The 270,320-nt window shown below is 56.1% G+C and overlaps 12 protein-coding genes, 2 long non-coding RNA genes and 1 other non-coding gene across 49 annotated transcripts; 10 read left to right on the top strand and 5 right to left on the bottom strand.

The window, feature by feature from the left end:
* Positions 1–31,390: 31,390 nt before the first annotated feature.
* Positions 31,391–55,562, top strand: TMEM94 (transmembrane protein 94). Of its 7 annotated transcripts, none has more exons than XM_045085924.1 (31): positions 31,391–31,512; positions 41,435–41,554; positions 41,856–41,983; positions 42,247–42,383; positions 43,841–44,043; positions 44,404–44,555; positions 44,889–44,991; positions 45,217–45,303; positions 45,570–45,686; positions 46,027–46,083; positions 46,335–46,439; positions 46,579–46,731; positions 46,951–47,160; positions 47,638–47,947; positions 48,203–48,376; positions 48,735–48,837; positions 48,958–49,175; positions 50,066–50,247; positions 50,568–50,706; positions 50,924–51,039; positions 51,166–51,265; positions 51,536–51,644; positions 51,833–52,022; positions 52,241–52,318; positions 52,605–52,690; positions 52,964–53,045; positions 53,290–53,438; positions 53,525–53,619; positions 53,738–53,831; positions 54,006–54,176; positions 54,356–55,562. In XM_045085924.1, exons 1-31 carry the CDS (start codon positions 31,489–31,491, stop codon positions 54,426–54,428), a joined length of 4,065 nt encoding a protein of 1,354 aa, XP_044941859.1. In that variant the 5' UTR covers positions 31,391–31,488; the 3' UTR covers positions 54,429–55,562. The 7 variants fall into 7 exon arrangements, with proteins under 7 accessions (XP_044941859.1, XP_044941858.1, XP_044941856.1 ...); XM_045085923.1 differs by having other exon boundaries at positions 46,579–46,743; XM_045085922.1 differs by lacking the exon at positions 31,391–31,512 and adding an exon at positions 35,541–35,829 and having other exon boundaries at positions 50,069–50,247.
* On the bottom strand, positions 55,372–68,993 carry CASKIN2 (CASK interacting protein 2). Of its 4 annotated transcripts, none has more exons than XM_004748931.3 (20): positions 68,815–68,993; positions 67,133–67,665; positions 63,131–63,182; positions 62,508–62,605; positions 61,999–62,144; positions 61,802–61,897; positions 61,553–61,683; positions 61,262–61,370; positions 60,820–60,928; positions 60,496–60,590; positions 59,791–60,052; positions 59,550–59,671; positions 59,389–59,449; positions 59,218–59,309; positions 58,952–59,062; positions 58,761–58,862; positions 58,532–58,670; positions 56,888–58,366; positions 56,575–56,797; positions 55,372–56,197 (listed from the first exon to the last, which is right to left on the bottom strand). In XM_004748931.3, exons 2-20 carry the CDS (start codon positions 67,224–67,226, stop codon positions 56,107–56,109), a joined length of 3,612 nt encoding a protein of 1,203 aa, XP_004748988.2. In that variant the 5' UTR covers positions 67,227–67,665; positions 68,815–68,993; the 3' UTR covers positions 55,372–56,106. The 4 variants fall into 4 exon arrangements, with proteins under 4 accessions (XP_004748988.2, XP_004748989.2, XP_044941860.1 ...); XM_004748932.3 differs by having other exon boundaries at positions 67,133–67,627; XM_045085925.1 differs by having other exon boundaries at positions 68,899–68,971.
* Positions 68,994–70,033: 1,040 nt separating this feature from the next.
* TSEN54 (tRNA splicing endonuclease subunit 54) lies at positions 70,034–76,168 on the top strand. Of its 2 annotated transcripts, none has more exons than XM_004748923.3 (11): positions 70,034–70,126; positions 70,256–70,420; positions 70,526–70,589; positions 70,674–70,757; positions 71,071–71,169; positions 72,175–72,227; positions 73,192–73,293; positions 73,519–74,162; positions 74,866–74,926; positions 75,234–75,350; positions 75,857–76,168. In XM_004748923.3, exons 1-11 carry the CDS (start codon positions 70,071–70,073, stop codon positions 76,005–76,007), a joined length of 1,596 nt encoding a protein of 531 aa, XP_004748980.2. In that variant the 5' UTR covers positions 70,034–70,070; the 3' UTR covers positions 76,008–76,168. The 2 variants fall into 2 exon arrangements, with proteins under 2 accessions (XP_004748980.2, XP_044941854.1); XM_045085919.1 differs by having other exon boundaries at positions 75,838–75,973.
* Positions 74,595–77,419, bottom strand: LOC106005485. The gene is made up of 2 exons (XR_001178861.2): positions 77,015–77,419; positions 74,595–75,028 (listed from the first exon to the last, which is right to left on the bottom strand). It is a non-coding gene; the product is annotated as an uncharacterized LOC106005485 (long non-coding RNA).
* A 47-nt stretch (positions 77,420–77,466) lies between these two features.
* LLGL2 (LLGL scribble cell polarity complex component 2) lies at positions 77,467–111,559 on the top strand. 8 transcript variants are annotated; one of them, XM_045085916.1, is made up of 28 exons: positions 77,468–77,620; positions 80,591–81,712; positions 89,306–89,400; positions 98,763–98,860; positions 100,073–100,154; positions 100,431–100,546; positions 100,969–101,127; positions 101,932–101,979; positions 102,729–102,891; positions 103,034–103,166; positions 103,679–103,733; positions 104,294–104,448; positions 105,690–105,907; positions 105,979–106,046; positions 106,184–106,337; positions 106,427–106,531; positions 106,924–107,216; positions 107,335–107,485; positions 107,742–107,940; positions 108,534–108,650; positions 108,758–108,924; positions 109,352–109,616; positions 109,845–109,998; positions 110,285–110,313; positions 110,547–110,594; positions 110,793–110,835; positions 110,961–111,022; positions 111,222–111,559. In XM_045085916.1, exons 3-28 carry the CDS (start codon positions 89,326–89,328, stop codon positions 111,227–111,229), a joined length of 3,165 nt encoding a protein of 1,054 aa, XP_044941851.1. In that variant the 5' UTR covers positions 77,468–77,620; positions 80,591–81,712; positions 89,306–89,325; the 3' UTR covers positions 111,230–111,559. The 8 variants fall into 8 exon arrangements, with proteins under 8 accessions (XP_012909881.1, XP_044941851.1, XP_012909878.1 ...); XM_013054427.2 differs by lacking the exon at positions 80,591–81,712 and having other exon boundaries at positions 77,467–77,620; positions 111,225–111,559; XM_013054424.2 differs by lacking the exon at positions 80,591–81,712.
* LOC123393532 lies at positions 82,833–88,894 on the bottom strand. The gene is made up of 3 exons (XR_006608351.1): positions 88,713–88,894; positions 86,592–86,730; positions 82,833–83,762 (listed from the first exon to the last, which is right to left on the bottom strand). It is a non-coding gene; the product is annotated as an uncharacterized LOC123393532 (long non-coding RNA).
* A 4,226-nt stretch (positions 111,560–115,785) lies between the features above and the next one.
* Positions 115,786–120,828, top strand: LOC106005455 (collagen alpha-1(III) chain-like). Its single transcript, XM_045085996.1, has 9 exons — positions 115,786–118,078; positions 118,439–118,502; positions 118,741–118,850; positions 119,027–119,104; positions 119,449–119,545; positions 119,810–119,913; positions 120,093–120,156; positions 120,339–120,452; positions 120,602–120,828. The coding sequence occupies exons 1-9, from the start codon at positions 115,812–115,814 to the stop codon at positions 120,812–120,814; spliced, it is 3,111 nt and encodes a 1,036-aa protein (XP_044941931.1). The 5' UTR covers positions 115,786–115,811; the 3' UTR covers positions 120,815–120,828.
* A 112-nt stretch (positions 120,829–120,940) lies between these two features.
* Positions 120,941–145,054, top strand: MYO15B (myosin XVB). 3 transcript variants are annotated; one of them, XM_045085910.1, is made up of 55 exons: positions 120,941–121,261; positions 121,414–121,472; positions 121,546–121,678; positions 122,614–122,709; positions 122,956–123,087; positions 123,462–123,587; positions 124,962–125,039; positions 125,274–125,389; positions 125,474–125,519; positions 125,649–125,773; positions 126,134–126,251; positions 126,515–126,684; positions 129,151–129,244; positions 129,848–129,904; positions 130,184–130,241; positions 130,437–130,567; positions 131,722–131,817; positions 131,942–132,177; positions 132,260–132,438; positions 132,612–132,684; positions 133,108–133,269; positions 133,460–133,614; positions 133,717–133,793; positions 133,927–134,011; positions 134,215–134,313; positions 134,440–134,555; positions 134,652–134,837; positions 135,074–135,152; positions 135,293–135,382; positions 135,480–135,705; positions 135,783–135,873; positions 135,987–136,194; positions 136,654–136,766; positions 137,032–137,091; positions 137,632–137,707; positions 137,836–137,954; positions 138,173–138,291; positions 138,383–138,524; positions 138,753–138,864; positions 138,976–139,142; positions 139,505–139,632; positions 139,788–139,851; positions 139,945–140,017; positions 140,421–140,497; positions 141,960–142,036; positions 142,128–142,243; positions 142,337–142,431; positions 142,541–142,618; positions 142,739–142,835; positions 143,002–143,144; positions 143,278–143,393; positions 143,723–143,856; positions 144,030–144,163; positions 144,278–144,418; positions 144,588–145,054. In XM_045085910.1, the coding sequence occupies exons 1-55, from the start codon at positions 121,046–121,048 to the stop codon at positions 144,645–144,647; spliced, it is 6,354 nt and encodes a 2,117-aa protein (XP_044941845.1). In that variant the 5' UTR covers positions 120,941–121,045; the 3' UTR covers positions 144,648–145,054. The 3 variants fall into 3 exon arrangements, with proteins under 3 accessions (XP_044941845.1, XP_044941846.1, XP_012909874.2); XM_045085911.1 differs by having other exon boundaries at positions 129,845–129,904; positions 133,517–133,614; XM_013054420.2 differs by having other exon boundaries at positions 129,845–129,904.
* Positions 145,055–145,061: 7 nt separating this feature from the next.
* RECQL5 (RecQ like helicase 5) lies at positions 145,062–182,228 on the bottom strand. 7 transcript variants are annotated; one of them, XM_004748911.3, is made up of 21 exons: positions 182,042–182,228; positions 181,399–181,533; positions 179,987–180,108; positions 178,346–178,864; positions 178,119–178,224; positions 177,498–177,609; positions 175,935–176,097; positions 166,786–166,865; positions 149,381–149,599; positions 149,032–149,131; positions 148,875–148,911; positions 148,695–148,753; positions 148,534–148,607; positions 148,331–148,405; positions 148,075–148,168; positions 147,654–147,788; positions 146,828–147,360; positions 146,586–146,676; positions 146,155–146,379; positions 145,876–145,945; positions 145,062–145,778 (listed from the first exon to the last, which is right to left on the bottom strand). In XM_004748911.3, the coding sequence occupies exons 2-21, from the start codon at positions 181,517–181,519 to the stop codon at positions 145,678–145,680; spliced, it is 3,036 nt and encodes a 1,011-aa protein (XP_004748968.2). In that variant the 5' UTR covers positions 181,520–181,533; positions 182,042–182,228; the 3' UTR covers positions 145,062–145,677. The 7 variants fall into 7 exon arrangements, with proteins under 7 accessions (XP_004748968.2, XP_004748967.2, XP_004748969.2 ...); XM_004748910.3 differs by having other exon boundaries at positions 181,399–181,564; positions 182,032–182,222; XM_004748912.3 differs by having other exon boundaries at positions 181,399–181,564; positions 182,192–182,210.
* On the top strand, positions 150,961–159,775 carry SMIM5 (small integral membrane protein 5). 2 transcript variants are annotated; one of them, XM_045085915.1, is made up of 4 exons: positions 150,961–152,024; positions 155,877–156,852; positions 157,839–158,049; positions 158,471–159,775. In XM_045085915.1, exons 3-4 carry the CDS (start codon positions 157,923–157,925, stop codon positions 158,566–158,568), a joined length of 225 nt encoding a protein of 74 aa, XP_044941850.1. In that variant the 5' UTR covers positions 150,961–152,024; positions 155,877–156,852; positions 157,839–157,922; the 3' UTR covers positions 158,569–159,775. The 2 variants fall into 2 exon arrangements, with proteins under 2 accessions (XP_044941850.1, XP_012909876.1); XM_013054422.2 differs by lacking the exon at positions 155,877–156,852 and having other exon boundaries at positions 150,967–152,024.
* On the top strand, positions 162,795–164,672 carry SMIM6 (small integral membrane protein 6). Its single transcript, XM_045085999.1, has 4 exons — positions 162,795–162,821; positions 163,439–163,529; positions 163,614–163,767; positions 164,200–164,672. The coding sequence occupies exons 1-4, from the start codon at positions 162,795–162,797 to the stop codon at positions 164,387–164,389; spliced, it is 462 nt and encodes a 153-aa protein (XP_044941934.1). The 3' UTR covers positions 164,390–164,672.
* A 105-nt stretch (positions 182,229–182,333) lies between the features above and the next one.
* LOC101677737 (SAP30 binding protein) lies at positions 182,334–218,821 on the top strand. Of its 3 annotated transcripts, XM_004748903.3 has the most exons (12): positions 182,341–182,497; positions 183,742–183,851; positions 186,153–186,200; positions 205,724–205,766; positions 210,837–210,925; positions 213,128–213,219; positions 213,941–214,001; positions 214,450–214,501; positions 214,977–214,979; positions 215,309–215,367; positions 216,749–216,833; positions 217,124–218,821. In XM_004748903.3, the coding sequence occupies exons 1-12, from the start codon at positions 182,392–182,394 to the stop codon at positions 217,303–217,305; spliced, it is 930 nt and encodes a 309-aa protein (XP_004748960.1). In that variant the 5' UTR covers positions 182,341–182,391; the 3' UTR covers positions 217,306–218,821. The 3 variants fall into 3 exon arrangements, 2 of the variants coding, with proteins under 2 accessions (XP_004748960.1, XP_004748961.1); XR_199173.3 differs by lacking the exon at positions 217,124–218,821 and having other exon boundaries at positions 182,334–182,497; positions 214,977–215,201; positions 216,749–216,828; XM_004748904.3 differs by lacking the exon at positions 214,977–214,979 and having other exon boundaries at positions 182,343–182,497.
* A 9,439-nt stretch (positions 218,822–228,260) lies between these two features.
* Positions 228,261–258,775, top strand: ITGB4 (integrin subunit beta 4). Of its 7 annotated transcripts, none has more exons than XM_045085904.1 (41): positions 228,261–228,495; positions 231,523–231,614; positions 232,722–232,804; positions 233,031–233,132; positions 233,287–233,491; positions 234,039–234,135; positions 234,857–235,028; positions 236,706–236,969; positions 237,283–237,372; positions 237,686–237,808; positions 238,195–238,359; positions 238,533–238,609; positions 239,416–239,618; positions 241,648–241,751; positions 241,871–241,969; positions 242,123–242,252; positions 242,853–242,972; positions 243,067–243,173; positions 244,162–244,195; positions 244,375–244,566; positions 244,845–244,948; positions 245,238–245,296; positions 245,427–245,450; positions 245,883–246,031; positions 246,129–246,308; positions 247,128–247,276; positions 249,650–249,854; positions 250,339–250,493; positions 250,879–251,059; positions 251,202–251,339; positions 253,312–253,494; positions 253,592–253,723; positions 254,825–255,043; positions 255,652–255,888; positions 256,028–256,183; positions 256,586–256,735; positions 257,314–257,502; positions 257,587–257,742; positions 257,829–257,993; positions 258,086–258,196; positions 258,314–258,775. In XM_045085904.1, exons 2-41 carry the CDS (start codon positions 231,533–231,535, stop codon positions 258,451–258,453), a joined length of 5,631 nt encoding a protein of 1,876 aa, XP_044941839.1. In that variant the 5' UTR covers positions 228,261–228,495; positions 231,523–231,532; the 3' UTR covers positions 258,454–258,775. The 7 variants fall into 7 exon arrangements, with proteins under 7 accessions (XP_044941839.1, XP_044941838.1, XP_044941840.1 ...); XM_045085903.1 differs by having other exon boundaries at positions 242,850–242,972; XM_045085905.1 differs by lacking the exon at positions 256,028–256,183 and having other exon boundaries at positions 228,262–228,495; positions 242,850–242,972.
* LOC123393551 lies at positions 234,349–234,456 on the top strand. Its single transcript, XR_006608381.1, has one exon. It is a non-coding gene; the product is annotated as a U6 spliceosomal RNA (small nuclear RNA).
* A 115-nt stretch (positions 258,776–258,890) lies between the features above and the next one.
* Positions 258,891–264,542, bottom strand: GALK1 (galactokinase 1). Its single transcript, XM_004748900.2, has 8 exons — positions 264,316–264,542; positions 263,226–263,415; positions 262,632–262,751; positions 262,319–262,454; positions 262,009–262,190; positions 259,430–259,580; positions 259,174–259,336; positions 258,891–259,088 (listed from the first exon to the last, which is right to left on the bottom strand). The coding sequence occupies exons 1-8, from the start codon at positions 264,478–264,480 to the stop codon at positions 259,017–259,019; spliced, it is 1,179 nt and encodes a 392-aa protein (XP_004748957.1). The 5' UTR covers positions 264,481–264,542; the 3' UTR covers positions 258,891–259,016.
* Between the last annotated feature and the right edge of the window lie 5,778 nt (positions 264,543–270,320).

Here is a 270,320-nt window from a genome sequence, read left to right as displayed (position 1 = left end):
CTTGGCAGAAGGGAAGTCATCAGTAAAAAGCCCTGCAAGGACCCCAAGGAAAGGCAGGGAGTTAATTCAAGGCTTTATTATGGGAAGTGCAAACAGCTCTGAACTTCAGACCAGTAAAGACGTTCAGGGATTACTGAAGTTCGTTGGGCACCGAACAACACACTAACCACACCCATGATAAAATCAAAACAAAACCAAGGCAACAACCTGTGTTGGTCGGCCTTTACACCCAAGACGAGGCGCTCAGCCGCAGTGCTGTCTTCTGAGCCCCGGCAGAATGTTTTCCCAGGGAGGCTCCTGTGTTTATTAGCTGAGATGGGTCACAGGGCCATTAATGCACCAGCAGGCCCCTGAGGCTGGCCCCCTGAGGTGGGGAAGATGGCCATGCAGAAAGACAAGTGACAGCTCAGGTGTCTGACATCACCAACCCGGGAAGGACTGTCAGGGGCTGAGCAGAGAAATGGGAAGGGGAAGTATCAGGGGGTGCCCTCAGGCGAGTCCCGAAGCCATCGCACCTCAGACCTTTCTGTTCCTCCTCCGAGGCTTGCTGGTCCTGCCGATTCCATAGCGAACTTCCACCCTTCTGCACATCCTGCTCCTCGAAGCGGAGGCAAGCTCCCTGAGGGAGAAAGACCCGCCACTCTGAGCGGACGCAGCCTCCTCACTCCTGAGGGGCTGGTAAGGGCGTGTGAGCAGGCGCTGAAGAGCTGGGGAACGTATTGATGAGATTTCTGTTACACCTGATCCCCCAAAGGTCCGATTTTTAAAAATAGAAATATCCTATGCCTCCATATTGACAGCACATTACAGACACTAACTTGTCCCCTTGCAAATTTCTGCCCTTGGTCAGAAAGGACCATGGGTGAAAAGGTGCAGGAAAACAGATGGACTCATTTCTCCCTTTAAAAAAGGAAGTGGCAAAAAATAAAAAATAAAATAAATAAAATAAATAAATAAAAAAGGAAGTGGCGGGGCACCTGGGTGGCTCAGTGGGTTAAAGCCTCTGCCTTCGGCTCAGGTCATGATCCCGGGGTCCGGGGATCGAGCCCCGCATCGGGCTCTCTGCTCAGCAGGGAGCCTGCTTCCTTTCCTCTCTCTCTGCCTCTCTGCCTCCCTGTGATTTCTGTCTGTCAAAATAAATAAAATCTTAAAAAAAAAAAAAAAAAAGGAAGTGGCATCAGCCTTGTCGGGGAATGATCTGACATAAGGAATCCATAACTGGCAAGTTTTTCCTCTGGGGACATTCTCTGTCATTCTCAGAGGTGGACCCCCTCAACTCTTGGGTTTTAGGTCGACCAGAAGGCCAGGCAGGTGTCCACTGTATTAAGAATCTCAAGACTGATGTAAACAGCAAACCCATCATTTGGTTCATAGTCTCCTTCACTACAGGAGGCTACACAGGGAGGCATTTAAGAAACTTGTCTCTGTTAACTAAATTGAATTGAAATAAAAAAAAAAAAAATCTGGGGCACCTGGGTGGCTCAATGGCTAAGCATCCAAATCTTGATTTCTGCTCAGGTTGTGATCTCTGGGTCTTGGGATCAAACTCCAGGCTCAGTTGGGGGGGGTGTCCATTTCTTCTCCCCCTTTCCCCTCCCCCTGCTTGTGAACTCTCTCTCTAGGTCTCTTTCTCTCTCGAATAAATAAATAAAATCATAAAAAAAAAAAAAAACCACTGCAAGAAAGAAAGGAAGGAAGGAAGAAGGAAAGGAAGAAACTTGTCTCCATATCTCATGTGACCCAGTAGTTTCACTCTTAGGTAATAACTACAAGAAATGAAAACACCCGCACAAAAACTTATGCACAAACCATCACAGCAGCATTGTTCGTAATAGCCAAAGAAAGTGGAAGCAACTCAGATGTCCATCAATAAACAAATGGATAAATAAAATGTGATCTCTCCAAATAATAAAATAGTATTAGCAATTAAAGGGAATGAAGGGGCGCCTGGGTGGCTTAGTAGGTTGAGTGTCTCATTCTTTTTTTTATTTTTTAAGATTTTATTTATTTATTTGACAGAGAGAGATCACAAGTAGGCAGAGAGGCAGGCAGAGAGAGAGAGAGAGGAGGAAGCAGGCTCCCCACTGAGCAGAGAGCCCGATGCGGGACTCTGATCCTAGGACCCTGAGATCATGACCGGAGCCTAAGACAGCGGCTTAACCCACTGAGCCACCCAGGTGCCCCGAGTGTCTCATTCTTGATCTCAGCTCAGATCTTGATCTCAGGGTCGTGAGTTCAGGCCCTACGTTGGGCTCCATACTGGATGTGGAGCCTACTTAAATAAAATAAAATATAAGTAAAAGGAATGATATATACACATGTTATGACGTGGATGACCTTGGAAACATTGTGCTAAGTGAAACAGCTGGTCACAAAAATCCCATATTGTACGATTCCACTTATATGAAATGTCCAGAATAGACAGTTTATAAAGATAGAAAGTAGATTAGTGGTTGCCTGAGGCCAGGGGCGGAGGTGGGGGAAAATGCCCAGGACTGTTAGGGAGGATGGGGTTTCTTTTTTGGTTCCCAAAAATGTTTTATAATTGGTTGTTGTGCGGGTTGTGCAATTCTGTGAATATACTAAAAGCATTGAATGATATACTTTAAATGGGTGAATGGATGATACATGAATGATATCTCAATAAAGCTGTCAGAAAGAAAGAAAGAAAGAAAGGAAGGAAGGAAGGAAGGAAGGAAGAGAAAGAAAAAAAGAAAGAGAGAGAACCTTGCCTCTGGAGGCAGAGGGCCTGGCTTGAATCCTGTTCTACCAATTATTAGCTGTGTGCCTTGTGGCAAGTTACTTGGACCCTCTGGGCCTCGTCTTTCTCACCTCTGAAGCGGGAATGTTCGTCTTTATCTCATCATAGGGTTATTGTGACTTACGCAAAACATTTAGAACAGTGCAGAGGACATAGGAAACCCCACATAAAGGTTAATGATGACTGACATTGTTATCGGTCACATGTGTCTCCCAGGACACCCCTAGCTGGTTGGGAGGTACTCAGGAGGCTAAATCACAAGGATGCTTGGAAGGGTGCTTGGGTGGCTCAGTGGGTTAAAGCCTCTGCCTTCTGCTCAGGTCATGATCTTGGGGTCCTGGGATGGAGTCCCGCACGGGGCTCTCTGCTCAGCAGGGAGCCTGCTTCCCCCTCTCTCTCCCTGCCTCTCTGCCTACTTGTGATCTCTCTCTGTCAAATAAATAAATAAAATCTTGACGAAAAAAAAAAAGAAGAAGGATGCTTGGAAAGCATGAAGTCAGAAGCGGGTGGGAATTCTTGTGGGAAGTAGACTTGGGAAAGCTGTCATTCATTTGCTCATCAAAGTCCTATGAATGGGGGCCAGGTGCTGTGCTAAGTGCTGAGAAGAGAGGAATGATCAAAATCAATAGGATTTCCTGTTCACGGGGCCATTCAGGGAGTTTCAGCAGGGGAGTGACTCGCTCTCACTTGTGTCGGAGAAGGTGTCCGAGGCTACTGCGCAGAGACCCGGTGGAGGGGAGCTGGAGAAGAAGCAGGGGCCTAGCTCGGCGTCAGCCATGGCAGCGGGAGAGCAGCGTTTGGTAAGAGCCCGCCCTGGGGTGGGACAGTGGGAGATGAGAGAAGGGGTCGATCAGGGCTGTGATTTGGAGTTAGAGCCCATGGGACTTCCTGAGAGTTGAATTTGGGTCCTGAGGAATGGGAAGGAGTTACACCTGCCACTTTCGGCAAAGAGGAGGGCTAAGAGAAGGAAGTTGTTGAAGGGAGAGGCCATGAGCTTGTTTTTGGATGTTTTAAGTTTGGGATGGTTCTCAGACATCCAAGGGAGGTGTCAAGTAAGCGATTGGCTAAGTGCACCTGGAGTTTAGGGGAGAGCCTTAGACTGATGGAAATGTGGCAGTTGTCGGAATGCACCCGGTGTTAAGGACCAGGGGCCTGCCTAGAGAAGGTCCCAGCAGAGAGGAGGGAGGCTCTCCTTCCTCCGAAATCCGAAATCCGGGGGCTGATCAGAGGAGGAGACAGCCTGGCAGTGGGCGGGGACTGGGAAGGGGTGAGCCGAGCCCGGAGTGGGGAGAGGAACCGGAACAGAGTGGTGACCCAGAAGCCCGCCAAAGGAAAAGTCTTTCCAGGAGGGTAAGGAGTGGACCTGGAGGACTGTTGGTGTTTCAGAAAGCCTGTCTTCCGGCCCTGACTGCTCATGGACAAAGAGCCCCATCCTGGTCAACCGATGTAGTCCCCTCGCATGGTCCCTTCTGGTCCCCCCACTCCTGGCTGGACTGGTTTGAGCCAGGGATTCTCTCACAGTCCCACTGGAGTCGAGACATGAACCATCCCTCGCCCCTGAATTCTCAGTAAACCAACCACTCACACAGATGTCGCCCCTGAAACGTTGGGGAGGGGCAGGGATCGACACTGTAGAAACAGGAACAACTTTAAAGTCCTATCAGGGAAATTTTTTTCCAGAAGGTGCCCTGCTGTTTCCACAGTTCAGGCCCCAATGCCCCTCATGTTGCTCAGCCTTTCTCTCCTCTCTTCCTTGTCCAGCTCCAAAAGTTTTTTTTTTTTTTTTAAGATGTATCTATTTATTTGAGACAGAGCAAGCACCAGAGAGTGGGGGAGGGGCAGAGGGAAAGAATCCTTAGGCAAACACCCCTCCCACACACACACCAAGCGTGGAACCCCACACGGGGCTCAATCCCAGGATCGAGACCATGTCCCTGAGACTGTGACCTAAGTGGAAACCAAGAGTCAGACACTCAGCTGACTGAGCTGTTCAGGTGTCCCCCAGCTCCAAAATTTTTTAAAAGATTTTATTTATTTATTTGACAGACAAGAGATCACAAGTAGGCAGAGAGGCAGGTGGGGGGCAGGGAGGAAAGGAGACTCCTTGTTGAGCAGAGAGCCCGATGCGGGGCTGGATCCCAGGACCCTGAGACCATGACCTGAGCCAAAGGCAGAGGCTTAACCCAATGAGCCACGCAGGCACCCCGCCAGCTCCAAGTTTTTGGTTCAATTTTCAGTGTAGAGCATTTGGCTGTGTTCTCACTGCTTTAGCGCTTGCAGACCTAGGCATCTGGGGTCTCATCTCTCTTTAATATATATATTTTTTAATTTATTTGTCAGAGAGATGGAGTGAGCAAAAGCAGGGGAGCGGCAGGCAGGAGAAGCAGACTTCCTGCTGAGCAGGGAGCCTGATGTGGGACTTGACCCCCAAATCTTGGGATCATGACCTGAGCTGAAGGCAGATGCTTAACCAGCTGAGCCACCCAGGCACCTCTTCTTTCTTTAAAACGCGTACCAAGTCTTTCCCTAAACAAAGACAGTGTCCTCCCTATCATTTTTTTATGCCACCGTTAGGACACAAATGTATGTATAAACAACCACTGATAATCTTGGAGGAGCTAAGAGCAGGAGGGCATTGTCTGTGCTTCCAGAGAGCAGTAAATGTAATTGGTGAAATGGTATTTACACCTGAAGTGCTGAGAAGCCGTGCAAAAATGAGTCTGGAAGGGGGCGCCTGGGTGGCTCCGTAGATGAAACACCTGCGTTCAGCTCAGGTCATGATCCCAGAGTCCTAGGATCTAGCCCCGCATCGCATCGGGCTCCCTGCTCAGCGGGAAGCCTGCTTCTCCCTCTCCCTCTGCCTGCAGTTCCCTCTGCTTGTTTGCTCTCTCTGTCAAATGAATAAGTAAAATCTTTAAAAGAAAAAAAAAAAAAAAACCGAGTCCAGGATGCCAGACAGAGAAGTCTGGAGTTGGTGTTTGGGGAATAAAGTGCTGGAGAAGGTTCCTGGGGTTGGAGTGGGAGGTGAGAATGGCTGGCTGCCTCGGCAGCTGGCACCTGGACCCTTGCCTCTGGCTTTCTGTCTCCACGGGCTCCTCTTTCTAGTTCATTTTCCACTAGTGTAGCTTTCTTCGCCCCAAACTTGTCTTTCTTTTCTTTTAAGTTTTTTATTTTAATGATTTTATTTATTTGTTTGAGAGAGAGAGAGCGAGAGAGCACGTGTTGGGGGCAGAGGCAGAGAGAGAGGGAGAAGCAGGCTCCCCCCTGAGCAGGGAGCCCGATGCAGGACTCGATCCCAGAACCCCGGGATCATGACCTGAGCCAAAGGCAGAGGCTTAACCCACTGAGCCACCCAGGTTCCCCTTTTTTTCTTTTAAGTTTTATTTATTTTGAGTTTTACTTATTTATTTATATATTTTTAAAAGATTTTATTTATTTATTTGAATGAGAGAGAGCGAGCATGAGAGGGGAGAAGGTCAGAGGGAGAAGCAGACTCCCCGTGGAGCTGGGAGCCCGATGCGGGACTCCATCCCAGGACTTCAGGATCATGACCCGAGCCGAAGGCAGCTGCCCAACCAACTGAGCTACCCAGGCTGCCCCTTGAGTTGTATTTATTTTAAGTGCACCCCACATGGGGCTCAAACTCGTGACCCTGAGATCAAGAGTCCTGTGCTTCTCTGACTGAGCCAGCCAGACTCCCCCCGCCCCAGCCCCCGCAAACCCGACTGTCTAGTCTTCTCTATTTAGAAGTGTTGTGGGACGGGGTGATCGCCTTTACCTTCAGATGATTAATACTGACTTCTCAGGAAACGCTCCAACCTCCTCTAGCAGGACTTTCCGAGGCTCTCCCTCCACGAGACGCCCCCAGGCTCTCTGATCACAATAGGCAAGCGAGGTTAGTCTCAATTCCCTTAGATAAGCCGTGAAATGCGGCTTCTATTCTGGAAGATTAAAAATGGCTGTTTGTAAGCTTGCAAAATTGAGATGTCAAGGAGCTGCTGTTTCGTTTTTTCTGGAAAGCAGACAAAATAGAGGCCCCCTCCTACACTGAATCCCAAAGATCAGTGAGATGACACACTGCTGGCATCATGGACATTGTGGACCGGATCATTCCCGGTTGTGGGGTCTGTCCTGTGCATTGTAGGACAGGTAGCAGCCTTCCTGACCTCTCTGCCCCAGGTACCAATAGCAGCCCCCAGCGGTGACAACCAAAAATGTCTTCAGCCAGTGCTGATTGACCTTGGGGGCCAAATTACCCTGAAGATAAATTAGATACACTAAAACATAGAGATTTTTCTTTTTTCTTTTAATTCAATTAATTAACATACAGTGTATTATTAGTTTCAGAGGTAGAGTTCAGTGATTCAATCGTATGTAACCCCCAGAGCTCATTACATCACTTGTCCTCCCTAATGCCATCACTCAGTTACCCCATCCCGCAACCTCCCTCCCCTCCAGCAACCCTCAGTTTGTTTCCTATGATTAAGAGTCTCTTATGGTTTGTCTCCCTCTCTGATGTAGTCTTGTTCTTTTTTTCCCTCTCTTCCTCTACGCTCCTCTGTTTTGTTTCCTAAATTGCACATATGAGTCAAATCATACTGTCTTCCTTTGACTGACTTATTTCCCTTAGCATAATACCCTCTAGTCCATCTATGTCGTTGCAAATGGCAAGATTTAATTTTTTTTAAAGATTTATTTATTTGACAGACAGAAATCACAAGGAGGCAGAGAGGCAGGCAGAGAGAGAGGAGGAAGCAGGCTCCCCACTGAGCAGAGAGCCCCATGCGGGGCTCGATCCCAGGACCCTGGGATCATGACCCGAGCCAAAGGCAGAGGCCTTTACCCACTGAGCCACTCAGGCGCCCCAAGATTTAATTTTTTTGATGGCTGGGTCATAGTCCATTGTATTTGCATATATATACACACATACCATGTCTTTTTTTGTTTTTAGAGATTTCATTTATTTATTTGTTTATTATAGGTGGGGGCAGAGAGCAAGCATAAGCGGGGAACAGCAGACAGAGGGGGAAGCAGACCCCTTGCTGAGCAGAGAGCCCAATGTGGAGCTCGATCCCAGGACGCTGGGATCATGATCCGAGCTGAAGGCAGACGCTTAACCAACTGCGCCACCCATGAGTCCCTTATACCACATCTTCTTTACCCATTCATCTGTTGATGGACATCTGGGCTCTTTCCATAGTTTGGCTACTGGGGACATTGATGCTATAAACACTGGGGTGCAAGTGTCCCTTCGGATCACTGTGTTTGTATCTTTAGAGTAAATACCCAGTAGTGCAATTGCTGAGTTGTAGGGTGACTCTACTTTCAACTTTTTAAAAAAAGATTTTATTTATCTGTCAGAAAGAGAAAGAGAGCAAGCAGAGGGAGTGGCAGGCAGAGGGAGAGGCAGGCTCCTCGCTGAGCAAGAAGCCTGATGCGGGACTCGATCCCAGGACTCCAGGTTCATGACCTGAGCCGAAGGCAGATGCTTAACTGACTGAGCCACCCAGGTATCCCCATTTTCAACTTTTTGAGGAACTTCCATACTGTTTTCCAGAGTAGCTGCACCAGCTTGTATTCCCACAACATTGTCCAAGGGTTCTCTTTTCTCCTCATCCTTGTCAACATCTGTCGTTTCCTAACTTGTTAATTTTAGCCATTCTGATTGGTGTGAGATGGTATCTCATTCTGACTTTGATTTGTATTTCCCTGATTGATGCTAAGTGATGTTGAGCATTTTTTCATGTGTCTGTTGGCCATTTGTATGTCTTCTTTGGAGAAATGTCTGTTCATGTCTTCTGCCCATTTCTTCATTGGATTATTTGTTCTTTGGGTGTTGAGTTCTTTATAGATTTTGGATACTAGCCCTTTATCTGATAAGACATTTGCAAATACCTTCTCCCATTCTGTCGGTTGTCAGTTGTCTTTTGGTTCTGTTGACTTTTGCTGTGCAAAAGCTTTTTATCTTGATGGAGTCCCAATAGTTCATTTTTTCTTTTGTTTCCCTTGCCTTTGGAGATGTGTCTAGCAAGAAGTTGCTGTGGCCGAGGTCACAGAGGTTATGGCCTGTGTTCTCCTCGAGGATTTTGATGAATTTCTGTCTCATATTTAGGTCTTTCATCCATTTTGAGTCTATTTTGTGTATAGTATAAGAGAATGGTCCAGTTTCATTCTTCTGCACGTGACTGTCCAAATTTCCCAACACCATTTGTTGAAGAGACTGTTTTTTACATTGGACATTCTTTCTGCTTTGTCGAAGATTAGTTGACCAAAGACCCTCGGGTCTGTTTCTGGGTTCTCTATTTTGTTCCATTGATCTATGTGTCTGTTTTTGTGCCAGTACCATACTGTCTTGATGATTACAGCTTTGTAATAGAGCTTGAAGTCCAAAATTGTGATGCCACCAACTTTGGTTTTCTTTTTTTTTTTTTTAAAGATTTTATTTATTTATTTGACAGAGAGAGATCACAAGTAGACAGAGAGGCAGGCAGAGAGAGAGAGAGAGAGGAGGAAGCAGGCTCCCTGCTGAGCAAAGAGCCCGATGCGGGACTCGATCCCAGGACCCTGAGATCATGACCTGAGCCGAAGGCAGCAGCTTAACCCACTGAGCCACCCAGGCGCCCCTGGTTTTCTTTTTCAATATCCCTGTGGCTATTTGGTTTTGTGGTTCCATACAAGTTTTAGGATTATTTGATCCAGCTCTGTGAAAAAAGTTGATGGTATTTTGATAGGGATTGCATTGAACATATAGATTGCTCTAAGTAGCATAGACAAATTTAAAAATATTTGTTCTTCCAATCCATGAGCATGGAACATTTTTCCATTTCTTTGTGTCTTCTTCAATTTTTGTGAGTGCTCTATAGTTTTCAGAGTACAGATCTTTTGTCTCTTTGGTTAGGTTTATTCCTCGGTATCTTATCGTTTTTGGTGCAATTGTAAATGGGATAGACTCCTTAATTTCTCTTTCTTCTGCATCATTTTTAGTGTATGCAAATGCAACTGATTTCTGTGCATTGATTTTGTATCCTGCCCCTGTGCTGAATCCTATATGAGCTCTGGCAATTTTGTGGTGGAGACTTTTGGGTTTTCCACATAGAGTACCATGTCATCTGCAAAGAGTGAGAGTTTAACTTCTTCTCTGCTGATTCAGATACCCTTTATTTATTTATTTTGTTGTTGTTGTTGCTCTCTGACTGCTGAGGCTAGGACTTCTAGTATTATTTTGTACAACAGTGGCAATAATGGACATCCTGTCCTGTTCCTGACCTTAGAAGAAAAGCTCTCAGTTTTTCCCCATTGAGAATGATGTGAGCTTTTTGTATATGGCTTTTATGATATTGAGGTATATTCCCTCTATCCCTATATTGTGAAGAGTTTGAATCAGAAAAGGATGCTGAACTTTGTCAAATGCTTTTTCTGAATCTATTGAGAGGATCATATGGTTCTTTTATTTATGTAGTATATCACAGTGATTGCTTTGTGAATGTTGAACCACCCTTGCAGCCCAGGAATAAATCCCACTTGGTCATTGTGAATAATCCTTTTAATGTACTGTTGGATCCTATTGGCTAGTATCTTGGTGAGAATTTTTTAAAAATTTTTATTAACATATAATGTATTGAGAATATTTTTAAATTAAATTTTAAAGATTTTTATTTTATTTACTTGACAGCGAGAGACATAGCCAAAGAGGGAACACAAGCAGGGGAAGTGGAGGAGGGAGAAGCAGGCTTCCTGCAGAGCAGGGAGCCCAATACAGGGCTTGATCCCAGAATCCTGGGACGACTGAGCCATCCAGGTGGGCCCCATGTCTATTTTTTGAAACAGTTTCAGAAAAAGAGGTATTAATTCTTCTTTAAATGTTTGGTAGAATTCCCCTGGGAAGCCATCCGAACCTGGACTCCTGTTTGTTGGGAGATTTTTTATTTCAGCTTCAATTTCCCTGCTGGTTTTGGGTCTGTTCAAGTTTTCTACTTCTTCTTGGTTCAGTTTCAATAGTTTATATGTCTGTAGGAAAGCATCACTTTCTTCTAGATTGCCTAATTTTTTGGCATATAGTTGCTCATTATATGTTACTATAATTGTATTTCTTTGGTGTTGCTTGTGATCTCTCCTCTTTCATTTATGATTTTATTTACTTGGGTCCTTTCTCTTTTCTTTTTGATAAGTCTGACTAGGGTTTTATCAATCTTATTAATTCAAAGAACCTGTTTAATTAATCTATTCTAATGTTCTTTTGATTTCTATTTCATTGATTTGTGCTCTAATCTTTATAAATTCTCTTCTCCTGAGGCACCTGGGTGGCTCAGTGATTTAAGTGTTTGCCTTCGGCTTGGGTCATGATCTCAGGGTCATGGGATCGGGCCTCACATTGGGCTCTCTGCTCAGTGGGGAGCCTGCTTCCCCCACCTCCTCTGTCTGCCTCTCTGCCTGCTTGTGATCTCTGTCTGTCAAATAAATAAATAAAATCTTAAAAAAAAAAATTCTCTTCTCCTGCTGGATTTAGGCTTTATTTGCTGTTCTTTCTCCAACTCCTTTAGGTATAAAGTTAGGTTGGGTATTTTAGAACTTTCTTGTTTCTTGAGAAAGGCTGTATTGCTATATACTTCCTTCTTAGGACTGCCTTTGCTGCATCCCAAAGGTTTTGAACAGTTTTGTTTTCCTTGTCATTTGTTTCCATGAATTTTTAAAACTCTTCTTTAATTTCCTGGTTGACCTTCATTCTTTAGTAGGATGCTCTTTAACTTCCATATATTTGAGTTCTTTCCAAATTTCCTCTTGTGATTAAGTTCAAAATTCAAAGCATTGTGGTCTGAAAATATGCAGGGAATGATGCCTGGTATTGGTTGAGACCTGATTTGTGACCCATCATGTGATCTATTCTGGAGAATGTTTCATGCCTACTAGAGAAGAATGTGTGTTCTGTTTTGGGATGGAATGCTCTGAATATATCTGTGAACTCCATCTGATCCAATGTGTCATTCAAAGCTCTTATTTCTTTGTTGATATTCTGCTTGCAGTGAGCGAGGTGTTAAAGTCCCCTACTATTATCATATTATTATCAATGTGTTTCTTTAACTGTGTTATTATTTTATATAATTGGCTGCTCCCATAGTAGGGGCATACATATTTATAATTATTAGATCTTCTTGTTGGATAGACTCTTTAATTATGATATAGTGTCCTTCCTCATCTCTTATTACAGTTTTTGGCTTAAAATCTAATTTGTTTGATATAAGGATTGTTACCCCAGTTTTATTTTGATGTCCATTAGCATGATATATGGTTTTCCACCCTTTCACTTTCAATCTGGAGGTGGATTTGGGTCTGAAATGTGTCTCTTGCAGACAGCATATCAGTGGGTCTTGCTTTTTTATCCAATCTGATACCCTGTGTCCTTTGATTGGGACATTTAGACCATTACATTCACAGTAACTATTGAAATATATGAGTTTAGTGTCATTGTATTATCTGGAAAGTCACTGTAAAACATGAAGATTTTTTTTTAAGATTTATTTATTTATTTGTCAGAGAGAGAGAGAGAGCACAGGCAGGCAGAGTTGCAGCAGAGGCAGAAGGAGAAGCAGGCTCTCTGCTGAGCAAGGAGCCCGATGCAGGACTCAATCCCAGGACGCTGGCATCATGACCTGAGCCGAAGGCAGCTGCTTAACCAACTGAGCCACCGAGGTGTCCCAAAACATAAAGATTTTAAGTGTATAGTTTGAAGAGGTTTTTTGTTTTTTTTTTTTTAAAGTTTATTTATTTGTTTAGTAATCTCTACACCCAACATGGGGCTTGAACTCATGGCCCTGAGATCAAGAGTCACATGCTGTACAAGTTCAGACAGCCAGGCCCCCTATAGTTTCATGAGTTTTGATAAATATATAAACCTATGTAACACTTAATCTGCCCAAGATACAGAACATTTGCTTCATCCCCACAAACATCCTTCATGTCCCTTTGAAGTCAGTCCTCACCTCCCATCCCTGTCCTAGAAATTCATGTAAATGGAGTCACACTGTGTGTGATCTCTTATATCTGGTTTCTTCCCTTCAGCATACTGTCTGTGGGATTCATTCATTCATACTGTGATGGGTATTCAATGGCTCATTTATTTTTTGTTGTTGTAAGGTGTTCCCTTGTATGGACATGCCATTTGTCTATCCATTCTCCTGCAGATGATGGAGACTATCCCCATTTGGGCTATCATGAACAAAGTCTTGTGCAGACATTCCTTGTCATCCAAAGATTTGTGTGTTTCATAGGGAATGCAGCCAGTGGTTCATGCTGTGTTGTAAAGTTGTGCGCTCTGTTTCAGGATCACCCTTTAGAGGGGCAAATAGGTGTGAAAATTGCTTTGTTAGTTCTCCCTTGGACCATGGGAGTAACTTGAAGGGCTTAAGAAAAGGCCCTGCTCAGGGAGACATCACTCTGACTTATTGCAGATATGAAAGGAGCAGCTTCTCCTAAAAATATCACTCAGTTTAGAGGCAAAGGGTCCTGCCAGTCAAGGAGGCTGAGGGCAGTTGGAACTACCCACTAACGAACCAAGAGCCCTTGGGGGCACTGGCTGGCTCTGGCCCAGTCACTGGAGCACATGACTCTTGATCTTGGGGTTGAGGGTTCAAGGCCAACACTGGATTGTAGAGATTACTTAAAATTAAAACTTTAGAGGCACCTGGCTGGCTCAGTTAGTAAGGGCACGTGATTCTTGTTCTCAGGATTGTGAGTTCAAGTCTCATGTTGGGCATGGAGCCTACTTAAAAAAAAAAAAAAACTGAGGGGTGCCTGGGTGGCTCAGTGGGTTAAAGCCTCTGCCTTCGGCTCAGGTCATGATCCCAGGATCCTGGGATTGAGCCCTGTGTGGGGCTCTCTGCTTAGCAGGGAGCCTGCTTCCCCCCAACCCCATGCCTGTCTCTCTGCCTACTTGTGATCTCTGTCACATAAATAAATAAAATTTTTTTTTATTTTTAAGATTTTATTTATTTATCAGAGAGAGAGAGAGTGCACAAGCAAGCAGATGGAAGAAAGGGAAGCAGGCTCCCTGCGGAGCAAGGAGCCTGATGCAGGACTTGATCCCAGGATTCTGGGATCATGACCTGAGCTGAAAGCAGTGGCTTAACCGACTGAGCCACCCAGGTGTCCCAATAAATAAAATTTAAAACAATTTTTTTTTTTTTTTTGAGAGAGAGCCTAAGCAGGGGGAGCAGCAGAAGGAGAGGGAGAAGCAGGCTCCTTGTTAAGGACCCCAGGATCATGACCTGAGCCAATGGCAGATGCCTGACTGACTGAACCACCCAGGCACCCTAACACTGTGTAAGTTTAAGGTGTACTTGCCTACCCACAGCTTGGGTTGTATTACCATAGAAAGAGATAATTAAAACAGAGAGTTGATCATTTCATGGCCAGGTTGACTAGCAAGATATTGTAACAATATACATTACAATAAAAAATACTGTATAAACATACAAATTTCACCACATTATTAAATTTTATTATTGTAGCTAATGGAATAGGTGAGAAATGGCACCTCTGTGTCAGTTTTAATTTAATGTTCTTTGCTTATGAGTGAGCTCCAACCCTTTCTCCAAAAAACTATTTCCTAATGTTCAGTTTCTTCTTGTGTGAATTGTGTGCTCATGTTCTCTGATGCTCTGGTTCATCCTTTCAAAGAGCCTGGGAGTGCCTGGAAGTCTGTCTGGAACTTTGACACCACAGAGAAATTTAACCATTGGCAGGATGTGGATCCCAACATTGATTTCTGGCAAGGGATTCTAATTCTGATTGAAGTGTTCAGTCCAAGTTAAAGGAACTTCAGCTCAGGGAATCTTCAACAATCACCATTTGATCCTGACACCTTTACTTTCTCTTTTCTTTTTTAAGATTTTATTTGAGGAGCCCCTGGATGGCTCAGTTGGTTAAGTGTTGTCTTCGGCTCAGTGGTGATCCCAGGGTCCTGGGATGGGTTCCCTACCCAGCAGGGAGTCTGCTTCTCCCTCTCTCTCCGCCCCTCCCCCTGCTCCCGCTTGCATGCTCTCAAATAAGGAAATAAAATCTTTTTAAAGAGATTTTATTAAAAGGGGCACCTGGGTGGCTCAGTGGGTTAAAGCTTCTGCCTTCGGCTCAGGTCATGATCTCAGGGTCCTGGGATCGAGCCCCACATCGGGCTCTCTGCTCAGCGGGGAGCCTGCTTCCCTTCCTCTCTCTCTTCCTGCTGCTCTGCCTACTTGTGATCTGTCAAATAAATAAATAAATCTTTAAAAAAAATAAAAATAAAAATTTTGAGAGGAGAGGAAAAAAAGAGAGTGAGGGTTGGGAAAGAGGGGGGGGGCAAGGAGACTCCGTGCCGAGTGCATAGCCTGATGCAGAGCTCAGTCTCAGGACCCTGAGACAGAGACCTGAGCGAAATCAAGAGTCAGATACTCAACCCAGTGAGCCACCCGGGCGCCCCTCATCCTGCTGCCTTTAAACAAATGGTTGGGTGTAAAGGCCAGCACCAGGAGGGGGGATGATCCGTGCAGGGGGAGGAATGTGTTCAAAACCTGTGTCAGCCCTGCGGAGTTCCTTAGGCTCTCTGACTCATGTCTCAGATCTGCATCTAGAAGACTGTGAAGTCTTGTAAACAGTCAAGAATGTTTTCTGGAGGATGGTTTCTTCAGTGATTTGCTCTAAATTGGCCATTTTGAGGCTTTTGGAGCTGAACAGAAGTACCTTGGCATGAGAACTGACACTGTATGAGGTTCAGGGTGAAGAGACCTCGGAGTCAACACTTCTCTTTCTCCGCAGATCTTATGTCCCATCAATCACTACCTTTTGTCTAGTCTACCTGCTAATAATTCCTTCAGTACACCTACTTTTTTTTTTTTTTTAAGATTTTATTTATCAGACAGAGAGAGACACAGCGAGAGAGGGAGCACAAGCAGGGGCAGAGGGAGAGGGGGAAACAGGCTTCCCGCTGAGCAGGGAGCCCCATGCAGGGCTTGATCCCAGGACCCTGGGATCATGACCTGAGCTGAAGGCAGCTGCTTAACTGACTAAGCCACCCAGGTGCCCCCAAAATGAGTATTTTAACAAGTGCCAATCAGACCATGGTACGCTATTGTTTAAAACCCTCCAAGAGAGATGCCTGACTTGCTCAGTGGGTAGAGTATGCAACTCTTGACCTCGGGGTCGTGAGTTTGAGCCCCACATCGAGGATAGAGATTACTTACAAAAACAAAACAACGAAGAGAGCTTTTCAGTGCCCTTAGAATAAAATCTCAACATCTGCGATGTGTTGCAGAAGACCCCGCAGGAGCTATTATGCACATCCCCCCCATGCCTCCTGCTTTGTCCCCAGCACTCTGCACTCTCCTTTCTCTGATCCGCTCGGGCAGGAATCCCCTTCAATTCCTTGGTCTCCTGTCACATGCCTCCTCCCCCTCTGCGGTGCCTGTTTTCATTCCCTTCATCCGGCTAACCTGTAGTCATCCTTCAGATTTCAGCCTAAATATTACTTCTTGAGGAAAGCCTGCCCCAGCCGCCCAAGATGCCCGGAGCCCACTAGTGAAGCTGGTTCGCACGCTTCTGATGATGGAATTCTTTATCTGTGTAACACCTTGTCTCGTCCATTAGAATATTAGCGACTTACAATAGGATGTCATTGGTCAGTTTCCAAAGGGGTTTGTTCCAGGCTGATTTAACCTTTGAAGCAAGTTTCTCAATGATATTGACAAGTGACAAATGACATTGAAATTTTCAGCGGCATCTCTTAAATATTCCACAGGGTCACAAAACATGTAGCAGTCAGTGGTTGTCTGTCGGCTGTCACAGCTCCGGTGAAGTCACTAGGTGTTACTACGCTGGTGAGTATAGAAGAGACATCACACTGGAGAAGGAGAAGCAGCTTCTTGCCGGCAGATTCAATAGCTAAATAGCAGAGGAGTGTCACAGGGACCAGACCATTTGGTGTGGAAGGGCTCCCCTTCTCCTTCTCTTTTCCCTCGCCTGCCCCTCCCCTTCTGTTTTAAGGAGAAAACTATGAGTGTTTATACAGCTGGGGGGAAAAAGGAGCCGAAAGAAAGAGGCAAATGAAGGTGCTAGAGAAAGGATAATTGAACAGCAGCTCAGTTATTCCACAAACATTTACCAGACATCTGCGGTGTGCCAGGCACTTCGTTAATCAATAGTGACACAAAGATGAATAAGACGCAGTCCTTGGACTCGAGGGACTCCCAGGAAGAGAAATGACACGCAAATAGATAATGCTATTAACTATACGAAGCCTAGTGACAGATATGTCCAGTCTCTATACAGAATCACATGCGAAGAAATATTAGTTGGCATCTAAAAATAATCGCAAAGCAACTTCATTTTTTTAAAGATTTTATTTATTTCTTTGACAGACAGATATCACAAGTAGGCAGAGAGGCAGGCAGAGAGAGAGGAGGAAGCAGGCTCCCTGCTGAGCAGAGAGCCCGAGGTGGGGCTCGATCCCAGGACCCTGAGATCATGACCTGAGCCGAAGGCAGAGGCTTTAACCCACTGAGCCACCCAGGAACCCTGCAAAGCAACTTCAAATCTCATTGCAATCTCTTGAGGAAGATGCCAAAGGGGGAATTACATAGATGATTTATAAGAAACCTTCTTGGGATGCCTGTGTGGCTCAGTGGGTTAAGTGATTGCCTTCGGCTCAGGTCATGATCCTGGAGTCCCAGGATCTAGTCCCCAGCTCTGTGGGGAGTCTGCTTCTCCCTCTGACCTTCTCCCCTCTTGTGCTCTCTCTCTCTCAAATAAATAAAATCTTTTAAAACAACAACAACAACAACAACAAAAACCCATCTGCTCTCATCAGCTGGAAATTCCTCTTCCTATCCAAAGTAAACCAAATTATTCAAGACATGGCCCTTCAATCCTACCTTTTTCCTATTATTCTGATGATCTGGGAACCTAATAGGCACAGACAGAACCTTCCTTAGCAGGTGAAAGGAAAAGAAGAGACTGTGGATATTCACACATGATCATTATTGCTACTACTATTAGTATTTATGGCATGATAGATCTTCTTTATTGTAATTTAAAAAAATTTTTTAAAGATTTTATTTATTTATTTGACAGACAGAGATCACAGGCAGGCAGAGAGGCAGGTAGAGAGAGGAAGGGAAGCAGGCTCCCTGCGGAGCAGAAAGCCCAATGTGGGGCTCGATCCCAGGACCCTGGGATCATGACCTGAGCCAAAGGCAGAGGTTTAACCCACTGAGCCACCCAGGTGCCCCTATTGTAATTTTTTTAAAAGATTTTTATTTATGGGGCGCCTGGGTGGCTCAGTGGGTTGGGCCGCTGCCTTCAGCTCGGGTCATGATCTCCGGGTCCTGGGATCGAGTCCCACATCGGGCTCTCTGCTCAGCGGGGAGCCTGCTTCCCTCTCTCTCTCTCTGCCTGCCTCTCCGACTACTTGTGATTTCTCTCTGTCAAGTAAATAAATGAAATCTTTAAAAAAAATAAAAATAAAGATTTTTATTTATTTAAGTGATCTGTACACCCAATGTGGGGCTCAAACTTACAGCCCTGAGATCAAGAGTGACATGATCTCCTGACTGCGCCAGCCAGGCATTCCAGTTTTATCGTAATTTTAATTTTTCGAATATTTATTAATTATTTTTAAAAGATTTTATTTATTTGAGAGAGAGAGCACAAGCCGGGTGGCAGAGGGAGAGAGACAAGAGGTTCCACGTTGAGTGGGGAGCCTGACAGAAGGCTCGATCCCAGGACCCTGAGATCATGACCTGAGCCAAAGGCAAAAGCTCAACTAACTGAGCCACCCAGGCACCCTGTTTTTATTTTTAAAAAATATTTATTTATTTATTTGGTGGGGGGCAGAGGGAGACTTTCTCCTGAGCCCAGAGCCTGACTTGGGGCTTGAGGCCATGACCCCAAGATCATGACCTGAGCTAAAATCAAAAGTCAGATGCTCAGGCACCTGGGGGACTCAGTGTGTTAAGTCTCTGCCTTCGGCTCGTCATGATCTCAGGGTCCTGGGTTAGAGTCCCGCATCGGGCTCTCTGCTCAGCAGGGAGCCTGCTTCCCTCTCTCTGTGCCTGCCTCTCTGTCTACTTGTGATCTCTGTCAAATAAATAAAATCTTAAAAGAAAAAGTCAGATGCTTAACATATTGTACTACCCAGGTTCCCCTTAAGTTGAAGTATATATATACATATATATATATATATTTCACATACACATATGAATTACATGTGTATATTTCATATACACATATGGATATATGTGTAACATATATATTATATATATAATAATGAATTATTATTACTATCTTCCTGTCAAAGACAAAAAACGACGTGGTAAGGAAGCGATACAGTTATCTGAGGGAATGAGGAGCAAACAGAGAGGACCATCATCAAGGGTGATAGGGAGTTAGCCAGGAAGAAAGGAGGGGAGAGGCATTTCAGGCCCAGTGAGCAGGATATGCCGAGGCCTGGGGATGGGAGATAGTATGTGAGGCTGAGGGGGGCGGGAGGGACTGAGGCTATCCATGGGGAAAAGAAGAGGGGGTCTGTGTTTTTTGGAGGAACATTAAGGAAGAAATAGAAGTAGGTGAGAAATCTCCACTGGAAGGCCTTCGTTTCTGCATTGAGCTTATTATTTTTTTAAAGATTTCTTTATTTATTTGAGAGAGGGGGAGGGGCAGATGGTGAGGGAGAAAGAGAATCTCAGGCCAGCTCCACGGAGAGCACAGAGCCCAAAGTGAGCCCACGACCCTGAGATCATGATCTGAGCTGAAATCAAGAGTTGACTACTTAACCGACTGAACCACCAAGGTGCCCCTTGCCTCAAGGTTATTTTCGTACGGAGACAGAAGAGGCTCCAGAAAAATAAAGGATTTGCTAGACAGCCATCAAGACATGGCCACAGGGACCTCAGAGCTGCAGAAAGTCTTGCCAGAGTGCACTCAGACTAGGTGCACTGGCCTGTCTTGACTTGATTGGATTTACTTCTTCAGCAACGTTTTATGGCCGGAGGTATGGACAGAGGGGATGGTCAGAGGGTGGAGGACCGTAGCACAGCCTCTGAAACTGGTAGGCACAGAGTTTAAGTTTGTTGAGTCATTGTCCTAAAACCCAGTGGAGCAGAGAAACGAGTGTGGCCAGAGGCGACTGGGGTACAAGGTGGAGCAGGGCAGGATGACTATGTTACATTTGTTTACCTTCCATTGTAGCCATGGAAACCTTTGGGGATGAAGGGGAAAGACAGACACATGGCACAGGCAATTGGCCAGTTCAATCCAGCAAACATTTACCTGGTACAGGCTTGGAGTGAGGTGCTGTGGGGTCTGCCAGGATAAGTCAGCTGCCTTTAGGGTGTTTCAGGTCTTATAAAATTCCTTTTGTGAAGGTGGCGATGGAGACACAAAGAGACATAGCACTGCAGAGAGAGAATTTCAATGACTGAAAGCCAGGGAAGGCTTTGGGGCAGAGAGCATTGGAGGTGAATTTTCAGCATGGCCATGTATTTGAAGGTTGGTTTTATTGGTAGTTAGGAATCTTCAAAGGGTAGGAACCTGTTGGGCAAAAGTGCAGAGGTGGAGGGCCCCAGATGCACAGATTAGAGCATTTAGGAGATGGTCAATTTATGTGGCTACAGGAATAGCTTAGCCTGTGGGGAAATAGCCTGGAAACATATGTCTGAGTTGATTTATGAGGGACTTTGAATGTCCGGCAGAGAGCTCTCAGAGATCGCCCTGTAAAGAGATACACCCATTTGCAAAGATAAACTGCAGATTTTTGCGTGCGGAAAGGTGACATGATTCTATCACTGTTCTAAGCACTCCTACAACTGTTGAAACATACAAGATTAGATACCAAAATAGCTTCCTGTTCAGCTGAAAATGACATAATTAAATTCATTAATAGGGGAAAGGGACTCTTCCTTCCCAGGGCCAGCCATGACCCCCTTCCGATTTTATAAACAGATTGAAAAACAAGACGCAAAAAACCAAGTCTCCAGATTTCCATCTCTGGGAAAACTGAAGTAAATACTGACACAGGCTTGTTTTGTTTTCCCAAGAGAGCGCTCCCAAGCGATTTCTCTAATTATCTAGAAAAAAAAAAAATTTTTTTTTTTAACTTGTTTTTCCCTTTAGAGTACAGCTGAGCTGAAGGGAAAACTGAAGTATTGCCTTAGGTTCTCCAGCTTTGGTTTGGCTGCAGTATTAGTCCCCGAGGGACACTCTCCGAGGTGTCTAAGCTAGGTGTCCCTAGACGTTTGCTCACAGCAACAAGAGGGGCGCTTAGAAGAAGTGGGAGAGGGGCGCCTGGGTGGCTCAGTGGGTTAAGCCGCTGCCTTCGCTCGGGTCATGATCTCAGGGTCCTGGGATCGGGTCCTGCATCGAGTCCCGCATCGGGCTCCCTGCTCGGCGGGGAGCCTGCTTCCTCCTCTCTCTCTGCCTGCCTCTCTGCCTACTTGTGATCTCTCTCTGTCAAATAAATAAATAAATAATCTTTAAAAAAAAAAAAAGAAGAAGAAGAAGTGGGAGATACTGGCGTTCTACAAAAGGGCTGATTTTAAAAAGAAAAAAGGCGGCTTGGGCGCGGTTCTTTTTAGTATAGGAAAAGTAATTGAGGTGGAAGCCGTTGCCTTCGCCTCTCGTCAGGACCTCTGCACCTGAAAGCATCAGAGTAACACACCCATGGAGGGACAGTGGGTCCCTACTCTCCCGCCCTTCTCACTCGGCCTTTAATTCCGCCAGGCTCCCAGAGGGACTGTTTCAGCTACAGCCTAGCGCGCCCCACAGCCAATAAGAATCCAGGACTCTCCACCCGTCTCGGATTCCCACCAATCGGCGTCCAGAACTTTAGCCTGCTAGCGGCGTCTTGGTTGTCAGAGAAGGGAGGGAAGCCCCCTTAGAGTTGCCAGCAAAGGACATGGCCGCGGCCCCTGGAGGAGGGGACGCGAAGTGAGGAGGGGGCAGGGAGGGAAGAGGACGCGGGAGAGGAAGACAGCCCCCCGGGCCCCGGTAAGTACGAGAAGGCCCGTGGCCCGAAGCAAGGGGAGCAGGGAAGCAAGGGGGCATGGGGCTCGGCCTCCCACGCCCTCCGGATGCTTGGCCAAGGAGAGAGGAGTCTGGGGTCTGCACCCAAGAAATGGCCCCGGGGGATCTCTTCGAACGGGGAGTCAAGGGACGGGCTCGGGCCTCCAGCTCCTGGCCGTTTCCTTTCCCCAGGTGCTCACACCTGCCCTTGGAGCCCGGCTTGGCCCCTTGGGGGTCCCACGTCAGATCGAAGCCTCCTGCCAACAATGAATCCCTGTCCCAAAGTTGTGGTGTCTGGGCCCTGGTTCAGGGGGCTTCCAGCGCCGACGCCCAGCATACTTACAGGCCTCTGGGGTCCCGCACCCCCCGCCCCAGTTCAGACCGTTGTGCCCCTTGCGAGCTCTCAGCTGCTGCCCGGGCCCTCGTGCTGACCCTGTCCGGCCGGATGGAGCCGAAGGGCCTTAAACCTGAGCGGCGAAGGAGCAGTCGGAGCGCGCCCTGCCTTTTTTTTTTTTTTTCCTTCCGTATTTCCACAAACGTTTAAAGACTCCTTAGAAGCAACTGTAGGAACACACTTGTCATCCTGCAAACCGACTGATGTGCTGTGCGCTGTGCCGTCCTTCCCCTGCCGCACACCCCTAAAGTCCGGTCTGGCAGCCCCCCGCGTGGCGCCGTGCGAGCCCCTGCCGGCTGCCCGGGGCCAGATGCCAGGGAAACCCTGCCCTCCTTTCATTGGTGTGGAACCACGGGCTGCCCTTCGGCGTGTTCGTCGGTTTGGTCACGTGCTGCTACAGCCCACCCTCGCTTCCGAGTTTTTGTGTGGCTCTAGGGGAAAAAAGGAGGGAGCTTTGTACGGAATCTAGTTTTCCTGCAAGCCTGTGATTTTTGCATCAGAGGAGATCAGCGTTTTCTCATGCTTTGTCCAACACACGCAGCTTTAGCCACATGCTTCAGCCATCCCCCGGGTCTTCTGGGACTGGTGGAAGTGGGGAGGGAGGAGTTTTTACGTTTTTATTTCACGAAGGCGGAGAATAACTTTGGGGGAGGCAAAGAGGGCAGGGCCAGAGTCACCTGGAACTCTGGAACTCTGAAGTCCAGATTCACAAGTTCTTGGTCCACCGTATCAGTTGTTTTCTAGGTATGACTGAGAAGTCAAGTACCTTAACTTCTCTGAGCTTCTTGTAGAGTGATCTCTTGCATTAGAGATAGGATGTGGAGGCTCTCTGTCTCTAGGTATATATATAGCACGGGGGGCTAGCACTTACTAGGTTTTTGCATTCCTTATATGTAAGTAGCCAGCATGTAGTTCCCTGGCTGGTTTCTTGTATTAATATTTATTGTGGTCTTTCTATATATTTGGGGGTGAAATGATTTCAGTGATTCTCATTTGAGAGGGCAGAAAGGCAGGGAGTCCTCCATTTTGGGGGGGACAATTGTAATGTTGTAGTGTTATTAATGGGGGTGGGTTTTGTATAATAACAGTGTGGAGGCAGAAGGAGCTTGAGAACCACGGAAGGAAGAAGAAATACCATTCTGGTGTGTCTTTATTGTAATCTTGGCAAAAGAAGGGCTGACCTTAGTATTCTAAGAGGTCTATTCTAAGAGGTAGTTTACAATTTTTTAAAAAATGCAATGACACAGGTATAAGTTCATCATCTAGAATCCAGTAAAAATGGTGCTTGGAATAAAAAAGTTTGCAAATCACTCTACAAATCAGAACACATCAGAATGTAGCCTATTATTAACCCTGGAACAGGGGCAGCATGTTCAAATAAAATCCACAAATTCTCTGAAGTCTTATTTTAGCTGGTGTGTTAGCTTTAATTTCCTTGTTCACTGGTTCTTTTTGTTACAACTTCAAATAGAGAAACTGGTGGATACCAAGGAGCAGTTCCTTCACTAGGGAGGCGAAGTACAAATCATCCCCTTGATAATCAGCTGCCAAATAATTGAGAGTTAACTGCCCTTGAACTTCCCCATCCCCTACCCTGCCCCTTGTTTTTGTGGTGACCCGACATCAGAAGATTAGGCCGGGAGAGCCAGGGCTGGGCGGTGAGATGGAAGAAAACAGAAAGCCCTTCACATTTCTATTTTGAGGAGTTGCTAGGGAGTGCCAGCTCCAAGTGTTGAGAATCAGCCTTTTGGAAAGCTTAACTCCTGCCGAACTAATGAGAAGTGAAGGTCACGATCCTTTTGGTTCTTCCCCACTGCTCCTTCCCTAATGCTGGGCTTGGGAAACCATTTCTATAGGGAAGGGGTGGGCGCTAATGTAAATACTACCTACATGGGAGGCTTTCTTGACCCTTACCTGGTGAGTGGAGGATGAGCTCTTACAACCAGTCCGAGCTGGAAAGACACAGCCTCGAAATCCATTGCTGGTGTCCAAATGAGAAGGTTCCAGGTCATGGTTGGCACTTCTCCACTGGTAAATGTGTGTCAGTATTTTTTATCGTGTTATTGTGTCAGTGGTGTTTCCTTGAGAGTGTCTTTCTTTACCTAGAAGCTAGCCTCCTTTAAAACTATTGTTTGAACCCTGGTTTCCAAGCCTGGATCGGTTTCTTAGTAGCACAGGTGAACTAAAGGGTAGGCCAAAGCTGTAGCAGGAATGTTTTTCTTCTGGAACTGACCCGCCAGCCAGCATGTGTGGTTTGGTGATCAGGGGTTTGTGTAATGATAAGCTATGCCTGTGGCTGCTGAGACAGTAGTAAACAGTGCTGGTCACGTGGCGCAGCAAGTAGGGTAAGGGCCGGCTTTAGAGCCGCCGGGATGCCTGCCTCAAGCTGGGCCCATCAGACGCTGATTGCTTTGTGTTTCCCTAGCCCCAGAGACCCGAGTGGTGGGGGAGTTGGGGGATGTCCAAGGAAAGGAGACCCTTTCAGGGCTTCAGGCAGCCTTTGGGAAACCAGAAATCTCAGCATAATTATATGAACCCAGTTTTCTTAATTTCAGGATCCTTTTGAGAAGGAGGTGCATGACAGCAATATTCCTTAGTAGGGAGGTGAACAGAAAATAGTGGGAGATCCTGGGAAAAGATATACACTGGAGAGAAAATCAAAGGTGTGTTTAAAAGAGCATCGATATCCTTAAAGGGGAGAATATCGTCCGGTCAGGTAAGCCAAAGCTAACGGCTAAATCAGAATCAGAAGTTAGTGATTTTTTGTTATTGTAGTAAAATACACATAACAAAAAATTGACCGTTTTAACTAATTTAGTCCATTAACACTGTTGTGCAGCCATCCATACCAGTCTGGCTCCAGAACTCTTGCATCTGCCCAAACTGAAACTCTGTGCCCGTTAGCACTATATTCTCACTCCCCCTCCTGCCCCCAGGTCCCTGCAGCCACCATTCTACTTGCTGCCTGTATGAGTTTGCTCACTCCAGAAACCTCAATAAGGGGAATCCTACAACGTCTGTCCTTAGTGTAAGGTCATTAAAGTTTATCTGTGTCGTAGCAAATAGCGGCATAGTCTTCCTTTTTAAGGCTGAGTAATATTCCTTTGTATGTGTGAATCACATTTTATTCATCGATTTGTCTCTGGATGGACACTTGGGTTGCTCCCAAGTGTCTCGCCAATTCTCTTGGTGATTGTGAATAATGCAGTTATGAACGTACGTGTCCGCATGGGTGTTGGAGTCCCTGTTTTCACTTCATTTGGACATATATCCAGAAGTGACAGGTTGCTAACTTTCTAAAGATCCATTTGATACATTCACATGCTTTGAAAATCAAAAGGTACAAAAATAGATACAGTCCAGTTTCTCCCCGCCTGCTCTTGTCCTCAGCCACTCAGTTCCAACCTAATATTTTTTTTTTCTTTTGTGGCTTGTGCTTTTGGTATTAAAGAGATCTAAACCAAAGTCACCGAGTTTGTCTCCTATCTTTCCTTACAGTCTTACATTTAGGTGTAGGATCCATTTTTAGTTAATTTTTGTATAGAGTGCAAGCTGTGTCTCCAAGTTCTTCTTTTTTTTAATCTGATGGTTTGATTTTTCCGGTGCAGTCTGTTGAAAAGACTACCTTTTTTCCACTGAACCCTTTGCAGCCTTCTCAAAAATCAATTGGCCATGTATATCTAAATCTATTTTTGGATTTTCTATTACAGGGTCAATACCACATTGCCTTAATGACTGTAGTTTTATAAACCTTGAAGTCGGGTGGTGAAGACCTTCCAAACTTTCTTCTCTTGGGGTAGTCTGTTCTAAGTGGGACTGAGCATCTATTCTCCTTTTCTTTTTTTAAGATTTTTATTTATTTATTTGACAGAGAGAGATCACAAGTAGGCAGAGAGGCAGGCAGAGAGAGGAAGGGAAGCAGGCTCCCTGCTGAGCAGAGAGCCCCATGCGGGGCTCGATCCCAGGATCCTGGGATCATGACCTGAGCCGAGGGCAGAGGCTTAACCCACTGAGCCACCCAGGTGACCATGGACTGACCATCTTTTCATGTGTAGTAGCTGCTGGATTTCCTTATCTCCTTGTCTCTCAGGGTTAGAAGACACAGGTAAAGGTTATCTCTTATTTGCTACCTAATGTATTATCTCTATAATTTCCCAGCCTCTGCTTGGATCCGTGCAGTGCCGGGGAGCTCATTGCCCCTCAGGGCAGCCTGTTCCATTTTTGTTTTTTATACAACTCTTATCATCTAAACTCGTGTTGAATCCCGGTCTGCCCCCCTGGTGTAAGTCATTGATAAAAATATTGATTAGTACCCACCAAGGATGGAACCCTGAAACCCCCCTCCAGCTGAACATCAGTCCATCAGATAGTTCCCTTTGGGCACAGCAACTCAACTGAGTACCATCCACCCCATTGTGTTTTCGGTGGAAAGCACAGCTAATGAATATGGTGTTGGAGGAATTGGAAGGGCAGCGAACTCCTCAGCTCACCCTCAACCTGAACCTTGGGCACCCTATTAGCTCTTTCTGATGCTGGTTCTGAACTTGGCAGCAGGAAGCATCCATCCCTTTGTTCCCATGGCTACCATGCTGCCTCTGTCTAGAGACTCATCCCGGCAAAAAGATTACTATAATTTTCTTCTACTTTTTCTGCTTATAATTTCTTTCCTTTCCCCCGATCCATTCTCTACCCTCTTAAGATACTGGGACCCGCTCAGGAACCTCCAGGGACTCCCCAGGGTCACTTTGTTTTGGCCTTCATTCATCTGTGCATTTTGGCCCCTGACTCCCCGCTCAGTGTCGCTTCATTTCTTCTCTCTGACTTAACTCTGCTCTAACTGAACATATTAGATCACCATCTTTTTTTGGGGGGGGGGGCTTGAACTCATGACGCTGAGATCAAGATCTAAGCCGAGATCAAACGTCAGACACTTAACCAATGGAGCCACCCAGGCGTCCCAGGAAACCATCTTTCAAAAAGGCTCCATGCTTTTCTTCCTTGGTGCCTTTGTTGAGATTTCTAGTTCTTGCTTTGGGTGGTTCTCCCTCTTCCCCCTCTGAAGCTTTCCTAAGTGCACTCTGTGGGCCTTGGCGGTGGCTGCTGCTGCTCCTTTTCTTTCTTCTTTTTAAGATTTTAATTATTTAAGGGCACCTGGGTGGCTCAGATGGTTAAGCATCTGCCTTTGGCTCAGGTCATGATCTCTGGGTCCTGGGATTGAGCCCCGCATCGGGCTCCCCGAGGTATTATTTCCACAGGATAAAATGTACCGACTTAAGGATACAGTTCAAAGAGTTTTGACAAATGTATGCACCCTTGTAACCAGCACCCCCAGTCAAGGTTTTGAACAAAAGATCCCTGTGCCCTTGGCAGCCTTTCCCTCCTGGTGACCCCAGGTAACCCCTCCTCTGCTTATTGTCACTATGGATTAATTTTGCCTGTTCGAAGTTTTATGGAAACGGGGTCGTATGCCGTGAGCACTTCTGTGCTCCTTTTACTCACCAAATGTTTTCCAGATTCAACCACATTGTCATGTGTTTCAGTATCTCATTCCGTCTGGTTGCTGGGCAGAATTCCATTGTATGGGTATACCCCGGTTCATTCACGTGTGAATGGACGCTTGGATCCTTTCCAGCTTGGGGCTGTTTTTGAATAAAGATGCTATGAACATTTGTATACAGTTCTTTTTGAGGAAGTATGCTTTCATTCCTGGGAGATCTAGTGAGTGGATGCTCCGCTTTAAGAGAACTTGCCAAAATGTCTTCCAGAGTGGGTGCACCCGTGATGTTCCCACCAGTTTCTGAGCTCCCCTCCTCACCAACAGGAAATATGGTCAGTCTTTTCCATTGTAGTCATTCTGATGGGTGTGTACGGATACTGGGGGCACTTGGGTAGCTCAGTGAGTTAAGTATCCGACTCTTGATTTCGGTTCAGGTCATGATCTCAGGGTTATGGGATCAATATATTAATATAAATGTTAGGGGCACCTGGGTGGCTCAGTGGGTTAAAGCCTCTGCCTTCGGCTCAGGTCATGATCCCAGGGTCCTGGGATCGAGCCCCATGTCAGGCTCTCTGCTTATCAGGGAGCCTGCTTCCTCCTCTCTCTCTACCTGCCTCTCTGCCTGCTTATGATCTCTGTCAAATAAATAAATAAAATCTTAAAAAAAAAAATATATATATATATAACATATATATATATATGTTAGCATTTAACTTAATTATTTAGATATTAAATGTTAATATTAATATTGAGTCTTCCAACCCATGAACATGGCATATCTCTCCATTTATTTAGGTCTTGAATTTCTCTCAACAGTGTACAGGCCTTACATATTTGTTTTTAAAAGCCTTTCCTAGGGGCGCCTGGGTGGCTCAGTGGGTTAAGCTGCTGCCTTCGGCTCAGGTCATGATCTCAGGGTCCTGGGATCGAGTCCCGCATCGGGCTCTCTGCTCAGCGGGGAGCCTGCTTCCTCCTCTCTCTCTCTCTCTCTCTGCCTGCCTCTCTGCCTACTTGTGATCTCTCCCTGTCAAATGGATGAATAAAATCTTTAAAAAAAAAAAAAAGGCCTTTCCTAAATATTTGCTGTATTTCATCATAGCATATAGGAATTTTGTATTTTGACCTTGTAACTTGTAACGTTGCATACTTATTTTATCTCTTAGAATTTTTCCCATATGAGCTAGTCTTCTGCAAATAAATTCTGTTTTACATATTTCTTTGCAATCTCTATACCTTTAATTTATTTTTTCTTCTCCTTACTTTTTTTTAATTTTTTTATTTTATTTTATTTTATTTTTTAAAGTAAGCTCCAGGCCTAGCGTGGGGCTTGAACTCATGACCCCAAGATCAAGAGTCCCATACTCTGCCTGCTAAACCAGCCAGGCACCCCTTTTCTCCTAACTTTTGAGTCTATTCTTTTTTTTTTTTTTTTAAGATATTATTTCTTTATTTGACAGGCAGAGATCACAAGTAGGGGGAGAGGCAGGCAGAGAGAGAGGAGGAAGCAGGCTCCCTGCTGAGCAGAGAACCTGATGCGGGGCTCCATCCCAGGACCCTGGGATCATGACCTGAGCTGAAGGCAGAGGCTTTAACCCACTGAGTCACCCAGGCACCCCTTGAGCCTTTATTCTTCACCTAGGTGGCACTTTGTTCATATTTCTTGTTTCCTGGTGATAGTAATGGCAAGTATTTAATAAGACTTACTATATGCTAAATACTGTACTAGATCGTCTGCTAATAATATTTTATGTTATCCTTGTTGCTTCTTTGTGAAATAAGCATCATTCTCTGAACGAGAACACTGAGGCCCAGGGAGACAAGTAATTTGCCAAGGTCATGGGCATCTGATACATGCTGGAGCCAGGATTTGAACCGGGGGTATTTGAATTTGAACCCTATGCTTCATCTCACAACGGACCAGGGTAGAACTGGCCCTTTAAGGGTCTAGCTGCCGGTTTCAGATCAGACAGTTGGGGACTTTTTTTTCCCAGAATCCCACGTATGGAGTGATGGGAAAACAGAGACTCTTAGAGAAATGTCCTGCTCCTGGCTGCCCTCTCTGAACGCTGTGGTTCCAGCTGGCCGCAGAGTTATTTCACTCCTGTTGTGTTGGGAGAAGGAGCCAAGCGCCATCCCCATCTGGCTTCTGGTGCCCTGCCCTGTGTGGCCACTACCTCATCTAGCCCCTGGTGGGAGGGGGTGCTCGGGGACCTTGAGCTGAGCTCGTAAACAGGGCCTGGGCCCCGTGAGTCAGAGCGGCCTTGGGGAGCGGTGGATTGTCCTCTCAGGATCGCGTTTCAGTCGGCTGCCAGAGACCAAATGTCACAGCGTTAGGAGGCTGCTTGCAGTGTCGCTGTCTGTGTCTGACCCCCTGGGCTAGCTCGCTCCGCTCCGAAGCCCTGGCTGCGGACCTCAGGGGTCGGAAGAGATGTGGAAGCGCCAACCCATGAGGGCAGCGCTGGGGCTGCCTTGCAAGGAATGACGTGGGGTTTTGGAGTGGGATCGGTGGCCGCGGAGCCTTGGCATTCTAGCTGGGGTCTCTGGACATAGCTTTTTTTTTGTTCCTAGATTGCTCTTTTATGGGTCAGTTCTCCTGGGCTTCTGACCAGCTCCACTTTCCGAGGCTTTGGTGCAGGCCCCAGAAAGCACCGCCCCCAGCCGCAGGTTAGCGCCTTCTCCCCAGGCAGTCCTTGGGCCCCAAACCAGATTACTCGAGGGCACTCTACCCAAACCCTCCCTGGCCTGAAATTATTATTATTTTTTAAAAGATTTTATTATTTATTTGACACAAAGAGAGACATCACAAGTAGGCAGAGCGGCAGGCAGAGAGAGAGGGGGAAGCAGGCTCCCCGCTGAGCAGAGAGCCCGATGCGGGGCTTGATCCCAGAACCCTGAGATCGTGACCTGAGCCGAAGGCAGAGGCTTAACCCACTGAGCCACCCAGGCGCCCCATGGCCTGAAATTCTTAAAGCGTGTCTACTGCGTGGGTGGGCGGGGGAGGGTCAGGGGGTGTATGGGGAGGTAGGGCTAGTCTTCACTTTCCAGATTGTTATCACATTGGTTCAGCCATCCAGGTCGGTATCCGCCCAAGTGCCCCTAGAGCGCTGCCCTGTCAGCAAAGCATGCGGGAGGCTCCGCTTTAAGGCCCGTGGGCCTGTGTGTATGCATGTGCATGTGTGGACGTGTGTGTGCGTGTCCCAGTTTACCTTGATGCTGACCTTTGTTTATTTTTATTTTTATTTTTTTTTGACAGAGATCACAAGTAGATGGAGAGGCAGGCAGAGAGATGAGAGAGAGAGAGAGAGAGAGAAGCAGGCTCCCTGCTGAGCAGAGAGCCCCATGCAGGACTCGATCCCGGGAACGAGATCATGACCTGAGCCGAAGGCAGCTTAACCCACTGAGCCACCCAGGCGCCCCCTTTGTTTATTTTTAAAATTAATTAATTAATCATTTTCCTAATCTTTACCTTTTTTTTTTTTTTTTTTTTACATTTTCATTTATTTAAGTAATCTTGACACAGCTGAGCCAGCTAGGTGCCTCTAATCCGCCCGAAGCTGAGCGCCTGCGGAAGCTGTGCTGCCAGGACAGGTCTGGGGGGCTCCGGTGCCCCGGGCTCCGGACTTCATGTGCTGCTGTACTGTGTAGGCAACACTGTCGTGTTTCTCAGCAACCTGGGCTCACGGGGTCTCTCCTTTCTTTCTGTCCAGATGCTGCAGCTGTGACAGAGTCGCGGGGCCTTGTCCATGCTGGGGAGGAGCCTTCCTTTTGGGGGTGACCGCCTTCACCTGGGCATGCCTGCGGTACTCTGGGCCCATGGATCTGAAGGAGAAGCACACGGTAGGCCGTGGTCGGTGCCCGGATGGGTGTCGTCTGTGCGTCGCAGTTGGACTCTCTCTACTTATGTTGGCCTGGGAGGTCCTCTTTTGGGGGCTTTAAACCAAAAGTGAGAGAGGGGGTGTGGCTCTGAGGATGGGGGTACAGGACGGTGATCCTCCCGAGAGGGTGCTGTTGTTGGGCTGGGAAGCCCTCGGGGAACTGGGAGCACAGGGCGAAGGGGAGGGTGAGCTCAGCGCTTGGGAGCAGTTGCTGATTTGGGTTGGCTCTGAGCCAGACTTCCCCTTCTTGCCCAGGGGCGTGTAATTTCGTTTGTTTGGTCTTTGCTAGAGTTCTGCCCCAACCTGCTGAGCCGTGTTGAGTACGGTTGGGCACCCTCTCTGTGGTTGGGGACGAGCTCCCCAGTCAGACTCCAAACACAGCTGCGTAACCAGCTGGAGGTGAGCGGCCAGGAGGCCCAGGCACCGGCCAGGTGGGCGCCGTCCTCCCGGCCTGACGCAGGTGCGCCTCCCGGCCTCCAGGTGCGCTGCCCTCCCCGGGCAGTCGATTTGCTGGCAGAGTGTCCTCCTCCCGTGACGAAGACCGTCCCAGGGGAGGTCCTTCCAACGCTTGCCTGGGCTTCTGGCACGGCTTCATGCGGGTCCCTCTGTCTCTGATCGCCTTCCTCCACTCAGTGTCAGAGAAAGGTATCTGAAACGCAGGGCTGACCTTTTGTCGCCTCTGCTTAAAAGTCACCAGTGGCTCGCACCGCCTGCTGAAACCTGGAGTGTGGCCGGCGAAGCTCGCCATCATCCCGCTGCTGCCCTTGGGCCCCACGACCCCATCTCCCCCGCCTTGGCCTTTAGGACATGTGACGCGTCCTTCTGCATGCTTTAGGATTTGGGTCCGCTGTCCACATTTTGGCTCCTACTTTTTCCCGGACGAACTCTTCCTGTTCTTTCCTCACCACGCGCATCGCCTTCTCCTGACAAGCCCTCCTCCCCCTCCAGATGTCCCTCCTTCCTGCGATCACAGTATCTCCACCACTGTGCCTGCCACTCTGTATGGAAATAATCTGCCTGTCCCACCTCGTCCCACTGTCCCCAGCTCCTAGCACAGAGCCTGGCAGGCAGCACGGGCTCAGTAAATATTTATCAGTCTGAACTTACGGACAGCGATCTTCCTGCCAAAGAGATCTTGGAAGGTCTGGAGTGGGAGCTGTGGGTCCACACGCTGGGTCCCTGGGGTGCCTGGCTTCCTGCTGACTCGCTCAGCCGCAGACTTCCTGTGCCTCTGGACCAGCTGTGGAACAGGCTTGGAGGCCTGAACCTGAAGGAGGCGTGTTCGACCTCCTGTTCACTGATCTGCAGGTGTCCTTCCTGTGAGTGATTGGCACAGAGGGAACCAGCGACCTGGACTTCTCCCCTAGCCTGGGTGTGAGGCTGCCACGTCTCATTGCCAGAGCTGTTCCCTTCCAGGGGGCACCCCCCCACCCCCAGAAGCTTTGCTATTTACTGTGTGATGCAGTGGCCTGCCTGGGTGAGGCTGAATGTCTCAAAAACAGGACAGTGCTGTCCTCTGGTTCCAGCCTTGTTGCTGAAACACCACTTCCTATTGAGTTGGGGAAACCAAGTTCTGTGAACCAGCTTCTCTCTCAAGCCTGAGGAAGAACCCTTGGGTGCCCGGGATGGATAGCTCTCAGCGGTCAGTTTTGCTACAGGATTTTTACTCTCTTCTTGGTTGTTTTGGAGAGATGAGTCCTGAGGTAGACATATCACCGGCTGTATTCACAGAATACGTCCTTGGGGTTGGGGGAGCTCTGGGCCCTGTGGAGGTCGCCCCCATTTGGAGGGGCTTACAGTCCAGCTGAAGAACTAATAGTACAAGCAATTCAGAGATAGAACTGGGGTGTGCCTGGGTGGCTCAGTGGGTTAAAGCCTCTGCCTTTGGCTCAAGTCATGATCTCAGGGTCCTGGGATCGAGCCCCGCATCAGGATCTCTGCTCAGTGGGGAGCCTGCTTCCCCCCCCACCCCCGGCCCTGCCACCGCATGCCTCTCTGCCTACTTGTGTTCTCTCTCTGTCAGATAAATAAAAAAGGGGCGCCTGGGTGGCTCAGTGGGTTAAAGCCTCTGCATTCGGCTCAGGTCATGATCCCAGGGTCCTGGGATTGAGCCCCACATCAGGCTCTCTGCTCAGCAGGGAGCCTGCTTCCCTTCCTCTCTCTCTGCCTGCCTCTCCCCCTCCTTGTGATCTCTGTCTGTCAAATAAAATCTTTAAAAATAAATAAATAAATACATAAATTTTTTTTTTTTTTAAAATAAAAAAGAGAGATAGATCCAGATAGGGTTTTTACTGGAAGTGGCTTGTGAGCTGTACACATGGGCTTCCCCAGATTACCCCCGTGGCCTCCAACAGTCAAGGCTTCTTGCAGGCGTGGGAATGAAGAGAGCTGGATGGCGGAAGTTGATTGAAAGGGGCCTCTCGGGCCCTGGCTGTAGCCCAGGATCAGCGTGGCTGTCGCTGGTTGCTTTTCTGCCCCCCCCTTAGTGACCTCCCAGTCCTCCCGTCTCGCTGTCAGGGCCTCCTCTCCTCAGTCCCCGGTCCCCTGTGGTGGATGTGCTGTAGCAGTGAGCGTCCGGACTTCTGTTTCTTGGGTGCAGTGCCCCCCCTTTGCGCGTGCTGAGGTGGGCAGTGTGGGAACGGGGCAGGATGGGAGTCCTGCAGAACCCCCAGCTTAGACCCTGTGAGCTCTTCTTTCCAGGGCCTGTCACGCAGGAGGGAGAGTTTGCTCAGTGGTGATGCCCACAGAGCAGGGCCTTTGTAGAAAGCTAAGGGGAGGTATGTCCTGGAGCAGGGGCCACGGGGACGCCACTCTCCTTGGCAGTTTGCTAAGGCTGCAGCCCACTGCGTGGCTGACCCCTCCTCCCTGGGGCTCGCACCTCAGGAATACTGCCTGCCCTTACCCTCTGGACTCCTTTCCTTCTGTTCAGATCAGGATTTGGCAGAGGTGGGCTGGGGGGCCAGGGAGCTGTGCTAGAGGAAGGGGAGAGGCTCTCTCCCCTTCCCTGCTGCTGGTGATGGTGGAGATGGTGGAGATGGTGTTGTCGGTGTTGCCTGGGAGACAGAGCCCTAGAGAACCGTGCTCAGGCTCCAACCTGCGCTCTCTCATGACTGGACCTTTTCGGCTTCTTTCTGTCCCATAGGGTTTTGCAGCCCCTTCCTAAGGGTGGCCTGGACATAGGCTGAGAAGTTTCCAGTCTACTCCCAGGGCCACCTGTGTGTCAAATTTGGGCTTCCAGGGTGACACACAGGCTCTCTTGGCTGTTCCTGGAGCCCCAGGTCACTGGGCGGGAGTGGAGGCCCCAGGTCCAGGGGGTCTCCTGTCCCAGAAGCTTTTTGGCAGGTGTGTCTAAGTGTGACCATGCGTGTCTCAGCTGCTGGCTGAGCTCTGCTGTTGGGGGTTCCCCACCCCACCTAGCAACCTGGTGGGAAGGTGTTAGGTCTTAGGTATTGGAATCCTCAGAAGCCCTTCTGCTGGAGTCTTCCACTGGATTCTTCCGCTGGCTTCCGGCCCCTGCTCTGCCTCCTAGAAGTCCCAGCTACAGGCTTCTCAGTTGCCAGTCCTTCCCCCTCCACGCTGGATGTGCTGCTATTAATAACGGGCAAGTCCCCCCCCTTCCCGCAGCTACAAGTGTGGGAAGAGCTGCTGCTGGCCTGCTTCCATCCTGGGAGCCTCAGAGGGATGTCGGGGCGCTCTCTACCTTGCCCGGACTTGGGGCCGAGGAGGGGTGGTCTAGGGGGAGAGCCCAGGCAGTCCTGGATACCACGGTTGCCCTTGGGCTCCCCCCCCCCCCCGCACCACTGGTGCGCACCCGGTGGGCTGCAGGCGCCCCTCCGCTCACCCCTCCGTGGCCTCTGATGAATGGGCCAAGCTCCTGGGCATCTGGCGGCGCAACTGCAAACTTTCTCCCCTCAACCCGGCTCCGCCCTCCCTCCTGCCCGCCTCTCCCTCCCTCCCACGGGCTGTTGCTGCACTGCCTCCTCCTCCCTCCCTAAATCTGCAGCGTGACTGGAAATAGGCTGAATTAATCAGCAGCCTGAAGCTCCCGTCTGCACGGATCCTCTGCGGGCTCGGCGCTGGCTCCTGGCTCCCACGCTCCCCGGCCCCCTCCCCCTTTTTTCCTCTCCCCGCTCGCTCTCCTCTCTGTTCCTGCCTCTTGTCCTCTCTCCTGGAGGGTGGTGTTGGAAGTTCTATAGTTGACTCCTTGTGGCTCAGACTCTACCCCATGCTCTTTAAGCAGACAGAGCTATGGATGCCCCACCAGGGCAAATGCACCAAAGTGAGTATGCTGACTTGGTTTTATATTTTTGTTGCAAACGCCTTGTTCTCTGCTTTGTGTGCAAGGCTTTGGGCTCAGCAGTTGCCACAAGTTTGAGGATGGGTGCCGAACCGGAGGCAGCTCAGATTACGAGGTTGCTAGGACGGAAGAAGGAGGCTGAGAATGGGAGCCAGGGTGCCCGGGTGTCTAGGGCAGTCGGGTTCCCAAGTCACCCAGAGCAGGACTGGAGCCGCGTGTCCCAGTGGGGCATCCTGACGAGTTATGCTGGGACCTGGGTCTCTGTGCACAGGTGATGGGAAGCCCTGGGTCCGGATGTCAGCCCTCCTCGGGGCCAGTCGGTGGGGGGGCTATTTCTGGCTGGACCACATGGGTCTTTGAGATGGGAGCAGCCAGGGCCCCGCTGATTTCCTCTGCAGTTTGGGCGGCTGCAAGAGGAAGAAGATGGGCGGGAGTGCCAAGGTCAGCATGAGCCCAGAAGAGGAAGAGGCTTGAGGCTTTGATTTGCCTGGCTGAAGACAGATTTGTGTCTGGCCAAGCTCAGAATAGATTTACCGTGGCTACTGCAAGAGACCCAGCTTCAGTGACTTAGGCATTATGTTGGATTCCAGTTTTGGGTCCCTACCCCGTCTGCACTGGCTCAGAAAGCTGGGATGGTGGGGACCTGGTTGAGGGGCCAGCCAGTTCTTTTTATTTATTTATTTATTTTTAATATTTTATTTATTTGCTTGTGAGAAAGAGTGAGCAAGTGAGTGCAGGAGAGCTGGGAGGCAGAGGGAGAGGCAGACTCCCCACTGAGCAGAGAGCCCAGTGCTTGATCCCAGGCTTGATGCCAGGACCCTGGGATCGTGAACTGAGCTGAAGGGAGATGCTTAACTTACTGGGCCACCCAGGCACCCCGGGGCCAGCCAGCTCTAATTAGCTCTCTGCTGTTGTTAAGGCTGAGGGTCACAGTCAGAATTTGTAACTTATCTACCTGAGCCTATGGGACCTGGATTCTGCTCCCAAAATAGGTGAAGTAGGAAGGAAACCGGCGGCCATGGGGACAGAGCCTGTGACAAGTCCTGAAAGGTCTGGGACTCGGGGGTGGGGGCTCTTGGCTCTGGGCCACCTGGGAAACCTGACCAAGGGCGTGCAAGAGACTTGAGGGGCGTTGGCTCTGGAAAGGCTTGGGAGACCGTCCCAGGCACTCAGCGTCAGGCCCCATAGAACTGGTGCCGAGGAGTATGGAGTTCTAGCAATTCTCACTGGACAGATCGAGTTCTTGCCCCACCTTTTTGTTTATCTAAATCCCCATGCCCTCCCAGTGTCCCCTTAAAAAAAAAATTTTTAATTAATTTGAGAGAGAGACAGAGAAAGAGAGAGCAGGGGGCGGGGGTGGTGAGAAGCAGAGGGAGAGGGACCAGAAGACTGGACGCTGAGCGCGGAGCCCATCGCGGGGCTTGATCTCACCACCCCGAGGTCATCACCCGAGCTGACATCCAGATTGAACGCTTAACTGACTGAGCCGCCCAGGCACCCCTCTACCCCCACCCCCAGGGTCCCTCTTTGATGATGGAAAAGGGAGGAGAAGCCCAGCTCACGATGGGCATCTGTGGTCGCATGTCCTGCGCCTGGGTTTCCTGGAGCCTCAAGTTACTTTGTTGGGTCCTGCTGAGCCTGAGCATTTAAAAAGCATTTAAAACAGGGGGATGGGGGTCACTTTTACCTGCAAAGCACTGGTGTAAGGGGAGAGGCAGGCTCAGGCTTCCCCTCTGGTGTGGAGTCCTGGTTTAGCCATCACTCCTTGCCCCAGGATCATCCTGGGAGGTGTCCGGCCTTGGGGTGGGGTGGGAGATTTTGAACATCTAAGAGGCAGGAACAATCTCTTACTGCCGCTGGGTACTGAGGGCTGAGGCAGTTTTTCTCTCGCTTCTTGGCCCCGTAGGGAAGAAAAGCAGACCTTCAGATGGCACGTGTGCGAGGCAGGTCCTTACCTCTCAAACCAACCCTGTGCATCCTGGCACAGTCTCCCCCTTGGTGCCCAGCCTAATTTGCGTTTTGAGAAAGGCCGGCAGAGCCTGCTTGCCCAGGGGCCTTTTAAAATTTCCTTTGAAAATGCTGAAGTTCCACCAGGTTCCTAGGCTTTGGCTCTCACATCGCAGGGGGCGGGCGGGGAAGCACAATGAGAGAAGCAGTGATTTTTACTGGTAACAGGAAATCTGCCAGAGACAGGGTGACGTGTTGCTCTTCCGTGTCACTGAGGGGCCGAGGCCGTTGGAGGAGTGTGGCTGGGGCCCTGCAGAGTGGGCTGGCCCAGAAGGCTGTGTCCTTGCCCCCGGGCCCTACCTGTATGGGCAGGCCCTTTCCTCGGGAGGCGTGTGATTACAGAGTGGCTACTTTTCTTCTGCTGTGCCATCTTTAATCGCCGGTCTGGAGCTGGTGTTCCTGGCCAGACACAACATGCGTGGGTAGATGCGCACAGTCAGCGGGCGGGCCTCTGCTGGCCCTGCCCCAGGAGCATCTGCCCCCCTTGGGCCCATGCCTCCCACACTTGGACAGCAGCAGTGTGCAGGTGCTAGGAACTGGGGTGCAGAGAGAAAAAGTGGATCCCCTTCTGAGGCGGCGGATGTCAGGACAGCCACGGGGCAAGAGGAGGGGAGCTGCTGATGTCCAAAGTCTATAGGCCCGGTTTGCCGGGGGCGGGGGGGTCACCCTGGTTCCCTGGCTGAGCCTTTGCCTGCCTTCTGAGCAGGGTCCTCATCCCAGACCCAGTGGCTTCCCACGTGACCTGCGGCTCTTCTGGGATTTATCTGCTCCCCCCCCCCCGCCCCCGCTCCCCTCTCCCCGCTTTCTCCTGCCCAATCCCCGGCTCCTGTCTCTTTGGCACGCGCCGTCTCTCCACCTCTGCAGGCCAGCCTTTCCCTGCCTCCAGGACATTTTCTCACTGCAGCATTTCTGGAGGCCTGGCCCCGACAAGTCCTTCTTGGGAAGGAGAGAGAGCTCACAAAGTAGAGCCTGGGGGAATGGGGGCAGCAGGGACTGGCAGCACGGGAGGCTGCGTGCGCCGCGGCTGTGCCCGCCAGATCCTCTTCTTTCCTGGATTGGGGGGAACGGGCATCACCCCCTGGACCAGCCCCTTAGACACGAGAAGGCCTCTGGTTCCCTTCTTTCTGCCTCCCTGCCTCCCCTTCCATGTCAGGAGTCAGGGAGGCAGACGTGCAGACCTGACTTACCTGACATTCATCTGTTGTGGATCACGGCTTCTCAGGAGGGCCTCAGGATCTCTGCCAGAGGGAGGTGGAGGCTCTGGGGTGTTTACCCATGCTGGGGTGTGGGGCCCCTGCCCAGAGGGCCCTATCTTCCTGAGCTGAAATAACCAGTTATCCCCTCTGGGAAGAACCAGCTCTTATCTTCATAATCCCCCAAAGCCAGCATGGAGAGCAGGGATTAGGGGAGATTTAGGCAAGGGATCTGGGAAGTCCTGGGGCCAGGCTCAGTCTGGAGCCCATCCTCATCCCACAGGCTGAGAAAGCTGTCAGTGGGCCCGTGTGGGAGCTCTGCTCAGGTGCGTCCTACCAGGATGGGTCTGTGGTCACGGGACGCCACCCCAGGGCAGCAGCCCCTTCCAGTCATGGGGATGTGTGTCCTGTATGGAGACAGGCGCAGAGGAGGAAGTCTGGAATGTTGGCCAGTTCAGCCATGGGCTGAACTGGCCAGGGCGTCACCAGTGTTAGCCAACCGTGTTCAGGACTCGGTAGGTAACTCCAGCCCCTTTCTTGGTGCCCCAAGTCTAGGGCTTTTCTCCTCTTGCTCAGGAACCTTTCCTGGTGGGAGCTCACATCAGAGCTCTTGGGAAAGATCCAGTTATCCACCAGCACTCCTTTCCTGGGGGGTGCTTTTTATTTCCCAGGATCCCCGACCTGGGGAATCTCTGTATCAGATTCAGTGTGGGCATTGAACTCCCCTTCAGAAGCTTTCATTCAGTAGGTTTGGGTAAGACCTGGACATCCACGTTTTTAGAAGCTCTAGGTATTTTGGCTGCGAACCCCCGGCTGCCAAGCCCTGATTAACCTGTCCCTGGGGTCACTGGAGCTGTGTGTGCGCACTTGTTCTTCCATTCGTCCAGGGGGTGGCCATGAGCCCACTGCTGCGTGCCAGCCAGTCTCGGCAGCTGCTTGGAGGGTTGTGGAGATGGAAGAGTTCAGTACCTGTGTTCAAGGAACTGGCAATCTGGTGGGAAAGCGAGACAAGTCCACCTATAATGATAGTTCTCCACAATGCAGACTGGGAGCCAGTGTCCCGGGTGCACTCGCCCCGTACGTGCAGCCCTTGGCCTTGGGAAAATTTCCCAGAGCGGCTGACGTAGGAGATGAGGCTTGAAGGGGAAGAGAGAGGTGTTTGGGGCCGGGAGCATGTTCCCGGGGAGGGAAACTCATAGAGGTACTTGCACCCGAGCTCGGAGAGCACGGCTTGCGTGGGGACTGGAGGAAACGCAGGAGAGGCTAGAGAAGCTGGTAGATCACAGGTCCTGCTCTGGAGTCTGGGCTTGACTTGAATGCTATACGGGGTCAGTTGAGGCGGTGCGCTGCTCTGGCTGGATGTTGCAGTTGGCTTGGAAGAGGGCGACCCTGAGGAGTGGGAGGGGAGTGGTGGTCACTGCAGGAGCGGAGCTGTCCAGCTGGGAGGGCCACGCTCCAGGGTTTTGGACGAATCCACTCCGAGGCGCCTGTGAAACAGCAGTGTGGCTGCGGAGTAAACAGGTCAGCATCGGGGCCGTGCCTGGAGTTAAACTTCAGGAGCCGTAGCTTGGTGGTGTGGTGGGGGACTCCACAACGGTGGCCGAGGTTGTCCTGGAAACATACATGAATTTGTTAAGATGTCCTCGGGATGGGCTGTGGCATGGATGGAGAGGAGTCAGTCGGAGAAGGAGAAGACGGGGCGAAGCCTGGGAGTGGGGCTGTCCGTAAGCAGAGGCCGGGCCAGGCTCCCACAGGACAGCGTGGGTGGTCCCCAGTGCCGCCCAGGACCACCCCATCCATTCTCTGTTCTGCTACCCTCGGTGACAGGAGAGGACAGCATCGCAGGTCCTTTCCTGAGGGCAACTATCCCTTGTCGAGTCCTTTCTGATGCCAGAGTGTCACAATATGGTCCCTTCTGTGAAATGGTGGAAACAGTATTTGGTGGTTTTTTTCTTAATGTTTTTAACTCCTTATTAGTTCCTCCTTCCCACTTTAAAAAAACAAAAACAAAAACAAAAACAACACCATTTTTCGGCTCCTGAAATGCCCAGATGGCAGCAGAGGTCGGTGGGGAGGTGAGAGGGGCAAGAGCAGTGCGTGGGGCTGGGAGATGCCGATGGCCTTGGCAGGTGGGTTAGGAGTCACTGAGTAGAGTAAGTCTGTTTCTGTTTTTAACTTGGCCTTGAGGAGTGGGGGGCTTTTAAGGTGGTGGAGATGTGAGCAAACACCCTGAGAGCTGCGGGGGGGGGTGGCGGGTGGAGGAAGCAGAGGGAGGATGGGGGGAGGGAAGACAAAGAAAGATCCCTGCCTCTGGCCTGCGATGGAGGCCTCCCTGGGCAGTGCCCTGGGCCTCGCAGGGATGCTGACTGCTGCCTGCTTCCCTCCAGGGCGAGCCACCCTTGGCCCTGGGCCTGTCTACCCGGAAGGCCCTCAGCATCCTGAAGGAGCAGCTGGAGGCAGTGCTGGAGGGACATGTGAAGGGGCGGAAGAAATGTCTCACGTGGCAGGTGAAGCCTCTTCACGGGGAAGCCAGAGCCCGGCTGGGATGGCAGAGGGGCGTGGGGGGCCCAGGCTCGGGCCCGGGAGCCCACCTCACGCCGGGCGGTGTGACCCGACCGGAGCCGCGCTAAAAATCAGAAGGTGGCCAGGGCTGCGTCGCCGAGTGCTGTCCTGATTACCTGCTGCGCAGCTGAGACCAAAGCCAGAAGACCAAGGCAGCCTCAGGCCAGGGCAGGCGGGGGTGGGAGGAAGGCGGCGGATCTAGCAGCTCGGTCCCCGGGCTCCTCACTCCCCGCCGCCCCTCCTCAGGAGCTGTGGAGAAGCAGTTTCCTGCACCACGGGAACCGCTGCTCCTGCTTCCACTGGCCCGGAGCCTCGCTCATGCTGCTGGCCGTGCTGCTGCTGCTGGGCTGCCACGGGGGCCAGCCGGCTGGCAGGTAACCGCACCCCCGCCTCGCCCCCAGGGAGCACTGAGCCACCCCTCCTGCCTCCCACCTGGACACCCACGCCCAGCCCCGCCAGCACCATGCCCTGCACACAGTCACAGTCTGGGTCGTTAGGAATCCTCCGTCCCCCGGTAGGCTGCTGTCAGCAACCCACCCTCCCGCTGCCCCGAAAGGAGACCCTCTTTGCAAAAGGGACTGGGGTTGGCTGGGTGGGGAAGCCCCTCTCCCTGCTAGTACCCCCCTCTTCCCGCCAGCCATGGGGTGGAGCTGGTGAATGCCTCGGCACTATTCCTCTTGCTGCTTCTCAACCTTGTCCTCATCGGGCGGCAAGATCGGCTGAAGCGGCGGGAGGTAGAGCGTAGGCTCCGAGGGATCATTGATCAAATCCAAGGTGAGGCCGAGGCTCAGGCATGCTGGGTGGGAACGGATGCCCTGTGAAGTGTGGGCCCCGCGCTCTTCTCCTGAGGCCGCCCAGGGAGCCCAGCACAGCGGTGTTGCCTGTGGTCAGCATTCTGGGGGCTCTTGGCATCAGGAGAATTGGGAGGCTGCCCTGCCCTCTTTTGAGCAGGACAGCGAGAGGCACGGACAGCTAGGTGTGTGGCCTGAACACGGCACGCGGGGAGGCCGATGGTGGCCCCGTCGGCTCGCAGGCTTGCTAATGATGGGAGACTTAACGGGGAGGCCCTCTTTTGGCAGGAGGACAGTTGAGGTTTTCTCTTCCAAGTCTGCCTTGTCTGGCGGTACTGGGCCAGGGCATGTAGTAAGATGGGCCAGGGAAGTCTAAGAGCTGCAGGAGGCAGGGTTGGGGGCCCAGAACCGGGAGCCCAAAATGGAGCAGCCCTGTTCCTAAAGAAGGGAGTTGCTCAGTCCGGTTTCTGCTCGTTCTTTCGTTCAGGTAGCGTTTGCTAAGCCCCAGCTAGAGACAGTAATTCCTGCTTTCCAAGGGCCTGTGGTCTTATAAGAGAAACACCTAGTGTCAGAGACATTTCTCGAACGCAACCAGGCAGCAGATGTTTAAATGCTAAGTGAGAGGGGGTTGCTTCATTCTGAAATGATCGGTTGGTTGCAGCCACGTGCCAGGTGTGGGAAGGACAGCAGTGACGGAGGAACATGGGCCCTGCTCTCTGAGAGCTCGGTCTCTTGCTCAGGAACCATCAGTGGCTCCTTCTTGCTTATCAGAGCTGCCCAGAACCTCTGGGCCAGGCTCCAGCCTCCCTCTCTGGACTTTTCTCTACTGTCATCTTCACCTGAAAACCCCTCCCCAGTGCCAGACCCACCGTGGACCAACCTGCTTCTGTGCCTCATCCTGGTGTCCCCCTCCCTGGCGTGCTCCTCCCTCATCGGCTCCAGCTGACAGATCTGCCCATCTTAAACTCCGCTCCCTTTCCCCTGAGGCCGCCTCTGATGGCATCAGCTCTCCTGTGCTCCTGCAGCTCGGGGATCTTTCCTAATGCCCTGAGCGCGGGTTTGCCGTGATTTGTGTTATCTGCCCACAGACATCTCTCTTTTCAGTTTCGGCTCCTCAAGGGCAGGGACTGTGTCGTCTTCACCTTTGACCTTTGCATCCCTCAAAGCCCTCAGCATTGCTTGTGAGACGTGTTTGAATGGAGTTAAGGGTATAAAGAATAAGCCGGTGTTCCGAGGGGTAGAAGTGCCTGGGCTGGAGTAATGGGAGAGACTTCACAGGGGAGGTGCCCTGGAGAGAGGGGTAGTGTTGGCGTGGCTGGTGCGGGCTGCTGTAAGCCTTCTGGGAAAGGAAGGCGAGCAGGCAGAGCCCCACTGTGTGTGCTGGGTGGCGGATGTGCGGAGCCATGGGTGAGGTGGTTTCTTTGCTCCCCTTCTCCTCAGATGCCCTGAGGGATGGCAAGGAGATCAGGTGGCCAGATGCCGTGTACCCGGACCTCCACATGCCCTTTGCACCGTCCTGGTCCCTGCACTGGGCCTACAGAGATGGACATCTGGTCAACCTGCCAGTTAGCCTGTTGGTAGAAGGAGACATCATAGCTCTGAGGCCCGGCCAGGAATCGTTCGCCTCTCTGAGGGGGATCAAGGTAGCTCGAGGCTTTTCTCCTTCCCTGGAAATGCTGTGGGAGCATCTACAGGCGATGGTGGGAGGGTCCCAGGGCTCGATCCTGAACCTTCCTGGCCGGCTCACAGGCTTCTTGGCAAGGGCTCTGGAAGAATGGAGAAGAGCTGGAATGTTTCTCCTTGTCCTGTTCTTTAGTTTCTCAGACCCTTAAGCTGCTAGGAATCCAGTTTCACAACCACCACCCTCCCCCGCCCCACGGCTGACTCTTTGTCAACCAACGGCCCCTAACCCAGTGAGGTATCTGCACTTAGCTGAATTGTCCAGGAAGAGTGGCTTCTGATTGAACCAATGCCCTTGACCCCTCCTCCCCTGACTCTGGCAGGATGATGAGCACATCGTCTTGGAGCCCGGAGACCTGTTTCCCCCTTTCTCTCCACCCCCCTCCCCCCGGGGAGAAGTGAAGAAGGGGCCACAGAACCCCCAGCAGCACCGGCTCTTCCGCGTCCTTGAGACCCCTGTAATCGACAACATCAGGTCGGCTTGCCGTCCCGCCTTCCTTCTGGCGCCCGAGTTCTCTCCCCTGGTGCCTCCGGGAGCAGGGAGTGGGCTGACAAGGAGAGAGCCTGGTTTATCCAGAGCTCCCCTTGGGGTAGGCACCCCTGTAGATTTTTTAACTTGAGTGTCTCATGAGAATTCCTAGCCTGGGCCATTGTTCCTCTCCCCTCTGGAGCTCTGAGGGGACCACTCAAGAGGCTGCCCCAGACCCCTCTCCCAGGGAACAGGAGAGATGGTCTGACTCAGTGGTGCCCAGGCCTCTCCCCCGCCCTTCGAAGGCTCACCCAGCTACAGGGTCACCCCTCTCTGCAGATGGTGCCTGGACATGGCCCTGTCCCGCCCAGTCACCGCCCTGGACAACGAGAGGTTCACGGTGCAGTCGGTGATGCTGCAGTACGCGGTGCCCGTGGTCCTGGTGCGTGAGGCGGGCCTCGCGGGGCAGGGGAGAGGGCCAGGAAATGGGGGAGCCTCGGGGCCAGATTCAGGTGAGCGCGTGAGAAGACGGGGAGGGGGTGCCCAGAGTGAGATGGCCGGTGCTGGGGCTGGATGGGGGTATGCGTGGGCGGAGGAAGGGGAGCCTTAGAGCCAGGGTCCCTATCTGGGTGGGGGGCTGAGGCTGCGCTTCTCCTGTTCCCCGAAGGCCGGCTTCCTCATTACTAATGCGCTACGCTTCATGCTGAGTGCTCCTGGCATTGCCTCCTGGCAGTACGCCCTCCTGCAGCTGCAGGTAGGCCCTGCCCTTGCCCCTCCATGGTGCCTTCCATGTTGCTCTTTCCTGGGAGGCTGGGTCCCCTCACGGGGCCCTGGCTGTCCCTCCCTCTGCAGCCCAGGGGTCACAGCTGGAGGATGCCTGCTCCCCTTCTTTTCCTGCGCTGGACAGCTGTCCCTTTCTACTCAGGGAGTGGCTTCGGGGCTGGGGAAGGCCTCCCGTCCCTCCCTCTCCGCAGGCCAGCGGCTCTTTGAGAGGCCTCAGTGTGGTTCGTGCTTCCCCAGGTCAATGGCGTCCTGCCCATCCTGCCCCTGCTCTTTCCAGTCCTCTGGGTCCTGGCAACCGCCTGTGGAGAAGCTCGGGTCCTGGCCCAGATGAGCAAGGCCTCGCCCAGCTCCCTGGTAGGTTGTTCCAAGGCATCACGGGGACAGCACAACAAGAAAAAAATCGGGAGCCAAAAGAGGGTGTCAGCTGGGGCCCAGCGACTGGGTACCGAGGTCCAGCCTCACTGTGGGCCCCTCTCCCCGGCACGGGTGGGCCCTGAGCTGCTCTCCGTGTGGAGGAGCCTCCAGGCTGGGCCGTGTGAGGCGGGGGGTCGTCCCTGCTGGTTCTCAGCAGACACGGGATTCCGGAACGACCCCGGGTGTCCTTTATCAAAGGCATCGGGAGCCTTGCTGGTGGGGGGGCCCCACCCTTGCAGCTTGGAGGCCTCCCTAAGCCGGTGCCCTTTTCTCGGTGCAGCTGGCCAAGTTCTCGGAGGACACTCTCAGCAGCTATACCGAAGCCGTCTCCTCTCAGGTACACTCACCTGGGACACCTTCTGCCCTAGGCCCTTGGAGCCGCCAACCTGAGCTCCCTCAAGCTGGCCTCAAGCTGGCCCCTGAGGCTTCCCTATTTTATGGCCTCGGAGCCTTCTGTCTCCTGTGGGCAGTGTGCTCTGCCCAGGCGAATGCCTCTCCACCCCGACTTCCTGGTCCCCGGACTGTTTCCTCTGCCGGCTCCTGAGGCTGTCTCCAGGGAAATAACATGGACTTCGTCTCTCCCACCAGGAAATGCTGCGTTGTATTTGGGGGCATTTCCTGCGGGTGATCCAAGGGACATCACCGACGCTGAGCCATAGCTCCAGCCTGCTGCACAGCCTGGGCTCGGTCACGGTGAGGGTGGCCCTGCGGGAGGACCCCGCCCCCGCTGGCCGGCTGCCGGGCTGTGTCCGGTGCCTGCCCGCCATTTGAATGGACCCTGGCAGGTTGGGGAATGCCAGGCCCCCTCCCCAACCCCCATCTCTCCCTGCAGGTCCTGTGCTGTGTGGACAAACAGGGGATCCTGTCGTGGCCAAACCCCAGCCCGGAGACCGTGCTGTTCTTCAGTGGGAAGGTAGAGCCCCCCCACAGCAGCCACGAGGACCTCACCGATGACCTGTCCACCCGCTCCTTCTGCCATCCTGAGGTAGAGGAAGAGGTAGGGCCGGCTCCCAGGGACCCTGCTCCGGGCCTGGCCAGTGGCCTCAGGGAGGTGAGGCTGGGAGGGCGAAGGAAGCTCCAGCACCGTTAGGATCTGCTTCTCGGCCGTTCACGCAGAGCCTCCGCCTCAGAACTGCCCTGCCTCCCTGGCCCGTGACAGCCAGTGGGACCCCGGTCCGAGGCCTGTGCTCCTTGTTCTCCTCAGCCCCACGAACGAGATGCCCTCCTGGCCGGGTCTCTGAACGCTTCCCTGCACCTTTCCAATGAGCAGGAGCGTGGCGACTGGCCGGGTGATGGTCCCAAGCCCCCCGAATTCTACTCTCACCACAAAGCTCACGGCCGCAGCAAACACCCGTCCGGCTCCAACGTGAGCTTCAGCCGGGACACGGAGGGCGGGGAAGAAGAGACTGGCAAGGTAAGAGCAGCGCGGGGGCGCGGGGCAGCTGCGGGGGGTCCTGGCCTCCCCCACTGTAGGGGCCAAGGCGGGGCAGCCTGTCCCGGGGGAATGAACCTGAAGGCACAGACGCAGCGGCCTCTGTTCCCAGGTCTTGGGGCTCGGCCAGGCAGGACGGCCTCCTGAGGCCTCATCCAGGGCCCGGGAGGGAGACCCCTCTGGGTCTTGCAGATGGTGACTGGTTGAGGCAAGGCCCTTCTGGTCACAACCTTCTGAAGACAGAAGGCTGGCGGCTCCCTCCCTGCTCCCTCCCTGCCCTGGGTGTCCTCCTCCCGCTGCCATCGCTGGGCAGAGCTACCGGAAGCAGCCGAACCCCGGCAGGGACATGGGGAGAGGGTTTCCGGGAGGGATGGGACGCGCGAGCAGGCTCTCTGGGAAGGGGGTGCCTTCTCCCCAGCTGACGCTCCCCTCTCCCCTCCCCCGTTCCCCGTGACCCAGCCTGGGCTGGAGGGCGAGCCGTACGAAGCGGAGGACTTCGTGTGCGACTACCACCTGGAGATGCTGAGCCTGTCCCAGGACCAGCAGAACCCCTCCTGCATCCAGTTCGATGACTCCAACTGGCAGCTGCACCTCACTTCCCTGAAGCCCCTGGGCCTCAACGTGCTGCTGAACCTCTGCAACGCCGGCGTCACTGAGCGGCTGTGCCGCTTCTCCGACCACCTGTGCAACATCGCCCTGCAGGAGAGCCACAGCGCCGTCCTGCCCGTGCACGTGCCCTGGGGCCTCTGCGAGCTCGCCCGCCTCATAGGTGCGCTGGCCCCGGACTCTGAGCAGACCGCTGCCCCAGGCCTTCGCGGGGAGCCCCGTCAGCCCTCTTGGCTTCCCTCCAGCCCCTGGAAGCGGGCCCCTTTCGACAGTGCTTCCTAGTCTGGGAGAGTACCCAAGGGGGAAAGGGGGGAAGAACCAGCCTAGTCCGATGGGGGTTCTCTCCCTGCAAGGGGGGGAGGTGCAGGTGCCACGGACTTCCTCCCGACACCCCAGGTTGCTATCCCTCCCCGTGCAGGCTTCACCCCTGGTGCCAAGGAGCTCTTCAAGCAGGAGAACCACCTTGCACTCTACCGCCTCCCCAGTGCCGAGATGGTGAAGGAGACCTCGCTGGGGAGGCTGTCCTGTGTCACCAAGCGGCGCCCCCCGCTCAGCCATATGATCAGTCTCTTCATCAAGGACACCACCACCAGTGAGCCTTCCAGGCTTGGCCGGCATCAGGCCAGACCTTTTCCCGGAGCTTGGCGGGGCAGGACTTCTTTTAGGTGTCCCTTTTTTAAGGGGGCCTGGTCAGAGGAGCACTAGTCTGCTTCCAGAGCCTTCCACAGATGTGGCAGGGGTTGGATTTGGGGACTGGTGCTGGGGTGGCGGTGGCCACAGGGATTGAGGACCGTCTGAAGGCCCACAAGCCCACACAGGCTTGGGGCATTCTACTCCCCAGGGGCTCCCTAGTGCCCTTCTCAAGGACGGCAGGGTGTTAATTGAGGCAGGAGTGAGAGGCGGCAGCGACTTGGGGCACTCACAGTTCAGCCTCACCCTCCCTGCCTCAGGTACAGAGCAGATGCTGTCCCACGGCACGGCTGACGTGGTCTTAGAGGCCTGCACAGACTTCTGGGATGGGGCGGACATCTACCCTCTCTCGGGTTCTGACAGGTAGGTAAGGAAGCACGCCTTGTGCTGATGGCAGGTAGCCCCGGCCATCCGCCCGCCCAGCTCATGAGCAGGGGGCACCTCAGGGCCACTCACCTCACTTTTGCCCCACTTCCCTGGCAGAAAGAAAGTGCTGGATTTTTACCAGCGAGCCTGCTTGTCTGGGTACTGCTCTGCCTTCGCCTACAAGCCCATGAGCTGCTCCCTGTCCTCTCAGCTCAATGGCAAGTGCATCGAGCTGGTACAGGCGCCTGGCCAGAGCAGCATCTTCACCGTGTGTGAGCTGCCCAGCACCGTCCCCATCAAGCTGAGCACGCGCCGCAACAGCTGGAGCTCGGACGGTACCGGGCGCGTCTGTCCCGGGGGAGAGGGGTGGCGTGGGGGGAGCTTCTGGAGAGCTGTGGAATCCATCACAGTGGAGGGAACCGTGGGCTCGCTGGACCTCGAGCATCGAGGTGGCGTTCACTGTCTGGTGGCGTGGGCAAGTCCCTTAGCCATCTCACGGGTACCCGGGTGCTCGTTCTGGCCCCCCTCCCAGGTTTCTGGTGACACTCGGTGTGATAGCAAAGGGCTTTCTTTGGAAGTCATTAAGCATCAGTATTTATAGACCATGAGTCTTTTTTATTTTTTTTTAAGATTTTATTTATTTATTTGACAGAGATCACAAGTAGGCAGAGAGGCAGGTGGGGGTGGGGTGGGGAAGCAGGCTCCCCACTGAGCAGAGAGCCCGATGTGGGGCTCGATTCCAGAACTCTGAGATCATGACCTGAACCGAAGGCAGAGGCTTAACCCACTGAGCCACCCAGGCGCCCCTAGACCATTAGTCTTATTTGATCAGACAAAAAGGCCAGGTCGCAGTGCTGCTGGAACAGAGGGACTCAGAGCCACCCCACCCCTCCCCATGCTACCAAACAGACAGACTCACAGTCTTATGACCCAAAGACCATGAACTGCGGCCATGGCTGAGAGTGAGGGCAGCTCCCCCGGCCCGGCCGGGCTCTGTCGTTACTCCTTAGGATCATCACGTGACTGATGAGTACCTTTCCTTGTCTTTTCTCCCGTGTCTGTTGGCTCCTCTGTGTCTTGGCTGTGTGTGTGTGTGTGTGGTCCCCTGGGGCCCACATGCTCATTGATTTGGGTGTGGCATCTGTGTGTGGGCCTGGGCTGCCTCCTGGAATCTGCTGGTTCCTGGGTGTTCCGGCTGGGCTTTGTGCCTTGTGCCTACCTGAAGAAGGGATCGGGGAGGTGCTGGAGAAGGAAGACTGCATGCAGGCCCTGAGCGGCCAGATCTTCATGGGCATGGTGTCCTCCCAGTACCAGGCCCGGCTGGACATCGTGCGCCTCATCGACGGGCTGGTCAACGCATGCATCCGCTTTGTCTACTTCTCTCTGGAGGATGAGCTCAAAAGCAAGGTGGGGCGGGACGCCTGGGTGGCTCAGTGGGTTAAGCAGCTGCCTTCGGCTCAGGTCATGATCCCAGCATCCTGGGATCGAGTCCCACATCGGGCTCCTTGCTCCATAGGGAGCCTGCTTCTCCCTCTGCCTCTGCCTGCCACTTTGTCTGCCTGTGCTCTCTCTCTCTCTCTCTCTCTCTCTGACAAATAAATAAATAAAATCTTTAAAAAAAAAAAAAAAAGCAAGGTGGGGGGGAGAGCCGCCCCCCTCTGCCTCCGCTGACCCTTTCTCCCGTGGGCTTGTGGGTCTGTCTGTTCACCGGCATCTTTCTTGTGCAGGTATTTGCAGAAAAGATGGGCCTGGAGACAGGCTGGAACTGCCACATCTCCCTGACGCCCAATGGTGACATGCCCGGCTCTGAGATCCCCCCCTCCAGCCCTAGCCATGCTGGCTCCCTGCATGACGACCTGAACCAGGGTGAGGGCACGGGTTTGGGGCAGGGACGAGGTGGGTGGGGGCGGTTCTAGAAGGAGCCTCCGTAGATCCTCCATTGGAAAATGGCCCTCGTCTCCCTGTGGTCACAACAGCTGACAGTGGAGGAGACCAGAAGCAGGAAATTCTCTGCCATCTTCAGGGCAAGAAAAGGCCCTCAGAAGGCTGACTCCAAGGTGAAGGACAGGTTTTCATCCCACAGTGTCTCGGGATGATGCGGAAGGGCTCCTTCTGATGGAGGAGGAGGGTCACTCAGACCTCATTAGCTTCCAGCCCACGGACAGCGACCTCCCCAGCTTCTTGGAGGACTGCAACCGGGTAGGATGGCAGGGCCCGTGCCCCTTGGCCCTCCGAGATAGCTGACTGACCGGCCCAGAGAAAGGAGGGAGGGAGGGAGCCTTCTCCCGACCCTGCGGCGGCGACTGACGTCTCCGCTCTGTCCAGGCCAAGCTGCCGCGCGGCATCCACCAGGTGCGCCCCCACTTGCAGAACATCGACAACGTGCCCCTGCTCGTACCGCTGTTCACCGACTGTACCCCCGAGAGTGAGTCTGCTAAGGAGGCCCAGGCTCCCTGTGGGCTCTGCAGGAAGAGTCCCATGCAGGGGGTGGGGGGTGGCTGAGCAACCTGAGCTGGGATGGGGCGTGCCCTTTCTATCGAGACTTAAGGGACTGCTTGAGGGGAGGACCATCTCCAAAGCTGGGCCTGCTCCCCCTACCCTATCTCCTGCTCTCCTACCCTGTGGGTCTCTGCCCAGAGCCTCACACAGGGCCCCAGACGCCTGACTCTTGTGCTCCCCGACTCTGCCCCCTCAGCCATGTGTGAGATGATCAAGATCATGCAGGAGTATGGGGAGGTGACCTGCTGCCTGGGCAGCTCTGCCAATCTAAGGAACAGTTGCCTTTTCCTCCAGAGTGACATCAGGTCAGGGGGACGCCCGAGTTTGGGGGCTCGCGTGGGTGGGACTGGGGCACATTCATGGCTGATCTTGCTAGGGTTGGGACCAGCAGACTGGGCATGGTGGGGAGAGGGGGAGAGGGTGCTCGCCTCCTCCCATGGGATACGGGATGTTTGCAGAGTGTAGCTGATGGCTTTCCCCCTCCACCGAGCAGCATTGCCCTGGATCCCCTGTACCCATCCCGCTGCTCCTGGGAGACCTTTGGTTACGCCACCAGCACCAGCATGGCCCAGGCCTCGGATGGCCTTTCTCCCCTCCAGCTCTCGGGGCAGCTCAACAGCCTGCCCTGCTCCCTGACCTTTCGCCAGGAGGAGACCATCAGCATCATCCGGCTCATTGAGCAGGTGGGGGCTCGGGCTGGCACAGCAGGCAGGGAAGGGAGGGCTGCGCGGAGTGGGCAGGAGTGACACAGGATCCGTCTGGGCTCCCAGGGGTTGATTTCCCTCCCAGAGAGGCTCACTGGCCTCCACCCTTTCCTAGCAGGAGCCTCTGGGGCATCTGGCTCTTGGCTAAGATTTGTCAGCTGTAGGCCCGGCCACACTCTGTCCCTTCCGGTCCCTAGGCGCGGCACGCCACCTACGGCATTCGAAAGTGCTTCCTCTTCCTGCTGCAATGCCAGCTGACGCTTGTGGTCATCCAGGTGAGCGGAGGCCTGCCCTGGCACCGGCCCGCCCCACCCGCTCCTCCACTCAAGGTCCGGCTGAGAGTTGGGGGCGGTCGGCTGGGAGGATGTGGCACGGCCTAGGGGGGCCCTGGCCTCTGTGGAACCCCGGGGCCTTTGGAGCTGACCCATCAGCAGGATATAAGCCCCTGGGGCCCCAGCTCCTCTAGGCATCTGTCTGGGCATGGGGCAAGGCAGCCGTGGGGCTCCTGGCATCCTACTATTGGCCAGAGCCTAATCCTGCTTCCTGGCTCTCCTGGTCTAGTTCCTGTCTTGCCTGGTTCAGCTGCCGCCACTGCTGAGCACCACAGACATCCTGTGGCTGTCCTGCTTTTGCTACCCGCTGCTCAGGTGAGAGCTGTGCCATCCATCCTGGTCCAGGCGGGTGGGGCTGGGACAGCATGAGCAGCTTCAAGGAGCCCAGGTCCCCCTCCTCAGTGCTTATGACCCCCTGGCACAGGAGACGCTGGCGGGGGTGGGGAGGCCAGGGGGGACCCTCCCTTGTCTTGTCCCATCTTCCCCTAGGCCTGCCCTCACTCCCAAAACTGCCGAAAGGCTTCCCACATGGGAATTGATGGACAGAAGGTCACAGTGCCCACCCTTCACCAAGTCCCTCCTTTTCAGCATCTCTCTGCTGGGGAAGCCCCCCCACAGCTCCATCATGTCTATGGCCACAGGGAAGAACCTTCAGTCCATTCCTAAGAAGGTAGGCAACGTGGAACCCTGTGGGCCTGGGCCTTCGCTGAGGAACGTGGGTACCAAGGGGGCCGGGCCTTGGGGGACGGAGAGGGGCTTCGGTCACAACGTCCCTCAACCGAAGGGTGGTGGCTGTACAGAGCTGGGAAGGATCCTCTCCCCACCCGGCCTACCCAGTTCCCTCCCAAAGAGCCTGCGCAGCCCCGGGCCCGGGGGGCCACCCCAGGAGTGACGGGCCTCCCTTCGTTCTGCAGACCCAGCACTACTTCCTGCTCTGCTTCTTGCTGAAATTTAGCCTCACCATCAGCTCGTGCCTCGTCTGCTTTGGCTTCACGCTGCAGAGCTTCTGCGACAGCTCCCGGGCCCGCAACCTCACCAACTGCTCGTCCATCATGCTGCCCAGGTGCGGCCTGCCCGCCCCTCCCCACCCGCCACCACCCGCTTCCCCGGGGCCCAGCGTGGGGCTGAGTCCACCCCTTGCTTTGGCAGTGGCGCAGACACAGCTCCCGCCTGGTTTGACGACTTTGCCAACGGGCTGCTGACGGCTCAGAAGCTCACCGCCGCCCTGATCGTCCTGCACACGGGTGAGGGGCTCCCCGGGAGGAGGGGCTGGTGGGGGCTAGAGGGTCGCCCTGGGGGCAAAGCCTCGGGTTGGGGGTGGGGTGTCTGACGCACCCCCCCCACTGACCCCGTTTTCTCCAGTCTTCATTTCCATCACCCACGTGCATCGCACCAAGCCCCTGTGGCGAAAGAGCCCCTTGACCAACCTCTGGTGGGCCGTGACCGTGCCCGTGGTGTGAGTATCTGCAGATGGATGTGGGGGAGGGGCCTTTGGCAGGACTGGGGTCGGAAATCCTGCTTCAGGGGGCTGAGCCGGAGGTCGGACGGTGCCCTCCTTGAGCTACTTGTACTGAGAACGGCAGGGAAGGAAGCCAGAGGCTCACATGGGGGCTACCGCCTCTCCCTGCAGCCTGCTGGGCCAGGTGGTCCAGACGGCAGTGGACCTGCAGCTGTGGACAGACAGGGACAGCCCTGTCCACTTTGGCCTGGACGACGTGCCTCTGCTGACTTGGCTCCTGGGCTGCCTGTCCCTGGTCCTTGTGGTGGTGACCAACGAGGTCGTGAAGCTGCATGAGATTCGGTGAGCCACCAACGGGGCACTCCCTCTGGGCTCAGGCTCATTCTTTGGGCCTGTGACCTCCCAGGCATGGCTCCCCTGCTTGCCTCCGCTGCCTGGACTTCCCTCCTCATCTGGGGACCTGCCCTGTCCCTGGTCTGGGCTCCTGCTCTAACCCAGGCTCTTACTTCCTGCCCAACCAGGGTCCGGGTTCGCTACCAGAAGCGGCAGAAACTGCAGTTTGAGACTAAGCTGGGCATGAACTCCCCCTTCTGAGCCATCGGCCACCGTGGTCCTCACTGCCCTGGTCCTGGGGCTAGAGCCAGACCGGTTTCTGAGTCTGGGGAGTTGGTATCCATGAATGTTTCAGGGTTTCCTCTCGCACCCCATGGCACGGGAGGGCCAGCTCAGCATCTGACACAACTGTCATCCTGACCCCCAGGACTTACTGTGGAGGAGCTGGTGAGCCGTGGCCTTGGCATCAGGACAGTCTGGTCTTGAATGTACAACCTTGTGCATTGTACAACCTTGTACAACCAATGTGCACTTAGCAGAGGAGCCCTTAGCCTCCGCCACCCGAGGGCTGCCCCCTTTAAGGTCTCTTAGCCCAAGGCCCTCTACTCTCGGGTCTCCAGGCAGAGCCATGAACCTGGTGGGGCCAGGACCTAAGTGGCAACAGCCGTGGGAGGTCCAGACAGGTCACTGTGGAAGGCAGCAGCCTACCTGCACCCCGCCTGTCTTCCTGGGGTAAGGGCCTGGAGGTGGTCGAGTACTTCCCTCCCTTTGTGAGGGAGCCTCACGCTCAGACCTGAAGATGCAGACCCCCTGCCGTGCCCTGGCACCTCTCCCTGTGCCCGTCTTCAAGCTGGCCTGGCACGTCAGTCTTGGAGACACGGCCCAGGTTTCCTTTTGGCCCTCTGCCCTAGTTCTCCTTGTGAGAATGTTTTTACTGGTGTATATTTTTTACTGGAAATGAGCCTTTTAGGAATGAATGTAGACTGGTTTGTATTAAAACTTGTAAACTGCTTAAGAAAAATCTGTGGCTGGTCCATGAGGCAGCCACTCCGGGGCCCACCCAAGGCTTTGGCTGGTGAGGTTGCCCCAAAGGGAGGGGAGGGCCCAAGCCTTGCTCCTTCCCCACTGGTAGGAGCCCTCAGGCCTGGCCTAGGCAAGAACCCAGGGCTCAGAGGTCCGTGGCACAGATCCAAACACAGCCAGATCACGTGGAATGACACTTTCATTGGGGTTAGTTGGGATAAGAGGTTAATAGTTACAGAGCGGGGCCTGGGCCATCCAGATCAGGCTTCCAGCCCTGAGGCGAGCTGTGCGCACTCTCGCCATGGTCTGCGGCCCCCCGTCCCCATGTCCTCTCAGGTGGTTATAGATAGAATAAATTTCATTTAAAATATATGCATTTCTCTCTGCTTAAAAAATAACATTTACAGTTGAAAAGGTTTGGACTTTGGGGATCTGTTAATCCCACTGGCCCCACCCCCGCCACCTTTGCCTCACTGAGGGCAGGCACAGGCAGGAGCAGGGGTGGGCGGCCACCACCGCGGAGACCAGGTCCCTGGCCGCTTATTTACATGTCCTGTGAACACCTGTGTGGAGCCGGTCAGACACACAGCCTTCTCCAGCCTCCGCGTGTGCCCGGACAGCACAGCAGGTGCCAAGAGGTCCTCAGCACTGGAGACCCTGGAGGTGGGGGAGGGCAGAGGGAGCCCCCCAGGAGCCCGGCCGCCATCTTTGTCCCCGGGCGGAAGCTCTTGCCAGGGTCCCTGTCCACAGGCCAGGGCTGACTGGTCAGGTCACACCAGGAGGGGACTCCGCTGAGATGTCCGCTTCCGCTTCCGTGAAGATGACCCTGGCTCTGACAGCATGAGCTTCTGTTCGGGGGTTCGAAGGCCGCAGATGCTACAGGTCGCGAGGGGCGCGGCTGAAGGCCACCAGGGGCTCAGTCCAGCATGGCGTCCAGCTGGTTGGCCAGGGCGTCAAACATGGTGCTGATGTCATCCAGAATGTGCTTGGTGGAGGTGCCAGGAGGGCTGCAGCAGGGGAGGGAGCGGGTCAGAGCAGAGACTGGGCCGTGGTGGGCAGGGGCTGTGCCTGCATTCCCGGCCGGTGCCAAGCACCTAGTGTGTCTTCTCCGGGCCCTTCGGTGAGGGCGCTCGGGCTCGGGGGAGCTGAGGTGCTCGAGCTGACGTGCCTCTCAGTGGCAGCCGCCAGGATCCCCCACAGGTCAGATATGGGTGACTTCAGAGCCCTGGCTCCTCCGGTCCCAGTAAGGGTCGCCCCAGCCTCAGGATCGGTCTGCTCCCCCGTCCCCGCCGACATTCCCAGGACCCGGGGAAGAGGAGTTAGGGGGGAGCTGTTCCTGCGCTGCACCCCTCTCCCTCCCCGCCCAGCACCCAGCACGCCTCACCCCTCTCGCTCCTCAGCGCCTATGCTCTTCTCTGCCGCCCTCAGTGCAGCTGCCAGGGATGAGCTGGTCTGTTCCAGCCTCTGCTGGGCCCGGCCAGAGCCCGCAGCCCCAGTGCTCTCAGGCCTCGGGGGCGGCACAGGGCGGGGGCCAAGCCGGGGAGCCAGCTTAGGGCCAGAAAATGCCAGCTGGGTGCAGGCCACAGACACAGGCTTGGGGGCTGTTCCTGCAGAGACAAAAAGGTTGGCTGTGACTCAAGAGGGGCTGGATGCAACCCTTGGAAACAACACCCCACCCTGCGGGCCCCTCCTCATACCTGCACCGGGCACCTTGATGAGGGCTGCAGGGGAAGCAGGGGGCTCCGTCTCCCCAGGTTGCCCACCACCTGCCGAGTTCTCCAGAGCAGGCCCGGGGCTGGGGGCCACAGGGGGCTGGGCTGGGAGGCCGGGAGAAAGAGGCGCTGGAGCTCCCTGAGTTGGAAGGCTGCTGGGGTCAGGCCGGGGAGGGCTGGGAGCTGCTGAGGAGGAGGGGGGCTCCCCGGGGGGCTGGGAGGGCAGGGAGGCAGAAGCGCTGGGTGTAGCACCGGCCACCCCGAAGGCCAGAAGTGCCGTCTGCAGTGGCTCTCTCTCCCGGCATTTGGGCCTCCGCTTAACAGTGTCTGACTCTGTGAGGTTGAAATCCAGGCCAGCGGGCACAGGTGCCTCCCGGGATGGGGGTCCCGCTGGCTTCGGCCGCTGTTTGATGGTCAGGTTCCCCTCCTCCGCAAATGGGAGTCCCTCCCCTGAGCTGCCCCGAGATGGGGGCGTCCCCTCCGGCCCTGGTTCTTCCTCCTCTGTGTCCGACACGGGGCCAGCTGGGGCGGGCGGGCTTGGGGGCTCCAAGGGGCCGGCTGGTTCGCTCAGTGTTCGCCTTCGGGGCACAGAGGCCCCCTCCTTAGGTCCTGGGCTCCCATCTACAGGAGGAGGCTCCGTGGGGGGGCCAGAGACGGAGCTGAGGCGCTTAGGGGGTGGGGGTGGCGGGCCTTTGCGTCGGGCACGGAGGGCGAAGGACTGGCTGCGGGGAGCCCCTCGCGCTGGGGTCGGGCTAGGGCTGGTCCGCGCTAGGGCACTGCGTCCCGGCCGCCGGGTGAGGGTGGCGTAGCTGCCCAAGGCACTGCCCACCGACCCTTCGGCCTCCCCCTCTGCTTCCCCATCCTCAGGGCCAGGGCGGCTCAGGCTGTGGGACCGGCGCTTGGGCCGAGGTGGGTCTGGAGGGGTCGCAGGGGGACCAGCCAAATACGAAAAGGCACGAGGTGCGCCCGGAGGTGGCCCTGGGGCTGGGCTGGAGGGTGAGCCCTGGGGATACATAAACACATAAGGGGGGGCCCCCTGGCCAGGAAGTGGGGAACAAAGCTTAGGGGGCCGCTCTGTGCCCTCTGGAAGGTTCCTCTCCTGTGGGGTCCCAGGGTCTCCGCCACCGGGCTGGGGGGTAGGCTGTTCCTGTGAATGACCGGACCCTCGTGAGCGTGCTCCAATGCTCTCCTGGCTGGGGGAGCGGGCAGGGGGCAGGGGGAGGGGCTCAGGGCCACCCCCTGCCATGGCTGCCTGCAGCTCTGGGCTTAGCTCGCTGCCCTGGAAGGTGAGGAGGCGTGGGCCAGCTGCAGCCGGACCGTCCCCATTCTCCAGCCCCTCGATAGCCATCAGCTCTGGGCCTCTGGCGAGCCGGCGGCCGCCCTCCGCTGGGGCCTCCCCCTGCAGTAGGCCCCGCCGCAGCTCGGCCAGCCGCTTTACTCCCAGCATGAGCTTCTTCTGATGACCTGAGAGGGGAGGGGTAGAGGCCACGGGGTCAGCTGGGGCTGCAAAGGGCCACTCCAGTCGCTCTTGGCCCCCATGCTCCCTCCTGGGTTTGAACCCTGCACTGCTTCAGAGCCCCTTGGAGGCACGCGGGGGGCCCAGTCAGGAGGCCCCAGGGCAGTTCTCACCGAGCTTGTTGACGCCAATCTCTTGCAGCTCCTCCCAGGTGAGGTCGGCCACCAGCCCCATGGAGTCGTAGCCGCTGCTCACCAGGTGCTTGTGGTACTGCGGCAGCCCCAGCGCACACAGCCACTCCCGCAGGTCCACCTGGAAAAGCACGCCAGCCTCAGCGCCCCGGCGAGGAAGGGCCCCGATGGCCACAGCTGAGGCTGGGAGCCGAGAATGGCCCCTGCTTACCGGGATGTAGTTGGGCAGCCATTCGGCGATGCTGAGCTGTGCGATCTCGGAGGCAATCTTCTTCCTGTGGCCAGGCTTGGTCACGCCGATGGCCGTCAGGTCCTGTCACACAGACTCGTGCCATCAGGCCCCCCCACCCCCCCAGCCACCTCCCACTGGGCTCTCTGCCGCCCTCCTGCCGTGGCACCCACCTCGGGAGTCATCCGGCTGATAGTTGGCACGTCGTAGCCAGCCTGCAGAAAGTGGGTGGTGTAACCTTCCAGCTGGAACTCACTGAGCCAGTTATGAATGGCCTGGGCATCCTGCGGCACGGGGGCAGAGGCCGAAGTTAACAGAGCAGCGTGTGCTGAGGCAGAGCCGAGGCTGCGGCCCAGCCTCCCCGGGGCGCCCGGCCTGAGGCCCGTCCACACCACCGCACCGCCGGGGCTCGCAGCCCACTTCTGGGCAGGGCTCTCACCTTCCCCTCCAGCAGCTGCTCCGGCCTCACGTCCTGGGTGAAGAGCTGCTCCCCGGAGCGGTAGTTGGTCAGAGGGCGGTGGCTCAGGTTGTCTTCAGGAGGGAGAGAGAGAGGGAATCAGAAGGAGCACACTGGAGGGGTGTCGACCCAGGTACCATGTGCCTCTCCTACCTGCCAGGGATGGGGGGTGCAGTCCCGGCAGCACCTGGTCCTCTCCTGTGGAAGGCAGCGGCTGGAGACAGGGAAGGAGCGACTCAGCATGTGGGGAGCCGACAGCAGCAGGGACAGCTCTGTCCCGCTCCCCACGCCCCCTCCCTCCTCCTCCCTCCCACCTGGGCGTTCTCGATCAGAAGGCCAGTGCCATGGCCGTTGGTGCCCTCGGAACTCTGCCCGCTGCCAGCGCTGCGGATGCTACCCACGCTGCCCTCGCTGCCCACGCTATTCCTGTCACCTGCTGCAGGGGCACAAGCAAAGGGGTTAGAGCCCCAGCTGGCCCCGCCAACAGCGGACTGGCAGCTTGCCACAGCCAGACGCCCACCCCAGTGCCCAGCACTGCACTCTGGGAGGGCGTACCTGGGCTGTCTGGGCTGAGGCCCACCCGAGGGAGCTGGCCATAGGTCAAAGGGTGTAGGGGGTCCTCAGCAGGGGGCTGCGGTGTCCGAGAGAAGCCTGGGCGTAGGGGGGTGGGGGCCGATGGGAGGCGGGGTGCGAGGATGCCCACCCGCTTGCTGACCACCTCCACGATGCCTGGAGGGAAGTAGCCCACACGGTCCGTGCCCCTCTGGCTCTCGTGGATGTGGCCCTTCCAGCGGCCGTCGGGATGCTGTTCCAGCACCTGGGGCAGATGAGGCATCGGGGAGACGAGGACAGCGATCACTTCCTGCCCCAAACACGGGCAGGCAGCCAGCCCTACAGCCACAGTCCAGCTCCTCCGCTCCCCATGAGCGGCTGATGCCCGAGTGCACCCACAGCTCTGCCCTTCCTACCGGCACCCAGCCCAGTCCTCAGTATGCTTCCTGGGCATACACAGGACAGTCCCAGCGTCAGCCTGGGTTCAAATCCCAATGCTGGTGTTTGCCGCGGGGTCTCAGGCCAAACACTTTAATTTCTCTATGACTCAGTTTTATCATGCCCAGAAAGGAAACAGTTAAATAGCACCTACTTTACCCAGGGCGGGAGGAAGTCAATAAGAGAGTTACGGAAAGACCTTAGCAGGTGCCCACGCAAGTGACAGCAATCGTTGGTGCTAGCAAAGGAACGCCCGCACCGGGTCCTCACCGTGATGACGTCCCCTGCGCGGACGTTGAGAGCAGTGGGATCGTGGAGGTTCCAAAAATCCTTGAGTGCCCGGACCTTCAGGATCCCCGAGGCCTCTGAGAGAAAAGGCAGGGCAGGGCATCATCTGAGGGTCCCTAGGGTGTCTTCCCGCCCATCATGTCCCCTTCACAACCCTCCTCCAGGTTCCTGGAGTCCCCTAACCAGCCCTGGTTTGGGAGCATGACATCTCGCTCCTGGGACACTGTTCCTGTCTCCCTTCCTAGTCCCCACGGGAGTGGCTCCGGACACCCAACCTGGGCAGGGTCTTCTCTCCTGCACACTCACCCCGCAGGAGCTGCTTAATTTCGCGGCTGGCCTGGGAGGTGGTGAACTGATTCACGATGTCCAGCGCCGTCTGGTTATACGTGTTCCGAATGTTCACGTCCACCCCGCCCTGGGAGCCCAGCACAGCGTGAGCAGGCACGAAGCGCTCTGCTTGCCATCTCCCCCAGTCCTCACCACCACCCGGAGGTGAACAGTGAATACCGTTTTCAACTTTTACAGATACAGAAACCGGAAGCTCAGAGATAGGGTTGAAGATGAACTCAAGATCACACGGCTGGTGAGAGGCAGAACCAGGGCTCGAACCAGGTCTGTCTGCTGTCCAGCCACAAGGCCGCGGCCCACCCAAAAGCCACGTTGTTGGTGGAGACCCCCTCCCGTGCCTCCCCAGCTGTCCCTCGCCGCAGCCCCCAGCGGGGGGAGGGGTGAAGGCACCCACACCCACCTCCAGAAGCAGCCGCACCACCTCTGTCTTGCCGTACAGCGCAGCCTCGTGGAGTGCTGTGCCGGTCTTGGTCTGGCGGTTGATCTCGATCCCAGCTCTAAGGAGCTGCCTGTGGATTGGGGGGGGGGGGCAAGTTGCAGGGGTGATGGGGGGCAGGAGAGGAAGCAGATTGCCGGGGGGCTGGGAGAGTGACCCAGAGCCCGAGAGAAGAGGGCCACAGGGCAGGGCACTGATGGGACATCACCCATTCCGCAGGAAGGGGATGAGGAAGTGGGGGGGGGCAGTGGGTACCTGATGACCTCTCTGTGGCCATTCTTGGCAGCCAAGTGCAAGGGCGTGGTGTAGTTGGGGTCACAGGGGTCCTTGGCCTCACCCTCCAGCAGTGCCACACACAAGTGACTATTCAGTAGCAGCTGGGCCACCTGTGGCAAGCAGCACCCAGACAGGTCTTTCTCCTGAGATTCCCCCGTCCCCGCCCCACAGTCGCCCAGGACCTAGTACCCCAAGTACTAGGTACTAAGTACCCCTAGTACCCCTCACCTTGAGACGCCCAAACTCGCAGGCCAGATCCAGGGGCGTCTTCTTCGCCTTGTTGACCAGGCACGGGTTGGACTGATGCTGGAGGAGCATTTCTGACTAGGGTGGAGGAAGCTGAGTGAGGGGTCTGGCCCGGCCAGCCCCCCCCCCAACCAACCCCCCGGCTCTGGCACCCCTCACGGGGAGGCAGGCTCACATACCACTTCGTAGTGTCCGTACTGGGCGGCCAGATGCAGCGGGATCTGCCCGTCCAGCGAGGCGGCGTTGACGGCGGCGGAGGCACGCAGAAGCAGCCGCACGGGCTCCAGCCGGCCCTGCCAGGCTGCGTAGTGCAGCGGGCGCATGCCTGCACAGGGGAAAGGGATCTGGGGACGTCCTGGGACGCTGCAGGGGTGGGCGAGGGCACTGGGCAGTCTGGAGTCACCCCAGCTGCAGGGGGAGGCAGATCCAAGGGGAAGGGCTGCTGGTTCGGTTGTGTGGGGCTGAAGTCGGAATCCCACCTGGCCCCCATGGGGGGTCTCAGGGCAGGAAGGCAAGCTGAGCCTCCTCACTTGGATAACGGGGCATCAGAACCACCCCCAGCTCCCCCAGAAGGCCATGAAGATGAAAAAGAGCCAGGGAAGCTATGCGACACGTATTAGCACTGCTAGGATGTGGCGGGGCAGACTCTGACCACAGGGTGTGGCCAGGGAGCACCCTGGGGTCTCACCATTGCTGTCCTTAATGTCCACGGTGGCCTGAGCCTCCAGCAGCAAGGCTATGAGCTCCAGGCTGCCCCCCAAGGCGGCATGGTGGAGAGCAGAGAATCTGGTGTGGCGGGACACAGGGAGGGGTGTCCGCTGAGTGGTCCCCCACCCCCCCCAAATCCTGCTCCTCCACACCAGACCCGTCCCGGAGGCTGGCAGGGCTGAGCGACTTGCCCACTGTGGCCTCGCTCCCCCACCCTGCCAGCCCTGCCGTGGGAGTGCGGAGCAGCCGGCCTACAGCATGAAAGGGCTCAGTGTCTGGGCTGAGAGGCCTGTTTGTCTGGCCTCCCCCCACCCCCAGCCAGCCCAGGGGAGGGGGCCGTGGGAGCAGGAGCCTCAGGGCTCCTACCCTCTGGGGAGAAAAGGGGGCCTAGCAGGAATCTGACCCAGGAGGCCCCTCGGAGAGGCACCCGGCTCCCTCCCCTCACTCGAGGACAGCTCCACACGCAGGAGGGTGGGGAGGAACCAGGGCTCTCAGCAAACACGATTCAAGGGCCAAGTTTGAGAGGGTTAGGGACTCTAGGGGCCAGCTCTTTCCCCTTACCCCTCCCCCAGCCCACAGCTCTTGAGAGGGGTAGGGGCTCACCCGTCAGCGTCCTGGTAGTTGACATTGAGTCTCTTGGTGGAGCCGAGGAGCTCTGCGGGATGGGAGCAGAGGGCATCAGGACACTCTAGAATGATCTGCTCCCACCTGTGTCCTGACAAGTTGTCCCTCCCCACGATTCCCCAATCCAGCTGACCTCTTGGTGTGCAAGAAAGAGCCTGCCCCATGGCCCTTCGGCTGTCCTGTCCCTAGAGCTCCTCACCCGGCCCACTGGCCCATCCGCTCCAGAGTGCCCAGCGCAGGAGCCGCAGCAGGGGCCTGGCTTCCCCGGGCCCCCCAGCCCAGCTTGTTTATAGGGCCAAAGAGGGCGGAAAAGGGGGGCACTGGCATGCATGCCCTCACTGGACAGGCCCACGAGCGCATGGTTAGCATTCCTGCCTGAGCGGGCCAAGGAGAGTCTCATTGTCTCCCTGGGCTGAGGGGGCTGACGGAGAGAGGAGAGGGGCACCAGATGCTGGAGGGGAGCAGGGCAGATGCCGGGGCTGGACCCTTATGGGCGCACCGCAGAGGGGGCCATCGCCCTTCGGCGCGCCTTACACGTGAGCCATTACCGTCCACGTGCTGTCCTCCAGCAAAACTGGTATAGCTCCCGCCCCCTGCCACGGCCACCGCTCCTGTCAGGGGAGTAACTGCTGATTCTGCACCCACATGCTCCCGGCAGAGAGGTCCACGCCCCACGGAGAGGGCTCTCTGCTGGGTGACGGCCAGAGAAGCCAGGGGCACAGGCAGGACACTGGTCCATCCCCCTGCCGGGAAGGGTGACAGGATTCAGGCAGGTGTGCTCCAGGTACTGGCCAGGCTACAGGAGGGGGCGGTCCTTGGTGAGTGCTGGGAGAGGAAGAGGAATGTCTGTCGCAGGTGGCCGGTCTCCTACTGCAACCCACCCCTGCTGGGAAGGAGGAGGCCTGGTTCAACCGGGGCTGGGCAGGGTGCCAAGCATGCTGGTCCAGGCCTGCCCTCCGGGCCCTAGTGGGCCCCAGAACACCCCAGCAAGACAGGGCCTCATTCCAACAGGCAGGGATCAGCTCGGGGGTGAGGAGCATGGGAGGGGGAGAGAGGGGACAGCTACATTTAGGACCGAGCCGAGGTGCACTACACGCTACAGGGAAAAGGTAAATACAGAGCTGGGCGGTGATGGAGGGGTGAGGAGGTGGGGGCCGCTGGCAAGAAACAGAGGCCTCTCTGCCTTCCTCTAGCCCCCTCACAAAGTCCTTGTCACACAGAGCCAGTTAGGGAAGGAGAGGGGCTTTTAGGAGCAGGAAGTGTGTGGTTCCAAGTCTCCCCCTTACTGGCTGAGTGACCTTGGGCAGCCATGGGACCTCTGTGAGCAACACTGAGGACTACGAGGTCGGCAGGAAGGAGAAAGTCCCTCCACCTGCTGCCAGGCCTGGCCAGTCTGGGATGGGGCAGCTCCGCAGCGAGATACAGTCCCTCTGGGGAGTGGCAGGACAATGTGACAGGAGGGACAGACAGGAACAGGGGCAGGGCCAGGCTGGGTGGCTCTGTTCTTTCCAGAACAATGGCCGGAAAGGCGGTGGGGGAGAGAAGCTCAGAGTGACTGGGCTAGGGACCTTGGCTGGAGGGAGGAGGGTCCTGGTTGCTGGCAGCGGCTCCAGCCACTTCCCCTGCCGGGCAGCCTTCTTCCCGACCTGGCTCTGGGGGTGGAGGGGTCGCTCCTGATTTAGGCTCAGGCAAAGGATGTGAGCTCACTGGGCCACCCTCGGCCCACTCTGTTTCCTCTGGCCAGAAAAGGAGACAGTTGGGAAAAGGGAGCAGGGGAGGGAGCGAGGGAGGGCAGGGGCAAGGCCAGGGCAACGGCGCCCTTCCCCCTCCCAGCCACCTGCTCCCTCAAGAGGACCAGGGTGGGCAGGGAATGCCAACCCCCAAAGGCACCAGAGAGCAAGTGCAGGAGGCTGAGGGAGCATCTCTCTCTGGCCAGCCAGAAGGCTCCAGCCACCTACCAGAAGGAAAAAGGGGAGCCCTGACACCTCCCCTTCGATCAGTTTCCTTTGCCCCCCTGTGACATGGAGCAGGAATTCCCGGCTTCCCTTCGGAGGACTGCTTTAGAGTCACCTGGAGAACTTTCTGATTCACACGGTCTCAAGATCTCTGTGACGATTCTAATTCTGCGGGGGGAACAGGGAATCTGCACTTTCAGAACAGCCACTGGGTAATTCTGATGGGCAGCTAAGTGAAGGAGCAGAGGGGAGAGGACAGGAACTTGACTCTGATCTGCCCCATAATGGCTGTGTGACCTTGGGCAACTCGCTAATCCTCTCTGAGTGTCAGTTTCTTTATCTGTAAAGCAGATACAGATATACCAATTTCACAGGAAATCGAGGACTTAGGATATTTCGTAAACTATAAGGTCTGCAAACATCACCCTGTGATCTTTCTGCTCCAGCTTTCCCTGCTTCTCCGAGGACTAGGAGGGGAGGCTCTGTGTCAAGGCTTCACAAGGAATCACAGGACCCTGTCACTCTGTGCCTGGTGCCTACACAATGTGCAAGTCCCCTTTGGGGCTGACGGAAGGAATCTCTTCCCCTCCCTGCATTTCCCCTGGGGCACGGGGCACGTTCCTGGAGCCTAGCTATGAGGCTCCCACCACCAGCGTCCAGATCCCACCCGCCTGCCCTCCTCTAGGGCCTCACTGTGAGGCCCCAGAACTGGGAGGCCAGCAGCAGCTCACCCAAGGCCCTACTGGGCAGGTCGCCAAAAATAACACAGAGGTGAAGGGAGGAGGGGGAGGGGCTCCCACCCTTGGGCCTCCGGGGCCCTCCTAGGACCTCTTTGGCACCTTCCTTCCACTGTGCTCGCCCCGTATCCACTTCCCCAGGGCACAGAGGCCATACCACCTGGCCTTCCTCCCGGCCGCAGCCAAGCTCCCATACCCTGGCTCTCTTGCCCTGGTGTACAGGTGGGTAAACACACATGTGCATGACTCCCAGGCCCTGCAAATCAATCCTCTGGCACCCCAAACTCCCAGGTGTGGTTGAGGATAATTAGTTGTCTTCACGTAGTCACGGGGGCCCCTTCTTGTGCACAGGGCCAAGGTGTGTCTCGAGGCTAGAGCCCCAGCACTCTGAGGGAACCCTCCCTCCCCCCCCCCCGCCCCAGTCTGGTGGCAGGAGCTACCTCATGTCCCTACTGGTCTCGAAACTCAGGGGACAAATCCAGTGTTCTCTTAGGACAGCTCAGAGAACTCAACCTTAAAGCCCAGAGGTTGGAGGTGGGGGGGGACATCTCACCACAGAGGTACCCAAGAAATGGGGTTCAGGTGTGGCCACTCATGCATGGAGCCCCCACAACCCTGTCAAGGGTTTTGGAGAAACTTCTAGAAAGTTAGCTTTGGCCACACACACCCCCAGCGACACAGGCAGCTAAGTCAAGGGAAAGGGGCTTTAGCAAGCGCTGAGATAGTGATCAACTTTGCTTTAAGCAGTAGAGCTCTTTTTAAAAGCTATCTTCTGGGCATCCCCATTAAGCTGTCATAAATAAACATTTGCTGTTGCTGAACTGGGGGGTGAGCTTGGAACCGCTGCTTTTCAATCTTTCCCAACCCCACTGCCAGAAATCTCTTGCTTCCAAAGAATACATCAGCAAAAACACCTGCTAAAGACCACTCTACAATGGCAGGAATTTCAGTCTGTTTTATCCACTGCTGCCACATAATGGCCTGGTGCCTAGAACAAAGCCTGGCACACAGTTGGTGCTCAAAAAAACTCAAACGAATGTATTTCAACCCATTCACTTTACATGTGAGGAAACTGAGGCCCAGAGAGGCTAAGTGATTTGCCTAAGGATACACAGCAAGGGGTAACCCAACTTCCTCTGTGGCTGTCCCATAGAGGCATTTCTTACAGAACAGACAGTCCTCCCACCCCCAAAACCCCAGATCACAGTGACCCCCACCCAAGCCTCTCTCTATAGCCTGAGCACTCAGGGCAGGGTCTCAGCTAGACAGTCACCCCACCAAGCACTCACTTGTCTTTGCGGCCTTGACCTTAGCCACCAGTTTCTGCACACCAGTCACATCTCCGTTCTTGACGGCGAGGATCAAGTCCTGTTCACGACCCATTCCGGTCCCTGGGCTGGGCTCTGGGATCAGGAGTCCAGGCAGAGGCAGGAAAACTTCAGGTCTAAGCCAAGGCGTCAGGGTGCCATGCCTTGGCCCGTTGGAGGCCCAGGAGTCCTGGGGAAGCGAGTCTGGTTTCCCAAGCAGTGGGCTTCTTGTTAGGCACTGATGGGTACTCCCTCAAAGTGTTTCATGAGCAGCCATCACAAGCAGGAAAACCGATTTCTGAGGGGGTGGAGGCCACGTGGAAACCTGGACAGAGACCTTCGTGCAGTGTCTGACAGCCCAGGGATGGGCTGGGACGGGGCACGAGAATCTTCCTGGCGTGGCTCGGGAGCACCGATGCCCACCCAGAGCGCAGTCAGCATTCCCTTGGGCAGCAGCAGTAGACAAGTCTCGGGGGTCTGGAAAAAGGTGCAGTGCCTCTGCTGAGGGTCCAGGCCTGCGAGGGTCCCAGAAGCAGGGCTCAGAAGTGTAGGACAGGGGTTCTAGGGAGCCCCCCAAACCACCCTCGCTGCCCTTCGGAGTCAAGGAAGGGCCAAGCCACTCAAAGGGGGGAGGGAGACAGCTGCCAGGCATGAGAGGAGTATTTGGGGGGAGGCGATGACTTTCTGGGAGAGGGAGGCTGAGTCACTGAGGCCCCAGGGCACCTGGCAGCACCTCAACCTGGGGCAGGAGGGGCCCTGGCAGCACGACACACAGAGGCAGGCTGGGCCAGCAGCCTGTTCTCCACAGCCCCGGGCTCTGACACCCACAGACAACTGGTGGGCCAGAAGGTGGGGCCTGGAAGGGTCACACACAGGCAGACAGGCAAGGGTCACTCCCTGTGGAAGGTGCCTGCCCCAGACTCCTCCCAATCTAAGCTTTACTATAATAGCTGGATGCCCTAGCCCCAGGCTCTTTAAGTATTCAGAGCGTGGAGTGGGGAGCTTATAGCTCCCCATTTCTGGCAGGGGTCTGACTGCTGGACTGGGAGGCTTTACAGCACCTGTTGCTGACCCATCCTCACCCCTTGTACGGGATGGGGTTAGCAGCGGGGTGCAGAACAGACACAAGAGCTGGGGCGTGCTGGCAGAAGGGGCTGCCTGGCCCCCCAAGCCTGAACCTGAGGCCCGGAGCCCCGACTTCGCTGCAGAAAAGCTTACGTCAGTTCTCAGTGGCCAGGAATTTGTTGCCCGAGCCCTGTGGCATGAGACCCGTGCAGGCCTGGGGCCCTAGCTGGGGTCTCCTTACTCCTAGAAGGTCCCAAGCCCAACCCAAATGGCACTCCTGATCTTGCCCGCAGCCGACACAGGAGGAGGACGCCCCTGGTAGTGCTTGGGGTCGGGCTGGCTCCCCCGCCCCCCGGAATGCCCGTCCAGCGCCGCGCAATCCCCCCAACCCAGCCCAACCCGGGCCGACCCGGGGAACAAAGCGGCAGGAGCGACCGGGAGAGCCCAGCGCCGGAGGGATTGAAGCGGGAGGACGGAACAGGGGCGCGAAGAGGACGGAAGGAGCAGAGAGACGAAGGCTCCCGCCGATCTCGAAAGAAAAGTTAGTTTGTGCCCGCCCTCAAAGGTGCTGACCCCCCGCGCAGGCCCCGCAGTCTCACCTCTCCCAGCTGCCCCGCCGGGGATCTGGCTGGCCCTGCTCGGTCCCTGGCACTCTGGACCGTGGCTCCCACTGCCCCCCTTACCCCTTTTCTCCTCCTTCTCCTCCTTTTCCAAGACCGGCTCGGCACCTCCCGCAGGAAATCCCGCCCCTCCCCCCTCCCTCCCGCCGGATCGGGAGCGGAGGGACTGTCCCGGCCGCGCAGTCGACCTGTCAGTCAGCGCCTGCGGCCCCGCCCCCATCCGTACCAGACCCCGCCCCCACCGCTCTCGTCCGCCCCGGGCACGCTGGCCGGGTCAGCGCATGCGCCCAGGTGAGGCGGCGTGGTAAGGGAGAGTGCGAGCCCTGCCTCCCGGCCTGCGGAGCCACCGCGACCTGGGGCCCTAGAGTTCAAACCCAAGGGCGAGATGCCCTGTTTATGATTGAATGGGAGAAAAGACGTGATGTGAAGGGTTCTGGAAACCGAGTCCTGGGGACGCCACTTGGGAAGCCCCCGCTCTTTTTAGCCCCTCGCCCCTCCTGGGATTTCCACGTTGACCTCCGCCCGCGACCGGAGCCGCCGACCCGCATCCGCTGGTTGGAGCAATGGTGCCACCTAGCGGACTATGTCGGAGCGGACCATGGTGGCGGCGGCGGCGGGGACCCCAGCCTCGAGGGGGTGCTAATGACAGGCTGGAGTGGCGCTTCAGCACCATCGTGGGCCGGACAGCTCCTCCCGCCCCCCAGCCTTCAAAACCCGGCTTCCGAGCCCCTCGGAAGGGATCCAACGGAAGACCCAGAAGGAACTCCGAACCTACCCAGACCGCATCTGACTGCCCCCGGTGGCTAGTCTGCGAGGCTGGACTGTGGGAAGCTACAACTCTCCCTTCTTTTAAATCCTCCCTCTCCTGCCTGAGTGGTGGAGACTAAGCGGCCCAGGACTGCGGAGGGGAGGGTCACACATTTGACTGTCCATGTCTGTTGACTGTCCACACTCTCAGATGCCGGGTTCCTCAATTTTTACTACAGAGGAACTCAGGGGGGCGCTGGGAAGGAGAGGTGAACTCCTTTAAATCCGGAAACCGGCACTCGCTCTGCCCCCGGAATCGAGGCACAAGTTTGCTGGCAGGCTCTAGGACAGCTAGGAAGGTGCAAAGCCGGTGGGTCGAGCCGGAGGCTGGTGGAGCGGAGGGAGGATCTGCGGACGCTAGGGCCGCGCGGAGTTCCGGCGGTGGGCGGGTCAGGGGCGGTGCGCGCGCAGCCGCAGACGGCGGCCCGATGGAGCCCGAGCTCGAGCCGGCGGCCGTGGAGGTTCCCGCCGGGCGCGTGCTCTGGTGCGGTCCGGCCCGCGGAGGCGCGGGGCATGCGGAGAGGGCGGGGGGAGGGGAAGGGGACGAGAATGTCGGACGGGGCCGCGCGGCGCCAAGCGCGCAGCGCTGACCCGGCGTCTCTTCCTTCCCCAGTGCCCGGGAGCTCCTCGCTGCCCGCTCGCGGTCCCAGAAGCTGCCTCAGCGCTCGCATGGCCCCAAGGACTTCCTGCCCGACGGCTCGGCGGCCCAGGCCGAGCGGCTGCGTCTGTGCCGCGAGGAGCTCTGGCAGCTGCTGGCAGAGGAGCGCGTGGAGCGCCTGTGAGGGGGGCGGGCCGGGGCGGGGCCGGGCCGGGGCAGGCGGGGCGGCTGGAGCCCGTGGACTTCGCGGGGACTCAGACGGACCCCCTCCCCACTCTTCGCCAGGGGCAGTTTGGTGGCTGCCGAGTGGAGGCCGGAAGAGGGCTTCGTGGAATTGAAGTCTCCTGCGGTGAGAGGCGGGGCTCGGGGAGAGGGACCCGCCTTCTTGTGCCTTCCTGGCTTCTTTGTGACATTCGCTCTGGGTCCTGCACAGGGTAAATTCTGGCAGACCATGGGCTTCTCAGAGCAGGGCCGGCAGCGGCTCCACCCCGAAGAGGCCTTATATCTGCTGGAGTGTGTGAGTGGGGCCCTCGGAGGGGGAGGAAGGGTTGGGAGCAAGGAACCAAAAGGACATGTTTTTATTAGAGTAAAAGTGTATATACAACTGAGGATTCAAGAAGCTTGTAACGCGAATTCTAGAACCATGCGGAGAGCGGGGATTCCCGTCCCCGAATTAGAGGTGGTGCCCTCCTTTTCTGGTTGGCCACATTCTTGCTGTGACGGTGGAGGGGGGGAAGGAAGGGCGCCCATGTATCACCGCCTCGAAGTTGCCCCACTGGTTGAGCCACTGCAGCAGGGTCCACAAGCTGAGCTGTTGGCCCCACTTGCAGGGCTCCATCCAGCTTTTCCACCAAGATCTGCCACTGTCTATTCAGGAGGCTTACCAGCTACTGCTGACTGAGGACACTGTGACTTTTCTGCAGTACCAGGTATCTGCCACCCTTTCCCAGGAAAGGAGCCACCCGTCCACTGAGTCAGTGAGGATTCATAAGTACCCCCGAGGTGCTAGACACAGAACTATGTGCTGGGACTACAAGACAGCCAAGGGCTCTGCGGTCACGGTGCCTGCATCCTAGTGGTGGCAATTGGGAATAAGTGAACAAGCAACTGAATGACTGACTTCACAGAACTGAGCGCTGGGGAGGGGCACGAGGCTAGAGACCTAAATGTAGACATCAGGAGCTTGTGGGTGGTATTTAAAACCACAGGGCTGCACCGGAACGTAGCCAGGATCAAGAGCTGGGTCTGATACCTGGAGGGTTCCAGTGTGATGAGGGGAAAGATAGGGAACCAGAAACAGACCAAGGAGTGTCTGACAACACAGGAGAAAAACCAGGAGAGGTGGTGTCACGGAAGCCAAAAGAAGGAAGAAGTAATTGGCTATGTTGAAGGCTGCTGAGATATCAAGCAGGATGGGCTCATTCCTGCATACATCTCTCTGACACGGGTATTAGAGCACAAGGATGGACATAGGGTTCTTTACCCAAGACCACTCCTACCCTACTCCTGTCTGTGGACGTATAGGGTGGAGGGGCAGGGTGGGGGAGTGTGCGGTCTACTGCCTTTTGCCACTTCCTTGTTCACACTCTGGTCAGGAGTTTTGCACTGGACAGCTTTGGTATCATAACATTCTAGTGTGTAGTTCTTTTCCTGATTCATCAGCTATCAGCTTTTTTGGGATTTTGCATTTAAATCAAGAAAATGCTGAATGTCATTTATGCCCGGAGTAAGGTAAGCAAGAGACAGGAATTCAGAGACTGGGACCTTAGTTTGGGGAGGGTGTTTATAATGGAGTATGATCCAGCCAATCCCAGGGTTTAGAATTGGGGTGTGCAGGAGGGGCAGGGGAGGCCAAATGGGGAGTGGCTCCTGTCTGAAGGAACTATTTGGTGTTTTCAAAAGTGGTCCTCTGATCTTTACTTTTTTTCTTTGAGGCCTTCAGCCACCTGAAGAGACTGGGCTACGTGGTTCGACGATTCCAACCAAGGTAAATCCCAATCCCGTTTCCCTCCCATTTATTCCACTCATGGGACCCAGTAGATGAGCCCCAAGATGGAAAATGGCCTCTCTTGACCTAGAATCCTTATCTGGAGCTGCAGCTCCCTGGGCATGGGCTGGGGGTCTCTGTTGGAAGTGCTGTATCAAGAGGCACGCTGGGACAAGTCTAGGTCATTTCAGCTTTTCCTGGGTTATCAAATTGAGCCCCATCTTCAGCCTGATGGCTCTGCAGATAACGATTAAGCACTTCTAGCTCATGGCAGTGCACTGGCACATAGCTGTAACCCAGAACGGTGCCTCAGTGGGTGTGTAAGCAGATTTGTCAAGTGCATGCGTGAGTGGCGGGCCAAGTGAGGCATTAACAGTTGAGTAGGGTCTCACATTCCTTTGGCTACGTTAGATGTTCTTTCCTTCTGGGGCCTCTAAACATGATCACCTTAATAGCTCAGCATTGCTAAGAGCCACAGAGACCATCAGCCATAGAGTGATGGCTGAAGAACTGAAGGCAGATGTTTAACCGACTGAGCCACCCAGGCACCCCAGTACAATGTAATTTTTGATAGGAAAAAACCATATGAGAGAGGGTGCATGTTTATAAGAACCAAAAATGTTTGTATTTTTATTTTTCTGTATTTTCCAAGTTTTCTGGTCTCTTCATTTTTCTCACTAGTGGTTAATCATTTATTGCCAGCTCTCCAGGAGCCCTGGTTCCAGTAAGTCTCCGTTCAAAGGGGCCACTGGTGAGACCCAGAGGCCTGGGCAAAGACACATGGGCAGGCCTCTGCGGTTGCCTCCGTTTACCTTGCTTGCAGGTCTGCCCAGGGACTTGGCCCTTGGGTTTGGCTTTGACCCTGGCCCCCTGATTTGTCTTCTGGGCCAGTCCCTCACAAATTCCACTAGGAACTCCAGGCTGAGGAAGTGGATCTGTTGCCCACCCGATTCTCACCCCACAGCTCCATCCTGTCCCCTTACGAGAGACAGCTGAACTTGGACGGCAGTGCCCGGTGCTTAGAGGATCAGAATGGCAAGAGGAAGAGGAGGAGCTCCAGCTCTCGGTAGTGTTTCCCACATGGCCACCCCCACCCCCCCGCCCAGGGAGTTCTGGGGAGCAGAGCTGTTAAGGGAGTACTTGTTTGAGGGACCTTGGAGAAAACATTGGCTTAAGAGCTGGGCTTGGGTGTCTCCCTAGTGGGTTCCTGGAGGCAGCAGCAGGTGTGTGGGACGTGTGCATCTCAGCCATCAGGAGCAGATATGCTGAATTTCCTCCCCACATCCCTCAGGTGCATTAATAAGAAGGCCAAGGCCCTGGAGAATCCCCCGCAGGGGGTGAATGAGACACCAGAGAGCCTGACAATCTCCAGCCCACCTCCTTGCAACCAGAACAACCAATGCGGAGAGGAGAAACCTCAGGAGTCAAACCCTGTAAAGGGCCCAGTGGGCCCATCTGAGCTTCTGGGATCCCTGCAGCCCTGGCCTGACCTGGCTCATGAGGGGGTGGGGTGCAGCCAGGAGAGTGGCAAAGTAGAGAACGGGGTCAAGGGGGTTCGTAAGCCACGCTGGAACTTTGAACAGATCTCCTTCCCCAACATGGCTTCAGATAGCCGCCACACCCTTCTGCTTGCCCCAGCCCCAGAACTGCTCCCCGTCAATGTCACTGGGCGGGAGACAGATGCCGAATCCTGGTGTCAGAAGCTGAACCAGAGGAAGGAGAAGCTCTCCAGGAGGGAACGGGAGCAACATGCAGAGGCCCAGCACTTCCGGGAGGATGTGAACTCAGATCCCGAGGTGCGCTGCTGCTCCAGTTGGCAGGAATACAAGCAGCTGCTGCGAACACGGCACCTGCAGAAGAGCCGGAGCCGCCCCCCACATCTGTGGGACCAGCCTGTCAGACCCTTGCTGAGTCCTGGCCAGGCAGACTCCCCAGGTACCTCCTTACCCTGCCAAAGCCCTGCAGGCCCTGGCAGCTGAGGAGTCCTAAGACTTTGAAAGGGACATGGATTGGCCATGACTAATTGAGGCTTAAGAAAGCTGGGGCGGAGAGAGCTGTCCCATGGAGTGGAACCCACAAGGACAGTCTGTTCTGCAAAGCAGCAAAAGGATCCATGTGGGAAGGTTTGGAAATGGCGAGTCTGTGTCCAGGGAGAGGCGAGGGGGAATGAAACTACAACTGTATCCTTAAAATCATAAACAAGATGCATGCCGGCGGCTCTGCCACCAGCCTGCTGCGGTCCCTGTTCTCTCAACTCGGGGACAGGGGAGCAAGGAGGTGCCATCTTGGCCAAATAAAAGGCTTACTGGTACACCTTGCATTGTTAAGAACAGGGAACTGATAGGGCAAGAACAGTATTAAGAGATGCAGAATTCTTTACAATCTTTATGAGAACATGGGAGATTCTAAGTAACAAGATTAGGGTTGCCTCTAGATGGGTTCTATTTGAAGTTCAGATAATCAGCTAATTTTTTTAGTGTAAGTTATTCCAAATATTGGACATACCTACAATTTTTTTTTTCAATTTAATCTGTTAAGTCTGGCAACACTAAACTAGATGGCAGATTCAGAAATGTCAGGGGAGTCTGTAGATAGTTGACTCCCCCCCGCCAACACCTTATTTTTACTGTCCTCACAGCCACAGCCCTGCAGCATCTCTCTGTGCTGCAGACGACACACCTTGCTGATGGAGGTGCCCGGTGAGTCTCCAGGGTGCCTTGGCTGCTAGCAGGAATTGGCAGCTGGCTTGACTCAGCTTGACTCCTGAGGTTGGACATGAGCTGGGGGATATTCATGTGTGTCTAGGGGAGAGAGAGGGATGAAAGGCAAGAGGTGGATTTAGCCCGAGGATTTTGAGATAGGCAGCTGGAACCTTCCCCTGCCCAAGTGGGAGGACCTCAATTCCTCTTGATGAGGCTGCTTGGGGGAACTGTGGGAGGGAAAGCATGGCAGGGAAAAGGGAGGTGGAGGGTCCCTGTTTCTTAAGGTTTCTCACTGTGTCCTCAGGCTGCTGGAGAAGTCTGGGGGCTTGGAGATCAGCTTTGACATCTACCAGGCTGATGCCGTGGCCACATTCCGAAAGAATAACCCTGGCAGGCCCTACGCCCGGATGTGCATTAGTGGGTATGAGACCAGTGTGCACTACTCCCAGGCTGCTGCCCCTTCTCTTATAAACCACATGAACCTGCCCTCTATGCCCCTGGCCAGTTTGCCAGTTAGAAGAACCATGGTTCTGAAGAGCTGTGACTAACTCAGGGCCGCACAGCCAGTCTGTGCTATTGGAACCGGAACTTCCCAGGTCCTTAGCCTTCATTCCTGGCATCTTTGGTTGTCTCTGTCCTGTGCTCATTTACTGCAGGGCTCATCTAGCAGAAGGGATGTGAATCAGAGAGATTCACAAGCTAAGAGCTCACTCTTCCGAGCCCCCATACCCAATCAAGGCTCTGGGTCACTCTTGGAGAACAGGTCAGAGCCAAGCAGTTTGCAGATAGGAGAGTCCAGAGGCCCGACTTCTTGTACCCTCAACTCCTGTCTTAATGATTTCCCTTCCCTGGTAGCCGAAGAGGGCTGGGGGCTCAGACTTTATGGGTGGCCTATGTCCACGTCTCAGTCTAACTCTATCCCTGCAGATTTGATGAGCCAGTTCCAGACCTCTGTACCCTCAAGCGGTTATCCTACCAGAGTGGGGATGTTCCTCTGATCTTTGCCCTGGTGGATCATGGAGACATCTCCTTCTACAGCTTCAGGGACTTCACGCTGCCCAGGGATCTGGAACACTAGTCACGCTGCTCTGGCAGGGCATGGGACCTGCTCTGGGGGACCTGGACTGTCTACTCTCAGGGACCATCTCCACTGCCTCTTATACTCAGACTCTGACCTGTAGTTTCAGGGGCTGGTCTGGGCCTTGGCCCTGGGTGTCTGATGCTTGCAGGAGAACGAAGCCATGCCCCCCCCCCCTTCCTGGCTTCCATAGTCCCAGGCCTGAGACTGCTGTCTTGGAACTCAGGACTAGATTTCAGAGACCCAGCGGGGTGGGGCAGAAGAGAGGACTCTGTGCCTTTAAACGAGAGGGTGCCTGCTTCGTGCGATAAAGCCAAAGCCATTAAAAAATAGATCGCTTTTCTGCTGTGGCTGGAGATAGTGCACGAGTCCCCGGCTGGAGCCTCCAGCCCTCCTTCCCCTCCTCTCCCCGTCCCGCCCCCACAAAGTCCCGATGTCCGCGGACATGGCCCCCAGGCCCTCACCCTGTCTTTGCCCGCCCGCACACAACGCTTTCTCTGGCGCGGGAGCGAAGAAAAGTCTCCCCGGGAGGGCAAGAACGCGACCCCGCACCTTTCTCAGGGCCTGCGCCCGGGGCACGGGAAGTCTCAGACCTAATTAGCTTGGCTTTCTGAATGGTCGTCCGCGGAGGGAGGCTGGCGCTCCATCGGGCTTTCCCTGAACGCAGCCGCTTCGGGATAGAGGGGCGGCGGGGAGGCGCCACGTCGGCGCGCCTTGAACCCCAGTGCTTCGGGTCGTGCTGTGAAGCGCGCCATTCGCGTCCCTGGCCCCCGCGCCCCTTCCGCTCCCGCCTCTAGTCGCTGCAACTCACTCTCCAGTTGCGCTAAAAACTCCGGTCAATGTTGCTGTCCTTCGGGGCCTTGGGCGCCTTCCTGCCTCCGCAGCGACACGGAGGACCCGGGTTCAGACTCGGGACCCGCCCCGAGGGGAGGCGCCTCGTGGCGACGCCCCCGTCCCCAAGCCACCTCGCTCTTGGGTCCCGAAACCGCCCAGGGTCCACCGCTCACCCGCTCGGACTGGGTTGGGCGTCTTCGGGAAGAGCAGGCGCGGCTACGTCCCTCCCGCAGTCGCTCCAGGCCGACGTGGGGGAGGGGCCGCTCCCCTCGGCGATCCGGCCTGGAGGCGGCCCAGGATGCCCTGCGTCCCAGGGACTATTTCCTCCCGCACGCGGCAGGACACTGGGCGCGGCGCGCCAGCCTCAGTTCAGGTGCGCGCAGGTGAGGCCGGGGGTGGGTCCGCAGTGCCTCGTGCATATTCACGCCGGCTGCGGCCCCGCCTCCGCACTCCCCGGGGTCGAGGATTGGCCGGAGAGCGGCGGCCGCCCGCCCCCCACTCCCTCCCTGCGCTCCCGCCCCGTCGGTCCGGAGCCGTGGAGGGGCGGAGCCAGGCCCGGGGGCGGGGCCGCTGGGGCCCGGGGCTGGCGGCCCTGCGAGGCCAGCCGGCTCGCCCTTTATGTAAATAGCAGCGGCTCCGCCCCCTGCTCGCCGCGCCGGAGGTGAGCAGGAAGGAGACGGCCGCCCAGCAGCCCGTGGGCCGGCGGCGGAGTGAGCGGAGCCGGCGGCCGGTGCGGTGGGACGCCGAGGCCTCGGGCGGGGGCCGGCCTGGGGTTCCAGGTGAGGCGCGGGCGCGGAAACACCCAGCCGGGTCCGCCCCCTCGGGGCGCCCTCCACTCGGGGCGGGAAGGCGGGGGAAGGCCGAGACCCCTGCGTCCGCGGGCGGGGCGGGAAGAGCTGTGCCCGGGTCCGCGCGCCTTGCCCTGGATGCCGTGGGTCGGTTTGTCTGGGCGAAGGACACCTGTAGGAAGTGCGGCTCGGAACTTCTCTCTGGCGGATCTGCCCGCCTTTACTGAATTTGAGCTCCGGGTTTGCCTAATAGAGTTGGTTTTGGCAAACCGGGAAACAAGTGCCCAGCCGGGCTGAGTGCCGGAGGTCACCGCGAGCGGGGGTGGGATCCCGGCTCCTTGGGCCCCACGTGCAAGGCGCCTGGCCCCGGAGGCTGGCGACGCGCGTCTCAGGTAGCCGGCTCTGTGCGAGCAGCGGCCGCAGCACGTTACCTCGCCAGCTTAGTCCCTGCCCCTACCATCTGGGCCCGCTCCCTGCCGGCCCTTTGTGCCTCCTAATCCCCGGACGCAGGAAGCCCGCGGGAGGGACTTCGGTCTGGGCTTCTCTCCGCTTCTGGCTGCCTTGGACACCTTTAGGGGAAGGTATGGAGATCAGTACGTTTTCCACGACGACGGGGGTGGAGTTGCGCTGTGATACGTTAGGACTTGGTGAGGAGTGAAAAATACCGTCTTGCCAAAGAAAGCGTGCAAAGTTTGCTCTTGGTTTGCCCCTGCTGGGCAGTTTGTAGACACACTGAGCTTTAGCTGTGGGGAGAACGGACCATACCCAGGAGAACCGCGGTGTGGCCCCCTCATCCTCTCACCTGAGAGCAGGTGAGCTTGGAGTGAGGGGGCAGGGCTTGGACTCAGTGCCCCTTCCCATGGGGATCCACATGCCAGATGTGGGGCGTCTTAACCTGGGCTCTTGGGATCCTCTGCAGAGTTTACAATATAGAGCCCTGTCCGGCTGCTGAAGGGATTGTGAGCAGGGAGAGGAGCTGGAAGGAAATGAGTGTGTCAGGGCGACAGAAAACCCCAGGTGGGAGGAACAGAGCAGCGCTAAGGAATAGCTGTGGCCTAGCCCCAGGGGAAGCCCCGGTCAGAAGGGCTTTTGAGGAAGATGGGCTGGGTCTTCCAGAGCTGAGGCATGGGAAGGGTTCTGGGAGAGATGGTCCTCCTTACTTACCTTATGGGCAGAGCATTCAGATCTGTCTTCCTTCCTTCCTTCTTTCCTTCCTTCTTTTTAAGATTTATTTATTTGAGAGAGAGAGCACCCCAGCACTACGCAGGGGGAGGGGCAGAGGGAGAGAAAGCCTCCAGCAGATTTCTTGCTGAGTCCAGAGCCTGCCACTTGGGGCTCCATCCTAGGACCCTGAGATCAAGACCTAAGCCAAAATCAGGAGTCTGGTGCTCAACCAACTGAGCCAGCCAGGCACCCTAGATTTGGTTTTCTTTTTCTTTTTAAAAAGTTTTATTTATTTATTTAGACAGAGAGAGAGATCACAAGTAGGCAGAGAGGCAGGCAGAGAGGGGAGGAAGCAGCTCCCTGCTAAGCAGAGAACCTGATGTGGGGCTTGATCCCAGGACCCTGGGATCATGACCTGAGCTGAAGGCAGAGGCTTTAACCCACTGATCCACCCAGGTGCCCCTAGATTTGGTTTTCTTTTATTCTTTCTTTTTTTAAAAATTTTATTTATTTATTTGACAGATCACAAGTAGGCAGACAGGCAGGCGGGGGTGGGGGTGGGGGGGAAGCAGGCTCCCTGCTGAGCAGAGAGCCCGATGTAGGGCTCAATCCCAGGACCCTGAGATCATGACCTGAGCCAAAGGCAGAGGCTTAATGCACTGAGCCACCCAGGTGCCCCTAGATTTGTTTTTCTTAAGTGATCTGCCCACAGTGTTCACCTGTGGCAGTCAAGAAGCAAAGTCAGCTCTGGAGGCTCTGACTACTACTCCAAAGTTAGACAAGGCCAATCTCTTGGCCGGGGGGTGGGGGGTGAGGGAGGGCACTGGACGGTGTTTCCAGCATCTGAGGTCAGTCTGCATCCCTACTCTTCTTTGAGTCCGCAGAGTGCCCCTTTGGTGGCAGAATAATATCATTTTAATAACTTAATAATTGAGCATTTAGCTATTTTTTAATACAGTTGCATTGAAAGAAGGGAAAGGCCCATAATTCCAGCTGACCCCATTAGTGTGAAAAATTAAAAAGGCAACAGGAGCCCATAGCGGGAAACGTGAAATGTTTTAGAAAGTATGAAGAGGCAAAACTCCTTGCCTCTCCGTCTTTTTCTTCAAACGTGGTGTTAAGTTTTTTAGTGTCCTTCCAGGTAACAGGTTTAGCTCTGAATCATGTCTTGCTGATTTCTTCTTGCTGCATGATCTTGGCTCAGTCACCTAACTAGCATGCCAAGCCTCAGGGAGCCTTGTTGACAGGAGAATGGGGGAAAAAATGTCAGGAACACGTGTGGTCTGGCATAGAGCAGCCATCGGGGGTGGATGAGCTGCTTAACGTGCTCCGTAAAGCATAAAAAGCCTCACTTGGGGAGCTTTGGGCAGACACCTAAGCCTTTTGGACATGCCTGCTGGGTTGCAGGGGGATTTGGCTTCTTTGTCCAGAAGTCACCCGAGAGGCCCTCATTTTTGAAAGCCTCTGGATGTCAGACCTTTTAAAATGCAAATATTTTTCCTTGAAACTAGGGAGGCAGAGGTATAGGACAGTGGCCTCTACCAAGTGTCCCTTGGTACCTGCCCTGCTCCTTGGTAGAGCCAGGAGTGAGACCTGGTGGCCAGACCCTAGCTGGGGGCCTTTCCTGGGAGGAAGGGGGTATATAATCTAATCTACTCAGCTTTTGCTCAGCAGAGGGCTTGGCTGCCTGCATTCTGTACCCTGTTGGGGGTGGAGGGATCACATTCTTGTGCTGCTCTGTTGCCATTAGGGAGCCTTTCTGGGGATTCCATAGTGCTTTCTTTCGACCTCATTTAGGGAAGAGGCATCCTCCCCTACCAGGAGTTCCTGGCCCCAGGCGCCCGTGCACCCTGCACCCCATAGAGAAAGTGGTCCATGGAACTGGAAATCGTGGAGCCTCTGCCATCGGTCTGGGACTCCTTGGCTACCCAGTGGAGACATTGAGCGTCCCGGGCAAGAGTCTCCAGGAGCACGGAGTTTCCTGAAGGATTCCTCAACTTTCCTGGTCCTTCTAGAAGTGCCAGGGGCAGCTGTTGAGACACCTGAGTGGAGGCCCAAGAGGCCCATGGTCCCTGCTGTTGGGCTGGCTCCTGTGAGCAGCGCGGCCGCCTGGACTTATTCTGAGTACTCAGCTCAGAGAGGCTTTCTTATCTCACTCAGGCGATACCACTATCAGGGCTCCTCCTGGGTCGAGGCATGCCAAGTCTGTTCGACAACTTTGTTTTCCCCTACCCAGGAGCAGTTTTCAGGGAGAAGCAGGGTATGGGGCAGGAGGGGGCGTCCCCCAGTGGGGCCGTCAGTCCTGCTTGCTCTTTAGCCTTGGCTCGCGGAGTTCCCCAGGACACCCTCCTCTCCCTGTGCCCTGGCACCATGGGGCTGTGCCCAGTTTCCTTGGAGGTGACCTCCCCTCCCCACCCTGCTTCTCGGAGGGAACGGGTACTTTGGAGAGTCACCCTGCTCCTTCCCCTTCCCAGGAACCACAGTGAATTCTTGAGTAAGGAGAGGCTCCTCTGGGCGTGGGGACAGCTCTAGGTACCTGACTCTACCCTGAAGGAATTCAGCAGAGACTAGAGCCTTCTCTCAAGACACCTGACTCAGTGTTCCCAGCGTTTGTGGAGAGGGACATCTGGGCACAGGACTACCTGAGTCTAGTAACTAATATTATTCTTGGATCCTTCTTGCTGCCGAGCTGGGTGTCCTGGAGCCTTAGTCTGAGGCGGGGCCCACAAAGGTAGCCCCAGCAGGATGCCAGGCATGATGTCTACCTGACCCTGGGCTTGACCTGAGACTTGAGAACAAGGTGGGGAAGTTCCCCAAGGAGCCCCAGCCCAGTGCTCTTTGGGGTCAGCGGTTCCCAACTGCAGAAGACCTTTGCCTCGTTGATCTCTGGTTAGTCCTGGCTGTTCCCTCAGTCATGCGGTGAGTACCCGCTGGTTCCTCCTGCCGCACCAGGACTCCTGTTCTAAAGAGTGGGGAGTGTGAGTAACAGGAAGCGAGCATAAGTAATAGAAGTGTGAAAAGGTGATTCGAGTTCTATAAGTATAAGAACAAAGTAGGGGCTTGGGGTGGGAGGCGGGTTGCAGCCTGAGAAGGCGATGAGGGTGACCTCAGCAAGAAGGGCCACATCTGAACACAGACTTGCAGGAAGTGAGGGAGTTCTTCAAAGAACACGCGCGTCTCTCGAGTGTCAGGGCACTAAGCACTGGGGTACAACCATGGACCAGACAGGCATGGTCCCTTTCCCCTGGACCTGACATCCTTTGGAAGCTCCTTGGGTCAGCTGTTCAAGTTTTGAGGCAAGTAGGAGGCTGTGGATAGGGCCTGATAGGACGGGCCGGGCAGCCTACCCCCCCCCCCCAGGCAAGCTGGCCACCTCCTCTGTGGAATGGCTTTGCTCTTTAGGCTCGGCCATTATCCAATCTGTGGCTTCCCTGGAGAGAGTCTGTCGTTGGGTTGCATATAAGGGACTGAGGCCCCCAGAATGGGGATGTGTTCAGGGAATGCACGCATTTCTACTCCCTGCCTCCCCTCCATCCTCAGGGGCCTTGGGAGGAAACCCTGCAGAAGGAGCCTTGGGTGTGGCGGAGGGCCCTCCCAGGTTGTGGGACTGGCTTGTGGCTCCTTAGGGCGGGACACGACACTGATCTGGGCTCCGCCAGGGAGGGTGAAGTCAGGCTGTGGCTGTTGACCCAGGTTGTCCCATCTGGACTGCTGCTGACCAGCCCCTTTGTCCTGAGAGAGAGGCCTGAACTGGGGAGACACAGGGTCTTCCCATCAGGCTGGAGTTCAGACCAGGGCTCGGACTTACTCGCTGCTTGGGCTTAATAGCTCTCCAAATCTGTCATTTCATAACTAGTAAAATTACATGAGATGCTGAGGATAAAGTACTTCAAGTGGCATCTGGCCATAGTTTGGTCTCAGTCCTTTTTGTTTTGTTTTTAAAGATTTTATTTATTTATTTGAGAGGGAGAGCATGAGTGGCGATGGGGGGGTGTGCCTGGGCAGAGGCAGAGGGAGAAGCAGACTCGCTGCGGAGCAGGGAGCCCGATGCAGGGCTTGATTCCAGAACTCCGAGATCATGACCTGAGCCAAAGGCAGACCCTTAACTGACTGAGCCACCTGGTGCCCCAAGTCTCATCCTTTTTATTATCTAATGGCAGTGACAACCTTCTGGTTCCTGCCTTCTCACTGGATGCTCTCTCAAAGTCCCACCTCCTACCTAGTCCCGCGTGCTTTCAGCCGGTTGGTCGCCAAGCTGTTGGCCAGGGCCCTGTCTGGTGCCCCTGGGAGGTTGGGTTTCCCGGGGTGGCATGGGCGCTCGCAAAGCAACCTTGGGCATTGTGAGTCAGCAGGAACAAGATGCGGGAGGGGTCCGCAGCCGCCTTCACCCGTCAGAGTCCTGCCCCACCGCTCCCCTCGGTGGGAGGCTCAGGGGTGTACTCACACCTCTCAGACGGAGGGACCCAGCCACACACAGGCCTCACACAGGGTGTCGGGAGAGGAGGGCAGCCTCTGCAGCGGCTGTGGGGAGCCCAGACGAAGGGGACAGGGGACGAGAGCTTGGACAAACGGTACCCATGTGGGGTGAGCCGCCTGGGCTAGGACCCGCCTTTTTCCTCCCCACGGCACCATCAGATCTGCTGCTTAGAGAAGGGGGTCGGGACCGGCCTGCGCCAACACTGGTTTTGTCGCTGCCTCTGCTGGTCTCTTGACCGAGCTCCCGAGATGTGGGGTGGGGCGGGGGAGGGGTGTTGGAGAGCAGGGTCTAGGCACATCTCCACGGTGGGTCCAGGGTGGGAATTCATCAAGTAGACAGCTCGCCCGTCTTTTCCAGGGCAGGTGTTGGAGTGGGGACACCCGTCTGAGACTCCTGCAGGATTCATGGCTGGTGGCCGTGTTGGGTGATCCGAGCAGCAGGGAATCACCGGGTCAGCCTCCCACAGGGAACACACAGGCTAGTTCCCCACACCTGTGTAGAAAATTGATAAGCGTCAGGACACACACAGGCGCACACGCCATTGGCCGACAAGTCTCACATGGACCAGCCCTAGACCCTGAGTGCCCATACCCAAGGGAACAGAGGGCAGAGTGTGGAGGGCTGCTCAGAGTTTGGTCCTGTCCAGGACAGAGGGTGGGACAGGCAGGAACCGAGACTCGTTGGGCGGTCTTTGGGAGCCCAGGGGATGGAGAAGTTGTTTCTTCTTAAGAAGCTGCCTCTCAGGGGCTCCTGGGTGGCTCAGTGGGTTAAAGCCTCTGCCTTCAGCTCAGGTCATGATCCCAGGGTCCTGGGATCAAGCCCCGCATGGGGCTCTTTGCTCAGCGGGGAGCCTACTTCCCTTCCTCTCTCTCTGCCTGACTCTCTGCCTACTTGTGATCTCTGTCTGTCAAATAAGTAAATAAAATCTTTAAAAAAAAAAAAGAAAGAAAGAAAGAAAAGAAGCTGCCTCTCAGAGGTCACGCTCTGGTCAGCGTTTCCAGTAACATTGCCTCAGACACTTCTTGGCATCCCGGTTGGGCACAGCCTATACTGTAGTAGTGTCCCTTACCCCAGGTGCTGGGACCCTGAAGCCCAAGGTCAGGCAGCTGGTCCCACCCACCTGTCCCTTCCCTGCCTCTGCACCCATCTGGTGTCCAGGGGGCAGGCTTCTCCCCTGTTCAGGTTACCATGGCTGAAGGGCAGCCCAGCCCCCCAGAGAGCAGGAGCCATCCTCCAACAGGACTGCCTCTGAGCGTAGGGCCACCCTCACCCCTGGCCACCGCCTGGGCCTTCACCCCTTCTCCCATGTGATCCTCTTATCTCCCCTGCCTGGGAGGCAGATAAACCAAAAGAAGAAAAAAATCTCCACTAATCCCATAACCCTGCCAGTGTGGTGTCTGCTTACTTAAATATTTTTCATGGAGTCTACCTGACTTCAGGGTTCTATGTAGGGTTCTACGTCCATCGTCTTCTGCCCTTTTAATGCCTGCCTTCAGTCATGACCCTGCGTGTGCTTCAGCAGCTCCTGTTGCGGGCCACTTGGGTTGCTTCTGATTTTCCCTGATACCTTAATGACCAGCACAGCAACGCTGGGGAGAACATTCGAGGAGCTAGATGGGTGCCCTTGTCCGTGGTGGTTTTAGGGACCATTTTAGCATAAGGTGTGGTCGAGCACGGAGGGAGGAGGGGGAAAGTGATCAGGACAGGTGAAGAAAGAGAATGCTCTTTAGAAGATGATTTCTGGTGGGTTGCATGAGGGGCAGAGGCTTATTTCAGATGAAAGCTCAGAGACTAGCAGAAGGGGCCCGGGGTGGGGGTTGAGCGGATGGGCGGCCCTGAGCAGAGGGGGCAATGGAGTAGGAGAGGGGAGAGCAGACCGAGGCAGGCCCCGCCCAGCACTGTCAGTGGGCCCCCAGTGAACTGGGCCTGAGGCCATCTGCTGTGGCCCCTGGGGCCCCCTTACTGACCCACTGCATCTCTCCTGTCGCCTGCACTCGCCCCTGGGCTTGTTGTCATCCTCCTGGAAGAGGCAAGTTTGTTCCGTTTCCCCTGTTTCCCCTGACGGGCCCTGCCCCCAGTCTTCCGCGGCCGACCACTTCCTATCGTTCAGGTCTGGGTGGAGGCTTCGCTTCTGGCTCTGTTCATTCATTCAGCAGGGATGCTTCAGTGAAACGGGGGCAAAACTCCTGAGTAAGAACGGGAAGGCCTGTCCTTGGGGCGGGGTGCCCGGGTAATAAACAAGATTAGTAAGGAGACTGCTGGCGCCGTGACCAGTGCTAAGGACCGAAGCAAAGCCGGGCACTAGGAAGAAGGGACATTTGAGTAGAGGTGAGAGCGAGCAAGCCAGTGGGTATCTGGAGGAAAAGCATTCCAGCAAAGGAACAGCAGACCCATAGACCCAGACCCAGGAATGTTCCCTGAATCCTTCCAGCCACACCCTGGTCACTCTGGATTGGCCCCTTCCTCCGTTTCCTTGCTGGGCCTGCTCTCTCCGAGCCCGTTCTGCTGACTGATTTCTGTACTTGTGAGTCATCACACGCACGCCCTGCGAGATGTCAGCTTGGTGAAAAAAAGGCCCTTGCCTATCTTTTTCCGCTGTTGTGTCCCAGTCCTAGGACCGTGCCTGCTCCGTGCCAGGCACCTGGCATGGCTCCCACTCTTGCCAGCAGACCCGTGCGTCCCCCTGTACAGACGAGCTCGCTGGGCCTTGAGCAGCTGCCTTGGGAGGCCACCCAGCTGGGCGGAACTGAGCTGTGGTGGTTGAGCCCAGCGGTTGTTCCCAAGCCCCGGCTCTTTCCCTTACAACCCCTCACACCCCATTTCCCACCCCCAGGAGAGGGGGTAGGATCTGTTCCACCCCGGGGAGCTCCGGGTCCGGGTTTCTGGAGCTTCTCTCTGGAGAACCCACTTAGCTGGGGTCTGTGGAGCTGAGGGTTTGCCTGGAGGGAGTCTGGTGAGTCCCAGACCTGCTCCCCTTCAAGAGGGGTTGGCACTTTTGACGCCTGGACCTGGGCAGTTATTTCTGTGTTGGGAGCAACAGTGAGGGGTTGGCGAGAGTGAGGAAGAGGTGCCGTGGCTGCCTGTCTTGGTCCTGGTTCCCTCACCCACCCCCATTCCCGTGCCCTTGTGGTCCCAGCCCTCTGTGGAGTAGGTGGCACCTCAGCAGCACGTCACCAGCAGTGACCAGGCCCCAGGCCCGGAACCGCTTGGTTGGCTCTGAGCTGAAGGCCTGCGTGCGCCCTGGCCTTTCTCTTGCAGGGCTGTGATTAGGCACCCTCTGGCCTGTCCTCGCCACCCTGCCCTGCCTCCCCGGGTCCTTACATTCGGAGTTCAGCAGACCTGGGGCCAAATCCAAGTTCTGCCCGTTTCTCCTCGGTGACCTTGGAAGAGTTACCCAGCCTCTGTGGTCTTCATTTCCTGGTCTGCCAAGTGGAGATCTTCCACTGGACGTCCAGGGAGGCTGGTGGAGGGCGAACAAACATCCGGGACCGGGTTTAGGTGTCCCCTGTACAGAAGTGCGAAGGCAGGAGGAGGCAGGGGGTGTCCAGACATCCCACTGTGCCTACTCCTGAGTCGTGGGATTTAGGGAGGATTTTCTCCTTGGGATTGTCTTCTTTCTTTTTTTTTTCTCCCCTTTCTTTTTTTAAACAGTGAGCAGGATTACTCGGGCAAAATGTTTAAAAAGTGGTAAAAGTAGGGGTGCCTGGGTGGTTCAGTGGGTTGGGGCCTCTGCCTTTGGCTCTGGTCAGGGTCTCAGGGTCCTGGGATCCAGCCCCAGGCTCTCTGCTCAGCGGGGAGCCTGCTTCCCCCTCTCTGCCTGCCTCTCTGCCTACTTGTGATCTCTGTCTGATAAATAAATAAAATCTTAAAAAAAAAACAAAAAGTAGTAAAAGTATGACGTCCGGGTCTGGGGTAGTGCCTGGTATGCAGCTGACGCTCTGAGGGGCATTTGGGTGGGTGGGGTGCCTACCGCCTCCAGCCAGTCTCCACGCCCGTCTGCCTCCCGCCCGCCCGCCCGCACCATGTCACCCGCAAGCCCTTGTGGGTTCTTGAGATCACCCTGTCCCTGGAGTCGGCAGGCCCCTCTCCTCCAAGGCAGCACTCCCAGCTTCCTCTGACTTCTGACCCAGTGACCTCGGCCCAGGAAGGGAGAGTGGGCGCCCCCGGGAGCGGGAGCCGAGCTGCGGATTTATGAGCTTCGGCCTGTGCCGCCCTCCCCCACAGCTGGAATGCGAGTCCACAGCTCAGCTGTTTGTCTGGGAGCCCCAGGTCGCTGCTGCCGGCCTAGGGCTGTTGTCACTCCCAGTCCCCAGAGCCTCCCAGGCTTCCCTGTGTTCTCTGACCTGCTTGGGGACCCCGGGTCAGGTAGGCAGCCAGCAGGTTCCTGACTACCTGCCGATCCAGAGGGAAATGGGGCTCCCCAGGCTGCTCCGGCTCCCCCAGAATGGAAGGGCACAAATCTCTTGCATCTGCCCCACCCCCTCCTGCAAGTGAGGGTCTTTTCAGTGTCCCCAGAAGGTGATGGCACTCTGGGGGGCTGGTCTCCACCTGCTCCCAGCTGGGGTGGTGCTTGGATTGCCCCCAGTGTGTCTCTGCCAAGTGGGGTGACCCCTTCTGTCATGGCCAGCCCTTGGTGGTTCTGCCAGAGGCCACCACCACCACCTAGATGGCCCCCCTCTGCCATCTAGTCCCTTGGAGGGAGCCCCAGTCTTGGACCACACAGGGTCCATTCATATGCAGAACCCTAGCCTGATGGCTAGTTTTTGTCACCTCACAAGAAGCCAGAAATAAAGGGCATCTTTCAGGTCTCAGACACCTCCCCTGGGACTTCCACCATGGCAGGGGCCAGGTGCTCCCCCAAACCCGCACCCCAGCCTGATGCCTCCCTGGCAGGGCACTCTGCCCTAGCCCCGAGTAAGCTCCTCTGGGGTGTGCCCGGGTCCATTTAGTCTCTTCAAGGAGTCCAGCTACCCTGGGTCCCTGTGTTTCTGAGGACAAGCCCTGGTGTCCCGTGGTCAGTGGGAGGCCGAGCTGCTGCTGGCCGGAAGCTGAAGTGAAGATGATCCTTCTCCCTTCCCCCAAGGATGATCCAGAAATAGTTCCCCTTGGGTTGGGAAAGCATTCTACATTCAGATGGTTTGGGCAGATGGGCTTTGGGCCTTGAGCTGGTTTCTTGATTGGGAGCGGATTTCTTTTCCTGATAAGACTCCACTTAGGCCCATGGGAGAGGGGGTCTCCCTATCCAGTGCGTCCAGCAGAGCCCAGGGGAGCTGGGACCCGGTTAGCCGGAGATGGGGGCAGGGGGCTGGCCAGGAAGCCCAGGGCTAGAGCTGCAGCTCCGGAAAGCCCAGTAGTCGCGTGGGGTGGACCCAGTTCCACCGCGGGTCCCCGGCGTGGGCTGGCCTGGGCCAGTGCCCTCTGACCCTGCGCTCTGCTCCTCACCTGCTCAGGCTCCGACAACTGTGATGAGAGAGCCTTCCTCGCAGTCAGCAGGAAGAGTGTGCCTGGGGGTGCCGACCCCAGAGACCTCTGCCAACCCCCAGCCCCCCACCGGTGTGGTTCTGGTCTGGGAGACCAGGTAGACAGCCTTTGCATTTCTGCCTCCCAGTTGGGCTCTGGAGAGAGAGGCTGGTGAAGTTTCCCTTTCTGTTTAGCTGGGGTTTTATGGTTTTTCAGAAAACAGGTTAACAATTAAGCTCATTAACCTCAGGGCCTCTGTTCCTATAAAGCCGGGCGAAATGGCTTCCTCCTCCAGCTTCTCCCGCTGGCTTTATAAGGCTGCAGTGGCCCAGAACAAGTGTTAGAGCTTGGGTCAGCCTTGGACCTCCAGGTGTAGACATCCCTGGGGTTCTGGACTGTCCTTTGCAGGTGGAGCGAGGGTGCACGAGAGGGCGGACAGAGAAGCTGCTGCCGGGCTTGGGGAGAGCAGCTGGGCTGGGCCAAGCCCTTGGTGCCTCGGAGCCAGCGTGGGTGCTGGGGCCAGAGCTGCGTGGCCGCCTCTCACTGGTGGTCAGTAGCCGCTTCTCTTTCTCTAGGGGGCTTTGCGCTGTGCACCATGAGGCGGTTCCTGAGGTCAGGACATGACCCTGCACGGGAGAGGCTCAAGCGGGACCTTTTCCAGTTTAACAAGGTAAGGGGAAGCACCGCATTGGCCACCCTCCATGGGCTGGGGCTGGGGCACTCAGGCGGCCTTCACCTGCACGGGGTGCTCCCCGGGCGCTGCCGGCTCACGGCACCCGACCCTGGAAATGGGGTCTGGTTGGCAGGCTTTCCTGGAAGAGGGCAGTGGGATCCCCAGGCGTCGGGACTCCGTGTCCCAAGTCTCACTGGCTGTGTGACCTCTGCAGATCACTCTGCCTCTTCCAGCCTCAGTTTCCCCACCTGTAAAATAAGGCTCAAACATCCTACGTCCTCATGGGGCTGTGAAGGAGGCTGAACCCTGCCAGGTGTAGCAGTGTTCCCGTGATGCCCGGTCTCTGAGGCAGTGGCCACAGCCCATGGCTGTCCCCTTTCTCCTCACATTGCCCCTACAGGAAAATACCGCTCTCCCTGCCGGCAGGCCACAGTGATTCCTGGGGCACTCTTGTGGCAGGCTCTACGCCTGGGTGAGTGGGGGAGAGGTGCCCGAGACTGTGTGCCAAGGCTGGCCTTTGGCTCCCCCAACCCCAGACCTGCTCCTAAGGCCCCCCGAAGCCAGAGCACCCTGCCACCCGAGATTGCAGGGAGGGCCCCAAAGCTCCACAAGACTTCCTCCTGGCGGCCGGGGCGCGAGCAGGCGGAGCTGGCCTATAAACAGGGGCGCTCCGTGCTTTATTAGCTCCGCAGCCACCTAGCAATCTGCCCGTTTCGGGGTAATTAGCCTTGCTTAGGTCCGCTTTGATCTAGGCCCGGCCCGCATGTCCAAGCTTCCCTCCGCCCCGGAAGGTGGCCTGCGGGAAGCAGAGTGCCAGGATGCCCAGGGACACCCGCCCCCCCAGGACATGCTGAGGGACAAGGCTTCCCCTCCAGCTTGGCCACTCAGACGCCAGGTGACCTGGTGCCTGGCCTCCATGGTGTCGGCGTGTTACAGGGATTGTACAGTTAACGTGCGGTCCAGGAGCACTAGCTGCCCTTCTGGGGGCGGGGGCTGGGGGGGAATGGGGGCGGCCTCTCAGGGAGAGACACCCAGGGGCTTGTCTGAGGGGTGTGGAGGCACCCTGCTGTTTTCCTCTGGTTTGATGGTGGCAGGTGTGGCCCTGGAGCTTCGCTGAGGCCACTGGCCAGTTGGGGTGGGGGGCGTCCCTGAGTGAGCACCTCCTCCCACTGGCAGAAGGAAGCTGTGGGCAGGGTTTTGGGACCTTGGGAAATGGGGTACAGCTGTTAGGAATGGGAGATCTCGGGGACTGTGGGTGCTGGTCTGAGAACCTCAGCACCCTCCTGGGGGCAGGGGTGACCCCTGTGTGCCTTCATTGCCCCTGCTGACACCGAGAGATCTCACACCCCCAAAAGGTGGCCAATTCCAGTAGAAACCGGATAGACAGGCTCAGCAGAGGGAGGAACCCCCGCCCCAAGTTCCAACTGTGCAGCGGGGTGGGGCTGGGGTGGGGCTGGGACAGAGGACTCCGCTCACCCCCCATGCCCTGCAACGGGCGGCCCCCAAACTTGGCTGCCCCACCGCCAGGCCTGGCTGGGGGGAGGGGGAGGGGAGGCTCCTGGAATTCCTTCCTCCTTCCATTCCTGTGCAGCTCCTGGAAGACCAGCTGGGGCGGGGGCTGTGCGATCTCAGATAAGATCTTTGCCCTCCAGGACTTTTATAGTCCAGAAGGTGGGAGGGGGCCGATGGTCTGAAAGGCCACTTCCTGGGAGCCGAAGGGAGGGAAGGGAGGTGGGTAGGGTTGGTCTCATCTGGACACCAAGTGAACGTGGAGCCTGAAGGGTTGGGATGAGGGATGAGACCAGATCCTGGAATATTTAGAAACCTGGGTGATCCCACCCAGGCCAGCCCCTCCTCCTCCGCGGGCCCCCCTCCCTCTGCTTCCTGGTGTCAGGTTGAGGGAGCCTGGAACCTGGACGTCTGGGGCCTCACTGACCACCCATCGCTGTGGTGCGTTTTGAGCAGGGGAGTGCGCGATCCCATTCACAGTTTGGAAGATAAGCTTCTTTCTTTTTTTCCTTTAAATTGGTCTTTTTAAAAAGATTTTATTTATGGGCGCCTGGGTGGCTCAGTGGTTAAGCCGCTGCCTTCGGCTCAGGTCATGATCTCAGGGTCCTGGGATCGAGTCCCGCATCGGGCTCTCTGCTCGGCAGGGAGCCTGCTTTCTCCTCTCTCTCTCTCTCTGCCTGCCTCTCTGCCTACTTGTGATTTCTCTCTGTCAAATAAATAAATAAAATCTTAAAAAAAAAAAAAAAAGATTTTATTTATTTATTTATTTGTTTGAGAGAGAGACAATGAGAGAGGGAACACAAGAGCGGGGAGCCTGGGACTTAATCCCAGAACCCTGGGATCATGACCTGAGCCTGAAGGCAGATGCTTAAGCGACCCAGATGCCCCCATTTAATTATTTTTAAGGGGAGCATTGCAGTGACTGGATGAGGCCCAGACGGTGAGATGCAGGGAGAGCATTTAGAGAACAGGGTTTCTCAACCTTCTCACTGCTGACGTTTGGGGCTGGCCACGTGGAGAGGACGTTTAGTGACAAGAGGACGTTTAGTGACATCCCTGGCCCTGGGTCCCCAAGACGTACAACCAGAAATGTCTCTAGATGCTGCCCGGTGGCCCCTGGCTGAGGACCACTGGATTAGAGAACTATTTAGGGCATGAGGCCTTGTGTTGGGTAGGGATGTAGGAGTAAGGAGGGGTAAGGATGCGAGGTGGGTGTCTGGCATGACTTGGGGGGCTCCATCCTGGGCACGTCATGGTGCCAAGCCTTGGAGAGGGAGAAGCCCTGGGAGGCTGAGGAGCGGGTGAAAGGGAAGGTGGTGAGCTTGATTTGGACAGAAGAGCAACAGTGATGACCTCCATTGATAGGGAGTTCGGCCCAGGGGTTGGTTAGTGGTGCCAACCCCAGACCTGACTGCCGAGGTTCACCAGCTGGGTGACCTTGGCAAGTCACGTGTCTCCACAAGATGATAGAAGCAGGGACACCTGGGTGGCTCAGTCAGTGAAGCGTCTGCCTTCAGCCTGAGTCATGATCCCAGGGTCCTAGGATCGAGTCCCACATGGGGCTCCCTGCTCGGCGGGGAGCCTCCTTCTCCCTCTGCCTGCTGCTCCCCCTGCTTGTGTGCTCTCTCTCGGTCTTTCTCTCTCTCTCTGACAAATAAATAAAATCTTGGGGGTTAAAAAAGATGGTACAGGAGCTACTCCAGAGAGTTGGTGTGAGGATTACGTGAGTTAAGAACTAAGTTGAAAGGCCGATTCAGAGCACAGCTCTGTGGGCATTATCTGGCCTCAGGTTTGTGTTTGGGGAGCCTTGGAACCCGTGGTCTTTGCAGACAGCAGGATATGCAGAGCTGGCGCTGTGAGCCTCGGGTGGCCTGTCCGCGCAGGTGTCGTTCGCACTCAGGTGAAGGTCGGCCCGCTGACGGTGCCCACAGTTGGTAAAGCAGTGTCCAGACTGGACCGGTGGTCCCCGGGAAGAAGCCGTGTCTGTAGACAGATTGATTCCCTGAACCCTCCGCCAAACAGACAAGGGGTCCAAGTAGTGCCATGAGGAGGAGCCACGTGGCCTGGGGCCAGGTACCAGCTGTGCCGCTTGTCCACTGCATGACTGCGATACGTTACGGAGCCTCTCCGCTCTGCAGTTTCCTCATCTGTGAAACGGGTGCCTGGTCTCTGCGTCCAGTCGATTAAATCGCTTCGAATGGCACCTGGCACACAATTGGTGCCTCACCTCGCCTCGTGGCACCTCACAGCCAAGTGTCAGTCCCATTCTGTGGGTGAGAAAACTGAGGCCTCCAGGGCTCAAGCAGCCAGAGCATATGGGGGGGTGGGGTGGCGCCAGTCCCATTTCCCCACCAGCCGTGCTGGGAGGGTGGCGATGTCCCCTCCCTAACCTCAGTTTCCTTGCCTGTGAGGGAGTCTCCTGAGCCACTGGGGCCCAGATGAGGGGACTGTGGAGCCCACTGGACATCTCAGTGGAGAGGGAGTGATTTCAAGGGGACAGAAACTCGTGCCACGGTAAAACTCCTTCCTTGGAAATCCCTGGCGGCCACTCCCTCCCCTGGTAAAACCAGCCAGCTGATAAAGGCTCTGGGCCCTTCCTGCCTGGCCTGCCCACACTCCTCTCACCCCCAGGCCCCCGCCCCCCGCCGAACAAACAGTGTGTTCCTGACTGGCCACCCCTGTCCAGGACCAGGTTGCTTTGTCTTGGCTTTTTTGTGGCTGGTCCCCTGGTGTCAGGTGACAGCCACACAGGGAGGGCCAGGTTGCTGCCACCACCGGGAATCTGAGCTGACCACACCCAGTACAGGGCAGTGCCACCCATCCCAGCAGCTGGGCGTGCCCCCTGCAGCCCCAGGCAGCCCTCCTTCCAGCCCCCCAACAAGGGCCAGGGACTCCTCAGCCCTGGCTCGTGGCCAGCATCCTCCCCCGCTGAGGGCAAGCTGAAGGGCCCCCACTGTCTCCCTTCCGAGAACCTGCAGTGGGGTCCGGGAGCCAGCGTGAAACAGACAGGGCTTTCTTTCCCGCACCAGGCTAAGGTTGCAGCTCGGCGGCTCCTGCAAATCTCTCCTTTCCCAGTTCCTGTCAAAAGAGTTTGTTGTTCTCTCCTCCCTTGGCAGAGGTCACCTGAGCCAGGTAGCAGGGCTGGGGCAGGGCCAGGTAGGCTGGATGCTGAGCTCAGGAGGAAGGGGAGGCTGGCCCCAGTGCGGGGGTGGGGGGAGGGGGTTCAGGCATTGGCAACCAGCCTCCCTCCCTCTGAACTGGAGAGAGCTCTGCTCTCCTCGCCGAGCCCCTGCCCCACTCCCTATCCTGGTGGAGGGATGATCTGGGACTGCAGTACGCCTTGGAAGTCCCACAGGAGGGAGCCGCTGGGACCGATCCCACTTCCTGGGCCCCATGTCCAGTGAGGGGACTGAGTCTTTAAAGGCTGTTAGAAGTTGGGGGATGGGACAGCCAAGGAAGGGGAGGACATCTGAGGTTGGGAGGACAGCTACCCCTGGAGCACAGGCCAGACGTGCCCTGTAGAACCTTACTGCTGCTCCACGCTGCTCTGGGTTTCTGGCTCCTCCCCCGTTGACCTCTGTCCCTTTCCTTCCCCATTCCCAGCCAAACCCCCAGTCCTCTTGTAACTTGTAACACACCTCTTCCCTCCGTCTGTAGGCAGGTTTCAGGCCTCCTGTTGGATCGTAACTGCCTCACTTGGGGATTTGTGGGCTTTATTTGCATGTCCGCCTCTCCTCCCCAACCTCCCCAGACCTGGGGGATCCCCTGTCACCACACTAACTACATTTGAACCCACTCTCTTGGTCCCTGACCAGGTAAGGGCAGCATGGCATTTCCTCCCCTCCTTTTGTTCTGGAAGGAGCCGTGGTCCCCTGGCACAGATGCCTGGAGGGTACAAGGGAATGATGGAGACCTTCAGAAGGCAAGCAGGCTGTGTGGGACAAGGCCCGTGTGCTCCGGGGGGTGAGCTGAGCCTTCCCGCTGAGCCTGACCATGGTCTAGAGGTTTGCTTTCAATCAAGCCTGTGCCTCTGGTGCAGTGCGGTCATTGGGGTCCGCCCAGTGATCGGATGGAAGTGAGGCTCAGAGAGGCAGAGGAACTCCCCCGTGTGCCAAGGCATTTTAAGTGGCAGAGAGGGCGATTCAGAGCCTAGTGGGCCTCAGTCCCTGTTCTTTCCAGCCTGTGAGAAAGAAGGTGGAGGTGAGAGTCAGGGGTGGTGGCAGTGTCCCCAGGACCCTGAAGGAAGTAAGGAGTAAGTACCAGAGATTGAAGGATAGGCCCAGCTTTTGTCTCCTCCAGAGCAGACGAAAGAGGCCAGCCTGTAATGGGAGCGATTGGGGCGGATGTTCGGAGAACTCCCCGCCAGGGGGTTGGTAGACTGGGTGGCCTGAGAGCCTGACGGAGAAACAAAGCCGCAGGCTGGTTCTCTTTGGTTTGACTTTGTCCTGAGGCAGAATTGTCTAGGGCAGTGCCTTAGTCCGAAAGGACTAGACTACGGGACACATATATAATGTAAAATATTCTAGCAGCTTCATTACATTTTTTAGGTGGGTGACGTTAACTTTGATATTATATCTTTGTTTAATCTAATGTATCTAAAATATTACTGTTTGCACATGTAGTCATTAGAAATTAATGAGGGTTTTCTAGGTGTTTTGTATGTTTTGTTTTGTATTTTAAGATTTTATTTTTTCAGGGTGCCTGGGTGGCTCAGTGGGTTAAACGTCTGCCTTTGGCTCAAGTCATGATCCCAGGGTCCAGGGATCAAACCCCGCATCAGCCTCCTTGCTTGGCAGGAGCCTGCTTCTCCCTCTGCCTGCCGCTCCCCCTCCTCAAGCGTGTTCTCTCTCTCTCTCTCCCCCTTTCTCTCGCTCAAATAAAATCTTAAAAAAAAAAAAAAAAAAAGATTTTATTTATTCATTTGAGAGAGAGCGCAGGCAGGGGGAGAGGCAGAGAGAGGAGAAGTTCCCATGAGTTGGGAGCCCCATGCCGGGCTCCATCCTAGGACCTGGAGATCATGACCAGAGCCGGAGCTACTTAACCATCAGAGCCACCCGGGTGCCCCCTCCCCCCGGTCCCCGCCTTAATACAGAATCGTTGAAATGCTAAGTGTTATTTCACATTTACAGCGTATTTCAATTCAGACACAGACCTTTCTGTGGAGCTACATAATCTGTAGTTAGAGCTGGAAGGTGTGCGGCTGGAAAGGGAGAGTCACGGTGTGGTCTGCCTGACTCCAGCCCCTGTGCCTTTGGGATCCAGCAGCATACCTGGAAAGTTTTCCAGCGACTGAACTGGGCAGCCATTCTTAAAGCTAAGTTAATTAAAATTAAATTAAAATTTCCATTCCTTGGTGGCCACACCGCAGGGGCTCAGTATCTCTACACAGCTCATGGCTGCCACACTGGGTGGCCCAAGGCATGCGTCTCCCCCTGGGCACAGGGCTCCTTCCTGCAGGACATTTTCCCCAGACTCCTCCAAATTCCAGAGGCTTTTCACCCCCACTCTGCTCCTAACTGGGGTGAGAGAAAAATGCCACCATCCCAGGAACCTTTTCTTGGGCCCTGGCTGCTGACTTGGCCGAGGCTCCAGCAACCTGAGGCCGGCCGAGGCCTACCCGGGGGCCCTGGGGGAGCTGGTCCCCACATGCACCATCACGTGCCCTGCCCTCCTTTTCCTGGGAAATGTTTACATTCCAGACACTGTGCTATCTCCCCAAGGCTTTTCCAGGCGCTGCATTTTTTACATAGCTGAACGGGGACCTGGGCTGGCCAGGGGGGCTCCTGCTGGGTCACTCCTCCTCTCCAGTCTGTCCCGTCTAGGTATAGCCATTTGTAGGGCAGACTAGTTCCTGGCAAAGAGCCAGGGAAGGGGGGGCTGCTACAGCCATGTGTCCCCAGATTAGCTGTCTCTGGAACTCCCCTCCTCGGCTGACCCCACCTCAGGGCCGCCTTCCATGAGCCACTGGACTGGATGGGACAGGCCAGCAGCCAGCAGTTGGGTTTGCTAAACTGGTGTGCCCACTGTCACCAGGACTTCTCTCTTTCTGCTCCTTTGGACCTGATGGGACAGCCAGGGGAAGCCCAGAGGGGGGCCCTGGGCCTACGGAGAGCCGCCTCACTGGTGCAACCTTCTTTCTGCAGGGCAGAGCCTCCATTGCTTTTTTGTTTTTGTTTTTGCTTTTAAAGCCTTTTATTTATTATTTGACCGAGAGAGACACAGCGAGAGAGAGAACACAAGCAGGGGGAGTGGGAGAGAGAGAATCAGGCTTCCCCCTGAGCAGAGAGCCCGATTCAGGGCTCGATCCCAGGACCTGGGATCATGACCTGAACCAAAGGCAGACGCTTAACGACTGAGCCACCCAGGCGCCCCGAGTCTCCATTGCTTTAAAAAAAAAAAAAAAAATGTAAAGCATCTGGCTGGCATCCTTTGCCGTGCTCTGATCTAGCCCTACAGGTTCCGTATCCCCTGGAGTGGGAGGCAGGGGGCAGGGAGCGCTACGTGAGAACAACAAAAAACCTCCCCGAAGATGGTTTATCAGTCCAAGTCTGTCGTATATACATCCATACTTTTTAAGCCTGTAATTCCACTCCTGGGGCACCTACCTAAGGAAATAGTGAGTTGTAGGCAAAGATAGGAGGGGTCCGAGGAAGGTCATCAATGCAGCTGGTGGTGGTGAGCCCTATAGAAACAGGAAGTGCTCACCAACAAAAGCCTAGCGGGTTTGGGTGCCTGGACATAGGGAACATTCCTTAGCTGTCTGTTTTTTGTTTCCTGTTTTTTGCGTTTTTTTTTTTTTTTTAAGATTATTTATTTGAGAGGGAGATCCAGCACTTGTGCAGGGGGTTGGGGGTGGGGCAAAGGGAGAAGGAGGGAGAGAGAATCCCAAGCAGACGGCCCACTGAGTGCAGAGCCCCACACAGGGCGATCTTGGGATCGAGACCCGTGCCAACATTAAGAGTCAGACGTGTAACAGACTGAGCCCCGCAGGTGCCCCTCCACAGCCATTTAAAAGTCACTTCGGTGCTTTGGATGACTTGGGCTGGCTGCAGGTGGGCAGACAGGCTACGTAGCTCTGTGCGTATGCACACAGCTGTGGGGCACCACCCCAGTCCACTCTCTGTGTTAAGTGTAGACACACCAGTGTATGGTCACAACACAAGAAAGACTCACAGACACCAAGGGTCACTTCAGTCGTGGGGGCACGGGTGATTTTTGTTTTGTTTTTCAAACTCCTTTCTACGTTCCAAGTTGTCTACAATGTGTATTCTGTAGTAAGAAATGAGCGAAAGTGTGTGTCTGCAACAAAACTCCAGAAGCTTCTCTGGAAGGGTAGTGGAAAACCGATGGTAGCAAAGGTACCGGCGTTCAGGGCTGGAGGAGCCTTGGACGGCCAAGAGCCAGGAAAGGCTGCTGTGGGTCCTGTCCGCCCGCAGGGACTGGCCCAGAGCTGCGGCACAGCTGGGCTAACTGAGCCGTCTGGTCCTCCACTGTGCCAGTCCCCAGAGCTACCCTCGCCCCCACACCCCCCCAGGAAGACTGGGTCGGTCACTCACGGTGTAGGCAGTGGAGGAACCAGGTCCGAGTTCCTGGCAAGCGTCAAGTGGCCAGTGTGGTGTCAGGGGAGTGTCCCAGGGATGGCCAGGACAGGCCAAGGACTGGGTCAGAAATGGGTCGGGGATTGGCTCTGCACTCAGGTGTCTGGGTAGGAACCTGAACATGACTGACTTCGTGCTCCTACCTGCTGGGGGGCTCTGTGCTGCAGCTCCCCTGTCCCGTGCCGGCTCTCCAGCCGCACGGGGCCAAGGGGACTTGTCTGCAGGTCCGTGCCAAGCTGATTCTTGTTACAGACGGTGGAGCACGGCTTCCCACACCAGCCCAGCGCCCTCGGCTACAGCCAGTCTCTGCGCATCCTGGCCATCGGCACCCGCTCCGGAGCCGTCAAGCTGTATCCTTTCTGTTCCCCCAGCTCCCGGCCGGTGGGGCCCTGGAAGGGGCACGGGCCCTGGCCTTGGTGGGATTCAAACTAAAGCAAGTTGTAGATGAGCCCTCCTGTTCCTGGGATGGTTCACATACCCTCTTGGGAGTCAGCCCTGGATGCAGTAAATGGAGGAAGGTTGTTTTGTTTTGTTTTTCCCTTTCTCCCAGTTAGCAGACTGGTCCCAGGCGGCCTTGGGCGAGAGGAGCAATGCTAAGGTTTCCACCTTCTGCCCCACCGTGCGCGCCCGCGTGTCTGCACAGGCACACCAGCGAGAGTGGACTTGTGGTTAGCACGGACAGTCCTCCTCTGGCCTGAGGCTGGACATGGTCCAAAAGGGTCATCCTCCATCCAAAGCATTGGTTCTGGAACATTTCAGAAGCAAGCCCGTAGTTCCAGGACGGAGGATCACTCACCGCTTGGGTCCTCTGGCTGGCCTGGACTACAAGTCCGAGAGCTCCCCAAACCCGACATCCCACCCGAGCCCCTAGAGTGAGCCAGGGTGGCACCTGGGAGAATTGGGAGATGGGGGACCACCATGGAGAGCACAGCCGGACCCTCCCCGGGGGAAGCTGTGACTCCCCCTGTTCCTCTGGGTCAGGTCGAGCAGGGGAGACGGCTGCCCCCAGTGGGCTGACGTAGGCTATAGGGGGTGTGGAACTCTCTCTAAGCTGGTTAATCATTGCTGGGCCCCAGCCATATCCTGGTCACCAGTCCCCGGAGCGGGAACTCATGGCCAAAGCTGCTGGGGGCAGGCCCTGGGGGGAGGGGATGCCCGGTCTCAGGTGCCACCTTGTGGTAACTGATGGGTCTTTTGCAGCTCAGGTGATGGGGGCAGGGGGAGGCTGTAGCAAGCAGCGTGGCCCTTGCCAGGGTAAGGTGTGTCTACTCCCTCCCCGCACCCCCCGCACCTGCCTGGCTGGAAAAGCTCCCCCTGATTGGAGCTAGCCCCAATGGTGTCACATCACCACGAGCCACACGAGCCACATGCCCCTCAGGCCGGGGCCCCTGCTGCCTCCACCCCCTCACCCCAGGCCCCATCTTGGGGGACAGTGAGCCTGTCTGTGTCGCTGAAGTATTTATATTCTTGCCACACGGGCCCAGAGGTCCTTGCCCTTGAGCGTTGAGCAGGACTGGGTGGTATCCTGCGTTCTGGAGCTTTCCTGAGCCCGCTGCCTGTAGCTATGGTGCCCCAGGGGTGGAGTTCATGGGGCTGCATCGGGAGACGAACGCTGTGGTACAGATCCACTTCCTACCTGGCCAGGTGAGGGGACCTCCACGCCGCGTACCTCACGCATCACTTGGTAGGGGTGTACAGAGGCATTTGGTGGCCCTGGGTTTGGGTCTGCTGGGAGGGCTGGGAACCGCTCCCCTTTCCCCAGCTTCGGGTGCATGGACCACCCAAAGAGCTGCCGGGGGTCTTTTGGTTCTGGGCTCTCTGAATCAACCCGCGCGGGATGGGCGAGAGGCCGTGGTGAATGCCGGCCCCTCCATAGCGAATGAGACGGCGCGCTCCGGGTTCCCGCCATCCCCTCCCTAGTGCCAGCTGGTCACCCTGCTGGATGACAACAGTCTGCACCTGTGGAGCCTGAAGGTCAAAGGCGGCGTGTCAGAGCTGCAGGAAGATGGGAGTTTCACGCTGCGTGGTCCCCCGGGGTAAGGACTCGGTGCCCGACCCCTCCCTTGCAGCCTGACCTGCCCGCCCAGCTCCAGGGTGGGATCACCCTTTGAAGGTCCTGTGGCGCCCTAGGTGGGCCCCCCAGTGGTTTGAGCCGATGCAGCCCCTCCTGCTGGTGTTCTGTTGGCACGGGTGGGGCTGCGGCCTGGCTCCCTCCTTCCCCACGCAGTGTCTACACAGGAGGCTCTGGAAGGGGCATTCTGCCTCCCAGCCCAAGCCCAGGTCCTCCACCATCTGTCTTCTTGGGAGGAAGTCATCAGTATATTTATCCTGGCCCCCGACAACCATTAAAGGACCCCATTAAAGGACCTCACAGGCCTGCTTTCCCTAGGCATGGCCTGTGCTGGGGCCTCCCCTGCCAGGGTAGCAGCCGGCTCACCGGCGGCCGTTCCGTCCTCAGGGCTGCCCCCAGTGCCACACAGATCACCGTGGTCCTGCCACACTCCTCCCGCGAGCTCCTCTATCTGGGCACTGAGAGCGGGAATGTGTTCGTGGTGCAGCTGCCGGCCTTCCGCACGCTGGAGGACCGGACCATTAGCTCGGACGCCGTGCTCCAGCAGTGAGTCTCCGACGCCTGCCACGGGGAAGCCACCCGCTCTGGCCGGCCAGGGCCTTCTTTCTTCTGTGCCAGTAATGTCTCAGGGGCCTCTAATTTCTCTCCTGGGAAGCCTATAGGGATGGAGGAGAGACTCTCAGCTCCCCACCTGGCCCCTAAATGGAGACTCTGACTCCATCGAGTGTCAGCGTCACAGCGCTTTCCAAAGGTCTGGGGGATAATTTGTCATTTCATTTAGAGGTGAAGGAAATGAGGCTCCTCGTGGTTGTTGCACGTCTGTTGTTCTTCGCGCTGCTGCCGTGAATTTCAAAAGCCCGGGGGCTCCTCACCAGGGCAGATGGGGCCCAAACCTCACTGTGTCAGGAGAGGCATCTTCTGGGGAGGCGTAGGCTTTGGAGTCTGTGGCTTTCATTTGCCAGCAGGCCCCGTGGCCTAATCCTGGACAGCCACGACCCTGTAGGCTTCTTCAGGTGATCCCAGAGGCTTTGTCCCGTGATGATGATGTCTGCCACAGAGAGGGTGTCAGAGCAGGTGTGGGTGTGAAGAGCGGGGGCTGGGGCCCAAAGGAGGAAGAGGTGAAGGGTTAGCCACGGTGGAATGTTCTGCAGTTTCACGGGATGGAGAGGAGGCCAGGGTCCTCCGAGGGGAAGCTGCTTCAGGTTTGAGCCGGTGGGACCCCGTTCCTTCCAGTGCAGGCTTTAGGCTTCCAACTCGCTCCAAAGGGCCCTTTGTCCAGGCTGGGGTGGGAGGCTTCCTGCTTGGGGCTGGGTCTCTCCAAGCACACACCTGTGTGTTTCCACCCAGCAGGGTAGAGTCAAGCCAACCAGGTGGTGGTCAGAGCAGAGCTGTCTGCAGGTCAGTGGGCATGGCGGCTTCTCAGCCTGGCCACCTATTCTGTGGGCAGGCCTGCGGGAGGCATTGCTCCTCAGGTGGCCGTGCCCGCACCCACCTCACTCTGCTGGTAGAAGTCTGACTGGGGGCATCCCCCAGTCTGAGTGCCCTGGGAACCCCCTGCTGCCAGTCTGAATCCTCGTTGTAAATGAAAAGAGGTTTGGCTTGGTTGGGCTCCTAGAAACGCCCTGGGGGTCCAGGCTGTTTGCCTTGCCTTCTCTGGTCTGGTCTGAGGTGTTGGCTCTGGGTCCAGTGCCTGCCACCTCGTGTCCTCTGTTGGCTGCAGCATCTCCAGACTTCACATCAGCATTCCAGGCCCAGAGAAGGAGGAGGGGGTCAAAGCTCAAGGCCAGTCCCACTCACGTAGAGTTTTGTTTAGTGGGTTTTAAAAACTTTTCTTATGAAACACCACCTCTACGCAGAAATGCACTAGGCTTTGCCGCCCGCTCCCTGGAGCCCCCACACACGCGTCCCAGTCCTGAGCCCCTCCCTGGAGGTCCCTGCCTTCTCCTTCCTGTAGCCCCTCCCCACGGGTTTGCATCCTTAAGTTTCTGTCCTCACTGCCCTGTCCTGTGCTCGGCTCCCCGCTCAGCAGTGTGGCCTCTCGATCCTGCTGCACTGCCACATCCACGCGGTGTGCATCAGTGCCCCGAGGTCGGTCCCGCCCGCTGGTGGCAGCAACATCATGGCCTCACCGCGCTTCCGTCCACCAGGTTGCCCGAAGAGGCCCGCCAGCGGCGGGTGTTTGAGATGGTGGAAGCTCTGCAGGAGCACCCCCGCAACCCCGATCAGGTCCTCATCGGCTACAGCCGGGGCCTCATTGTCATCTGGGACCTGCGGGCCAGCCGCGTGCTCTGCCATTTCCTCAGCAGCCAGGTGGGCCATGCGGGGCAGGGGGTGGGGGGCAGGGGCTGTGCCGCCCTCCCAGACAGCCCTGTGCTGAGGCCTGGGGGTGCCGGTGTCGGCAGCAGCAGCACCCTGATCCCGGCCTGCGCCCTCTCCCTCTCCTCCCCTGCAGCAACTGGAGAGCGTCTGCTGGCAGCGGGACGGCCACGTGATTGTCAGCTGCCACTCCGATGGCAGCTACTGCCAGTGGCCCGTTTCCGGGGACGCCCCACAGCCAGAGCCTCTGCGCAGCTGCATGCCTTATGGTCAGTGCTCCGCCCGCCCCATGGGGCAAGCCCTGACCTGTCACCGGGACCCCCATCCGCTGGCAAAGCCGTGTCCTGTGCTCCCGGTCTGTCCTTCCAATTTTGGGGTGCAGGCGCGTACCTCCTAGCGGCAAAGCTGGTGCCCCAAGAAGTGAAGGCTTTGTCCAGAGCCATGCAGTGGGTTCTCCGCTGCTGTTCGTGGCTCTGTCGGGGGGCGGCTCAGGGAGGGACTTCTGAGCACAGGGCTGCTGTGCGTGTGTGGGCATGAAGTGTTTGTGCCCTACGGACCCTGGAGCCGACGGCCGAGTTCAGGCTGGTTCCTTTAGTGGGGCGCCTGGGGGACTCCATCAGTTTAAGCACCAGCTCTTGATCTCAGCCCAGGTCTTGGTCTCAGGGTCGTAAGTTCAGGCCCCATGTTAGGCTTCAGTGTGGGACCTACTTTAAAAAAAAAAAAAAAAAGATCAGTGTGAGACTCTGTAAAGAGTTTCTGCAAGCTGGTTCCTTTCTTGTAGGTCCTTTTCCTTGCAAAGCCATTACCAAAATCTTCTGGCTGACCACCAAGCAGGGGTAGGTATCCGTGCTCTGTCCTTGTCCCAGTCTGCAGGCTTCCTGGGCGGCTGCTCTGGCCTCTGCTTGCGGCAGGCAGCATCTAGGGACGGCCTCAGGGTCCCGCACGGCAGCAAAGGGAGAGCCGGCCACTCCGTACTTCTCATGGCTAATTCCTGAGCAAGCATTCTTGACCTTTCCCTCCACCCTCCCAGAGAGATGATCCGGATCAGCAGGGTTCAAACTCTGTTGTAGCAGGAGACCTGTTTCTTCAGGCACAGACATACAGGGAGATCCCACATACGAGCAGCCACGGGAGCGGGTGGGGGCCGCTGCCTGAAGCAGAGGCTCGGGAGCCACACTTCACGCCCACGTTCTCCTGGGTTGTTGTGATCAGGAAGTGATGAGGGTCCACCCCACCCCTCACGGGGACCTTGAGTGAGTGCTGACCTCGAGACTGGCGTCCCTCCTGGTCCTGCCCCTTCGGTCCCAGGACAGCCCAAGCTGCTAGCTCAGCCGGGGGTTCTCTGAGCTCGTGTTGGGATCCCCAGGCCAGCCCACGGTTCTTCTGTGCCGGCCAGGTTGCCCTTCACCATCTTCCAGGGCGGCATGCCTCGGGCCAGCTACGGGGACCGCCACTGCATCTCGGTGATCCACGATGGCCAGCAGACTGCCTTCGACTTCACCTCCCGCGTCATCGACTTCACTGTCCTCACTGAGGCGGACCCTGCGGCGGGTAGGCGGGCGTCGGGGATGGGTGTGGAGGGCTGGCCTCCGGGAGGTGCAGGGGTGTGGCCCGCCTGTTCTCAAGCCCGCCGCTGCCCGAGTCCCTCACCCCTACCGCACCCCTCTTGGGGCCTTTACCGCACACGCGCACACACACACACACACACCCACGCGCGCGCGCGCGCACACACACACACACACCTGGCTTCATCCTTGCCGGCCACACCTCACACACCCTGAGCTCTCTCTGGCTTCACCTGCCTCTGACGGGACTTAGCCAGAAGAGGGCAGATCTGGCCTGTTGGGTTGAACAGCACCCAGCCGAGAGGCCAGGAGGTCCTGGCTTGGACTCATGAAGTCCTCCCTTTCGTGGGGTGGGGCAGAGGCCAAGACGGCAGAGCCCTGTGTCAGTCTCATGAACTGGTGACAGGCAAGACTGGAAAGGGCTGGTGTGGAAATCTGGAGAGGAGGCCGGTCAGGAGATTGCCACGAGGGTGTGCCTCCCCTCCACGTGAGTCTGGCCTGGTGATGCCAAGGCCTCCCGGTAAGGGGTCGGGCCTGCTCAGGACACCCGGGCCCATTTGGAGGGAGACTCGAGCCTGCTTCCCAGCCCCTTCCCTCCACGCACCTGATGGGGGGTGCTAGTTGTAGGGTCCATTCTTTCGGGTTCTCTACAGAGTCCTATGTGAATAAAGACAACGTTATTTTTTCCTTTCGGAGCTGTATACCTTTTATTTCCTTATCATGCCTTATTGCATGGGCTAGGGCTTGTGGAGCAGCGGAGAGAGGGGCCCTCGGCCTTATTCTTGATCTTAGCGGGAAAGCTTCCCATTTCTACCATCAAGCTACGCAAGCTGTAGCGTCGTTGTAGGTGATCTCCACCAAGATGACAAGTTCTCCTCCTCCTAGTTTACTGAGAGCTTATCATAAACCGGTGTTAGGGTCTGTCGGATGCTTTCCCTGCATCTACTGATACGATCCTGTGTTTTCCTTTAGCCTGTGCGTGATGGCTTCCGTTCATTGACATTCCCACATTGAGGTAGCCTCGTGCACCTGCGATGAGTCCCGCTTGGTCGGTCATGGGGGGTCCTTCTCTCTGTACTCTGCCGGATCTGGAGCTTGTTTTTAAAATGCACGTTCTCTGAGTATAACCCTGGAGCTTCAGATTCTGCGGGGCTGGGCGGGGGAAACTGCTTCCCGTGGCTCCCACAGCTCCTAACACTCCCACCTCCGTCCCCACCTGTCCCCTAGCCTTTGACGACCCCTGTGCCCTGGTGGTTCTGGCCGAGGAGGAGCTGGTGGTGATTGACCTGCAGGCGGCTGGTTGGCCCCCGGTGCAGCCTCCCTACCTGGCCTCTCTGCACTGCTCTGCCATCACCTGCTCCCACCACGTCTCCAACATCCCCCTGAAGCTGTGGGAGCGCATCGTTGCCGCGGGCAGCCAGCAGCACACGCACTTCTCCACCATGGTAGGTCCGACACGAGCCCCGGCCCTGCCTGGGGTCAAGTTCGCCCACGGACTTCTGGTCTCCTTCTTCAGGAGTGGCCCATTGATGGTGGCACCAGTCTGGCCCCAGCCCCTCCCCAGAGGGACCTGCTGCTCACGGGGTAGGCAACGTCATGGCATCTTCCTGCCAAGTAGACTGCGCGGGGTGGGAGCAGAGCAGGGTGCGGGCCAGTCCTAGCATCGCCCCCCCGCCGCCCGCCCCACCTCCCCGTGACTGGCAGGTGGACTCCGCCCACAGGCATGAGGACGGCACCGTGCGGTTCTGGGACGCCTCCGGCGTGTGCTTACGACTGCTCTACAAGCTGAGCACGGTCCGGGTGTTCCTCACCGACACAGACCCCAGCGACAGCCTCAATGTCCAGGGCGAGGATGAGTGGCCCCCACTCCGCAAGGTGAGGCCAGGAGCCTGGAAACCAGGGAGGGCAAGGACGGACTGGGTCTGGCACCTTCAGTCACCTGCGGCCCTCCCCTCCATCGTCAGGTGGGCTCCTTCGACCCCTACAGTGATGATCCCAGGCTGGGCATCCAGAAGATCTTCCTCTGCAAATACAGCGGCTACCTGGCTGTGGCAGGCACGGCGGGGCAGGTAAGAAGGCTGGGGTGGGGGGCAGGGCAGCTAGGAGTGGTCAGGTGACTTTGGGCAGTGTCCAGGGGTTAGAGGGCAGCAAGGAAAGGAGCCAGTCTCCTGAGTGCCCATGGATGGTTGTCACCGAGATTGTCACCTGTCCCTGTGGCTTGGGGCGTCTCCCAGTGGGGAGGGATTGCCTGGTCCCCATAGAGAGAGGCCTGTGGGATGACCGACTCTCCTCCAGAAGCCAGGATTCAGGACCAAGGGTTGGACAGAGGCCTTCTGGCTGTCCTCGGGCCCTGGGACTAGCCATGGGTCCCAGGTCCTTCACTGTCCACCTTCAGGGTCCCTGTGGTCCCAGGGTTCCTTGGTGCCAGAAGTGGCTCAGCCCACCTGCCCTCCCCCCCCAGGTGCTGGTGCTGGAGCTGAACGACGAGGAGGCGGAGCACAGCGTGGCGCAGGTGGAGGCGGACCTGCTGCAGGACCAGGAGGGCTACCGCTGGAAGGGCCACGAGCGCCTGTGCGCCCGCCCGGGGCCCGTGCGTTTCGAGCCCGGCTTCCAGCCCTTTGTGCTGGTGCAGTGCCAGCCCCCGGCTGTGGTCACCTCCTTGGCCTTGCACTCCGAGTGGCGGCTTGTGGCCTTCGGCACGAGCCATGGTTTTGGCCTCTTTGACCACCAGCAGCGGCGGCAGGTCTTTGTCAAGTGAGCAGCCTCCCCGGGGCGTCTGGGGCCTGGAGCTAGGGTTGTCGCTGGGCTCTTACCCCTGGGCCCTGGCAGCGCGGATGACCGGATGTGTCGTCCCCCCCCCCACCGCCCCCAGATGCACGCTGCACCCCAGTGACCAGCTAGCTTTGGAGGGCCCACTGTCCCGTGTGAAGTCCCTGAAGAAGTCCCTGCGCCAGTCCTTCCGCCGGATACGTCGGAGCCGGGTGTCCAGCCGGAAGCGGCGGCCAGCTGGTCCCTCTGGAGAGGTAAGGCTGTGACCAGCCATGAGCCCGGGAGAGCTCTGAGCAGCCCGCAGCGGGTCCACACTAGCCCCTTCTCCCACACTCTGTGGCCACGCTGAGTAGGTTCCTGCCCTGCCACCCTGCCCGCCAGCCCTGTGGCCTTGGCTACATCACACCGCATGTCTGTGCCTCACCTTCCCCAAGCGTAAAGGGCCAGGCCCTCAGGAAATATGACGGTGGTGGTGTGATGGGTTGGTGGTGAGCAATCCCGTGTCCCCAGAACGGGGAGGCCGGAGCCCCCGCTCAGGCCCGGCCCCGCCCGCTGCAGGGACAGGAGGGGGCGGCCAGGCCCGAGCGCGCAGGGGTGCAGAGCATGGAGCTGGCTCCGGTGCAGCGCAGGATCGAGGCCCGCTCGGCGGAGGATTCCTTCACGGGATTCGTCCGGACCCTCTACTTCGCTGACACCTACCTGAGGGACAGTGAGTGGCCAGCCTGAGGCGGGGGGCCCAGGAGAGCACGGCCTTGGCCCAAGGGCATGTTGGAGGCTGCTGCCTGCCCTGGCTGGGAGGACCCTTCCACTTGGGAGCACTTGGGAGCACAGGGAACCGGGACCCCCTGCCTGCATCTCCAAGGCAGATTGCGCTGGCTTTGTACTCAGGCTCCACCACGCTCTCGGAGTGTGACCTGGGACATGTCACTTTTCCCCCTGTCACATGCCTGCTGGTGTCCAGTGGGCTCTGCAGAAGCTCCCCTGTGGCCTCCTACCAGGGCAGGGATGGTGGGGCAGGGACGAGGGTCTTGCAGGTCAAGCTATTCTGGATTCAAGATGATCTGTGCACGGGGCCCCTGCTTGTCAGCCTTCCCAGCTTTGCCTTTCTACACCCCAGGGGGTAGGCAGGACCCACAGCCATTCCATTTTACAGGGGAGGAAACTGAGGCTTCCAGAGTTTGCCAACTTGGCCTTGGAGTCACACAGGTAGTGAGAGGCATGGCCAGGACCTAAGCCCAGGTCACCGGGCTCCACCAGACCCGCAGAACCGTGGGTTAGGTACAAACCTTTGCCTCTTGGCAGGCTCCCGCCACTGCCCCTCGCTGTGGGCCGGCACCAATGGGGGTACCGTCTACGCCTTCGCCCTGCGCGTGCCCCCCGCCGAGCGGAGAATGGACGAGCCTGTGCGGGCAGAGCAGGGTGAGTGCTGGGCAGAGGGAGAACAGAGGGTGCTCCTCTGCCTAGGTTTGGGGGGGTTGGCACCTCTAGCCTTGCCCTCACCCCACCACTTGCCTCTTGCCCTGTAGCCAAGGAGATCCAGCTGATGCACCGAGCGCCCGTGGTGGGCATCCTCGTGCTGGACGGACACAACGTGCCCCTTCCCGAGCCCCTGGAGGTGGCACATGACTTATCGAAGAGCCCGGACATGCAGGGAGGCCACCAGCTGCTCGTGGTGTCAGAGGAGCAGTTCAAGGTGCTGCTCGGGTACAGGCAGGCCCCCTGGGAATCCCGGGGGTGTCTGGGGAGCTCAGAGGACAGGCTGCTTGTGGTTTCTGCAGTGGACGTGTGCAAGGCCACTGAGGCACAGAAGAAGAGGGCTCCAGGGTCAGCGTGGGGGGGGGCACTAAAGCAGGACCTGTGTCTGTGGGAGGGACAGTGAGCGCAGACATGGAAATAAGAAGGCCCGGCCTCCTTGCGGTCCGAGTCCAGGGGCTGCAGGGCTGAGCGCCAGGGGGCGCCCAGAGAGGGGGCCGACTTCGCTGGGAAGGGGGGGGGGCTATCTGCCGGGGAGCCAGGCCGTGTAGCCGAACCGGGCAGGGAAGCCAGAAGTCCTCGCTTGGCTGGACGGCGCACGGGGGGCTGTGGTCAGGCCGGGCTGCGAGCTGTGCCCTTGCCCCCAGGTGTTCACGCTGCCCAAGGTGAGTGCCAAGCTGAAGCTGAAGCTGACCGCCCTGGAGGGCTCGCGGGTGCGGCGGGTCAGCGTGGCCCACTTCGGCAGCTGTCGAGCCGAGGACTACGGGGAGCACCACCTGGCCGTGCTCACCAACCTGGGCGACGTGCAGGTGGTCTCGCTACCCCTGCTCAAGCCGCAGGTGCGGTACAGCTGCATCCGGCGCGAGGACGTCAGCGGCATCGCCTCTTGTGTCTTCACCAAATACGGCCAAGGTGGGTCCAGGGCAGGCGCGGGGGGTCCTCTGCTGGGGAGTGTATGCGGTGTGGGGGTCCCACCGGGCAGCCAGGCGGGAGGTACCTCAGCCGAGGACTTCGAGGGAGGCTCTAGCCCCTCATACCTCCTGTGGGGGTGGGGGGGTGGGGGTGTCCCCTCGGCAGCTGCCAGGCCCAGGAACCGGGGGCCGGCCTTACCTGCCCGGCCTCTCCTTCCCCTGCCCGCAGGCTTCTACCTGATCTCACCCTCAGAGTTCGAGCGCTTCTCTCTCTCCACCAAGTGGCTGGTTGAGCCCCGGTGTCTGGTGGATTCAGCAGAGACCAAGAGCCACAGCCGCCCCCGCAATGGATCAGGCCCAGAGAAGGCCTTGGACCGAACCAGGTCAGCGGGACAAGTGGCCTGCGGCTGGCCAGAGATTCCCCTCCCTGGTGAGCTAAGCGCACCCCCCACGCTCCTAGCTCTGGCTCCCCAGCAGCCCCACGCCCTGTCGTAGGGCCTCCCTCCCGCGCAGTTTGCCATCCCCGGCAAGGCTCGGTTTACTGCCCAGGCTCAGGGTGGGCTTGGTCAGCTGACCTCATTCTTCATGGGATCGGGGCTTCCTGAGCCGGAATGAGGAGCCTCATCTCCCGCCAACCCGCCTCCATCCTCACCATCTCTCTCCCCACAGGAACTCGGGGAGCCAGAGTGACGGAGAGGGTAAGACGGGCTTCCCTGTGTACACGGGTGTGGGGGGACAGAGGCACTGTAATACTCAGGCCCAGACCCAGACCGAAGAGGATGGAGGGGAGCCCCAGGCCTGCAGGGGGTATGCAGGCTGGGTGGAAACAGCATCCCTTCCAGTCCTGAGCTCTGGGCTCTGGCACTCCTGCTCCAAGGGAGCTGGGGCAGAGAGGCCCCAGGGCTCACCTGACTTGGCCTCTGCCTTTCAGAGAGAAGGCCCGGCCGAGTGATGGAACATGCTCTGCTCAATGATGAGAGTGAGTTGGGGCAGGAGCTGGCGGGCTGCTGTGAGGAATGTCCCAAGGGAAACATGGAAGACCAGGATAGAAGGGAGGGCCACTACCCTGAGGGGGCAGACCCGTCCAACACCCCGCCAGTAGAAGGGGGCAGAAACATTTGTGTCTGGCCCGGTCTCTGCTGGCGTCACCACGCCTCTGTCCCCCCCAATCCTGCAGGGGTCCTGAAGGAGATCCAGAGCACCCTGGAGGGAGACCGAGGGTGAGTTGCTGCTCGGGCCTGTGAGATGGGCCCTGCGGTGCCAGGAGATCTCTGGGAATGAGGGTCCTTGTCTGCCCTCCCCAAGGTTCCCATGGATGGTGACTATCCTGTCTCTGCCCATGCAGGAGCTATGGCGATTGGCGTTCTCAGCGAGTGGCCGTGGGGTACAGTCTCAGCAATGGAGGAGGTAGGCAGGGGCTCTGGACACTGCTGCAGGGCTGGCGGGCAGCTGGGAAGGCACGCCTCCTCACACGGAGGGAGAGGAGAAGGTGCCCACACGGGTCCCCAGGGGTCCTGAAAACCTCTACCTCTGGGCTCCAGGTGGGGGACGGAGGCCGCTGGCCTGCCCAGGAGACTCTGAGCCGTTGCTCTGTCTCTTTCCACAGCAGAATGAGCAGGTCGTGGGTCGAGGCCGCACCACGAACACACACTACTGAGGGCTCTCCCCGGGGCCCGGCCCCGCCTGCGAGGACCGTGCCCTGGGCTGCGCCAGGGGCTGGAGCTGACCCCAGTGTCCGCCCCGCTGCTGCTCTTGGCCTTGGGAGAGGTGGGACCCCGGGGCTGTGGGGCTGCCCCTCCTAGGCCTTGTCTGTCTTGGTTCTTTTGTCAATGTTGCACAGTTTTTACTTCCTCCCCTTTTTATAGTGGGCTGGGTTTTAAATTATAAATTTTAATTGCCTCTGGGTGAAAAAGAGTTTTTAATAAACACCTTATTACCTCTTCACCAGACTGGTCCAGTGACTAATTTTTTTAATTGTGGAGAAATTGTCGACGTAAATGGAAAGGAGTGTTATCCGGTCCCTTGTCTTTGTCCCGGGGTCCCGTTGCTGGACCAGGCTGGTGGTCCAGGGAATCCCTTTTTTAAGCGGTTTGAGTCAGAGTAAGTGTGCTTGGTTGTGCCTGAGCGCGGACTCCTCCGTGTGTGGGAATGAACGGTAAGAGGTAGCCGTTGCGAGTCTGCATGGCTGCTTCCCTGGGTCAGGGCCGAGGGAGTCCTTTGACTGGCCTCTCCTTGCCGTCAGAAGGGGAAGACACAGTATCTCAGACCCGGCGGCTTCTTCCAGACTCCAGGGAAGGATCATGAGCCACTTTTGAGGTCAGAGGCCATGCCCCGAGCTGAAGGGTCTTATCCCTAGATGAGGGGCCTGGATCAGACTGCTGTTCTGGTCCTTATAAACCAGGCTTTGGGTCTACTTGATTCTACTTCTCTTACCTGTCTTTGCTGAGCACCTACTGTATGCCAGGCACACGGGGTCAGAGGCGGCTGAGACTGTGTGGTCCCTGCCCGGGGTGGGGGGTGCTCCCCATCCTGGCAACGGCAGGAGGTCTTGGGATGCAGGCAGTCGGGGCCTGTGAGCTGCCAGGGAAGGTGATGTCAAGCTGGGTTAGGGACATGACTGGGGTGGGCCGGGGGGGCCATTCTGCACGGAGGATAAAGGGGCCAGCGGCACTGGCGGAACCGGCCTGCTTGCTGTGGGAGGCGGAGGTGGGGCGGGGGGGTGGGGGGTGGCCGGAATTGTGCTGAAAATGAAGGCACTGCATGGCCAGGGCCAGACCAGGACCCCCTGGAGCATGGGGAGGGCAGGGGCACTGCTGTGTGGCCCAGGAGCCCACTTGGCCTGTTGGAAGGACCTGGATGAGTGCACAGGACAGAGGAGGGGCCAAGGTCCAGCTCCCAGGACAGATGTGCTGGGGGGGCAGGGCATCCCCCCAACTGCCCTCCAGCCAAGCCTAGGCAGCTCAAGAGTCTCCGGGTTGTATTTGGGCTGCTCCAGCCCCCCCACTCTCCTTAGAAGTGGGGTGGCACTTAACGGCAGTAGGAGCCCCAAAAGCTGTAAGGAATGCGGAGGAACAGTTCCCAAAAGGGAGGGGGACACAGACCCTGGTCCCAGAAATTACGGGAAAGGGAGGCTGGGTAGATGGAAAAACAAAGCTACAGACAGGAGGGGACTGTGACAGCCAGCCCACTTGATGGGGAGACTCTGAGGGGCTTGAAGCAGGGAAGTGCCCTTGTGAAATGTTTATTTCCAAAGACCCCTGGGGTTTAAATCCCAGCAAGTGGAACTCCTGTGAGAGGCAGATTGCCTACCGCCTCTGCGGCCTGCTTTCTTCTGGGGAATGGAATGATGACCTTGTCTTCTCGGGATCTGCTGTGAGATGTACGAGAGTCCATGAGGTTCGCGGGGTCATGATGGGGTGACCCCTCTGGTCAGGGTTAGGGCAAACGTGTTAGGGCTCGATGCACAGGATCTTGATGTGTATCATAAAAGAAACTAAGCTCATTATTCCTTGGGCTGGCAGTGGGTCCTCAGGCTGTAGATCTGGGGTAATGCACACAAAGTGGGTGCCAAGGAGGGAGAACCACCCACCCCAGAGGGCTGGACACACAACACACACGCACACACAGCCTGCGGGACTGTGGTTTTCGAACCACCCGTTTGGAGGGACTTCCTGCGTGTTTTAGCCTGTTAGCTGAATTAACACACAAATGGACAAGTGACATGAAGTTTCCTGCCAAGAAACCAAGAATTGAAGACCATGGTAAGGACACAAGCGCCAAGAAATCAGAAGAAAATGGCAACACCAAGCAGCCCCAGGGTGCAGAGAGTCTCACGGCCACAGCGAGAACCCAGCAAATCAGACTGAAGAGAAGCCAACCACCGCCACACACGCACATCTGAAAATACCCAGAGTCTGGAAACAGACTTATATCCATGTTCATTGAGAATGATCTTTGCCTTAAGAACTCTGTGCTATGAATTAAAAAAATATATATTAGATAGTGTTGGTGGCTTGCCTCTTTCGGTTCTAGAGAAACCTTCTAATTGGGAGTCGGGAGATCAGCAGTTTGTACAGATAGGCCTGCACAAGCTGAAGGGTTTGGCACAGTCTAGAAAGGGGATTATTATTACTTTTTAAAATTTTATTTATTTGACAGCGAGAGAGGAAACACAAGCAGGGGGAGTGGGAGAGGGAGAAGCAGGCTTCCCACTGAGCAGGGAGCCTGACACAGGGCTCGATCCCAGAACACTGGGATCATGACCTGAGCCCAAGGTAGACACTTAACTGAGCCCCCCAGACCCCCTCAGAACGTGGATTCCTGGAAGCTGGGCTGGCCGTCCGTGCCGCCTCCATCTAGGGAGGGGTGCTGGGAGCGGCCGGTGGAGATTCCAAGCAGTTGAGTTGACAGAACCTCTGGCAGACGGAGGTGAGAGCATGGCAGGGGTCACACCCCCGACTCCAAGGCCCTTGCCAACGTTCCACAGGCAGCTGGACACCTGGTCTGGAGACTCGGATCTGAGGGTCTTCAGCAGGGACAGGTGGGAAACTTAGTGCTCACTTAGACTTGGAGCACACCTGACACTGACCCTGGTTTTGCCCGTGACCCACTGTGTGACCTTGGGTAGATGACATCACCCTGGTGCTTTAGTTTACTCATCTATAAAACAGGGCATAATAAAAGGGCCTCCCTCAGAGGGTGGTAGGAATTAAATGAGAGTCTGTAAAATCGCACAGCACCTTAACACCCAAGCAAAGGAGGTGAAAGTGACTGGGGCTGGTCACAGGGCCGGGAGGGAGGGAGGGAGGGAGGGAGGGAGGAGCAGATCGGGTTGGGGGGGAGCAAAGCGGGCGAAGGGTGGGTGGGGAAGGTAGAAGCCGGAGTCGAGGGTTGGGCTTGGTGGAAAGAGCTAGGCTTGGTGGAGAGGCAGGGAGGTCTCCTCTCCCGCTGCTGTCCTTTGTCAGGTTCCTGGGAGGCTGCTGGAGGTCACACAGCCAGGAGGTGGGCTGGGGGAACCAAGGCTGGCTGGTTCCAAAACCGGTTCCCAGCAGAAGCTAGGTGGAGCAGAATAGCAGGTACCTAGGGTTCAGGGAGCTGGTTTTGCCGCCCAATTCCTCACTTACCGGCTGTGTGTCCTCAAGTCACTTATCCACTGAGCTGATTCCCCATCTGTAGGAGGAGATCATATCCCTTTCTTAGGATTTGGGGAGATTTGAATGAAAGGCTGCTTGGGGAGGGACCTGAGGCTCGCCACCCCCACACGGTTGAGTGAGTTACAGCCCTGGCCTGGATCAACCCAGAGGGGAAGAGGACACCAAGAAGGCGAGAGACTGGAGAGGGGCGCAGAGCTCTCTGCCTGCCCAAGAGCTTGCTGGGTACATTGCAACGACCCAGAGAAAGTCTGGTTTGCTGCTGGTGGCGGTCGCTCACACCTATGCTCAAGGGGGCCTTGGAGCCAGACTGCCTGGGTTGGCATCTCATTTCTGACCCTCCCTGGGACACTCAGCTGTGTGCTTCAGTCGGATCGGCTGTAAAATGGGAATCCTTAGGGCACCCACCTCTTAAAGTGCTTTCAGGAAATAAATGACTCCATAGCGACCTGTTTAGAATGCTGCCTGGCATATCAGCCCTGAAATGTTAGCTGTTTATTGATACCGAGTCCAAGAGAGCTAAGGAAGGAGTGGGTGTCCCTCCAAGCCCCCAGGATGATGGTCCAGATCGGTTCTTCTTCTTCTTCTTCTTCTTCTTCTTCTTTTTTTTTTTTTTTTTTTTTTAAGATTTTATTTACTTATCTGACAGAGAGAGAGAGATCACAAGTAGGCGGGGTGGGGGGCTGCCTCCCGGCAGAGCAGGGACCCTTTAAGGCAGGGCTCCATCCCAGGACCCTGAGATCATGACTTGAGCTGAAGGCAGAGGCTTAACCCACTGAGCCACCCAGGCCCCCCCAGACAGGTTCTTTGAAGGAAGGCTCACCGCCTGCCCCCCTCCTGGGCAAGCAGTGAGATGGGAGCAAAGCATGCGGGTCCTCAGTGTGGCAGGGTGCCAGGCTGGCCAGGCTGGCCGCGACTCCCAGGCTGAATGGTTGGTTGCCCTGTCCCTGGCCTTTGTCCCATGCTGAAGCGTCTCCTCTTTCCTGGGCCGCCTCCCTTCCTTTGTTGGCTTAGGGGGTCAGGACCCGCAGCCACCTGCATTATTAATGCTCATGGGGAAGGCTGGAGCCCCCGGGGGTGGGGGGGTAGAATGCCACTGTAGGCCATGCCAGAGCAGAACCGGTGTGGGTGCTGCCAAGGGCTCAGGGCGCCAGGGGCTGCCAGATCTCCCAGGAGAGGACAGAGACGCCTGGAAGCCCCTCTTCACTGAACCCGCCATGGGCAGGAGCAAGGGCAAAGAGCCCCAGCGCCAGGGTGGGCCCGGGAAGCGGGTCTCCGGGGAGGAGGAGTCCGGGTCGGCCAGCGCAGAGGACGCGCCCTGCCGGGAAGGCCGGCAGGGTCGCCTTAAGGCCCACAGGGCCAGACCAGTTTTGGAGCCCGCCACTTCGGTAAGCCACGGGACCCCTGGTGGCCGCCGGAAGTCCGCCGCAGAGGGGACCGGCAGCTGCAAAGGGCCAGCGGTTGGGCCGCCACCGGAGCCCCAGGGGAGACCAGGCAGCGCGCGGCGTCGGGGACCCCGGTCTCAGCACCCGGACAGCCGTGGCGGGCGCCTGGAGGAAGAGAGTATCCCCGGAGAAGGGAGGACACGGGAGCTCTGCCGCCGCAGGAAGAGAGGAAAGAGGCGGAGACCCCCAGCTCGGCACGGCTGCCGAGAGACCCGGAGCCTCGATGTGGACCCCTCCTCCGGTGGAGATGGGAGCAGCTCTTGCCTGGACAGCGAAGCCCGCGAGGCCCAGGAAAGCGACAGCCAGAGCGGTGGGGCCCCGGGACCGTGGCCGAAGCCGGAGGAAACGGACACGGGCTCTGGAGGCCCCCAGACTGGGTCAGAGCCAGCGCTGGAACCCGGCGAGCGCCCCAGCAGCGACGGTCGAAGCAGCGACGGCGGGGACAGCGCCGAGCCCCGGAGCGGGGAAGGGTCGTCGGGGGTGGGACCCCGGGGAGAGAGCGCGGATCCCGGGACAGGCACGGAGTCGAGCCTGCAAGAGGCCGGGCCTGGAGGGGGCCCACGGGCAGCCCCGGGAGCGGCGAGCCGAGCCCCTGAGGCCGAAGAGACGGAGCCGGGCAAAAAAGCCAAGGCCTCCAGCCCCCACGAGGACAGCGGCACCTGCGTTCCCCGGAGCTCGCGGGCTTCTCGGGACCCCAGGCCGGCCCGGGACGCAAGGGACAGTGAGTTGAGGCCGAAGGCTGAGCCGCAAAGCGCCGAGCCTGGAAGAGCCGAGGCCTCGGGCGCTAGGACTCGGCGCCGCCAGGTCGGAAAAGCGGTGGGGAAGGTGCAAGTGGCGGCGGGCGAGAGCGAATCCGGGGCGGGCGGGGGAAACAGGCCCGGACACCCAGCGCCGCTGGCCGCGCTGGTGGCGCTCCGCAGGCTCCGCGCGAAAACCCCGCCAGGCCCAGCGCCCCAGGCCGCGGCTCCGGCTCCTCGCCGCACCGGCCTCACGGAGAGGCTCCGCCGCGTCGTGCGCGCCCTGGGTCTCCTGCGCTGGCTGCGGCAGCGGCTGCGGCGGGCGGCGGGCGAGGGCCGAGGCCCTGGGGCGCGGGCGGGCGAGGGCCGGGGGGCGGGGCCGCGGGCGGGCGGGGGGCGGGGTCTCGGGCCGGGACTGCGGCGGCGTCTAGTGCTGCGCCTGGCCGGCGTAGCGGGACTATGGGGACGACCCAGGGCTCCCCCTAGGGGCGACTCGAGCTCCCCACAGTTTTGGAAGAGCTCAGCTCCCGAAGACCCTTCTGCGGACGAGGACCCCACTCCGGATCCCAAGTTCGCGGTCGTGTTCCCCAGGATCCACAGGATTGGGAGGGCGTCGAGCACTCGGAGCTCAGAGGAAGGGTCCACGGACGCCCCGCCCGGGGAGGGGCATGTTCGGCCTTGTGCGGGAGCTTCGGGGGACAGTGAGGGGCGCGGGGCGAGTGGAGAGAGTGTAGCCGGGCCCCGCCGAGGCTCTCTCCTCGGCCGTGCTGCCCACCCCGAGCCCCCACTCGACGAGAGCGCCTCCAGCAGCGAAGCGGAGCCCGAGACCTTGGTGGCTCAGGCTCCCGTCCACTGGGCTCAGATCTCCGAACCCCGCGAGGACCCTGGGCTTGGCACTGACGCGCTGCTGCCCCGACTCACCTTGGAGTCCCGCCTGCCATGGGAGAGAAGCCCAAGCCCCCGCAGGTCCCCGCGGGAGCGGTGGGAGCCAGAGGATGAGACCGAGGAGGCGCTGGAGAGGGACCTGGAGCTGAGCCTGGGGCTTGACCTGGAGGCACCACCCTTCCTGGCCTCTGAAGGCCGGAACCTTGGGATAGGCCTGGAAGACACGGAGGACCTGGCTCAGCTGCGGTGAGCCGGGGGCAGTTCCAAATCTGTCGTGTCTGGGTCCCACACTTCCTCATATCCCTTATAAATTGTACCCTTAGAAGGGACTGTGCTTTTTACCAGAGGTCTGGCTGGAAGAGATGGGGGAGGGGTGAAAAGCAGGTGCCCCAGCCTGGGACTTGCTTCTCTGACTGGCACAAAGCTTTCCTCTGGTCAGTTACCCATGGAGTGCGTAACTCACTTAGCAGCCAGGCCCTGTGTTATGGTCAGGGCCCACCGAGGGGGCCTGACCTGCCCAAAGGATCGCTGTAGCCAGTGGCCGCTCTAACCCAGGACCTCCTTCTGCTCCCAATTCCCTGCTCCACTGTCCTGCCGTCGCCACAGACCAGTGTGTGACAGCTCCGCACTGCTGTGCCTTAAGAAGAGATTTCATCTGGGCCGAATCTACGTATGGGGGTACCTGGGGAGGGTTGGGGGACTGGAGTCCCTGTCCTCTGGGATCAGAGGGCCCTCTGGCACTTCTAGAACTTCTTCCTTCTCCTCTGTGGGCTGGGTGCTTGAACCCTCCCTGGGGACCTGCAGAGTGGGTGGGGGCCGGGGGCCGGGCTGGGGAGCACTGGAGCCCCACTCCATCCGTACCCCTGCTTCCTCCGTGTTCTGACGAGAGCATCTGCTTCTTCCCCCAGACCTTTGGAGGGCCTCTTCTGCTCTCCCTGAACCCCCACCGGCCCCTGCCTCTCTTCTCAGCTGAGGTCCTGGCCAGCTACCACCCCAAGAGGGCCCCTAACACCACCCCGTACGTGACTTTGCCCCACCAACCCTGTGCTCACCAACACCCCTACCCCCAGGCGGCTGAGCCCCAACATGTCCCACTGCTGAGATTCTGGGGACTGAGGGCCCGCCTACCCCGAGGAGGGCGCAGATGCCCGTCTCTGGCAACCATCTCATTCGCTTCCTTCCCTCCTCCCTCAGACACATATTGGCCATCGCCGCATCAGCCTACGATCGCCTGTCTCGGAGCTCTGGGCAGGGCACATGCATTCTCCTCGGGTGAGTGATGGTGCCCCGCGGAACGTACAGGCCGCTCTGAGGGCTGGGAGGCAGGGGACACAGGGTCCACATTTGAAGCTGCAGGTCTGGTCCACTGCTGGGCAGCTGTGCTGGGCTTGGTAAGGGCTGTGGTCCTGGCTAAAGTCATCCACATGTCCCTTGAATGTGGCATCTCGGAGACTTCTTTCTCTTTGGTATCCATGCCCTGGGTCTGTCTCTCCACATTTCCGGGGTGCGGGGATGGGCGTGTATCACTTACGGGTGGGCATGCCCCACTTCCTGGGCTCCATGGGGTGTCCTCTGTGCCCCTTCCTGGAGACCCTGTCAGCCCCTCCTGCCTGCAGTGGGCACAGTGGCTCAGGGAAGACAGAAGCTGCCAGAAAGATTGTGCAGTTCCTAAGCAGCCTGGAGCAGGAGCAGACAAGGGACCGAAGATGTCACGTGAGGAGCAGCGGGCCTTTTTCCAGGGATCCAAGGGGGACTGTCCTTCTCCTTTAGGACAGGAGGATGGTCTCTGGGCCTCTGGCTTCTTCTTAGGGGCAGCCCCAGGCATCGCCTACCATGGGGCAGGGCGAGGTAGGGGTGGGACTCCCCCTCTCCATGGAGGAGCACAACCCCTAGGCACAAAGTGTCCTCGGCTCGGATGGCCAATCAGTGGGTGCCACCGCCTTTCCCAGGGTCCTCAAATGCGTCTCCCCCACACAGCTGGATGGTGTCCTGCCCGTGCTCAGCAGCTTCGGCCACGCCAAGACAGTCCTCAATGCCAACGCCAGCCGCTTTGGCCAGGTCTTCTGCCTCTGCGTGCAGAAGTGAGTGGCAGGGGTCCTGGAGGGCACGGGGCCGGGGGTGGCACTCATGATCGGTTCCCTTGGCTGGGAACTGAGGTGCTGCCCTTGGGTCCAGCCCCTAGTGTGTCCCATTCTGAGCAGGTCCCCTAGGTTGCATGCATCCTGGACACTACCCCCGCCTCACTGTCCTGTGCCCACAGTGGGGTCATCGTGGGAGCCTCTGTGTCCCATTATCTGCTCGAGACCTCAAGGGTGGTGTTTCAGGTAAGACCCGCCCTGTGGCTCCCCTCTCCGTGGCTCCCAGCATGGGAAAGAGGGAGGAGCCGCTGTAAGGGGTTGTGGTCACTCAGCACCCCCAACCCTGCCTTTCCCAGGATTTGTTTTTGCTTCCCCTGAGGCACAGGACTGGACCACTGCTCCCCCTAAGCCGGTCCTTCTCCCCCAAGGCCCAGGCTGAGCGGAGCTTCCATGTTTTTTACGAGCTGCTGGCGGGGCTGGACCCTGCAGAACGGGAGAAGCTCTCCCTGCAGGGGCCAGAGACCTACTCCTACCTCAACCAGGTGGGGGCAGGCCCACTGGGCGCTGGGTGACCGGGCTTGCCCGGGGTAAGGTCTTGGCGTGGGGCGGGGGGCGTGCTAAGGAGCGGCCAGCATAGAGGGGAGCCCTGGGCCACCGGGCCCTGTCCCCTCACCCCTGCTGTGCTCTGCAGGGCCAGGCCTGCTGTCTCCAGGGAAAGAATGATGCTCGGGACTTCGAAGGACTGCGGAAGGCCCTGCAGGTCCTGTGCCCCGAGGAGGTGACCGCCGCCTGGGCCGTGCTGGCCGCCGTCCTGCACCTGGGCAACATTTGCTTCTCGTCTTCAGAGGTGGGCTCCGGCTTCGGCCCGTGTGGATGCTGGATCAGCAGTGGCTTGTTTGTATAATCAGGGCAGCAAGGATAGCAAACACCTGTAGGTAGATCACAAAGCCCGGGGCTGCCCCAGGGCCGCTGGAGAGCGGGCAGATGCCCGTCGTGTAGGTGAGAAAACAGGCCGGGATCCTCTCTGCCACCCCCCAAGAGGCAGACCTGCGCTAACGGAGCAGCTCGTGTGCACCCGGCACCGTGGGAGTCGCTTTCTGTATGTTTCCCGGTTGTTACGGGCGTTTCCCCTTTAATGAGACAGTGGAGGGGTGTGTGGGTGGCTCAGTCAGGGAAGCGTGTGGGATACGGTGGGTCCACAGCAGGCCTCTCCCCGCCCCCTCCCTTCTCTGTCCAGCGGGAGTCCCAGGAGGTGGCTGCCGTGTCCAGCTGGGCCGAGATCCACACGGCAGCCCGGCTGCTGCTGGTGCCACCCGAGTGCCTGGAGGGGGCTGTCACCAGGAGGGTCACAGTGAGTGCTGGGCTCCTCAGGAGGTGGGTCCCACTCCCCCACCCCCTCCACCTCCCCTACCCCTAGCCTCCCCCACCCCTGCAGGTTTGGCGTGGGCCCACGTAGGCCTCAGGCCTGTTGTTCCACGTGTTCCTACCTCCTCTGCCCTGCAGGAGACCCCGTATGGCTGGGTCTGCAGGTCTCTGCCGGTGGAGAGCGCCGTTGATGCCAGGTGACCCTGGGGGCGGGAGGGAGCCGTGGCCAGGCCTGGCACTCGCACACAGGCTTACCCAGCCTGCCCACAGGGACGCCCTGGCCAAGGCCCTGTATTCCCGGCTTTTCACCTGGCTTCTGGAGAGGAGCAACGCGCAGCTGGCGGCTCCTGGGGAGGGAGAGCACATGGACACCATCACTGTCGTGGACGTCTACGGCTTTGAGGTTGGCCGGCCAGGGACAGGGTGCCCACTTCATCCTGATCATTTGTGGGGTCAGCGCTTCCTGAGGGGGGCGCTCGTGAGCCCTGGCCCGCCTATCCCTGAGTCGGCACAGGGACTGCAGCTGTAGCCTTTCTGCCCCGCTCTGTCCAGCCCCGACATCGCCTCTGGGGAGTTCTGTCCTGCTTGGCTTTGCAGAGTCTCACAGAAGCCTCTAAGATGGCAGAAGACAGAGGCCCTAGGATGGATCAGCCCACAGCCTCCCCTCCCAAGCCCCAAGAGGAGCAGGAAAAGGGACAGTCCCCCCGATGGCCTGAGTTTTCATAAGCTCTTCACCCCTTTCTAGAAGATCCCACCTTCTCAGGGCAGGGAGAAGAGGGCTAGAGCAAGAGAAGGTGGCCTCCACCCTGGTTCCTGGGTGGGCACTGTTCAGTGCCCCCTGCTCTCTCTTTTCCAGCATGCCCTTGGTGACTATGCCCTCTCGGGGGTGCGGGACTGTGTGTTCTAGAGCGAGCCAAAGCTCTTTGTACAAAGGTGTATGGAGTGCGGGCTCTGCCCGAGTTTACAAGTAACATGCTGGGGGGCCGCAGAGAAAGGAAACTGTAAACCCTACAGGAAGAATGCTGGAAGGCTTCTTGGAGGCAGCGGCCTGGAGCCCTGCTTATGAGGATGTGGGATTCCAATAGCCAGCAAGCTACTAGGTCAGAGGAACAGACACCTTCCAGACCACAGGATGGCTGTGACCGGAGGCCTGAAGGCTCACAGTCCGGCTGAGGCAGAGGGAGGGTGTGGGCTGAAGGGGGCCTTCGGACCTGACTCTGTCAGCCCCAGGGCACCACTCCTCCCTGAGTTCCAGGAGAGGAGTGTGCAGGCTCCCCCCCACCGCCCCGTGCCCCCACAACTGTGCAGGTGCCCATGTCCCTGCCTCTGTGCCCCCAGGCCCTGCGGGTGAACGGGCTGGAGCAGCTGTGCAATAACCTTGCCAGCGAGCGGCTGCAGCTCTTCTCCAGCCGGCTGCTGTGGGCGCAGGAGGAGGTACGGGGCGCTGGCCCAGGCGGGGGCGGGGGTTGCCCAGGCCTTCCAGACCAGGGGCCATCCTTGGGAAATGGAGGGTGCTGAACTGAGAGCTCCGCCCCAAAGCCCCCTGGCCCACCGTCTCAGCCCTCCTGGGCCTCATTTTACTCATCTGGACAATGGGAGGCCATCCCTGCTCCGGCTCCAGGGAGCTCCCCCACGCATGTGGGCGTGCTCTGTACCTGGCCCCGCGCTGGCTGTCCCCAGGAGGCCTGTCGGCGGGAGCTGCTGGCCTGGGTGCCCGTTCCCCAGCCTGTGTGGGACACCTGTCTGGACCTCCTCGTAGACCAGCCCCACAGCCTCCTGAGGCTCCTGGATGCCCAGACGTGGCTGCCCCAGGTGAGCCCCGAGCAGTGGGGGCCCTGGTGGCCAGTCCGGGGCCCATAGGGCCCCTGAGAGGAGCCACAGGTGATGGGGGCAGAAACCCTGCCCGTAGTCTCTCTGCACGGCTTGGGTTCAAATCCTGTCTCTGAGAGATCCTAACCTGGCTGGGGTTCCTCGGGTCCTTGCTGCAGAAGGGGCAGGGTGGTGGGGACAGCACAGGCTCATGGAGGGCTGGCGGGGTCCCTTGGCCTCCAGCTAGTAGGGAGCAAGCCTCAGGGCCGTGGCGCCCCCATTCCACAAATACTTACTGATCATCCTGGAGGAATGCACAGTCCGGGCTGGGGCACTTCGTGCTCAAAGGCCTGAGGGAAGCCCGTCCCTCTTACCAGGCCACAGACCACACCTTCCTTCAGAAGTGTCATTACCACCACGGCAGTCACCCCTGCTACTCCAAGCCCCAGCTGCCCCTTCCTATCTTCACCGTGAGGCATTGCGCTGGGACTGTCACCTACCAGGTATCAGGGTAAATCAGGGAGAGACTCCTGGGTGAATCGGTGAGGGTGATGTGGCCGGGGGGGTGGGGGGGGCCTCACCAGAGCTGACTCACCTGACAGCTAAGAGGAGTAAGTGAAGAGAGGCCCCTCCCAGGGCTTGACCATACGTTTCTACCTACGCCCTTGGCCCTGCACAGTCCCCAGTATGATTTATTGCGTTCTGGCCGAGCACAAGCCTCAAGACCAGCAGGGGTGGGGCATACTCGTGGGACTTGACTCTGTAACCTCCGGGTGTCTGCTTCTCCTCCTGAGGCTTCGTTTTCCCATCTGTAAAATGGGAATGGGAATCTGTCCTATAACACTGTTGTGAGGATTAAATGCGGTAATGGGGAAGTGCTCAGGCAGGTGCCTGGCACATTGTAGGTGCTCACTGAAGAGACTTGCCTTTCCCCGTTCAGAGTTTCAGGGGTGACAGCACACCCGGGAGGTTAACTGCTGAGGGGTGGGGTAAAGGGTAAAGGGTAGGACCATATGGCTCGTTTGAGGTAGAGCAAGTCCAGTACGGCTTCTTGGAGGAGGTGACCCATTTCGGTACACAGATCAGTTATACCTCTGCTCCGCCCTCAGAAAACTCTAATCACATCTTTTAAAAGCTGCACACATAAGGAGTCTGAGTAAAGAAAACCACAAAACTATCTGGAAGCTCACAAAGGAAATCTTTTTTAAGACTTTTATTTATTTGAGAGAGAGAGAGAGAGAGAGCATGAGCTGGGGGAGGGCCAGCAGGAGAGAAGCAGGCTCCCCACTGAACAAGGAACCCATTGCGGGGCTCGATCCCAGGACCCTGAGATCATGACCTGAGCCGAAGGCGGACGCTTAACCCACTGAGCCACCCAAAAACTTTTTTTTAAAGTAATCTCTACACCCAACATGGGGCTGGCACTCATGACCCTGAGATCTAGAGTCACACGTGTTTGCCTAAGCCAGCCAGGCGCCCCACAAAAGTTGCCATTTTGATGAAATCCAGTCTATTTTTTTTTTTTTTCGGTTGCCCACGCTTTTGGTATCCTATTCAGGAAATTGGTGACCAGTCCAATGTCACAAAGCTTTCTTCCTACGTTTTCTTCTAAGAGTTTTAGAGATCCAGGCCTTAAATTTAGGTCTTTGATCCATTCATTTTGGGTTAATTTTTATATCTGATGTAAGATAAGAGTCCAACTTCATTCATTTGCATGGGGATTTCCAGTTTTCCCCAGAGCCGTTAGTTGACGGACAAAGGTGGCCCTTTATTTAGCCCAGTGGGGAGAGGCTGCATTACGTGACAAGGGACCCGCCCCCAGCCCAGCCTTCTCTCTCTCTTTGGCTCCCCTCCACTCCCCACATTGTCTCTTGCAGGTTCACAAGTTTGTAAACAGAAACCGGGATCATCTTGACCCTGCCGCGGTGGCGATGCTTGCCCAGAGCCAGCTCCAGGTGCCCCTGCCAGCCCTCTCGGAGCCCCCGCCCCTCCACACTGTGTCCCCCCACCTTCTGCCCTGGATGCTCTTGCCCCAGGGGGTAGCCCCTGCACCTTGGACCATGGGCTGAGCCTTCCGAGGTCTGGATGCTGTGGACTGACCCACCCTAGCTCCCCCGGGGTTGGGGATGCAGGCCGGGCTGTGGACAGGCTTGGGAAGCAAGCCAGCTCGGCCTCCTCTCGTCCCACAGCTGGTGGGCAGCCTGTTCCGGGAAGCAGAGTCCCAGTCCACGGCCGGGCCGGACAAGCCCACGCTGGCCTCTCGCTTCCAGCATTCCCTGGAGGACCTCCTGGCCCGGCTGGGCAGGTGAGACCGTGCCGCCCATACGAGACCCCAGGGACTCGGGGGCTGCTCTGTGCCCACATGACCCACCCCCCCTTCCTCCGTCAGGAGCCATGTCTATTTCATTCAGTGCCTCACCCCCAACCCGGGAAAGGTGAGCTTCCCTCCCCGCTCCCCCGCCCTGCACCTGGCCCCAGAGCCTTCCCATCCACCTGTCCTGCCCTGCTCAGCAGCTCCCCCTGGCCCCCCACAGCTTCTCACTGGCTCTGTTCCATGGCCACAGCTTCCGGGCCTCTTTGATGTGGGACACGTGGCAGAGCAGCTGCACCAGGCGGGCATCCTGGAGGCAGTACGTACCCGCAGTGCCAACTTCCCCGTGCGCCTGCCCTTCCAGGCCTTCCTGGCCAGGTAGGGTCCCAGGATGGAGGGCAGCCAAGGGCCCGGACACAGGATCCATAAGGAGTGGCTGGCAGACCTGGGGTTCCTTCAGGGTGGAAGTGGACGCTCTTTCCTTGGGGCCCTGAGCCTGGCCTCCACCTGCCTCTTCTCACTGCCCTCCCCTCCCTCTGTCCCTCTGACCTTGGTGACCCCCTCCCTGCCCACGCCTCCCCCTGCCCCTCCGCCATTCAGCAAAGCTCAGCTGGGGTCTGGCACATAGTAGGTGCATTGCAAATCGTTGAATGACTCAGGGGCTGGGGGGTCGGACAAGCGTTGGGGGAGGTCCTCGCTGTGCTTGTTCTGACCTCAGTTTCCCCCTCCTCGGGCCAGGTTCCGGGCTCTGGAGACGGAGGCGCAGGGAGAGTCCTCTGACCGTGAGAGGTGTGGCGCCATCCTGAGTCACGTGCTGGGGGCCGAGTCACCCCTCTGTCACCTCGGAGCCACCCAGGTGTGTGTGTGTGTGTGTGTGTGTGTGTGTGTGCGCGCGCGTGCATGTCCATGGCTGGAAAGGGAGAGGAGCATTCCAGAACAAACTCAGGAATGGGTGGTCCTTCTGGGTGGTGAGGCATTGGAGTGGGCCTGGGCGGCAGGTGTCCCGGGCTCCCCACAAAAATCAGTTGTGCTGCTGGAAGGAAGCAGGCCAAGGCCTCAGGACAAGAGCAGGACAGGCCTCAGGACCCCCAGCCCGGGCACCCTCACCTCTGCCCCCAGGTTCTGCTGCGGGAGCCAGGCTGGCAGCAGTTGGAGCAGCACCGGGCCCAGCGACGCTCCCAGGCCCTGCTCGCCCTGCACGGCAGCCTGCGCACCTGCATCTCCCGTCAGCGCCTCAGCCGCCTCCTCCTGCCGCAGATGCAGGCTCGCGTGCGAGGGCTCCAGGCCAGGTCTGCAGGGGTGGGCGAGACTGGGGGCCTCCTGCAGGTGGTGGGGCAGAGTATGGGAGGGGTGGGGCCTCAAGAAAATCTACCTGCCCTGGGGCCCTCCTGTCAGCATCCCCTTGCAGCCTCTGCTTGAATACCCTGAGTGACAAGAAGCTCATTACCTGCTCGGGCCACCTGAACCTGCAGTCTTGACTCCTTGAATGTTTTCTAGTCTGTTCTCCACTCTGCCCCGAGAATGATCTTTTAAAAGCGTGAATCAGTCTGTGTGAGACCCCGCCTATCTCTCCAGCCTCTAGGCCAGAATTTTATACTCCAGGCTCTTTGGACTTCTTGGTCCTGAGGTCTCACATAATGAACTCCCATTCACCTTTACAGCTTGATGGGAAGGTCTGTGCTCATTGAACAGCAGCTGCTGGTTGACCTTCTCCATTACCCTGGGCCCAGCTGGTGACCCCCAGGGATGCAGGGAGGGATGGTGCCTCCCAGGCACACTAGTGGGGGGGTGATCAGGTGTGACCGTGAACCTGTCACCAGTCACCCCCAAGGTAGCAGTAAAGTGCTGAGAACAAAGTGAGGGCAGTGCTCTGGACCCCAGGGGAGACTTCAAGACCGCACCCCCACCGCCACTCTCTTTCCAAAATGTCATCACCAGCTGACCCTCGAACCCTCACACAGTCCTCCCCAGCTCGCCTTTCCTCCAGCCCCCAGGAACCTCCCATCCACTTTCTGTCCCAACCGACTGGCCTATTCCGGATGGCCGAAGTGCGTTGACTCATGCAGTGTTTCCGTTCCCGTCTGGCTCACTGCGCCAAGTGGAACGTTCGCGAGGTTCGTCTGCGTGGTAGCAGATGGCCAGGCTTCGCTCCTCCTGGCCCCTGGGCGTGCAGACCGCTCCCGTCAGCGGTCACTAGGACCGCTTCTACTTTCTGGTGTTCGTGAGTGAGGCTGATGGGAACACGAGCGTGCCGGTGTCTGCTTAAGTCTCTGCTTCCGGCTCTTCGGGGTCTTTACCTAGGAATGGAGTTGCAGAGTCATATGGTGATTCTGTGTTTGGTGTTTTAAGGGGTTATGCTCCTGAGAGTGTGTTTCAGGGTTCCGATTTCTCTATAACTTTGCTGGTACGTATTTTCCACTTAAAAAAAAAAATTCATTTATGACAGAGAGAAAGAGAGCATCAGCAGAGGGAGAGGGAGAGAGGGAAGCAGAGCCCCCGCTAAGCAGGAGGCCCCATGCACGGCTCGATCCCAGGACCCTGAGATCAGATCCTGAGCCGAAGGTAGATGCAAACCCACTGAGCCACCCTGGCGTCTCTATTTTCCACTTTTTGACCCTGGACATCCTCGTGGGCACGAAGCAGTACCGCATGGTGGCTTTGATTTGCATCTCTCTGATGGCTAACGAGGTTGAGTGTCTTCTCATGTTTCTTGGCTCGTTGTGGATCATCGTGGAGAAATGTCCAGTCGAGTCCTCGGTCTATTTTTTCTTCATATAGCTTGTCTTGTTGTTGGGCTGTGGGAGTTCCTTCTACATCCTAGATATCAAACTTTTTTTTTAAGATTTTATTTATTTATTTGACAGCCAGAGATCACAAGTATGCAGAGAGGTGGGCAGCAGGAGGGAGTGGGAATGCAGGCTCCCCGCTGAGCAGAGAGTCTGATGCGGGGCTCGATCCCAGGACCCCAAGACCATGACCAAAGCCAAAGGCAGAGGCTTTAACCCACCGAAGCGCCCCGAAACTCTTATCAAATATGTGATTTGCAAGCATTCTCCTGTTCCATGTGTTGTCTTGTGATGCTCTCTGTGGTGTCTTTTAACAAAATATGTACATTTATAATTATTTTTTTAAGTAAACTCTAACCCCAACTTGAGGCTTGAACTCCTGACCCCGAGATGCTCTACCCACTGAGCAAGCTGACCGCCTCAAAGCTGAACATTGATTTTTTCATTTTAATCCTGCCCACGACTCCTTTACTGAGGAGCATCGTCTTCTCTCTGGACAATTCTCAAAGACCTGATTGCTTCCGTGATCTCTTATTAGATTTCCAGTGATAGCACTTGTTTCATTTTTTTAGAAATTCCACTTCTTGAGTAAAAATAGGTGAGACTCTTCTCAACATGTGGGTTGATTGATTTCATCTTGTGGTGGGGCAGGGGTTACGCAGATCCTGACTGTGCAGATGAGGACGATGAAACTGAGAGGCCGAGGGACTTACCCACGACCACACTGACCGGAGTGGGGCGGGGGAGTGAGGCCAGCGGGCGGCTCTGCTGCCCGAGACCGTCATCCCCGGAGCCGAACACCTTCTCAATGTCCTAGTTCTTTCAAGGTGTCCTGTCCTTCCGCCGTGGCTTCTACTAAGCACCCAGGACCCCGTCGGCCCGGGGTCCGTGCACTTGTGTCTCAGCTTGGAGGGTTCAGGTACCGGGTCTGGGCTTGAGCTCCTCCCCAACCCCCTTCCCGGCCTCCAGGAAGCGGTACCTCCGACGGCGGGCGGCTCTGGGACAGCTGAGCACCGTCCTGCTGGTGGCCCGGCCCCTGCTCCGGAGGCGACAGAGATTGCAGGTGAGTGTCTGGGAGGGGTCTGCCGCCCCCCGCCGCTCAGGGCAGAGGAGTCAGGCAGCCTTGCTAGCGTCCAGGAGTGCGGGCCCGAGCGCACGAGGACCGGGGCTCAAAGACCACGGCCGCCCCAGCTCTTCCCACTAACCCGCTGCCAGGCCAGGGGAGGCTGGGGCCTTGGGAGGTCACTTCCATCATCCCTGTGCCCCCACCCAGAGTCTGACTGTCCCCTGCCTGTCTGGGGTGCCCTCCCAGAACTTCTCAGGGCTGGGCTGCTTCCCGCTTTGGCCTGATGACACCAGCATGAGGGCCATAAAGCAGCTCAAAGGTCAGTGCCCACACACGGCTCCCCTCTTCGGCCCCTCCCTGGCTGGACTTTGTCCCCTGGGACCATTTCTTCCTGCCTCCTCCCCAGCGCCCTGGCAGATGGGTAGTGGCTGGTGAGGGCTCCGAAGAGCTGGCGACAGGCGGCCGGCCCCTCTGGGTCTGGGCTAGTTTCTCAACTCGGGGCCAGAGGGGGCCGCCGGACCGCTGAGGCAGGGAGTTGCCAGGAGGCTCCCAGAGACCTCCTCACCGGGGCACCAGCTCCCCCTGCATCTCTTCCAGCAGCTTGGGCATCGGCGAGGCCAACACAGCGGCCCGGCCTCCAGGACAGCACCAGGCATGGTAGGTGGTCTGGAAGCTCCAGGGCGTCCGCTGGGTGATGAGCCTCCTGGGACCGGCACGGCTTGTGGAACAGTGTGGGGTCACCAGTGTGCATCCCTTGAGTCCTCCAAGAAGAGGCCTGGGCCACCCTTGGTCTCCCTCTGAGGGCTCTTGGGGTCCTATTTGTGTCCAGGATCAGAATCCTTGGTCTTTGGAGAAGTTTATGGTCCCGGGGGTGAGGAGGGACACTGGGTCCCTGTCCCCCTCTTTAGTCCTTGGCCGATCATTCCTCTCTGCTAGGAGCTGGGGCGCTTGGAGATCCCGGCTGAGGTGGCCGTCTTGCTGAAGACCGCAGAAGGTGAGTTTTGGTTCGTGTCCCTCTTACACGACCCCTCCCTCCTGTCTCTCTACTGTGGTCCCTCCCGGTGATGCTCTGGGCTCCCCTGAGCTCCCACCGCCCCGGGACTGGGGGCGGATGATGAGAGGCGGGGGCGGTCCATCGCCAGCCTCCTTACCTCGGCCTTTCTGGGCTGCTTCTGGGTGCTACCCCCAGGCCATCACCATGCCTTGGATGGGAGCATCACCGAGTCCATGCCCCCTGAAGTTCCTGCCCGGACCAGCCTGAGCCTCCCGCCCGACATCGACCAGTTCCCGTTCTCCAGCTTCATCTCCACTAACTTTCAGGTGGGCCCCCAGACCATGGCTCTTCCTGGCAGACTTCTGTGGCTCCCCCTGGACATGAGCCCTGCCGGGCAAAAGCTGTACCTGTGCCCTCTTCCCACTGCACCCATCCTCTCCCATCATGGGGGCAACGGGTGCAGCACCCCCGTTTGGAGAATACCTATTGAAGCGAAACATCTCGCTCTCGGGAGTAACTTAGCTCCGTGAGGCCGCACCTGTGTTACACCTGTGGCTCGTCCTGCCGTTGAAGTCGTGTCTTTAGAGTGTGTGTAACAATAAGGCAAATGTCCAGGCTGCCGTGTTGGGTACAAAAGCAGGATTCCAAACCGGACAACAGAGTATGATCCCGGCTTTGTTAAAAGCAACAATAGGTGTGGGAGGGCGATGGATGTATCTGCATAGAAAGCAAGACTGGAGGGGCCCCGGGTGGCTCAGTTGATTAATCATCTGCCTGCGTTTGGCTCAGGTCATGATCCCAGGGTCGTGGGATGGAGCCCTGCATTGGGCTCCTTGCTCAACGGGGAGCCTGCTTCCTGCCACTCCCCCTGCTCATGCGCAGGTGCGCGCGCTCGCACTCTCTCTCTCTCTCTCTCTAATGAATAAATAAAATCTTTAAAAAGGAAAAAAAAGGGGCGCCTGGGTGGCTCAGTGGGTTTAGCCGCTGCCTTCAGCTCAGGTCATGATCTCAGGGTCCTGGGATCGAGTCCCACATCGGGCTCTCTGCTCAGCAGGGAGCCTGCTTCCCTTCTTCTCTCTCTCTGCCTGCCTCTCTGCCTACTTGTGATCTCTCTCTCTCTCTCTCTCTCTCTGTCAAATAAATAAATAAATAAATCTTTAAAAAAAAAAGGAAAACAAAAAAGCAAGACTGGGAAGAGAGGCTAAAATGTCAACTGTGGTCATGACTGGCAGGAAAATAGTAATGGATTTTTAAATTCTTTATTCTTTTCCATGTTTTCTGAGTTTTCTATATGCATGGACATCAATTTTCTAATCCGGAGGAGCCACGGAGATGTGTCCCTAAGGTGGTTTTCCTCGCCAGCCCCTCTCCGTCTCCCAGGGCGCGGGCTCCCCTGGGCTCCGCTGGGGCCTCTCCCGCAGGTTGGCACAGACCGGCCAGACTGGCGTGTGCTCAGACACTGTCACCCTCGTCCTTGTAGGAGCCGGCCCTGCCCAGCCCCGGGCAGCTGCTGGCAGAGCCCCTGACCCGGCTGCACGGGGAGAACCCGCAGCATGCGCTGGATATCAACAAGGTGGTGAGTGACACGGTGGGGAGGGGACAGCGTGAGCTGGACCCTAACTCCTGGGGTCTGGCTGAGCGCAGGGGGTGGGGGGGCACGCCCTGGCACGTCCTGCCCTCGCCTTGCTCCGTGTCTGCAGATGCTGCGGCTCCTGGGGGATGGGACCCTGCTGCCCTGGCAGGAGCAGAGCATGGGCGAGTACCTGGTGCGGCAGGGCCAGCGCCGGCCAGGGCTGAGGGATGAGATCTTCAGCCAGCTTGTGGCCCAGATCTGGCACAATCCGGACGAGCAGCAGACCCAGCGCAGCTGGGCCCTCATGGCCATCCTGCTCAGCGCCTTTCCCCCCATGCCCCCCCTGCAGAAGCCACTGCTGAAGTAAGGAGCCTGCTTTGCGGGGCCCAGGGAGTGGGATCGGCGGACCGCCCACCCCCACTGCAGCCCTGTGCTGTCCCCACAGATTTGTGTCCGACCAGGCCCCCACAGGCATGGCAGCGCTGTGCCAGCACAAGCTGCTGGGGGCCCTGGAGCAGGCGCACCTGGCCCCTGGAATGGCACGGGCGCACCCCCCGACCCAGCTCGAGTGGACGGCTGGCCGGCGGCGGGGCCGCATGGCTCTGGACATCTTTACCTTCAATGGTGATGCTTCCCTTCTACTCAGGCCTCTCCCTGCCTCAGCCCTCTGGCGGCACCCCCGGGACCCTGATCACAGGGTCCTGTCCTGCTCCGGGAGCCCCCATGGGGACAGCTGCCCCTTCTCATTGGAAGGACCTGCTGCCCCTCACTCCGGCCCCCACCGCCTGTCCCTGTAGAGGAGTGCTACTCCGCCGAGGTGGAGTCCTGGACCACGGGGGAGCAGTTCGCCGGGTGGATTCTGCAGAGCAGGTACGGGCCCCTGGGACGGGGAGTGTGGCCAATACGGATGGCTGTCCCCTCCTCATCCTCCCCGCCCACTCCCCTGGCAGGGGCCTCCTGCAAACCCAGGGCCAAAGCCTGCTCCCCAAAGACATTGGTGGGGAGTGGGGCCTGGAGGGGTAAGTGGGCAGGAGCCAGACCAGACCGTAGGTTCAAGATAGGGAACAGGAGTAGAGGTTATGTCTGTGGTCCAGATTTTAACGTCAATAAATGAGCACATCAGACCCGATGTGGAAGCAGTAGGTTGTGAGGGGCGAAGAGAGGAGAGTTGTCTGAGGAAACCAGTGCCTCTACCAGGTTCTGCCCCTTCCCCAGCGGCCTCCCATTGGGGACCCTCGGGGTTGCCCTCTTCCTGGCGGATCACTCCCTACAGCACCGCTCTTCCCTCCCCAGAGGACTGGAGCTGCCCCCCCGTGGCTGGTCCGTGTCACTGCACTCTGGGGACTCCTGGCAGGATTTGGTTGGCTGTGACTTCGTGCTGGACCTCATCGGCCAGACTGAGGACCTGGGGGACCCAGTCAGTCCCCACAGCTACCCCATTGCCCCCCGTGGCTTGTAGGTACCAGCCCAGCACCCCCGTCCCAGCCTGTTCCTATCTCTGTTCTGTCACAGGTGACCCCCTGAGCCACCTTATCACACCCGGGGTTCAGAGGACCTGCTACAGCCCCAGCCCCCCCACACATACCTCACCTTCTCCCACACCACGGGAATGACCCCCCACACCAGCTTCTTTTCTTTGCCTCAGACTGGACACCACCCCCATCCAAGGCACCCCCTTAGCTGGGCCCACTGTCTCCCACAGAGACGAGGACATCGCCCCTGCCCCTGGCATCCAGGCCCCCTCACTGCCAGATCCACCTCCAGGGCCAGCCCCCGCACTACCCAGCAGGATCCAGTCAGGTAAGGCCAGAATGGGCACAGTGAGGTTGCCCGTGTGGTGGGAATAGGGGTGCCGGTTGCCCCATACCCCAGGGGGGCAATAACCCTCCTCTGGCCCCATAGGGGAGTCTCAGAACTCAGGGAACCTGGATGGCTTCCTGGACCACCTCTTCCAGCCAGTCCTCTCTCCGGGTCACAGGGTAAGTGTTCTTACACATACCTGACCCCGTCCCGGCCCCTCCCCCCCAACCCCCGGGTCCGCCGCCTCCGCCTCTCTCATCTCTCCCGGGACTCTGGTTCTGACTCTTTGGCCTGTGGCCTTGGTCCCTTCAGGATCTGGAGCAAGCCTGGGCTCTGAGCAGCCGCCTGAAGGGAGGGGGCGCCGTGGGGCCCATGCGGCAAGGCAGCTACCCCATGGGTGAGTGCGGGGCCCAGCATCCATTCCAGGGTCTCCCCAGCCCCACAGCATGGGCAAAGCACTGCCAGGGACCTCTAGGCGCCCGGGGTGAGAGCTCCAGCCAGCACCCTGGGGGCCCTTCTTCTTCTTATTGCTGGAGGGCTAGAGGGAGGGGGTCTGTGGGCTCAGATAAGGATTGACCCAGGAGGGTCCTGTTCCCTCAGTTTACCCAGGGATGATGCAGATGCCTGGATACCAGCCGGCCATGGTGCCTGCCCCTGTGCCCATGATGCCAGCAATGGGCGCAGTCCCTGCCATGCCAGGTAAGGCCAGGTGGCAGGTCCCTTCTCAGGTAGGAGCTGGAGGAAGGGAGGTCCCACCAGGGGGGCCCGGAGGGGCCAGCGGGCAGGGGGCCATGTGCAAGCTGCGCACCTGTATGCCACCTGCAGCCATGGTGATGCCACCGCAGCCGCCGCCGGCACCGCAGCCCCTGCTTCCCAGTGTGGACCCGAGGCAGCTGGCCGCCCAGCAGCAGAGCTTCATCAACCAGCAGGCGCTCCTCCTGGTGAGGGTGGGCAGGGCCCTCAGAGCTCCTCGGGGCCAGGTCTGCGGGGCCCAGCCCGACCCGCTCTTACCAGGCCCACCGCCTCTCCCCACTCAGGCCCAGCAGATGACCACCCAGGCCATGACCTTGTCGCTGGAACAGCAGACACAGTGGCGCTGGCGCCAGGCTCAGCCTCAGGCCCAGGCCCCTGGAGCTGCTTCCCCGACCTCACCCCCACCTGTCGCCCCCAAGCCTAAGAAGCCCCTGGCCCTGCAGCGGGAGCCAGAGCGGGAGGTGGAATCGGTGGGTGCCTGTCTGAGGGCAAGGAGCCGGGCAGGGTCTGGGATGGAGATGGTAGGTTCCAGGGCCGAGTGGCCACGGGTCCCATGGGAGCAGGAAGAGGAGGAAAAGATGCCTGGGGTCCGAGCCCCAGCGATGGGGTCGGGGATGGAGGGGATGCTGGGGGAGGGGCAACTCGGCTGGGGGAGGGGCAACTTGGCTGGCGGGGCTGCCCCTTCACTTCCCCTTCCTGCCCTCAGGAGACCTCACAGGAGCCCCGAGAGAAGCCCCAGCGGCCCAAGAGCTTCAAGCAGAAACAGGACTATTTCCAGAAGATGGGTGAGGGTGCTTGGGGTGGTCGGGTTCCGCACAGGCCGGGCCGCGTGGGGCACACTCTCCTCCCCTGGGTCCATGTCACCCGTCTCAGAGCCCGCTGGGCACAGCAGGGAGAGTAATCGGGCCACCTGGGGCACGTACAGGGCAGCAGCAGATCACGGTGAAGACAGCGAAGCGTCCGCCCAAGGTGCAGATCTCCCAGGATGAGGAGCAGGACGAGGAGAAACCGAAAGGTGGGGGCGCCGTGGGGGGGCCATGGGGGGGTATGGGGGAGGGCCGGGCCCTATGGGACTGGACGGGGTTTCATGTGTTTCTTCTCCTTCTGGTCAGTGCCCTCACCCCCTCCTCCCCGCGTAGTGACGAGTGCCCCGACACAAGGTAGGGTCAAAGCTGCGCAAGAGGCGGAGGCCAAGCCGGCGGCCCAGAGGGCAGGGCCCGGTGGTCACCCTGCGCCAGCGCCCCACCAGCGGGCTGAGCCGAGCCGGGAGATCCGGAACATTATCCGCATGTACCAGAGCCGCCCAGGCCCCGTGCCCATGCCTGTGCAGCCGGCCAGGTGGGCCTCGGGGGCGATTGGGGCTGCCCCCTCCCTGGGCGTCACCCTGGGGACTCAGGGCCTCTTCCTTCTCTCAGGAAGCCCCCGAAAAACTTCCTGAAGAAAAACAACCCCAAGGACGAGGCTCTGGCTAAGTTGGGGATCAGCGACGCCCACGCACCTGTGTCGGTGAGGCCCCAGCCCCCGGGGCATGGCTTCTCACCTCGGGGGTCCAGGGCTCTCTGGGGTGAATTTGGCCTTAACCCTAGACCCAGCTGCGTACATGCTTTGTGCCTCCCCAGACGCCGTCCCCCAGCCCTGGGAAGGGCCCCGCACCAGCCGTGGCCCCTCGACCCAAGTTCCCACCACAGTTCAGGCCCTCCAGCTCCGACAAGGACAGCCAGGGTCTCTCTGACGAGACTCCACCTGCCCCCCAGTCACCCTCACCTCCACCAGCACCCCCGCTGCCTCCGCCTGAGAAACCAGACAGCCCTTTAGCTGGGCCCCACAGTAAGGACCCTTCTATCCCTCTCTGGTGGGTTTCCCTGGGGTGGGGCAGGGTTTCCAGAAGCCTCTCCGTGCGCAACGCTATAAGGTCAGGTGCTCAGGGCTCCGGACTTTGGAGCCCTGGGCAAGGAGCCCCAGCTTCCGCGTTCCTGTCCCGGGCAGGGCCCAGGTAACTCTGGGGCCCATGTGGCTTTGAGGGCCTGCCCTGGGGTATTGTCCTTGGTGCATCCTGGCAGCTCCAGACTTAGTGGCCCTGCTGACGTGGTCAAGGACAGCAGGGAACGTCTGAGGGCTGGAAATGGAGGCTGGAGATGGGACATGGGCAGGAGGGAGGCAGCAAAAGTCCAGCGGGCGGAGCCCTCACGGGGCCCTGGGGAGGGGGGCAGTCTTCTGTCCCCATGTCCCTGTCATTCTGGCTCTGGCAGCTCCTCGCTGAAGCCCTTTGGCTCCTCCCTCTGCCAGGCTGGATGGAGCCCATGGAGGACCAGGGAGTCTCCACGCAGCTGCTCGTGCCCTCCGGCAGCGTGTGCTTCTCCTACCTCAACCCGTCCTGGAGGTTGTTCCTGCGCAAGGAGGTGGGCAGGAAGCTGGGGCCGCCGCCAGGCCTCTCCCTGGGCTGGGGAGGGGCTGCAGGCTGTGGGTGGGACCCCAGCATCCCCCCCCAACACACACACACACACACACACACACACACACACACACACACGGGGGCTGCCTTCCCACGACCCGCCTCATCAGGCCTGAGTCTCCTGCCGGGTCTGGGAGGCAGGGCTGGGAGGTAGGCGGGGGGAGGGCAGGGCACTGACCCCATGTCCGCTCCTCATCCCTGCTCTCCCACAGGTGTTCTACCCCCGGGAGAACTTCAGCCACCCCTACTGCCTCAGACTCCTCTGTGAGCAGGTGAGAGAGCCTGGCCCACTGTCCCAGGGACAGACACACAGCACCGGCCCCTGGGCCAGGTCACCAGCGGTGCAAGGGGCACACAGCTGGCACTCAGAGGGCAGGCGCTGGGTCTCAAGCCCTGCCTTCATTTACTTCGTCCTCAGCACATCCCTGAGAGTAAGGATCACTACTGGCTGGCAGTGAAGGGTTCAAAACAAAGCATACACCGTCCCCAACACAGGCCCTGGCACACAGCAGATGCTCCTGGATGTTCCCGGGATCCTGCCTCTTGCCCCACATTCTGTATCCGTCGCCCCCCGCTCCCCCCCAGGTTCTGTTCCTTCAGGGAACTGATCTCACCTGACCCAGGAGCAGCCGCCCCCTAGTGTGGGTCGCGGGAGGCTAGAGGGAGGTGGGGGTGGCGCCAGGCTCAGGGGCCCCACATTCCCCCCTGCTCCACCCGTGCCCTCGGGGCTCTCCAGCTTCTCCATGTGTGGCTGCCTCCGTGGTGAGCTCTGGCGCAGGGATCTGGTGGTGACCACTTGGCTCTGCCCCTAGATCCTGAAGGACACCTTTGCCGAGTCCTGTGTCCGAATATCCCAGGAGGAGCGGAGCAAAATGAAAGAGCTGCTGGGTAGGGTCTGGCGACCCGGGAGTCAGGGGCTGAAGTGCTGGGACTAGGTCTGTCTGTCTGGAGGGAGCAAACCCTGGGTGTCCCCGTGGCGGAGCCTGAAGACAGTCAGGGATCGTTCCTGCCCACAGGACACCTGGAGGTTGGCCTGGAGTCGCTCAGCACCACGGAGGACAGTGTTAAGAAGCGCATCGTGGTGGCCGCTAGGGACAAGTGGGCCAATTACTTCTCCCGAATTTTCCCTGTCTCGGTCAGTGAGGCTGGACGCAGGGCTGGGGACCTCAGCTCCCCAGTCTGGATCCCAGCTCGCTTGGCGTGGGCCTTTGTGGCAAGGATGAGCGCGGGGACAGGGGTGGGCCCCAACGGAAGGACAAAGAGCAGCACCGGCCCTGAGGAGCCCCAGGGCATCTTGGATGCTGGCGGGGACCAGGAGCCTGTCCCTGACGTAGCCACCTTCCTTCCGGGCAGGGCGAGAGTGGCAGTGACGTGCAGCTGCTGGGCGTGTCCCACCGGGGGCTGAGACTGCTCAAGATGACCAAAGGCCCCAGCCTCCACCCCAGCCAGCTGAAGACTCTGTGCTCGTACAGGTGAACCTGGGCCGGGGGCTGGCGGGGGCGCCGGGCAGGGGGCTGGCGGGGCGAGCTGGCTCTCAGCTCATGCCTCTCCGCGGGTGCATAGCTTCGCTGAGCTGCTGGGCGTGGAGTGCCTGGGCCGCTCCACTCTGGAGCTGACCCTGAAGAGCGAGCAGCTGGTCTTGCACACGGCCCGAGCGAGCGCCATCAAGGCCATGATCGAGCTGTTCCTGAGTGAGCTCAAGAAGGCAAGTGCAGGCCGGGCAGCGGGGCTGGGGGCTGGGGGCTGGGTAGGGGAGCTACATCTGGTCTGGCTGGTCTCGGGGCTGACAGCCAAGCTCCGTCAAGGCGCCAGGGGTGGGACTGGGCGTTCAGGCCGGGTCCCTGGACCTGTGGAGGGCCGGGTGGGGAGGGAGGCCAACAGGAGGAGCGGGCCGGTCGGCTGCCCGGCCTGCTCACCCTCCTCCCGCCTGCAGGACTCCGGCTACGTCATCGCCCTGCGAAGCTACATCACGGATGACCACAGCCTCCTCAGCTTCCACCGTGGGGACCTCATCAAGCTGTTGCCAGTGGCCACGCTGGAGCCCGGTATCCCCGGGGGCGGGCAGGGCAGCCGGCACGGGGAGGGCAGCACATGGCCGAGCCGTGGAAGGGCCGAGGGGCCAGGTGGGTGAGACGCTGCCCTTGGGTGTCTTCCAGGCTGGCAGTTTGGCTCCACCGGGGGCCGTTCCGGACTCTTTCCTGCCGACATAGTTCAGCCGGCTGCCGCCCCTGACTCTTCCTTCTCACCAGAGAGGAGTGGCCGGCGCAAGAGTCGGCTGCAGCCCCGAGAGCCGGGGCTGGCTCAGTGGGAGAGGGCAGCGGAGGTGAGGAAGACGGGAGAGGCGGACACGAAGCCTAACTAGGAGTCGAGGACGGAAAGGGCTCGGTCCCTCCTGAGCGGCCAGGACCGCCTGCTCCCTGCTGCGGGCGGGCAGCGCTTGGCCTGATGCCGCCCTCTCCAGATGTCTGTCTCCCCAGCAAGAGTGTGAGCCCCCTGCGGGCAGGGGCTGGGCGGTGTACCCTCCCGTCCCCTCCCAGCGCTTACCTGAGTGCTCAATAAATGCCTCTGGCTTCTGGTGGTGTGCTCTGCCTGCTCCTCTCGGCTCGGGCGGGGCGGGGGCCTGGGCGGGGGGCTCTGGACAGGCCAGTGGGCCCTCGGGTGGCATGAGGTCTCCTGTGCTCTCAGCACGATGCCCGTCCCCCGAGCCAAGCACGCAGCGATGACTCTGTAGCCTACATCTCTCCGTCCGTGGACTCCCACAACTACACCATGCAGGAATTTGCCCTCTACTACTTCCGGAAGCCCCAGACCTTGTGAGTGCCCCGGGCCCGCCCTTCTGCCTGGCCGTCCTCGGTCTCCCTAAAGCGGCCTTTCTGCTCTGAGCCACCAGGCCAGTGCTCCCTACACAACCCGTGATGGGGGCGGGAGGGCTGAGCAAGCAGGGCTGTCCTTCCTTCTGCCCCCTCAGGCCAGATGATACCCACGGAGATGCTGAGGAGGAGGCCCTGGCCAGCCTGGTGCAGTACACCAAGGTGAGGGGGACAGGTGGGGAAGAGCCGGGCCAGTGGACCTGCCTTCTGGCCTCTACAGACCCCAGACTCACAACCCAGTCTCTTTGGCCACAGGCTCCCATACAAGAATCGCTTATCAGCCTCAGCGATGAGGACGCCAACAGGCAGGCTGTGGAAATCTTCCAGAGTGAGTGACCATAGCATCCTGTGTCCCCATGTCTGTGATGCCTCGGACCTGGGCGCCAGGTCGCCTTCTGTCCTTGTCAACTCAGGGAAGCTCACTGGTGTTTGCAGAACCCCTCATAGGCCTCACCTATTTCTACTCACTCCCAAGGGGTGGTGGGTTGCATGGAGTCTGTGCAGGAAGGCAGCGCTCTGTCCAGCTGGCTACGTGCTGTGTGTAGCCGCAGGTGCCCACGGAACCTCTCTGAGCCTGGTTTCCTTATTGGTAAAGCGGAGACTGCTCTGCTCTGCCTGGCTCGCGTGCATTTTAGGGAGCAAGGCATGAGATGACACGGGAAGCCCTGTCTAACGACAGCATGGGCCAAAACCAGGCCCCCAACCCAGCTCACAAGCTTCTCATCCTGCAGCTCTGATGCGGTTCATGGGAGACCTGTCTAAGCCCCGGGGCAAGAATGAGATAGAGCTCCTTTACGACCTGCTGAGGGTAAGCAAGAGCTTGTGTGCTGAAAGCCTTGGGGAGACTGTGTGTACCTTGAGGGTCTGTTCCTGTCTTCCTGCCTGGGTCTGAGTGGCTTCCCCCTCCTCTTAGCCACTAGTCTAATTCAGATCATCCAACAGTATTTATTGAGCACCTAGTACATACTGGGGACACGGCAGTGAACTAAGCAGGCTCAGTTCTCACAAGGCTTACAAGCTAGTGAGAGGAGACTTCTGGTAAACCACGAAGCAATGTGTTCAAGAGTAAAAGGTGCTGCAGAGACCAATACAGCAGGGAAGGGGCTGCTAGAATGCTGAGGCTTGGCAACAAGGCGACCCTGGAGCAGAGATCTGAGGGAAGCTGGGGGGAGAGGCATGTGTGCATTGGGGGTATCACCTGCAGCTGGTAGGAGCAGGTCGGCAGGGGCGACAGTCCTGGTGACGGTGGGCCTTAGCACCAGCAAGGCCAGCATGGCCGGTGTGCCAGTGAGTCAGGACAGAGTGGAGGATGAGCTGGAGGGAGTCGGCAGGTCCGGGTCACGGCAGGCCATCATAGGTTCCTGTTGGGACTCTGATTTCTCAAGAGACGTGGGCAGTCACTCAAGGGGATTTGCAGAGAGACTGGCTTACCTTTTCAGGGGGCGCAGTTTGCCACCCCTCCGAGGGGGAGAGAAGTGCCAGAGGGCATTATGGCAATGATCACAGGTGAGGGATGGTGCGGGCCAGGCCCAGAGGTAGCAGCTGAGAGGAAAAGACTCAGAACAACAGGGTTTGCTATGAATTGTACGTGGGGTGTGACAGAGAGGTGCCAAGGATGTCATGGAGGCCTTGGCCAGAGTAAAGGCCGTCTTCGATACGGGGACCTAAGGGAGGAGCAGGTCTGGGTTGGTGCAGGATAGTCTTTTGGACATAGGAAGTGTGCAGTCCAAACTTCCACGTGGGGGGGCCTGGGTTCAAGGAGAAGTCTGGGCTGGAGGTCAGCACTGATAGTCATCAGCAGTGGGAACAGCTGAGATCAGCAGGGCGTGTAGACTGAGGCCCAAGGGCACTGAGGCCCTGGAGGTCAAGGAAGTAAGGGGAGCCAGCGGAGAAGACAGGGCTGAGCACAGCCCGTAAGCGGATGAAGACGGTGACTTAGAGAGTGACCCGTTGGACACAGCTGTGTCCAAGACCGAGAGGTGGCCCCAGCCATCGCTGTTAGTGGGATTTCTTTTCAATTTTATTTTTTAAGATTTTGTTTATTTATTTGACAGAGATCACAAGCAGGCAGAGAGGCAGGCAGAGAAAGAGGAGGAAGTAGGCTCCCTGCTAAGCAGAGAGCCTGATGCAGGGCTCAATCCCAGGACCCTGGGATCATGACCTGAGCCGAAGGCAGAGGCTTTAACTCACTGAGCCACCCAGGCGCCCCGTTAGTGGGATTTCAGACTTCAGCTCCCGTGTCACCCTGCCCCCCTCTTCGGTCCCCACAGCCGTGCCGGGAGAACAAGAACCTCAGAGATGAGATTTATTGCCAAGTCATCAAGCAGGTGACCAGACATCCTCAGCCGTGAGTATGCGGGGCCGGGGGAGGTGGTGGAGGGCAGCCGGCGCGGGGGCCCAATCTTGCCAGCCCGAAGCCCACACTCTCCACCCTGCAGCGAACACTGTGTCCGTGGCTGGAGCTTCCTCAGCCTCCTGACCGGCATCTTCCCCCCGTCAGCCACGCTGATGCCCTACGTGACCAAGTTTCTGCAGGACTCAGGCCCAAGCCAAGGTGCCTATGGGAGGGACTTCCCAGGCTGGGGTCTCAGCAGCTTGGGGAGGGGTTTGGAGATGCCGGTGACCCCAGCCCGCTTCCCCTCTGCAGAGCTGGCCCGGAGAAGCCAAGAGCACCTCCAGCGCACAGTCAAATACGGGGGCCGCTCGCGGCTGCCCTCCCCAGGCGAAACTCAGGCTTTCCTGGTATGGCGGGGTGGGTACAGGAGGTTGGGCATTATGGGACTCCCTGGTGGGGACGGGGAGTTGGGGCCTCTGGCCACTGGCGGACTGACCCTACAACCTGCCTCGGCAGAAAGGGCAAGAAGTCCGCTCGCTTCTGGTTCGCCTGCCGGGGGGGATGGACTACAAAACCAGTATCCGGACTTTCACGGTGAGCATGGGGCCAAAGAGGGGCTGGGGAGAGGCAGGAAAGCTGTGGCATCAGTTCTGGGCACCCCCCGCACCCCAGCCTCACAACCCCACCACGCACGGCCCTGTCCACATGCCCCAGGTGGCAGCGGATGTGCTGGAGGACCTGTGTCAGCAAATGGGCATCACAGACCCCTGCGAAGTGCAGGAATTCGCCCTCTTCCTCATCAAAAGGGAAGGTGAGCCCCTCGCCTGGGGAAGAAGCGGGGACAGGCTGGATGCCAGGAGGCAGCTTACCTACCGGTTGTATGCCTACAAGTGGGGCAGGTTTCTGGGCCGGGGCTGCCAGGACTGCGGGCAGGACTGGACGTCAGGGCGGGCTGTGGACCTGGGCTCCCTATTCAGGCGAGCTGGTGCGGCCCCTGTGGCCCCATGAGTACCTCAACAGCGTGGTGGATCAGGACGTGAGCCTGCACAGCCGGCGGCTCAGCTGGGAGACGCCACTGCACTTCGAGAATCCCACCTACACCACTACCCACTACATGCAGGTCAGTTGCCACCCCCCCTCACCCTCCCGGCCCCCACCAGCTGGTGGCTGGACCCCGGGCTGCAGCTTAGAGGAAGCCCTGCCCGGGTGGGGGCCCTCCAGGCCTCCCTCCCCTCACTGCGGTCCCCCCTCAGGTGCTGCGGGACTACCTGCAGGGGAAGCTGCTGGTGACCCCCCAGGCCAGCGCTCAGCTCGCCAGGCTGGCCGCCCTGCAGCACTGCAGCACGGCCCAAGGGGACCCCCTGGCTGAGTGAGTGCTCACACGGCCCCCCACCTCCTACCGCCCCTGGTCCTGCTGTTGCTGGAGCCCACCTCAGCGCATTCTCCACGGGCCTCTCCTTCAGTTCCCCACCCCCTACCCAGTCTTCCAGTGCCAAGGCCACTCGGCTTGCACCCTTCACGGCCTGGAGTTGTGGGGGCTACGCACACCTGACCCCCACCCCCCGCCCCGAGCTCCCCGTAGGCAGGGCCCATGCCTTATTTGTAAGTCTGGATTCCCAATCTCACCCACAGTAGCCCCTGCTCATTCATTGAGCGCCTGCTGTATACCCAGCCTTGAGCAACCACTCTGTGTCCTAGGCGAGACCTGCTGGACTACTTGCCAAAGCCGCTGCGGTCGCAAGTGAACGTGTCCACCGTGAAGAACTTGATGTACCAGGAGCTGAGGCAGCTGCGAGGCTGCAGCTCCCAAGAAGCCCAGATCAGCTTCATTGGTGGGTCCGGGGCCCCCGAGTCACAGGGGCCGAGGCAAGGAGCCCAGAAAGGTGTGGTGGGCCTGAGGAGGCCTCCCTCCCGGCCCGGCCTGACCCGGCCGACCTAGGGCCCACTCGGGCAGGTGCCAGGGCGGGAACGGCCAGAATGCCTACCCCAGCCCCTCCGTTCCCAGAGGCTGTGAGCCGCCTGCCCCTGTTCGGCTACACCGTCTATGTGGTGCTGCGGGTGAGTCAACTGGCCCTGCCTGGACCCAGCCTCCTGGGCCTGAACCGCCAGCATCTCATCCTCCTGGACCCCTTCAACCAGGTGGGCTGGGACCCTGCCCCCGTGCTGGTCCGAGCGCCCCTGCGCCATTGTCCCATCCCCCATGGTGACCCCTCCCCGGAGAGAGGCCAAGCTCTGCTGTCTCTGCTGCCCCAGAAACCGTACTGCTCCATCGCCCTGAAGGACCTGCACCAGCTCCACCTGCTGAGCCCCCTGGAGAAGAAGGGGGCCCCTGGCCTGGAGCTCAACTATGGCTCTGCTGACAGCCCCCGGACCATCTGGTTTGAGCTGCCAAAAGTGAGTGGCCGGGGCCTCTGATGACACCCTGGCAAGGCGGGGGGTGCCTGACCCAGGCCTGGCACGCCCGGAGCCTGGCCCTGTGCTCCTGGCTTGGGGTGCTGCAGGCTCAGGGCAGAGGTGGGGGCACACGGGGGGCCCTGTCCTCACAGGCCTGTTCCCCGGGCAGGCCCAGGAGCTGAAGGACACCATCGCCTTCCTGAGGGACAGCAGCCTTGCCCCCAACTAGTGGCCAGCCTCACCCAAGAGGAATGGGGGAGGGGAGGAGATGAGGAAGGGGCCCCTCCCACATCCCAGTCCGACTGGAAAGGTCTCCCTTGGTGCTGTCAGGCCATTTTGGTTGGGACTTTCCCACTTGGCTGTTCTGGAACCTGCCACAGCACAGCGCTGCTGGCCACAGTGGAGGCCACGGGGCAGGAGCTGCTCCAGTGATATCAACTGAGAAGGGCAACACCAGGACTCCCCCCGGGGCGGGGGCTGGAGTGGGGGCTGCAGGAACGGGCTTGGGCATCTGATGCTGCCCAGGCTGGGCGAGGGGGATATCCAACCAGCCCCAGGCCCGCGCCCAACATCAGCACGAACCACACAAGCCTGGGGAAAGCAAACAGTGAGAAAATAAAACTCCCAAGAGAAAAAGGCCGTGTTTTATGGGCATGTGTGTCTCAAATCCAACAGGACTTTATTTCTCATAAGTCTCTGTCCAGTCCAGCCTTCCTGACCAGGAGCTGAGCGGAGAGCAGGGCCTGGCTGCTGCCCTGCTCCCGAGCTCTGCACCTGGGGCCAGGCCGGAAGCTGGCTTCATGAGGGAAAGGGCTAGTGGGCCCAGAACCCGAGGCCAGAAGGGCTCCTCCTGAAGTGGCCCTGAGCCTCAGACTGGCGGCCTCACCCTGGCCTACAATTCAACCCCAAGAGACAGAGGGACCACTCTTTCCTCTTGTTCCTCTGGCAGCAGCCACCACTCCCACCCCACCCCCTTCTAATCTGGGGATCTGGTTCAGAAAACCCAGCCGGGAGAGGCAGGGAGACTAGGAGGAGGAAGCCCTTAGACCCTGCAAGCAGAAAGTGGCTAGTTCCAGCCTTTGGCCTTGATTTGGGAGGTGACTGGGGCCATCTCCAAATAGGGCTGGAAGATACGGACCCTGAGCAAAGCTGATGCCCTGACGGCTGCAGGCTTCCCCCCTCCCTGTTCCTGAGTGAGGCCCAGGCTGGCCCACAGCTGAGGCGGGGGGAGCACTCCGGCCCTAGCGGGTAGGAGCTGGTCATCTCTGCGGGTCACACAGACCGTGCCAGTCAGCTTCACTCTCGCACCGGGCCCGACCGTGAAAAAACTGCTTGATGAAATCCTGGGCCTCTTCCTTCACTACAGATTCGGGAAGGAGGAACCTCCGTGAGGGCCCGTCCCCTCCCTGCCACCAAGCCCCGCAAACACCTCCTGGCCTGGTGACGCGGGCACTCACCGCTCCTTCCCGGAGAGGCCTTCTGAGTCAGCGAGTGTGAGAGGTGGCGGGCGAAGGCTTTAAATAACTCCTGGAGGCAGAGGGGACAGGAGCAAAGAGCACGGACCCTGCCCTGCCCCCCACACCAGAGGCCCTCGGCCATGACCCAGGGGCAAGGCAGACGCCAGGGAGAGAGGCAGCCAATCTGAGGGCTAGCCTGCTTTGTCCTCTGGCTCTGTTCCCTGCCCCCATGGTACCCAAGTGTCCCAGGGGAGGGTAGAACCAACCCAACTACCCTACCTTGGATGCAAACTTGCCCTCCTTGTAGAAAGGAGTCAGGCATTTGACCACAACATTTGCGGCCTCCTTGAGGGAGACGCCAGGGGCTGGGAGAAGGCAGGAGTCTTGCACTGTGGGATTCAAGATGCCCGAATTGCCAGCCGAGATGCTGTCCTTGGCCTTAGCTAAGATGGAGGCATTAGCTGAGGGGCGCGGCCTCTTCTGAGCCTGGTTCTCTGGGTTCTCCTGTGCAGGACCAGAATAGAAAGTCACTCTTGGGCTCCCCGTCACGGGCCCCTTCTCTCATTCTGGAAGACTGGGCCCCCTCTAGCCTGTCCCGTCTAGCCCTGGGATGTAAGAAGAGACGATTTTCCCCAAACCCCTCATCCAGAGAACAGATCCTGACCTGCTCTGCAGGCCTCCTCCCCCTGAGGCCTTGTCCCTATTAGTACCTGCTGGGGTCTGGACCGCTTGCCCCTGTGTGTCTCCTCTGAGGGGGTGGGCTGGCCTTCAGGGGGGTCCTGGTCTCTGAGTGTGCAGGCTCTGGCCAGAGGGGAGAGCGAGCATGAGCACTCCCGCCGCCAGCTGCGCCCCTAGCCAGCCGGCCCAACAGAGCGCACCCTAGGAACAGCCAGAGCTTCCAAGGCCCAGTTAGCAAAGAGGCGGAGAATTTCAGAACCATCAGGGCCCTTACCTTGGCGTCCCCCTGGTACACTCCTTGGTCTGGGAGGGCACAGCCAAACACCCCAGGGCTCCATCCTCCTCTCCTGAGCACTCTTCTGGAGCTGCTGGGGGTCCCCGCACTCCCTCACAGGAAGGGCCGGCACCTTCTGCCCCTGGGGCTGAGGTGAGGGGAGATGGGCTCTTGGCCCTCTGGCAGAAGCGGGCGATGTTCTGCGAATCCTTGAGGGCTGCCGCGGCTAGGAGCTGCTGCTTCTTGCTGGCCCGGGCCTTGGCACTGCCCTTCGTGGAGGAGCTTTTCACCGTCTCAGGGGAGGACCCCCGACAATGAGCACGGCTTCCAGGGGCCTCTCCTCCGGGCCCGGGGAAGGGCTCACTACAGTCCTCCTGCTGGAGGCCGCAGGGCTGGCTGGGGGGCTCCTGCTCACCTCCCCGCGCAGGCTGGGGGGCTTGCTCCTTGGCACACGTCTTCTCCATCAGCTCAGTGGCCGTCTGGAATGAGCAGGAGCCTCTGGGGAAACCAGCTCCCACCCGCCTGGGTTTGGGCTGTGAAGAAGAGAGAGGTTCTGAGCGCACTCCCTGGCTGGTCCCGACGGCTGAGCTGCTGGGCTCTCGGGAGGAGCCGAGGGAGAGCCGGCAGGACACTGCGGGCTGAGGGTCAGGCCGAGGACGGAGGAGCTGTGGGGGCTGCAGAGGAAAGCTGGAGGGTCTGCCGTGGGGCGCCCCGGGCCAGGGCTGCGGGGCCCGGAGAGGGCAAGTGGCCGTGCCCTAGCTGAGGACAAAGGACGCGATGCCTTTTCCAGACCCAGGTCTGGGGAGGATGGCGGGATGCTGCTCACCGAGTACACCAGGGAGGCCGGCAGGATGTCATACTCGGTGGGCTCTGAGGGCTGGGCCGGCTCAGTGCAGCTCCGGGCAGCGCCTCCCATGTCGTAGAGCTGCCCATCCTTGGAGGCTCTGTGGATCTCAGCCACCTGACTCAGGGACAGGCAGAGGTGCCGTGACACCCACTAGCTCCTGAGAGCCCCAACCTAGGCTTTCCAAAGTGGGCTTCTGGGGCTTGTGGCTGCAGGTAACTGGACACTGGCCGAGTTCTAGTCCTGACGGGGCTGGCTGGCAACACCTCCAGCTGGCCAAGAAGGGAGGTCAGGCTGCCCTTGTGTAAGTGGCCTCCTGGTAGGGGGCAGGCCGACAGCCTGGGAGGTAGGAGGGGCCGTCTCTCCCACCCCAGCCCCGAAGCATGCCCTGCCCGGCACTCACCTTCTTCAGCACGCTGGCCTTGTACAGGTTGGCCGCCTTGGCATTTCGGAACATGGCATGTTCCAGCTCCACAGCCTGGGCCTGGAGATCAGGTCTGAGGGTAGGAACGAACATGAGGCATCAGGCGGGCCTGAGCCCTCTCTCTGTGGAGCTCCTGGGATTCTCCCTGGGGTCCCTTGAGAGGACTTCAGGGCCTGGCGGGCATGACCTTGGGCACAGGGATTCCCACCTGGACCCCAGGCACCCTGGGGCTTACTGTTCAGCAGGCCCTGGCAGCCCCTCGGTCCTGGTGAAGCCTGCCCCCGCGCCGGGACCGCGAGATCTGCAACCACTGGGAGGAGGAGGGTCACGATCTGGGGGAGGGGCCCAAACAAGCCAGGAGGGATGGGGGTTCTCGTGGTCTACAAGGAATAGGGGTTTAGGGAAGCCTCTCTGGCCCCTCTGACCCGGGTCACTCACCCATGGGTGGGACCTGTGGCCTGGTGGTTACCGCTCAGAGCCTCCTCCAGAAGCCCCAGGCAGTGCTCCCGGGCCTACACAAGGGAGGGAAGTTGGTCACTCAAGCCCAGGGTTGGGGAAGCAGGCGCGGGGGCCGGTGTGAGGCGCTGTCCACCGCTTACCTTCACAGTGAGGCGGGGGATCTTCCTGCTAGAAGCCTCTTTCAGGGGACAGTCCTCATCTGGGGGGAAGAGAGGTGGGTCCTTCCACTCTACCTCTGCTTTCTGGAGTCCCCAGCCCCCAATGAGACATCTATACCTTAAGAATAGCCCCAAAGCCCCCAGGGACATTTCTGTACTGACCTGGAGGCACAAATTCTTCTGTCTTGGAGTCTTTGCCCTGGAAGATGCAGGAAGGGACTATGAGGCATCTTGCCCAACTCTAGGACAGGCCCCCTCCAGCACCAGGGTAGGGGCCGAGCGACTGTGAACGGGGGTCCCAGGCCCCCATCCCCTTCACCTTGCGTAGGCTCATCTGCTTCTGGTAGAAGAGACTCCACTCCCGCTTGTGGGCCTCGTCTCTGCCCTCGTCCCCACTGCCTCCAGAACCTTCATCGTACCTAGGGGACAGGCTAGGTGTCAGCCCTGGGCCTGGGCTCTGTTCTCCCGGCACACTTCTCCGGTGTGGCGCTATTGTCTCCGACAGCCCGGCAGGAAGGAGGAACACCAGGCTCCGGGCTCCGACACGGTCCACGGGAACAGGGAATGGACGATGGCACTGCGGTGCCTCTGGTCTGGCCTTGGCACGAGGGGGAGGATGCTGGCCTATCTGCTGCAGGCTGGGGGCCCCTGACTTCACAGCCCCTCACCTGCTGAAGCCCCCATAGCCCCGGCGGCCTCCTTCATACAGCTCAGGGTCAAAGCCATTCCCCTGAGAAGGCCCGATGCAAGTCTTGTTCCAACTGCTTCTGTGCTCCAAGGCCTCCAGCTGCTTCCGCAGGGCCACAGGGTCCCGGCAGTGGTCACAGCCCTTGGTGCAGGCAGGGAGCGCATCCCCGAAGTACTTGGCAATGGCAGCATGGCGACACCTGGCAGAGGCAGCACAGCAGAGGTCAGGGGTGAGGGACTCAGGCAGGCCAGCGTTCATCCCCCACTCCCTACACTCTGGCTGATGAGCCCTACATGTGGGTTCCACACTCAGTATCTCACACACCTCATGCTGTCCGAGCCTGGAAAGGCATCATTTGGTCACCCATTTTACAGATGACAAGAATGAGATGAAGGAGCTTTCTCAAGGTCATAGAACATACCCAGTGGAGCCAGGGTGTGGTCTCTATTCTGTCCTGCTTTGCTACAGGTTGCTCCTCTAGGTCCTGGCCTCCTGCCCTCTACCGTGCCCTCTGGCGGCGGGGTGCCCCAGAAGCAGCTTCAGCCCTGGGTACAGACGCTGACTCTGCTGCTGAGGCCTCCTCTTTAGGGGAAGCACTGGATGGCTCAAAGCCCACACATTCTGGCCTGTCGAACGGTGCAGGAAGAGCACTGGCTCCCCTGGCCGAGCAGGACTGGGGGAGATGGTGCCCCGAGGCACCATGGACGGCACCCGGCGTATGGTGAGCCCTCTTTATGACTCTTTCTCGGAGGCGGGGGACGGAGGTGGCCCTACCCCCGCCTCGGCACTCTGCCCTGCTTCTATCTCTTGTGGACCTTCTTTGTCCCCAAGAAGACTGCCCGCATATGTAGCCCGGAGCTGGGGGACTGCCTGAGAGCAGAAACCAGCAGCTCTGCGAGCTGGCACTGTACGCTGCTCACTGTTGAGGGCAGTGGGAAGACCAGCCCGGGAAGGAGTCTCATCCATCTTCCGGGGCCTCAACCCTGCCACACCCCCTTGCTGCGGTCCGTACCAGACTGCAGCTGTCTCTCTTACGACTCCCAGGATGGGGGCACAGTTGGTCCCTGGGGCAGCTGTAGGCCCCTGGAGGAGCCACAGATCTCCCAGGACCCTCGCCAAGGGCCAGTCCTGCCACGGGAATGTGGCACAGGGTAGGGGAGCCTGAGAGACAGGGCGGCAGAGGCAGGGCTGTCCAGGTGCCACATCCTGGGGACGAGAAAAGGGGGTGTCACTCTCTAACCAGAACGCCGCTCAACGTGAGCACCGCCTAGAACTTCAAGAAACACTTTGACGAGCTGAGGCCCTGAGGGGCAGGACCCGAAGCAAGAGCGGATGGTTCCACAGGCCCTAGGAAGTGGGGTCTGGCTGCCTCGTTTGAGAATGCAGCTTCCAGTGGCAGGGGACGGCACAGGGGCCCGGGCGGCCACCAGAGGGCACTGTTCCAGCCGCTCCTAAATCACCGAGGGACTCCCTCCATGGCCAGTCTGTGTATCTGCACAGTGGCCGCCTGTCCAGCCTCTGGCATCCAAGTGGTGTGGCTACACGGTCGGCTTCCTTCCCCCCACCCTCCCTCAAGCCCGGACTCACTGGGGTTTTGTGCTCACACTCAAAGGGCCCCATTGAGAGCGCACAGATGCGGGCTGGGGTCGGCTCCTGTCCCGCTCCAGGCACAGCCCGGGCTGCTGGGGTGGTACAACCAACCAAATGTCAAAGGGCCCTGCCAGCCTCTGAGCTCCGGAGCCCGGCCCTGCTGGCCAGGGCCAGGCATGCAGAGACGGCCCCGGCCAACACCAGCAAACACGCTTCGGAAAGACATCAGCAGGGTCCTCCCTCCTCCCGGGGTTGGGGAACACCAGGCACCAGGCACCTCCCCCTGCACCCCCAGGCAAGCAGGCTACTCTCAAGTCACCCCCAAGTTCTTTCCCAAGATGCCTCCCCAGAGGGCTGGATTTGTGGGTGGGCCGGCGGCTCCCCCACTCTTCACTTTCTTTCTTGGAAGGGGCCAAAGGGTGGGACCGGCTGGGGAGTCGCCAGAGGGGGGGTTTGGGGGGATGGGGCCAAAGTACTCCTGAGGGGAGGGAGGGGGCCCAAGAGCTGGGAGCGCTGTGGGGTCTCCCCCCCAACTCAGCCGCTCAGGTGAAGCCTCCCAGAGGGCATCTCTGCCAGGGAACAAGAGCGCCGACCTCCTGTTTTATCACCTCCCAGCCCAGGCCCAGCCCACGTTGGCTCAGCACACACCCGCCAGGAGGGAGAGAGAGGAAGAGGAGGAACAGAAGAGGCGGCTCTCGCCCAGCCAGACCTCCCAGAGGCAGGGCAGCGCCAGCCATCCCCCCAAGGGCCCAGCAGGGATTCCTTCGCCTGGGCAGGGGCAGAGGTGGCACTGCCTCCCTCACTTTGGTGGCCGCCCCGTGTAATTTGACACTTGGATCTCCAGGACGACCAACAACAGAAAAGCTGAAGCCGAGACAGCAGCTGGCTGTCACCAGCCAGGAGTTCCACACGCTCTGAGGAAGGCGCCCAGCAGCGGGTCAGGAAAGAGGCATTTGAGAAGGAAGGAAGAGGTGGTGGCTGGGCTGAGGACAGGCCCAGGAGGCTGCTGGGCTCCCCGGGATCTGAGTTCCTAGGTGAGTGGTGCCAGCCATGGATGAGAGGAGTGGGGGTGCGCGGCCAGGGTCTCCTGCCCCGAGGGTGGAGAGCCACCGTCTACCGCGAACAGAGAGGCTCACGGGGGTACAACATGGTCATGGTCTCTGGACAGCCTGTTTAAACGTGGGCTCTCCCTTCTACTGCTGGCAGCCCGGCACGGCAGGGACACGGGCCGAGGCTGCAGCTCTCTGCTCCAAGTGCTTTCCTCCCTGCTTGTTAAGCAGGCAGAGGGGCCCCGAGTGCCTGCTTACTCGGCAAGTTAGTTTAAGCCTGTTCTATTCAGGGGGCTTAAACAGGGGATTTGGCTGTCCTGGCTCCGGGGAGGACGGCTGCTTGCTCACGGAGCCTCCCTTTTCCCCAGGATCAATGCAGAGCCCTGGGTGTGCCTGCTTTCTCCCCGTGGAGGTGGCTCGGGGCAGAGTCTGCCCCGCCAGTTCGTGCCCCCCAGGATGTGGTGGGACCCGCAGTAGCTCTGCCTATCTGTGTCCTGCATCAGCGTGGCAGCCGCCACCTCTTGTGAGGGGCTTGGCCCGCTCACTGCCAGGTGTTCTCAGCTCAGAGTTAAAGCCGGGTACTCCTCCCTGGGCCCAACTGGAATCCCGTGAGCTCCCAAACCTTCGTGAATGCTGCACCGGAAGCACGAGGGCCTGACTCTAAACCCAGGGTGGGTGGGATGAGGGCGATGGTGCTGAGGCCGGCGGAGGACCCGCCTGGCATTCGGCGCTCTGCCGGGTCACTGGAACGCTGAGCCCAAAATGGCTCTTCGAGCAGCACCAGGAGCAGCCCCCTTGGGCAGGGCCCCATGAACCGAGGCTGCCCGTTCTTCTGGCCTCCCTGTCCCCACGCTAGGGTTAAAGTCTCTCTTCCCCGCCCCCCAGATGTTTCCCCCAAAGCAAACAGGCTAGTATCTACTTAGAAAGAAAAACAACAATCCAGGGAAAAGTGGAAATCAGGGAGCAGTCCAAGCGTTCTTGGCTCTTCAGGGGCGGTGGGACTTGGCCAGGGTTGGCGGCTGAGGAGACTGAAAGCCCCGCGCCGATGGGCCAGGCATGGCAGAGAGGGGCCAAGTGCCGGTTCTGTGCTGGAGGCAGCAGGCAGGGCTGGGAAAGGGGAGGGCGCGGTGGTGCGCCTGGGGCTACCCCTGCTGGCTGGGGTCTGTAAGGCAGGTGGGTGGGGAGCAGAGTCCCTGCAGGCGCAGCACATGGGTGGTCGGGGTCCCCTGCACACAGGCGCTGAGCTGGAATAGGGGGGTGATGCCTAGCTCCTTGGTCTGGGGGTACCACCACCAGCAGCAGGAAGGCCTCCTCTAGTCCTGGAAAACCCATGAGGTTAGGGAAGCAGGACTACTCTGGGTTCAAATGTCTACTCCCCAAAGCAACTTGGAGCCAAGGCAGAAAAGGGCATCGTCTGAAGGCTTGACGCAGTGTCCAGTGGACACCTCCGCCTTCGTGGTCAGGCTTCTGGACCCTGCAAATCTGCCACAACCATGGGTTTGCCTCATCAGGGCTGTTTCCCAAACAAAACAGGGCCCGGTGGGGCAAGAGTGGCTGGCTATAAGCCACCACGACAAAATGACAGGGGCCCAGAGCTGTCAGTACGCCACTTATCAGTCACGCCCAGGCCGGTCTGCTGCCTGCTCTCCTTCACAACGGGCCTCTGGGGTTGGAGTATCGGTTTTGCCAGGAGGAAACAGGGAAGCTTCAGTGCCCAGTGGCAGCTGTCAAGCCTGCAGGATGCCTGCCTGCTCCGTCACAAGGTCCTCTGTGCCAGAAGATGCCACACAAAGGAACGTTTTCTGGTCCCTCCAGCTCTGCCCGCTTTCACCTCTGCCCGCCTCACTTCTCCCTCCATGTGCGCCCACTGCAGCCGTGGTGCACCCTCCAAAGGCTCCAAGAAGGGCCATGCAGGCAGCCAAGGCTGCTCTCCCTTCCTGGGGCCGTGGGAACCACTTGCTTTGGCCGCCTCCAACCAAGGCACTTCGGAGCACAGGGCTGGGATGTACTCCGATTTCCCTGGTTCGCTGGCAGGAAGCAGTTTGGGAAGGAGAATGGATGACCTTCCTATCTTCTTGAGACAGACCAGAAAGATATACGCGATCATCGGTACCTGCTCTGGGCTTCCCTGTCTTCCTCCCTCCAAACCTGTGAAAGTAAAAGGGACAAGCAGCAGCCAGCCTCAGAGCACCTCCACTCCCCAGGTCACAGCTGGGAACACTTACAGACCGGGGCGCCCTACAGAGCAACGGCCGGGGAACAGACGGCATGGTCACTTGACGACGGCTGGTTATATCGGGCACCAGGCATCAGGCAGGCCCCAGCCTCGCTTTAAATAGCCCACTGGGAAGAGCGCCTGTGACCTGCTGGAATGTGTCTCCTCCCTCTTATGAGAACAAGGTCCCTCCAGCTCCCACGGTCCCCACTAAGGTTTATTCTGCTCAAGACCAGGGTGGAAATGGCAGCACGTCAACTGGAAAAACAAAGGGGGTTCCCTGTCAGTCTTTGGGGCAGAACCTCAGGTGTCCAGTGGCCCCGTTCCTGATCACAGCCCAGAAAGAATCAGGGCGCAGCCCGGGGCAAGACCCTAGGGGCTGGTACGGCTTGTTAAATCAGCTCACCAGAGGCCCCGGGCACAAAGACACAATGCCATCCACAGCCCCAGCCACAGCCTCCCCCGGGTGTGGACCGGCATTCCTCCTGGAGCAGCACAGGTCCCCTGGGTCAGACGCTGCAGCATCCTGATGTCACAACGCTCGGAAGACGTCCAACTTCAGAGCTGAAGCTTCTGACCAGTGAAGCCCACCTTTCTGCACAGCAGAGTAGCCTTGGCCCAACCCGGGTCCTCGCTGCTCTGGAGATCACACCCCTCAGACCGGCGGGGCTCCACGTTCCCTCTTGCTCACAAGCGGAGGCTTCCCCCTCCACAACCCCTCCCCGGGTCTTTGGACCTGGAAACCCGAGTGAAAGCGCCGCCCTGGCCCAGCTGGCCTCCACCCGCTTCCTCTTTCAAGGAGTCTCTGATGGCTACATTAGGCAATGCAGGCGCGGGGCCAATCAGGCTGAAGGAGCCAGACCACACGGAGACGAAGAGGGGAGGAGAAATGGTGCCCAAGTCCTGAGCCCTGTGCGAAGTCTCCTCCGGGGCTTTGCCGGGCACCTCCGTTCCCTCCTCTAGGAATGAGACCAGCAGGCGGGCTGCTGCACTCCTGGGAACACGGGAACTGGGGATATCCAGAGAGGCTCCAGAATGAGACCACCACCCTCCTGATGCAAACCCACTTCCCTGGTCAGAGCGGGAGGGGCCGGGGCTTGTTCAGTGTGACCAGAGGAGAGGGGCCCTATGCTTGGGGAGGAGTTTGGTGAACCAGAGGCAGACAGACAAGATCTGGCCTTTTGATGACGAGTCCCCTGTGGTTCTCAAAGAACAGGTGTGGCCCCAGCGTGGGGGTGAGGTGCCTGGATAAACGCAGTGCTCCAGACTCACGAGTGTGGAACTGCGCTGGTTACGCAGGGCACACCTACTGCCAAAAGGCTCTGGGGCCCTGGTCTCGGCACCGGGCCTAGTGCATGGGCAGTGCCCTCAGCAGGCCGCATTGGGAGCTGACCTACCCTGCCAGCCAGAGGGCAGGCCGCCTAGGACAGGCTTCCACGAGAGCCAGCATGGGGCAGTAGGGGGCCCAGGCTCCCAGTCCCTCTGCGTAACCACAGAGGAACCACTTACTATCCCAGCTGTTCCCCGTATAGCAAGGGAAGCAGGGCTAGAAGATCTGTGGCATTCTGGGATCCCGTGCCCTTTAGGACACTTGGAAACCAGGATCTTGATCTCCTTTGCAGAAACATGCTGACCCCAGGGTGGGGCATAAGAGAAGACAGGAGGATCTAACTCCAGAAGCCGCCCACTTCCGATAGGAAACCCGCTAATCCCCCAGTGACCCACCGGCTGCCCGCTACCCTTGAGGGGACTTACACCACAGCTCCTGGCTCCAGCCTGCCCCACCGCCTGCCTTCACCTCACACACCAGACATCCTAGGAATGCGGGACACAGAGGAAGGTCCCCAGACAGATGCCCTACCTGCCAGGATACAAGGGGGTACGACTGCCCCCAAAGGCTTCCTCGATGCTCCGATGGTGGCCAAACCCCCTACCCGAGGGGAATCACATGTGGGGCCCCCATGTGTGCCAGGACCTGCGCTGGCCGCCGCTGTGCTCCCAGGAATCAATCCAACAGCCTTGAAAGATGGACATCTCCTCTCACATAAAATGAGGAAAAGAAACAGACTCAGAGAGACAGAGACGTGTCCATGTCACGGAAGCAGGAAGGAGTCAGCTGGCATCAGAACAACATTCCCTGTGGGGCAGCTGACCGAATGAGGACAGTTACCCTGCAGAAGAGGGGACGTGGGATACACCCGCCAGCTGCCATCCAGGACCCGAAGGCCCACGAGGCAGAAGAGGGGTACAAGTGTCCTATGTGAACACAGGCGGGACCAGCAAGGTCAGGAGGAGGTCCCACCTTCCAAAGATCAGCACTGTTCCAAGAGGGAAGAGGGCAGGCTGTCATAGCAGGTGGGACCCCCCCCCCCGCCCCATCTCACCGAGAGGGGCTCGGGCTCAGGCGAAGGCTGCAAGCCAGAAGGAGTGCACGGGGCCAGGAACGGGGTAGAGAGTTCAAGCAGAAGACCTTCAAGGCAGTTCTAAGACGGCTCTACTGTGACGGAAGTCCCAGCAGTGACCAGCTTCCAAGACTGCAGCCATCTGAGAACCACCTGGCCATAGCCCAGGATGAAGTGACAGTAATTAGATCTACAGGTCTGGCATGAGCCCCTGACACCTGTTACCCTCTCTGGGATCAGAGCCGCCTTAGGTGAACAAGTTCAGGCTGGTTGGCACAGGCTGTCCTTGGTCCATGTCTGAAGAGCTACTGGGTCCCTCATGTCCACTGAAGGGGAAAGACACTGAGGTAGAGTGTGCTCCCACTCAGGCTCAGCCTGGACCTTGCCCTGCACCCTGCCGGCACCCTTAGGAAAAGGCTCTCAGGGGGCAGAGGGCTGAGCTGCCACATACCTGGGGCAGGGGGTGGGGCAGAGGGGACTCTCCTGGTTTGAGCCAGCAGGGGAGGGGCTGGTAAACCAGCACTGGGACGCCTGATCGTATCCTGAGAGGACCCCCTTGGGTAAACCTGCAAGGACACAATGTCATCTCTTCCTCCTCAAAGAACACCTATAAGTAAAGAAGTCGGGCTGGTGGGAGAGGCAGGGGGCCCCAAAGGGACTCAGACCATCTCCCCGTTAGCGCTGACCCTAGCTAAAAGCCCCCATGTGCCTGCTCCAGGAACCTGCTCCTTCTGCCCCACATATGACAGGACCAAGAGCTCCAGGCTGGAATCCCAAAGCCCAGTCTCCCCACTGAGAACCCAGGCAAGGCACCTGAAGTCCTGAAGGACCCAGGGGTCACCAGGGGAGCTATGCCAGCCCAAGGCCCCCCCAGCAAAACCAGGAGTGGTGCCTGAGACAAAGGAATGTAACCGTGAAGTCACCCTACCTCTAAGTCAGGAACCCTGGCCAACCGTGGCGAGCGGACAGACTGCCCCTGTGTCTGGCTGAGCCCGGCAGCCCCCACGGCGGGGCCTCAGGCTGCCTGCCGTCACCAGCTTCTCCCACCACAGGTGGTATCAGCTGGGTGGGGGCTGAGGGCCATTGCTGGGTCTGGGCGGAGGGCCCCAAAGGCTCCCTCCCTGCTCAGGAGCCGCAGGGGTGCAGGGGTGAGACCTGACTAACTCGTTCTGCGGGCTGCAGGTGGGTGGGGACCCCATCATTGCTCAGCACGCCCGACAGGCGCCCAGCAGGAGCCAGCGGGAGCCCGCAGGAGCCTGGCGCACCATGGCAGCTGCCAGCTTTGTGCAGGAGATGCGCTCCATGGGTGAGAGGTTACTGCTCAAGCTACAGAGGCTACCCCAGGCCGAGCCCGTGGAGATCGTGGCCTTCTCGGTCATCCTCCTTTTCACAGGTAAGCTGGGGCTCTCGCTTTCTCCCCAGTGTCCCCGGATGTTTCTGGCATCCGGGTGAGACCTTGGTGCTGGCCAGAGGGCTGGCTAGGTGTCCCCCAGACAGAGGAGAAGTGGATGTCCTTGGGGGAGCGCCAAGGGACTGCCCTAATCCTCCACAAGCTGCTTCGGTGATGGGGTGGTGCTGGAACCTGGGCCCAGAGGCAGCCCCGCATCCCAACGAGGGATGGAGGGAGCGAAGCTGTGGGCAGCAGAGGCGGCATGATAGGGAAGTTGGGCCCAGTGGCCAGCAAGGGGACCCCCAACACCTCTCACCAGACTATCTTTGGGCAATGAGCTGGCACACCTCCGGAGGGGTTTCTTTAGAAGTCGGGTGTGTGTTTTCTCTCTGAGAGCCCTCTGCTTCTGTCTCCTCCTCCCCAGCTACCGTGCTGCTGCTGCTGCTGATAGCCTGCTGCTGCTGCTGCTGCCCCGAGCGCAGAGGCAGGAAGGTCCAAGTGCGGCCCATGACCCCACCGTGAGGGACGGGGATGAGGACGAGACCCTGGAGAGGAGGCTGCCGAAGCCATGATCCCAGGTGCCACCTGGCCCTGCGGCCCGCAGGCCACCAGACCGCGATCCCGTGGCCCGAGCTCCGGCCCTGCCGGGGAACCAGCCACCTGCAGCCGCACCAAGGAAACAAGCGCTGGTACAGCCCCCAAACTCTGACCTGCCGGTGAATCCCGGGGGGCCGAGGATGAGTCAACTGTTTCAAACACAGAGTAAACATGAACTGGAACTTTCCCAATCTGCACCTTTTAACAAAACACAGAAGCAGGGTTCCCAGACTCGGACGGAGAACAGCCCGCACCTGTGGGGAGCTGGCCCTCAGGGCCTCCACGCCAAAGAGGGGCTTTGTGAACTAGCGACTGGATCCCGAGCTTCCCACCAGAGCGGTGGCGTCGGTCTGCTCCGGTATTTGCCCGTTTCTTTCCCAGTAAAAGCTTTCTGGTTATGTGTTTCTGCGGCATCAGACTCCCTGGCCTGGGCACTGTGCTTCTGAAGGGCAAAGCGCCAGGATCCCAGGGGTGTGGCCGGTGACTGTCCTGCCCAGGCCTCCGCACTCCCTGTGTCCGGGAAAGCTGCAAAAACACACAAGCAGGCAGGAATGCCACGCAAGAGGGAGCAGGGGAAGGGCGAGGGTGGAAGTCCCGTCGGCACCAGCTGCTGCTGAGCTCCAGCTCCAGAGGCCCCCGCTGCCGTGACGGGGTAGCGCCTGCCTGGGTGCTGGGCTCAGGAATGCCACCCCACAGCTTCCGCCACCAGTTACTGTAGCCGGCACACCCCACACCAGTGGGCTCAGGCCACCGGGTCTTCCCACACTTCTGGAGTCAGAGAAAAGAGGTCAGGCCCCTACTGTGGTCCGTAACCTGCATCCTGACCCCTCGGTCCTCTCCACATCGTGTGCCGGGCTGTCCGGGTGCCAATCCTCACGCTACCACTCCCCGGCTGCGTGAGTGCCCGTTAGTGATTCGACCTCCCCACGCCACATTCCCTGCCCTCTGAGACTCTGCTAACCCCGGCAGCTACCCTCTGGGGTGAGCTTGTGAGAAACTGAGATGACCTACAGCAAGCGCTTGGAACAGTGCTGGGCATGTGGAGGGATGAGCCATCGCCACTGTCCGCCCGCCCCTCTAAGCAACAGCAACGTGGACCCATTTTAAAGATTGGCCCCGCCGCAATGTACCACCACAGTCTCCCTCCGTTCAGTTTTCTCTCTCTTCCACAGGAACAGCCCAGGTAGAGCTACCAAACCAGGAATGGGGAAGGGGGTGACCAAAAAGCTCTCCATGGTACCTCTCCCTCCATCCCTACTGGTCCGCCAGAGCCACTGGGGTGGAGCCCAGTCTACCCAGAAAACAGAGTGGATCAGGGATGCCAGGCCCTTCTCCCCGCTCCCCTCCATCTCCGGCTGACAGGCAGGTGTGAGAAACTCGGGCTGGTTTCACTTCCTGGTGTCCACTGACTTGTCTGACGGGTTTGGTTTAGGTTGAAGACCCAGAGAGGAAGTCCTTCCACACAAAAGAAAAGAAATTCAAGAGCCAGGCTGTAACCTCCCCACAAGAACAGGATTCAGAATAACAGTGCTAATGAGGAGGATGGTGAAGGTCTCGGGTGATGATCAAGTTGGCTAAACTTCCCTGAGGGCTTATGTGTGCTCGGCCACTGCCTAAAGCAATTTTTAAAAAATGCATTTTATTTGAGAAAGTGAGGGAGAGCAGAGAGAGAGGGAGAAGCAGGCTCCCCGCTGAGCAGAGAGCCTGATGTGAGGTTCAATCCCAGGACCCCAAGAGCATGACCTTAACTGACCAAGCCACGCAGGCGCCCCAAGCCTAAAGCATTCTGATGCAGGTGATTTTGTGCGATCACAGCAGCCTCAGTGCCATGGGTACCATTATTATCCCTATTTAAGAGATGACGAAGTTGAGCGTTAGGAGACACTAGGTCACTCCCCTAAATTCAACCAGCTAAAAGTGGCAGAGTCAGCCTCCGGGCCCAGCCCACCCATCCACAGAGCCCCTGCTCACCACTGCTCACCACGCCCAGGCCCCGAGGCTTCCCAGCTGCAATGCGGATAAGGCTCGCACCCCATTATCCTCCATCAACCAACCTTAGATCCCACACCCCAAACCTTCTGAAAATCACCTCCCTCTGAGAGGGTGGAGCCCAAGAGGTCAGAGCTAGGGTGGGGCCCAACTAGGTCTCCCTCCCAGAAGGAAAACAGGGCAGGTGGGAGGGCCCCAACAGCTGGAGGGGCCCCAGGAAGGACAACAGTGGGGCAGTCCAGTCCCCTTGTGACTCTCCCGTCAGCAAGTTCCCATCGGTACTAAAGAATGGCCCTTCCTGAGGGCAGCAGAGGCTGTCCCTCCTTGCTGGCAGAGTCTGGCTCCGTGGTCTGGCTGCCAAGAGGTGGGGACCACGGGCCGTTTCTCTGGCATTCTCCTCCTCCTAACTGCGGAGCCCCAGTAAGATGCCATCCCGGCGCTGCTGGGAAGGCTGACTCCTCCCCACTTGGCAGCAAACCGGCCCACGCTGAGCCCCACCACTAAAGGCTCCCCACGGCACTCCTGGGCAGGCTTCAGTCCCACTCAGCTCAACAAGTCAGGTTGGCTCCAGCACGAGGGCAGCCCCGCACACTCCCAGGACAGGGCTTCTCTGGAAGAGGCAGGAAGAGGAAGCAGCAAGACCCCGTACTGTGGGAAAGGACAAACAGAGGTGCAGCAACAGTGGCCACGGAAGGGGAGGCCAGCAGGCTGTCTGCGCCCCAAAGGGCATCTGGCCATCACAGTCTCCATTCCTGCCACCAGGCCCCCTGGAATAAGCCACCCCCAAGTCTGCCTGCGCACACCGCTGCACTGACTTCCCAGCCTCGTCAGGTCGGCGGACTCTGGCCTCACCTCCACAGGAGCCTCTCACTTCCTCCAAAGGTCCACACTTAAGATTCGTGCATTTTCCCGGCTTTTAGGACTTACCAAAAACCACCACAGAGTCACGGGTGCAAGAAATTTCATTAGCAAGACCTGGTAGAGAGCACATAAAACACTCTTTCTCCTAAATCTGTATTCTCAAGCATTAAGTTCAAGGGCAACCTATAGTAAAAATCTTCACGACATAGTTGCCCATGGGTAACACAACTTCCAGACCAAAAAACTGAGAACAAAATAATTTTGTTCTCAAAAGTAGTTTCCTCACTGTCCTCAGGACCGGCTGCCTGCCATGAAACACTGTGCCCTAGTCCTACGCCTTCCATGGTCTTCCTGCCTCAACCTACCCTCACGCTGAGGGATCCCCTCAGCCCCCAGGCCAGGCTACACCACACACACCAACAGTATTCTCCACCTCTTCCCTTCATGAGAATCATTTCTGTAGAATTTTCTGGTCAGGGTCAGCAATTAATTAAAAAAGTCGGTTCAAGACCCTTTTGTGTACACGACCCAAAAGATTCCCCCCACATCTCGTTTTAAATGGAAACACACACGTGCACATTCCTTGGCCAGTCTGTCTGCCGTAGGGCCAAGGCCTTTCCTCCGAGTGTGGGGTTTGCTGGCCAGAGAGTTCCTATATTGGCTTTTCGCTAACTGTGGTAACTATAAAGCAGAACAAGAACTTAAAGACATCCACAAAGAAATCAACATGTGAAATCCTGGATTTTTGCAAAATGTTTCCAGTTGTCTTGCCACATCTGTTTTGAAAGACATATTGAGTGATTCCAAAGTCATTCCAAAGTAGTCACAGGTGCTTATAAACAACTCCCCCCACCCCACCCCTACCCCCTTGAGGGGCAGCACAGAGCAGTGCTCAGCCTGCAGCAGAGCCCCACAACTGGGTTTAAACCCGCCCCCCCGACCCCCAGGTTACTTCTCAGCTGGATGACCTTGGGTAAGTTGCTTCACTCCCGTGCCTGCTCCCCAGCTGCAGAACTGGGGTTTCGGGGATTCCTGTTGCTCCACACTTTTATGTAACATTAAGTGTGACTATGTCATTACAATAACAAGGACAAGTGCCACAAACAGGTTTGGGAACAAACAGCTGACTCCTGATAAGTATCCAACTTCACGACGGAGGAAGTAGGCGGCTGTGCTAGAGACCGGCCTGTTGGCTGGGAGCATTCAGCAGCCAAGGGCACGCGTCAGGAGGTTTTACGGAGGGAAACTCGAAACATCAGGTGAGCCCAGGACAGTTACGGACTTCACTGAACTCGCTCATCATGCACGTCCTCCAACCCCGGCTGCAGGTTAGCATCGCCCCGCCAGCTTTACAGAGCACGAGGCTCCTCTGACTGCTCAGGGACTGAGCTAAGTGATACCAGGCAGGGCCCAGATGATTCTAAGGAGCAGGGCTGAGGACCAGCACGACAGAGTTGAATTCCGGGTGGGCAAGGCCTGCCTCCCTTGGGTCACAATGGACATGAGGCACCCAGTGTGGTTCCTGGCCACACCAGGCACTTGAATCCTAACTTGTAAGGAATACATGGTGGTCTCCAGGTTTCCATTTCTGCTTCCTCCCTGCCCTATCACACCAGTGGGTACGAACCGACCACGTGAAGCAGCTGAGAGGCCGGCAGAGGCACTAGGGAGAAGGTAGCCTCCGCAGGACTCTGGGGCCTCGACGGTGATAAACACCTCCACAAAGAAACTCGTTCCAGGAGGCGCCAGCTGGGGCTAGTTAACCATTCACCAGGCCCCCAGCACCGCAGGAAGAGAGCAGCCCAGGTGCGGCTCCAGCCCGGGGCTTCCTGCGCTCTGGCCGGGACCTCCCAGTCCACAGGCTGGCAGCCAGACAGAGGAGAGGCAGACTGGTGGCCCGAGGCAAGGGTCCCGGATCCAGTGTCCTTCCCCGCCTCACCCCAAGCCTGAGTTCTCTCGGCGAGGACGCCTGAGCATCCGTACCCTGAGCAGCCCCCACAACGACATCACAAAAGGGACAGAACACAGCTTCAGGGGTAAGTATGAAAGGCAGAAGGGGAAGGCAGTTGCTGGGCAACAGGCCCTAGCCCACCTTTGTCCGCTCCCGTGACAGCGATGAGGTCCGGTCAGGGCCACTTGGCCATGCCGACACCTTTTCCTCCCAACAGCTGCTGCTTTGAGTCAGGGTGTGGCTCGGGCCCCCAAAGTGTGGGCCCGCAGGATTAGCCTGACCGGCCCGCCCGTCGGACTCGGGAGTGTTACCAGCAGAATCAGGTAGTGACTCCTTCCTTCTCGCCGCTACTCCCCTCAACTGGCCACCGGCCCGCAGCCTGCCCGCCTGAGCTGCTTTGAGACCACCTACTTGTTTCCAGCTGCCTCCAGGGGAGCTAGCTTACCCAGGCCTCAGCTGGAGTCAGTCCACTCCTCGACTCCGATGCTTATCTCTCAAAATGCTTCCCAAATGTCTGGCAGTGGAGGCAGGGGAAACAGCAAGGATCTGTAGCGGTGCGTTTTAGATTCGAGCTGAGTCGATCTCAGCGATGGGGAGCTCCTGTTCACACCAGGGCGTCAAGCCCGAGGTCCCTGCAGAGTGGGCCAGCTGCTCTGAGACGGCTCCAGAGGATCAAGTTGGGGGTGGACAGCAGCGCCTGCGACAGGGCCTGGGAGAGGCCCCGGCACTCAGGGCCTCCATCCCCTCTCTTCCAGGTTCACGTGGGCAAAACTGACAAACCGGAAGCTCATGTGGAATGATGATTTCTGGCAGAATCCGTGGGACCAGGGGGGCCTGGCAGTGATCAGCTTATTCATCACCATGATCCTGTTTCTCATCGTGTTTGCCATCGTGTTTGGTTTGCTCCCTCCACTGGGGAAGGTCAGCCGGTATGAAGAGTCATGACCTGACTTTCTGGGGGCCAAGAATGCCCCACCTGTCAACTCTCAAACACCATGGACCTTTTCTTCAAAGCCCTTTTAAGAGTCTGCAAATTATACATATGTGTTAGTGTAATTAACTAATTAACAAATGTGATTATCTGATAAGTGCCTGTCTTCCCCGCTGAACCCACTCTCTGCTCACCACTGTAACCCCATACCCAACGTGCCGGGTGCGCAGTCCATTTCAAACAATATTTGCTGGATGAATAAATCAATGAATGAATAAATGACCAAACGAACGGATAGACAGGAGGGCTGTCGGCTCCCCCAGACCACAGTCCCCAGACAACAGCGCCCAATTCAGCTGTGGCCCAAACATTAGGCTGTTCTATCTCAGACAAGGTACAGAAGCCTCAAAGATGGAAGTTGTTTCAACCTAATGACCGTTCTTTTTAACGCTCAAAGATGGAGAGCACCGCCCCAGAGTGAACAAATGCTTGTCATGGCCACGGCTCAGAGAACACAGCTGCACGTGGAGAAGAGAGGACCACCACTGGATGCCCGGCCTTGACCGCATCCATACTGACCTGAGTGTCTCTGCCACTGGTCCCAGAGATGCCCAGGTATCCCTCACAGGGTCCCACAGCTCCCACGCACCCCAGACCGTCCTACAACACCATCTTTGTAAACGCGCCTGCCTCTGCCAAAGCCACCATACGGGCCTGGCCCTGGCTGCCAGGTGCCCTCCCTTAGCAAACAGCTGCTTCCACTAAACCACAAACCGGGACTATTCTTAGAAAAACAGCAAATATTTGGTGGGGAACAGGCGATACACCATTTACGCCATAAAGAAACATTTTCTTTTTTACCCAAAGAGCACTTTCACATTCAGCCACAACAGTGGTTTTTTTCCACCCCAGGCAGTCCTGGAATCTGGAACCCTCGCATGTAGCACACGAGGTAGGAGAGATGAGGCTGCACGTGGCACAACAGAAGGCCCGTTGATGCCGAGACCCCCGGAAGCACAGAGAGGCCCCAGCTCCTCAGCAGGACGCAGGAGAAATGAAGGCAGGGGCCCCTAGCAGGATCTGTCCTGTTTCTGGTTGGCCACAGCCCAGAGGGATACGACAGAGCTAACCCTTTAGACAGTCCCCCGGAGCCTCAGACGCATCCCAGAAAAAAACCTGGCAGGGTTACTTCCAGCAGAAGGGACCCTGACAATTAGCAAGGACACGCAGCCCTCTCATTCTCAGCCTTTTGCTCCAGCAGCCTGAGAGGGCCTAATTTAACAACGCCCAGTACTAGTGCCTGAAAAGGGCTCTGAGCAAGACGGCTCTGGGCAAGGGTGCCAAGCACCTCTGCTGGGTATGGCCGAGCCACACAGACCAGACCAGAGACTCAGTCTCAGAGGAGCCACCAAATCATCAGTGAGGAGGGGGTGGGAATCAAAACACATGGCCCACATAAGTACCGCAGTTTCTAGAGGAGCGCTCCAAACATCCGCTAGGTACCAGGTCTGTCTACTTACTCTGCTCCAGGCTTCAAAAATCCAGTTGTGCGAAAACCAAGATGGTACGTGTATATGAAATGCTCAGTCACTAAAACTCGGGAGACCCAGGATTGGCGGTGTCTGTCTACTGTGAGCATGGTGACCGTGACCTCTCTCGGGATAAGCCTATTCATCTCTAAGTCTGAAGCAATCACTTCTGCTTCATCAACCTCACAGTGTTGTTCAATGGGGTCTGGCGAAGGTGAGTTTTTTTAGACCAAAGGGCCACATGCATGCAAAATGCTTCCAGCTTGTCCAGAATCATCCAGGCTGTCCCTCATGTCCTGAACCTGTCCTGCCACAACCTGCCTGCTACTGAGCAGCCAGCAGGCTCAGTCAAGCCTCTGCCACCAGCACAGACAGATAAAACAGAGAAGTGGATTCCAAGTAGGCAGGCTGGTGTTACATGAGAAAAGCTGACTTCTCTCCAAGCTTATTATTCACCCGCAAGAGATAAGGTAGGTCAAGCGGCTCTTTTTGGGTCCAGGATAAAAGTGACTCCTACTCAGCTGAAGCCAGTGGTCCAGCTCAGTGTCAAGTGACCACCACAAGGCTCATGGGTCAGAACCGACCACGTGACTCATGAGAGGTCACCTATGGGACCAGCTACTCCGGAAGTGGGTGGAGTGGGGTAGATGGACGACCCACCAAAAGACTGAATGTCTTCACACTGCTAGTTTCTGGGGCCTTCCTGGCGAGGATACTGACGTCCAGGCTGCCTGATGGGAAACGCGCCACACGGGAGCCTTCGGCAGGGAGCACGCCCTGATTGCCCAACAGTGGTCCTGCATCAGCTGGTTCACTGGCAGGTGCTGGCGGAGGGAAGACCTCACTAACACGGTGCTGCACATATGAAATAAGTCACTCACCCCAGTTCTTCACAGAAGGTCACCAGGGCATCAAAGGCCAGGACAGCAGCTTTATCAGACGCTTTGTTCCCTCTCTTTTCCTGGAGACAAGAAAAGCCCACTTAGCAAAAGTCTGGTACAGTTCAATTACCTTGCAGCCTAAACGATGATGAGGGACAAGAATACCAAATGACAGCAAGCAAGCCATGTATAAAATGGTGTCCCCAAACCATGCATCAGAATCACCTGAATAACTTTATTTTTTTACTTTTAAATTTTGTTTATTTTTTTTGGTGGATAGGAAAGCAAGGTTTATTGGGTGATAGCAAAATGATAGTACAAAGCTCCCAGGGACGGCGGGGACCTGAAGGGGTTGCCTTATTTTATATTTTTAAAGACTTTTTTTTTTCCCCCAAGCAACATCCACACCCAACAAGGGGCTTGAACTAACAACCCCAAGCTCAAGGATTACCTGCTGTACTGACTCAGCGAATCAGACATACCCCACATGGATAACTTTCAAAAAGTGAGCTGGGGCCCATACCCAGACTACTGAATTTAACTTTCTAGAACAAGAGCTTTGGGGAGTTTATTTTCAAAAGGCTGCTCAGGTGATTCTCATGCCAAGGACCCAGGGACTGGCATTTGGGAGCCCTATATAATATGATCCATTGTTTCCTTTAAGATTTTACTTTTAGGGGCGCCTGGGTGGCTCAGTGGGTTAAGCCGCTGCCTTCGGCTCAGGTCATGATCTCAGGGTCCTGGGATCGAGTCCCGCATCGGGCTCTCTGCTCAGCAGGGAGCCTGCTTCCTTCTCTCTCTGCCTGCCTCTCAGTGTACTTGTAATTTCTGTCAAATAAATAAATAAAATCTTTAAAAAAAAAAAAAAAGATTTTACTTTTAAGTAATCTCTACACCCAACATGGGGCTGAAACTTACAACTTTGAGATCAAGAGTCCTCCACCAACTAAGCCAGCCAGGTCCCCTAATATCATATGGCTAATTTAATAGTAAATATACGCGCCAGTGTCTTGGATTTGCAGGAACACACAAACCTCTGTGTTTACAGGATACATACTACAATGTGAGCAGTGATTTCTTCTGAGTGCTGGGATGCATTATTTGCATTTTTGTACATGTCTTTGTCGAAGTTTCAAAAAATTGTGAAATATTTAAAAATACAGAAAAAGGAAACAACAAATGTTGGCGAGGATGCGGAGAAAGGGGAAGCCTCTTACAACGCTGGTGGGAATGCAAGCTGGTGCAGCCACTCTGGAAAATAGTGTAGGGCGCCTGGGTGGCTCAGTGGGTTAAGCCGCTGCCTTCGGCTCAGGTCATGATCTCAGGGTCCTGGGATCGAGTCCCGCATCGGGCTCTCTGCTCAGCAGGGAGCCTGCTTCCTCCTCTCTCTCTGCCTGCCTCTCTGCCTACTTGTGATCTCTGTCTGTCAAATAAATAAATAAATAAATAATCTTTAAAAAAAAAAAAAGAAAAGAAAAAAGAAAATAGTGTAGAGGTTTCTCAAGACATTAAAAAACAGCTAACCTATGGCCCAGCAATTGCACTACTAGGTACTTATGCTAAAGATACAGATGTAGTGAAAAGAAGGGGCACATGTACCCCAATGTTCATAGCAACAATGTCCACAATAGCCAAACTGTAGAAGGAGCCGAGATGCCCTTCAACAGATGAATGGATAAAGAAGATGTGGTCCCCATACACAGTGGAGTATTACTCAGCCATCAACAAGGATGAACACCCACCATTTACACTGGTGTGGAGGAACTGGAGGGGACTATACTTAAGTGAATCAGTCAAGCAGAGAAAGACAATTACCATATGGTTTCCCTCACATGTAAAACATAAGCAACAGAACAGAGGACCATCGGGGAAGGGAGGGAAATCTGAAGGAGGCAATCAGAGAGGGAGACGAACCATGAGAGCCTGTGGACCCTGGGAAACAAACTGAGGGTTTCAGAGGCAGAGGGCGGGGAGTAACAGGGTGATGGGTATTGAGGGCACATGCTGTGATGAGCACTGGGTGTGATACGGAACTAATGAATCACTGAGTGCTACACCAAAAACTAATGCTGTACTATATGGTGGCTGAGCAAAATAAAAAATACAGAAAACAATACAGAAAAGGAATGAAAATATAACAGACACTGATACCTGAGATCTCATCTACTGACCTTCTGCTTCTAGAAGGTGAATGAATCATCCCCACCTCCTAAACACACATAAATACACCTTCTCTCTCTGCCCTCATTCTGCCAATCTGTTTATATCACAATTTCTTCTGAAATCGTAATTCTCCTTATGGTGAGGAAACATTCAGGGCTAAACCATGTGGCTACTTTTCTACATTTCTTATGATCACATATCCTTTCTTATACAACTTTGTTCTCCCAAAATTAATTGCTGGTTTTTGTTTTTCACTTAAATTTTAGTGTATTTCAGGGGTGCCTGGGTGGCTCAGTAGGTTGAGCCTCTGCCTTCAGCCCAAGTCATGGTCTCAGGGTCCTGGGATCAAGCCCCACACTGGGCTCTCTGTTCAGTGGGAAGCCTGCTTCCTCCTCTCTGTCTCTGCTTCCCTGCCTACTTGTGATCTGTCAAATAAAAAAATAAAATCTTCAAAAAAAATTCTAGTGTATTATTACTTCATCCCCAAATGCTGTGATATAATGAAAAATTCATGTCAACAGGGGCCAAACATGGCAGGTTCCACTTATATTTTTAGAAACCTCCCCCTGCACCCTTCTGTCCCCCTGGTTCAACTTGAACTGCCCCTCCCTGGGCCTGGCGCACAGCTGAGACGAACCTTCCATGGTGCCCAGGACATTCCTTTGCCTGACTCAAGTCAGATCTCTATCTTCCCCTTACTGATTACTACCGCCCTCATGGGGGACATTCTTCAGTACCTTCTCCACAGGAGGGAGTTTCTTGATATCTTGCGTCTAAAATGTCTTTTTTTTAACCATAATTATATTCAAAAAAAAACTGAGTAAATAACTTTCTCTGAAAAACCATATTGACTCTCTGTAGACTGCAATTATTTGGGGGGCGGGGGCTGGTAAGTTAAACTGCCCTATTTTTTTTTTTTTAAGATTTTATTTATTTGACAGACAGAGATCACAAGTAGGCAGAGAGAGAAGGGGGGAAGCGGGATCCTGAGACCGTGACCTGAGCCGAAGGCAGAGGCTTAACCCCACTGAGCCACCCAGACGCCCCAAACTGCCCTATTTTCTATTCTGAAAATCTTAAAAAGTGCCCCCTCCTGTGATTACAGAGACACACATGCCCCAATTGGCTGAGAATCAACACGAGAAAGACAAAAGCTGGGTGCCTGGGTGGCTCAGTGGGTTAAGCCGCTGCCTTCGGCTCAGGTCATGATCTCAGGGTCCTGGAATTGAGTCCTGCATCGGGCTCTCTGCTCGGCAGGGAGCCTGCTTCCTCCTCTCTCTCTCTGCCTGCCTCTCTGCCTACTTGTGATCTCTCTCAAGTAAATAAATAAAATCTTTAAAAAAAAAAAAAAAAGACAGACAAAAGCTGCAAAGCTAAGAGCATGCAACAGAGTCTAAGAGAGTCTCAGAAATACCCCAGTGGTTGGAACGTCTGGCTGGAATCTGAACTTCTTTTCAGTCATTTGTCTTGCTCCATGTCTACGGAGGCACACAAACTGAAATTTCCCTTTCCAGACGCTTCTCTGCGCAGCTCACCCACTTCCTGTAAGCCGGCTGTCTGTGGCTCTCAGGAAATCTCCCCAGAAGGTGCCTGCTGCTTCTCCATCAAAGCAAGCAAAAGCATTTCTGAGGACATCTTCCGATCTGTGTCACTTAGCTTTTCGCCAAACAGTGAGAAACACGGTGAAATCTATGGGCCCGGAAGCTCATTCATCACAGTGCATCCAGATACCCACCAGCTGGACTCCTCCCCGGGGAGACAAGCATATCACAAAATCTTCCTTGTCAGTGAAACCCTCTCTGTTCTGACCCATCGTGATGAAGGCCTCTTTGAATTCCTGACTCTGTGACCGGCCAAACAAGGGGAAAACACTGGACGTTGAGCACTGGGGGTACTTCTTGGTAGGCCTGATCTTTGCCCTTCACTGGACATGGCGATTAAATCCCTGCACAGCTGGGAGAACATGAGCACTTCGGTCTACCGCCCTGCTGCCACCACCAACGCCCTTCTGCTCCCAGAGCCTGTAAAGACCAACACTTCCGACATCCAACCTCTGCTTAGCAAAGCGGAAGCTGTAAATGTCTTTAAACTGCCTCAAACTTAACTGGCTGGCTGGGTTGGAAATTCTAGGTTGGAAACGGTTTATCTAGAATTGGAAGGCACTGCTTCATTGTTTCTCCTTTCTGATATTATGACAAAGAAAACTGGTGCTGTTCTGGCTCCCAGCCCTCCACATACCTCTCTGGAGGCTCTGGATCTTCTCTGTCTCACGTGTCTTCCTGATAAGCCTAGCGTGAGCTCTTATAACTCACTGTGTAAGTTTGTTTTTTTTTTTTTTCCACTGTGTAAGTTTTAAATAAACACACTATACTTCATCACCTCACCAAAATCTTTTGTCTAATTTGAATTTCAGATAAAAGGGACCAGTTTAAAAAAAAAAAAAGGTGGAGGGAATCAGGTAATAGGTGCTCTTTGTTCCTGGCAAATACCAGGTCCACACAAGGCCCCTTCCTTCCCCATCACAACTTGTACTCACGTCCCCTACCCGTTCAAAAACACCATTACGCATTTACTATATTCCGGGCACTGCTCTGGCCATCACAGATCCATAGGAAACAAGAGGTCCCTGCTCTCGTGGAACTTACATTTCAACAGAGCAGACAGGGAATAAACAAATCTCTAATGTCACACATTAATAAACATAATTTCTTTTTCAAAAAGCAAGAGAAGAGCCCTCGGGCACTCAGTTATGCCTACCAGCCCCATGGTGAGCACGTGCTGTAATTTTATCCCTGCTCGTGGCCAAGTGTTTAGTTGTTCCAGTGTCAGTCCCCGTGACCAATTTTACCACACAGCCCCTCCAGCACATGAGCTTTTATTCCAGGTGATTCAGTCCCAGAAATACAGTATCTGGGGAAAAGGGTACCTGTATATTAAAGCAGAACAGGGGGGAGCCTGGATGGTTCAGTAGGTTGAGCATCTGACTCTTGATCTCAGGGTCCTGGCATCAAGCCCCGCAGTGGGCTCTGCTCTCAGCACACAGTCTCCTTATCCCTCTCTCTCTGCCCCTCCCCCAGCTCTTGCTCTCTCTTAATTATCTTTTTTTTTTTTTTTAAGATTTTTAAAATGTATTTATTTGACAGAGAGAGAGATGGCGATAGAGGGAATACAAGCAGGGGGAGTGGGAGAGGGAGGAGCCGGCTTCCTACTAAGCAGGGAGCCCGATTCGGGGCTCGATCTCAGGACCCTGGGATCAGGACCTGAGCCAGAAGAAGACGCTTAATGACTGAACCACCCAGGCACCCCTCAAATATCTTTAAAAAAATAAAAATATAAAGTGCAATAGATATTGCTAGAATGCTTCCCCGCAAAAAGACTGCAACTATTCCAGGCAAAGTGCAGGTCCTCTCCGGCATGTACTCACTAGCCACGAGTGTTAGAGCCCTTTGGTGCGTGTGTCATGTGTGTCATTCCGCCGTAATTTGCACTCACCTGATGGCCACTGAATTTGAAAAGTCTTTGACATGCCGTCTGAACGAGCTTTTCTGGGAACTTGCTTTCACATACTTTGCTTTTTCCCGTCAGTTATCGAAATCTCTCCATGTACCCTCAACTTCAACCTCTGGTTTGCCTTCTGCATAACCAGTTTTCTAGATTTGCTGTTTATATACTGGCTTTGTTTATGGTATCTTTTGCCACCTACATTCTTTTCATGGGTTCAGGATTTTAAAAGTTCAAGAACTTGGGGCTGCCACCCGAAGAGGAAACCACCTTTAAAAGGATTTTACAGGGTTGCCTGGGTGGCTCAGTGGGTTAAAGCCTCTGCCTTTGGTTCAGGTCATGATCCCAGGGTTCTGGGATCGAGCCCCAAATCGGGGTCTCTGCTCAGCAGGGAGCCAGCTTCCCCCTCTCTCTCTCTGCCTGCCTCTCTGCCTACTTGTGATCTCTGTCAAATAAATAAAATCTTTAAAAAAATAAAAAAATAAAAGGATTTTACACCACCTTGGAAGGCGCCCTCCACCCTACCCATATGACAGATGACAAACATCTGATTGGGTGACAGGCCAGGGAGGATTAATCAGATTAAAAGAGCCCAACAACAAGCCTATAAAAACCCCTAGATTTAGAAACTCCAGCAGTGACCCTCTCCGGGTCCCCTCCCTCCCTGGGAGCTTTGTACGATCACTTTGCTATCACGCAATAAACCTTGCTTCGCTGCTCTCCTCCTCCCCCCCAAAAAAGTTCAAGAACTTTAATTCAAATACTTACTTTTTTAAAAGATAGCTTTCTGAATTTCTGATTTGCATTACAAAACTATTTCAAGCCCTAGGTTATACATTGGAATAAAATGTCTTGCAAGACATTGTTTTTTACATGTAGGTCCTCAATCTGTCTTCTATATATAAAGCGCCAAACGGGGTACTCTCCCCTTGTTCCAGAAGGATGCCTGCACCACCTCTCAGACACTGCCTTCATTTTTCCATTAAATTGAGGTCTGGCTTCATCCATATTAAACTCTCATATGATCTGGGCCTAATTTTAATTCCCTTGTCTGGGCCACTGCTTATGGCTGTTGTACAAGGATCTGGGGACGGCAACACCCCAGGACACTCTGACACCGGGTCGAGCTCGCCCTCTTCACCGTTCTTCCCGCTCGGACTTTTTCCGGCTGTTCTTGGGCACTTATTCTTTCACATAAGTTCTAAGATTCCACTCCCTGGGAGAGGTCTTTTGGGATTTCAACCGGAACTTCATTTATATGAACTCTGAGGTGAACTGACAGTTTTACGTCTTCCCACTCAGTTTTTGTACCTACTCAGAGCTTTCCACAAGATATTCATTTTCTTGATCTAAATCAGTAGTTCTCATGCCTGGCTGCATGTTAAAACCAACTGGGGAGAATGTTTGTTTTTTTTTTTTTACGTCTCTTTAAAGGCAGTAACGTTTATGCCTAGATATTCTATAAGTTTTATTCTTAAATATTTTTTTCCTTTCCATTCCTAGGTATTCATGGTCATGTGGAGAAAAGTTAGGCTTTTTAAAATATTTTCCTTATCGGTGCCTGGGTGGCTCGGTCAGTTGGGTGTCTGCTTTTGGCTCAGGTCGTGGTCTCAGGGTCCTGGGATCGAGCCCCACATCGGACTCTGCTCGGCGGGGAGCCTGCTTCTTCTCTCTCTCTCTGCCTGCCTCTCTGCCTACTTGTGATCTCTGTCTGTCAAATGAATAAATAAAATCTTGAAAAAAATATAAATTAAAACTAAATAAAAAATAAAATATTTCCCTTTATTCAGCCACCTTACCAGGTTTTCTTATGAATGCCAGTAGATTTCTGGCATTGCAGACATTTGTTGACATTTCTACCTTGTTTTCTATTCTTTCTGTCCCTGTGGGTTTATATATTATTTTGTCTTTTTAATGTCATTTTGGTAAAGATCAGATGTGAGTACTTGTGTACATTATTTCTCTATTTTAGCATTCACTATTTCTTAATATGGAAAAGTCTGCATGTATCCATTTACAACTTCACAAATTACGCTTTGGGACACTTTATCCATGTTGGTTAATGTAGATTTACTGTGTCATTTTTAACTGCTTTAGACCATTCCACTGTGTGACTAACCCACTGTTTACTTATCCAATACCCTACACGCGAAGAGTTCATTATGACCGAGCTGCAGCAAACATCTCCGTGCATCTCCATACACACGACGACTTGTTTATCTAGAAGGGGAAACACCGAACCACAGAGCCCCAGCACCTTTCCATTCCTTTTCTTTCTTCAAAGCAGTCATACCAGGTCATGTCCCTGACACCACCGTGAGTTCCCCTTTCCCCACACCCTCACCAACAGTGACTGTAAACATGCTGTATACTGTTGCCAGTATGACCTGTATGAAGTGACAGCTCATGACCTCCTCTGCATTTCTCTGATTCCCAAAGGAGGCTGAGCAACTCGTCATACCTTTATTAGATATGCTGGTTCCCTCTTCTGTGAAATGCATACTTCTTGCTCTGCAGCTGTTTGCCTTTTATAGACTGACCTGCCGGAGTTAGTTCTCTACGTATGCAGTCAATCATGTATATTGCAAATACCTTCCCCAGCAATGGCTCATTTCTCCACCTTGTTTACGGTGTCTTCTGTCATACGGAAATTTTTAGTTTGAATTTAGTCAAATAGATCATGCCTTCCTTCATAGTTTCCACTTTTAAAATCTTGACATGCTCTTCTCTTTGCCAAGGAAACAAAATATTTTTCTTCAATATTACTTTTTTGAGGTTTTTACTCCACCTATAATTCACATGTGTATGGTATAGGAGGCAGGAATCTGACTTTATCTTTTTCCAACACCAATTATTCAACACTGCACCCTTTTCCTGTTGATTTATGTCTCCTATCAAATATCTAGTTCATTTACATACTTGCGTCTATTTCTAGGCTCTCTGTAAAGCAAGTACAACCAGTTAAAAAAAAAAAAAAGGCTGAAAACAAAACAAAGAACTTTCAACAATATGGGAAAATGCTTATGTAACAAAGCTAATTAAAACAAGGCAGGATTGGGACTCCTGGATGGCTCAATTGGTTGAGTGTCTGACTCTCGATTTTGGCTCAGGTCGTGATCTCAGGGTTGTGGAGATTCTCTTAAGATTAAGATTAAGATTCTCTGCTTAAGATTCTCTCTCCATCTCTCTCTCCACCCAAACAAAACAAAACCGAAAAAACCAGAAGGCAGGATTGATCTTGGCTATGTAAAATAAAAGGCCTACAAGAGATCGCACTAAGACACACCAAATGTAAGGGAAAGAGTCTAACCTCGTGGCTGCGAACTCCATATTCACCAGCATACCATTTCCCCCGCCGCTATATCTCCTAGCCCTAGGAGCACCCCTGTAGCTTACAGGAGCTCCATCTGGGTTCAGAAATAAGATGTGTGAAATTGGAGAGTGGAGGGGGTTGGACAGAAAGGGGTCCTGCTGCCCAGATTTACCTGGAGTTTTGCTACTTCCTTCCTGATCAGGAAACTGACTTGGTCCCGGTCGTTCCTGGAGTAATAGAGACGGCACCAGGAAGGCTTCCCGTCCCTGCCTGCCCGGCCAGACTCTTGGTAGTACCCAGCCATAGACTTGGCAATATTCCAGTGAGCGACAAACCTGAAGGATCCAAAGGGACAAGCAGCGTGAGCTGTGGCAGAAGAGCTGAGGGGAGGAGTGATCAGAATCAGGGAAACAGGGCTCTCAGTGGTCATCAAGAACAGGGAGGCTGGCAGGTTTCTGAATAAATGTGGCCAAGACTCCGCACCCAATCAGTAGGCCTTCCTGCCATGGAGTGGCCCAAGTTAAAGGCCACAGCAGGGGCGCCTGGGGGGCTCAGTGGGTTAAAGCCTCTGCCTTCGGCTCAGGTCATGATCCCAGGGTCCTGGGATCGAGCCCCACATGGGGCTCTCTGCTCAGCAGGGAGCCTGCTTCCCTTCCTCTCTCTCTCTCTGCCTGCCTCTCTGCCTGTTTGTGATCTCTGTCTGTCAAATACATAAATAAAATTTAAAAAAAAAATGCCACAGCAGAATTAAAGGGGGCAATTCCAGTCCATATGAGAAACCAAAACTCCCAGTCATGGCCCAGAGGAAGAGCACTGGGCTTAAAGAAACAAGAAGGTGAGGCCACTAGGGAGCTGCATAACCTCGAGTAAATCCCTTCACCCTCATGGCAGAGAGGGAGAGATAACATTATTAAATACCTACTATGGGCCAATTTATATATTTGTCTCATTTAACTTCACAGTTACTATCAGGTGAGATAACTCCATTTTACAGACAATGAAATGATTCAGGAAGATGTGTACAAGGTGACATAGCAAGGGGACAGCAGAGCTAGGATTTGGGCCTAGGGTTGTCAGACTAAAGTTGGCCCTAACAAGCCACAGCCAATGCAGGGTCCAAACTCTGCTTCCGAAATCTGTGTTCTCTTAAATGTAAGCACGTAGACTCATTCCTCCCCTGACCAACCCAGCTGGTCTTAACGAGCACCAAAAGTGCTCTGTAAATCATACAAGGCATTATTGTTGGTGTTAATCAAAGCAAAGGGCTTCCGGCGGTAGCTGAAAATGTCTCTGGAATGTTAGGTGGGGCTAGAGGTAAAAGACTTCCCAGCAGTTGCCAGGGTGGGTCTAGGAGGCTGGGATGTACCCGTCTCTTCTAGACTGTCAGTAAGCAGTAACAAGGAATGCTGGGTAACAAGCCATTGCCTTTGATTTTCCACAGGGAGCATTTTTAGATAGTCCATTCCATCGAGGGAACTGGGCTGCGTTAATGGACGGGCCGATGGCTGCATGTTGCCCTCTACTGGGGGATGGCAGAATCTGCTGCACAGTCCCTGGAGAGTGAGCCGCACAGCACCTGTCACCATGTGGGCTATGCACTGTGGATTCTCTCCTGGGGCCTCCTTCCCCTCTGGCCCTAGAAGGACCATGTGCACTTGGTCCTTGAGGCAGAGCACTAGGCAGCCCACTTGAGCCAGGGCCCAACTGGATAGGGAAGGCAAGAACCCTCACTCACCTGACATTGGCTTTGTCCACTCCCATCCCAAAACTAATGGTTGCGACAATGACAGGGACCTTCTCCTCCATCCACTCGTTCTGCACCAGTGTTCTTTCGGAAGCCTTCAGCCCTGTGATGGAGGGGAAGGTGACGAAGGGAGCCCGTATTGCCCCTGGAATCTACCTCGGGTTTGCTGCTGTATTGGGCGCTACACGCACACCCGGAATCCATCACTTACCAGCTATATGGCCCTGGGCCATGCACTTCACCTCAAAGACCCTAGCCTGCGTGGAGCACAGAGCACTCCATAAGCGTCAAAGCCCAGATTCAACCCCAAGTCCACTGGCCTCCAAAACCTATGCTCTTTCCATAACACCAGTACCTGGACTTCTAAAAACTCCTCACCTGCTGCTGGAAAGGCGCAGGGTGAGAAAAAAAATTCAGGAGCCATAGTTCTCATTTTAGATCTCATTTGTGTCTACATTCCTTTTTATGAACATAAGGGAATCGTTTTAGCTCTGCCTGGGTATCCGGAAAAAGAGGGCAGACCATCTGAGCATCCAGGATCCTTAAAGAACCAGAGGCCCATGGAGAGGCTTCTGAGATGGAGGCAGACCCCACGGCCCAGGCACCCCTCACCTGCATGGTAAGCCTTGGCACTCAGTCCCCTGTAACTGAGCTCCGTGGCCAGCTGTTCGCAAGCCTCTCTGGTCCTGCAGTAAACAATGCCGCAGCCGGACAGCAACTGAATGAGGAGACACAGGAAGAGAGTGAGAGTTAAGAACAGAACAATCTGTCCGTTTTACTGTGGCCTCCTTTAAAAGAAGCTCTCGCTCTTTCTCCTGTCAGACCCATAGGTTCCTCACCCCTTTACCAGCTTTCTGTCCGAGAGCCTTAAGGCAGAAGCCCCGCAGGTTCCCGTAGGGATCAGAAAGCAGCTCTTTGAACTGCACGTCATAGAACAGGTTGGCCCGAAAGCAGGGAGTCTTGAAGGTGGCAACTGGCTGCTTCAGGTGCAGGGCAGCAAATACATCCTCTTGGACTTGCGGGGGGGCTGTGGCAGTCAGAGCTACACACGGGGCATGCGCCAGGCGGGAACGGAGGGTACCCAGACGCAAGTAGTCAGGACGGAAGTCGTGCCCCCACTGAGAAACACAATGAGCTTCGTCCACCACCAGGTAGGAGAGCAGGTGACGGGACACCAGTGAGTTCAGCGTGGGCTGGAAGGAGGCCGAAGCCGCCATCTCCGGTGTAATGTACAGAAGTTTGGTCTGTGGCTTTTCTCGCTCTAGATCAGAGAGCAGCTCCTTTTTCTCCTGTGCTGAGAGTTTAGAGTTCAGGGAACTCACTCGTACCTTCAGAGCCAGCAAGTGATCCACTTGGTCCTGAGGTAACAAAGGAAACAGTTCACTGAGGGGAGGACCCGGTGGTCAATGTCACCTTGGCTCGCTGGGCATTTCCCAGCCATAAACGTCCTTCTCCCAACCTCCAAGGTCTTCTCTGTGCACACGATTACAGGAGGTGCAGTGGTTGAGAGCACAGAGACTAGAGACAGACAGTCCTGGCTCTTTCTGACTCACTGAATCACCACAGGCTCTTTGGCTGGCTCTGAGACTCTGTTCATCCTGTAAAACTGGCAACTACCTAACAGCATAGCTGTTGGCATTAAATGAGATTTTACATTGCAAAAATGAAATGAATGCACATGAACCATTGAGTTCAAAGCCTGAGACCTCGCAAAACTCACGAAGCACTGTTCCTATCACTTCGTTTCTCTTCGTGCTGGATGGCTTTTAACCACATGGCCACACTTCCTCATTTCTGATTCTGTCAGCCCATCTGCAGGCCTTAAATATACCCAGAGGTGCAGAGCAGATGCTGACAATGTCCCAGCCCGTTTAGATCAATTTCGCTTTCTATCCATCTGCATCTTCTAACCTGTCAAAAGTGCACATGTGTGTCCATGAGTGAGTGTCTCACTCATATGTGTATACAGACATAGTTCCATACTCCTCTAGGTGGAGAGTAACAAAGGAAGGTGAGAGACCTCAGGCCATCGAGACACAGAAGACTCATTTATAACCCTCCAGAGTGATATACACTACTACTACTGGAGCTCCCACATTTGGGCAATTCAGAAACCCAACAAAGAAAGGGAGATAGGCAAATCAAAGAAAATAAAAGGGTAAAGACCAGGGTGCCTGGATGGCTCAGTGGGTTAAAGCTTCTGCCTTCAGCTCAGGTCATGATCCCAAGGTCCTGGGATGGAGCCCCACATTGGGCTCTCTGCTCATCAGGAAGCCTGCTTCCTCCTCTCTCTCTCTCTCTCTCTCTGCCTACTTGTGATCTCTATCTGTCAAATAAATAAATAAAATCTTTAAAAAAAAAAAAAAAGGGTAAAGACCAAATAAGAAGTGACATTTCCAGCTGAAAACAACAACAACAAAAACAAAACAAACCTTCCCCTAAACTTTTTGGTCTACCATCTTCACTCCCCTAAGCCTCACCTGAATCAAAGCAATTAGTGGAGAGATTACGATGGTGATGCCTTTGGCCAACAGAGCAGGGAGCTGATAGCACAGGGATTTTCCTGCCCCTGTGGGCATGCACACAAAGACATCCTTGTCACCTGCAAAAAGACAACAACACTTAATAGTTCCTGCCTGGGGGGGATCTGGGTGGCCCAAGCAGTTCAGTGTCTTTAGATTTCAGGTCAGGTCATGATCTCAAGGTCATGAGATCAAGCCCAGCCCCACTTCAAGCTCCCCTCTCAGTGGGGAGTCTGCTTGAGATTCTCTCCTTCTCCCTACGTCCCTCCCCACATTTGTGCATGAGCACACTCTCTCTCTTGCAAATAAATAAATAAATCTTTAAAATAAATAAATAAATAAATAAATACTTCCTGCCTTTTCTCTTTTACTTCATCAAGGCTGCTGAAAAATGAGAGTATAGGAAATGCACCTAGCAGAGTGTCTGGCACATAGAAAGTTCTCAATATGATGCGAATTTCCTTCCCATCCTTCCTGTGTAAAGGGAGAGATCCAGAGAGATGGAAATGGGCATAAACCATTTCCAGTAATGGCAATAACAACCATGAGCGTGCGAAGTCTGAGTCTGTTGGGATATGCATGATGGAATTGAATAGCCATGAAAAGCTGAGTATTTCTAGATGAGTGGGCCCAGCTGTGGAGACAGGGAAGCAGCATCACTTAGAGATCTTTTGTTTATAAGTGTTATAATGTAATTAATATTACATTGTTGCTTTCCTCTTGACAACCCCCATTTTTCAATGTATCTCAGGTTTACAGTATTATTACTGCCTCCTTCCCTACTTAGGACCCAGGTCAGTCTTCAAAAAAGGGCTTAAAAGGGCATTTGGGTGGCTCAGTCCTAAAGCATCTGCCTTTGGCTCAGGGTCCTGGGATCAAGCCCCGCACGAGGCCTGCTTCTCCCTCTCCAACTCCCCCTGCTTATGTTCCCTCTCTTGTTGTCTCTCTAACTCTGTCAAATAACCAAATAAATATATCTTATTTATTCATTTTTTTCTTTTTTAATAAAGGGGGGTTGGTTGGAAGGTCAGTGGCTGGATTAGGTTATTCCTGCCACGCCCACTACCGCCCACACAGAAACCAACAAGAATTGAAATCTAAGAGTTGTTTTCTTTTTTTTTTTTTTTTTAAGAGTTGTTTTCAAAGGTAATTGCCAATGCTGGTATGAAATGGAAGAACCAGAAGAGCTGGGTGATTCTGCCAATAAAACTGAAAGTTTTAAGTGACAAGTCTACAAGATTTCCAACAATTAGGGACCAAGGGTGGGAAAGTAGGAAGGGCTGAAAGGAAGGCTTTTTGAAGGTGGCAACTGGCAATGCTACAGTATACAACCAGCACAAATGTACACGCAGGTAGTTTGGCAATGTTACCTCTCACTACGGCCATGGTCGCACTCTCCTGTAAAGGTGTCTTAAAAGAGTCAAACCCAAAGACCTTCTTCAACGTGCTCCGGACTCGACGTTCAGGGTCAAAAGAAGGGCGGGTGCTCATCTTAGCGACAGACCGTGGCCAGAAGTTAAGGTAAAGGCGATGATCCTATGATGGCAACGAAAACCCTCTGTTCCGCTTTTAAAATACTGCTGCTCATTTTTCTCTAAGTAAAATTTGCTTTATTCCTCTCAAGCAGTATATTATTTCCAGCTAAAACAGCTCCAGATGAACAGCCTCAAGCAGCACATTGCCGGGCAATTAACATCTCCACTTTCACGCTCGGGAAAACAGAAACGCTGAAATAGCCCATCCATGATACAGCCCAGGCTAGAAATCAGATTACGAGAAGAAACTCAAACTGTATCTTTGGAATAATTTGGAGAAGATGGAATTGTTTTTCTAAGATCCACCTCCCGCTCCTTTTATAAGCTCTGGTCTCACGGCCATTCTTCCCCCAGAGCCCCGACCCCTTCTTCCGACCTCCCGGAGGAGAATTCATCCCTCTTCCTCTAAGCCCCAAAGGAGCTCCACTCCTTTCTCCCTTCCCCCAGCCGAAGCCTCCCTCTCTTCACCCCAAGATATGAGAGCTGGGCGCGGGCCACCCAGGAGCGAAGGACTCTTGCCGGGCCGCCGCTGCCCGCCGGTCGGGAACTACTCGAAGACCTCCATAAGCCACCCCAAATTCTGAGGAGCCAAATGGCTGGGAATTGTGTCAGGGAAAACCCACTCAACTTTATCTCTGTCGCGCGGTGATGACGTTTCAGCAGCTCCGGGCCCGAAGGGCGGGGCCAGGCGCAGAAACGGCCCTTTTGATTGGTTCCTGGAGGGGAACCGGCGCGGGTTCTCCTGGGATAGGAAAAAGTTACCTTTCCGTACGGAAGTCGGCGATTTTGACTCGTAGAAGTGAAGCACTCTGGGATTGTGGGAGTAAGATGGCGGGGAAGAAGAATGTTCTGTCGTCTCTGGCAGTTTACGCGGAAGATTCAGAGCCCGAGTCCGACGGCGAGGCTGGGGTCGAAACGGCGGGCGGCGCGCCTGGTGAGGCCCGAGGAGGGAACTGGAAGGGGAGAATCTGGTGTCTGCTCGGAATGCTGCTCACCTAGCAGAGCGGGAGGGAAAGAGATGGTCATTGTGCCCCGAGTATGGGGTCCGGGAGCCTCGAACCGCGATCGAGACTCTGGTTGGGACAGACTAGACGCTCTGGAATAAAAACGGGCCATCTCCTTCCGTTGATTCGATTATTCTGCCGAAACTTTTGAAAGGCTCCGTGCCGGGCAGCGTGGGACAGAGGGGTGGATGGAGAGGATCCAAAGCTACCTATTCCCTCCGGGTTCACTGTGTAATGGGGAGAGTGATAAGTAGAACGTACGTGGAGGTTGAAAAAGGTTGTGTCTTGTTAAATTTATAACTTCGCTTTAGGAATGTGCCCTAGACGCATCATGGAGCCTTTAAAGATATTATGTCTGATCTCGCTGATGAGGGAGTAATTCGTAGATTTGGGGTGGGATCTGGGCGTGGATTTTGTGAGCTTTCTAATGCTTCTCAGTGATTCGCTTACTTTGTGAGCTGTTAAAGGTCATCAGTGATTTTGTTGCCCAACTCAGTTGAGAGTCACCATGTTAGGAAATGAGAAGAGATTTCTTTGTGATCATAAGGCAGCAACTTAGGTATCATATCTGTGCCTTCCTTTTCTCCTTTGGAGGTTAGCTTCTCTCCGTTTTTTGTGGTGTCTTCCAGTTGGGAAGTTCTCTGGTGGTTTCCCAGTAATTTGTATCATTTTATATTTTTTTGTTGTTAGGTTGTTTTGGTTTAAAGGTAGAAGATGATTTTGTTTTTCAAGTAGTATGATTGGTAATCCCTTTGAGGGTCCCAGTTAAAGCTCCTGTTCGTAGGGAGGACACACAAAAATGAGGACAACGGAGTCCTTGTTTTGTATGAGAAGATAAGCTCTGGTGCTTCTGGTACAAGGTAGAGATAACCACATCAAAGGAGGTTTTCAAACAACTTGCAACAACAGTAGCTCAGAAAAGAGAAGGCTTCAACTGGCATACTAGGTGGATAGGAAGCATGAAAGAAAGACTTTGGCATTTGGTTTTCTGCCATGTTCTTTTAATGATTTTATCCACTAAATTGTGTTCTTTCCAAAGGCAAATTCTGGACCTATAGTCACTTACACGAGATTTAGGCACCCCTCTGATCTTCGGGGCTGGTTCTGGCCGCTCAAAATATTGTCTTCCATTTTTGTTTCCCTTCATTCGTTTTTCTTTTTTCCTCTTTTTCAGAGGAGAAAGGTGGATTAGTATCAGAAGCCTATGGAGAGGATGACTTCTCTCGCCTCGGAGGTGATGAAGATGGTTATGAAGAAGAAGAGGATGAGAACAGCAAACAGTCGGTAAGTAAATCTGTTCCCAAATCCAGAGTTGCTCAAAGTACCATTTCATTTGGCAGAAACCTTCGAACTGTACTGACAGTGTTCCATTCCATGGCTAACGTCATTCCCCTCTGTTCCCCTGCTTTTTGTTTGGTTTCAGTTGAGGAAACTGGGTTGGATATCAGTAGTTCTGTTTTGAAAACAAAACTTGTTTTCATCTGGACCATTTTGTATTAACTTTTGATTTGAAATTGGGGGGAAGAGATAATGGGCTATTTCGTTTAAGCGAGATATCAATGAGTGTTTCATATGGGTTTTCCCGGTTTATCCTAGATAGTTTATTCCATTTACAGCAATGCATTCATCCTAACTGGTATATCATTTATATCTGCAGTCAACTCTGTACTATTTTTAATCTTGGTTGGAACTTATTTAGATCTTTTGGTTTTTTAGTGAGATTAGGAAGGGAAATTATTTAGTTTTTTATTTGTGGTTTGATCCTTCTTAACTTCTTTTTTGATATTTTACTTGCACTTTTGGTAGGAGTGCCTGCCATTCTTGAGTACAAATCTTCCCGGACATTTAGTATGTGCTGGCAACAAGGAAAAGAGAAGTTGTGCCTTAATTAAACAGAAAGTCTTTGCATACATTATCACCTGAGTCTTAGGAGCCAAAGTTTATAACAGCTTGGAGAGAAAGCAAGGATTCAGCTGATGCTTAGCACAAAGACATACAGAGTGAAATCTGGATATAGAATCTGGTTATTCAGCGACACCTTTAACCAAAATACTTAATGTACTTTACTATTTGTTTGAAAGTTTTCTTGTGTATTGATATTTAAATATTAGTGTCAAAAGACGTTTTAAGTAAAACAAAAAAGCATTTTGTATTTGATGCTCTTTTGGAAGATATTTTCATGTCCATAGCTCCACCATTAATGCTGATAATTAAGAATTGACTAAAATTGTTTAGAAAAGCTTTGCAAATTGTTTTCTTTTCTTAAGTGCACCCATACTGGCTTAACACCATAACTGTTCTCTTAGTAAGTGTGCATGATAACGTTTCTGAAGTGTTGTTCCGCATTGCTTTGCTTAGAATTTTCATCATATTTAAGCTTTACATCATTCTAGTAAAATCCTCTCATCAAATCCCGATATAGACATTCTAAAATGTGATAGTATTTGGCCGAGCTACATCTCTGATTTTTGGCATGATTGATCTCATTTTAAGGAAATCATGGAGATTGCATTTAACCCTTTGGGCTCACTGGCACCTGGCAGGACAATTAAGTCTCGAAGCTATCAGTATAATTTGTTCGAGTCTCACGGGTGATGTTTATATCAACATCTGGGGCGCTACTTGGTGTTTGGGTTAAAGTGTAGCTCGATTGAAAAAAGCAATTTCAAATGAAACTTAATTTTTTCTTCCCCCTGGGTGTTAAGTTAAAGGCTCTTGTACTTTGGGGTGTTCTGGGAACAGACATGGATATAGCTACGTAGTAGGGTAGCTGATCTTTGACCTTCAGTAGCCTTCCATGGAAGGGCTAGCCCATGTGAGGCTGTATTGCACGCTTTAGAGAATGCCTTGTTCACATGATTTGTGTCAGGCTGGCTGTTCGGATCAGGAGCAAGACTGGATAGAACGGGTCAGGGGCAGTTCTGTGAGTGCTTGAATGGAGGCAGAGTCTGCTCGGCTGGGACCCAGGAAAGGCCTGGTGTTGGTCTGTAGCCCTTCCCGGGGTCACTTGCCCTGGCCATTTGACGCCTGCTCTCCTACTGTTCATATAGCTGTGACTGTTCTGGGCTGAAGTGCTGGGGTGTGGTGGTGGGGTTCATGGCCCTCTGGCCGTGAACCATGTTATGGTAGGTTCATGGCCCTCTGACCGTGAACCATGTTATGGTAGGTCTGGGCCTCATGTCCTTGTGTATATGAAAGGCAAGGGAGGAACAAAAGGTTCTCATGTTCCTGGTTTTAATCAGCGATATTTCATTAGAAACACTGTGTCTGTTTTATCCTGTGGGACCTGGTCTTATTCTTTTCTGACACATTGCAACCTTTTTCCATTTTTATATATGTGATTTTTAACTTAGGCATTTTCATCACTCTAGACTATGGCACTGCTGGAGTCACGACCTTGAGCTGCTGATGTTCTTTTCTCCACCCCACCCCCGGAAATCTCCTTTTCCCCTTCTCTTCCTCTAGTTCTGGGTCATAGGGCAGGGGAGGGGTTCTTGGTGGGATGGCTCCAGCCCCTAGTTATGCATGTGAGACCCCTCAGGCCCGCTCCTTTAAGCTTAATCCTCTAAATTCTTTGTCTTGTAGGAAGATGACGATTCAGAGACTGAAAAACCTGAGGCTGATGACCCAAAGGTATTTGGTGTTGGCTGTGGTGGGGTGGCTGGATGCAAACAAGGCGTTGTAACATTGTGGCTCAGTTCCTATGTCTGGGCCAGCTCAGTCCCGCTAACACACTTTGCTAACACACTGTGCAACCACGTGTACATTTTCTGTGTTGAAACCAGCTTTCTAAAGAAGGGAGGTCACCGTGGAACGAGTAAGTCCTGAGGCAGCTTGGATTTCCAGCCTTGCAGATAGTGCCATATCTCCAGTCTAGAAAGGCGAGAGGCCTGGCTGAGCATAGCAGCCTGCCTCTGCTCTTAGCCAGGTGGGCTTGGTGGGGTCGCTGCGCCTGCAGGTAGGTTAGATGTGGGAATGTGTCTGGAATCAAGAAGCCGTAAGGGCTGCCTATTGTACTCTTCAGTTGTCTAGAAGTGAGGAAGGGCCAGGAGAGGGTCAGACAGCGTGAGGCCTCTCCCTGCCTTTTGGAAAAGCTGTACCTAATCCTTGTGTCCCCAGGCCCATGACCATCTACTTTTAGGTAAACAGAAAGGGCTTTCTGAAACAACATCGCCATTTCTTCTGATACTTCCCTCCCAGTAGCAGCTGGGAGTCGTTAGCAGCATTTCCTGTCATGCTCCTTAACCTATTTTGATGTTGGGTAAGGGAAACCCCTCCCCCCCGTTCTCCCCACCCCTGCTTTGTGTCAGGTAGGCTTGCTGGACTGTACCCTGTGCCTGTTGAGGACACATTCTTTAGGGAACAAACATTTCTCTTTCAAAGAGAAAGTCTGATTCTGTCACTCTAGGCCTGGGGAATATGGGCCTAGTTTTGTGCTTAAAAGCTACTTTGAAACCGACCAAAGCCTTCAAGGCAACATAGTAGAATATAGAAAATTGTACCAAATTATAATCAAAACCGTAGTGTATCTGAAAACAGGGCACGAGCTGTTCCAAATTTGAACCGATTCTGTGTTTGGATAGAACTTTGTGCAGCCGTTCAGCTAAGCCCATGAGAGGCTGTGGATGGTACAGAAAACACATTTTCCCAAGGAAGAAAGCTTGGGCACCAGCACTCAGAAGAAAGAAAAAACTTGAGCCCTAGGTACTGCAAATGCCGCGCCTTTCTGTGCTAAGTTAAGGAACTCAGGGTTAGCTCATCCAGGCATTCTAAGCGTAAAACCAGAGGGCACACCTGTGGCCTGGGTCAAGGGCGGCCACCCCGCTGCTTGGGCTTGCGGAAGGAAAATGGCAGTGGTGGTAGTATCTTCTGTCTTAGTATTTGGGGTGTGAGGGCCTTCGAGCCCAGGCATGAGATAAGCCTGAGGAGCTGCGAAGTGCTGGAACTTCATTGTAGAGGAAGAAGAGGGTTTGTGGGACCTGCAGCCTTTGTGTATGTAGTGGCTGGCCTTTGCTTAAGGCTGGAAGGCCTCCTGGGGAAGTTGGCTAGAGAAAAAGGTACAGGCACTCTGCTGCCACCCCTTCTGGAATACAGCAAGCTAAACAGCAAATCCCCTGGGAATGAGGTTGGTGGTGAGGGGGCCAGAACTGGGAAATAGGTTAAAGTGTCTCGGGTCAGCCTTTCTCGGTACCATGTGAAGGTTGGGAAGACGTGTCTTTTTTTTTTTTTTTTTTTTTTTTAAGATTTTGTTTATTTGACAGATCACAAGTAGGCAGAGGCGCAGGCAGAGAGAAAGGGGGAAGCAAGCTCTCCGCTGAGCAGAGAGCCTGATGCGGGGCTCGATCCCAGAACCCTGAGATCATGACCTGAGCCAAAAGGCAGGGCCTGAGCCACCCAGGTGCCCCAAGATGTGTTGCTTATACTCAGCATTTGACTGATGCGCCTTACTGTATTTCATTCAGTCATTCGAACTTCGAGTCTGGTTGTGGCATAAAAAGTGTTCTGGAACAATGTCTGTTCTTGAGAGGCCCTCGGAGAGCAGAATGCAGAAGCCACTCTTATAGTGACTTGTAGTTCTTTTGGAGGATGAGTGTGGAAGGGGTCAGACAGAGCTGTACATGTCCTTAAGTCCGAAAATCACGAGTGTTCATGGCACCGCAAGGACTGGGAAGTCTTCTGTGCTCCCCACGCCTTAGTCCTGGTGCTGCCTTCCTCTCCTGCCTGAGCTGGTCTCAGACTGTCTTCAGGCAGCAGCCTCCACCTCAGACCCTCCCAGTCCTTCATCCCTCTATTCCAGAACTCTGCTGGTGGCATGCTTAGTTGATTTTTAACTATATAGATAGAGATAGAGTTATATATTCTTAAAGATTTATTTATTAGAGAGAAAGTCTGCATACACGTGGTGGGGGAGGGAGGGAGAGGGAGAGTCTCAAGCAGACTTGACTGTAGGGCTTGATCTCATGACCTTGAGATCATGACCTGAGCCAGAACCAAGAGTGGGACACTTAACCAACTGTACCTCCCAGGCACCCCAACTTTTAACAATATTTTTGAATTCCAAGCCTTCAATTTTGAATATTTCTACCTTAAATATATGAAGTTTCTAAAATAAGATATGTTACCAGGATGAATTAGAGGCGTCATTTATTTTGTTAGCAAATGGCTTGATGTCATTTCCGCCGGAACTGTCTTTCCCACCAGATGGCACTCCTTCCTGCCTTGGCTTTATTATTATTATTATTATTATTATTATTATTATTCAAGATTTTATTTATTTATTTGACAGATAGCACAAGTAGGCAGAGTGGAAGGGAGAGGGAGAAGCAGACTCTCTGCTCCCAGGACCCTGGGATCATGACCTGAGCCAAAGGCAGTTACTTAACCAACTGAGCACCCAGGCATCCCTTATTACTATTTTTTTTTTTTTAAGATTTTATTTATTTATTTGTCAGAGAGAGAGAGAGAGCGAGCACAGGCAGACAGAGTGGAAGGCAGAGGCAGAGGGAGAAGCAGGCTCCCTGCGGAGCAAGGAGCCTGATGTGGGACTCGATCCCAGGACGCTGGGATCATGACCTGAGCCGAAGGCAGCTGCTTAACCAACTGAGCCACCCAGGCGTCCCCCTTATTACTATTTTTGTGAAGATTTTATTTATTTGTCTGAAGGAGAGACTGAGAGCATGAACGGGGGAGGGGCAGGGGAGAGGAGCGTGGAGCAGGGCTCAATCCCACGACCCCGAGATCACAACTAGAGCTGAAATCAGACACTCAGTCAGCTGAGCCAGCCAGGCATCCTCTGCTTTAGCTTTTTAAAATCTGCTTTTCATTTCTTACTACAGCAGTTCTCAGAACACTTTGGTGTCTTTGCACAATTAAACACCGAGGATCCCGAAGAGCTTTACTTCATTTTGGTTTTATCTATTGGTATTTACTATTTTAGAAGTTAAAACTGAAAAAATTTTGGGGGCACCTGGGTGGCTCAGTGGGTTATGCCTCTGCCTTCGGCTCAGGTCATGATCCCAGGGTCCTGGGATCGAGCCCCACATCAGGCTCTCTGCTCAGCAGGGAGCCTGCTTCTCTCTCTGTCTGCCTCTCTGCCTACTTGTCATCTCTGTCTGTCAAATAAATAAGTAAAATCCTCGGGGGAAAAAAAAACCTGAAAAAAATTTTTAAATAGTTGTTATTTTAAAATAACAAACCCATTACATATTAATGTAATACGTAATGTAAAGCACGTTTTAATGAAAAATAACTATTTCTGAAACTGAAAAAAGTTGATGCAAAGATGCACTTTTTCCCCTTGCGCAGGTCTCCTTAACGTCAGGCGGCCATCTTGGTGCACAGCTAGGTTCTCCTCACTGTCCTGCACTCGCTCTGTTGCAGTGTGTTCTTTGGGTTGAAGTAGTTAAATCTGATTTCACATACCGGTCACTGGGAAAAAATATTTTAATAGCCCTTTAGGTGATTGTGGATCTCTTCTTTGATATTTGATCCAAATTCAACAAGCAGCGGTTTCCCAAAAGTTACTCGCACCATGGAATGTGATACGTTCTCAGTGACCTTTTTTTAAAACTTTTCTTTTAGATTGTATTTATTTATTTTAGAGCGCTTGAGGGAGAGCACAAGCAAGAGGTGGGGCAGAGGGAGAACCAGGCTCCCCCACTGAGCAGGGAACCTGATGTGGGGCTCAGTCCCAGGAACCCTGGGATCACGACCTGATCAAGCCCCGCATTGAGCTCTCTGCTCAGCAGGGAGCTTGCTTCCCCCACTCCCTGCTGCCTTTCTGCCTACCTGTGATCTCTGTCTGTCAAATAAATAAATAAAATCTTAAAAAAAAAAAAAAAACTTCAACTTCAATGCCCTCTTGCCCTAGCCTGGGCCATGTCAGTGCCAAAGCAGGCCCTTCCCTTGTTTTCTCTGGGTGAGCCCACACCTCCCTCTACTTCCCCTGTCCCATGGATCCCCTCCCCGAAGACTGAGCCTGTCACCGATTTCATACCCACTCAGTTGGCCCAACCAACCGAGCCACTGAAGCACCCCTGAACTTTTTTTTTTTTTTTTAAGATTTTGTTTATTTATTTAACAGAGGCAGAGCACGCAAGCAGGGAGAGTGGCAGGGGGAGGGAGAGGCAGGCCTTCCGTGGAGCAGGGAACCCAATCCAGGGCTCGATCCCAGGACTCCAGGATCATGACCTGAGCCGAAGGCAGATGCCCAACCGACTGAGTCACCCAGGCGCCCCCTCAGTGAACTTTCCGTACTCGCTTTATTTAAGTACCCAGTCTGCCTAACACTCTGAAGGGCTGTTTTGCCCATCCATGATATTCCATCCTCAGGCGCTGGGATTTGGGAAATGTTGGTTCACCGAGTTATGCGGATGTTCAGTGCTGTATTTTGTTTTCTTTCTTTCTTTTTTCTTTTTTAATTTATTTATGTGACAAACAGATCACAAGTAGGCAGAGAGGCAGATAGAGAGGAGGAAGCAGGCTCCCCGCTGAGCAGATAGCCCGATGCGGGGCTCCATCCCAGGATCCTGGGAACATGACCTGAGCCGAAGGTAGAGGCTTTAATACAGGCACCCCTGTATTTTGTTTTCTGATGTCCAAAAAATTGTATTTGTTAATGGCATTACTAATCTCATTAGACAAGCCATTAAGTATTCCACTGCGGAGAATACACGTTTTCCAGGATGCTAATTTTTACTCAAAATCTTGAATTTTATTATTATCAGTGAGTTCAGTGAGCTCTGTTGGAGTTTTCCTTGATGTGACAGGCTCCATTTTTAAATTTATTTTTATTTTTATTTTTTTTAAGATTTTATTTATTTGACAGAGATCACAAGGAGGCAGAGAGGCAGGCAGAGAGAGAGGAGGAAGCAGGCTCCCTGCCCAGCAGAGAGCCTGACGTGGGGCTCGATCCCAGGACCCTGGGATCATGACCTGAGCCGAAGGCAGAGGCTTTAACTCACTGAGCCACCCAGGTGCCCCGGGCTTCATTTTTTAGAAAATGTCTGCCAGTTACCCAAATCTGACTAATGGTAGTTTTTCTGTCAGTCATTCTTTCAAGTTAAAATGGTGTTCCATGGAGAAACCAACTAGATAAGCTAGTAACTCCCTCACCTAAGTGCTTTTCCTTGAAGTAACCATCAGACCTCAGTGTGCAGAGGTATTGACGCGCCCTCTCGTGGCATCAGAGAAAGTGCAAAAAAAAAAAATTGTACTCCAGGGTCAAGACTCAGTAAGATTAAGCATTTTGACTACTTCAGCAAGGATACTCTCAGTGAAATGGTTTTTTTTTTTTAAATTGAGAGTATGCCTATTGCTAAAACTAAGTGTAACTGCCTCGACCTCGTTGGGCCTGTTTGGGAATAACAGATTCCACATTTTGAGACTGGAGTGCATTCAGAGGAGAGCAGTCATAAAGGTGCGGGGGCTAGAGGGATCTAGCTAGAAACCATGTTACCTGAGAGGTTAAGGAGCTGAGAGCCTGCATTGTCTGCTGTGTGAAGGGTTCCTAGGGGAGGGGCGCGGAGGGGAAAGCCATGTGCAGACCTTAAAGCAACACACAGAGTTACAGGAGACACGTTTGCTTCCCAAGGTAGTGAGCTCCCTGTTTCTGGACCTTTTTCAGACAAGTTTTAAGAAAGCCTTTGGCAAAAAAAAAGAAAGAAAGAAAGCCTTTGTCAAGAATGTCCTAAAGAGGGGCGCCTCGGTGGTTCAATGGGTTAAGCCTCTGCCTTTAGCTCAGGTCATGATCTCAGGGTCTTGGGATCGAGCCCCACATCGGGATCTCCAAAGAGTCCGCTTCCCCCTCTCTGCCTGCCTCTCTGCCTACTTGTGATCTCTCTCTCTCTGTCAAATAAATAAATAAAATCTTTAAAAAAAAAAATGTCTTAAAGAAATGTGTGAATTGGGGTTGGACTGACTGCCGCCGCCCCCCCTCCCCCAAGTGGTCTCCTGGGGAAGGGCGTGGACATTATGGATAAGCGAAGTAGAATGTTCTCTCACTCCACTTGCTATCTGCTGACTTGAGAAAGTACAAGTGTAGAGTACAAAGACTGGGAATTGCCCTGATTTTTATCACTGATGTTTGGGGTTGCCTCTGAGCTCTGAGCACAAAGTCCCATATTTGGAAAGTTGAGTAAAATGATAACCCCAGACCCACCTCTGGAGGGAGACTTTGGTTCTAATCCATCAGCCTGCGAGGTGGGATCGAGCTCTGGGTTGCTGAGTTTGCCCTAACACTAGAGTAAAGGAGGTGGCCGAACATTCCACAGGAAGAAGAATGCTTCTGCACTTCTGTTCCATTGTGTCTTTCTCTCCACCCTCCAGTTTTCTGATCTTACCTCCTCAGTAAGCAGCCTGACTGATCTGATGACTCAACAGAAGGTGGCACTGCTCTCCTAGAAAAATTCGGACCGGAAGGCGCAGGCCCCCCTTCAGCTCTTTACTGTAGGCACGAGGGTGCCAGATGGCTTAAGTGTTTCCTCCATCTGTTTGCCCTTGGCATATGGGCTTCCTTTTCCCACTCTCTTTTGTCTGTGGTCTACCTCGGCTACCCTGGAACGTTTTCCCTTGCTTATTTTTTTCCCCACTCCCACAGTTCCCGTGGATGAAGGTATTTCCACTGGCTTACTGTCTCCGACACACCCTTCCTTTGAAAACAAACACGGGCACTGATGAGCTGGCACGGGAAAGCCGGAGCGGCCCACTGCCAGCTAGCTGGGAGGGCCGGCTTCGCACTGCGGGGTGGGATTGCCGGCTCCCTGCCGTGTTGCAGTCCCGGCTTTGACCCGGGGAAAGAATCCTCTTGGCCCGAAGAGCAAACATCTGTCAAAACAAACTAGCATCTCTGGGTCAAGAAGGTGGCATCGGGTGGGAGAAAATACGGTCCCGGCATTTTTTTTAAAGGTGTGTATAACTCTGATTAAAATAAAACATTTTTTAAAAGATTTGATTTTATTTGTTTGAGAGAGAGAACATGAGTGGAGGGAGGAGGCAGAGGGAGAGGGAGAAGCAGAATCCCTGCTGATCAGGGATCCCTACACAGGGCTCAATCCCAGGATGCCGGGTTCAGGACCTGAGCTGAAGGCAGACAGATATAACCAACGGAGCCACCCAAATGCCCCAAAATAAAACATTTCTAAGACTCTTTGACCCTAAGGGGCGCCTAGGAGGCTCAGTTTTGTTTAAGTGTCTGCCTTCAGCTCAGGTCCTGATCCTGGGGTCCTGGGATCGAGCCCCGCATCGGGCTCTGCTCGGTGGGGAGCCTGCTTCTCCCTCTTGCTGCTGCTCCCCCTGCTTCTGAAACCACTCTCCCTTTCTCTATCAAATAAATAAATTTTTTTAAAAAAAGATTTAGAAAAAAGATTCTTTGACCCCGAAAATAGTAGTGCAGAAATGTGATTCATACCTTGGAGCCAACTTTGCAGTTAGTGGACTTGGAGTCAGAAGACCCAGGTTGAGCGCGTCTCGGCTCCCTGCAGCTGTGGGACCACAGGCACCTGGCATCAGCGGCCCTCGGCTCGTCTGTGATGCCCACTTCACCAGGTGGTGTGATGCTTTCGGGCGCTTTTTAACAAAACTGAGTCTGGCCAGAGGCCCCCATCCTGCAGGTCACAAGTTGCCACATTCTTCTCAGTTCATGGCACCCTTGGTGTCTCAGGAATTTACCACAGAACTCGCAGGCCAAAAGAAATACCCAGCAATTAACTCAAAACAGTATTCGTAGCCTCACAGTTTGGTAGCCGCTTGAAAAGATAATACATGAATTTGTGTGGTATCCGAGAGATAGTGATGCATGCTGTGATCCCCTTGAAATTTTGATTTATCTTTTTGAGAGGGAGAGTGTGAGCAGGGTTGGGGGTAGAGGGAGAGAGAGAATCCCAATCCCAATCCACACCTAGTGTGAAGTCGCCTGACACTGGGCTCGATCTCACGACCCTGAGATCATGACCTGAGCCAAAATCAAGAGCCAGCTGAGCCACCCATGCGCCCCTCCCTTGAAATTTTTAAATGCCATGTGTATCCTTTGTGAGTTTGCTGCAGCGTCCTGGGTACTTTGATGGCAGTCTGCGAACTGTGTTGGTAGATTGTCTCTGGAGTTCCAGAGCACTGGGGCTTGTAAGGTTCTCGTCCTCCCTGGAGGCTGGGCTCAGCCACTCACGGGTCTCACCTTAGGTGACTGTACCTCACGCACCTGAATTCCCTTAAGGAGGGCAAGTGTCTTGGTCACCAGGTGTTATTAATTGGCCTGAAGTCTGGAGGAAGGATTCCCGTTGGATGGAGCTGATTCAGTAACCCCTGCTTCCTCCTCTCCAGCAGCTCCCCCACCCCAGCATTTTCTCTTTAAGATTTTATTTTTTTTGTTTGACAGAGAGAGAGATCACAAGCAGGCAGAGAGGGAGGGAGCAGCAGGCTTCCTGCTGAGCAGAGAGCCCAATGCGTGCTCAATCCCAGGACCCTGAGATCATGACCTGAACTGAAGGCCGAGGTTTAACCCACTGAGCCACCTAGGCCGCCCCCAGCATTTTTTTTTTTTTTAAGATTTTATTTATTTATTTATTTGTTTGTTTGTCAGAAAGAGAGAAAGCGAACACAAGGAGAAGGAGCAGCAGGCAGAGGGAGAAGCAGGTTCCCTGCCCAAGCAAGGAGGCCGATACAGGACCCTGGGTTCATGGCCAGAGCTGAAGCCAGAGGCTTAACCCCCTGAGCCACCCCAGGCATCTCCCGGCAAGGCATTATTACTGATCTTTCCAAATTTCAGAATCAAACATCTGGAGACTGGAAACTGCCCATGGAGCTTATTTCCAAGGAATTTGTTATTGGCTATTGATTTTAGGAAAAACTTCCAGGAAACCGCCCAGCTGTTGCAGGCGGGCTGCATTTCCAGTTGAAATCCTTGATTCTTTGTACCGGCCGTCCAAGGAAGGTGCTCCAGAACATGCGCCAGCTTCTGCAGGATTGCCGCAGAGCGAATGTTTTCCTCTCCGGGTTTGAGTGTGCTCTTCCTCCGGGACTCTGAAGTCAGATAGGAAGAGGCTAAGGCTTTTTCATAAACAAGCTGCATCAGGTTGTGTTCACCATGAAGGCTACTTAAGAGAGACAGGTTGTGGGGCACCTGGGTGGTGCAGTTGGTTAAGCACGCGACTCCTGGCTTCAGCTCAGGTCATAATCTCAGGGTGGTGAGATCGAGCCCCACGTTTAGCACCGAGTCTGCTTGAGATTCTCTCTCCCTCTGCCCCCCCTTCCCATGGTCATTTTCTCTCTCCCCTCTCTCTCTCAAATCTTTTTTTAAAAAATGGCGGGGGAGCGCCTGGGTGGCTCAGTGGGCTAAGCCTCTGCCTTTGGCTTAGGTCATGGTCTTGGGGTCCTGGGATCCAGCCCTGCATTGAGCTGTGCTCAGCAGAGAGCCTGCTTCCCTCCCACCCCCACTGCCTGCCTCTCTGCCTACTTGTGATCTCTCTCTCTCTCTCTCTGTCAAATGAATAAATAAAATTTTTTTAAAAGGGTGGGGAGCAGGTTGTACGGTGTGGTATAGGAACCCTGAGTCCTTTTCCAGCCTTCACAGGCAGGTCATCATGTGCCTTTGCTTGGTGAGCTTCAGAGGAGCCCATGCTTGTGGTATATTCTACTGAAAATTACTTTTCAGGATGGTACAGCAAAGGTTAGCTGTTCGAGCATAAACTTGGACTTTTTCTTAGAGGTCTTTGATACCTGAAAGGGTTATATGATACTGTTCTTCTGGTGGTTTTCCTATCAGGGTTTTATTTTAATTTTATTGTCAAATTACTATAATAGCAGGAATTGAATATTTTGTAAAAAAAAAAAAAAAAATCATCTAATTCCACAGTCTTAACAGTGCATCCATTTCATTCTTCTGTCCTTTCTGTTTGCTCGCATAAGAGCATACGTATTTTGCACTCAGTTTTGTTTCCATCTGAATAAAAAACGTTTTCAGTGTTGTTCCAGTCTGAGTAATTATAACAGCGGTGGAAAATTAGAAGCTAAACACTTAGAATTGTGTGGAACGTGAGTTATAGCTCAATGAAACTTTGCTCTAAGAAGAAACTTTTTTTGTCATTTTCTAAAAACCTTCAAAGAGGAACAATACAGGAAAGGTTGAGATCTGGCTTTTATTTTAAGGGAAAGACCAGTCACTAGCACACTTATTCACATCAGTTCCTGAAGCTCTTCTCATGTGAGCTAGCTAGAATACAAACCAGAGTACCCTCCAGTAGCAAAAAAAATTAATTTGTTTGTAATTGTTACTGAACAAAACACCACGATTAGGCTCTGGTGGGCAGAACACATGCCGTGCTCTTTACATGGGTCGAAATAACTCATTCTTTGAAACTTGAGTTCTCACAGTCCCCATGATTGTTCACCCAGGAAGGGAGGAGGGCTGAACAGTGGTCAGGATTTGGCAGCATTCCTTCCAAAAGCACCCAGGAAGTCTCTAGGCTACGGACAGGGTAGCAGCCCTCCCTGGTTATATGATTAAATCTCAGTACCAGCCATTCCATTCAGGTCAGCTCAGACATTACTCACTGGAGCACTGTGGACCCTTGAGCTATTTCCCTACTCCTTACAGTTAAAAGGTAATACTTTTGGCTGTCTTCCCCCCTTAACGCCTCCTTTGCTCTGTGACTTACTATGGAGTCATTCCTGGAAAGATATTTTTTCTCCTTGGTCTTTGATGTTGGCTTCCCCAGTTGTTGAACCAAAAGCTTCGGAGAAACCATTATTATCTGCCGCCTTGTAGTCTAGAGGGAGGAGATCAGAAACTGGAAAGCAGTACGACTAGGCTTTGGGTCGGACAGACTCGGGCTTGAGTCCCAGCATTGCCACTGCCTAGATGAGAAGCCACTTCATTGGACTTTGCCTCGGTTTAGTTATCTATAAGATGGGAATGTTAATGTCTGCCTCGTGGTAAGGGAGATTCGGATGATATGTGTTAGCTTTGAGTGCCTTCGGTTGTTCGGGGCCTGGGAGGGAGCATATGTACTTGGTCCCTCCCTCTTGGTTTTGTTATCCTACCGTCCCCCATGTTGTGCCTCCCGTACCTCGTGACCCTTTGAGTGCTGATTAGAAAAAAAGATTGCAGCATGACTCATCTGAGACCAGAGACGGAAATGGCCCTTGACCATTGCTGGATTGGGAGTCATCCACTCTGAACTTCTTGCTGGAAGTTGTAATGTGGCCTTTGAACTGTTGAGAATGCCCAAGCCTCCTTACTTAACATTTCGTGCTCCCCTGCTCTCTCACCAGGATGGCCAAATGGCCACTCATCTTTAACAAAGCTGGGGTTGCCCTTGCAGAAGTGGGAGTCGTGGAATTTCCATGCTGGGGAGAACACCCACCCCCACCCCACACTGGGGTCTGTGCTTCTAAATGGTGACCTGATCCGAGCAGCAGACAGGACAGAGAATTGGGGGGGGGGGGGGGGGGGGGGGGGCGTTGCAGTGCAGGCTGTAGCACTTTTATAGAGGGAAATAGCTCTTTTTTTGCCCAGATTGAAAGAATTCCAAGCTAGGTCCTTTGTCTAGCCACCTTCCAGAGAAGGTCTGATTACATCTTAAGCTGAACACTTCTGATAGAAATGTCATCGCTGGAAGCGGTGATCTCCTACAGAGGAGAAGGACCATTATTCCCCCTCTGACCTCCCCTCTTGGCTCCGCTGAACTGCCAACAGACTGCACTTGCCCCAAGTCAACTGAGGCTCAGACTCCCAGAAGCCCCACCCCGTTCCGTTGTGGTTCTGCAGCCAGAAGGAGCCCCTGCATGCCCAGTCGGCCAGCCTTCAGCCCTGCAAGCCCCAACAGACTTCTTCCCTGTGGGCCAGATGCCACAGCTTACTAACCAAGGTGTGGCTGGGTGCCTCCTTCCCTAGTCAGGGTTTATCTTTTGTAAATTCTATGATTCAGAAAACAAGCTGCCTGTCCTTTGGAAGGGATCTGGCACTTCCCACCCTCGTTCTGTAATTCTAATCCTTGTCCCTTGAAATGCTGCTGTGCAATTTCTGGGTTCAAGAGGATTTTGCTCATTTGCATTCCTAACTTTGGAGTTTGGTTTTTTCTAAATGTGCTTTAAAAACACGGGCTTTTGCTCTTGGCCCCATAAATCGTTAATTCTCTTCCTGCCACTTGGCAGATGGTGACCAATTTGCCTTTCCAATCTCCTGGCTTTCTGGTATCTGTTACTTTTGTCCTATATGTTAATCTTCACACGTGTTCAGTGGCTGACCTCTCAGATGGGATGAAGCGAGTGTAATTTAGTGAGTATGTCGGATTATATGTCAGAAAGATTTAACTTTCCTGTCCTCAGCCTCACAAAGGTATTTTCTTTGTCCTTGCCTGACTCCAAGCCCTTCCACCCTGTCGCCAAATAACAATTTGAAATGTAGAGACACTGTTTTTATGGAAGACCTTTAAGAAAAAAGTACAGCCTGACCCACCACTGAAGGGCTAATTCAGATTCTTGCTGTGAAGTGACCTCTTTACCCAAACACAGACACCCCTAGGTATAAGAGGGAGGAATGGAAGGTCCCTTTCTGAACATCTTCTACAACTTTCTAGAAACTCAGAGTCTTCAGATGTCTTGAATCAAATGTAATCAAATCAGATACCAAAATCTACCCTTGGGAAATGGCTCTTGGCCAGAGCTTTGCATTTACACTGAAGTCTGGATGATTCCACGTGACAGAGCATCAGCACCACACTGAGCAATGTTGGCTTTTGGGGCTAAAATTTTCAGATAGGGAAAAGAAACTGTTTTCCTCTTTTCTTCAGTCTACAAGGCCAGGTTTGTTTGTTTTAAAGATTTTATTTATTTATTTGACAGACAGATCACAAGTAGGGAGGGAGGGAGCAGGCTCCCTGCTGAGCAGAGATTACCCATGCGGGGCTCGATTCCAGGACCCTGGGATCATGATCTGAGTTGAAGGCAGAGGCTTAACCCACTGAGCCACCCACGTGCCCCATGTTTTTAAGATTTTTTTTTTTAATGTATTTATTTGACAGAGAGAGACACAGCGAGAGAGGGAATACAAGCAGAGGGAGTGGGAGAGGGACATGCAGGCTTCCCACCAAGCAGGGAGCCTGATGATCCCAGCACCCTGGGATCCAAAGGCAGAGCCAAAGGCAGAGACTTAAGTACTGAGCCACCCAGGCGCCCTACAAGGCCAGGTCTAGAGCTGGCTTAATTTGTCTTAGCGGATGCATGTTTAACCCTTTCCTGTAGAAACCTCTGCTTGGGAAACTGAGCCTTCCCGTCAGTAAGCTGGGAGTGAAGGTGAGTCCGTTGGGTCCAGAGTGACCCCACCAACTTCCGCCCATTTTTCTGACAAGTTGAGTGTTTCCATCCCCAGGCAGGCAGTGTTGCCATGGCAGTGACCCAATCCTGGCCAACAGGATACAGCAGAAGGAAATGTGCTGGTGATGGGCTTTCTCCAAGGCTTCCCTGCGTGGGTGGGAAAACGGCGCAGTCGCTGGGCATCTGTGTCACGGAGGGCCGAGCCTGTGCAACATGGGGTTCGGTGACTTCTGCTGAGCCTTGGGATTACAGATTGTCTCCATATGCCCCCATCCTTGTCCGTCAAACCACAGTCTTTTTTTTTTTTTTTTTTTTTTTTTTTTTGAGCTTGGAAGTGATTTTTATTCCCTGAGATTGAGTTGCGTTCATATTCTGTCCCCAGTGTTTGGCCCGCTGCCCAGTATGTAATAAACACTCAATAAATTATTTGTGGAATAAGGAAAGGGGCTAACTGTATGATAATACTGTTTTTTCGTTTTAGGATTAGGAGTGTCAAGCTAGATTTAAGGGGGGTTTTTTGTTTTTTGTTTTTTGTTTTTTAATTCAGTATTGTTCCTGGGGCCTTCCTCCTTCTGCCTGTCTCTCGTCAGCCTTTCTCTGCCAAGTCTAGCACCTTCCTTAGTTCCCCTCGGCTGCCTCCCCGTCTGACACTTGAGTCGCACATGGAAGCTAACTGGCTCTAAACCGGTCTGGAGCCTGGTGGCGGGGCTCACTGCAGCTGAAGGCGGTCTGGAACTGGGCGGAGGAAGGGACTGCTGGCCTGTTACAAAGGAGAGAGAGAGAGACTGTGTGTATGTGTGTGTGTGTGTGTGTGTGTGCGCGCGCGTGCGCACCTGTCTGTCTGTCTGTCTGTCTGTCTCATCAGGGTCAAGCAGTATTGGAGCACCTGTTGTGGGCAGGGCACAAACCTGCAGGTGCTGGGAACCCCATGGTAGCGAAGCCAGTGAGGGCCCAGAACAGAGCAAACATCCTCATCGGCTTGGACGGGCTGGAACAGAAGACGACTTCCTTGAGCTGAGGACTGAGGTCTCAGTGAGGCTTACTTTCCAGCAAGAGTGGGGAGGAGGAGTTGTGGGGAGCCAGTTCTCCCTGGGCCCTGGTGCCGCTCTGTGCTGGGAGGAGGGGGCTGACATGGCCGGCATGGTGTCACCCAGGGCCTCAGACCACACAGTGAGGAGTCCTCTCTCTCAGTGAGCTGTCACCAGGACTTAGTACCTGCTTGGGCAGTCCCAGGTCTGGGAGAATCGAAGATTTGGAGAGCATTGTTTTACTAATCCGCCTCCCCAGCTGCCACCTACTTTTAAGAAGCAGGATTAGGTCAGTCATCTATCGGAAAACTGTACAGTCTGTTGCATTCTTCCCCCGCCAGCGGGGAGAGGCCTCTGCTCTCTGTTCAGAGTACTTTCTCTGTGCCCGATGCTCCCAGAGCTGGGGCAAAGCCACCACATTTAGATGTGGCAGAATCCAGTGGCTGGGGGCTGCACTGCTCTGGCTGCGGTTGGACACTGGACCTTTGAGCGGGCTTTGTGGGGCTGGCTCCAGGAGCGACCGATGAAGCGTTGTTGGCTCTAAGTAAAACCCCATTCTCTCTCGACCAGGATCTGGTACTTGTCTGCTGAGCAAGTCCTCCCTGCTCAAACGGCAGCTTAGCCCACATCATGGAGCCGTATTGTTTCTGTTTCCTTCCTCTGCTCCAGGCATAGTTTCTGAGTGGCTGGACTTTTTTGTATTCTCTACAGGGGGAACCACATTCCAGGTTCTGCAGTCCCTGAGAACAAGGCCCCTGTTGTATGTGCCACATCCTTACGGGTCTTGGACCCAAATGATTAAGGAACCAAAATTGGGCAAGTCCTGATCATTGTTCTCCAAGGCCACCCCCTGGCCTGCCGCCACTTCATGCCCTGGCGCCCTAGTCGCTGAGGCTTTAGGCTCAGGGGGGGAGCCTAGCGAGGTTAGAGGAGCGCCGACAGTCGGTGGGGGGGGGGGGGGGGGGGGGGGGGGCCTCAGAGTTTATGTCTTTGACCAACTCAGCACTTCTCCTGCCCTTCCCGTGTTCTCATTTGGCTTCTTCAGAAGCTGAGCATTTGTTTTGTTTTTCTTGGTGTCTTACGTAGACTTGAACTAGACGGCTCAAGCGGCTTACCTGGCCTTTTCTCCTCGGACCTGCTAGCTGAGATGCTTTGTTTGCACCTTCCTAGTGAACTGGAGGGGAAGCCCTTGGCCCACCGCATCTGAGGGCCATGCGCGCCTGCGTCCAGGCCTGTCCCAGTTTCCGGGCTGTGGGTTCCGTGCCTCCCAGCTGACTCAGACACATGTCTGGTACGAGGTCTCCTGGCTGAGTTCAGGACTTTGACCAACTGAGACTATCCCCCTGCAGATCAGGGGGACAGATTCATACAAGTCAAGACAGGGACCCTCCTGTGCATTCCAAATCAGCGCCGTGGGAAAAGAAAAGAACAGTGGTTTCTTGTTGCTTTTTACCTGTATCCTCCGAACGGCTGCCTTCTGGCTTCCTTAAGGGCACAGAGAGAACCTGTGGTGGGTTTATAACTGTTGTCTTGGACAACTGGCAGTTTAGTAATGTGAACCTTCCATCGCTCTCCTTAGCTCTGTCATATTAAATACTTCATCAAATGTTTTTTCATGGCTGCCTTCCAAAATAACGATCATGGATGCTTGGTTCATTTTGTACTGAGTTCCTGGTATCTGAGGCATGACTGGTAGGAGGGTGTCTGTCTAGGTCTTCTTGAGTGTGGACCGCCCCCGCCCCCAGGACTTTGTCTCCCCGAGGCTGCCTTTATTGGATGAAGTGTGGACAGTTGAGGGGAAATAGCCCCGCAAGCGTCTTCGGGGAATTTGACAGCCATCCTCCATCATCTCAGCAGACCCCCCAACTCTTCTTCCTTGCTGCTGGTTCTTCAGCATCGTTTGGGGTCCTGGGTCCATCCCCCTTTGAAGAACACTGGTGTTTGGCTCCACAGGCCCTTTGGTGTGGGGCATAACTCAGCATCCTTGTGCTCGGGCAGGATGTGGGGTTAAATGCTTTTGGATCCAAAAGAACATGGGTGGTTGGCCTTCATCTTGGGGGGCATCTTGGCCCAGAGTTCAGCAGGCTCACAGCCCAGCTTATTGATGTCAGAGGAGGGAAGAATTACATTCTAAAACCTAACAAGGTGTGGCCACCAGGAGGCACAGGTTCCCATTGTTTCATTGTCAGGGCCAAGGAGTCCCAGGGGTAGTAGTGACAGGGAGGGATCTGAACAACCACAGATTCCAAAGTCTTTCCAGGAGAACTTTGTGCAAAAGTATATGGCTTCCCATCCGGGGTGGCTCATTTATATTTTCGGTTTATAGGATTCTCTTAAGGCAAAAGAGTCTTCTTGCGCTTAGAGTTGGGTCCATGGTTCATAAGGGTTGGCACTCTGCTTGGAGGGATCATGGAGCTGAATTCTGCTGCAGGGGAGGGGGTGTTCCTGGGGATGGCGGGTTGGGGGTTGAGCAGGAGTCCATAGCTCCACGGGGCTCTGGGGGCACCCTGGACACACCCCACCCCACGGATGTGTGCGTGTGCACCCACGCTGTGCTGTAAGAGTGAAAAAGCAAGAGTAGACCAGTTGGCAAATTGAAACCAACTATTAACTTTATCACTTTTTGTGTTTGTGTAGAAAGATTAGTTTGAAAGAATGAGGAACCAAGCCAAAGATGGAAAGAAGGGAGAACACCTTCCTGTTGGTGATTTTTGCCCCAGCATTGCCCTTCTCCCTGAGATGTGACTGAACAGCCCCCAGCTAAGCCAGGCGAGGGCCTTGTGAAATGCAGGAATCCCCGCCCCTCCCCCCCCCAACCCCTCCTGTCTCGGGGGTGGGGGCCGCGCCCAGGCTGCTGGAGGCCCCAGGGTGGCTCACAGCCTTTCCGCCAGCCCAAGGAACCTGCAGGTGAACAAGTATTTTCCCTGTAGAAGAGACACTGTGTTTGGTGACCAACTTCATGTGCCTCTGGAATAGTGGACCCTGGGGGATTCTCACGTGGCTCTCTTGCCTCCTTCCTCAGGCCAGCTGAGGGGCCGGTGCCCTGTGGTGCTTTGGGAAGGTTCCCCCAGGCGGCCTTTGAATGGTTAAGGGTCAGTCCTTGGAATACTGGTCGGGGGAGGGGAGGTAGGATGTACCCAATTGATGTTTTCCCACAATTAGCACCCAGAAAGCTGTCCCCTAGAGGGAAAATTTAAGGACCTTTTCCAGCCCCACGTTTTGTTGCTGCCATGCTCTTTAACATTGGTTCCTTGGGAGTCACTGCTACAAAGGGGTTGTTGTGGGGCCCCTGGAGACGGGCGCTCCCCGTAAAGCAGCTGATTGATGACCGGCCTGAACTGGCCGTGGCAGTCCTCCAGGCACGCCTCCCAAGCCCTCCGCTCCCTCGCACAGGCCTGCCTCCTCTTTGCCCACCTGATGGGCAGGGGGCGGGCGGCTGGGGGAGACCGGTTGCTAAGCAGCCTGGCCTAGGACGTCACGCCCGCCCAGGTCGAATGAATGGCTGCAGTGTTCAGAAGAGTGAGGGGTTTGGGCCTGTCCCAGAATCAGGAGGGACTTTTTGGGGAAGGACCTTAGGAACGACTGCTCTGCTCTTGGCCTGGAGCCATAGCACGGGAGGGCTTTCGATGGCCTCCTGGCACCTTCTCTCTGAAATGTTACTTGGTATAACCGCAAGTGGAGCACACTAGAGCTCCGCCGCTGTGGCCGGGTGCCCGTTTTCCAGAGTTGTTACTGTCTTGTCTGCCCCCGCCCCCACCAACCAAAGGGAAAAGAAAGGAGATAGCAGCTTCCTGTGAGCCCAGCTTCTGCCACTTTGATCCTTAGCCCGTGGTGGCCCTTGAGAGCCCTCATCGGGCTGTGTGTGAGGGGCCGGGTTTCCCCCGAGACAGGCGAGACAGATATGTTGTTGCCAGCGGCCATCTGGGACAGTGGAAGCAAGGGGAGGCCTCCCTCCCTGTGTCCAGGCTTGCGACGATGGGCTGGGACCGTAGCCTTTTCCAGGTGGCTTTGGTTTGGATGAAGCATGTCCTCTGAGCAGGGAAATACAGAGCAAGTCCAGAAGAACGCATGATAAGAAAGCTTTGCCCAGAAATTTCTGCTCTCGGCCAGCCTGAAGGACCCGCAGAAGTGGTGTTGCAGGGCGGAAGTTTGCGTGAAGGAACAGGGAGAGCTTTTTCTTTGGAGAGAGAGAAAGCCAATGTAAAGAGTCAAGAGGCGAGCCCAGGAGAGCCAGGAGAGAAGCCGCCCGTGTGCCAGGACCTTACTGGGGCCCGGGTCAGTCACTTATTTAAAGGCCCAGCACATGCCTGCCCCAGGGTTCCATGAGCTTCCCCCTGACGATAAAGTCTCCCGTTCCTCCTTAAACTGAAAGCGAGAACAATCTCTTGGCCGCAGAGACTTCTGTCTCTTGGAATTCTTGTGTTGGGAAGTTGCCTTCTCTTGCTTCCTCGGTGCCAGGTAGGCGCGGCGTGATCGGGGATGGCTGACCAGCCCCCAGGGGAGACGGTGGGCAGAGTCCAGGCGTCCAGGCGATGGAGGCTGCTGTCTGCTCTCCTTGGCATTGGTGGACGTTGGTTCCTGCTGGAGGCCGTGGAGGAGAGACTGAAGCAGGCATCCGAGCGTCCTGGCCGCTCTGATGACGAAGGGGGCTGAGGCGGCTCCAGGGTCCCAGAAGGCCCCCAAAGCACCGGCTCGCTCTTAGGTTCCTTGTGTCGCTTGCACCTTTTCTCCTCCCTTAAAATCCTGCGTGGTTTCAGTGGAGAGAGGAGCTGTGGTCAGGAGTCCTGGACTCACCTCCTTGTATTTGTTTCTCTCTTGCAGGATAACCCAGAAGTAGAAAAGCGAGATCCTCAGGAATTAGTTGGTGAGTACCCCCGGGGAGTCTCGGGGGCAGATGTCTGAGCCTTGCCCGGAGTGACCTGGCTTCCCGCCACGCCCGGGCCTGCCCCTGCGTGGGGCTTCTCTCTGCTTCAGCCAAGGCCGCCGTTCTGCTGACAGCCTTCTCTTCATGTGCGCTCCCGGGGCCTTTGGCATTTGCTAAGATGTCTGAGTAGGACACCCAGGGAACAATTCTTCTTTGAAAATCATATTCATGGTGCGTTTCACTGGGCTTCAGTCAGTTGCCAATGTTGTCAAGATGGATTTGGGGCCTCCTTCAGCTGGGAGCTCATTCCCCTGGTGCCCTAGGCCTGTCCTCTGTCCTTGAACGCCTCCGCCCCATTTTGCTGGCATACTCGTGTAGTCAAGGAGCAAATGTGGCCTCTGCTGGCACTTTGGTCTGTCCCCAGGAGGGAACATGCCTCACAGCCCCAGGTTCTAGGATACTTTGCGACTTAGGAGGACGGGGCAGTATGTTTCTGGAAAATGGCACACCATCATCCCAGTCCTGTGCTAGCCCCTGCCTCCTGATCCTTTTTAGAAAGTCCCTCAACTCTGACAGTTTGGTTGTGGGCTTTGTAAACAGCTCTTCCAAAGCCTGTCCCAACCTCATGAAAGGGTGACCCTTCCTCTCTGTGGTGACTGTGACCATCTTTCCCTGCCTGCTGTGTTAACATTCACAAAGCGGAGGTCCTGCTTCCCCGGGGCTGCCGTGGCTGCGGCCTACAAAAGCCACTCCCACTCTTCCAGATGGAGGCTTTGTGGCTCGCAGCCCCTTGTCCCGTTTTTGGACAGGATCCTCTAAAGGGTTACAGGATGTGGGGACCCATTCTGGTTTTCCTAACTAAAAGAAAAGTTGTTCCATTACTTTTGTTTGCTGAGGAAGGCTTGGGTAGGAACATACCACGATGACTAGCCCAGGCCCTCAGCAGGATTCTGCCTTTATCCCTGAGTGAGTCTTTAAAATCCTATAAAAACCAGAATTTTTCTAGACCTTAGTGTTCACTCCTTAGAAAATGGCGCTCAGGGGATGTGCCCCTTGGCTTTGCAGACAGAGGAAGCAGAGTGTGGCTTCCTTTGAGTGGGTAATCCACAGGGGTAGGTATGGACCAGAGCCTCGGTCTCCCGTGCCCTCCCCGCCTTGCCAAGCCCTGCGTGTACTCCCAAGAAACTAGGGGTGGGGGTGGTTGTGGGGTCTGCAAACAGGCTGCCCGGGAGCCCGCTGCTCTGCTCGAGGTTCCGGTGTCTGGCGGGCTCTGAGATGGGGGCACATCAGCCGTCTCCACCACGACTTCTTCTTCCCCAGCTTCCACCTGTTCTCTCCTTGCCACTTTGTGCCATTAGATGAGCTTTGCCACATCCATATAGTCCTGTTGACTCCCGTCACAGTCACAGTGTAAGACACGTCTGTCACTCCGAGGGCGTCGGCTGGCTCAGTTGGTGGAGAATGTGACTGTTGATCTCAGCGTCAGGAGTTCAAGCCCCACATTAGGCCTAGAGCTAACTTTTTTTTTTTTTTAAGATTTTATTTATTCATTTGACAGAAATCACAAGTAGGCAGAGAGGCAGGCAGAAAGAGAGAGAGGAGGAAACAGGCTTCCTGCTGAGCAGAGAGCCCAATGCAGGGCTCGATCCCAGGACCCTGGGATCATGACCCAAGCTGAAGGCAGAGGCTTTAACCCACCGAGCTAGCCAGGTGCCCCAGGCCTAGAGCTAACTTAAAGAGAAATAAATGTTTAGAAAAATTTTTTTTTTTCCCATCACTTCAGAATGTTCCCCATAACCCTCTCCTTGTAGACTGTTTCCTCCCTTGGCCTCAGGCAAGCAGTGATCTATTTTTCTCATTATAGTTTTTCCCTTTTTTAGAATTTCATAAAGAGCAGGATTTCTCAGCCTTGGCACTCTTGCCATTTGGGGCTGGAGCATTCCTTGTCGTGGGGACCTGACATGTGTTTGACACCACGTCTTAGCATATGCTCAGTCTTCAGGATGCCCCTAGCACTCCCTTCCCCCGCCAGATGTGACAGGGAAAAATGTTTCTAGACATTCCCAGATGTCCCCTTGAGGGCTGGGGGGACGTAATTGCCCCTCCGTTGGGAACCACAGATAGAAATGAAATGACCATCTTGTTCTTTGTCTGGCTTCTTTCACTCACCATGTTTTTGAGATCCTTCCGTGTTACTGGGCGTATCCATAGTTTCATTTTACTTCTAAGTACGTTCTTTCACAGTAGGGTTACCCCCATGGCTTTTTCTCCGTTCACCCCAGTAGGTCTTGAAGCCTCACTGTCCTGATTCCTCCTACCGATCTTCAGGGACGCGGTGATAGTTGAGCTCAGTCTGCACTCGGCTCCTTCGTTAGTACCTCTGGAGATGGGGCTCTCGGATTGCTCTCCCCGGTATGGGAAGGATTTTCATCTGTGTAGACATATGTGTAGCCCCAGGTTTAATGGAGCAAATGAGAGCAGAAAAGCTGACTCAGAGGTCTTCCCTGCACCATGGCCACTTTGCAGAGCTGAGCGCAGATGCCCTCCAAGTGCCCCACTGGCGCCCCGTGGTCATGCCTGGAACAATGGCCTGGGGTGATAACCGGTTGGGTTCTCCATGTCCCTAGTGAACTAGAGAGCACGCCACTGCTCCTGCTCGCAGCCCCACAGTACCCCCAGGCACTCCTTGCTCCCCACCATTACGTAAGCTCCACCAACGAGCCGCTCCTGCTTAGATTCACACCTGGCAGCTACGGATACCAGGGCTGTTTCCTGGCTTGGGTGTACACCGGGGTGAATCACCAAGGTAGACTTCTGAGTACAGCTGCCCTTCTAGAATGCCCCAGCACACCCAAGAGCAGCCATGGTACCTGGAGCTGCCCTAAGGGCCTGGACACATTTCTCAATGGATTTCCTGGGAAAATGGTTTGAGGCTTTGTGGCTGCTCAAATGACCGTATATGCAGGTTTGAGGTCTTCTACTTAAGATTGTGCTGGGACTTAGGAAAGACAGTCACTGAAAGATTGCTCCTGGAAGCTGTGCAGAATTTTTTACCTAATTTTCTAACTGTCCCTTCACTTGCCAGTTACTTCATAGGAATGCTTTTGTTCCTAACCGGGGAGCTCAGGAGGGGCTCCCCCCACCCCAGTCATACTATACACCACTTGAGCCCTAGTGTGGTTGGGTTGCTGTGGCAACGGTGTCACACCCTGTTTTTCCAAAAGGCTTTCCTGGCAAATGCCAAAGGGCATTCTTTGTCCGGGCTGCACACACACACACACACACACACACTCTCTCTCTCTCTCTCTCTCTCTCTCTCCCTCCCTCCCTCTCCCACCCCCGCACCCCCAGGGCAGAGCTTCACCCTCCTCATTTGGGCCCAAAGCACGCCAGGGCCCTCCCTGTTTTTGCCCTCTAGAAATACCGAGGACAGCTCACCCCAGCCAGTTCTGCTCACAGCTGGCCTCTGCAGCCTGCTTGAGCCTCTGGCTGAGAACCCCAGCCCCTCCCAGGGCTGAAAAGAAGGGGGAAGTCAGGAGGAGACTTGAACTCTAGCCAGGTCTGGGTACTGCCATTGCTTCAGGACTCGGGAGGCAGAAGGGAAAGGCCGGGCAAAGAGGAGCACATAGTCCCCTGGTGGAAACTGCTCCTGGGCTGCACTGATGTCCCAGGTCCTCAGCAGGGTAGGTCACCCCATCCCGGTCTTGCCCTCACCCAAAATGGCCGGCCTAGCGCTCTGTTGTCAGGGCGCATCCAGTGAGAACCCCGCTGCCGACCGGAGGCATTGGCACGTGTAGCGTGTTGAGACTCTGCCCCAGCCTCGGGCTCTGCAGTGTGTGCAGGCCTGTTCTGCAGCAACTGAGACTGGCAGAGCCCACAGAGCCATGCCCTCAGCCCTGCTCAGCACTGAGCTACTTATACTAATAGTGACGCTCTGAGCGGAGATCAAAGTACCTTATCTGCTAAGAAAAATATTAACCCGGCGCTGGGAGAAAAAAAGGCAAAGGCTGTGCTAGGCTCTCACCAGCCAGTCCGGACAGCCACTCAGGGCTAAGAGATAGTCTGGCCCAGGGCCTGGCACACAGTGGGTACCCAGCAGCTGCTTGCTGGGTGTTACTGGTGCTGGTTTGCTCATTCTTCCCCTTCATCCTGCCCCACCCCACTCCGCCTGCTGTTGGCTCAGTGTATGGCCCTTTTCATGAGAGAACGTTGTAGAGAGCACAGACAGGATCTTACAACAAATGGTGCATTGTCCGATCCCGAGCACATTCTGCAGGCCCAGGGTGGCCAGAGGCTACGGGGAAGGGAACAGAGCGAGCGGGCAACTTGGGTGGGCAGTGGCAGATCTCCGAGGGAATTATCCCTTGGGAGTTGTGGTTCTTCCCGTCAGAATCAGGCCTTTTGTTCCCAAGAATGAGGTGGGCCAACGGAGGGTGGATTGGTTTATTTTCAAAAGACTAAACTAATAACAGGTAATTTCTTTTAAAGCATCATTTATGCACCAGGCAGTTTGGAATGTTTTGAGTCCTAGAGGAACTCTGAACTTCTCTATCTTGGGCAAGAGCTTCCAGAATCCTGGGAGGTGTTAAAGGAACATAGCCCATGGGAGGCTGGAGCCGGCTCGCACTGTGAACCGGTGGTGCTCCTCTTCCTGGGCCTGGGTCCAGCAACAAGAGCATCAGTAACCCAGAAACCGGCAGATGCTGCAGCTCAAAGCCCCCTCCCCTTCCCCCAACGGGTTGTTAGACATTCACCAGCAAACTCTGGACAGACCTTTTCCTGAAAAGTTCACTTCTAGGACGTGGTTTTATGCATTCTTGCCACCTGTCCCCTCTGCCTGAACTTCTCTTCCCCCGTGTTGGCACACGCTGGCTCCTTCTGGTCATTCGATCTCAACTCAGATGACAGAGAAGCCACTCTGAACACCACTGTACTGTTTCATAGCCTTTCTCTCTCCCTGAAAAGGTCATATGAGCCTTTTTCTCCTAACCATGTTTAGCCCCCATCCTACGCCCGCCCCCCGCCCCCCACCACGTACATCCACGGAGAATTCTTTCTGTTCTCTCACAGCCTCCTTTTCTGAAAGAGTCCGGAACATGTCACCCGATGAAATCAAGATCCCGCCCGAGCCCCCTGGCAGGTGTTCGAACCACTTGCAAGTAAGTGCGGGGCTCATCTGCCGCAGCCCTTGTCGGGGGGAAGGGCTGCTCGGGTGTCTGGTTTGGTCTGACTTAAAGAGCCTTCCGTAGAAGCAGCAGCCAGGTCAGCGGGGGCCCGCACATCCTGGTCACCTCTCCTCGCCTGCGACAGGAGTTTGCTCTGATCCCACTGCCAGCCCCTCCCTCCTCACCTGGCGCTGTTCTAGCAGGGTCCCCCTAGCTCGCCCTCCAAGGGCTCCTAAGCCTGGACAGAGAAAACACCGTGACTTTCTGTGTGGCCCAGCTGAGCCATGGGGGCACTTGACTGAGAAATGGAGGAACCATGAGAATGGAAGACAGTTTGTAGAAATGCAAAAACACAGGCGTTGATGTGCCTAAGGTTCTTGTCCTCTCCTGACAAGGTTGCAAACAGCCCCGGCCTGGGGTTTTGAAACTGGGAGGAACTGGGGCAATTAGTGCAGTCACTCCCTTGGGAGCAGGGCCTCGGGGGCAGCTGGGCCTTGCCTCTCCTTTTCAGCACCTTCAGTTGTTTCTCCTTGGCCCTTGGCGGGTTCTCGTGGGTGTGGAACCTCGTGATGGACACAAGAGCAGGAACCTGGGGCTGCCCAGTATGGGCGCCCGGTCCCCCTGCTCTACCTTTGATCCCGTAGGTTCTGCTGGTCTCTCTGGCCACAGCACAGGCCCAGGGTGCCATCCTAACGGATGCATGACTAAGGGGCTCAGGGACTGCAGAATGCAGCTGGCTGGGCAGGGCCCACGTCAGGGCTGGGGGCACGGCGCAGATCCTCTTCCTTTCCCAGAAGTCTCCTCCCTTGGCTGAGTTGTCCATGAGCACAGGCCTCGTCTCCCCGCCAGGCAACAAGCTGCAGCCTGTAAGGACAGTCCGGCAGTCTCTGCCAGACAGACAGCCAGCTGGCTCAGCCCTCAAGTTCAGCGCATTTCTCATTTTTAGACCCTTCTAGTGGTAGAAACCATCACCTTCAGTGAATACTTTAGTTGACCCGAAATGGGAGAACCCATCTGATGGCCCAGGAAACCCAGGAGAGTAATCTGTAAGATGCAGGTCGGCCTGAGTGGGCCAAGCCTTCCGCGTGAGGCCTCCCTGCTTTGCCCTTGAAGAGAGAACGGGGAGGTGTGTCGTTCTTGGTGGTCTCTGCCCTGGCAAAGGCATTACAGACCTCTCTCTGCACTTCAGTGCTGCCTCTGGCCAGTCTCGGCAGAACGAGTCAGCCTTCTGACACAGGGAGTGGATCATCTCTTCTGATGTTCCCCAAGGGCGTCACACGGGACCTCCAGCCCTGCCCACCACCTCCTGCAGGTGAAGAGTGCCCCATGTGTTTTCCTTCTGCAGAGTCTGTGCATTTAGCCGCCACTAGTCGGGGAGGCTGCAGAGAGGCCTTGCCCTGGGCCAGCACCAGCCTTGCTGTGTAAGACTGCTCCTCCTCGGAGGTGACTCTGCCCTGAGACCTGAGTTTCTGGGGCCTCTTCCCACGCTGGGTGGTGTGGCTGCCATCTGCTACCGGCCTCATCTCTCTGGGCCTTGAGACACCCGTGGGACTGGCCTGGCTCCCTGCCAGCTGGTTCTCCTGTTGCCCACTGAAAGCCAGAGGACGGGTCTGGGGGTGGGGGTGGGTAACTTTAATGAGACCCACTCTTGACCCGTGACAGTGCCTCTTAATAACGTCGTGGGGACTGGCTGTCTGTGAGCCTGCCTACAAAGGACACTGTAGGAAGTTTGTGGGGCCAAATCCAAAAAACACTACTCTTTCCTTCCTTCCTCTGAAATGATGTAGCCTTCCTTGGTCTCCCACTGAGGACTGAAGCCTATGTTAAAATTGAAAACCAGCATTGAGCCCCTCTGCCCATCCTCTTGGGGTGATTCAGGAGCTGGCTGACAGTGGAGGAGTCCTCCAGTGTCTTCTCCATGGTTTCTCCACCTTGACCTTTTACTGCTCCCTCTGCCAGCCATCCAGAGGGAGAGAGGAGAAAGCAAAACGAAAACAGACTGGTCTCGGTTCCTCTTACTTGTGCTCAGCGCTGGTCACAGGCTGGGTGGAGAAAGACCACAATGTGACTGGAATAGGTCTTCGCATGTCTCTGTGGGTCTCTGTGGCCCAAGTGTCCACCCAGCACATGTGACCACAGGCTCGGATTGCCATGGGTAGGTGGTGTCAGAAGTACCCTTCTGTTTCTCTTCTGTAGGACAAGATCCAGAAGCTTTATGAGCGGAAGATAAAAGAGGGAATGGATATGAACTACATTATCCAAAGGAAAAAAGAATTCCGGAACCCCAGGTGAGTTTTCCATGGGCCTGCAGGGTCAGGTGAGTCACTGATGTCGGCCTGGGAACTGGAATGCCCCTGTGGAAGTGGCAGGGAGAGGCCCAGCTAAGATCGCACCTGTGCCCACAGCGGCCACCACCCAGGCTGCAGTAACACAGAAACCAGGATGAAGAGTGGAAGCCGAGAGGCCTGAGCTGGGCCCTCCTCGCTCTGCTCCTAGGGCGTACAGCCTCTCGAGGCCTCGTCTCCTCGTCTCTACAGAGGGGGAATTGGACTAGATAGTCCGTGTGGGTTCCTCTTCCCCTCCAAACTGTCACTGGGGCTGCACACAGGTGACAGGATTTAGGTACAGAGATTTGTCCAGGTCTTACTCCATCCGGGGCCCCAAGCACATGGCACACATGGGAGTCTGATATAGTGACAGCAGGGACCTGCCCCGCCCCGCCCCACAAACTGTAGGTCAGATGTCCGGATAAGACCGAAAACCTGGACACCGTACCTGTCCTGGCCCCTGGCTAATGAGCCATCTCTCTGGGCGTGGGGAGGACTGGGAATGACTTCATGCCAGGCCAGGGGACATTTCCCCTTCTATCACAAAGCTTGCTTGGAACAGTTCAGCTGGGTTTAAAGGGTTCATTTGAGCCCAAGAACCAGACGGTTCTGATCTCTCAGAATCTGCTGCACACACAGCGTGGGACCAGGGCTTGCTCAATGCCTTCTGCTGTTCTTTCAGCATCTACGAGAAGCTGATCCAGTTCTGTGCAATCGATGAGCTGGGCACCAACTACCCAAAGGTATGCCCTGCGCACAGAGGCGGCGGGTTGAGGGGGGCTGCCCAGGGTGCTGCGCTCACTCTGCTAGATTTGGCCTGGAGCCACGACGCAGGCCAGTGTAGCAGCAGTGCTGGCTGAAGAGCGCAGGCCCCAGCTCCCTCAAGTGAGCCCCCCTGGCTCTGAAATGGTCCAGGAGAGAGATCACAGCAACAGACCCTGACTGGTTAGGGCCCAAGCGTGCACTCGCTGTGCTCCTGTGGCAAAGTCCACAGACGAATGCCTCACTGCCTCATACTCCCAGGAGGAAATCGGTTACCCCGTGGCTGGACCTGGGATAACAGCTTAGGCCCTGTCCCCTTACGGCAGGGGCCTCCAGACTAGGAAAAAATCCATGGAGGGACTTGGGTTTTTAAGCCGTTTGTCATCCAACAACCCTTGCTGGCTACAGCGTTAGCTCTTTATTTTGCAGGATATGTTCGACCCCCACGGCTGGTCTGAGGACTCCTACTATGAGGCATTAGGTGGGTGGCCATCCGTCCATCTGTCCTTCCGTCCGTCTGGTCAGCCCGCCAACATGTATTTCAGGGTTTCCCCTGTGTCAGGCCATGTCCGGGGCAGTGGGTATACAGCCTTGAATGGTACAGACCTTAGGAGGCTTACGACCTGGCACAGAAGGCGAAGAAGGAGGAGTCCCAGCAGTGACGGGTGTGGTGGGGTGCGGGTAGGGCGCCCTAACCAGCTGAAGGGGGCCGGCGCAGAGGGGGTGGGATCGGCCTTGCCAAGGAAGTCCTGTTCGAGCTGAGGTTCGAAGGTGCAGAGAGAGGCCCCCCCAGGGAGAACAGAGAGGAATTTCAGAGTCCGAGCCCCCAGCAGCCCCTGGCCCAGATCTGGCCTATAGTTGTGTTTGGTTTGGCCCATACAAGTTTTGTCCTGCGTTAATTTGAATGAGTTGCCAACATTGTACCTCAAGTTTGTAACCCGGCTTTTCTGGGTCAGCGGGTAGGTTGTCCACACGGGGCCTGCATCCCCACATGGCGACGACAGTCTGCTGGCGCTTAGGAGCAGCCGGCCCCTCCACACGAGGGTGCACAGCCCCAGCCCCTGAGCCTGCTGGTGTGAGGCCTCTGCTTGGTGCCAGCCGAGGACCGGCCTTCCATTTGTCCATCGCAACAGGACAGTGAGCCCCATGGCCTGGAGGCTGGGTGTGCGCACTGAGCAAGAGTACGGGGTGTGGCAAGTGCGGGTGTAGGGACCCTCGGCCTAAAGTGGCCCCTCACGCGGGAACTATTCCAAGGCTGCTTTTCTTAGATCTTCTCTTGTCTTTGTAGCTAAAGCCCAGAAGATTGAAATGGACAAATTGGAAAAGGCCAAAAAGGAACGAACCAAAGTAAGTGACGGATGAATATCCTAGTGGTGGGAGGGGCAGGTGTGTGGACTGTCATTTCACAGCCCCCACCATCAGCTTGAAGGTGCCTCTCGGTTGCTTCCATTTGGTTTCTTGGGGTCTGTGGTCTGCCGCGCTGCACCCTCCCCCTGCTCCCCTCACCACTGTGGCGCTCTGCTGGCTCTCGCCGCTGTGCCCTGTCCTCCCCGGACTGAGTAGAGTGACGGTCTTCCTTCCGAGAGCACCTTCTCGGCCTCCAGGTCTGATCTCCGGAGTCCGCCTCAGTGCCTCCTCGCAGGTCCTGCACCTGGTGGCCGAAGGACCCCTTAGTTGAGGCCCCTGACCACCACTTCTTCCCAAGCAGCATGGTCTGGATCCTTTGGGGAGCAAATTTGGCTCTGAGACTAAATGTGCTCGGGCCGCTAGCTCTGCCGGCCTTTGCTCTGCTCTGACCTTCCAGCGGCAGTGGGGCTTCCAGGATGCGGCCCGACCCCACCCCCAACAAACCCCCGGCAGGAGCTACATCTCGGGTGTGCCAGCGGCCCTCCAAGCAGCTGCTGGGCAATCAGGCTTTCTCATTCTTAGTGCTGCTGGAACGGTCCCTCCTCTTTCCCTCCCTGTTCCAAACCCCAGGCTTAGCGTGGGCCATGTCTCCAGCACACGGGGACCAAAGCTGTGCTGCTCCTGGGGCGGCAGGATTGGGGGGGGCACCTCCATTCGGAACGTGAGGCAGGGCAGCTGGTTGATGTGCCCTGCATGTACAGAATCCCAGTGATGCGCAGAGCATTCCAGTGTCTGTCTGGAAGGCTCTCCTTGGGGCACCTGGGGGGCTCAGTCAGTGAAGCAGGTCGTAATCTTGCAGTCCTAGGATCAAGCCCCATGTCAGGCTCCCGGCTCATCGGGGAGTCTGCTTCTCCCTCTCTAGCTCCCCCTCCTTATGTGCACACGTGCCCACGCTCTCTCGCTCTCTCAGATAAATAAAATACTAAGAAAAAAGGAAGACTCTCCTTGAAGTAGTAAAAGTAAATCCTTTTTCTTCCTCTTTTTCTGCCCCTCCCCACTCCTAAAAAATAATAAAAATAAAAGGGGTGCTTGGGTGGCTCAGTCAGTTAAGCATCCAACTCTTGGTTTGGGCTCAGGTCCTGACCTCAGGGTCGTGAGATCGAGCCTCAAGTCAACTCCATGCTGGGTGTGGCACCTGCTTGAGACTCTCCCCTTCTCTCCCCCACCCCAGCTTAAAAAAGAAAGGTAGTAAAAGTCTCCTCTGGGCACCTCTCCGACACCCGTCCCTCCCTTAGATGGTGCGACAGTGCTGCTGCCCAGGGCTTCCTTTGTACGGTGCCCATCTGTGCCCGCCCTTACCTCTTCTCCGCTCTCCCTCCAGATCGAGTTTGTGACAGGCACCAAGAAAGGTACCACGACCAACGCCACGGCCACCACCACCACTACAGCCAGCACAGCGGTGGCAGGTAGAAGGGGGCTTGTCCGCTTCCAGCCACACCGCGAATGGAGCGAGGGTTGCCCTGCCTTGTCTGGGGGAGGAGAGGCTGTGGGGATCTTGGGCCTAGGCTCCCCCTTGCTGTGCTTTTTTCTGACCCCAGAGTTTGTTAAGGCCTGTGGGGAGCCTGGGGTGGGGTCCCCAGTCCACTGGCTGCCCTGGCATTTCTGTGGCAGGGGCCACTCAACTCTGACCTGCTAGAAAAGGGAGTGTTGCTTTTCGGTCCATCTGGGTCCTGACGCCTCCCTCGCCTTCTTGCAGATGCCCAGAAGAGGAAAAGCAAGTGGGACTCGGCCATCCCAGTGACGACGATAGCCCAGCCCACCATCCTCACCACCACGGCGACCCTGCCCGCCGTCGTCACGGTGACCACCAGCGCCAGCGGCTCCAAGACCACTGTGATCTCTGCCGTGGGCACCATCGTGAAAAAGGCCAAGCAGTGACCTGAGGGACCAGCTTGGAGTGGCTCGGACATTCTTCTTCCCGTCGATGGGAGGAGCCACTCCGGGGCCCAAGGAGACTGTGTAGCGCAGCAACCCGTGTTAGCGCGGAGGAGCCGCTCTGTTTATTTCAGGACTGGGATCTGCTCCCAGGTGCCACCCCAAGAGGAGCCTCTGTGTGGCTTTCCAGCCAGGGAAAGGACATTGCCACAGAGGAGTCGGGTGCTATGGACTGTGTGGACACACCACTTGGGGCCTGGGGCCCTATTAAAAGTGCCGTGTTTCCCAGCTCGGGCCTCTTGGCTACACTGGCCTCTACTGTGGTCTGTTTTCAGGCAGAAGTGGGAGTTCCAAGTGCTCTCTCCATCTCTTGTGAGGGTCACTACCTCAGCGTTGGTAGTGGAGCGGCCGAAGCCTATGGCCTTAGTCCGTAGGGGTGGCCCGGGAAGTTGGCGTGGTCACTCCCAGCGTACGCCCCTTGGCGTGGGCAGATGGGAGCCCTGAGGGTAGGGGAGCCCCCCGGTCCCGCTGTCCACTGCCCTGATCCTGAAACCCAGCCAGGTCCCAGACGAGAGCCGACGCCTCTCTTCCCTTGGGGGTGACTGAGCCCTCCCCCGACCAGTTTTTAGACACACCCAGGCTTTTGAAGTCAAGCCAGTTGCCAGAAGGCCTGGGTTTGATCCCCAACCCACACACAGAGCCAGAGAGGCCTCAGCACCCGGCCACGGTGGCCCCGGTCCCTCAGTGCCCGGCGAGCACGGCCAGCAGGCCCCGCGCCGTGTGGGACATGAATCACCTCCTGCCCCGGCCGGCGGCAGCTCGTTGTTTACGTGAAAGCCAGGCTCCTGGGAGGATCCTGCCACCCCACCTTTCCTGTGCCTGTTATCTCTGCCCCACAGCAGCGTCTGGGCAGCACCAGCGGCCGCTGGGCTCCTCTTGAGGCCAAAACCGATTTCCCAGCCGCCGCCGGCTCCAGAGTCCGGAGGGAATTTGCTGCCTTTCTGGCTCCCTGGCAGCTCTCCAGGCCAGCGGAAGGGCTCCGTGTCGGAGGGGGAAGCCAGGCCGTGAAGAGCCGTGTAGCTTCTGGGGCACGAAGGGCTGGGAAGGCAGTCCCGAGCGCACCCCAGTGCCTGCATCGCTGGCCGAGGGTGCCGGTGTCACCCCACCGTCCCCGCAATCTGACTGGACTCGCGTGTGTCCCTGCACCCGTGCCCTGCCCCACACACTCGGGTGCTGAGAGCGGTCAATCCCGCTCCCCTCCTTTGATGGGACCTCGCCACCCGGGCGAGGAGCTGCTGCCCCCTTAGTCCTGAGGGGGTCTGTGAAGGCCTCCTGCCCTGCAGCCTCCGCCAGAGGCCCCTCCGTAGCTCCGTGCGGCGCCGTGGGAGTGGCGCGAGACCGAGACTCGGCACCTCTGCTCTGGAGCCTGGTTTAAACAAGTCGTGTTTTAGTCCTGTGTCGAGCCCTTGTCTCTGTGAGTCTTCTCTGTCAGATCCCCGTAATAAAGCTTCCTAAGGCAGTTGTGAGAAGTCTGTGGAATGATTGATGCAAGAGCTGTGTAGACAATAAGGTGTGACTTTGTTGCTGGCCTGTCCGGTTCCTTCTTCATTTAAACCAAGGAGAGAAGCAGACTCCACCGCTAAGACCAGCCAGGATCATGGCCCTTGGCTGTCCTCTGCACACCCCCTGCCCTGCCACTGGACAGTAAAGGGCACTCGCCCAATGAGTTGGGCAGCCCCATGTGGCCAGGCTATTCCCCTCAGAAGACTTGTGAGTTGGGTCAAGCCCTCTAATCCCTCTGAACTTGACTTTACTCTTCTGTAAGACAGGATTAGTGCCTGCCCAGCTTAGTGCCACTGAGGGTGGCGTGGGGTCAAATTACCAGTTCCTTTCTGTGGAGACCGGATGTTGCAGGCACTGAGGACCCCGGGGATCTCTGCCTGGTTGGCCCCTGCTCGCAAAGAACCCAGTCTGGACAAACCGAACTCTGTCCCAGCCCCCCAGGCATCCCTGCCCTCTTCCTATAGTTCTGACCGTGGGTGATGACCTCAGGATCCATCCCAGGCCAGCAGCTCCATACCCGGGATCCTGTGCTATCCCCACATCACATGGGCCCTGGGCAGACCTTGTCTGTAAGGAGGCCTCAACCTCCCCCACTCCCATCCAAGCTCCATCTGGCCTCGTCCTACACCCCCTCACGATGGGGCTCTCACCAGGTCACATGGCCCCCTGCTTTCCATCCCAGCAAGGCTGCCAACAGCCTCGCCACTCCCGGCCTCCCACTCCTCTTCTCCACGGCCCTTTCACTGTCTTCATCCGTGCACCTGCGATGCTCCCAGATGTGGCTCAGGCTTTCCCTCCAGACTCCCCTGGGCATTCATCGCTCCCCATACGCCGAGAAGGGGCCCTCTGCTCCCTGTACCTCTGTGTACATGCCTTGGTTCTGAGACCACTCGTGTCTCCTGGTGCTCCTTATGAGTGGGGAGTGGTCAACCAGACCTCGGTCCAAGTGCCCAGGTGATTGGAGGGACAGGGGATGGAAGGAGAGGTGGTTCCTGCCCCGTTGGACACTGGACTGAAAGCTCCAACCCTTGAACCCGCCGCCGCCCCAAGAGCCTCCTGTTGGAGATCTCCGCACATTGGTAATTACTCAGTCTCCGTCATGGGCACAGGAATGTTCACGATCCCCTCTAATTCTGTGTATGTTTAAAATCTCTTGGGCCGCCTGGGTGGCTCAGACGGAGTCCTGGGATCGAATCCCACAACAGGCTCCCTGATCAGGGAGTCTGCTTCTCCCTCTCCCTCTGCTCTTCACCCCACTCTCCTACTCTCTCTCTCTCAAATACGTAAAATCTTTAAAAAATAAAATAAAATAAAATCTCTGTTAAAAAAAAATTAGGGGCGCATGAGTGGCTCAGTTGGATGAGCGTCTGACTCTTGGTTTCGGCTCAGGTCATGCTCTCAGGGGCATGAGATGGAGCCCCGTACCAGTCTCCACGTCAGTGTGGAGTCGGCTTCAGATTCTCCCTCTCCCTCTGCTTCTCCCCCACCCCTCGAGTGCTCTCTCTCTGTCTCTCTAAAATAAATAAATAAAATCTTAAAAAAAAATCAGGGGCACCTGGCTGGCTCAGACAGTAGAGCATGTGACTCTTTTTTTTTTTTTAAGATTTTATTTGTGTGACACAGAGGGAACACAAGCTGGGGCGGGAGGAGAAGCAGGCTTCTGGTTGAGCAGGGAGCCCAGTGCAGGCCTCAATCCCAGGGCTCAATCCCAGGACCCCAGGATCATGATCTGAGCCAAAGGCAGATGCACTTAACGACTGAGCCACCCAGGCGCTCCTGAGCATGTGATTCTTAATCTCAGGTCATGAGTTCAAACCCCACGTAGGGCGTGGAGCCTACTTACAAAAAAAAAAAAAAAAGTTTTTAATTAAAAAAATAAAAAATAAAGGCCTGTCGAGCCAGAAAAAAGAATGAGGAAGATCTCCATGGACAGATTCAGAGTAATCTCGAGGAGAGCGAAAATGAAAAGGGCAAAGTGCAGAAATGGCATGTAATAGGATGCCTTTTGTGAAGAAAGGGAGCGAACACAAAAATAAGAGAAAAGAGACAAAAGAATAAAATCTAAGAAATTAAGAAAATTCCCTAATATTAAATTTGAATCAGAAACATCAATACGAACACATGATTCAAAAAAATTTCCTAGGGTGCCTGGGTGGCTCAGTGGGTTGAAGCCTCTGCCTTTGGCTCAGGTCATGATCTCAGGGTCCTGGGATCGAGCCCCACATCAGGCTCTCTGCTCAGCGGGAAGCCTGCTTTCCTCTCTCTCTGCCTGCCTCTCCACCTACTTGTGATCTCTCTGTCAAAAAAATTTCCTAACCAAGAGGACCCAGCGTGATTGCCCTCAATAACAGTTAAGTTTTTTTTTAATTTCTTTATTTGAGAGAGAGAGAGAGAGCAAGAGAACAAGTGAGAGCGTGAGCAGAGAAGGCGGCAGAAGGGAGAGGGAGAAGCAGACTCCCCGCTGAGCAGGGAGCCCCGTGCTCCTTAGAGTAAGGAACCTTCCACCCCGAAAGCTAAGTGGGACTAGAGCGGGTTGTTCCAGAAAGCAAGGAAGACTAGCAGGAGTGTTTCAAAGGTCAATCAAGCTGGTGTAAAGGCTCTCCCACTGGCCAAATGTGACGAAAATCGAACGTTCAGAAAGAATGCAGTTATTTGTGAAAAAGGAAAAGAACCCTTGTTCTCTGTCCACTTCTACTCACAACACCCACAAAACACTCCTGACACCAGACGTGCGGGCTTTCCGCCTCCTGTAATTCTGACACCAACGACCTGCAGTTTGTAGGCGCTTCGCCCCGCCCCCCTCGAATGCTAATTGCAGGGCGGGGCCTCTGGTACTTCGGACCAACTGGCTATAAATTGGGGGTTCCCGTGATCCGCTCCAAGACTCAGTAATTTGCTAGAATGCCTCACAGAACTCAGGAAAACAGTTTACTTCATGGATTACTGGTTTATGAAAGGATCCAACCAAGGCAGAGCCAGACAGAAGAGAAGCATAGGGGCTCCGTAGGGAGCCAGGGGCTTGGAGCTTCCGTGCCTTCTCTGGACACAGCACCCTCGCAGCAGGCCAGGTGTTCAGCAAGCTCGAAGCTCTCCGAACCCCCTTGGGTTAGGATTTTCATGACGGCGTCATTACTCCACATAATGGATTAAATCATTGGCTTTTGGGATGGAACTCCATCTCCATCCCATCCCCTCTCTCCAGAGGTCCATGGGGGCAGGGGTAAGGGTGGGGGGGCGTTGAGACTGAAAGTTCCAACTCCAATCACGTGGTTGGTTCCCCTGACAACCAGCGCCCCCATCCTCCGTGGCTTTCCAAAAGTCACCTCATTAACATAAACTCTGTGGGGGTTGAAAGGGGCCTGTTATGAATAACAAAAGACACCCCTTTCACCTTTGCGGGCCCCAGAGCAGCTCCAGGAGCTGTGGACAATGACCAAGTATAGATCTCTTCTATCCCGTCATCACTGTACACGACTGAACAGACAAAAAATTATTCACGCAAAAAAAAAGTTATTCATGCATAGTATTAAAAGAAAAAGAAAATATGTATTGGCTGCCATGAGGGTAGAATATTACTCACTCTTTGCTCTGAAATTGATAGTTAAAAGAATTTGCCCTTTGTGCACTTTTTTTTTAAAAGATTTTATTTATTTATTTGACAGACAGAGATCACAAGTAGGCAGAGAGGCAGGCAGAGAGTGAGAGGGGGAAGGAGGCTCCCTGCTGAGCAGAGAGCCCAATGTGGACCTCAATCCCAGGACCCTGGGATCATGACCTGAGCCGAAGGCAGAGGCTTTAACCCACTGAGCCACCCAGGCGCCCCTCTTTGGGCACTTTTGACAGGGTTATAAAATGGTGGGACCGCTCTGGAACATAGCATAGTGGTCCTCAAAAAATTAAACATGGGGCTACATGTGACCCATCAATCCCACTTTGGGGATAAATCCCAAAGAATTGAAAGTAAGGTGGAGAAGATTGATTTGCAGGGTAGCAGCATTATTCAAATTTCCAAGGGGTGGGAGCAATCCAACACCCACTGACAGATGAATGGATAAACAAAACGTGGTATTTAGATACTAGGAAATATTATTCAACCTTAAAAAGGCAGGAAATCTTGCCGCATGCAACATAGATGGACAGTATGATAAGTGGAAATAAGCCAGTTACAAAAAGACAAATGCTGTACGATTCCACTTATATGAGGTTTCTAAAGAAGTCAAATTCATTAACACAAAAAATAGACACAAATTCATTGACGCAAACATAGAATGGGAGTGAACCAGGGGCTGGAGGAGGAAGAAATGGGGAGCCGGTTAATGGGTACAGAGTTTCAGTTCTCAAGAGGAAAAGTTCTGGAGACACTGTGGCCCAATAATGAGAATATACTTAACCCTATTGAACTGTACATTTACAAATGACTAAGATGGTAATTTTTTTTTTTTTATTTGTTTGTCAGAGAGAGAGAGGAGTGAGAGTGAGCACAAGCAGACAGAGTGGTAGGCAGAGGCAGAGGGAGAAGCAGGCTCCCGGCTGAGCAAGGAGCCGGATGCGGGACTCGATCCCAGGGCGCTGGGATCATGACCTGAGCCGAAGGCAGCCGCTTAACCAGCTGAGCCACCCAGGCGTCCCAAGATGGTAATTTTTTAAAAAGATTTTATTTGTTGATTTGACAGAGATCACAAGCAGGCAGAGAGGCGGGGGGGTAGGCTCCCCGCTGAGTAGAGAGCCCAATGCGGGGCTGAATCCCAGGACTCTGAGATCTGACCTGAGCCAAAGGCAGAGGCTTTAACCCACTGAGCCACCCAGGCGCCTCTAAAAAATTTTTTGAAATTTTTTTTTCTACCTTGTTTGAGGAAAACATCAGCATTCTAGAAACTGACGGGAAAGCCAAGTTTTTTGGTAAACGCACTGACACCTGCGGCTGCTCCTAGAACCTACAGGTCCCCGACCTGAGCGGCAGCCACCAGCAGCGCTCCTGTCCTCCAGCCCCGCCCTCCAGACCCACCATCCCCGGGGGGGCAAACTGACTGGCCGGTTCTCCTCCTCCTTAATGGGGTTGTGTGCAATTTGGAGTTTTTCATAAACCAGCACTCTTGATGGTATAGCCTTTAGTTGATGGGGGAGTTTTGTAGTAAGAAAATAGGACCTCCCCTAAGTCGTTCCGGAACGGGTTTTTATGCCAAATTCCCAAAGTTTTATATATTTTCCTGGTTTACCACTGACTAAATTGTGAATAAGACTTCACCCCCTTTTACTATCCAACATTCGTTTTGTTTTGTTTTGTTTTGTTTTTTTTAGATTTTATTTATTTATTTGACAGAGATCACAAGTAGGCAGAGAGTCAGGCAGAGAGAGAGAGGAGGAAGCAGGCTCCCCGCTGAGCAGAGAGCCCAATCCCAGGACCCTGAGATCATGACCTGAGCAGAAAGCAGAGGCTTTAACCCACTGAGCACCCAGGCGCCCCATTATTCAACATTCTTAAAGTTTAATAATTTTTTTAAAGATTTTATTTTCATTTTTTAAACATTTTATTTATTTGAGAGAGAGAATGATAGAGAGAGAGCATGAGATGGGGGAGGGTCAGAGGCAGAAGCAGACTCCCTGCTGAGCTCAATCCCAGGACTTCAGGTTCATGCCCTGAGCCAAAGGCAGACGCTTAACCGACTGAGCCACCCAGGCACCCCTAAAGATTTTATTTTTAAATATTCTATAGCCCCAACTTGGGGCTTCTGCACTGAGCCAGCCAGATGCCCCCTTAAAGTCCTATTTTGGGGGTGCTGAGTGGCTCAGTCAGTTAAGAGACTCTTGGTTTCTACTCAGGTCTTGATCTTAGGGTTGTGAGTTAAAGTCCCATGCTAGGCATGGAGCCTACTTTAAGAAAAAGTCATATCTTAGGTTTACATTTCAGACTTGTTCAATAAAATGCAAATAATAAAAAATAAAACGTAAAATAAGTTTCTATAACCCAAAAAGAAGCATTTATCCTGTATTTTGGGGGGGCTTGGGTTTTTTGGTTTTAATTTTAAGTATGCTCCACACCTACACCCACACCCAGCGTGGGTCTTGAACTCACAATCCCGAGACCTGGAGTTACCTTCTCTACTGACTGAGTCAGCCATAGTCTACGTTTTTGGAGGCACATAGTTTCATTGAGGGAACTTCTATTTTTCTTTTTTAATCAGAAGGATAGCTTCTATTAACGTAGAAACAGAAAATCACCATGCTTCAGCTTCCCAATTCAGGCAAAGATCCACAGGGGAAGCTGACTAAAACCATTCAGGGATGGACGCCTGGGTGGTTCAGTGGGTTAAGCCTCTGCCTTTGGCTCAGGTTATGATCTCAGGGTCCTGGGATCGAGCCCCACATTGGGCTCCCAGGGAGCCTGCTTCCCCCACTCTGTCAAATAAGTAAATAAAATATTTAAAAAAAAAAAAAACATTCAGGGAAAGTTCACTGGGAAGTAGGCAGGGTGACAAAGCCTCATCACCCCCTCTAGCTTACTTCTTAATCACAAAGTAAATAGCAAATTTTTTACAATGGAGAGAGATGGCAGTCACTTCCTTAATAGTCACTAACAGTGATGGAACTCCTATCCTGTGGCACCCAATAAAACACACCCAGCACCATCTAGGACCATCCTTGCCAAAAATGTTTCGCCTAAATCTAATCAGGCTTTTGGACACAACTTCCAGTTTGCAGGAAGCTAAAAAAAAAAAAAAAGTCCAATGACACCATGAGGAAGCAGTCAGACAAAATAGACAGCGGGACTTCTGCAGATCACTACTGGCCTGCCTCTTCAAAAGGTCAGCTGGGGGAGAGTAAGCAAGAAAGAGGGGTGCCCGAGTGGCTCAGGGGGTCAATGAAGCATCTGCCTTCTGCTCCAGTCATAATCTTGGGGTTCCTGGGATTAAATGCCTTGTCAGTCTCCCCGCTCAGAGGGGAGCCTGCTTCTCTCTTCCCCTTCCCCTGCCCGGTGCACTCAGTCTCTCTCTCTCAAATAAATAAATAAAATATCTTTAAAAAATAATAAATTGAATAAAGAAAGAAAGAGATAAATCAATCAAATGCAATGGATTGGACTCAAATTCAAAAAGAAACAGTTTTGGGGCACCTGGGTGGCTCAGTGGGTTAAAGCCTCTGCCTTCTGCTCAGGTCATGATCTCAGGGTCCTGGGATCGAACCCCGCATTGGGCTCTCTGCTCAGTGGGGAGTCTGCTTCCTCCCCTCTCTCTGCCTGCCTCTCTGCCTACTTGTGATCTCTGTCTGTCAAATAAATAAATAAAATCTTAAAAAAAAAAAAAAGTTTAAAAAAAGGAAACAGTTCCAAAAGACATTTTTGGGACAACTAAGAAATTCTAATATGGACTGAATCATGGATAATAGAACATTCATTTTCATTTTCTTTTTTAAGATTGTATTTATTTATTTGTCAGAGTGAGCACAGGCAGGCAGAGTGGCAGGCAGAGGCAGATGGAGACGGAGAAGCAGGCCCCTGCTGAGCAAGGAGCCCGATGTGGGACTCCATCCCAGGACGCTGGGATCATGACCTGAGCCAAAGGCAGCGGCTTAACCAACTGAGCCACCCAGGCGTCCCGCTTTTTAATTTTCTTAGATGTGATAAAGTTATTGAGATTGTGGGGGGCAGAGGAGGAGGAGGAGGAGAAGAAGAAAAACGGGGAAGAGAAGGGGGACGAAGGGGTGGAGAAGGAAGAGGAGAAAAAGAAGCAGGCAGTGTGTTCCATTTCTCTGGGTAGCCCTAGCCTCCTTAATCATGTTTAGAAGGGTCCAGCAATGAGGAAAGGAAGGGGCTCCTGAGCCCACTGAGTCCGTGGCCTCACTGCCTCAGGGCCAGGGTCTCCTTCTCTGGGAGAGTGCCTCTATCCCCCACCCCCAGCAGGGGTGTGTATCCCCTACCCAGTCCCTCTAATGGGCCGTGCTGGCAGGCTGCTCTCTGAGCGCCTACATCCCTGAGTGGACTGTGCACCTGCTGGAGTAGATCAGGTCTTCGGGGCACTTGTGCTCACCTGGCATGCCCAGACCTGCGTGCCTCCACCAAACTGGGGCTCTTGCCACAGTGCTCGCAAGTCCAGGAGCCAGTCCCTCTAAGTAGTTGGCCTGTGCAGAGGAGCTCTCAAAGACCACTGGGCAAGCCGGCAAGGGTGACTGTGGCTCGAACAGTTGCAGGGAGCACTCATGTGTCCCTGGCACTTCCACATCAGGTCCCACTTGCTCCATGATCAATCTGAGAGCTGGCAGTGCACAAGCCTCTTTACAGAGGAGAGCACTGACAGCTGGGAGGCTTTGCGGCCCTCCCATTGGGTTCAGGCGCACTTTCACTGAGCACCTGCTATCTGCCAGGCACTGTGCTAGGCGCTGGAAATAAAAAGATGGGCTAGAGAGCATCCTTCTCAAGGTCACAGTCGAGTGGGGAAGAGAAACTCCTAAACGCATCATTTCAAACCAGTGTGGCAAATGAGTAGAAAAAGCCATGTCCTGGAGGCGGGGGCTGGCTCCAGGGGCACATAATCCCACCAAGGGTGCAGGGAGGTCAAGGAGGCTCTCTGGAGCACGTGACATCAGCACCAGGCCTTCCAGTTACAGAAGGATAAACCAGGTGGGTTGGGGGCAGGGGAGGGAGAATGGAGACATCCTGAGCAGAGGACCTGGCCTCCAGCAAAAGCACGGTGGCTCCAAGCTGCACGGCCTGGGCACTTGGGGCTGCTAGCCATGGGGCATTGTGTGGCACCTGTTGGGAGGTGGGGCTAGAGAGGTAGACCAAGTTGGGGTCCTGGAGCAACTACAGAGGCTCCAGCTTGAACACGTGCAGCACTTGAAAGATCGCAGGCAGAGGACCTGGGGGGGGGGCAGGTCTGTGAACCGCATTGTCCAGAACAACTGTAACAATTTGAGTGCCTACTCCATGTCAGGTCAGTGCTGGCCACTTCACGGGCATTACTCAAACGTCAAGGAGGTTTAAGTGCCTTGCCTGAGGACACTCGGGGAAGCAGTCCTTACTGGGATCTCCCTCTAGACACACGTGGAGGCGGGTGAGGCCGAACGGACCCAGGGAATGACAGATGGGGCTCAGGCATCCTTGGGCCCGCGCGGGCACCGGCACCGGACGAAAGCCACGCGCACACGGTCGATGGCCGTCGGGGCAGCGGGGCTGCTCACCGCCTTGAGTCCGGAGGTGGGTGGGCAGCCAAGAGGCCACCCCCCCGGCCGGAGGTACCGGGCACCCGACTCCGCAGCCTGGAGGGGTGGGGAGGCGCGGCGCCCGGGGCCGGCCGGGAGAGATGGGGGAGGCTCCTCCTCCGCCCCCGCCGCCGTCGGTCGGGGCGCAGGGGCTGGGCGCCGAGGGAGCCGCAGCCTTTTCCGGGGGGCGGGCCCGCGGCGGCGGCGCCCCGGCTCCTGCCCCGACAGGTGCGCGCCGCGCGCAGGAATGCGGCGGGCCTGACTCACCAGCGCCTCCTTCCCACCTGCCGCCCGCCCCATAAAGCGGTCCCCTCCCCGCGGCCGCCGCCCGCCCTCCCCGCCACCCGCCCTCCGGACAGTCCCGGCTCGCCCGCGCGCTGCAGCCGGAGCGGCCGAGCGGAGCCCAGCGCGGGGAGGGCGCCAGTCCGCGCCGAGGTAGGTCGGGCCTCCGACCGCGGCAGGCGCGGGGGGCTTGGGCGCGGGGCAGGGGGGCGGGACGGCGGGACAGTCGGGGGTCGCCGGGCTGCACCCCGCCCGCCCCTCGAGTGCCCCGGGCCGCCTGTGCTGGGCGTCCGTTCTGGGAGCCTGGAGGCCAGGAGGGGAAAGTGAGTGCCCACCGCAGCCCGGCCAGCACATCCAGGGGCCCTTTTGGGAGGGCCGGGTGCCTTTTGTTTCCTCAGCTCTTCCCTTCCTAAAGGCTGCCAGGCCTTGGCCCCATCCTGCCCGGGGCAGCTGCCTGGGCTGCCAAGGTGTGCCCTGGGGACAGCTGGGCGCAGAGGGGCCGTGGGGCTGGCTAAGGCTCTTGGCCCTGAGACCTCGGGGGCTAGGGAGAGAGGCCTGAGTGTTGGGTGGGTGTGCGGGAGAAGTGGGCAGAGGCTAGGCAGTGGCTGGCAGGCCTACTGGGCTGGGCCCACTGGGGTTTGCAAAGAAGGTGGGGGAGCAGCCACCTATGGGCAAAGGCTCTCCATGTTTGGCGAGGCCTTGCCTGCTGTGTACAGTGCCGCGGTCCCTCTGTCTGTGGCCTGGGGAGTCCCTGACTCCCCTCTTGACCAAGCACAGCAGAGGCTGAGGTCTGGGGAGTCCCTGACTCTCCTTTTGGCCAAGTATATGCCTGCCCTCCTCCCAAAGTCGGTTCAGGACACGCTTCCTCCAGGAAGCTCTCCTGACCTCATTCAGCAGCCGTGGGGGCTATGCCCACCACTGATCCTCCTCAAGGGCTTGCCCCTTTCCCACTCAGTCCCTGGTGGCCCTCTGGCTGTGGTGCAGGGACTTCCGATTCCGATGACTTCTGACAGCAGGGCTGGGCTCCTTCCCACCCCAGCACGGCCTTGCCACACCCTGAGCCCAAGGATCTGACAGAGCTGGAAGTGAAGGCTGAGGGTCTCTCTCCATCTTTGAGGGCTGAGAGGAGAGAGACAGCTGGGGGACAGCGGGGGACAGAAGAGAGACAGCTGGGGGACAGTGGGGAAAGCGTGCCTGTCTCCTGGGCCCCGATTTCCTTGTGTGACAGAGCTGCCGAGGGGCCCAGGAGTTGGGAAAGCGGGGGTCCTGTAGGATGGGAGAAAGCCTGGTTCCGGGAGAGCCCCCAGGGTGGCCGGGACTGTTCATGTCCTGAGCACCTGGCCCAGCCTGTGGCCACAACCTCCAGGAAACGCCTCAGCCTAACTTTTCTGTGAAATCTCCTTGTTTTTAAACTTTTTAAACCCAAGTTGGAGTCAAACAAAAACACTCTTGAGTGCATAGCTCGCCCCCTAACTGCCATCTTAGGGTTTCTGAGGATGACAAAGAGGTTAAATGGGGCAGGTCTGGACTGCCCTGGTCCCGTCCGGGCTCCCCCACTGCTGGCCGGAGGATGAGGTGCCCCGGCAGCTTTGTGCCCCATCTCTATCTCGTCTTCTGGGAAATAGGGGTATCATGGTCATCTCCCACCCGGTTCCTGCGTAGATGACACGGCCATCACGTGGGTGAAGTGCTGGGCACGAGCCTGCTCTGTGCCCAGCCCGGGAGGGTGAGTAAGAGCCGGGCTTGGCCCTCCAGTGCCGGTACCTGCATGCATAATGGTGCCCCGGGGAGGTCCCAGTCTGTGGCCCTTATTGTGCAGCCTGTGGGTGTGGTGCCTACACCCCAAGGCTGCGGGAAAGTCATTTCCCCCAGAAAGCCGCCCCCCCCCCTTGGCTGGCTCAGGGCTTCCTTACCCTAGGCCCCTCTGAGATGGCAGTTCCTCCCCAGCCTCTGGATGTTTGGGGGCTGCTGGTGGCCTCCTCAGAGGGACATGCCTCAGAGGGAGGGAGGAAGTACCTTCCTGCCCCCTTCCACAGGCTTCCCCAACCCTTAGAGGGAAGTTTAATGGGGGGGGCCTTAGCTGCTGCTGCCCACAGGCTGGGGACTGAGGAGTGGTACCAGGAGAAGGAACCCGTGAACATGCCGGGGGACTGGTCCTGGACAAAGAAGCCGGGGCTTTGACATCTGTCCTCCGCTCTCCCGGCCTGGTGGCTCTGCCCAGTTCCTTCTCTTCCCAAGGCAGCAGGCCACCCGTCTTTTAAAAGGCCTCAGGGTTGTCAGTGCCTGCCCCGAAGGTCACTGAGGAGCTGACACAGGGTAGTAGTGAGCCAGAGGCAGGCGCCTTCCTGGGGAGACTGGCACAGTGAGAGTGTGTTTGTGTGTGTGTATATGTGAGAGAGAGTGTGTGTGAGAGAGTGTGTGTGTGAGTGAGTGAGTGTGTGTGTGAGAGAGAGTGAGAGTGTGTGTGTGTGTGTGAGAGAGAGAGAGAGGGCAGGAGGGCATGTAATGTAGCTCCAGGCCGACTTCTGAAAGGATGATCTGCTCAGGAATCCAGAAAACTCAACTCTGGAGCAGGCAGGGTAGGGGGTTGGGCAGGGGACCCCACCAGTGAGGGGCCAGGGTGTCATTGCAGAGCCAAGCTGGGCACAGCCAGCTCCCATCTCCCCTCTGCAGGCTCCAGATCCTGGGAGGGCCCCCCACCCCCCTGGCCACAGCACCTTCATCCAAGGGCAGTGAGGCCACAACAAGCAGGGGATGGAAGGGTAAAGCCAGGCCCTCAAGGGGTGGCCTCCTGTTGGGTGAGACCTGACCCAGGCCCACTGGGATCTGAAAGGCAAAGGGAGAATAAGCCTTGCCCTGCTCTCCACAAGATCAGCATAGAAGCCCTGGCATGGGGACACGCTCAGAGCCCCCAGTCCTCAATGGTGCCAGGGTGGGGCGTCCCAGGGCAGGATGCAGGCCCGCAGCGCATCTTAGCCACTCCAGAGACGGCAAGAGGAGCTGCGGCGGGGGTGGGGGGTGGATACCTGGACCCCACCGCTTGCAGGCTGGGTAGCCTTGGAACATCACTGACACTGTCTGAGCCTCAGTTTCCAGCCCTGTGTGGTGGGAGCGCTAGAGCTGTGACCGGCAGGGCTGCGGGCAATGGAACATCTTCCGTCAGCTCTGGCTGTTACACAGGAGGAAGAGGATGGCAGGACCCCGTCCCAGCCGCTGGAGCCGGCTGCTTCTGCTGGCCGTTGTGCTGGGCGCCAGCTTCCCAGGGGAAATGGGTGAGTGGGTCTGGCACACGTCTGCAGCACCCTTCTGGGCGGGGGCTCCCCTTTCGAGGTAGTGCCCTTCCACGGAGGCCAGCCACAGGGTGTCTTTCCCCTGACGCTCACTTGGCCACTCAACAGACAGCCAGGGCCCGCTGCGAGGGCTGGGGAGCACGAAGCCCAGAGCCCCGGGGAAACCGCCCACTCGGCGATCTGAGGCACTCGCAGGTGTTTCTCATGGGAACTTGGAGGAGAGACCCATGACTCTCTTCCGGTCGGCTCCTACCATGGAAATTTGGCCTTCAGAACAAGCTGTGTTGGGGCGCCTGGGATAGGCCACGACGGGAACATGGGTGATGCCACAAGGCAGGGCTTCCCTGCCCCCACCAGAACCAGTGTTGAACACTGACCACCCACCATCGTCTGGAGCCCAGGAGGCCCCCCACCGTGTATACTGAGTGTACACCGTAGGTCCTCACTGTGATTTTTTTAATTACAAATTTTCTTTTTGTTAAGATTTTATTTATTTATTTGAGAGAGACAGAGCACCTGTGAGCATGAATGGGGGGGCAAGGGGCAGAGGGAGAAGCAGACTCCCCACTGAGCAGGGAGCCCGATGCGGGGCTCGATCCCAGGACTCCAGGGTGATGACCTGAGCCCAAGGCAGACGCTTCACCAACTGAGCCACCCAGGCATCCCCCTCGCTGTGATTTTAACTGAGCAGAACCAAAGAGAATCCTTGTAACCCTTGGGGAAACTCCGTAGTTTTCTTTCATTCATTTACTAACAATTTTTTGTGTGCGGGGCTTGGGCTGGGGACTGGAAACAGCAATAAGCAAGACAGACACGGTCCCCTGTGCCCTGGAGGAGCAGGGGAGGGATGGCCAGGGTGTCCCCACCAGCAAATGGGCCAGCCCTGCACCATCCGGGCTTGAGTGGAAAGCTCAGGTGTGAGACCCGGCTCTGCCCTGGCCACGCTGGGCGGACAGACCACCTACACCGGCCTCCGCTTCCTCCTCCGTAAAGCGGGAGAGAACCCCTGCCTCTCTCCAGTGCTCACGGGAAACGTCTTGGCCCCTGGTGAGGTTCATCTCACTGGGTCTGCTCGTCTCTGCCTTCCAGCGAACCGCTGCAAGAGGGCCCAGGTGAAGAGCTGCACCGAGTGCATCCGTGTGGACAGGGAATGCGCCTACTGCACAGACGAGGTGAGCTTCTGTCGCCTGCCCACCTTCCTGAGCCCAGTCCCAACGCGGCTGCCCCACCCCACCCCGCCGTGCCCCACCCTGCGCTCTGGCCCAGTCCACACCCGCCGCACCCTAAGCCCAGCCTCAGGCCAGGCGGGTGTGGAACAGGCAAGGGTCAGGAGAGATCCAGGGCTGGGACAGCCGGGGGATGGGCACAGGCCCCCCTGACCCCATCTCCTCTGGCCAGATGTTCAAGGAGCGGCGCTGCAACACCCAGGCAGAGCTGCTGGCTGCGGGCTGCCGGTGGGAGAGCCTGGTGGTCATGGAGAGCAGCTTCGAGATCACAGAGGTGCCCGGAGTGGGGGTCAAGGGAAGCGGGCTGGCCCATGCTCGAGTCCGGCTGTCTACAGGGGTCCACCATGTCCGCTGGCTGGGCTGAGAGGCTCCCTATCAGATCTCTGGAGTGACCCTCCAGCCTCCCCTGTCCCCTCCCCTGGACACAGGACACCCAGATCAACATGAACCTGCAGCGCAGCCAGGTATCGCCCCAGGGGCTACGGGTCCGGCTGCGGCCTGGCGAGGAGCAGCACTTTGAGATGAAGGTGTTCGAGCCCGAGAAGAGCCCGATGGACCTGTACATCCTCATGGACTTCTCCAACTCCATGTCCGACGATCTGGACAACCTCAAGCAGATGGGGGAGAGACTGGGTATGGCTGGGCCAGCACAGAGGACAGTGGGGTGGGGAGCGGAGAGGGTGGCCTCATCTTGCTGGCTGGGCCCCCGCTCGGAGGACCTGGGCTCAGGATGGCTACAGCCATGCCACGAGGAAGGATAGGATATCTGAGCCCCCCAAGAATTCCCTCCCCTCCCATTCTGAGGCAGGGGTCCCAGCCAGACCCCACTAACCACTCGGGACTTCGGAAAAGGCCCAGCTGGGTGGGCAACAGAACCATCTGGCCCCTACAGGGAGCATACCCGGGGCTGTGGGCCAAGACTCTGCCCCAGCTCTTCTCCAGTCCCCTGGCTGCCCCCTCCCTTGCTCCATGCGTGACTCTGCCCCCCACCCCGAGTGCCATTTCCCGCATCTGTGGACAGGGAGAAGGGCTACTGTGAGCCTGAACTGATGTTCACACGCGAGGTATCGGCAGGAGGTTATTTTCCGTCTTCCTCCTTCCCGAGCCTGCCCCTGGCCCCCTCTGCTGATTGGGGGGTGTTGGGGCTCAGTCATCCCCTCTTTTTCCTGTTGAAATCCAGCCCAGGTCCTGAAGACGCTCACTGATGACTACACTATCGGATTTGGCAAGTTTGTGGACAAAGTCAGTGTCCCTCAGACAGACATGAGGCCTGAGAAGTGAGTGGCAGAGGGGCACATGGGGGGCTCCATTGGTGAAGCGTCTACCTTCGGTTCAGGTCATGATCCCGGGGTCCTGGGATGGAGCCCTGCGTCAGGGTCCCTGCTCAGTGGGGAGTCTGGGAGTCTGTTCCTCCCTCTCCCTATGACCCCACCCCTCGCTTGCTTGCTCTCCAATGAATAAAAATCTTTCTAAAAAGTAAAATAAATAAAGTGCTCGCTTCGGCAGCACATACACTAAAATGGGAACGATACAGTGAAGATTAGCATAGCCCCTGCACAAGGATGACAACGCATATTCGTGAAGCGTTCCGTATTTTTCATTTGCTTCCAGACTGTGGTAGACCATGGGTGTCTGAAAGCACAGATAAGGGGGGGGACTTCTGTATATTAAATCATCACATTGTGCATTTTAAACATGTTACAGCTTTGTCAGTTCTACCTCAGTAAAGCTGAGAAGAAAGCCAAGTTGAATAAATAAAATGAAATGAAATAAAATAAAGTAAAATAAAATAAAATAATAAAATAGTCTAAAAAAAAAGGACTGAGTGACTGAGTGATCAGGTGTCCCAGCCACAGGGCTCACCTCCTCTCAACCAGGGCACTTACAAGTGTTCTGGTCGAAGCAGGCCAGTGGGACACTTTTAGAGAGGGTGGACACAGGATGGGCACAGGGTCTTCTCCCCTGACTCTGTCCCCCTCTCCCTCCGCCTCTGCCCAGGCTGAAGGAGCCCTGGCCCAACAGCGACCCCCCCTTCTCCTTCAAGAACGTCATCAGCCTGACAAACAACTTGGACGAGTTTCGGAATAAACTGCTAGGGGAGCGGATCTCAGGCAACCTGGATGCTCCTGAAGGAGGTTTTGATGCCATCCTGCAGGTGGCCGTGTGCACGGTGAGTGTCAGGGACAGCCCTGCCCACCCACATCAGGGCTGTGCTTCTCTGCAAGGGCATGAGCTGCCCACTGGCCGGCTCTGTTGCCAGGCAATGACCCCCAGGCCCAAAGACAAGTTCAGACCCTCCAGGGAGCCCTCAGTTACAAGCCAGGCTGAGATGTGCTGGGATCCAAGGCCCCCCAGCCTGAGCAGTCAGTCTGCTTTTGTACCAACCAGCAAAGCAGATGTGAATTCTGGGGTTCTGGAATCTTCCATGCCCTGAAGCCAACCTACCCCCAATCTCCTTGCTAATGCCAGTCTTCGAGGACCCACAGTCTCCAACTGCACTGGGCAGCTGAAGAGGGTGGTTTTTACGTGCATGGTGATTTTTTTCATTTTTGAAAATAATATACCTATCAAATAAACAATTTGGAAAACAGAGAGCAGAAATTGCCCATAATTTCATCACAACCAGCCAGCCAATCACTTGGTACCCCACCAGCATATTTTGCACACTTTTCCTTACTTTATATAGCTGAAATCAGTATACTTATAATTCTGAAACTTACTTTTTCTTTAATTAACACTATCACAAGCATTTTCACTTGTAATACATAGTTTTCCAAATTATCCGTATATTTTTCTAACTGCCATGCACAGCTGTATCTATTTTAACTGGTCTTTTCTTTCTTTCTTTTTATTTATTTATTTATTTGTTCATTTGGGAGAAAGAGAGAGAGCACAATCAGGGAGAGCTGCAGAGGGAGAAGTAGAAGCAGGCTCCCCGCTGAGCAGGGAGCTTGACGTGGGGCTCCATCCCAGGACCCTGGGACCATGACCTGAGCCAAAGACAGACACTCAAAAGACTAAGCCACCCAGGTGCCCCTAACCAGACTTTTCGTTCACCAGTTGCATGTATGCATTTTCCCATGCAGTTGAAATATTCCCACCAGGGCGCCTGGGGGGCTCAGTCGTTAAGCAGCTACCTTTGGCTCAGGTCATGGTCTCAGGGTCCTGGGATCAAGTCCCGCATGGGGCTCCTTGCTCGGCGGGAAGCCTGCTTCTCCCTCTCCCACTTCCCCTGCTTGTGTTCCCTCTCACTGTTTCTTTCTCTCTGCCAAATATATAAATTTAAAAAATCTTTAAAAAAAAAAATCGATGAAACAAGATGGGATCGGGAGGGAGACAAACCATAAGAGACTCTTAATCTCACGAAACAAACTGAGGATTGCTGGGGGGAGGTGGGGGAGGGATGGGGTGGTTGGGTTATGGACGTTGGGGAGGGTGTGTGCTATGGTCAGTGCTTTGAAATGTGTAAGCCTGATGATTCACAGACCTGTACCCCGGGGGCAAATAATACATTATATGTTAAAAAAAATGTTTTTTTTTAAATCAAATTTAAAGAAAGAAATATTCCCACAGAGTAACTATGAAGCCTTGGGAGGCCAGTCAGATGACACTGGCTCGGGTCTCGCGTGGTGACCATGTGTGCACAGAGCCCGTCCGCATCCGTCCTGATCCTGGTCGCGGCTTTCTGCCACCCACGGGCTGTTGGTCACATGGTCCCTGATGGGAGCACCTGCGGCTCAGCTGAGCTCGTGCTGGGTCCTGTTCTCTCTATCACACTCTGCACTGAGACCTAGGTCCTCAGCAGGCGGCCTGCTCGATGGGCCTCCCCACTCCTTGTCGTTCCCAGAGGGACATTGGCTGGCGCCCCGACAGCACGCACGTGCTGGTGTTCTCCACCGAGTCCGCTTTCCACTACGAGGCAGACGGCGCCAACGTGCTGGCGGGCATCCTGAGCCGCAACGACGAGGCGTGCCACCTGGACTCCTCGGGCACCTACACGCAGTACAAGATGCAGGACTACCCGTCCGTGCCCACCCTGGTGCGCCTGCTGGGCAAGCACAACATCATCCCCATCTTCGCCGTCACCAACTACTCCTACAGCTATTATGAGGTGCGGGGCTGAGGCCGCCCCGGGCCGGAGGGGGCAGGAGGGGGCTGCGCGGGACTTCTCAGACGTCCCCCCCCCCTTCCAGCTCCTCCTTCTTTCCTTCCCAAAGCCTTTGGCTGCCCCAAGGGTGGACCCCGATGGGAAGGGGAGTTCAGGTGCCCATCCCCCTACCCCACTCCCAAGCGAGGAGGGGTGAGGAGGGCAGGCTCCAGAGCACACCAGGCCTTCAGGGAAGATAATGGCAAAGCTCCTGGCCGCATTCAGTGAGGTGAGACTTGTGGAGGGCTTAGCCCCGGGCTGGCACTCTCCCCCGCAGAAGCTGCACACGTACTTCCCCGTCTCCTCGCTGGGAGTGCTCCAGGAGGACTCCTCCAACATCGTGGACTTGCTGCAGGAAGCCTTCCAGGTGAGGCCCGAGCGCGGCCCCGGTCGGAGACCTTCAGGGGCAGGGCTGGAGGAGGCAAAGTAGGCAAAGGATGGCTCAGGCGGAGGTTGAGAAGTAGGCCAGGCATGTGAGGAAGGGCTCTGCTGTTCCCTGGGGACCCTGAGATGCCCCCCTCTTAGCCTGGCCCCAAGTTCCTGCGGGCTCTGCCACCCTGACCCCCCACCCAGTCCACCTCAGTCCTCCATGCGGAGTGGGGGCAGCCCAGCCAGACCGGGCCAGAGTGGGTGAGCCCAGGCTCCCCCTCCCAGACCGCTCATTGCTTGTCCTCCTCCAGCTCATTCGTTCCAACCTGGACATCCGGGCCCTGGAAAGCCCCCGAGGCCTGCGGACAGAGGTCACCTCTGCTATGTTTCAGAAGACGGACACTGGGTCCTTTCACATCACGCGGGGGATACCGGTAGGCCTCTGTGGGGTTTTGGGTAGGGGAGGATGGGCACAAGGCCCTGCAAAGGGGGTGGGGGTGTCTGCCCGAGCAGGGGTCAAGAGCATCGCCTTTATAGGCTCCTGGCTGACCCTTGATCTCGGGGTCATGGGCATAGAGATTACTTAATAAAAAAAAAAGATTGGTTTAAATAATAATAATAAAAAAGAGCGGTGCCTTCCGAGTCAGACAGGCCTGGGTTCGAAGCCCCCTGGGTTAACCACTTGGATGACCTGGGCGCCTTTCTAGCTTGTCCTCTTCTGCGGAATGAGGATTAATCACAGAGCTCGGAGGGCTGCCTGGAGGAGGGAGTGGGCCACAGGTGCCTCTCATCAACGTCCATGTGGCTGGGGTCTTTGCAGGGCACTTACCAGGTGCAGCTGCGGGCTATGGAGGCGGTGGACGGGACCCACGTGTGCCAGCTGGGAGAGGAGGACCGGAAGGGCACCATTCACCTGAAGCCCTCCTTCTCCGACGGCCTCTGGATGGATGCCGGCATCATCTGCGACGTGTGCCCGTGTGAGCTGGTGCGATGCGGCCCCGCCAGGCGGGAGGGAAGGGCTGGCCCCCTGCCCAGGGAGGCCCCGAGGGGTGAAGCAGAGCCTCTGGGGGGCCGCATCTGCCTTGCGGGGTGCCCTGAGGGGCAGAGGCAGCGGAAGGGTCCAGGGGCCCTGTGACACCCGCCATGATCTCCTTCCAGCAAAAAGAGGAGCTTTCAGCTCGCTGCAACTACCATGGAGACTTCATGTGCGGGCACTGTGTGTGCAGCGAGGGCTGGTGAGTGCGCGGGAGGCCCCGGCCGCTGCAAGGCTCTGACGTCGGCCGCACGGTGGACGCCCGGCTGAGGGCGGGATGGCGGGTCACAGAAAGGCTTGGAAAGGGTCTGGCCCCATAGTGAGGTGACTCCAGCTCAAAGTGCTTCGAAACGCGTAGACATAAAGGATGTTTCCGGGAAGAGGTGCAAGTATCAGGACAGTGGTGGACAGCAGAGTGTGGGACTGGCTGATGGGGACAGACACGAGAGGGACCCTTGCTTTTCACTCCATCCCGCTGTGGTAACCTTCTGAACCATGCGTACATGGGATCTGATCAGAAACAAGCTCATCGGGGCGCCTGGGGGGCTCAGTGGGTTAAAGCCTCTGCCTTTGGCTCGGGTCAGGATCTCAGGGTCCTGGGATCGAGCCCCGGTATCAGGCTTTCTGCTCAGCAGGGTGCCTCTTCCCCCTCTCTCTCTGCCTGCCTCTCTGCCTGCTTGTGATCTCTGTCTGTCAAATAAACAAATAAAATATTTAAAAAAAGAAAAGAAAAGAAAAGAAAGAAAGAAACAAGCTCACCGTAAGGGTAGTGAGGGCTTTTAAAGCTACAAGACACTGAACAAGCCCATGGTGACTTGAGGAAGGGACACTGGGAGGGTTTTGGGAGGGACCGGCGTTTGGGTCTCAGCTCAGGCAGGCACTGCTGTCTGTGTGACGTGGACCCTCGGAGGCCCTCTCAAAGCCTCAGCTTCCTCATCTGTATAATGGGTCGGCAAAAGCCCCAGCCTTCCTCTGAGGCTGTGGGGAAGTAACTGGCTCCTTCCGCAGGAGCGGCAAGACCTGCAGCTGCTCCACGGGCTCGCTGAGCGACATAAAGCCGTGCCTGCGGGAGGGCGAGGACAAGCCGTGCTCCGGCCGCGGCGAATGCCAGTGCGGCCACTGCATCTGCTACGGAGAAGGCCGCTACGAGGGTCCATTCTGCGAGTATGACAACTTCCAGTGTCCCCGTGCCTCCGGGGTCCTGTGTAATGGTGAGCTCAGTGGCCCCTGTGGCCAGTGTTGGGGGGGCTCGGGACACCAAGGGCCACCTGGGTATCCTGACCCGGAGGGAGGGCCAGGCCAGGAGTCAGAATCCCCAAGTTTGGACCTAGCCCCTCTCGTGGCTCCCCAGGTGCCTCCCCTAAGTCCCTCCCAGGCAGGACCTCCCTCCCCTCTACAAACTTGATGTCCAAGGCCCCTGTTTATGCTTGAGACTCTCCCCCTGAGGTCCTGCCTTCTCTGCCCACCCTCAATGTCCAATGAGGGGGGGGGGTCCCAGTGCCACGACGGTCCTCCCTCTCCCAGGAGATGGCACGTTTGCAGCAGGCAGACCTGGGGTCCTGCGCCCACCATAGTCCCACGGGCTTTGTGCCTTGGCACCAGGGCTTCCGAGCAGGGCACGGAAGTCATACAGAGGCCCCAAGAAGGATTGGATGGTTGAATGGGGGAGAATCAACAAAAATCCAGCCCTCACATGCTTACTTAGCCCCAGCCATCTTCTTGCCCCTGGAGGTCAAGCCCTTGCTTTCCTACCTCTCCTCCCTTCTTGCCTTTGTCTGTCATGTTTCCCCTTCAGTCCTCCACGTGGGAGTGGGTTCAAAGAAAGGAAAGGAGAACTGGCTGTATCTGGAGGAAGGCAGACATTTGGCACAGACAGAGCTGTGGGAGACCAGGGGAGGTAGAGGCTGCTGGAGAAGGAGGCAGGACCAGAATGCGGGGCTGTGGGTTCCAGTTCTAGCCGGGTCCCAACTTTTCTTAAAGGGCCAGAAAGGAAATACTTTTGGCTTTATGAGCTCTATGGTCTCCGCCACGACTACTCAGCTCTGCCACTGTAGCAGAAAGCAGCGATAGACGATATATTAACAAGTGAATGTGGCTCCATTCCAATAAAACTTCAGCAGAAGTAGGTAGTGAGTTGGATTTGGCCTGCAGGCTGTGGTTAATCAATGCTTATTCTGGTTTAAGGATAGTAGACTTCATCCTTCGGCAAAAAGGGAGTTATTGGAGGGTTTGACTTCATTTTCAAGCTATTTGTATGTTAATCTTGTATCCAGCCACTTTCGTAAAATCACTTATGAATGGGGCACCTCAGTGGCTCAGTCAGTTAAGCATCTGCCTTTGGCTCAGGTCATGATCTCGGGTCCTGGCATGGAGTCCTGTGTTGGGTTCCCTGCTCTGTCTCGCTTTCAAATGAAATCTTTTTTTTTTTTTTTAAAGATTTTATTTATTTATTTGACAGACAGAGATCACAAGTAGGCAGAGAGGCAGGCAGAGAGAGAGAGAGAGAGAGGGAAGCAGGCTCCCTGTGGAGCAAAGAGCCCGATGCGGGGCTCGATCCCAGGACCCTGAGATCATGACCTGAGCCGAAGGCAGCGGCTTAACCCACTGAGCCACCCAGGCGCCCCTCAAATGAAATCTTAAAACAAAAAAAAAGGGCATTATAACTTAGAAAAAATTTTTAAACACTTATAAAACTTAGTAACTTATCTGCAGGTTCTTTTTGCTATTTTGCAACATGTCCCTAATATATTTTAAGATTTTATTTTTAAGTAATCTCTACACCCAACATGGGGCTTGAACTTCCAACCCTGAGATCAAGAGTCCCACACTTCACTGACTGAGCCAGCCAGGCACCCCTTGTTCCTAACATTTGAAATAATGGAAGTTTTATTTCTTCCTTTCCAATACTTCCATGTTCTATTTCTTTTTTTTTTTTTTTTTTTTTTTAATCTTATTGCATTGGCCAGAACTCGTTAGGCGTTCTTAAACCAGAGAGGCACACAATTGGATTTGTGTTTTGGGATAATGACTCTGGCTGTAGAGCGGAAAGTAGAAGACAGAATGGAATCAGAGAGATGGCGGGAAGGAGATTCCAAGAAAGTGAGGAAGAGAGGGATCAGCCTCCGACTGGAGAAATCCCAGCTCGGGCTGAGCAGCCACAGGCCCTCCTGGGCAGAGGGGCAGCGTGGACTGCAGGAGTGAATGTGGCTCTCCTCTCCTCTCCCTCCCCACTCTCTGCAGACCGGGGACGCTGCTCCATGGGCCAGTGTGCGTGTGAGCCTGGCTGGACAGGCTTGAGCTGTGACTGCCCTCTCAGCAATGCCACCTGCATTGACAGCAGCGGGGTAGGCGGGGGCACGAGGAGGGAGGGCAGGGTGGCAGAAGGGACCATAGCCAGAATCACCCGCCCTCTCGGGCAGGGATGGGAGCACTGGTGCCTCACCAGGGCCGCCTCTTGTTCTAGGGCATCTGTAACGGGCGTGGCTACTGCGAGTGTGGCCGCTGCCACTGCAACCAGCAGTCGCTCTACACGGACACCATCTGTGAGATCAACTACTCAGCGGTGAGGCCCAGATCACTGGGGTGTGGTCATGGGAAACTGAGGCACCGGGCAGGGCCAACAGGAGGCGCCGAGCCTGATGACAGAGGAGCCGGCCAGGGGTGTGAGTTAGGCTAAGGGAGCCACAGTCCCCATCTCCCCTCCTCTCCCACCCAGATACGCCTGGGCCTCTGCGAGGACCTGCGCTCCTGTGTGCAGTGCCAAGCCTGGGGCACTGGTGAGAAGAAGGGCCGTATGTGCGAGGAGTGCAGCTTCAAGGTCAAGATGGTGGATGAGCTCAAGACAGGTGTGAGGCAGAGTTGAGGACGGGGCTGCTAATAACCTAGGCAGAGGGCGTCCGATGGGTAGGGGGTGTCACTCAGCTGGGCAGGGTGGTGGCGCTGGGCAGAGGGCTCACAATCCAGGTTGAAGTCATGCAGACCAGAGTGAGGGAAGCAATTGAAGACTGGGGTGAGGTCACAGAACGCAGACAGGACCCACAGACCCTGGCAGGAAGCCCAGCTGAGTGGGGACCGAAGAGTCCAGGGAGGGGGAACCTGGCTTAGGCGGGAGGCAGATAGCCAGGCTGGGATCTGAACACAGTAGAGGCACATAACTGGCCCAGGGGGGCGTACAGTCTCTTCTCCTCTGGGTCAGATAAACATTCTAGAAGCCAGGTTCCTGAGTGACGCCCAGGATGGGGAGGAGGGGGCACAGACTGGCAGCCTTTAGATGCTCCTGGGCAAGGACAGGGCAGCGCCCCAGCTCGGCCTGGCTCTGTGCTCCGGACCTTGCGTTCTCCTCCCCGGGAAGGGGCCTCCCCCCCACAGTGGGCACGGTGGGCCCCAGGGTGGAGAACGCCTCCCCAGGCCTGGGGTGCCCTGCTCACTGTCCACGGGCACAGCAGAGGAGGTGGTGGAGCACTGCTCCTTCCGGGACGAAGAGGACGACTGCACGTACAGCTACACGGTGGAGGGCGACGGCGCCCCCGGGCCCAACAGCACCGTCCTGGTGCACAAGAAGAAGGGTGAGCTGGCAGCCGGGGCCGGCGGGTGGCCTGGCAGGCTCCAGTGGGGAGTGGGCAGTGCCCCCCTCCTTCTCTTCCTCCCCTGCCTCCACAGACTGCCCACCCAGGTCCTTCTGGTGGCTCATCCCTCTGCTCCTCTTCCTCCTGCCGCTCCTGGCGCTGCTGCTGCTGCTGTGCTGGAAGTACTGCGCCTGCTGCAAGGTGGGGGCTCCTCGGGCCCGCCCCCCGCAGGGGGCCCTGCTCAGCTTAGGGGCCCCACCCCCCACCGGGTCCCCACTAACCCAGGGGTTCCCATCCCCCATGAGGGGCCCCATCCCCTGCCAGGGTCCCCACTTACCCCAGCCAGGGTCCCCACCCCCGCCAGAGTTCCCATCCCCCACCAGGTTCCCACCTCCCACCAGGGTCCCCCCTTACCCCAGGGGCACCACTCACCTGAGGGCCCCACCCCACCAAGGTCCTCATAGGTGACAGAGGCCAGGTGAGCTCACGTCTTCTGCCTAGCTCTAGTGGCCTCCCCCACCCCAGCCCTTTGCCTCTGCCAACCATCAGTGGCCGGGACCTGAGACGACTTGCTCTCAGGTCAGGCACGTGTGAAGGGCCATGGGAGCCGACAGGGAAGAGAGGGCCTTGCCCGCCGGGAGCTGATAGTCTCACTGGTCAGAAGAGCTAAAAAGGCAGGAAAGCATGGAGCAGGGCCCAGCACAGAATACTGAATTGTAGGAACAGAGAAGACACCGTGTAGTAGCCCGAGGATTGTGGGATATTAATGTATATTACAGAGAAAAAGACATCTACGATCAAGTACATTTGAGAAAGAGGCTTCTTCTCTGCAGGACATCTCAGAGCCTTTGATCTAGCTATATGCATAGCGAAACACTAAGAGTGGCATGGGGAATGACATCAGTGCTTCTCCAATGGATTTGATCATAGATCCTTTACTTAAGAGACATTCTGGCAGGACCAGGGTCCCGTGGCACAAACTTTGAGAATCCTCTGCCCCCATCACCCTCTGTACTCACTCAGTATGCTCCACACCTAGACCCCTTCAACTTCTGTGATATCCTGGTGTCTGGGGAAGGCACTGTTGCCCCACTGGACCATTGGCATGGAGAGGGGGGTACCTGGAGGGGCTTCCGTGGGCCGAGGCAGCTGTCCCAGCCCTTATCCACCCCCCCACCCTGTCTTCTAGGCTTGCCTGGCACTTCTCCCTTGCTGCAACCGAGGTAATGGCCCAGCACCTGCGGTGGTGGCAAGGGCTCTGACCGCTCCTTCTCCTGGATAGGGTCGAAGGGAAGTAGGGGCTGAGTCTGGAACAGAGGCAGGTGGTCTGGGGTCCCACCCAGAGTGGGTGTGGTGGGGAGGGTCTAGGGGGAGGCCCCATGTGGAGGACCCCGTCCCGCAGGTCACATCGTAGGCTTCAAGGAGGACCACTACATGCTGCGGGAGAACCTGATGGCCTCGGACCACCTGGACACGCCCATGCTTCGCAGTGGGAACCTCAAGGGACGGGACATGGTCCGATGGAAAATCACCAACAATGTGCAGCGGCCTGGCTTTGCCAGCCACACCTCCAGCACCAACCCCACAGAGCTGGGTGAGGATGGGAGCTTGGCACCGTGGCTCCCGGCAGTGTCCCTGGGGCTTGGGGCCCAGGGCCCATTCCCCACCGTCCCAGGGTTCCAGTCACAGCATTCCTGTTCTCTCTGGGTGTTGGGTGCACACAGGGGCTTGGCTTCGACCCTTCCTGATGGGGCTCTGGACCTCAGGATCTCGGCCCGCCGGCCCCCCCGCCCCCACCATCTTAGCATGGAGGGTCTCCCAGGGTGCCTGCCACGCGGGGGGCTGATGACCCCCATCCCTGCCTGTCCCTAGTGCCCTATGGGCTGTCCCTGCGCCTCGCCCGCCTTTGCACTGAGAACCTGCTGAAGCCTGACACGCGAGAGTGTAACCAGCTGCGCCAGGAGGTGGAGGAGAATGTAAGGGCCAGAAAAGCTGATCTCTGGGCACGGGTGTGATCCCGGGAGAGGGAGAGCAGAGGCAAAGCTGCTGTGGAACCTGGATTTTTCCAAGTAGGAAAGAGGAAAGAGGGGCTTCCTTGAATATGTGCCCGGCCTGGGGTCATCCTATGAATGTTTCCAGAAGGGGACAAGGCAATGTGCAGGCCCCTGTGCATGTCCCTGGCCAACCATGCCCATTGGGCCTGGATGGTTCTGAGTAGGGAGGCTTACCCAGGGCCCCAGCCTCATGCCTTTCCTTGCCCGGCAGCTGAATGAGGTGTACCGACAGATCACAGACTCACACAAGCTCCAGCAGACCAAGTTCCGGTGGGTCCTGGGGGCCCAGGGAGAGTGGGGGGAGCTGCCCAAGCCTCCCACTCTAGGGGACACCCCCCAAGCAGGGCATGGATGCACCCCCACACTGTGCGGCTCACAGCCCCCTCTTGGTCCCCTACAGGCAGCAGCCCAACGCCGGGAAAAAGTGAGTTGAAGGCACACAGGTGGGGCAACCCCAGTTCAAGTGTCCTGCCCCCAGTTACCTGGTTACTGAGAACTAGAGCCCGGATTTGAGCCCAGCCTGTCTGACTCCAGCGCCCATACCCATAGCATCTTTTCTGTCCTGCATCTGCTCCTGAGAGCCTGCCTAAAGGGGGGTGGCTGGGAGGGTCTAGGGAGAGGCCCCACTTCGTAGATGAGGACCCTGAGGCTCCAGGGGGCAGAGTGGCTCGACTGAGGCTCAGGGTGAGGTGGCGGACCAGCCTGGGCCACCAGGACGGCCGGGTTCCAAAGACCCCGCACCTTTTGCTGCCAGGCTTCTTGTCCCACGCTGGGGAGAGGACAGGCAGGGGCAAGTGCCAGCATCGTGGCTGGCCTGACATCCCCACCTAACTGCCTGTCCCCGCCCCCGCCCCAGGCAGGACCACACCATCGTGGACACGGTGCTGATGGCGCCCCGCTCCGCCAAGCAGGCCCTGCTGAAGCTGACAGAGAAGCACGTGGAACAGGGGTCCTTCCATGAGCTCAAGGTGGCCCCAGGATACTACACCATCACGGCAGACCAGGGTAGGTGGGCAGGCTCCCCGCACCGCTCCCTTGGGCCTCCTACCCCACTGGGGCCCCCCGGCCGCTATCTGACTGCCCCCCGCCAACACCCACCCAGATGCCCGGGGCATGGTGGAGTTCCAGGAGGGCGTGGAGCTCGTAGACGTGCGGGTACCCCTCTTCATCCGGCCCGAGGACGACGACGAGAAGCAGCTGCTGGTGGAGGCCATCGACGTCCCCATGGGCACCGCCACCCTCGGCCGCCGCCTGGTGAACATCACCATCATCAAGGAGCAAGGTAGGTCAGGGCAGAGGGAGCAGGGGGCTTAGAAAGGGGGCTCTGGGAACCCCTGTTCCTCCTGGTGTCTGAGCAGAAATGGGGCCACGTCGCCTAGGCAAGTCACTTAACCTCTGTGAGCCTTGGTTTCTCCATCTGTAAAATGGGCATCAGGCTCCTGAGAGGCGTATGTGTCTGTTCATCGCTGCACAGTGTCTGGTCGTGACGCTCATGAGGGAGCTTCTGTTCTAACCGTCGTAGGGTGCTGGGTCCTCCTGAAGCTGCCACGTCCATCCTCCTGTTCTCCCGTCCCTTCTGGCCTCCGAACCTCGGAGGTTGAATGAATGTCCCTAGGATGCCAGGACAGCAGACAGGAAGGGCTGTGGGAGTTGGTTTTACCCACGCCGGTCCAGAGGGGACACACGGCGCCGCACAGGCGATGCTCTCGTTGTCTTCCCTACCTGCTCCTCGGGGAAGCCCGGGGTGTTGATGACCATCCCCCTGCATCCGGAGGGCCTGCTGGGGCCCTGAGCCCTCCTGCCCATCTGCTCCAGCAAACACAGGACTCCGGCCTGCTCTGCCCCAGCGCTCGGTCTCGGGGCCTCCTCTCTGGCTGTGCCCCTGCCTGGCCTCCTTTCTCTGCCCTGGAACACCCAGGATGCCAGTGCGACTCTGTTCCAGCCCCCTTGCTCTTCTCCGGAAGAATTTTCCACTCCCTTGCTCTGCTCTCCCCAGACGGCGGTGGGATGAGGAGGGCTGGGCAGGGCCAGAGGGCAGGTGGTTGTTGAGAAGGGGCCGCGGCCGGCCGGGTCGCCCTGACTGCCGCCTGGGTCCTTGCAGCCAGCGGGGTCGTGTCTTTTGAGAAGGCCGAGTACGCGGTCAGCGGCGGGGATCAAGTGGCCCGCATTCCTGTCATCCGGCGCATCCTGGACAATGGCAAGTCCCAGGTCTCCTACCGCACGCAGGACAACACGGCCCAGGGCAACCGGGTAAGTCCCCACTGTGGGGTCAGTAGCGTTTCCACGGTGCCCAGCGAGAGCAGGACATGGCCACTTGGCAGCAGCGGTGTCTCGCTCCCCGAAAGGGCCTGTGGTGCCTGAGGTCAGTGAGGCCCCATCACTGCCAGCGATACGTCTAGATCATTCATGTCTCCTTCCAACAAACCATCAAGGGTCTCAGGGCTGCCAGACCCTTCAGACTGAAATGGACTTCTCTATCTGCCCCAATCCTGGGGCTTTAGGCTTCTTTTTTTTCCCCCTTAAGATTTTATTTGTTTGTTTATTTATCTATTTATTTATTTGAGAGCGAGAATGAGCAGTGAGGAGGGGCAGAGGGAGAGGGACAAGCAGACTCCGTGCCAAGGACGGAGCCCAATGCGGGGCTCGATCCCAGGACCCTGAGGTCATGACCCGAGCCGAAATCAGGAGTTTGATGCTTAACCGACTGAGCCACCACCCCCAGGGCTTTGGGCTTCTAGATGTGGGATCAGAGGCCACATGGCCCCTGGGCAGACTCCCCAAGGAACTGTCTCAGTTTGCCTGGCAGGCCCTCCCAGGGCCAGGAGCAAGAGGCAACCCTTGAAGGCAGGGAGTGCCTGGCACACGGGCCCGGTGCCCTCTGTCACGGGGCCCGAGTCTCTGGGAAGAACCAAACCCAGGTGTTGCATGTGCTGTGTTGGCTTCCAGGTTTGTGTTTCTGAATTTATTATCAACATGTACAAGCTAAAAATATTTATACCAGCAGTTGACTCAGCGAGTAATAGAATGTGGTCTCCCTGGGCCCACAGGCCTGTTAGGCAAATGCAGGGGAGCATGTGCACGAGCTCCGGCTCCGGCAGGCTGGCCGCACCCTCTTCTGCCTTTTAGTCTCGAACAGTTCCCATCATCACTCTCGTAATCCCAGTGAAAGTTCCAAAGAATTGTAGGTCCGTAAGTTTTACTGAATACACCGTATTATTTAAGAGATTCTGGCAATCCTGTGTGCTTTTATAAAGATACTTGGTATTTATGTTTTTAGATACATTATTATTATTCCCCAACTTTTTATTTTGAAAAACTTCAAGCCTGCAGAGAAAAGACTAATAAAATCAGCACCCACTTACCCTTTACAGAGAGTCGCCAACTAATACTGGTTTTCTCCCTCTCCTTCCCTACAAGATGCCCGTACCTAGACACAGAATTATGCGTGGATGTAGGTCTCTTATCTGTAACTGTAGAGACCCAGGGAGAGAGAGTTGTGTTCCATTTCATTTTGTTTGACGAACTATTCAAAGTAAGCATGAAGGCTCCTGCTGAGAACAAGGCTATGCTACACAACGTTGTCATTACCAACTTTAAGAAAGCTCACAGTGTTGCATTATCTAATAACCGGTCCATATTCAGATCTCCCCTTGTTCACATGTCCTCACAATGTCCTTGATACCTCTTTCCCTCACCCCACTCTTTTAATTTGGTACAATTCTCCTGCTTTGTCTTTTGTGACTTTGACTTTGGAAATGTTCTAGCAGGGAACTCCTGCTTTCCTTAAATTTCCGTGAATTTGCCCCCTGCTGGGCCTGGGCTTGAAATGTTAGTTTGCAGCGCCACCTAGTGGTCACAGCGCACCCCAGTTGCAGCTGATGGCCCCATTCTACTACACTCCCGTTCCAGAAACTCAGGAGAGTTCTGATGCTTTGAATGCAGAAAGCTGGAGGGGTGCCTGGGTGGCTCAGTCAATTAAGCATCTGCCTTTGGGTCAGGTCATGGTCTCAGGGTCTTGGGATCGAGACCAGTGGCGGGTTCCCTGCTCAACAGGGTGTCTTCTTCTTCCTCTCCCTATGACCCTACCCCTGCTCTCTCTCTCTCTCTCTCTCAAATAAATAAAAGCTTAAAAAAAAAAAAAAGGAAAAGAAAAGAGAAAAGAAAGAAGAAAGCTGGAGCTGATGGAGGCATCCTACCCAGAAGGCAAGGCCTGGGGCCTGGTGGGATCCCAGACTTCAGAGCTACATTTGGGGGCAGGGGTTCCTCCTCCCTGGGTGGAGCCTGCCAGTGTGGGACTCTCTGTATGTTCACATCCCCAGCTCTGGGTCTTGGTTCAAAGCTCAGCTCTACCACAATTACCTGTGCAAACTTGGGCAAGTTTCTCCACCTGTGTGTGCCTCGGTTCCCCATCTGTGAACGGGGGACAGTAGTAGCTCCAACTCACAGCTGTGGGGGTCAAATGAGCTAGTATTTGTAGAGTGCTTGATGCATGGGGCGGGTTGGAGGGAGCAGGGAGGTGCTGTAGCAACATAAGCCATTTCGTGTCCATGTGGGGTGGTCTCTGTCGGATATACAAGATCAGGGTGGAGGGCCCGTCTGACCCTAACCCCACCCCACTCCCAGGACTACATCCCCGCAGAGGGTGAGCTGCTCTTCCAACCTGGGGAGACCTGGAAGGAATTACAGGTGAAGCTCCTGGAGCTACAGGAGATGGACTCCCTCCTGCGGGGCCGCCAGACCCGCCGCTTCCACATTCAGCTCACCAATCCCAAGTTTGGGGCCCGGCTGGGCCAGCCCCACTCAGCCACCGTCACCATTGGGGACCCAGGTGCGCCGAGCCAGGGATGTGGTTAAGCAGGTGCAGAGGGAGGGCTGGGGGTGGGGGGCCTCTTCACGGAGGCTGCCAGTCTTGGCAAGTAAAAATACAGGTCTGGGGGGACAGCTGTCCTCTGAGTGCTGGTGGGCAAGGGTGGGGGAGAGCCCCCTGGCGGCGAGGGTGGATTCTTGCCTCCATCAAAGAGGGGGTGGCTGGGCGCCTGAGTGGCTCAGTGGTTAAGCCGCTGCCTTCGGCTCAGGTCATGATCTCAGGGTCCTGGGATCAAGTCCCGCATCGGGCTCTCTGCTCAGCAGGGAGCCTGCTTCCTCCTCTCTCTCTCTCTCTCTGCCTGCCTCTCTGCCTACTTGTGATTTCTCTCTGTCAAATAAATAAATAAAATCTTTAAAAAAAAAAAAAAAAAAAAAAAAAAAAAAAAAAAAAAAAAAAAGAGGGGGTGGCTGAGCTGGCTGCCCCGCTCAGGCTTGGCTCCCTACAGACGAACTGGACCGGAACTTCACAAGCCAGACACTGGCATCATTCCCTCACCATGGTGACCTGGGCGCCCCACAGAACCCCAACGCCAAGGCTGCCGGGTCCCGGAAAATCCACTTCAACTGGCTACCCCCTCCTGGCAAGCCAGCAGGGTACAGGGTAAGGTGGAAGGCAGAGGGGTGTGGAGGGGGAGGCCTGGTATCCGCTGGGGACCTGAGCCACCTGCGGCCAGAGGGCCCCTGAGGTGGTGGAGAGGGCATGCTTGGCCCACCGGGGACAGGGGGAACCGCCATCTGCCCAGGGAAGAGGAAAGACCCATCCCTGACGTTTTCAGACATTTGCCCTCCTTCCCGGAATGTGGCCCCTCGACCCACCCCGGAGACACCCCAGTTCTGTCCCAGCCCTGTTGTGTGAACCTGGCAAGTCACCAATCGCTCGGTGTCTCATCTGCTCAAAGGGGACGATAAGAGCAGGAGGTCCGTGGAGGGACGAGCAGCTCTGGCCACTGCCGCTACCCACTGACCCGTTCCTCCCCCGGGGGCAGGTCAAATATTGGATCCAGGGTGACCCTGAGTCCGAAGCCCACCTGCTTGACAGCAAGGTGCCCTCGGCAGAGCTCACCAACCTGTACCCGTATTGCGACTATGAGATGAAGGTGTGCGCCTACGGGCCCCAGGGCGAGGGCCCCTACAGCTCCTTGGTGTCCTGCCGCACACACCAGGAAGGTGAGGCCACACCACCTGTGTCTGTCCCCGACTACCCTGATGCCCGGCTCTGCCCCCCTCCCCCAGCACCTCCCAGAACCCGGCCCTCCCTCTGCTGCTGCTGACAGCTTTCTACCTGTACTGCCCCCCTCCCTTGCCCCAGTACCCAGTGAGCCAGGGCGGCTGGCCTTCAACGTCGTCTCCTCCACCGTGACCCAGCTGAGCTGGGCTGAGCCCGCGGAGACCAACGGTGAAATCACGGCCTATGAGGTCTGCTATGGCTTGGTCAACGAGGACAACCGTAAGGACCTGGACCCCTCCAACCACCCCCCCCCCACTCCCCCCACCCCCTGGGGACAGCAGGAAGGGGAGGGGACAAAGAGCAGGAGGGAAGTTATGGCATCCCTGTGGTCCGCCCCCATGGCTGCCTGAGGCATCGTCAGGTTTGCGGTCAGGTTTGGGCTGGCCCCGTGCCAAGGCCAAGCGCAGAAGCACACAGGGCAGGTGGGGACAGGAGGCGTGAGACAGGTGTGCAGTGAGGTCGACCGATCAGGGGTGCCTTCCCATACAGGGAATCAGGGTGCCTCATTTTCGCATGGTTCTACTGGGGCCAAAGAAGAGTTGCCAGATTTAGCAAATAGAGGATACCCTGAGTTTCAGATAAACAATTACTTTAGCCCAGCTTATGTAACATTTTACTTGGCCGCATGGTTTATTTCCTCCCGGGCCTGGAAGGGTGGGGAGGGTGGGTAACCGCACCAATTTCCAAGACGAGGCAGTGAGGGGAATCAGCTCCACGGCCACCTGGTGCAGGGACCTCCTCCTTGTGCCCTCGCTTCTCCTTGGTCCGTCCCAGGGACGGGGAGCTCACCATCGCATACGACCTCTGGGCCTTAACGCGGGTCAGGCTCAGCACTCCCGGCACAGCCTAGTAGGGTGGAGAGCCGAGAGATCATTCCAGATGTCAGATTTGTTGCTCTTTAGCAGCCAAGCAGACCACACACGGCATCACCAGCTGCGTCCCACCTTTGGTGCATCCTGGGTTTCTAACCCACCCATGACCACTATTACAGAGACACTGTTATGCCTCTAATCCCAGGACTGATATGTATCCTGTCGAAAGCTCATTTCCGATGATTTCAGCCATGGCTTCAGCCTGCTGAGGTCTCCGCTGTGTCCTGGAATGCACCAGATGGCCCACCTGGCCGAAGGCATCAGGACTTTGGCGGGTGCCCCTCTCCCTCTCTCCCTCTAGCTGACAGGGTTGTGAGGGGTGGGCCAAGAAACAGTGCCCACCTTGGAAGCTAGAGACCTCCTCCGGGCTGAGAGGCCTCCACCAGCCATTTCTTTTAAAGCACAGTTGTTTGCTAGGGGCCAACACCAAGCTTATGAGGTATCATTTTCCAGAAGCCTCCTTTGGACCTCTTTGGAGATGGGGACCTTTTCTGGCCTCGTCTTTTGTGCCTTCTCTGGTTTCCCAGAAGCCTTCCAGCAGGGCAGACCCCTTCTTTTTTATTTTCTCTCTCTCTCTCTTTTTTTTTTTAAAGATTTTGTGTATTTATTTGACAGATAGACACAGCAAGAGAGGGAACACAAGCAGGGGGAGTGGGGGAGGGAGAAGCAGGCTTCCCGTTGAGCCGGGAGCCCGATGCGAGGCTTGATTCCAGGACCCCAGGATCAGGGCCTAAGCTGAAGGCAGACACCTAACAACTGAGCCACCCCACGGCAGACCCCTTCTTGGTTGGGCCTGGGCCTAAACCCGGAACTTGCCCTGAGCTACGGGGGTCACGTTCTCCTTTCTGCCAGGGCTGTGTGTCCACCCTTCTAGGTGCTGGTGGGTTAGGGTAAGGGGACCCCATGGCAACTGTGGTGGGTGTTGGGCCATCTCTGCCCTCAGCACCTGGGGTCTGGCGGTGGGCAACGAGGCACCTACGCCTTCACCGCCAAAACATGTGTCCAGTGGAGGTGCCCTGGACACAGGGCCATCGCAGCGCCAATCCTAGAGGTGACATTGAAGCCACCTTGAGTCTTGTCCTCGCTCTGCCACTTAAGGATGAGCCCTTCAGAGAGTCGGTGACACTTCTTGAAACCAGTCTTGCCCAGGTTCTCAGGGCTTGGCGTGACCCGGGATTCCCGCAGCTGCTTGCTCCCGGCTTGTCTCCTGTGCTCTCTCTGGGAAGTAAAGAGCCCACACGGGGGGCTGCTGCATCAGAGCGGGGCTAGGCCAGGCAGGAAGCTAGAATGACCCGTCTGAGGCGCTCTCCCTGCCCCAGGACCCATCGGGCCCATGAAGAAGGTATTGGTGGACAGTCCCAAGAAGCGGACGCTGCTCATTGAGAACCTTCGGGAGTCCCAGCCATACCGCTACACGGTGAAGGCGCGCAATGGGGCAGGCTGGGGCCCAGAGCGGGAGGCCATCATCAACCTGGCCACCCAGCCCAAGCGACCCATGTCCAGTGAGTGGGGGCGGGGAGCAGAGGAGGGGGGCAGGCGGGACAGAGGAAGCTGGGAGGCCAGGGCTGGGGCCCTGGTTCACCCCTCCCCCTTTTGCAGTCCCCATCATCCCGGACATCCCCATTGTGGACGCCCAGTGCGGGGAAGACTACGAAAGCTTCCTCATGTACAGCGATGACGTTCTCCGCTCCCCTGCTGGCAGCCAGAGGCCTAGCGTCTCCGATGACACTGGTGAGTGGGTCTGGGATCCGTGACAGCAAGTCTTGGGGAGGAGGTGGGGCGGTCCTTGGTGTCCAGAGAAAGCAAAGGGGCCAGTGACCACCGGGCATAGAGAGCAAGACCAGAAGCCCCTCTCGGTTCCACACGGGTATCAGCAGAGCCTGCCACTTGGCAGGTGCCCCGCTGGCATGGGGGACAGAGGGGACAAAGCCAGCGTTGCCCACAGGCAGTTGTGCACACATCTGTGTATAAGCACAGGCCAACAGACTTGCCGGGGAGCAGAGGCACCCACACACACGGGCCCATGCGGGAACACAGCCTCACACCTGGAAGGCTGTGCCGTGGACTCAGGTCATCCAGGCCACCTCCCAGGGACAAGGCCATGTGGGAGGTGGCAGGCATGGCCCCCTGCCCTGCCCTCCCCCCTGACTCCCCGCAGTGTGGGATAAAGGGCCCTCGGCTGGCCTCCCTGGCACTCAGTTTGAGCGCAGCTCCGCTGTGGGACATCAGATGGACTGCTCACCCTCTCTGTGCCGCAGTGCTCTGATCTGTAGTGCTCTGCTGCCGGTCATACCATGCCAGCAGTCACAGTCCTCCGGGAGTCCTGCTCTCTTCCATCTTTGCCCTGGCAGGGTTGAGCTTGGGCTTAAGGAACCCAAGCCCAAAGGTTGTGGGGGTTTTGAAGCTGTGAGAAAGCGCAGCAGGTATGAATCAGGTGCCCAAACTCAGGGCCTAACTCTACCTGGGACGCACTCTGTGGCTTCTGGAACTGTCCCTGGGAGGCAGGCAGGGGAGAGGTTACTTTCTCCAGTCCACAGATAAGAAACCGAGGTGACAGAGCTGGTGACAGAGCCAGCGCCACCCCGGGGGGCGTCTTGCCTCACCAGCCGCAGCCCTGGCTGCCCCAGCTCCCACGGAAGGGCTCCTCTTCCGCTCAGGGGCCGAGGGTCCCGGCCATCGCCTGCTGCGCGACCACCCGCGCCCCTCCCGCACACTCGGATTCCGGAGAGCCCGAGGACCGGCTCACGTCGCTGGTCTCCGCCCCGCCGCGCCCCCTCCCGCAGCCGCCCGCAGCCGCTGGCGGTGCCAACGCGGCCCTTCGTTGTTCCCAAGGCGGCGGCTGGAAGTTCGAGCCCCTGCTGGGGGAGGAGCTGGACCTGCGGCGCATCACGTGGCGGCTGCCCCCGGAGCTCATCCCGCGCCTGTCGGCCAGCAGCGGGCGCTCCTCCGACGGCGAGCCGCCCCGCGGCCCCCCAGACGACCGCTCGGACGCGGGCACGGGCGGGGAGGGTGGCGGCCTAGCCCGCGGCGCCACACCCAGGCCCCCTGGAGGTGACGGGCTTGCCCGGCCTGCCCCGACCCCGCACCCAGCTAGGCACGTTCCTTGGCTGCCTGGGCCTGGCCCGAGCCTCCTGTAGCCAGGCTGCCCAGGAAGGCTCCCCGCCGGCCTGGGCAGGTGCCGCTGTGCCAGGACGACCCCCAGAGCCAACGGACCCCTAAGGCAGGCATTTGGCTGGCCTCAAAGCAGGACCACCCACAGCAGTGTATGACCTCATAAGTCTGTTGTGTCCAGGGGACAGGCTGTAGTACCCAAGGAGACCCCTCAGAGGCCTGAAGGGACACAGGGCAGACATTTGCCACCCCACCCCCCAAGGCAGGGCTAACTACAAGGTCTCCTAGCTGGGGTCAGCGACCCTCAGACTATCCACACTGGCATCCTGAACACCAGCAGGACATGGGCTGTAGAAGCCTGAGTGGCCCCTTGGGACCCCACCAGGAACACAGACCTTCTGTCCCTGGTGGCCAAGGAAGGCTGGGTTTCTTTACGCCACCACCAACCACCCCCCATAGGTAATCCTAGGAATTCCCAGGGTAGCCTGCCCCACGGGGCTCTGGGTCTGGTACAGGTCTGTCCCCGTGACCCTGCTCTCCTCCTGCAGAGCACCTGGTGAACGGGCGGATGGACTTTGCCTTCCCGGGCAGTGCCAACTCCCTGCACAGGATGACTGTGGCCAACGCTGCCTACGGCACCCACCTGAGCCCGCACCTGCCGCACCGGGTGCTGAGCACGTCCTCCACCCTCACGCGTGACTACCACTCGCTCACCCGCACAGAGAACTCCCACTCCGCCACGCTGCCCAGAGACTACTCTACCCTCTCCTCCATCTCCTCCCACAGTGAGTGTCTGCCACCAGCCCTGCGTCTCCCCCGGACCCCTCTTCTCTTCCAGCTCCAGCAGGCTTGGGGTTCTGTTCCCGCCGCCCGTCCTCCAACACACCCTTCCCGCGCGCTCACTCTTGTTTTGTCCTGCCGCAGGCCTCCCTCCCATCTGGGAAGAGGGGAGGAGCAGGCTTCCGCTGTCCTGGGCCCTGGGGGCCCTGAGTCGGGCTCAGATGAAGGGGTTCCCTCCCTCTGGGGACTCACGGGACACTATAATCCTGGCTGGGCAGCCAGCAGCGCCCATCCGCCCAGGTAGTACAGGGGTGGCCACCCCGTGTCTCCACAGCTGTCCTGCTCCATCTGTCATCCATCTGCTCATTGCAGCCGTGCCCGTGCCCAGACCCAGCATCTCACCCTCCATTCCACCCCCATCAGTGCTGATGCCTCATCCAGCCTCTGTCCTTCCAGGGGCGCTGGGCTGGGGGAGGAGAGGCACCAGGCCAGTGGGGGAGGGCCATCTCACGGTGCTCACCCTCGAGCCCACAGCCACTCTGAGACGGGCGGGAGGGGCTGGGTGGCCTGGCCAGGGTGTGGCAGGGTGAGCGAGCTGCCAGGCGGGTGCTGAGCAGAGACCTGACAGCCCAGGGAGGTCAGGGGACAGAGGTCTCGCCCAGGGAGCCCCGCCACAAACTGACCATGGCCTCCCATCTTCAGACCCCCGCTTGGCTGCCGGTGTGCCCAACACACCCACCCGCCTGGTGTTCTCGGCCCTGGGACCCACATCTCTGAAAGTGAGCTGGCAGGAGCCACAGTGCGAGCAGGTGCTGCAGGGTTACAGCGTGGAGTACCAGCTGCTGAGCGGCGGTGAGGCACAGCTGCTGTTGCCGGGGCTGCGGGGGTGATGTCTTGCCAGGCTCAGCTCCGGGTCGGGACACTTCGGAGCATCCAGCTGGATAGGAATCCCTCCAAATCCCTCAAACGCTAATGATCCCCACCAGACTTTCGCAGTCTCTCTTCCATGCTCCTCACTGCCCTTCATGGCCTTCTCTCTCCGGAGTTCTCATCCACCTCCCTGGGCCTCTCTCCAGGTTATTCCCTCTGCTAGGTTTTGCCTAACAAGGCTTCACTGGCCTAGGGGACCTAGAGCCTCTGCTGGCATGGGAGGTGGGAAGTGGGGCTTCCCTGGGAAGACAAACTCACGGCAGCATGACCGGGGCCCATCAACAGCCAAAACATAGTGGAATTTTAGACTGCACTTATCCCTTGTATAGTGTACAACCTAAACAACCAACCATACCATACCAGGCTGATCCCACCTGCCCCCAAACCACAACTAATCCTGGGTGAGCGATGACTAGATCTTGGTGGCAGCCTAGGACAGGTGTGGGATCAGGCTGGGGCTGGGAATAATATTGCTCCCCTGTCTCCCACCCCCATCACAGGAGAGCTGTATCACCTAAACATCCCCAACCCCAGCCAGACGTCAGTGGTGGTGGAAGACCTTCTGCCCAACCATTCCTATGTGTTCCGTGTGCGGGCCCAGAGCCAAGAAGGTTGGGGCCCAGAGCGCGAGGGTGTCATCACCATTGAGTCACAGGTGCACCCCCAGAGTCCACTCTGCCCCCTGCCAGGTGAGCTGCCTCCCCACCGCGTGGCTGCCTCCATGAGGTCTCCTACGGACACAGACACTGACATCCTTGCTCTGCTATGTCCAGGCTCCACCTTCACTTTGAGCACACCTAGTGCCCCGGGCCCACTGGTGTTTACTGCCCTGAGCCCAGACTCGCTGCAGTTGAGCTGGGAGCGGCCACGCAGGCCCGATGGGAACATCCTTGGCTACCTGGTGACCTGCGAGATGGCCCATGGAGGAGGTACTGCCTGCCCCCAGGTCAGGGGTGGCCACGGGAGGGATGGAGAGGGAGCTGCAGAGGCTAAAGCCATCATGTTCCCTGTCCAGAGCCAGCCACCACGTTCCTGGTGGATGGTGACAGCCCTGAGAGCCGGCTGACCGTGCCGGGCCTCAGCGAGAACGTGCCCTACAAGTTCAAGGTGCAGGCCAAGACCACCGAAGGTTACGGGCCAGAGCGTGAGGGCATCATCACCATTGAGTCCCAGGATGGAGGTAGGCTGCCTCACCCCTTCTTAGCCCTTGCCCCTTCTCTGGCCACCTCTTCTCTTGGCCTCATCTCTGACTGGCCTATCTGCCCATGCCAGGCCCTTTCCCACAACTGGGCAGCCATGCTGGGCTCTTCCAACACTCACTGCCAGGCGAGTACAGTAGCATCACCACCACCCACACCAGTACCACCGAGCCCTTCCTACTGGGTGAGTTACTGGGCAGGGGATCCAGCTCTCCTTGCGGGGAAGTGGGAGATACGGAGCTCACGGAGCAGGAGAGGCAGGGGCCCCAGGCAGAGTCCTTCAGTGCGTCCTCCCCTGCAGATGGACTGAGCCTAGGGACCCAACGCCTGGAAGCAGGTGGCTCCCTTACCCGCCACGTGACCCAGGAGTTTGTGAGCCGGACGCTGACCACCAGTGGAACGCTCAGCACCCAGGTGGACCAACAGTTCTTCCAGACCTGAGCCCCCCAACCCTTACCCACCCGGGTGTAGGAACCTGGGCCCCCACCCCGCCACCTCTCTCTGGCTCTGGCTTGGCTCCTCCACCCGTGGACTCCTCGCGGCCCAGCACACCCAAATGCTGACCACAGGGCCACTGCCTCTGGCTACGGAGGACGGAAGGTGTCCTCTGGGAGGAATAAAGGGCGCAGAGGTCCCAGAAGGCCCTTCTGGCAGCAACGCCCCTACCCCAGGCCCAAGCCCATTTGCACGTAACCAAAGAGCTGGAACCAGCATGACAAGGCCCCTGCTTTGTTCCACACTTAATAAAAGATTTTGCTACCGATTGGCCCTGCCCGGTCGTTCTCCCAGGGAAAGCCTGCACAGTGCGGGGGAAGTGCTTCCGACGTTGCTCCTTGGATACCCAAGCACACACCCACCTCTAGAGGCAGGCAGGCGGGTCAGTGGTGGGAGGCACAAATTTATTGAGCACCCAGATGCAGAGGGCAGGTGTCCGGGGCCTGGAGCTTTGTGCCTTGCTGCCTGGCAGGCCCCATGCCCACCAGGTGCCATCCCCGGGGAAGGCCTCACCAGTGCAGCACCTTGGCGCCATCGGCCGCCTGAGAGAGGTAGAAGGTGGCGGTGCCAGCATACTGCTCCTGCGGGAGAGGCAGGTGGGGGTCTCAGCACAGCATGGCCCTGGGAACCCACCCCTCCTACCTCTGCGTGCCGGCGCCCGCCCACCTGTATGTGCTGCATGGCTTGGGAGGTGGAGGCGGCCTCCAGCAGGGTCACGGTGCAGCCTCCAAAGCCACCACCAGTCATGCGGCTGCCGTAAACCCCGGGTGCAGACAGCGCAGCCTCGACGAGCTGGTCCAGCTCAGGACAGCTCACCTCATAGTCATCCCTGCGGAGAGGACGGAGGACAGGAGGACCTAGCATGGCCCCGTCCCAGGGCTTAGCCTCACCCTGGGCTATCTGGGCACCCCAGGGTCCTCACCTGAGCGAGTGGTGGCTCTCCACCATGAGGCGGCCAAAGGCTCGGTAGTCCCCACGGCTCAGGGCGGCTGCCGCCTGGGCTGTGCGCCGAATCTCACCGACCACGTGCCGCGCACGCCGGAAGCCTTCCTTGCTCACCAGGTCTCTGCCAGCTGGGGAGGGAACGGGGTCAACGGACCTGCCACCCACCACCTCTGAGCCCCTACCGATGTGGGGATGGGGACGCCAGGCGGTGGCCTGGGGGTGGGCTGCGAGTTGGGAGACCTCATTCGGACAAAGCTGTGCCCAGAACTTTGTGTTGGTGACTCAGGTTCGGAGTCTCTCCCCCACCCCCCGACTATAAAATGTCACTTGGGGGGGGGCGGCTAGGTGGCTCAGTGGGTTAAAGCCTCTGCCTTTGGCTCAGGTCATGATCTCAGGGTCCTGGGATCAAGCCCTGCGTCACACTCTCTGCTCAGCAGGGAGCCTGCTTCCTCCTCTCTCTCTCTGCCTGCCTCTCTGCCTACTTGTGATCTCTGTCAAATAAATAAATAAAATTAAAAAAAAAAGTCACTTGGGGGCGCAGCAAACATTGAGAGAACCCACAGAGAGCCCCCCTCCCAGCAGGGGGCCTGGTGCACAGTGGGTGCTCAGTAAACAGCAGGGGAAGCCCCAGACCCTTGATGCTTCCAAGCTGAGGAGCAACACACGGCTGCCTCCCGGAGCCCACGGTAGTGCAAGCGGGAGAAGTCCTCCTGCTGCCGCTCATGCTGGAGCACCAGTGGAGCCTCCACTGGAGAGGCTGGGGCCCCGGAGCCGGGGGGCAGCCCAGGCACACATCAAGCTGCAGGGCACACCGGCATTGGGCTGTCCTCGCCAGTTCATGCGGAGGTGGGGAGAGCAAGCCGATTCGGTAGGGTCAGCCCTGACTGCCAAAGGCTTTGCTGCTGAATTCTGAGGGCCACGGCGGTTTGGGAACAGGCAAGGGTTTAGCGTTGAACTAGGTGACCAAAGCGACCACCTTGGGCAGAGAGGCCGAGCTGGGAGACCCAGGCACCAGGAGCCAGACAGCAGCTGCTAAATCCTCAGAAAGCCATGGTGTGGGGGGAGGAAGGCATGGAAGGGACAGAGATGGGAGAGGGGACATAAGGACACAGGTGACCAAGGTCTCACATAGCAGTGACAAGGGTGAGAAATAACCACCAAGGGGAAGTCAGCAGGGGAAGCCTCTGGGGAGGATGGATGCAGAGTTCCATTGGGAATCAGGTGGAGGCTCCGGAACCAGAGGTGGAAATGGGGGGAGGCTCCAGCCGGGGGAGCAACGGGCTGCAGGCCCCAACCCCAGGTGGCGGCGGCGGCGGCTGAGGACTGAGAAGTGAACATAGACAACAAAGTGAGCCATGAGCATTATGGCACAGGAAAGAGGTTCAATTTTCAAAGAGAAGAGAACTGGCCGTGTTTCCAAGCAGGAGAGGAGCCAGGCAGGGCATAGGAACCAGGCAAAGGCCTTTTTACACAGGACTCTGCAGAAGGCAGAGGCAGCACTGGGGTCCCCAGGGAGGGAAGACCCCCCCACACACGAGTGGTGGGGAAGGTGTGCAGTGGAGCGGAGGGATGCCCAACGTGTTCCAGCATGAAAACCTCCGTCAAGGTCACCTACAATGAGCAGGCGGGGCAGTTCTGAACGGGACAGTTCACCAAGGAGAAGGACAAGACAGTCCCACAAGGCTGGCCAGCGTCCCGGCAAGGGGCACCTGCACCCTGCCAGGGAGCGCGCGGCTCCCGAGGCCAGCAGCCTGGCCCGCAGCTGAGAGTACAGGCTGGGGGCCGAGCTGCCCACTTCGAGGCTCAGCACTGCCTCATCCAAAACACGCAGAGTAGTAACAGCCTCTGCTCTACACGGTATGGCAGAACAAGGGGATGTTGACCTGAGCTTCAAACTATCAAATATACTATCTTCCCGGCCACATGTACCAGGAACCATTCAGATACATGCACCTTTGGACTCTGCAATCCTACTCCTCTGAATCCAATCCTAAGAAAATACCGAGAGAACACGGAGACACTTATGTATGAAACTGATCGTCACGGCGTCATGTGCAATCGTCAGCAAATAGTCACGTTACAGCACACTCATGTGCCGAACTTGTCTGTAGCTTTCACAGGCCCTGCTGATGACGTGCCTCTGCCGGCCCAGGTAAGAGTTCTCAGATAACGTTAGAAAAAGAGAAACAGGGCGCCTGGATGGCTCAGTCGTTAAGTGTCTGCCTTTGGCTCAGATCATGATCCCGGGATCCTAGGATCAAGACCCGCATTGGGCTCTCTGCTCAGCAAGGAGCCTGCGCCCCCTGCCCCTCTGCCTGCCTCTCTGCCTACTTGTGATCTCTCTGTCAAACAAATAAATAAAATCTTTAAAAAAAAAAAAAAAAAAAGGAGAAAACAATATGAAGATTCCAAGCAGCCCTGCTGAGGTTGGCGGGTCTACAAGGTTGGGGGAGCAGGCAGAGCATAGCGGAGGTCCCTGGAAATGAGGGGTTCGTGGCAAGGTCAAGGCTACACGGAGGGCCCAGCTGCCCCTCAGGGCCCCCAGCCAGCTCTCACCCTCTAGCTCCTCCAGCCGCACCTCCCGAAGGCTCTCCTTGCCCAGCGCCCGGGCCACCTCTTCGCACTGCTGCCGCCGCAGCGGGTACTCGCTGGAGCCCAGGGAGTGGCGGACATTGGAGTTGGTGATGAGCACGGCCAGCTTGGGTTCTGACAGCGGCACCAGGCTTGTCTCCAGGGACCTGGCATTAAGTTGGAGTGAGGAAGAGGACAAGCCCAAGGGTCCGCGTGCCACACGGGGCAGCCAGGGGGCCCTGCTCCACCCAGAAGCTCCTGATGATGGGGGGGGGGTACAAGGGGAGCCCCTGACCTGCAGTCAATGAGCAGCGCGTGGCCTTTCTGCCCCAACAGTGCGATGAGCTGGTCCATGATGCCACAGGGCACCCCTGCGAAGCTGTGCTCGGCCCGCTGACACACCTGAGCCCGGGCAGCTATGGACCCCGAGTCTGCGGCACAGGGGAACTTGGGGAGGCTAGGGCCCAGGAGGGGGTGTGTGGGTTGGGAGCCATGGGAGCTCCAGTGACGCTCCAGGGAGGTTCCCCACACCCTTCCCGAAGGCACAGCAGAGGGAAGCTCTGACAAGCAGAGGAGGGCTGGATCGGGGGCTGGGATCTAGGAAGTACCTGGGCAGAGCTGCTGCAGGAAGGTGTACGTGGCCACTTCCAGGGACGCGGAGCTGGACAGCCCACCCCCCAGGGGCACGGAGCTGACCACCACTGCGCTGAAGCCAGGGAGGGGCGCAGCTGGAAAGAACGGGTGGTGGTGAGCTGGTCCGTCTGGGACGACAGGCCCGCAAAGGGCAAGTATTTTAGCAATGAAGGGAGGTGACAGCCTGAAAGCTGCTTCCAGGGACAGGTCTCAATTGTCAGAGGCCACCTTGGGCCCAGCACCCTTCATCCTACCCTCCTAAGGTAAGCTACTTAACCAGCAGCTGAGGTACCTGGCACACAGTCTTCCTAGCTCTCCTCCTGGTTTAGGTCTCTGGAGGCCAGCGGGCTAGAGGTTCGAATCCTGGCTCCTCCCATCATCTAATGGGCAGTTGAGGGAAAGTTCTGGAACCTCTCTGGGCATCAGTCTCATCATCTGTACAATGGGGATACTCTCCTCCTCCTGCAAGCTACCGGGGGGGGGTGGACTAGATGAGCTAAGGAGCTTTGTAGCTGAGAGGTGGTGCTCCTAGTACTAGTGCAAACTTGACCCTGGCCTCAGCCCCATACCTGGGTAGTGCTGAATCACTCCCTTGACATAGTTGGCCCAGCGGGGGGTTCCGGGCTCCAGTGACCTCTGGGCTGTGGGCAGCGGAAACTGCAGCCGCCGGGGTTCATCAGCATCCTCCGAGGTGGTGAGGAGGGAGACAAGGCCATCCGCCCGGGGGCTGCCCACCAGCACAGTCACAAGCTCCAGCGCCTGGCGGGAGAGACAGGGAGTATGTAAAGCTTCTGCCCGCTGACCAGTGAAGGAGGCTCCCTCCCATACTAAAGTTCTGAAGAATGAGAGGTTTCAGTCCCTTGGAGGCTCAACAGGAAAGGAATGGGGGGTGTTTCAGGGAAGAACCAGAGTGCTGAGTTGGCCCTGGGGGCTTGGGTCCTGCCTCTGTGTCTTCAGAGGCAGGGCGGGAGCAGCAGACGTGCAGTCCTGGACTCTGCCCTGAACACGGGCTCCCAGCTATGGGGCGAGGGGGAGGAGAGCTCGGAAGGCAAAGAGAGTCAGAGGAGCTCCAGCTGATGCCTTGCCATCGTGGAGTAGTCTCAGGTGCGCGCGGAACCCACTCACTTGCCAAGCTGCACCAGGTGAAAAGGGCCCCAGCTCTAATCGCTGCCCCAGGAAGAATCAGCTCTGTGACCTTGAGCAAATCAGTAGCCCTCTCTGGGCCTCAGTTTCCTGTCTGTAAACTGAACCGGCTGGGCCCGGAGCTCTAGGGCTAGCTTCCTCAAGTCTGCAGTCGGGGGCCCCTGGAAGACAGAGCCCGAAGCGTCCCCTTCCGCATGCTCCGTCGGGGCCCAAGTCGAGGTGGCTCCCAGATTGATGGCGAGGATCGTCAGTCTACAGAGGGCGGGCTCGAGCGACGAGGCGTCGGCACACCCCCTCCTAGCTTACTTCCTCGCGGATCCCCCGCTTCCTCCCTTCCCACGTGGGAAACTCCCCCTCCCCGGGTCTCTCCCATGCGCTCGTCCCCCAAACTCCGGGGAGGTTGGCTAAAGTTCGGTGCGGCCGCCCAGCATCCATGCAGGGACTAGGCACCTCCCCGCGCGCCGCAGGCCTGCCCTGCCTCGGGGGAGGCTCGGGGTTCCCCTCCCGGCCCCTCACCATGGGCAGCACCAGGCCCTGGTTGTAGTCCGTGTGCTCCCCGATCAGGTTGACCCGGCCGGGCGCCGACACCGCCAGCTCGGGCTCGGCCCCGAACTCCTCCCGGAAAGCTCTGCGGGCCTCGGCCAGCAGCTCCGCAGCCTGGGGCTGTCTCGAAGCGGCCATGACGCCTGCCCTGCAGCGAGGCCCGGTAGGCGCGGGATGCTCGGGGCGGGGCGGCGCGGGGGCGGCGCGCATTCCTGTACGCGCCCCCCGCCCCCACCCGGGGCTCCTCCCGCCCCCGCCGAGCCGGGCCCGCCCCGCCCCGCCTCCCGCCCCCAGCCACCTGCTGGGCGCGCTCGGCCGCGTCTCCCCCTGACGCCCCCACCGGGCAGGCGGCGGACTTTGCGAAAGACCGGCGGGTGCCCAGTAGAGCGGTATTGGCTGGGCTGGAAGATCTGGGCTGCCCTTCCCCGACCCTGGCGCCGCGTTCTGTGCTCCCCACACCGGCCCGTCCGTCCACCTACAGCCTGAGCTGGGGGAGCCCGCGTCCAGCGGACCTGGATTTCCCAAAGGGCTCTCCTAGGTCCTAGAGTCCTGCCTCTGTGCGAGGGCGTCAGACCCTGATCCTGAGTCTCCGAGAGGGGCCTAGCACGCGGAGTAAATTGAGACCAAGAAAGCCAAGTTTGGTGGTGACCAGGGAGCCGCTTTCTACAGGCCCCTTTTCTAGACTGGCCCCGCCGGGATAGCTGTTAGCAGTGGAAGACTGAAGGAGGGTGGCAGTGGCCAGCCTCTCCCGGAAGGACCGACGGCAGCGGGATTGTGGGCCTCAGCAGGTGCTTCCTCAGTCCTGAGCCTGGGATGCGGAGGCTGACACTCGCCACTTCCTCTTTCACCAGCCTGCATCCTGAACCTTTAAGCGGGTCCCAACCCCCACCTGGACACGGGTCTGCGGTTGCTCCGATAGGAAGCCGCGGGGCAGAAACGATGAAATGTTAGCAGCCTGTTTGGGACGAGGGTGGGGGCTTGGTGGAGAGTTGTGGCCAGAGATAGAGCTTGGGATCTGCTCAGGGGTTTGCCCAAAATGTAGCACTGAGACTCTTACCGTGATGAGCACCAGTAGTGCATAGAATTGTTGAATCTTTATATCCTGTGCCCGCAACTCATGTAACACTATATGTAACTTATGCTTCAGTTTAAAAAAATGCAGCTCTGAAGACTGCTGAAATAAACATGGGGGTAAATCTTTGTGACCCTGGCTTAGTCAGGGGCTTTTTAGATGTGACACCCAACGCACAAGAGACAATAGGAAAATGGATAAGCTGCACTTCATCAAAATTAAATACTTTTGTGCCTCAGGGGGCAGCATCAAGAAAGTGAAAAGACTGAGCCACCCAGGCGCCCCACCAAAAAAGTTTTTAAAAACAGTTTTGAGGGGGCACCTGGGGGGTCATGATCCCAGGGTCTTGGGATCAAGCCCCGCATGGGGCTCTCCGCTCAGTGGGGAGCCTGCTTCCCTTCCTCTCTCTACCTGCCTCTCTGCCTACTTGTGGATCTCTGTCAAATAAATAAATAAATGAAATCTTAAAAAAAAAAAAAAAAAAAACTTTTTTGTTTTTGAGCCACCTGGATGGCTCAGTCAGTTAAACGCCTCTTGATTTCAGCTAAGGTCATGATCTCAGGGTAGTGAGATGGAGCTCTGAGTCAGGCTCTGTGCCCAGCGGGAAATACTCTTGAGATTCTGTTTGTTTGCCTCTGCCCCTCTACCGTTTGCCTGTGCGCTCTTTCTCTTACTCTCTCTCTCTATAAAATAAATAAATATTAAAAGAAAAAAAAAAAAACCTTTGGGAAATATGACAATTCCAAATTTCATCTAATGGCCTGCTTCTTTCAAGCACTCAGTAAAGCATTTTTTGGCATAGGCAAAACAAGAGGATCAGTGGCCCTTGAGGCCAGTTGAAATGGGATTAAGCTCACAAACCACACCTTCCAGGGGGTACCACTCTCCGAGAAGTGTGGTCTGCACTCCTCTGTGAAAGCAACTCCTCTGTGAATCCTTTACCCGCCTGAGCTTTGACGTCTCATAGTTCTGCGCCCAGATCTCTGCCCAAATCTCTGACTATCTGTGTGATCTGAGATTTGTGTGATTTCAGGCAGATGACTGCACCTCTCTGAGCCTCCTCAGTCTCTTACCTGTGAAATGGGGCTAGTGATTGCCGTGGTAGAAAAGCCTGATGAGGGGCGCCTGGGTGGCTCAGTGGGTTAAGCCGCTGCCTTCGGCTCAGGTCATGATCCCAGGGTCCTGGGATTGAGTCCCACATCAGGCTCCCTGCCGAGCAGAGAGCCTGCTTCTTCCTCTCTCTCTCTTTCAGCCTGCCTCTCTGCCTACTTATGATCTCTGTCAAATAAATAAATAAAATCTTTAAAAATAAATAAATAAATAAAAGGTGATTTCCTTTAAAAAAAAAAAAGAAAAAGAAAAGCCTAATGAGCTTATCTTCTAAGAGGGCCCAGCCCAGCACCTGGCACTTAGTAAGCACAGAATAAACGTTTGCTGTTATCATCAGTCATCCATTAATTCAACAGATATCATGGACTGTCCTGTGCAATTGGCCAGATAAAAGATAAAAGGTGCTGGTGCTCTCTGGGAGAGGAAGACACAATCTGGCTCCCTCTGGCTAAGGGCTCTGCAGGAGGAAAGCGCTATCTGAGGGAGGGAGGGAGAGGAAGGCTCCTAATCCCTGTGCAGCCTCTCTCTTTTTTATTTCCGTTGTGTCAGTTTGCTTGAAAACACACCTATTTGCCCAAGGTTCGTTATTTGTATTGTTTTGGTTGTTCTCGGAGAACTTGGCTTCAACGGAGGGTCAGTGCTCCTGTTTGCTCGCCGATGAACTCTGAAACATTGATTTTCATTTGGAAGATGTGTTTACTCTCGGTTTTTGAGTCCCATCTAGCATGTTACGTGAAATCTGTTCGGAAGGAAGTGAAGGACCCCAGGTCAGAACTATAGTATAGCCTACAAGTTTTAACATTCTTTTTATGACCAGCTTATGCTAACTGAGAAACTGTAGCTAGCTGACGATAGATAAGGGAGTCAGCAAGCAGCATAACAGGATAACGAATAGCGAAAATCTGTGTTTAACCCGGCTGTTTCTGGCTTCTGTATAATAATGCTTCTAATGCTTTGCTAAGAAATGAAAAATTGCTTAAACCCTCAACTCTAAGGAGCGGGAGGCTGGCTGAGGACAAAGCGAAAGCTGGCGCCTTGCACCCCCTCTCCACCCACTCCCCTTGGTAACATGTGTGACATTTCACAGGCACCCCTGACTGCCCTACAATAAGAGCAAATGGTTATCTTGCAGAGATCACAGTCCTGCAAGGCAGGAGTCTCTCTTGGTTTACAAATGTCCTTGAGATTTACAACAAAGAAGTAGCCTTATCAATAGCTCAATTTCCAAAGACACATAACTCAGTTCCTCAAGCCCTAACGTCACCCTCCCCTCCATAAAAACCGAAGGAGATGGAGGTAGAAGGAAAAGTAAATAAAGTTTAAATTTCTTTTAAGACCTAAATCTCACTAACAAGGACATTTGATAGCAGGAATGTAACATTCCACCAGGAGACTCCCAATTGTCTTTATGTTAGTGCCTCATTAGAGGGAAAGTGGCCTTGGCTTGATAGTAACCAGGCCTTCAATATCCTGATAGTGCTTTCATTCGCATGCGTGGGCTAACCGGCCAGTTCTGCTTCTGTAAGATTGCTTTGTCTGCTTTCGCACGCGGTCCCCTGACCCAATTCACTGACGCCAAGTATGCCTGTTCAAACTGTCAACCAATCAGCTCAGCCCCACCCGAAACTTGTTTGTACCTGTCTATAAAAATCCTGCACTACCCCAGCCTGGTGTGCTCAGCTAGCAGGAGCTGCTGACCACCCGCAGGCGCCTGCGTAACAATAAAGAACCTCTTGCTGATTGCATCCAGTGGCAGTGTTGGATTCTTGGGTAAGGGGATCCGCGGGTCTTTCATTTGGAGGTTCCACCGAGATCATCGGACTCCTGCCCAGGGATCCAACGGACTCCCACCGGGAGGTAAGCTAGCTGGCTAGCCCAAAACTGTCCCTTCGTCTCCTCGTCTTGTCCTGTCTAAGTCTGTGTTTGTTCTGCCTATGCTTCGGTAGTATAGGACTGTACAACAGCGTGCGTTGTTGGTCTGTATTCTGTAGGCAGCTTGAGAAGGAGCTGACGAGCTCGGACTTCTCCCCTGCCAACCCTGGGGGACGCTCCAGGGTGTCGAGGGGCCCAATTTTTTGGGGCCCCTCATCTGTCCGAGGGTTATATCCGTCTGTCCGTTCCAGAGGTGCCTCGGCTCTGGACGGAGTCTGTCCACCGCAGGGAGATCTCGAGGCTCCCTGGGCTGGTGGAAACCATTCTTTACCTTTTTGTTAATTGTTTTGTGTGTTCTACTCGTTGTCCTTGGTGTTTTCTTTGAGTCTAAAATGGGGCTTCTCCCTCATTCACTTCCCGTGTTAATGGCTATTACTGGAGCCAACTGGGGTTGGTCTAACTCGAGACAGAGACTATAAGGAATATTCCCAAGCAGCTGCCGAAACTCTCTTTGTTTCGGGGAAGTTTCCCTGTGTTCTCTGGCCGACTTAGACTGCTTTACCCCCCCCCCCTTGCTGGTGGGAAGGCATGGTGTCTGCTCCTCTGTTGGGGCTTAGGAGCTCCAAAACCGGGAATCCCTTCTCTGCCTCCTGGCGGCGCTTTGTTTCTTCTGTTTCCCCCTTACGTGTTTCTGTACCAAAGCGCGTGCAACCTGCATGACTGGCCTCTAGATCATGCACCATGGCTCCTTCTCTCTCCACTGTAAAGGAGCAAGAAGAGCACCCCTGGACCTAACACTCCCCACTCCAGATCTTCCCACGCATGTCTCAGGTAAACATTCAAAGTGGAATGGGCCCAGGTGGAACATAAATCACTATTGGAACTAAGTTAAGTTTGTTGGTTTTTATTAAGACCTGTCTTTTAAGTTATCAGCAGTAAATGTGAAACTTCAAAATTTACTGAAGGTCAAGTAAGCTTGTGTTACTTGTTAAAATTTGTTAGCAAAGAAATGACGAAACTGATGGTTAATTGTTGTCTCAAAGTTCTAATGGGTAATTGCTAAAGTAGCTTTCAAAGTCTTTGGTAACCTGAAAGTTTTAAAGTTTTGCTTGGATGACAAATGGAATTGAATTGTGGACATCTAGGTCTTAACCAAACAGGATAAAATGCTAAGTCGTTAATTACTGAATGTAGGTTTGTGCTTTTGACTTCTTACTGTAAAGAAACTAAGAGTATTTAAATCTGTTGGTAAACTTGTTTGCCACTTAACTGATTCATAAATTGCCACCTGAAGAATTCTGTTGTAACAGTTCACAATTGGTTAATAACTAAAGGTGTTTCTAAGAATACAAAGTTCTGCTTAGTGTAACTAAGACTGATGGAAATAAAGGGAAACTTTATGTAGGAAAGTAGGAGATATGTAAGAAAGATTTAAGGAATGGGAATACATTTTGTTGAAGGTAAGGGAAGGTAATTTTGTCCTAAATGAGATGGTTGTTTGGAAGGAAATGGCTTGGGACAAAACCTGAATGCAAAGGAAAGTTGTAGAAGGTTTGTGAACGGAAATCTTCACAAAAGAAATTTTAGATATGGTCAGGACAGACTAAAAAAAGAAAGAAGAACAGCCTCCAAGGTAATTTAGCACTCTCCTGACCTGCCTCCGCACAGATTATACTTCCAAGTATAAGGGCCATTTGGCCTTGAGAGATTAAGGAAACAGCCCAACCTTGAGGGACTGCGAAAACACCCTGTTACCATCCTCCATTGCCTGTAACCATAGAAACTCACTCTAATCTGTAAAGAATGAGAGGGGAGACTGATCACCTCCCATTAGCCAGAGATGCCCAGAAGGGGAGGATATCCAACCTGTTTGAATCTGAAGAGTGCCTGACTGTGTGAATGTGTCTATATGGCTCCACCACTT

Source organism: Mustela putorius, unplaced genomic scaffold (assembly GCF_011764305.1).
Source record: "Mustela putorius furo isolate JIRA1106 unplaced genomic scaffold, ASM1176430v1.1 tig00000873_pilon_pilon_pilon, whole genome shotgun sequence".
In the NCBI taxonomy this organism is placed as follows: domain Eukaryota; kingdom Metazoa; phylum Chordata; class Mammalia; order Carnivora; family Mustelidae; genus Mustela; species Mustela putorius.
This window is presented reverse-complemented; position numbering and strand designations above follow the sequence as displayed.

What these genes read in the sequence shown, in the direction of transcription:
- LOC101677737 (XM_004748903.3), top strand. Translation starts at nt 182,392, where the DNA reads ATGGCGGGGAAGAAGAATGTTCTGTCGTCTCTGGCAGTTTACGCGGAA. An exon ending in GGTGTTCGAACCACTTGCAA is followed by an intron (nt 210,926 to 213,127) that starts GTAAGTGCGGGG and finishes TCTCTTCTGTAG; the next exon opens with GACAAGATCCAGAAGCTTTA. An exon ending in TGGGCACCAACTACCCAAAG is followed by an intron (nt 214,002 to 214,449) that starts GTATGCCCTGCG and finishes TTTATTTTGCAG; the next exon opens with GATATGTTCGACCCCCACGG.
- GALK1 (XM_004748900.2), bottom strand. Translation starts at nt 264,480, where the DNA reads ATGGCCGCTTCGAGACAGCCCCAGGCTGCGGAGCTGCTGGCCGAGGCC. An exon ending in AGGGCCTGGTGCTGCCCATG is followed by an intron (nt 263,416 to 264,315) that starts GTGAGGGGCCGG and finishes CTCTCCCGCCAG; the next exon opens with GCGCTGGAGCTTGTGACTGT. An exon ending in GCGGCTGGAGGAGCTAGAGG is followed by an intron (nt 259,581 to 262,008) that starts GTGAGAGCTGGC and finishes TTCCCTCCCCAG; the next exon opens with CTGGCAGAGACCTGGTGAGC.
- SMIM5 (XM_045085915.1), top strand. Translation starts at nt 157,923, where the DNA reads ATGGCAGCTGCCAGCTTTGTGCAGGAGATGCGCTCCATGGGTGAGAGG. An exon ending in GGTCATCCTCCTTTTCACAG is followed by an intron (nt 158,050 to 158,470) that starts GTAAGCTGGGGC and finishes CCTCCTCCCCAG; the next exon opens with CTACCGTGCTGCTGCTGCTG.
- LOC106005455 (XM_045085996.1), top strand. Translation starts at nt 115,812, where the DNA reads ATGCTCATGGGGAAGGCTGGAGCCCCCGGGGGTGGGGGGGTAGAATGC. An exon ending in TTCATCTGGGCCGAATCTAC is followed by an intron (nt 118,503 to 118,740) that starts GTATGGGGGTAC and finishes TTCTTCCCCCAG; the next exon opens with ACCTTTGGAGGGCCTCTTCT. An exon ending in TTCTGCCTCTGCGTGCAGAA is followed by an intron (nt 119,914 to 120,092) that starts GTGAGTGGCAGG and finishes CTGTGCCCACAG; the next exon opens with TGGGGTCATCGTGGGAGCCT.
- MYO15B (XM_013054420.2), top strand. Translation starts at nt 121,046, where the DNA reads ATGAGACAGTGGAGGGGTGTGTGGGTGGCTCAGTCAGGGAAGCGTGTG. An exon ending in TTGCCCAGAGCCAGCTCCAG is followed by an intron (nt 125,040 to 125,273) that starts GTGCCCCTGCCA and finishes CTCGTCCCACAG; the next exon opens with CTGGTGGGCAGCCTGTTCCG. An exon ending in CCAGGACAGCACCAGGCATG is followed by an intron (nt 129,905 to 130,183) that starts GTAGGTGGTCTG and finishes CCTCTCTGCTAG; the next exon opens with GAGCTGGGGCGCTTGGAGAT.
- RECQL5 (XM_004748911.3), bottom strand. Translation starts at nt 181,519, where the DNA reads ATGAGCACCCGCCCTTCTTTTGACCCTGAACGTCGAGTCCGGAGCACG. An exon ending in CTGCCAGGGCCTGCTGAACA is followed by an intron (nt 148,169 to 148,330) that starts GTAAGCCCCAGG and finishes TCCTACCCTCAG; the next exon opens with ACCTGATCTCCAGGCCCAGG. An exon ending in CGGCCTCCCTGGTGTACTCG is followed by an intron (nt 147,361 to 147,653) that starts GTGAGCAGCATC and finishes TCTTCTTCACAG; the next exon opens with CCCAAACCCAGGCGGGTGGG.
- TMEM94 (XM_004748924.3), top strand. Translation starts at nt 35,776, where the DNA reads ATGCTCTTTAAGCAGACAGAGCTATGGATGCCCCACCAGGGCAAATGC. An exon ending in TTCAGTCCATTCCTAAGAAG is followed by an intron (nt 53,046 to 53,289) that starts GTAGGCAACGTG and finishes TTCGTTCTGCAG; the next exon opens with ACCCAGCACTACTTCCTGCT. An exon ending in CCTGATCGTCCTGCACACGG is followed by an intron (nt 53,620 to 53,737) that starts GTGAGGGGCTCC and finishes CGTTTTCTCCAG; the next exon opens with TCTTCATTTCCATCACCCAC.
- CASKIN2 (XM_004748931.3), bottom strand. Translation starts at nt 67,226, where the DNA reads ATGGGTCGTGAACAGGACTTGATCCTCGCCGTCAAGAACGGAGATGTG. An exon ending in CCTCAGCCCAGACAGCCCAG is followed by an intron (nt 59,672 to 59,790) that starts GTACGCCCTCCC and finishes GTGCCCCTGCAG; the next exon opens with CAGGTGACAGGAATAGCGTG. An exon ending in GGCTGCCCAACTACATCCCG is followed by an intron (nt 58,671 to 58,760) that starts GTAAGCAGGGGC and finishes GTGCTTTTCCAG; the next exon opens with GTGGACCTGCGGGAGTGGCT.
- SMIM6 (XM_045085999.1), top strand. Translation starts at nt 162,795, where the DNA reads ATGCACGTCCTCCAACCCCGGCTGCAG. An exon ending in GACAGAACACAGCTTCAGGG is followed by an intron (nt 163,530 to 163,613) that starts GTAAGTATGAAA and finishes GACAGCGATGAG; the next exon opens with GTCCGGTCAGGGCCACTTGG. An exon ending in AGTGTTACCAGCAGAATCAG is followed by an intron (nt 163,768 to 164,199) that starts GTAGTGACTCCT and finishes CCTCTCTTCCAG; the next exon opens with GTTCACGTGGGCAAAACTGA.
- TSEN54 (XM_004748923.3), top strand. Translation starts at nt 70,071, where the DNA reads ATGGAGCCCGAGCTCGAGCCGGCGGCCGTGGAGGTTCCCGCCGGGCGC. An exon ending in TGACTTTTCTGCAGTACCAG is followed by an intron (nt 71,170 to 72,174) that starts GTATCTGCCACC and finishes TTTTTCTTTGAG; the next exon opens with GCCTTCAGCCACCTGAAGAG. An exon ending in GTTCGACGATTCCAACCAAG is followed by an intron (nt 72,228 to 73,191) that starts GTAAATCCCAAT and finishes CTCACCCCACAG; the next exon opens with CTCCATCCTGTCCCCTTACG.
- LLGL2 (XM_013054424.2), top strand. Translation starts at nt 89,326, where the DNA reads ATGAGGCGGTTCCTGAGGTCAGGACATGACCCTGCACGGGAGAGGCTC. An exon ending in TGTCAGAGGAGCAGTTCAAG is followed by an intron (nt 108,925 to 109,351) that starts GTGCTGCTCGGG and finishes CCTTGCCCCCAG; the next exon opens with GTGTTCACGCTGCCCAAGGT. An exon ending in CTTCACCAAATACGGCCAAG is followed by an intron (nt 109,617 to 109,844) that starts GTGGGTCCAGGG and finishes CCCTGCCCGCAG; the next exon opens with GCTTCTACCTGATCTCACCC.
- ITGB4 (XM_045085903.1), top strand. Translation starts at nt 231,533, where the DNA reads ATGGCAGGACCCCGTCCCAGCCGCTGGAGCCGGCTGCTTCTGCTGGCC. An exon ending in TCTCCCTTGCTGCAACCGAG is followed by an intron (nt 244,196 to 244,374) that starts GTAATGGCCCAG and finishes CCCGTCCCGCAG; the next exon opens with GTCACATCGTAGGCTTCAAG. An exon ending in AGCAGCGCCCATCCGCCCAG is followed by an intron (nt 256,184 to 256,585) that starts GTAGTACAGGGG and finishes TCCCATCTTCAG; the next exon opens with ACCCCCGCTTGGCTGCCGGT.